General features: G+C 39.2%; 9 protein-coding genes across 40 annotated transcripts in view; 5 read left to right on the forward strand and 4 right to left on the reverse strand.

The window, feature by feature from the left end:
- Positions 1 to 29,544: 29,544 nt before the first annotated feature.
- KIF20B (kinesin family member 20B) lies at positions 29,545 to 66,865 on the reverse strand. 6 transcript variants are annotated; one of them, XM_051619218.1, is made up of 33 exons: positions 66,801 to 66,865; positions 64,263 to 64,416; positions 63,670 to 63,756; positions 63,461 to 63,577; positions 63,136 to 63,274; positions 62,390 to 62,574; positions 60,406 to 60,457; positions 59,501 to 59,695; positions 58,309 to 58,420; positions 57,813 to 57,884; positions 57,209 to 57,355; positions 56,588 to 56,750; positions 55,322 to 55,564; positions 54,463 to 54,602; positions 53,653 to 53,803; positions 52,581 to 52,848; positions 51,933 to 51,994; positions 51,625 to 51,744; positions 50,000 to 50,162; positions 45,130 to 46,345; positions 43,813 to 43,951; positions 42,655 to 42,777; positions 42,128 to 42,188; positions 41,397 to 41,522; positions 41,004 to 41,140; positions 39,796 to 39,987; positions 38,668 to 38,844; positions 37,934 to 38,089; positions 35,877 to 36,080; positions 34,265 to 34,342; positions 33,378 to 33,525; positions 31,756 to 31,898; positions 29,545 to 29,783 (listed from the first exon to the last, which is right to left on the reverse strand). In XM_051619218.1, exons 2-33 carry the CDS (start codon positions 64,413 to 64,415, stop codon positions 29,706 to 29,708), a joined length of 5,547 nt encoding a protein of 1,848 aa, XP_051475178.1. In that variant the 5' UTR covers position 64,416; positions 66,801 to 66,865; the 3' UTR covers positions 29,545 to 29,705. The 6 variants fall into 6 exon arrangements, with proteins under 6 accessions (XP_051475178.1, XP_051475181.1, XP_051475177.1 ...); XM_051619221.1 differs by lacking the exon at positions 66,801 to 66,865 and adding an exon at positions 65,627 to 65,683 and having other exon boundaries at positions 52,581 to 52,782; XM_051619217.1 differs by lacking the exon at positions 66,801 to 66,865 and adding an exon at positions 65,627 to 65,683.
- An 8,002-nt stretch (positions 66,866 to 74,867) lies between these two features.
- PANK1 (pantothenate kinase 1) lies at positions 74,868 to 108,295 on the forward strand. Of its 6 annotated transcripts, none has more exons than XM_051617274.1 (8): positions 74,874 to 75,011; positions 75,101 to 75,146; positions 90,275 to 90,627; positions 99,443 to 99,696; positions 100,840 to 101,016; positions 101,423 to 101,546; positions 106,039 to 106,164; positions 106,783 to 108,295. In XM_051617274.1, exons 2-8 carry the CDS (start codon positions 75,140 to 75,142, stop codon positions 106,840 to 106,842), a joined length of 1,101 nt encoding a protein of 366 aa, XP_051473234.1. In that variant the 5' UTR covers positions 74,874 to 75,011; positions 75,101 to 75,139; the 3' UTR covers positions 106,843 to 108,295. The 6 variants fall into 6 exon arrangements, with proteins under 6 accessions (XP_051473232.1, XP_051473234.1, XP_051473235.1 ...); XM_051617275.1 differs by lacking the exon at positions 74,874 to 75,011 and adding an exon at positions 77,959 to 78,071 and having other exon boundaries at positions 75,086 to 75,146; XM_051617272.1 differs by having other exon boundaries at positions 74,868 to 75,146.
- Positions 108,296 to 115,291: 6,996 nt separating this feature from the next.
- Positions 115,292 to 144,788, forward strand: SLC16A12 (solute carrier family 16 member 12). 18 transcript variants are annotated; one of them, XM_051618451.1, is made up of 11 exons: positions 115,293 to 115,683; positions 116,931 to 117,052; positions 117,581 to 117,641; positions 132,518 to 132,629; positions 133,158 to 133,238; positions 133,693 to 133,890; positions 135,929 to 136,032; positions 137,293 to 137,436; positions 139,837 to 140,428; positions 141,516 to 141,775; positions 142,865 to 144,788. In XM_051618451.1, exons 6-11 carry the CDS (start codon positions 133,796 to 133,798, stop codon positions 143,125 to 143,127), a joined length of 1,458 nt encoding a protein of 485 aa, XP_051474411.1. In that variant the 5' UTR covers positions 115,293 to 115,683; positions 116,931 to 117,052; positions 117,581 to 117,641; positions 132,518 to 132,629; positions 133,158 to 133,238; positions 133,693 to 133,795; the 3' UTR covers positions 143,128 to 144,788. The 18 variants fall into 18 exon arrangements, with proteins under 18 accessions (XP_051474405.1, XP_051474411.1, XP_051474410.1 ...); XM_051618450.1 differs by having other exon boundaries at positions 133,162 to 133,238; XM_051618445.1 differs by lacking the exon at positions 133,158 to 133,238 and having other exon boundaries at positions 115,292 to 115,683.
- A 3,761-nt stretch (positions 144,789 to 148,549) lies between these two features.
- On the reverse strand, positions 148,550 to 154,683 carry LOC127384832 (interferon-induced protein with tetratricopeptide repeats 5-like). The gene is made up of 2 exons (XM_051619802.1): positions 154,584 to 154,683; positions 148,550 to 150,600 (listed from the first exon to the last, which is right to left on the reverse strand). Exons 1-2 carry the CDS (start codon positions 154,586 to 154,588, stop codon positions 149,163 to 149,165), a joined length of 1,443 nt encoding a protein of 480 aa, XP_051475762.1. The 5' UTR covers positions 154,589 to 154,683; the 3' UTR covers positions 148,550 to 149,162.
- Positions 154,684 to 158,559: 3,876 nt separating this feature from the next.
- LIPA (lipase A, lysosomal acid type) lies at positions 158,560 to 173,028 on the forward strand. The gene is made up of 9 exons (XM_051618502.1): positions 158,560 to 159,035; positions 160,820 to 160,940; positions 164,720 to 164,918; positions 165,315 to 165,424; positions 166,036 to 166,172; positions 167,622 to 167,768; positions 168,945 to 169,016; positions 170,212 to 170,283; positions 171,023 to 173,028. Exons 1-9 carry the CDS (start codon positions 158,931 to 158,933, stop codon positions 171,254 to 171,256), a joined length of 1,197 nt encoding a protein of 398 aa, XP_051474462.1. The 5' UTR covers positions 158,560 to 158,930; the 3' UTR covers positions 171,257 to 173,028.
- A 3,728-nt stretch (positions 173,029 to 176,756) lies between these two features.
- Positions 176,757 to 179,950, forward strand: CH25H (cholesterol 25-hydroxylase). The gene is made up of 2 exons (XM_051619845.1): positions 176,757 to 176,781; positions 178,347 to 179,950. Exon 2 carries the CDS (start codon positions 178,474 to 178,476, stop codon positions 179,296 to 179,298), a length of 825 nt encoding a protein of 274 aa, XP_051475805.1. The 5' UTR covers positions 176,757 to 176,781; positions 178,347 to 178,473; the 3' UTR covers positions 179,299 to 179,950.
- A 43,281-nt stretch (positions 179,951 to 223,231) lies between these two features.
- ACTA2 (actin alpha 2, smooth muscle) lies at positions 223,232 to 281,423 on the forward strand. 2 transcript variants are annotated; one of them, XM_051616607.1, is made up of 10 exons: positions 223,232 to 223,308; positions 224,115 to 224,212; positions 272,704 to 272,875; positions 274,548 to 274,676; positions 275,900 to 276,010; positions 276,478 to 276,562; positions 276,650 to 276,811; positions 277,064 to 277,255; positions 278,198 to 278,379; positions 280,235 to 281,423. In XM_051616607.1, exons 3-10 carry the CDS (start codon positions 272,747 to 272,749, stop codon positions 280,376 to 280,378), a joined length of 1,134 nt encoding a protein of 377 aa, XP_051472567.1. In that variant the 5' UTR covers positions 223,232 to 223,308; positions 224,115 to 224,212; positions 272,704 to 272,746; the 3' UTR covers positions 280,379 to 281,423. The 2 variants fall into 2 exon arrangements, with proteins under 2 accessions (XP_051472567.1, XP_051472566.1); XM_051616606.1 differs by lacking the exons at positions 223,232 to 223,308; positions 224,115 to 224,212 and adding an exon at positions 270,026 to 270,114.
- FAS (Fas cell surface death receptor) lies at positions 240,340 to 255,265 on the reverse strand. Its single transcript, XM_051616608.1, has 9 exons — positions 255,195 to 255,265; positions 247,509 to 247,671; positions 246,784 to 246,918; positions 244,682 to 244,793; positions 244,135 to 244,199; positions 242,954 to 243,028; positions 242,748 to 242,818; positions 242,233 to 242,254; positions 240,340 to 241,414 (listed from the first exon to the last, which is right to left on the reverse strand). The coding sequence occupies exons 1-9, from the start codon at positions 255,222 to 255,224 to the stop codon at positions 240,999 to 241,001; spliced, it is 1,089 nt and encodes a 362-aa protein (XP_051472568.1). The 5' UTR covers positions 255,225 to 255,265; the 3' UTR covers positions 240,340 to 240,998.
- Positions 281,424 to 281,849: 426 nt separating the features above from the next.
- The window catches only part of STAMBPL1 (STAM binding protein like 1), a 21,187-nt gene continuing 14,678 nt past the window's right edge, over positions 281,850 to 288,358 (reverse strand). For 3 of the 4 annotated variants that reach the window (XM_051616809.1, XM_051616810.1, XM_051616811.1), the window contains 7 exons: positions 287,332 to 287,427; positions 286,403 to 286,757; positions 285,753 to 285,877; positions 284,725 to 284,862; positions 283,973 to 284,085; positions 282,886 to 282,985; positions 281,850 to 282,158 (listed from right to left, as the gene is read on the reverse strand). In XM_051616809.1, coding sequence (XP_051472769.1) covers positions 282,102 to 282,158; positions 282,886 to 282,985; positions 283,973 to 284,085; positions 284,725 to 284,862; positions 285,753 to 285,877; positions 286,403 to 286,757; positions 287,332 to 287,427 — 984 coding nt within the window. In that variant the 3' untranslated portion in view covers positions 281,850 to 282,101. The remainder of the gene's footprint in view (positions 282,159 to 282,885; positions 282,986 to 283,972; positions 284,086 to 284,724; positions 284,863 to 285,752; positions 285,878 to 286,402; positions 286,758 to 287,331; positions 287,428 to 288,358) is intronic. The other variant, XM_051616812.1, reaches the window with a different exon arrangement.

Raw genomic sequence — 288,358 nt, forward strand, 5'->3', positions numbered from 1 at the left:
CAGCTAATAAATATATGGCATGTAAAACTAACAAATACTGAGTATAAACCCTATTTCCATACAGGAACGAAGTCTCCATTGATCTAAAGTTCCTATTAATCACATCTGATTCTGTACTTAATAGGAGCCTACCTCTCCTCAACTGCCACTGAGAGAATCTACCAATAAGTCATATTGACAGCATCCTGATTACTTGATAAACTTGGGTTTTAGAGTTTCCTTGTTTAAGCAATTTTAAAACCATTCTAGCAATTGTTTTAGAGTTTTCATAAGTTCTTTCCTCATGAAGACTCTTTTCTTATCAGAAATAAACTGCTTGCCCCTCTCACTGTTACAGCTTAACAGGTTATAGCACGTAGTACTAAAAGGAGAAAAGATTATTTTGCACCTAGATTCTGAAACCCAGAACATTGTGTTGCAAACCGGTACTGGGGGCTTCCGGGGGCGACATTGTTACTATCTTTAGTGGTGGGGAAAAAAGATAATTAAAAAAATTTAAAAAAAAACATACACGCACACAAGAGATAGAGAATGGAAACAGTGATTACAATCTTTTCCATGCTAATTTTTAAGCTTGAATGAGAATGGTACAAAGTTCTTCCTGCAATCAACCTGCTATTATACAGCTCCCTGTGAAGGGGCTGGAATAATCCAACTAGCTTCACATCTGTGAGCAAGACCTGTTTGCCTGCCTTTGCCTTTCCTCAGAAATAACTTCTCAGACAAGTAGGAGAAAGTCATCTGAGGACAAGCCTCACTCTGCCTACCTGGTACATACATCACTTGTGATGTGATGTTTGTTGCTTCTTATTTCAATGGGATACCGTCTACAGGAAGTTATTATTATATACACATACCTTAACATCTTTTGAAAGGAGAGAAATTTAAAATTAATTGGGGTTAATGGGCAAAAGCCAGATGATTATCATACAGAAAACAATGAAGGTAGAAAAAAAAAAATCAAGCAAGTAAAATAGAAAACCCTCATGTAACAAGCTAATTTTTGAACCAAAGAAATAATTTCAAATATAAGATTAGCAAAAGCTAACTCTAAAGTTTGTCTCTCTTGCTTTATTAGACTCTCCCAGGTTTACTTTACACTAAGGTGCACAAACTCTGCTCAAGCCTTCAGAATTATTTTTTGTTTGGTATGGTATGAGGTTGGTTTTTTTGAGTGATCTGAGTTTTGTTGCATTCATTTTCAATATATGCATGTAGACATACATATAATGCCAAAGATATACATCCATGTTGAAATCCTCTAAGACTACAGCTACTAATCAATTTCTTTGCAATCCAAAGTGTAAGGAACAAATGGTGTTTTGAATGTCTCAGCTGTATCCAAATTAATTTAAAAAGTCAGTCAGTAATAGCCTTACATATTAGACTTTGGGGTTATCAGTTAATTTCATGGCAGAGAAGTAGAAATACTACATTTGAACCAGAAAAGAAAAATAATTTTCCAGTGAGCTGCACAAAAAAGAATGCATATCTGGACCAGACATCCAGGCTGCTGAGTGATATTTGCTGATATTATAGTCCCATCTCCTTAGAGAAAATCCCAACAGAGCAGAAAATCACTTAGAATAAATTAATCTTATTTAGGCAACACAGGTTAACTTTAATTACCAATTAATGCCTCAAGGGGCTTCCTTCTTTTGCACCATTAGTCGATTATCCATCATAATTTAGAATTCTTCACTTGAATGAATGAGAGCCTTCTTACAAACCAGGGTGAAATATTATCTAATTTTTTTTCCAGTTCTGTCTGACTGAAAGGGTTGATTTTGAAGTTAATTTTTCATTTATGAAACTTTTTCAAGTTACTCCTAATAATTTTACATAAGTTTAATATCAGCCATTTTTCAGTGTGTCATACTCTTCTCTTGCCACAGACCAATTACTTGGAAAGTGTTTAAAACTTGAAAGGCATCTAAAGTTAAGTTAAATTACACAATATTATGGTAGATTACATGAGAACTGATTCTTTGTTTCTTTGTTTTTAAGCAGTAATACTTTTTTTAAATGCTATGGTGTTTGAGCCAAAGCTCTTCCCTAAAATAGCTTTGTCTTGATAGAATCCTGACACAACTTTCCCATTTTCTGTATTACAGAGCATAATAGACATGGGCAGCCTTTTATCTCAAACAGGGAAAGAGCAAGGGTCACATCCAGCCTCATTTAATTCAGTCTTTTCATTGACATCAGTAGGCACTACTGTAGAGGCTTTTTTTTTTTTTGAGAAAAAGCAAAAACAAGGAACCAAAATACCTCAGCCAGCTAACAAACCCATGCCAAACAAGTATTTCAGCCTTCACAGCCAAAGATGGAAAACGCGCCACTGCATAGACAGCTTTGAGGATATCAGTGAGTTGTCTCAGAAAGAGTTTGTAGGTTACAAACCCTTTTTTTTTTTTCAAATTCTTTATATAGTTTTGACTCATTTTTCCAACGTTTCCAAAGCAGTTTTTATTGCGTAGTTGGAAGGGATACAATCACTGAACCATTTGTTCAGCTCAGCTGTGCTAATCTATTGTATTTCACTGGTTATTTTGAACAACATTCTGTGTTTGTCTTTGCAAGTCTAGATAGAAAGCAGAGAAGTGCTTGGCAAAGAGTATTGTCAAAACAATAACAAGCATAACAATCTTTTTCCACCTCTGAGCATTAAGCTCTTGTCTGATGTCACATAATGAAAATTCTAAGGGCAATTCCGATTTCTTTCCAAAGGAACAACTTTTGCTAAAATACCTTGAAGCATCAAGTTTAACTAATCAGAAGAGTGCATCCTGCCACTTTCCAGATGATTGCAGTAATCTGACATGTTAAGATATCTGAGGTGGCAAACACATCACCACATTTCATCTCCAATTGTTTAAAATTTATCAAAGTTAAAAGCAAAACAGCAAAAAATATTCCTGTGTCAAAATAGCTGTTAAGATCAGGATCACAACATAGTTTGAAAACTATTTCAAGAGACAATAGGTTATAGTTGATATATGTACTTACTTACTGCAAGCTTTTCCCTTACAGTGCGGAGATGTCCTGCTTTTCAACAGCCACAAGTTCTGTTGTGAAAGAATATGAGACACAACAAAGAGATGCCTTTACTGCTGCCATCAATAGCAGCTCATACTTGCACTTATTGCCTCAGCAGGACTCAGACCAGTGGACACCTAACCCACACACCATTTTCTGTAGCCCAATACAGATGGCACCACCTTCTACTTACAAAAGACTGAGGAAAAAGAAAGCCATCAACAACAACAACAAGCCCTCCACATCTAGAAAGGTGTCTCTTAGAGGGGAAAGTACAAGTTCGTTGTAGGAAGTCCACAGCACCAGCCAGAAACCCACCAAAAGTTTTTTCAGGTTAATAACTTCAGAGACCTCTGGTCTCTAGTTTTTAAACTCTCTCTGGAACTAGAAAAGTTAATAAAATACTTGGTCCTAATACCTGTGTCACATGCTTCAAAAAGTTTATCCATTTTCCCCACAACACTATTCCCCTCACCCCAAGTAGCACACAAACATATCATCCCCCTTTATTTCTCATGGGAGTTAGCTAGAAGTTTGACTACTACACTAGAAAGATAATTTGTTGTTGCTGTTGTTTACACACTGGCTCATACATGCTTACATTGCAATTCTGCCAGACAGAGTCAGCTGGCTGTGGACTTCTCTATACAAGGAAAGATTCCATAATGATTTCCTACTATCTCAGAGTGACTACTTATACAAATTTTAGCAGTAGTACTTTACTCATCTTTACTGGCATTCCTCTACCAAGCCATTTTGCAGTAGTTTTCTAGCTTTCATGTCCTACCATCTATTTTTCCTTGAAGTGATAGAGTCATAGCAAAGAGTTAACTCTGATTGCAAGGATGTAGGATTTAAAATAATGAGATGCGTAGGAGGGACCTGAAAAGAACAGGAGTCCGGGACAGCAATATGACAAATACCTTGAAAAAATCTCATTGCAACTGTTATTAAAAATAAGTACCAGACAACAAATTATTTTTAACACTACCTTTTATAGATATGTACAAACATGGAAGTTTTTGTCTTATGGTCTTTTTATGACTTATTTATTGTGTCACAGAGCCCACTTAAAAAGTACTTCAGAATAAGCTGAAAGAACAGAATAAGAAGAGGATTTCTCACATATGACGGCAGTCATTATGCAAGTTTGTTATTCATGTTATTATCTCCTACACAAAAACAAAGCAGAGCTGGTGAAAAATTCTGGTAAGTTTATGACTGAAAAGCACTGACAAAGTGGCAAAAAGTTGAAATTTCTGAATGTTAAGTATCACGTGCTGGTGTCAACACCATCACATAACCATGGTCCCTTGAAAATGCATTAGCAGCATGGGAGAATGTTCAAGTGGGTCTTTGCAGTGGATAGAATTGCTCTGAGGTAAGGGAGACTTGAGAGTGATCTTTTTTGTTTAATTTTTGTTCATTTTTTTCTGAGAGAGGTTGAAAACAAAGCTTGGCAAGAACATCCAAACTTACCAACCTGCTCAAAATGGACATGAAACCACAGCCTACTGGCTGAGTCAGAACTACATTTGCAGTGTTACTTTTTCAGCTTGGGGGTTTTGCAGAGTGAAGTGAACAGCAAAAATATTTTGGACAACAAAGTCACTACAGAGAAAGAGACAGACCCTCAGTGATCTAACTTACCATGGTACAAGTAATTTTACTTGCTATTAAAATAGCAGAAATTTTATAGAAAGTAATCATTTATGTATCAGGAATGGAAAAGAGGTTGCTGCAGCACACAGGAAGGCCAAAGCTTGTCTTGGGAAAGAGTGTACACTTACTGCAATGAGAGCATCCATAACAGAAGGGTTTAAGAGGCTTCTAGCAATATCTCAAATGCCCCAAATCCCACTTTTCACCCATTGGCTTTGCCTCTCTTACACATTGTCCTTATAATTCTTAGAGAAATTAGTATTCAACCAAGTTTTCTTTGTCTTCCAAGACTCGAGACAGACCAATAAATAAGTACTAAGTACTATCTCCTCAATGGAACTAAACTCCCTATCCCTTCTCATGGCAGCAAAGCAATGAATTTTAAAGGTTATTTTCAGACTGATTAAACACAGGATTGTGAATAACGCACAATACAGCAAGGATTGAGTATAAATTGAAGAAGACTGAATAGAAAGTCCAGGCCAAGAGAAAATTGAGCTATCACGTTAAAAATTTATATTATTTGGCCAAGGGAGATGCACTTACTCAACAGGGCTAAAATCCAGAGTTACAATAGTAAGTAATTTAATTGGCACATGAGTCAAGTTAATACATTATATAATATTACACAGAGCACCCTCCACAAGAAGAGAAGATGGCTATCACTGCAGAGTCCCCCTGGTATGAGATTTCTAGAGCCCAAAGGCTTGTAACACCTTGTGCTTGCTACTCACAGGCAAAGAAGCATTTCCTCATTCATGCAGAGAAACCAATAAGTTTCATGGTCATAATTTTATCCAGCTGTACAGTCCTGATCCTTCAGCTTTTACCATCTCATTACTTTCTCCTGATGCACAGGAGATAATAAGCAGAAGTCCCTGAGGATACAGTGGTGGAGTTATTTTTGGCATGAAAGAAAAAAAGAAAGGATCTAATTTCTTAGATAAAAGAATACCCTTACTTGACAATTTTTAAAACTGCTTCCCAAATAAGGCCCACTTGAAGTTCTGTGATGATTATGTTTAACATTAAAGAAGTCATTTCATAAGCTATTTTGCAAAATTGTCAAGTATTATACTTTATTATATTAGACTTCATTTTTTTACTCTAGCTTTTTTAATGAAACGCCCTTGATTATGATTTTTTTCATCATAAATACATTAGAGATATTATATACCGAATACAGGGTGCTAAGTTTAATCTTACTTTTTATTGTTACATTATATTAATGTAAATGCAGTACAGCTCAGTACCATTGCTTACACTGAATTCATCAGGCACCACACTATTACTTAGGATAAGTAGAGCCCAAGGAAAAACTGAAGGTTTTGCCTGACCTGCAGACCAGGAACACACACAGTTAATAGAAAGTTCAATCTGGTTTTGAGAGTTTAATTTAAGGAGGCAGACAGATATTTAGTAAGAAAATGTTCAGGGACTTTCTAGAGCTATTGCAACTCAAAAGATTGCAGCCCTAGCCTCTTGGTAGAAAGGCACGATGATGTTGGAGGGTGGATGTTGCACTGCAGTAGTCTCTATGATTTTGTACCTGTTGAAATCTCACTATATTTCATACAGACATATGACTGCAGGGAAAGATAGACTTCCCCCACACTTCTCAATAATACCTGCAACACGCATGGACATAATACAGGTGATGGGAAGCTCTTTAGACAGTGAAAAAACAGAGCTGAGTGGTTCTAAACATGCAATTTACTTAAAGGGTATAATAAAAGAAATAACACAAAAAAACAGTGCACTTCAATCAGCAATATCCAGTAAATATGCATTATAAAAATATACACTACCAAAATTTCAAACACAAAACAGCTTGTGCCAAGCTATTTATCTATTCCAATTATAAAAGTTGAGCACTTGATTGGAATAACATACATACACACTATATATATTAGCAGACTGTCTTACTTTTTTATTTAAGTAATATTTAATATTTATATATAATAATTTAATTTAATAGTTTATATAATTTTGCATCAGTTAAACTATGCCCCAAACACGTTTGCTCCCTCTCTTTCAATTTGAGATTTTGCTGAGATACAGTTCAGCTGAAATAGCTCAAGTAATAAAAACCTTAGCAGCAGCACCAGAAGAGCTTTCCCCCCTTGTCCGTGAGCCAGCAGCCTGTCACACCTGCACACCAGAGCACCAAGCCTTTCTTAGGGGCACTGACTGGCTAATGCACAGATATACCATCTTTTGGGCTGCATAAGGGGACCAGGAGACACTGGGAAGACACAAGCAGGAGAAACAATATGATCCTCTGCACCCCAGTGATTACAACTTAAGTGGTTTTCCTCATATGAAAGTTTAAGGCTTGATGCGTTTCAGATCTTTGCTGCTTGGCTATTACCAGCTGCTCAGCCTTCTTCTAGTTCCCTGTGCCTCACACAGGTGACAAACTTTATAGCTTTTTCTCCAGCTATATTGCAAACGATACTACTGCTTCAGAGGACAAATGAGTGCTCTTACCTAGTATTGATTTGCAGACATAAAAAGAAAGGGGTTACTGATAGGGATCTGAGCAATGTTCTCCCAAGGGGAAATGCAATCAATATAATTCCACTTCCTAAGCTTAATTAGGCTAATTTTGAGTTTAGCAAGAATGTGTTTTAAAAGCACCTGCTTAATTCTCACTGACAATCCCCAATAAAACCATATGTATAGTAAACACATACATTAGTATTCAATAACCAGAAAGTTAAAATTATGATGTGTTTGCTTCCACCTCACCATTACACTTAAAGACACCTTTCTTTAGCCCATTAGTCATATTAGCAGTCCTGTCATGCAAAGCTGGATGTGCATGCATATGGGCACCCACGTAAAGAGGAGAGGACATAGGCAGAAAGATCAGGCTAATTTTCACGCAAAGAAAAAAAAAAAGGAGTCCATAAATGCTAATTGTAAAAGCCAATTAGAAGTATAAATAAATATGCAGCAACAGTAAGGTCAAGTATAAATTAGAATCAGAGCTGTGAATACTGCAGTTACCTTGGCAACACCTGCTTATTTTTATATTTGGTTTTCATCCATGTAAAATGAGAGAAAAAGTAACTGAGGGTTTCCAGAAATTATTCAGGTCTCTTTAATGGAAGCTGTCATATGTGTGTCTGTGTATATATATATACATATCTGTATAAGTGCATAAAGTAATGACCTAAAGGGGAAATTTTCAGACTTTATACACATAGACGTGTATTTAAAAAAACCCAAAGTATTACATGAATTCATAAAAAAAAAATCTTTGTCTGAAGTTACTGCCTAAGTCAAAAGACTCACCACAATTATTTCAATGCAGTGAATAATGTTTGAATAATTTATGCCTTAAACAACTGAAGTCACTTCATTAATGAGTTTCATTCATCTCGGCATTTTAGACTTCTCTGAAAATAAAAAAAATAAGATCACTACATCATTGAAACCTTTTACGAGCATGTCACGTTGGCAAAACCTATTCAGCTTGAAAAAATCCAATCCAAACATTTCAGAGTTAATGGAACAGTCAAGTCAACCATCTCTTGGAGTAATGTAGGCAGAGAAATTATATGATTGACTTTGGTTTCTTTCAACAGTAATATTTACTACTGTTAAAACCTTTAAGCTTAAAAAATAAAGTGCTTGAAGGCAAATTTGTATCCAGGAAGACAGATTACTGCATTAATTGAAATTCACTAATTGGCCCTTGCTGCAAAATGACAAAAATAGTTATCAGATTTGAGAAAAGAACAAAATGACATTTGAGACATTAATCTTTACAAGGTATTAAATTACTTGTAAAAATCTCAAGAAAAACAAAGGAATTAGTCAGACTATTATTTTCTCAAGAGGCGAGAGTGACTGAGATAATTGGATCATGCAATGGGCTGAGGACAAATCTTTAGTAAGTTTGATGAATTAGTCAGTGAGGTTTGGTAAGGACAGCTGTCTTGTCATGGACAAGCAAGAAAATAAATAAAAAAAACAACATCAGTATTTTTGTCTGTCACACCTCTTAATTCTGCCTGTTTCCAATCTGGTCTTAAGCAATACCTCGTGATCCTGAAGAGCACATGAACAGGACAAAGAGTGAGCTTTTGGAACAAGGAGAGAAAAAGGATTTGACTGCATAATTTTATATAAAAATCTCCCCAATTTTGTGAAAAACAGAATCAACTAATTCTATATTGATATTAAAAAATGTTTTTCATCTTGGCTTATAGCTATACTGGTGATATCAACCCATTTGGATCATAACTGCATATTCTAAATCCAGGATAATAAGTTTTGTTGTCTTATTGTGCTACTAAACTTTAATTATTCATACCATTCATATTGCAGACTATTTAAATCCTTATGAATGGGTATTATTTTGCCATTATGAAGAGATGACAAACTTGCCCTTTTAATCTCTTTTAAAAGATACCTTGCTTTTTGAAGTAGACTTGTAATCATTTTCTAGTAATCCTCTTCCACAATTTACTGGTTGTTGACCAATGACTTTAATAGATTTGTTTTTCTTAAGTAGTAGGATTTTAGGACCCTTTTCTCACCAGGCCTGTTTGTTATCAGGAGAGCTTTCACTAAGCATTTTCCTCTCCTAACAGTGTCAAACATTAAAAACACTGCTAGCCACAACAGTAAGTGTCCTGTTTGGGCAGAAGTTGTTGGCTTCCACTTTTGCCTTTGTAGTGTGTCAGAAGAAAAAGGAGACTTAAGAAGGGGTGCAGAGGGGAGATAGGGAAGAGCAACTTTCCCCGGTTCTGTGACCAAAAGCCTACACACACAGAGTATTGTGAGCCAGATGGTGCAGGTACCTGTCTGCCCTCCTCCTCCTAGCCTGCTCTCCAACAGCAGCTGCCAGAACATGAAAGCCATTGCAATCACAACAAAGTCTAAACACACACACATAATCTAAGCTTTTCCTAATCTTCATTTACTCAGCTATCCAGCTTCATCCCCCAGCCTATAGCTAAGCCATGGCTGCCTTGAGTTCTGTCAAACTACCAGACTTCACAGCTACTTCTGGAGAAAACTCAGTGCTTCAACCTGGGCAACTTGTTGACATTTCAAAGATGCAAATTATGTCTACATAGATCAAACAAGCAGCTCCTGAATCCCAACTGCCCCTAAAATTCTTTGTGTTTGCATAAAAATTCTCCAGCCCTTGAGTAAGAGCTGGTAGTATTGAGGACCAGCCAGGCACAGCCAAGACAATTGCAATTCAGTGCAGCCACTGTATAAGACAGTACTACTATCAGAACACTGAGAAGAACTGGTGTCAGCCACCTTTGATGAAGGCAGAAGGGTACACAGGCAAGGCAGAATTTTTAAGAACCACATAAAAATCACAACATTTTCACAGTTGCATTTTTACCTCATACAAAGCAATGATTTCTTGAGTGTATTTTCCTTTAAGTATGTGAGATCTTCTCTTTTAAAGCACTTTTTTTTTTCCCCAAAAGATTTGGGATACACAGCTTTATTGACTAAAAATTAAGATTGCCAAGTGATGTTAGTTCTCTTCCAGAATGTCAAGTTAAGCAGTAATCAAGTAGAAAATTTGTGTTTCCCTCTCTCAACTCTGGTCTCTTTAAGCAATGCCTAAGAGCATTTCTATTGCCCACTTCCTTCTACCCATGGAAATAAGCCTCTGTGTATGCCATCAGCTCCCCTTACACTAATGCTTCCCAATTACCCTTCATTACACCTGAGGTCCTACTGATCTCAGCTTTATCTACTGAAGAGGAACTATGGGAGGCTTATCTCCACATCTAACCAATGCAGTATCTCATTTTGTCCAAGGCTCAGAGCACAGTCACACAAGCCTATCAGGCAGCACAGTTAAACCAAATGTAAACAGAATTACCCACATGTCCCACCAGTTTCAGGGTGTGCAGGTAAAGCTGGGAAAATTCCTGCATACCTTATGTTTTTCAGGTGTTTGATTCTTGCTGAAACTGGTATCATGAATGTGTACAAGCTTTTACCAAACAAACATTACTACATTTAACAAAGTCAGGGCAGATCTAGTCAAAGAACAAAGCCTTTTGCACATACATGTAGGTAGGAAAAAACTGGAGGCAAAAACACCCTGCTGTCAGATCCAGCTGTCCCCCACAGAGAGGCAGGTATTTCAGGAAACACATGCTACAGCTCTTGGCTGTATTTCTTCCTATAGCACTTAATATCTCAGATAGCTTTTGCTTTAGTCACCTGCTGAAAATACCATCCACAAGTGCCATTATGTAAACACAGCTAATGAAGTTCAGAGTCTGAGCAAAAACACTCTATTTTATACTGACAGAAACCAGACCTACAGAAACCAATTGTGGCTGGCTGAATGTAGCTGACCTACAGGCTGAGTTGTCTTTCCTCCCCACCCACCCAAACTTTTAATTCCAGTTCTTAGCTCTTACTGCTTTTGCAATTAAGTTCTTGTGACACTTTATGAAACATTTGGCAAAGGAGTTGTACCATTTACGCAAACCTCATGTGTTTCAACTAACAACTTGGTATTTTGGAACATCACGTCAAGGAAAATAATTTTTACTTCCCTCTCAGGCTGCTTGCAATAGAAGTCAAAAGAATTAAAATTACACAGGTTTGACAAAAAGTTTAAAAGAAAACCACACAACAAGTCACTTAGAGATCCTTCAATTCCCCAAGTCATTTATACTTCATGCAATTGTTTCAAGCACATTTCTCCCAGAGCAAAGCATTTTTTCAACTGTGTCACTACATTCTGTTGTTCCAAGCCAGTCTTTACACAAGCAAACAAGTTATATGAAGTAATTTGTGCTTAAACTCACCACAGGCAGCTTCTGTAAACCTCAAGGTCACCTTTGAGGTAGGCAAACCCATCATTTGGCCTCAACTAGTCCACCTGCCTGACATCAGGTCAGCCTGCCAGCACCTACCCTCTCCTTCTAGCATTTGCATTCCAGCCCTTAGAAGCATGAGCACAAGATAAGAAAAATTATTTCTTGCCAGCTTCACCAGCAGTATTAGGGATAAAAGCAAAAACCTGTGAAGTATACCAAAAAGGTAATAGGCACTACACCTACATCAGACTCTCCATCACCACAAAGAGTGGCCTCACAGCCCTGTGCATCAATCTGATCATGGCTCAGCCTGCCAGTTTTACAGCACAGCTTTGCTGTGCTAGAAGACTGCTTTCATGGGTTGTGTTTCAAGACTAATATTTGAAACATTTGGCAATCACTTGAAGCCACAGGGCTTAATTTTTTGTCTTCATGGTAAAAACTTAAAAGATAGAATTAATCTTACTGAAAATCTCTTAAGTTGCCTAATACTCTGAATAGAGATACTATAAAGTTTTCTTTGGGAGGAAGGGAATGACTATACAATTTGAGAGTGAAGCTGCAAAAATATCACTTTTTAATCACAAAAATATCATGTTTTCCACATGAAAATACATGTCCTAATTTTACTTGGAGTAACCACACAATTGGTTTCCACTCACAGTTATGTAATAAAGGCAAAACAAAGCTTTTTGTTTAATATGTGGTTAAATTCATATGTTTTTATGTCTTAATAGCAGTATAACACTTACCTACATATTTATTTGAAAATCTGCTTGCTGAAATACAGAGAAAGCCAACATATTGCACTTGTGAAAGTTCAAAGATTAACAAAAATTTAATGGAGTTCTTAGTTAACTGTTCACTTCCATAGCACTGAATATGCTGCCCAATGCACTAGGAAAAGCATTACATCTTTTCATCAATTGCAGAAATAACTGTGCTTTAAAACCACTCACTTTAGTTCTTATGTAAGCATAACACTCTTTGAAGTGAAATAAAGTTTTACAAAACACAAACTAAATAAAGATCAGAGAACGCAAGAATTCTTTAGTATTGTTATCTCTTTCTACACCACAGAAGACGAAGCCCCCATCCGAAGTCACTTCAAGAACCTCCCAAACAGCAGAAGCACTATATAGATGAGGAAAGACATTAGCCTCTTGAGAAAAAGATTTAAAAAAAGATTTACAAAAGAAAACAAGCAGCCAGCTCTTACCTAGCAGGGAACTGAAGTAGTAATGATTGACTCAATGCCTTCAACATGCAGAGCCCCAAGCTTGTGCTGAGTACCACAGGCCTTCTCCAGCACCAGCTCCTTAAAAATGCTTCTCTTTCACCCTCCATAGCACAGAGCAAACACCACAACATGCTCTACCACCACACATCCGTTCTCTATAACCCCAGAAGACCTATCTAGCTGCTGATTTCAGCTGTCCTTAATATCTCTCAGATCAGACATCATTACCACTGCCCCAGAAACTTCTCAGGCATCAAATTACCCCAGCAAAGGCACCTGTGAACTCACACCTGTAATGAATTTACCTCAGTAAATAACTCTGCTGATTGTCCATAAGAAGCAGCAGCACCTAATTCACTCCTTGTGTACTAAAGAACCTTATGCTTCCTTCCAGAAATTTCTGAGGAGTGTCTTTTTTGTCTGTGAAGTAAGAGAAAGGGACTTAGTCAACTTTCATATGATTTTCTACTTTAAAATATATAAACAGAAAGACTCCAAAGACATACTTTAATGGCCAAATAAGTTGTACTTTAAGGCAGTTGAGCTGGTTTCATCAAGGCTAAAATATTTCGTTCCTGTTTTAATCCAGCATTTTTTAAAATAACTTAAAAATAATTTTTAAATGAAACAAAACAACCAACCCAACTTCTCAAAGGATTTCTTCCCTCCAAAAAAATTTGAACATTTTACATCTACTATCAGTTTTCCATCCCCTCAGCTGGTTCCAAGTTTTGCAGTGTCACACAGTTCAGAAGAGAAGGCAGTGCAAGTCACAGCACAACATAATTCACATAACTAGGTTTCATTAAAAATTTTGAGATGTTTTGTCTCAAGAGCAAAACAGCCCGAAGGTCTCAGCCTCTAATGCTTATACTCTTACCTCAACCTAATCTTTTTTGGCACACTGGACAAAGCCACCCCGTTTGAATGTGGGCTTCAAGTGCACAAACTGCATAACAGACAATGCATTTAGAACATGGAGGAAAAATTTGAGGAAAATCATATCACCTAGTATTTCTATCTGAACTTCAACAAAGTTCAGATTTAAAGCTGAGGCTTGGGATTGTTTATTTTAATAATAGCATATTTATTGTTAAAGTTAACCCTTAATAATAAGTACTGTACCACATCTTGCCACTGATGAATTGCCAAAAGCAATGACTCAAGATTTGACAGTTCATGATGCTAATTTATATCGTGGTTATATTGAAAAAGCTAAAAGCAAAACTAAAAAATAATTCCATTTACATTACTCTGTGCTTTCCAAGCCCTGGACAAAGGTGGGAGAATAAGTCTTTAGCAGAGATATGGCTCTTGTTTCATTTCATGTTTCAAACATATTTCACATAACACAAACACACTTAAAGCACAATTTCCTACTTCTCTTTGGGAAAACAAGCAATATTTATGTATTTCAAAACCAACTCTAACCAGTCACTTATTTTTACTGATCACCAGAGTGCTGTGAACTACTGTTTGATCCTGAAGATTTCCTAAATTTGCTGGCATAATTGTTAGTAGAATTTGGTAAATCCTTTTATTATGATATGAGATTTAATATTCTTGTTTTATGTGTGACTGCTGCTTCTCTGGCATCGTCTAAAGAAATCTGCATATTCCATACTCTCACCCAGTTTAGTGATCTGCTATGAAGCACTGTTTTCTGAAACTAATTAACTTTCCCTTGCCAAAACTCACAATCTACATCATCCCAGAGATATGGACAAATAGCCAAAGCTGAAAAGTCACATATAGCTGCACCTGTCCCTCATCCAGGTATTGCCCCATACACTATTGGTATTATAACGAGGATCAGCCTTTCCAGCTCTTCTACTTGTAGTTAGGTTTCAGAAACACATCACACTGTCATTTAAACCACCAATTTCCCAGACCATACCTCAGAAGAATTTCGATTCCCACTTAGCAGAAAATCAAAGCCTGAGTCGGTGGGTAGACTTTGAATGCGTACAGTTGTTTCGCAAATTTTATATGTACATAAGAAGAAACTTTCAGTGTCTTGGGCTCTCTTTGAATGCAAACTCTGCCAGTCAGTTGTAATTCACATTTATGAGGGTCTCAATACTTGCTTCTAAGGAAACTGGCCCACTGAATTCTGTTGAACATTTCTAGTTCTAATCTAAGCCAAACACATCAAATTGTGCTGTGTCAATTAGTTTTTATTCCTTTGTGCAAAACCCAGATTTTCTTTTCATTTCTTACATTTCAGTCAAAACAAAAAAAAAAAACAACAGTAAGTTCTAAGTAGTTATTTTGAACTCAAGGTTTTTAATTATCGGTCTTCAGAAAAGACTAGTATTTAAAATAAAAAAGTGGGTAATCTGTGTCTAATTGCCATTAAATTATGTCTTGCCCAAATGAGCTCCGCAATGAGAAAGACTGATAGGTAACTATTCAGAAAAGCAAGCTCTGGACATCGCAAATCAGTAGCTCTAAAAAGGAAAAACTTCTAGCATGAGACTGGGGAAGAGAGTCTTACCTTCAGCTGTAGCAAAACCACATTGTGCTTTCCTGAACTAGATAATCTTAAAACATTCTTACAAACTTGCTGAAGCATTTAATTCAGGATGGTAAGTCTATAGTACAGATATGTATAGCATGATTTTGTAGTTACTTTTCATGTCATTATCTCTAATGTAAGCCATTATTTGAGCTAACATATGGCCCTCTGTGTTTAAGCCCATTTACTGCATTAACATAAAAGCTGTGTACCTATCCTGTTACCAAGATATTGTTTATTCAAGTTTTATCAATTGCAATAAGATTTCTGTGATCTACTGCATGGTGACTCTCATCAGTGTGGATTATCTGGTAAGAAGTGAGATTGCTGGCCAGTTTTTTCCTGTTGCTCCATCTTGCTGTCTACTTTCATGACACCTGTTGAGATGTAATAATTTTGACATGTCTTAGTTTTTTGTTGGGGTTTTTATATTAAGTGACACAGTGAAGTCCCTGGATACTTAGAAATTGCTGGGATGCCTTTGAGAAACATTAATCAATAGCATCTCTAGCTCTATTTATCGTCCATAAGAGAAAGCTTCCTCCTTCTCAGAATGTTCTTTCACATAAAAGCACAAGGGTGTATTATGAAATAGATGAGAGGCACCTATAAACTCCCTCATTAAAGCATTCAGCAACTAAGTGCTGCTACCACTTGAACTGCTGCATAGAACTGAAATGAGTCCTTCAGGCACTTTAACAGAGGACTTTTCACCTGAGGGTGACTTCGTTTTCATGACAAAGGAAAGCTAATCGTGCACCAAGATAAAGCTGAATTTCTGTGCCTAACACAGTGGCACAAAAATCAGAAGTTAACCACCCTAATCAGAAGGTATTCTCCAAGCATGGCAAGATTAGGCTGTCTTGTGAGAGGCTAGACTTTGGCACAATCAGATCCCAAGTGCGGGAACCCAGGGCTGCTCTATAAACAAGCTAGGGTAGCTTTGCCTGATATGATAATCTGCTCTGACACGTGGGACTTCAGAGGAAGAAGGCACGTCCCCTTCCAGAGTGGAAAGGTGTAAGCAGCATGCAGGACAATGGACATTTACTCATTGGCAAGAGTTACTGTACAGACTTTCTCTGCCCTTCAGAGAAAGAAAGATACACAGCAACAGGATAAAATCCTCAAGGGATCAGTGTAGCCAATACAGAACAAACCTGATAGAAGATATTTTCTGCAAATCCAAAAGCACACAAGGGAGCAGTTGTAGAAAAGGCAACAAAACCAATTGCACACTATGGAGAAAAATCATGGGCTGTTTGTGCCTTCAAACAGTCATCCTTTTTCATGAGAACTCTGTCTATTCTCCCTTGCATATTTGCTTGGTTTGAATTGTGTTTTGCCTATTTAAATTCGAAGAGTGAAATTTTACTTAATTTTCTGACCTCCATTTCCAACATCACCAAAACTCTGTCAGAGATAGAGACGGCACTGACAAGAAAAATACAGTGTGCAATGGAGTAGCTTGTACTGAATAAATGAAGGATTTTTTTCCTTTCCCTGCAAATGTATATGTATGTATCACACTAACAAGATATTCAAAACTCCTTTGTAACCAGCTTTGGCCAACTGCTAACACACAGGGCAGTGCTCATAGTTTGGACACTAAGGACAGCAAGTCTGCATAAGGAATATCACGCCAGCCTTCACTTTCTCTCTCCTGCTGGGAACTCGCTTCTTCTGTGGCAGGTTCAAATCTAATTATTTTCTAGAAAAAATGTAAGTTGTACCTAGAATTGTTGACATAAGGCCAACCTAGTTCCAGGATTCTCAAATTCAGTAGTAAACAGTGAAATACCATAAAATGTGAATTCTAGATGTTAAACAACAAACAAAACCAAACAAAAAAGTTTGGAAGGAATCTCTAATTTTCAGATTCTGAAAGTAAACTATGACACAGTTATAGCCCCTTTCAAATTACTTACATCTGATGCTGAGTTTTTTAGTTCAGGCTGCTTCTTCCTTTCTTCATGACAGAGAGAGAAATTCTCATGAAGATCCAATTATACCATACAGTGTAGCAGCTATAATTAAATGAGAGGAAGCTTGATCTGTGTCCCATGACACTGGGCTGTTTAAAAGATTTGTGAATAATTGGATTAACAAAGAAGAGCTACAAAATTATGCTGACAAATCAGACAGAGAAAAATTTAGCTACCCTAGTAGAATGTGGAGTTTAAAAGTATTTTTCTTCCCCAAGTGCACACACTTTTTAATTTTTTTTTTTTTTTTTTTAATGCTGAAACATCCTGAAAGGTAAAAAGGAGTTCCATAAGATCCAAATTTAAAGAAAATTCCAGGAAATCTTACTGATAAACTGCCTCAGCTTAACTCCTTTTGACATATCAACAGTTTTCAAGAATCCTTTCTTCTGCTCATTAACGGATATCAGGACACCAAACTCTGTGAAGGAGAAAGTTTAGCTGAGGGCTGGAACTCTCCTAGATATTTCAATGATAGCCTCAAGTGTTTTTCTAGGAGTTTTAATTAACACAGTTAAAATAAATCCAAATACTGCCAAAGAGCAGTAGTGTTATATTACACCATACTTTTTCTCTTTTTTGAATTAAAGACAGATTTTCTCCCATGATTTTTGTAAGTTTTCCAAGAGAAAGGTGTGTTCGAAGGTGCACACCCCAGATTGTAAGGAAATTCAAGCCACAAAAAATGCTTCATGCAGAAGTTGTGTGAAGACAGAAATAAATAAGCTGCAAACTTTACTGCTGGAGGACTTTGCATCATAATTTTATTTGTATACTAGTTTATGCAAGCTTCTAAAAGGGAGATCAAATGGGCTGAGAAGAAGGCAGGGCTATATGATGTCTTCAGGGGTATTTTTGCTTGCAGAGTTCAGTGACCAAGGCCCACATCAGAAACAGTTATGTCCATGCAAACCCTTAGTTTAACATTGTTCCATGAGCATTAATATATTCTCCTTTTGAGGTCTCAGCTCAAGTAAACAAGCAAACATCAGTATCTGGGTAGAGTGGACACTCTTTGGCTCAGTCTCGAAGTAAGCACATAGTAAAGCACTTCATCTGTCCTCTCCACTGCTCCAGCCACCTGTTGGTCCAACCAAGGAGAAGCAAAGCCTGTAACCAGGCACAAAACAGTATATCTATCTCATTCCGAAACACTGTAATAGAGCAACCACTCAGTCAAATGTTATTAGATGGTGTCAGCAGGACCTTCCTTGCTTTATTTACACTTTCAACATGCTTCAACTAAAGCAAAAACTGCATTTGAAGGAGTCTTTTCTTTGCAGAGTTTAATGCAGTTTCTCCATACTTCTGCATGGTTGTGTAGAAGGCAGCTCAGGAGATAGCTCTTGATTTATGTTTTAAAAGGCATTTTGTTTAGACTTATGTGGGGAAGAAAAGAAGTTTCCCACACCAGTATTAATCAAAGGAGCCACTGATGGGCTGCACAAACCCTCATTTGTTTGGGACCCCCAAAAGAGTTTGCCAGACTCTAGAAGATTAGCAGTTCTCACCCTAGAGACTAGAATGTGCCTTAAGCACTGATAATTATTCAGAGACTATCAGCTTCTGACTACTTGCTGTGCTGGAAGAACTGTGCAGATTAACTCCATAGGGGTCTGAGAGGGAGACAAATTTAAGCTACATAAATTCTGAGATTTCAGCATGCTACAGGGACTGAGCAAGCCACAACTTTAAGAATTCAGGGAGACTTCTCCTCAAAACAAAGTTATGAAAGGAAGTACAAATGCTGCACTCTCACAACAAACAGCCTGAAGAATGTTCAGAGGTACCCTTTACCACAAATCTACAGTTTTCATTTGTTCATAGTTAGATTTCTACACAATGTTTTTATAGACTTCCCAATATATCAATGCTTACCTGAAGAATATAAGAACAGATGCTGTTGCATACCTCTGCCTCAGAAACAGTAATAGTGCACCAGCTGTTCCAAGTAAACAGAGAGCACATTAGCTCTTCAGAAATGTTAATAACCATTTCAGCACTTAGTATTTTTTTTAGCATCCAGTTAGAATTCTTGTCCATAATTCCAACTATCTTCCATTACTCCTGAGACACCAATGCATAACTAGTCATCTACTATCAGGAAATTGCCAGGAAAATTTTTTGTTGCCTTCTGTACACAAAACTATAACTGAAATTCTAGTGTGTTAATTCAGATATCTTGATAAAAACATACAGCTAAAATATAAACCCAGAGCTAAAAGTTAAGCTTAGCCTGGCAAAAAGAGGGAGAACAAATAAGCAGGTTATATAATACCTTTCCAGGACAAAGCTCTTTCCACTATCTTTCAATATAAGCTAAGAAAAGCCTGGCAACGCTGCAGAGAACAGTGTTAGCTTTTACAGAAAACTTGGTTGATGTAGGGAAATCCCCACTTTCCTTCTCCCCTCTGGCTTTTTTGTCATTGTTACATTTCACACCATTCGTCCTATCAGCGGAAACCCACATCTCATGCAACAACACCCAGAGCAGATTATTAGCTGGAACATCTTGAATCTTGCGTATGACAAATCAAGATTTGCTTTGTAGGATCACACTGCAACTGCCCAGAAACATCCACAGGGAGCTCACTATACATTTTGTGCCTGAAAGCAGAGACAGGCAGCTTGTACTGCTGCTCCATCACTCATCTTCAGTTGAAGCTGTCCACCAAGGTGGAATTTCATGGACCCAGACTTTGACATTAGTAAGACAAATGACCAGAACTATAATTAACAGAAAAACCTTATTCTGTCCAAGAGGAGTCTAGGGAGAGCAGTCTGATAATGTCAGCAAGTAGTTCAGTGTTTGGGAGGTTTTGTTTGATTGGTGTCCATGAAATGGCAGCCTTTCCTTGTTTTCCTACTTTTCATTCAGAACTCAGAAGTTGTACCTTCTAAAGCATTTGCTTCCAAACACAGTCTCTCCTGAAGCCATAGGGCTAAATTCTGTTTGCAGGCATAGTTCCATGGAAGTCAACACAGTCACACACAACTGCATTTAGGGACAGATTTTGGCATACTGTAGTTGACACAGCAGTCAGGGCAGCTTGAAACATATGGCAGGTAATAACAGACATTTTATTTATCACAGAGGCAATTTGTTCCAATTCAATCTACAAATTTAATCACCTTTCAAGCTGGGAGAGGATACTCTAACAAAAAGGTATGTATGTACCCAACATAAGATAGTCTCCTCTTTCTGCTTTAGTCCCTAGTGTATATATCTTGGAATGCAAAGCTGGGAGGTATGAAACAATAATTCCATTATCTAAAATATTAAAATTGGTACATCCTCAGATTAGTATTCTCTGCAATTCCAGTGTGCTACTTTGTTAATCAAGTACCTTGTACTCAGTGTCTGTTCTGAATGTACTTTTGGGATTAGGTCATCATTACATCTGTCATGGGCTCTTTCAAATCGCCAATAATCTGCTCTAGTAGATCCTGTTCTAGCAGGAAGGCTGGACTAGAGCTCCAGAGGTCCTTTCCAACCCCTAAAATTCCATGATTTTGTCTTACCATTACAAGGACTTGCGTTCCAAGCATCTTCAGCCTTTCAGCAATTGAGAGAAATATGTCAAAAGTAAAGTAAAAGGTAGTTTAAAAATAATCTTCCCACAGTTGTATCTTAATTCACTGTTGTCCATGTGGTAATTATTTTTCAGTTATTTAAATATTTACATTAAGAAAAACAATGGTGAGAGACTCATTACACCTGAAACCCAGTTTCTCATTTAAGCAGGAAGACTTCATTAACCAACAGTTTAAAAAAATCTGAAAAATTATATTTTAAAAGGATGTGTTAAGTGTTATAGTGCTTTTCTTTAGAAATAGGATCTCTGTCAGTGAAATTAGAAACAACTCCCAAATCTCCTGCAAGAAAAAGAGTGAAGGAAATTAACATTACATAGAAAGGGAACCTAGAGTCATCATCCCATTCCAACCAGAGTAAACAGGACCCTCAAGTGCTGTTTTACTGTAGATGATATTTTATTGAACTACAAAACCAAAATACTGATGAAGACCATAAATCTTTATAAGAGAACAGAATTAGCTGTGGAATAATGCTGCCTCTATTTCAAAAGCTGTGGCATATTAGGAAAAAGCAAGGCAAGGGAAGGAGAAATGTAGAGAAGATGCCTACAGAGACACTTGTTTCCTCTCAAATTAGCATGACTTCAGTACTTTATAGGAATCTTCTTCCTGCCTACTAGAGCAGAACAGCCTCAACACAGTTAGCCTCTCTTCAGCAATTAACATTAGCCCTGGCAGGGAGCTGTGTTTGGTGAGACAGAACTCGCTAGTTGTCCAAAACCAGTCCTGCTATATGTCAATGTATTGATACAGTGAAAAGCTGACAGTTGCACACTCCCAGCAAGCTTTTAAGCAGCATGAGATATCACACTTATGATTACATTGAGCCACATATCATAGAATTCTACATACAGATTGCACAGATGATCTGGATTACGAGAAAGAATACAAGAGCAAAACTGCACAGAACAGTGCCTAGCATTCTGATTGTCCATAATTCCATTTATTCTTCCTTTCCTAGAGACTAAAATCAGGCATAACTTCAAGGCTTAAAAGGCAACCATAAACATGAAAAGTCAGAAGAATGAAAGACAGTGAAACAGACACAGATATCAATACTTCCAAAAGGCATTCAAAAGTTATATAAATAAACAATATTTAATACGAAATATAAGCTGCAATGTATTTTTTGCTAGATTGTAATACTCCATAAAAGCCCTCTTTTCCCCCTAAATTTATCCTGTTTGATGGAGAGTTTAGTGAGTCTGTAACTAGACCAGTTAGTACCATCTTACTTTTCATTTGTAGGACACTGACCTACAAACAAAACCTTTTCCCTAGTGGCTGTAGCATCAAAAAAACACAAAGGTGCGAAAGGTCACTTGAAATTTTTTTTCCATAAAGCAAAAATTAAATTTCAAAATTCTTCAGGACTGAAATATTATAAATTTGTTGTAGTCAAGCAGAACATTTCTGAAAAATCACAAATAATAAGTAAATATGGCTTGCATTAAGGTTGTATATACACTATATTTATAAAAACTTGTATTGGAACAGATTTCTGCCTTCCACTACACTGAAAGGCTTAAGTTATGAAGTACTTAATATTTTGGCAATCTCTGTATAAGAGAAATTTCCTCTTTCAGTTATGTTTATTGTACTAGCAAACAAGAGTCACTCTTTGCATGAAATTTAACTACAGAATTTTCCTTTTAAAAGCTGTCATGAGACTTGAAGACATTGACTCTACTTGCTATTTCATTTTTTATTACTCATTTGCATCACTAAGGTCTGACTATTTTTGTGAAGTTTAATTTACTAGGAAGGGAACACTTTCTTTGTGTGAGATTTTCCAAGAGATTTCCTGCTGGGAACTTGGTGTTCCAGCTGGTGTTCCAGCTTTGCCTAAAACATGCCTGCAGGAGTAAGCACTTCACTAGGCCTTTTTTCATAAGCTAGAAGTGTGACAGTCAGTCTTAGTGATGAAAGCATCTATTCAATGTTAACATTATTAGCAGATGTTAGAGGAAATGAATGCCACGTGGCATTTCACACATTGATGCCATTTGCTTAAAAAGATGACAAACTAAGCTCAAAGCATTTTCTCCAACATTTATTTTAAAAAGTTTGCAAACCTTGTTTGAAAAACAAGGATGATTCAAATTTGTTACTTTTATAATATGTTTTAAGCTAGATAATTACTGGAATGTGTCCAAGTGGCATGCTTCCTGGGATGTTCCTGTTTTCTTTTCCTAATAGGAATACATCATATATAAGTAGTCACATTTAATTATATCAAATCAGGGATAGTGAGATTCCTTCCTGCCAAACCACTTCTCTAAATACCTGTGGAGCAGAGATGTCTGTAAAACCATTTTCCTCAGGAATTCAGTCATTGCCTTTACTTCAAGACCTAGCTGTGCTCAAAGAATAAGGTTGCTTCAAAGACACTTCTCAAAGACTACATCATCACAGCAGCAGTGTGCTCCTTCTGTGGGGACTAAAGGTATGGATGGGCTTTTTCATCTTTTCACCCAATGCCTCTGCCTCATCAACATCTTAAATCCCTAATACAGAGACACAGATAGTATGTGCCCAAATTGGCATGGGCCATGAAGCTGGAGTTTCTTATGGGAGAAAAGATGGATGTCAACCTGTGCAGCAAACAAACCTTGGAAACTAGCTGTTGCCACAGATGATCATAAAGTTTTCTTCCAGTAAGGAAGCACTTTGTTCTGCGATTGTAATGTCTATTACAGAAAAGAAGGCTGGGATCTTATGTGTGTGGAGTAAATCTGAGATCTCCAAACACCCCTTGCATTTAGAATTCAAACCCCAGTTCCACTGAAGTCAGTGACATGGTATACATAATTCATCAAAAACCTGAAAAATAACATCACTTTAAATGCTGAGAGGCTGATGTAGTTGGCTGTAAATGCAAGTAACTTCATTCCTCTTATTACTGGGCAACATATAGCTCAGAGACTCTGCAGAAATGACAAGACAGCAAGTTAATCCGTTCCTAAGCTTACTGCTATGTGGTGGCCGTGGCCCAGCTTTGGATGACAACACTGTAGCATCCTAGAAGGTTGCAGAGAAAAAAAGGAGTCAGCACTGTCTAATTTGCCAGGAATATCTAGAACTAAGACAGCAGTATCAAAAAAAGGTTGAGTAGTAATAACATCTCTCTTGCCCTCATCATCTTGCAAGCCTCAGCTCAGATAGAACCCGCCAACAACAGTCTTAAAATTTTTTCAATAGCTTTGTAAGATACCCTATTAAGTCACAGCTGTTTAATGTCAGAGGTTGTAAAACTTAAGAGACTGCTATGCTAAATGTTTCAATTAAAAAAGTGAAGACTCTTATTTTCCCTGCCTGCTGTGCATTATGGAAAGGCACACAAGTCTGAAACACAACAAAGAGTAAATGACATTTTACAGAAGGTCAGTTTTGTAGCAGCAAAGTATAAGAGTAATACAATAAATGCACTACTGTTTATTTTCTTGTATAGTGGAAGCTAGCAATTATGCTGTTCTTACGATAAAAACTGTTTAAAAAAAGGCAGTGCCTCTGAGATGTAATTGTGTTATGAAATGTTTCATATGGATGAAAGCTTTGTTAATATATCTTGTTCCAAGTTGTTCACTCTCACTTCTACAATGGCTTTGCTTCTAATGTCACAAATATGTTCAGATTTCCATAATGGCAAAATTCTCTCAAGCAATTTGCAGATTGCAGTTAATCAGAGTTAACTTCAATGGCCTCACTGGTCATTTCAAACTATAGCGTTTCATTTCACAGTCTGGTCCTAAGGCACTCTGCTGTTTATTGAAAGCATTTTCCCAGGTCTCATTAATACTGGAAGGAGATAACACTTTATCTGACTGGACTCCTTTTTTCTAGGTATTTTTGCTTCCCATGTTAATGTTTTGTTGTTGTTTTGTTTTTTTTTTTCTTGCCAATGTCACCTTAAAACCCAAATTAAAATAAGTATTATGGCAGATAAAATACACACATTTCCCTGTGGAGTAAAACATTGCATACATCCCCTTAGAGTAAGTAATATGAAATTTTTAAAACCAATTTCTGCTGAAGTTCAAACTGTAATCTTTTAATTGCTGTATGTGGAACAGGTTTAAAATTATTTCAGACTAGTACTTCTGTAAATTCCTTGCTTAAGTACCTGTGTAGGAGCTTCCTGTCTCCTCTGGGAGTCACAAAAATTGTGCTCTTCTCAAGATCAATACTAACCTCCATACTGGCATCCACATGCAGATTTGTCTGGCTAACACTAAGGAGTTAAGCTTGCAAAAAAAAAAAGTCTCAATGAGGAAATATAAACACTGAATTTGCTTTTTTTTCCCCCCACCAATCATTTTCTTCAGAACACAACCCTGAATCTCACAGATTTATAAGCAAGAAAAAAGGTTATTTGTACATAAGATACTGTGATTGTTGTCTTCAGAACATAATATAATTCTATTGCCAGCTGCTTTTAAGGCAGTTCATTCCTGTTAAACACTCAAGTAATCACTCATGTCAGCTTCCTTCCACACTTCTGTCCTTTGAGCAATTGAATGGGGACATACTGCTAGCCAAGAACATTTAAATTGGCTCATCTGACTACACCTAAAAAGTTTTAGAGGTCATTGGGGAGAGGATTAGTATTTGGAGTTTTGCACAGAACCTGTGCAATTGTTTCAGCTGTTGCTTTGAGGCATTAACACATGTCAGAGCAAAGACACCCTTTGAGGGCTATTGACTACAGATAAAAAGGAAAGAATAGCTAAATCTTCCTTGATTAGTCATGCACACAGAAGCATAGCTAGGTAGCTTTCTCCAAACGTACAGTCGGAAGGATTCACTTAATATGAAGTCTCCAAGATGATGAAGTATACCTGCTCATAGGCTCAATACTTTGGGGAAACAAAATAATCATTCTGTTTAATGTACTGAGGTATTTTATCTACACGCGTTGCTTTATCTACACGTTGCCTGTCCTTTATCCACAGGGTGTTTTTTTTACCGAGAATTTTCTATTCTCTTCCATTTAACAAGAAATAGCACTGATGCATCGCATTAGCAATTCATGACCATTCAAAGGTCTCCTTTTTAAAAGCAAACACTTTAAACAACTGGAAATTAACTGAAAGAGGTGCAAGCTCATCTTACCTAAATCTTCTAGTTATTTAACAAAATGAAAAAGCCAGTCTTTCATTTAAAATAAAAAAGCTTTCACTCCCAGATAAGTTTCAGACCTCATCTTTCAGCAGCAATCTGATTGCTCATGGAGGATTCAACACAGCAGGAAAGAAAATTTGGGGGTTTTTTATATTATAAAATAAGCCTAAACTTGCTTCTTAGAATACTTTTTATTCTTTGAGAATTCAAAGATAAATCGATCTTATGGCACTTACACAAAATGCATTCTAAGGCCATATAGAAGAACACTAGTTTTGTTTAGTGTCAACAGCTCTGGGGAAGTCCAACTTTATCCATCTGTACAAAGATAACTAAATATTAAATCCAGCAACTTTTGAAGCAATCTCTTCCTTAATTAATCTGATCTCATGTGTTTTCTCAAGTCCTGGAGGACCTCTAGTACTGCCTAATATGGGTTACCTTAAAAGTGGGTAAGGCAGTTCTGGCCCTCCCACCTCCAGGCGAAGTTCTCGGTGGCGACCCTAGCGATGCCAGGCGGTTTCTCAGCGCCATCTCCTGGACATTCTGGTGTCGTACGCGAGACATTCGAAGGGCTTTGTAGAGACCTAAGTAGGCATGTTTTATTAACCTATTTTTATTTTTCTTCTCTCCCAGCTCTAATCAACCTTCAAGAGCTTTCAGGTATTTGAATTATAAAAAAATCATATAGCTGGAAAAATAACCCTAAAAATATTCTTCTCCCTTTTCTAACTTAACTCCAGAAATAACCCTCAGTTAATGACTTGTCTGATCAAATTGTACACTACTGTTCCTTTTTTTTCTTTTACCAAAGAGAAAAATTTGACATATATGAAGTAGTGCCCTCGTGTTTTCCTTCCAGAAGCCTTCATTATGTCTGTGATTGGACTGCCATGACAAGAGGACAAGTGTTAACTCCAAATGAGCTGAAGTTGAGCAAGAAATAGTCTTTTCAAGATGAGGCTTTAGCCACTTGAAAAGTTGGAGCAGCTTGATACAAGTATAGCATAGGTTGTTTTTTAAGAACTATTTCTCACAGCATGACATGTTCAAAAGGAACTCTTCAAAGACAATGGTGTTGCTGTACAAGGCACTTGTCCAAATTCAGGTGTTACACCAGAAACAACCATTTCACACTATGGTTTCCTTTCTTGTATGGGAAAAATGAAACACCAAAGAAGCTAAGCCATCCTAAGAGTCTTTTTAAATTTACAAGGATGTAAGCTTATTCTCTTGAGAAAAGAAAGCTTCATTTTAAGTATAAGAAGTTTTCAATGCATAGAAGAGATTGATACTTAAACTAGGTTGTCCTAATTCAGATAGTTTCAGAAACCAGTTTTAATCAAACTGGGAGGTGAAAGGGGGAAGAACAAGACAGTGGAAATCACTGTTGCTACCCCAGGAGACTTTCTTTTGTGGGATTTGAGTTCTCATGGGATATCAGCACTTCATGGCCCAGCTTCATATATAGAAGATCTCACTCGCCTCTTCTTACAATGATGCACAGAGATACTTTTATCACACATCCCTGTCAGGTTACCACCTACAGTCAAGAAAGTTCAGAAGAAAACCAGGAAAATTTGAGTATTACCAGAGGTCTTCCCCATGTCAAAATATAGACCAAACTTACATTAAATGCTACTTAGCATAGTCTTTGCCTGACCCTTGTCACAAGCCTACACCTAAAATGGAAGTTAATTCAGTTTTAAAGTCTGAAAACCAAAGAAGAAAATTAGTGTGAGAATCTGATCTTACAAGTCAGGATCTACAGAACTGAACTATATATATTATACTTAGCAAGACATATTTCATGCTTAGACAATCTACTAGAAAACCCTATCAGTTTTTTGCCACTTGACTTGCAGCATCGTTGTCCACATTTAAGCTATAGTCACATGAAAAGTAAAATAAAATTACTTGTACTAAAGAAACTGCTAATGACCATTTTTACATTTATTTGCATTTTTAAAGGTCTCATTTTTGTTAAACTGCACAAGGCATTTAAAGTAACTATTTTTCTTTCAAGAAAATATGAGGAAGAGCTTCTTTACTGTGAGAGCGACAGAGCAGTGGAACAGGCTGCCAGAGAGGTCGTGGAGTCGCCTTCACTGGAGACATTCAAAACCCACCTGGACAACTTCCTGTGTGATGTGCTCTGGGTGATCCTGCTCTGGCAGGGGGGGTTGGACTAGATGATCTTTCAAGATCCCTTCCAACCCCTAGGATTCTGTGAAAAACAATTTTAATCTTGTGTTTGTGTCCATGAGTCAATCTGGTACTTTTTTTTCTTCAAAAAGAAAATACAGAACAGCAGTCCAACAGAAACAAAAAAACCATTTCTATAACTTAAATAATGGAATAATTAGTGAAGGATACTAAGGTTGCAGTTGTACTACCAAAAATGAGTCACAATTACCTGGCTGTATTAGCAAATCAGTATGGACTTGGACAAAGGGGAAAAATCCCAGACTGGATTTTGACAGAGAGCTTCTGAAAAAATGTTGTAGTCAGGCTAACACCAAACTTCAAGAGGCATCTTGTAAACAAGATAGTCTTCCTCTAGTGCTAAACACTAGGTATGTGCAAAACAGACTGATAAGGAGCTCTGTCAACATAGTTACCATAGACCTAATAGGTGAAACAGACCAAAATGCAGTAATAATAAAAATAATCCAATAGTCCAAGTGAAAACAGTGTTGTATGGTTGGCACTAATTCAAGTAAAAAAAGAATGCAGCATGAACAACAAGTTAACAAATAATCACATATTGGGATTGTCTTCCTTCACCCATGTCAAAAGCAGGTCATTGTCAAAGTAATTTCACCTCTTCCTGAAAGATGACCAGTAGTGCTCTTCAAACAATGCAAAATCCTATTAAATACAATCACTGCCTGTGACTTAAGTAAATGTTACACTAATGAAGCCAAGTGTTCTAAAAGTTTACTCAGTCACTGATGACAAACTGAAACATTACTAGATTAAAAAAGTAGGTGTTCTAGTAGAACTCGATGGATAAAACTAAGTGCCAAACATCTGAGATTGGGTCACTTCTAAAAGCAGATTATAAATATTTATGGATATTTTAATCCCCAAAGAAAGAGTACTATGCTTCAAAATTACTTAATTTAGAAGACTAAATAAATGAATTAAAAACACACAAGTGACAAAAAAACATTTCTCCACGTACTGCCGATTCCCTGATTTATACCTTCAGGTTTTTTTTTGTTGGTGGTTGTTTTGTGTGGTTTTTTTTTTTTTGGGGGGGGGGGGGGCGCTGTGGGTTTTGTTTGTTTGTTGGTTTTGTGCTGGTTTTAATTTTTTTCTTCTCCCCCCCTCCAGCCCCCCCCCCCCCCCAAACCTCAAGGATTTCAGGATATACAAGTTCTGATGTGTACTCTTTTCCCCACTCAAAGCTCTGGTAGGTGTTCTGGCCACTTGAAAAAAGCAACTTAAATCTTTCTACACAGGCATCGTTCTTACCATGCATTGGTAAATTATTAACACTTCCAAAGACACCATTGCTAAAAGAAAATTCAGACAGAAGCTTTCTTGAACATTTTATGTTTAATAGACTTGAACCAGAAGCCATTAGAACAATTCTTTACATCTATATACAAAATTTGGAACATGACTGAGTATCTATTACTTCTTATATACAATCAGCTGAAAAAACAAAATTCAAGTATGCCCTAACTAGGAAATACAAACACGCTTTTGCAAGATTATTTAGCTGGTTTTGATCGTAACCGTCGCTTGATGATTAGATGATCACTTTCCTTCTCTTTTTGTTCTATGAAGATCTGAAAAAAGACAGTATTTCATGAATTAATCAGCATTTCTTCAGAGACAAATGACATGGACTTCCAGACCCACCTAACCAACATGTTTTTTCAAAGACTGTTTTTAGAATGAAATTTGCCTGTAATCTTCTCAAAGGTCTTCAAGATAGAGATAATTTTAGTGCATCATAACAACAAATACTAGAAACACAAAATTCCATTTTTGCTGAAACAAATACCTAAGTGCAAAGAAAAACATGATCTGAAAGCAGCTCATATTTCTAATATTCATTTTGTGAAAAATGAAGATTTCAGACAATATATTTGTAACTTGAATTCCTTTAGATTTCTCTGATTTTACCCAAGATTCATTTTTTCACTTAGCCTTTCACTTCCAAGCTTCTCAGCTTCTTGTGCCACTTTTTGTAATTTTCTTCATTTTCCTATGGACAGCATTTTGGTTTCTGCCACATCGGTTAATACAATTGCAGAAAATTCAATAGGATCTCTCAAATGCTCACCATAGTGACAGAGGAAAGAAAGGATTGAATAGAATGAAGATACGTACACTCAGTGACGTAGTTACTGTCAAAACCATCAAGTTGATTTCAGAAACAATTTCAGAAACACACCTCTAAGACTCTTTATAGACTAGTTTAGACAGGGCAACAATTTAAGCCCACTCATCTAAACTGAGCTTTGAAAAGCATGGATATTTCTATAGTATCAGCTGGACATAAATGGAATCAGAAATTACCTTAGACACTCACTTGCCCTGCTAAGTTAATTGTACCTTCAGACCTTTGTCTTTAAAGTTTCAGTCATGCTATCATCAATCTCTGGATCCCTGAATAGTCTTTACTTCTCTTCTCCCCTTACATTATCCTTAGATCAACACCACATACTGGAAAAACAACTTAAGACTCAAATTGCTGTAGAGGAAAAAGAACAGAACACAGCTAAGATACCTATGAATCCAAACTTAAATTTGTCTATGGTTGCTCTATCATCTGTAGAGTAAGTCAGCAGTCAAACACAGTGAAGATAAAGTGAGAAAACACAAAACTAGGTGTTCTGGTTTGAGACAGGATGAAGCCAAATTTCCTTTTACCGTTGTTTTTTTTCTTCAGTGAACTGTTTTAAGCAGCATACCTCATGAAAGTTCCTGCAAGTTTACTAGCTAGTGGACTGATAACACCCAAGTGTTTCTAGTTACTGCCAGGAGACAAAGGACACTTTGCTCTACTTGTTGAATCTGCTGCTTCAGACACTGAAGGAGCAGGTAAGTTGTATCTACAATGCTCCCATAGGGAGAAGTGGACTAGACAGACTGCAAAATTGGTGAAACGAATTATTCTGTACATATATCCACATAGTCTGTATAAATTCAGAGATCATGGAAGTCAAGGTCTCTTGCTTTTTCTTCTGTCCATGGCTGGCATTCAGGGAGGACTGTCTATCCATCTCCTTTGATCCCTAGGGCTGTGTCTTCCTGACCCTTATAACAGTCCCCTCAGTTCCTGTCTGCTCTGCCTCTGTCTGGCAGCACTCCAGGACATTTTGGGACTGCTCACAGCTCAGGAGAGTGCCCTGAGAGTTGCTGGGGAAAAGTGATAAGGGTTTTGCACATTCCTGCACACACTTGTATATATTTGTACATATTTTCTTTTATCATTAGTATTTAATTAAAGCTGTCTAGTTTAGCTTTCAATCCAGGAAGCCTCTCTCCTTATTCTCTCTCCTTTCCCTACCTGGATGGAATGGGGAGGGGATCAAGAGCATTATTGTCACTGGTTTAATTACTGACCTGGAGTCAGACCATGACATTAAGTAAAACAGCAAAAAGATCAAAAGGAATGGTCAAGCAGAATTAAGAAATAAGTACTTTCAAACCTCTTCTGCATCTTGATCAGACCTTCGGGTTTGTTCTGTCCCCCTAATAATTTAAAGCCAAAATTACAGAAATACAGAACAATAACCTGTAATCACTTACTGAAGAAGCAGGGATATCTAGAGGGCAAGAAATATCAGTTGAATACAGTTTTCTCTTAGCTCGTTTTGGCTTCAGCTCATTTTCTTTGACACTTTCTGGTTCTGCAGACTTGGGAGAACTTATGGTTGCAAGCAGCTTCTTTGCTAGAATAAAAATTTTATCATAAATTGATGTCTTACTGGTTCTGCAAGCCTCAATTAATGAATAAAGCAAGCTTTATCAAAAGTGAAACAGATGTAGTCTGTAGTTTAAACAGAAATTCAGAAGTGGTATTTGATTGCCACAGTTTTCTATAGCTTCAGATGCAACAGCTTAGAGAACACATGCAAATAGCACCTTAAAAATCAATTAGGATTCAGATTTCACTGGATGTTAAACACTTCAACAGGAGTTGAACAACAGGCTTAACTACTTTGTGCTGAAAGAAGTGCAGGGTAGAGTCAACTTTCTCTATATACTTGTATAGCTTTATCAACCTAGTACTAGATCTTTAGAGATGAGGGCATGCACATAACAAGCTAGAAGGAAAGAAGAAATTCTGAACAATAATAAGTTACGAAAAAGAGGAAAAAATACAGGACATGGTAAAGGTTGCAACCTAGAACTCATTTCCTCTAAGTATTTTAAAGGCAAAATTTACAGTAGCCTGAATTTGGCTTTCCTTGAAAATACATTGTCCTCATGGAAACAATCTGACAAACTTGCTTGGTTTTAAAAACTCATGATCATCATATAGTGTCTTACTTACCTGCTGTAAGATGTACTCTCTAGCAAGTCAAGTTTTTAAGTTGGTACAGAGATATAAATTTTAACTGTCCACATTGAAATATGACTTTGTTTTAACTAACTGAATAGTCATATCTTAGAATTTAACACTTGTGATTCCTCACGCCCTCTTCTAATTTTAATCTTTTTTTTAAAACACAGTAACTCAGAGATAATTTCTTATAGTAGGAAAGAATAAAAAGATGTTTTTCAATGGAAAGTCTTAGTGGTTAATCTTGCCAAGGCTATGCATAAACTTAATAAAATCCATTCATTGCTTCAAAGTCAATTTATTTAAGTCTTCAAAATATTTTTAGTGACACCAGCTTTCAGATTCTGTAGTACTAATCTTCCCTTCCCATATACATACATCAATACAGTTCCCACAGGAGCAAAGCAGGGAGAGAGGGGAAAGAGGAATTGCTTATAGAACATGGTAAGGTTCGAAGTTTGGTTTCAGCTCTTGATTTTTTTTAAAGCAGGAGGGCAAGTTTCTGAAATTGCCTTTAACTGTTTCACTGTAAGCAAGAAAAAAGTAATTCAGTGAGATTAACAGTTATCATTGCTTTTATGATAAATTTATATGCACATGTTCCACACTGCATCTTTTCATTCCTCGTGGTTTACCCTTCACATTTAACCTAAACTTCAGAACTGTGTGGTCCTTGCCATCAAGACAGCCCTTGCTACTGTGCAAGATTAAATACAGCAGGTCTTATTTCAGACTATTATTTCAGAAACAAAAGAACAACCTAATGCAGCAGCTCTTTAACATATACATTAATAGATTACAGTAGAAAAATTCATTCTACAATGCTCAGAGAACATGGATTAAGACTTACTTATTTTGTACAAACCTTTAGAGTGAATAATAGTAGGAGAACTCTGGAAAAAATCTCCAATTTTTTGTAGCTTTCCATCTTTCTTTCTAGCTGATTTTTTACTTGAAGTAGAATCTTGCTTTCTTAAGAAGTATTCTTTTCTAAAAGACTGTGTATTAGACATCTGTACAGAAATACAAGAGAATTTTTTTAAGTTGAAAGGTAACTTACCTTCAAATTTAATTCAGTTCTATTTGATATCAATGTTATTTTCAAGCTGACATTTTTGGCTTTGCTACTGACACCTCTGTTCATTATAGTAACGATACTACCACAGCGGGAAACAGACAGTTTATACCAAAAGAAAAAAATAAAATATATTCTGTGAAACTGACAATTTAAGGGCATGAATAATATAAGAAACAAATAGTTTCTGTAAAAAAGTAGATTCCAAGTTGTAGAGTATTTCATTACACAAGCTGTTCTAGTCATAAATAAAACAGGAAGAAATTGATGGGGGACAATAAATCTACAACCCACCTGCTGAACCTGCCCAGGTTACTACTAAGGCCCAAAATCATCTTTATATAATTGTCATGCATAGAGATGACATGAACCTTAGTATTATTTCAAAGGTCTTGCTTATAACATCACATATGCTAATAGTACATACAAACTAGCCTTCATAAGTATTCAAGATACAACATCCTTCCCTTTGAGTCATTGTACACTGCAGCTAGTAGACATTCTTGGCAAATACAGACTTGTTGGTTTGCTTATAGAATTTAGTAGGAAGACAACATAAGTGTTTAAGAATCCTATTAAGTACATTGATAGGAACAAGATATTACTTCATGTTTGTTCCTTTCACAGCTCCACCTTTACAGAAAAGACCAAACTTCAAAAATAGAACAAAACCAAACCATTTTTCTGTTGCTTGTAGATGGAGAATTAATTATAGCAGCTTTTGTGTTTTTCTTGTTCTCAGTTTTCACAAAATCCTAAGAAAAATATGAGAAATTTTAACTAGGATTGTTCCGTAAAGATCAATTACTGTATAGTACATCAATACTGTATATATATATTATATAGAACATCAATACTGTATATTATAGAAGCAGCCACAGTTTAAATGCTCTAATAGTAGAGACATTGGCTAACACTGAATAGAGTTAACTATTTAAACACTAAAACTTGTAAAAGAGAACTAGAAATACCCATAGACAAACTGTTCTGACAATTAATATCTTCATCTCTGCATTATTTTCTGTACTTTCGGCTTTAAGACACTGACAAGTGAACACACAAATCGAAGTTAACTCAATAAATTTAACCGTAAATTCAGACTTAGCAACTATAAAAACAGTTTGGCAGCATAGTACCATCGTTAAACTGTCATTAGAAGACATCTATCTCATGAAGTGGTACCAAGAGATTTCAGATAATTGATAGCTATACCGATTGATAACATGTGAGAAAAGAAAATTTTGTTCTTTGTTTAATTAGAAGGGAGTCTCTGCAAAAGATCTGACTTTGTTTCTAAAAAAACAAGGGGTTCTTCTGTTTTATTTTTAAATTTGAGATTAATAATCTGTGGCTATTTTAGCACCATATCTCTCTCCTCAGTGCTTAGATTTAGTGCTGCCAATCATCAGGTATTTCACTCTCCAGCTGAAGCAAGTTTATTCACTGAAAGAGACCACTTACCACCTAGCCAAATCATCCACAGTTCATCTCCCTCATACTCACCTGTTAGCTTCAAGAGTCCTTAGAAGTATAGAGATTCATAAGCTCCTCAAGTAGGATAACACACAAGTAGCACCACAATGTGATCTTAGGGTTTCATAGCCTTTGTAAATTGGTGCTGATGCCAATAAATGGCAGAAGAAAGGAAAGGCAGTTCAGGTGAAGTGAAGATTTTTACTACCTTGAACTGCTGTGGAGCTTAAGTCTGACATGTAAACACCACAGCACTTTAGCAAAGCAGGAGCATAAAACTTAGTACTACTGAAGAAATTAAAGAGGAAATAAGGTCTACAGAGAGCAAGGAGATCCAGGTGCTGATGCCATTAGTTTGGCATAGTCCCTTCAACACAGGTTGGAGAAATAAAGAGAAAGTATTCTTGAAATGCATTGATTAAGCCCAGGGGGTTGACTTGTAACTGCCTATTAGAAGATAGCATAATTGATATCCCTGATTTCCTAAACCAAAAGAAGCAATTCTATAGAACTGCTCTGTAATCCCACAGATAAAGATAGAAGCAAATGGTACCAGCATAGAGACAAAAAAGTAAAAAGCACAGAGGAGGGACAAGGGGCCAAAGCTGGATAAATTGCAACCTATGACCTAATTCAACACAGGCCAGAGATCCACCACTTGTCAGAGGATGGCAGGGAGGAAGCAAGGTTTAAATATACTCTAGATATATCTTTACCACCTCAGTGAAGATAGAAAAAACAGGATTTTAACAAATGAACAGAATAATTATACTGAAAAACCGCACAACATATTTTGTCAGTTGGTCCAGGTCATACCTCATCCATCTCTTCACTCTTCCTTTTCTTTCTTTGCTTGAGTATTTTAACTGTGACTGGTGAGGTACTGCCCTGGTGCCTCACCTCCATTTTATTGGGTTGTAGAGGTGTGAACTGGATTTCCATTTCTGGTTTTGGGAACCGACTACTTTTTCCATTTTCTGTAGACACTTCAAAGGAGTCGAGGACAATCTCTGAATGGTCCTGCAAGCATATGGAAATTTTAAGAAAACAAGTGTTAGAATATCTACAAGTTAAAAAAACCTGTAATACATATGCCTCCCAGATGTATTGCAAAGTAAGCATTCAATTTTTCAGATGTTAGATTTCAGAGCACTTATAGCAGAAGTGAATAAATCTACTTCAACTATAGCAGAGTTTAACTTACTAAAACTTGTGTTAATTTTTAAAAAGCTAACATTGCCACGTGTTGTTCTATGATCACAGAACTTAGTTTTCCTTGCTGAACACAGCCTCAAACTGCTTCCAAGTCACTTTCCTCAAGTGCAGAGCCAGCTGGTCATGTTTTTCACAGCTAGCAGGAGTAGAATTGACATTATTTTCTTCATGTCAACTCGGCTGCTCCTTAGGGACTAGGCAGCAATAGGAGCTTTTGAGAGAAGTATAATCTTTCTCTAACTTATCTTTAGGAAGCTTTCCCTTCCCCTTCTACACTCAAGTTAATTGTGTAAGTAACAAGGTCCAACTGGCAAGCTACAGGCCAAATTCAACCTATGAGACTTTTACATCACATCTGTTGTCTGGAGGAACCGCAAGCATTCAGGCAGCACCATTACCCACAAGCTGAAGACCTTACATTGTACCTGCTTACAGCGTCAGCCCCACAATCCTCTGGTTGCCTTAACCTCTCCTAATCAGAGTGCCAGCTTCTTAGCCTTTCCTCTCAAGGCAGGAGACACATATTGCCTTGATCATTTAAATTTGTTTTATTTCCACTAGGTCTTTCCCAATAATTATTTGCCTCCCACCCCAAAACTTTACCCTGTTCACTTCCACAACACCATAACAGTTTCTCATGATAATCCTGTTAACAGCCTCTCTTTATTCATAATATCAAGTACTGTTGTTACTGGCTTAAGGTAAATACTTCAGCAACAGATGCTCACAGTTCTTCTCTATAAGTAATATTATAGCAGATATAAATAATTCTGTGGGGCACTCAGCTTCTATTACTAAGGTCTATAAAGCAGTAAGCGTTCTGAGAACTGTTCTGTCCTCCCTCATACATCACAATCTTTATCTATACAGCACTAGCTGAACAGATGAAGTACCAACAACTAGCCAGTCTTATTTGGCAATAGACAGGAAAGAGATGCATTTTGGAAATGTGAAACAAGAAGAAAATCACATCATCTTGCAGCCAGGGTAGGAACTACTAGGAAATCCATGTTCAGCCCTGCTCATTATTAATTAGCAATGGAGCCATACATTTGATCTGCTCAGCAGACCTACCTAATTACATACTGATCAGGTAGCACACAAGGCTTCAGTCAGAAACAGGAGTCTCAATACAGTTACATGTCTTTTAATTTTTTTTCAGGAAATAAGCCAAGTTTATCTTTTTTGTGTAAGTTTCTAATATTGTTTTGGCATTAAGTTTTACTCTTGTGAACCTCTAGATGGGCTGGAAGCTCTAATTACAGAACCATCTCTATTACCACTATAAGCGATACCAGGAAAGCTAAGCTGAAAACCCCGTAACACTGACATAGCCAAACTGAGATGGCACTACAAATGTGTCTTCAAATCTCTAGAACCTGGACTAGTTAACTAGTTTTTGCCTCAGTACATAAATTACATAATCTATAGAGAAATGGCATTCTCTTAACTGAAGTACTTTTTTTTCTGTAAGCACAAAAGAAGAAGAGAAAGAATGAACAAGATCTCAGAACTAAAGATATAGTAAAGTACAAAGAACTATAAAAAGTAACTCATGGGAGACTTCCAATATTGACAAAATATATGCTGAAAAAACAACAAAAGTTACTAACAACATATCATTAGTACATACTTTACTATAAACATAGCAAGCATACCTCTTTGTTTATAGGCTGATCTATTTTATCTTGCTCTTCAGGTACTTCTGCCAAAGAATGAAGACTTTCTTGGTTAATGTGTTGTTTCAATTCCTTTATTAAGTTGTCTTTCTCAGCCAGCTGTTTTCTTAGCTCTTCAATATCAGTTTCCTTATCCTAATAAACATAGCAAAAGTTATCACAAACTGCAGGACTGGCAAAAGAAATTAACATATACACAAGCATCACTATGATTACTTATGAACATCAGTTTTAAAAGAGCAGGCTAAAACAAATTGCCGTTCTACAAAAAGACAAGTATGAGTGGCTAGTATTTAAAGTGAAGAAATGTCATAGCAGCCTGGGAAAATATAATGTAAACTTTATTTTACTCCACTTGCGTAGAATACTTATCTACTACTTATGTAGTACACCTCCCATTTGTTCATTCAGACCTTGGTGATGTGAAAAACGAAGCAAACATAATAGTTTAATATTTCCAGTTCAACTTTGCAATCAATGGATCAAATAGATTAATATTTTAATTACTTAGTACTTTGAAACTTCAGTTACTGTTACAAGTTCAGTTTCCAAAAAAAAATCAAAGCTTTTTTTTAAATTAGCTGCACATTGTTTCAATATGACAGTGCTTAAGAACAAAAAATGGAGCCAAAATGCAAAGAGCAAGTATAGTATTTTGCAGAATAAATAGATTTAAAAAAAATGAAAGTCCCAAAGGAACACAGAGATATGACCTTTTCTGAGTTCTCTAGCATAGCCTGTTTCAGTTCTGCTATTTCTTTATCTTTTTGTATGGTGTTAGAAGCCAAAGTCCTGAGCTGTACTTCCAAAGCTTCTACTAATTTATCTCTTTCTTCACGCCACTTATGAAGGTCACTGTCCTTTTCCACCAGCTGTGCACCAAGCCTTTCCTAAATGGGGAAAAAATAGGTTAGAATTAGACACCACTTTTACACTACCTGAACTGTTCTGATTTTTTCATTTTGCATAGTTAGCACGATTTCATGGCCTTAGTCAACTTGAGAGCCTACGTAGATCTTAAACTCCCATAGAACTAGTTTCATTACAAATATGCAAAAGCAAACCACGCTTCTATTAGAAAATCTGTATCTACAATTATACTCTTTGTGAAGTTTTTTTTAAGCAGTGCCACTCTGATTTGCTTATTTTGTATTTTTATTAAAGCGTCAAGCAAGCAAAGTCACAGACAAAGTGAATGTAGCCCTAAGCTCCTAACACCCTCCTATACCAACTACAGGTCCAGAAAGTCATTACTACTTCTAGATGCAAATACATTTTTAGATTATACAGATTCATGATAATTGTATATGCTTAAGAATTAACAGCCTTGATGCAGTCCCCTGAGCAGACAAGGTATCCACCATGTTATTAACAGTCACACTACTTTGAAAGCAATATGGGAGCAAAGGCACTGCCTTTTTGACCAAGGAAGCTTTTTTTTGTCAACTTCTGCTTGCTTCTTCTCTTCCTTCCAAAGTCTCATGTTTGTTTTTTTTAAAAAAAGCCAAGCAATGCATATTATTTTGCAAAGTATGTTTTCCTAGCTTCATCAAGTAGCAATTCATTTCAGTGTGAGTTATTTATTGGTGTTTTACACAAAAGATGAAGTTTGAAAAATTTGTAGTAAGGTGATGATGGCAATAGGATAGGAAGGAACAGACATGTTAAGTCCTATTTTGTACTGTGCCTATTCATGTTGTGACCCTCCTATAGTTCCTTTTTCATACTGAGATGTCATCTAAGCTTTGCCATGTGATGAAGTGAGGGAACTTTGTCAAAGGCCAGTTACCCTCAGACACCCACACTTAAGTGACATGAGTTGCTCTGTACTAAATAATTACACTAAGAGCAGTCTGCAGAAGTGTCCAGATACTTACAATTTCTTCTTGTTGCTTTACATGACGCTCTCTGTCCTCCACAAATTTTCTCATTTCTCTGTTGCGATGGCTCTCAGCTTCTTTTACTTGATGTATAAGACCTGTTTTTTCCTCCAGCCACTTCTTTCTATCAACTTGATACTTTGCCTCATTTTCCTATTTTAATGAAACCAGAAATAAAACCATTGGTAGAGATTAAGCAAAAAAAAAACCCCAAACAACAAAAAAAAAACTTAAAAAAATCTAGATTACCATAAAATGGATTTGTTTCAAGAAGATAATAAAAATATTAGCACAGTTTTACTCCAGCATATTCCAAACGGCAAGTATTACATTCTCATTTTTTCTTATGTATAGAAAAAATTAAGAATTTTCAACACTTCTTATTCAGACTGGCATGTTTTCATGAAATAGATTTCTTCTCCACCCTCTAAAAATACTCTCAGTAGGTCACTAACACTATAGAAGTTACACCAAAAGTAATGGTAAAGAGATCCTTAACTTACAACTTCCTAGTCTTTCATGCTGCCTTACAGGACTTTTTAGAAAACTTCATGACTGCACAGCAAAGAATGCAGTACAATTTGAATGGTAGGCAGACAGTGCATACCCATGAACATCACTTCAACCCACAGCAACTTTGCCTCCTTTTCTACCACGATCAAACCTCTTGTCAGACATTCTCCCACATCAAGACAGAAGGCGCCTGAAAAGCTGCTTGGAAAAAAGTCTACTTTCTAATCCAGGTAGAACTAGAGGTAAGTCCTTAACCTAACAGAAGGGCTTACAGGTCATATAACAAGCACAAGATGTTGAAAGAATTTGGTTTAGTTGACCAAGGAAATGACAGGAAATGAGTTTGGAAAGAATATCAGGAGTTGGATTGCTTAAGACAACTAAGAGGAGCCCAGCTACAGAAGCAATGTTCATGATAGTCAAACATCACATAGCATGCACTCCATTATGCAGCGGTGATGCTGTATGCTGCAAAGACACTGCATCCAGACTTTGCTGCACTGGTGCACTGCAGCTTTTAGAGCATGTTTCCATTAGCAGTTTAACAACTTGCCTTACTATGCCCCAACTCTTGAAGATAGTGGCACAAAAAACATTAACTCCAAAACAGAAGTTACAGCTTTAAAATGAAGTACAATTACACCACCATATTTTACCTCCAGTTCTTTTCGCAACTTCATTATTTCCTCATTTTCATTTATGTTCTTCTCCTCATTTTTGTTCATCTTTTGCTGCCAGTCACTATCAGCCTGTTTATTTAGTTCTTCGTATTTCTGTTTCCATGCCTCCAGTTCTACTCAGTAAACAAAGTAAGGTTAGAGTTTGAAATGCATATTTGACCACATTCACATCCTTCTAGTAAAGTTACTTGGATTTATCAGCTATGACCATAAAGGGACAATAGAAGCCTTTAACTATTAGAAATTTGTTACATAACACAAAAATTAATACCGAAATAACAGTCAATAAATAAAAACAAATTTAAGACAGCTATCACAACATTCACAAAATAATTTTGCTTCCCTGTTCCCTTCCCATAGAGAAATTACCCAAAACTAATCTGTTGGTCTCTTCTAACTTTGCTTCAAGCACTTGATCTTGTTCAATTTGAGTCTGTTCTTGCTCTTCTAATGTCATCCGCATATCTTCAATTATTCTTTCCTTTGCACGCAGATCTGAAGTTTTGAAAACAAATTTATAGATAAGCCCCCTTCTAGTTCCTACCATTCTCTCCCAAAGTGTCTTCATGACAAATAATTTCCCCCATTCCCTAAGAACAAAAGCTTTGTTAGAAATAGAGCTGATACTGAACTATCCAAATCCAAAATTCTTAAGTGACTCTGATCAACTTGATTTAGGTGAATGTATGAGTGCTTATATGTTGGTCAGACTATGGCTTGTATTATGAGAAACTAACCATTGCTCAGTTGCTAAGCTTTTAGTAAACCTGCAGAAACTGTTACTATACTTGTTCGTGTTTCAGTGCTTAATTTTATTACAAGGGCCAACTAAAATGGCAAATAAATACCAACATTTAATAAGTTAACACTGATACAGCAAAACCACACTTCCTCTGGGGCTTATTCTGAGACTGCTGCTTTGCTTTCAAATATACCTGCTAATAATACTTCAATAAAAATTAGTTTCTGACAGTAATATCTTGATGTCTTGTTTGGAGTTTCTCAGTATTTTAAAATATAAATATGCAATTTCATTAACAACATGAGAAGTGATTATGTTGCCATTCCACACCCCAAAACATTGAAGATTTTTCTCTGACCTTTATGTGTTTTCTCATACTGTTTCGAGATTTCTTCCAGCTTCTCATTATTCAACAGTTCCTAAATATCACATTGAAAAAAAATTAAACATTTTGAACAAATATACATGCTAGAAATTAGTAGCTTTTCATTCTGGGCTTTCATAAGTAATTAATAATGCACTTAAAACTAACAGTACAGAATAAGTAAGTTTTTCATATAATATAAAGGAACATTCAAGCTGGTAAAAAAAGGATTAGATGAAGGCATTACTACTAACACATCTAAGGGTCTCTGATCAGAATCAGGGTATCTGCAGGTATTACGTATTTACTATGCAGATTACTTTATTAAAAAAAATTGATAGTGTCCTACAGGAACAAGTTCTTTAAACACCTTTCATTCATTCAGTAACAGTAGTTTTAGCTGGCTACTCCCATGTTTACCCCAATTTCTATAAACTTTCTCCCGTTGCTTGGCAAACTTACCTCACTAATGCATTAGTTACACAAATTAGGAGAAAGTAAGATTGTAAAAAATAAAATACCTTTTTAAGTTGCAGGATTGTGCGCTGCTTGATCTCCAGTTCTTCGTTAAGCTGATTTTTAATTTTCTCAAGTTCATCAACTTTGTTCCTCAGGAATTTTTCCTCAGATTGCACTGTACACACCTTTAACAATGCACAAAGACAGCAAGCAAAGCTAACATTTTGCTGTAAGCCCTTTACAACTTCTGCAAGTTATCTAAATAATCAGATACTTTAAGAGTCAATTTTTTTCAAGCATCTCAGCTCAATTTCAGGAGCTGGAAGTGCACTATGACACATTTCCTTCCTAGAAAAGGATTGCCTCCATAAGTCATTACATTTGGCAGTGGAAAAACCAAACAAAATCCACAAAACCACTACCTCATACCAGGACATAACCTAATTGAGCTACAAACTGAGTTGCCTTTTAAAAAAATTTTAAGGTTTTTGGCATGTGATCTCACCCACTCCTTTCTACTCCTGAGACACAGGATTATACACTGAATGTTGAGTAGGAAAAGATCTTCAACTGTTAGACGAAGACATTATTGCAAGAGTTTTGGGCTTGAAAGTTAAGCCTTTGTTATTAGTCTTTCAGATTCTACATTTGTGCAATATCCCATGAGTTTCTAGGAAATCCTACTCCTTGATAATGAAATACTAACAGTGAATAAGAAGTTACTCCATTTCTTCATTTCTTCTCCATAAACTCAATTAAAAAACAACTCATATTTCAGAAAGTCTCTACAAGTCAGTGCTTTCCTTCTCTGATCAATCCACCTTTTCCTCTCAGAGTTCAGCATTTTCCACAAGTCTGAAGCTTTGAAGTCACTCAAATAGCAACACAAAGCATGTTGTTATAAAGAATATAAAGTCCTTCTCCATACCCAAATTAGCTGCAGATTTCACAAACCTTTTAAAAATACATTAATAAAGTTTCCTTTACCCCTTCAATAGCTGTAACTAATCTGTGTTTGACATCTGGTCTTATCTTTCTTTAGCTGTCAGCTTCAATGAAAATGTAACAAGATTCATTGCTACTCTAAACATATCACTCAAAATAGCCTTATTATAAACTTTACACATTCAAAGCTTGAGATTTGTGAAAAAAAGGTTTTAATAACAGAACCCTAATAATAAGAAAGAATAAGAAGAAACATTTGGCCTATGGTTACCAACCTCTTTTTGTACTTGCTGAATTTGTTTCTTGGCATCAGAAAATTTGTCTTTCAAATCGGTATATTCTTCCTCTTTCCTCTGCAAATCTTTTTTCAAACTCTGTACAAGGGCACAACTCTCAGACAGATCTTTACGTAGCCTTGTGTTAGAAATTGAGAGACATAGAAAACATCAGTGTTACACATCTCAAAGAAAGAACTTTTACACATTAACCCAGGCTCTTTGACTGCTGGTTTTATTAATGAATAGAATCTCAGATCTATCAGATCAATCACAAACTTTATAGTTTTACTTTCAGATTTCAGATTCTATTCATAATTCTGACATAACAAACTGCTCAGATTCACTTCTGAACACTGCAATTTTTAATTTTTTAAAGCACAGTAGAGCCATTTTTATCAATAGGTGTCCTTCCAAAGTAGCTTGATATCAGCTTTGTACCTTTTGTAAGTTTAAGCTTCATATCTACATCCCACACCTTGCAAGGATCAAAGTAAATCAAAATCAAAATACAGAAAAATCCATAACATTGCAAGAAGTACTGCTGTCACAAGTGCTACAAAGTAATTAAGAAGATGAACTTATTTTTAAAGGGTCATTTATTTGACAAAGTTTACAGTAAGATACCTTGGACTTTGGCTTTAAAAATAACAAATAAAAGATTTTTTAGATTGTATAATTGACAATACAAAACCACGTCTCCCAAAAGGAAAGTCTTTCCAAGCTTTACATGCACAGGATTGGGGACTTCCATGCTAAGTTGTACTTTAGTATATATACAGGTACTCACAGATATAGTACCAAAGAAAGCCTAGTTAAGATAAGGGCTACATAACATCTTAGAGCTATTTTTATATTATTGGATTTTCTTTACCCTATAGCAAATATAATTGGATACACTTAATCTCTTATTTATTTTAAATTTAAAAAGTGGAAGGGGCTGAGGAAGGTCTACACCCATTACTCCTTTGAGTTCTTATAGCAGACTGTTCACCTAGGATATCTATTACCTAAAACAGCTGTTGGCTGTTTATTTTCTACTCTTAATTTCCTTGCATGTTCCTTTTCCCTCTGTAATTGTTCCACATGCTTTAGATGTATATTATTCCAAAAAATATAAACAAGTGAAGAAAAAGCAACCAGAAGAATATGCAAATATATAATTCAAGTAGTATATTAAACCTCCTTAAAGCTGCAGTTTGGTTAATAAAGTTGATAAACATGTAAATGTATTACATCAAAATAAACTGATGGTCACAGAAGGCAGTTTTAACTCATTCTTTAAAGAGTAGACTCAAGTTCTCATCATTTACTTACAATTCTATAGATTGCATTTGCTCCTCCTCTTTTTTCTCATTTTCCTGAATACAGCACTTCATGTTTTCCAAGCTGTTAACCAAATGCACAACTTCCTCCTTCAGGTTTGCTTCTTGGTCACTTAATTCTTTCATTTTTTTGTCCGAACGGATACATTTTTCTTGCAGAGCTACTGTATTACTTTCTAGTTTTAAAATAATAGATTCTTTTTCTTTAAGTACAACTTCTAGCTCTGTTACGCTGTCATCTTTAGCTCTAAAAGCCTCCAAGAGGCATTCAAGCTCTCTTATTTTTCCCTTGTAGCTGGTTATTTCCTCCTCAAACTCAGCAATTACTCTGTGATCTTCTGCAGCCTGTTTTTCAAAATCCTGAGTTTTCTTCCGGATTTGCTCTTGTAACTGATTAATCGCAAGATCTTTTTCCTTTACAGACTGACAATCTTCATTTGCAATCTCATTTAATTTTATTTTTAGTTGATTATTATAGTTCTCAGAGCCATCAAGCCCCTTCTTTAAGTCTTCAACTTGTTGAAGTAGTTCTTGAATCCGTTGACTTTTCTGTGAAGAAGCCTTAATGATATTTTTGCATTCTTCCCAAATGCTTTCAACACTGCAGTGAAAGGAGCTCTCTTGTCTCAGATCTGCTATAGAGGCAGTTTGGGATTGCATGCATACAGGACTCATTTGAGCTCTCTCTGGTTTATCATTCTGAGGGTCAAGTGAATCCTTAAGTTTAACTAAATCAATATCCATAGCATAAGATTCTAAGTGGCATTTATACAACTCATCTACTTTGGAATGCATTGTTTTAATTTGTGACACTTTATCAATTATATTTTGTTTGGCACCTTCTACTTCATTATTTAGCTGAATTATCTTTTCCTCTTGTTCCCTATTTATAGTTTTCTGTTTGTTTAATTCAGAAATAATCTCCTGATAGTCAGCTTGACATTGCTGAAGCTCTTCACTTAAGCTAGAAGCCCTTTCCTCAGAAGCAGAGAGCTTGAGATGCAAGTCTGTTATCTGCCCACAGAACTTTTCTTTTTCATTTTTTTCTCTTCTGCATTGCTCCTCAAGTGCAGTTAGCTGACTTTCCAAGGTTTCAGTTCTTTTCTTCAGTGCTAGTACTTCTGCATAGTTATCAGAAGTATTTGTTTTCAGGTATTCAGTTCTTTTTTGCATTAGAGAGTCATCTTCCCAACTGTCCTTCATATCTCCTAAAAAATACCAATACAGTTCAGATTGATTAAAATCAATAATACAAGTCACCAGTAATACCAAATAGCAATTACTATGAAAAATCACACCTTTATATCATATGCCATTTTGAATTTTTGAAATAGTTAAAAGGTCTCTGAATGGTTTAACATGCAATAGGTAGGTACCTTTTAGGCTTCTAGACAGTTTGCAGCAAGAGGTGTTCAGGAACCTCAAAGAGCACTTTGCCTATTCCAGTCTTCGAATCTGCACCACTAGCAGAAAGATCTAACTACTTTTAATAATACTACTACTAATACCTATGAGCTAGGTAACATTCAGTTATATCTAGCTTACACCTTCACTCATTCAACAATCCCTTTAATACAACCAGCAATGCCCCATTCTACATTTAGAAGAGCAATTGTATCCTACACTTTTCTGAGAATCTTTATTTATACTGAATATCCTCTTTAAAAATCAAGGTAAAAATCAAGCACAAGTTTTTCACTTAGTGTTTGGGACCTTCTTCCTTTTTTTAATTTGTTTCTAAACTAGATATAAAAATAACTATTCCCACACCTAATGTGCTGCATGTGAACTTCTCCCAGAAAGAGATTTCTAACGTTGCATCACAATCCCACATTTCCATAAATATTTTATTAGTTTAAGACTGGTTCTTCCCCACATAATGAGCAATTCTAACTAAAATTACATGCATTTCAGAACCTTCAAAATTTATTCCAGCTTTATTTCACAAGTGTTTTAGAGCCCAGTTGTGTCTGGCTATTAACCTGCATGCAATGTTTTACTATTAAAATCAAGCCTGACTATTTCTAAGGATTAAGTCTTCACAGCTAGGTAATCCAGGGAGATACTACAGATTCCTGTGAGTACTGCAACCACAGCAAGATGGAACTTTGGCTGTCACTGCACTTGAGAAGTGTAAAGCACGTGGGTACACGTGTACCGTGCATAGAAACATCCTTGAAATACATCATCCAGCAAGTTTTATAGTCACTAACTTTAAGTCACTAACAAAGCCATACTGAAACATTAGCAATAGGGCTTTTAATCTTAATTCAGGTTTTATTTTTAGAGTGATCAAATTCCTTCTATTTTTCTGTACCTTTTTTTTCTGCTCTAATTAGACATATCAAGTGCTCCTGCTAGATCAGACACAACAGCAGTATTACTTCGGCTTATAAAGCCAAGTTTCCAATTCTACAACATCAAAAACTTTGGAACAGAAAGTGCAGTTGTGTAGTCCCAAGAAAACAATCAGATGAAATACTATGTATTCCTCACATTGGACATGCATTTTATGTACTTCACTAAAAAGTAGCAGTGTCTTAGACATATCGTGTGATCTAAGGTGGCAAGATGAAAAAGCTGCAAAGCTTATCCCAGCACCAACAGTGAGAAGGGCATGACCGTTCACAAGATGATTTAGAAGCGATCTGGATGCTTTGTACCGACAACAACAGCCATGCAGCAAAGCAAGACAAGTATCAGTGCAAGAAGTTATATGATAATCAGTCCAGAAGCTTTCTATGTAGAAAGCACTAAGAAAGAAAAAGCCCCACCCCAAGACATGGGAGGCAAGTCCTAGAGAAGAGTACAAACCCCTGAACTTCAAGATAATTACCTTCTCCTAAAATGAACTTCGGCCACTAGCACATCTAAAGTCTACAAGTAGGCTATCACAATGTAGTTGTGCTCATTGATCTGCTGTGCCAAGTACATCTAACAAGAACGGTTAAATGTAAGCATATATATTTAATAAGTGTCATCATTATGGAGCAACTATCAAGTCAGATTTTACATCAGATGCCTTATATTCTCAACATTCTCAATGTATATTCAATACATAAATGTATTTAACATGATTGAATAGCCAGTTCTTGCCAACAGAAAAATCTCAGTGCTGACATTGGCACCATTATCCAATTTTGTTTGAGAAGAGCTATCACTTCTCTACTTTTTGTTTAAGCAAGCTTCGTCATGAGACTACAGCAAACCTGTAACTAATATATCAAAGAGTCTACACTAGCTTAATTTTCCATGCCCTTCCTGTAATATTTATATAGGTGGCACCATCAAATGGTCACACTACAATCCAATACTCATCCCAATCAAAGATGGCAGTGACAAATCAGAGATCTGCCTGGTACAGAGACCGAAGCTTCTCTTAGGAAGATTACACTTACTTGAAGAAGTTGTACAAACATCAGAAATTCCCTACTGGATCACACACCATCAGTTGACCCAAACTTATATTTTTCTCCTTTTGCTGCTCTTGGTAGGCCCAGTCAGTTCTCATGGACCTTTCCTAACATTCAACAATTGTGAATGCTAGAGAAATGAGACCATACATCTGATTAAGCCTTTCAGTATCTACGTATGCAGTTGTTGGCTGTCATCTTGTTTGGAATCTGAGAATTTTCTGTCTCTCCCACCTTCTAGAATAGCAAAAATTACAAGGTCACCACCCACTGCAGGAAGAGTCTTGTTCCATAAACTTAAGCTGATCACCTACTAGACTGAATTTTTCCTTGTTCTTTTGCTGCAGAATGTGATGAAAAACAGTCCAGCATTCAGCTTATTCACCATCTGTATCCTCAGTTTTCTGTGATCATGTGAATTTGACAGATCTCCTTTTATGAGATTTTATCATCTTTTATGTAGATATTTTCTGCTTCCCACTTAATTTTTTTTTTTTTTTTCTATCTCAGCCTCACCCAAATAATGCCTGGCAGATTTCCTTACTCATACCTATTCTGCAACTAAAGGACACAAATGAAGACCTTTCATTCTGCTTTTGCATATTTTTCATAGTTCCATAAGTAACTGAAGCCCAATTGTAACCTGAAGTTAAAGGCAGGCAGATCTTACAAATACCATTTTGCACAAGGCAGTTCCATTTAGCTCAATCTCACAAATGTACAGATTTTAATGAAATGGATAAAATATGTAGTGGTATCCTTTCAACTTCCCCCCTTATCGTTGAAGTGCTTCAACTGCATCTAGCTTATTCACCTCATTCTAAGAAGAGTTGTAAAGCTCACAGATGAAGTAAGGAAAGCAAAAAAATCAGAAGTGAAAACATGAGAGCTGCACAAAATATGCCATTTGTAGACTTTAAATAATTTTACTGACATTCAAGTGGAATGCTTTTCTCCTTTGCCAGCACTGTCACCTTGCCCAGAGCCAGCGTGCTCACAGCATGCATATAGAATGAAACATCAGGTTTCACAGCACATACTGTATGACTGAACTATCAGTAAGTCATTGACACCTTTGATGCTTGGTTAAACAATTCTAAGAACTTGAAGGAGTCATACTACTTTCCCAGAAGCCTAGCAACAGTAAGTTCAGTACAAAGACAAATTATAAGAAATCACTTAAGAGCTGTATCTCAGTCTGCAGGTGCATTAACAGATAAGAAAAAGCAACAGAAAGGAAAGGGTCTAAAAAACTAGCTTTTATTTTAAGCAGTTAGGAATGAACAGTATAGGACTTTCTACAAGGCAGATGATATTTACATAGCAGTTACTTCCATTTACAGTTTAACATAGCAGATTTCCTCCTCATAGCATAACGTTTACGCTTCACAACTTTTTGCTTCTGTTCTGGAATAGTGACCCCCTGTTGAGTGATGGTAGAAATTGTACCTTTCTTTGTAGGTGGCTCTTCCACAGTAGGCTCATTTTCAAAGCAACGTTTTCTTCCAACTTCCAATACAATATCCTCACAAGCCTTGAATTGGCCGTTTTTGATCATGTCACTAGGTATCTTTCCTGCCAATTCTCTTTTGATGGTAGACACAGTGTTTTCCTGTGTTAAAATAAGAATTATTTCTTTGAAGTTACACAAAGTACACCCTTACAATTTTGTAATCTGTTATACGCAGATATTTTTACAAAGCTATTTGCATAACATGTACAGGAATTGTCAGAGGAGCAAGTCAGTTACAGATCAATTAAACCAAAAGCAGATATGATTTCACATTCTACTAAGCACAATGCTTTGCACTGTACAGAAAGCAGAGCAAGAGACTACAAAGCTACAAAAAGCAAAACTTACAAGTAAGAGGAGCTTGTTTACCATCTGAAAATAATAGAAATTAAAACAGCTCTGTCAGTTGGTAGACTTGGGAGTTTTAACCACCTTCAGCAAAGCCACAGATCATTTTTTTCATGACTGATTTGATGAAATTTGAAAGCTTAGTCAGTTATGTCACACATTTTAGACCATATATTTGACTAAGAATAAAGTCTCTTTACTTGCAAGATGACAAGTGGCAAGCCACATTGGTTGCCAAGGACAAATTACTCATCTTTAAGTAACAATTAAAAAGAATTATTCTAGAGCAAATGTGAGGTTTGTGGTCAGGTATTACGTTTCACACCACACACTCAAATACTGGACAGGGCTGGAGCCTTGCTCCTAGAAGGAGTAGTAATAGGAAGCAGTCATGACAATTCTTGTATCTCTGAGCATTCATATTATTGAAAAGCCCAGTTGCTGTGGGGCAGAGACACAATAGAAGATGTATAGTCAAAGCCTTAACTTTATACTGTAAAAGAGAAATGGATCAGAGATTTAACATGTTCTCAGAACTGTTTTTGGTCAGTGGAAATCAGGCTCAAAAAACCTAACTGCATGTGGTTTCTTTGTGGGGTTTTTTTTACCTGCATACGTTTAGCCAAGCTTGTCTCTTGGCATTCAACAGCCAGTAGTAGACTAGACAGCTGCAAGTTAAATAATGACATCACAAGCAGAGATACCCTGGACATCCACTCAGTTCAATCTCCGCTCAATGTATTATTACTCTCCTTTGAAAAGTGTGTGCACACTGGTGTTGAGTGGAACACACCGATTTTTGTTGTTGCCAGTTTACACAATCACTGTCCTTCTCACATTAGCTTCTTACTTCAATTAAATTTGACCTTTTGCTGCAGCAAAACCTCCTTTCCTTTCTCTTCCATTCAGCTAAAGACAGAGACACTGCTTAAATCCTCCCCATTTGAGGTTTTTATTTTTTTTTTCAGAGTGGCTCTTCAGTGTCATCTAGAGTCCTTCAATAATAACTCCAGATCACTGCTTCTAGAGGTCCCATTTTTCACACACACCCACATACACATTTTGCTGTAACTTCAGTTTCAACGCCAGCTCACCTGCTACCATTTCAAGCAAGTAGCGATTACAGAAAACTTCAATTTTCCAAAATAGTTACATCCATTACAAGCATAGGTTTAAATTTTTGTACTAAAAATTTGAGATGTCTATGACTTACATAGTCTTTTATTGTTTCTTCTAAACAGGATATCAAATCTTGTAGTCTTGTAATAACATCATCTTTTTGCTCCACAATGTCCATTAATTCTTGAATCCTTTTATTCTGTGTATTCATTTTCTTGGAAAAAAAATAGTTTAGTCATCAATATTATGTTGTTGAACTATAACATGCATTTATAAGTCAGACCAGGTAAGCTGAACTGGATATAAAAAAAGGCAGAAGCATACTATAAAGAGCATTTTAAGCTACTCGAATTTTGCATTAAAGCAAATAATTTTGCACAGGTTTTTCCTTGAGAAAGTTACCTTGGTTGCTTCTTTAAGCTGTTCAGCAGACTCATCCAATTGAATCATCTGCATTTCAAAGTCTGTAACAGAAAAAGAAGCCTGCATCAAATAAGCACCCATTATAGTTCATTTTTTCATTTTTTATAGTTCAATAGCCCATTTTTTTATGTCCTGGTACCTTTGTAGTATAACAAATTGACTTATTTTCTTGTTGACTTCTACTTATAAGACACATTTGAAAAGTTGTTTAAGTTTTTTGAATAGGAGAACTGAGCCTTGCAACCCATATAAAATATACATCAGATCAAATGACTTGGAGGTATTGCTACTTTTTCCTTTATAAATGTTCCACAGGATACCTGAAAACATTGCATCAGCAAAATGTAAATAATTGTAGGTATTACAATATAGGCATGAAATTAAGACTTAATAACATTGACATTTTACCCCACAATTCAGAAGGCTGCAATAGCCAGCTTAAGTTTTGTCTTAAAAATTAAACAACCAAGGTCTGTGGAATTGTTCAACCTGAATGCAAAATAAATGGTTACCACCTCTATATATATGAATTGGTCCAAAAATCCCACTCAACTGTATTATTTCTATTTTACAGTAACCAGTTGTTTCTCTTTTCTGCCTTTCACATCACACTTACACCCAGCTCACCTTTGGTTTTCTGTGTCAACTCTTCTTCAGTTTTGATTAGTTCATTGGTTTTCTTTGTCAGCTCTTCTTTGGTCTTAGTTAGTTCAGCAGTAATTTTTCCCAGTTGTTCTTCAAGCCAACCTATAGCTTCCTGTGGGTCCTCAAGGGACACTATGTATTTGTGTGCTTCAGCTGCTTGCTTTTTGATATCAATGACATCATTCTGCAAAGAATCAATAATGCCCTCAAGATCAGTGTAGGTGCCTGGCCCTATTCTGTATTCTTCATCCTGAAAAATAATTTGTATCTTTCAGAAACAGCAAATAATTGCACAATGGACATTATTTCTACAGTAACTTTGGAACAGATCATTATGAATTCAAACATTTAAGTACAGTTAATTCTGGCATCAAACCAATCTTATGTGTTCATATGCAATTTGATTATCTTTTTCTGCCTACCTTCACATGCAAGTCTCTAGTGCCAAGTAATAGCTACTTTATTTTATAGTATTTAATGACCCACTCTCACATTCCTTTTTGTATCACCAAAAAAAGCACCCCGCCAAATTTAATATAGAACCTAGTATTATTTTACCCAATAAGAACATTGAAGAGACACAGTAAACAGTTTTAGAAGGAATACATTTCAAATTTAATATAGCAGTTAAAATTTGTGAGGTGAAATAATTTGGTAAATCACAAAAAACTTAAGTTGTACTCAAAACTTGAACTTTATATCTTTCCTCTTTGCTTTTTGAAAACAAAGGGCACAGAATCCATATGTGGGGCCTAAAAAGTTAGCTTCAAATACTTAATGCAATAGATTTGATACCATAATGCCACATTTTCCCCTAATCTCTGTATACAGTAATTTCCAATTTGTGTGGCAGAAAACAGAAAAAAGATTCCTAAAAGCACACCCAATGCTCAGTAACTGCTCCTATTAAATATGATAAATCTAACTTGCTAAGGATACAGTTACATAGCATGCAATTCCTTGAAACTATCCTGGGGATCCTTGAGACATATCATCACTACAAAAAGTAGTTAGCAAAAGAGATGTTATTTGCATGGGGGAGGGAATCAAATACCAAAAGTTTAACTTGTTCACTGCAAGGCTGATCCTTCGATTTATTTTCTTCATGTGGATTGTTAGTACAACCATTTACAAGTTCCTTGAAAATTTCCAGACGTCTTTCAGAATCTTCTTTAAGTCGTTCTCGTTCATGAGAAAGGCACTCTCTACAGTAGGAAAAATAAGTCAGCTAAAGGCTAGCTAGTATGAGCTGGAATGCATATATTTATATAAGCTACCTATTAAAAAGTATTTTCATTATTTTGGCACAATAGAATCACACAGGATCTTAGGGGTTGGAAGGGACCTTGAAAGATCATCTAATCCAAATAATGATAGACAAAATGGTGGTGCTAGATGGAAAATAGAAGTATATTTTTCCCCCACATACCCTTAAAGAATGAGAAGAAAACAAATACACACAGATTATCAGCAGCACTTAACTACAAGCATTTTTTCTCAATGCCTTCAGACAGAATACCTGTTTGGAGTGCCACTAACACTGCAGTAACCCAAGAACTTGCAAGTGTCCCTCTTCCTACAGTCATCCTATCAACAAAACTCTTATCTTAGTGAGAGCTCTGCAAGAACAAATGCTATTTACAGATCCCACACACATGCACCCTGACACCTCCTAGAAAATTAAAGCATTTCCTACACAATATCTTTGCTGAATTAATTGTCCAAACAGAAACTGCGTTTACAGAGGCAACAAGGCTAGCAGAAGAGTGCAGCCTCTTAAGGCCAAGACACAGAGTTCAGAAATAAGTGAATTTACTTCCATTTTTTTAACCACTAACTTTAAAACCACTTAAAGCCAACTTACTTAAAATCCACTTCCCTCTCAGCAAAATACTGGGTGAATTCTTGTGTCACTTCTTCACGAATTTTTAGTTCCAGCAGTAACTTATTCTTCTTTTCAGTAATAAGTTTGTTCTTCAAGTCCTCTATGAGAGTCAGCAGTTTCTATAATGACAATTAGTATTCAGTTTTTCATAAATACTTTTCCAAAAGCAAGCTTACCATTTCTTAACACTACAACAGCACTTTTCCAACTGGCAAATACTCTTCCAGTTATTAGCTTACTCATAAAAAGGAGGATTCACAAGTAGGTTAAAATGTTTGATATCAGCTCAACAGTTTAAGTTTGCAAAAAATAGGTATTTACAAACAGTAGGCATTTGCAAAGAACATTAATTTTATTACAATTCTGGAAGTTGTCTTAAAAAAATCAGGTTTTGGCTCGTTTTCCAGATGTATATTTTCAGGGCAATATTACTGAAACCTCCATGAAAGTCTTTAAGTCCTCTGTTCCTTTCTTTGTCTTTCCTAGAAGTCACTAAAATTGTTGGTCCTTCAGGAGCGATTTTCAGAGTTTTCTTGTGCATATCAACACAAATGAACAGTCTTCTGTAACGCTATAAACCATGTAATAATCGTTGACCATAGGTTACCAAAAGGAGAGAAAGTCAAATCTGCAATTCTTGCTGCTGTTTTTAAATACATTCTATAGTTTTCCCACAAAAGGCACAAGTCATGAGCAACACCACTCTTTGTTGTTAACACTGGATTTAGTTAGATTAAGGGTGACTAGAAAAAAGCAAGATATAGGGGAAACCAGGAGAAGAATACTTTGCTTTCAGACTCCATACTACACGTATTTCTAGAGCAGCCCTGGTACATACCATATAATCTTCTTTTCCAATAAGAACTTTATTTTCTTCATGTTTCTGGGATGCTTCTTCTCTTGATAGATTATGCTGTTCCTCCATATCATCATCATCATCTTCAATCACATCTTCTAAAGTCCTGTCCCATAGGATGGTAGGTCTTTTCCTTGGGAGTGGCATTTTAGTGTCACTAAGTAGTGATGATTTCTGGTGAAATGACTGATCATGGGGAAGAATAGATGTGTCCATAACTAAAACCTACCCAGAAAATGAAGAACAAAGTCAGTTTTTTAAAACTCTACTGACACTTCCAAGATATACCTGTTGCACTTTCCGATAGGTCTCCTGAGCATAGCACTCCCCCAGCCTATCCTCTGTTCAGTCACTACTCAGACCAGCTTCCAGCCAGAGTACAAAGAAGCCACATTACAGTCTAACCCTTTTTCTGATCCCAGCAACACCAAGTTTCATTAGCTGAACAACCTACAAGAAGGTTGCCACCTCAGGCACAAACAGGTTTCTGTATTTCCTATACTTTTGAGTTTCTAGGTGCAAATGTCATCCTACAAATTCTATGTCTTCAACAGCTGCATCCCCCTGACAGTCTGTTCCTTCTAGTGTTGCACTTAACCTGCATAGATCAGCCCATATTCCAAAGGCCTGGATCTATTGTTCTTTGAATATTTAACTGCTAACAGAAGCTTTCCATGTCTTCCATTAAGGCTGCAGCACTGATTCCCAATACTTTTGTCTTTCAGCTTTACCAGGGTTACATCACTGAACTTACTCCTACTCGTTCTGCTTATCCTCCACCTTCACAGTGAGGCCTCTATGTCATTAAGACAGCCTTTCAAACTCTTTGGTGCTCAGTCTATTTTAATCAGTATTTCAGGTGAGTAATATTCCAAATTAAGATAGCAGTAGTATATGGGGCAGCTAGAATTGCTCCTAGGTGAAGGCACATTATTAGTACAGAAGAAAAATTTACTTAGATCTCCAGGAATTTCTTCCCAATATAGCAAATGTCTTGTTAGGCTGGACATTTTTTAAGAATTACAGATTTCCAGCAGGAGATGCTCCCATATCCACACGCCAAATTAATAAAAAGGCCCAACAAAGCCTTTTTTAAAAGGCTTTACAAGAAAATAAAACCTGAGTAATTGGTAAAGATGGTTGCAACATGGCACAGAGAATCCCAGTAAATAAATTCATATTCTTAGAACAGAACCTACTCTTTAAATGAAAACCATAAGTACTAATGGATCAAACTACAACACTTACTTTTTGTGCAATGGCTGAGAATTTCAGCACATTGAGCGTTTCATCATATGCTGAAGCACACTGGCTTACATTGACTATCATATATACCTTCCCCTTTCCACTGAAGAATCCTTGAAGAAAATGAGTTAGTTTACTTTCCCGAAAGGGTATGTGCTGCTGCAACCTTTAAAGACAAAAGAACAGATGGTCAGAAGTTTATTAGCTTCCAGTCAGTGTAGGAGCTATCCAGTCTGAAGACTTAAAATATTTATAAAAGCAGTAGTCTTTAAAATTACAATTGTTTTGGTCTAAATACAGCTGTTTGTGAAGAGATTGAGTGGCTGTTGTGGCTGCTGCTTTAGCCATTATCTCAGGTAGGCTATAGCAATACAACCAATGGGAGCACTTAAACCAAAAACACATTCAACATTTAACCTAGGATAGGTCACATAGCCTCATGCAACAAGTTTAAATATAACTTGGGTACATCAACAAGATCTTCACAGTACAGACTCTGCAAGTCTATATATCTTTCCTACAAAAAACTTAGGTATTGCCTACAACAATTAAAAGCTATTGTTTAAAGTATACAATGCTAACACTAAGAACTACAACCCGTTAGCAATTCATAAAAGGACTTACTTGGACTGTTGACAGTTCTTGAGTGCATTGATACACTTGCCTAGAATCAGGAGAGAGGTGTTTATATTTCCACTCTCTTTCAATCTGTCACCTTCGTTGCGAGTCTTAGTATATCTTTCTGAACCAGCAAGATCACACATTGACAGTCTGAAAGCAGATATGGAAAATTAACTATCTTGGAACATGCACAATTTGTGTTTAAAACCACTTTTATTAGAGAAAAAATATCTTGATCTTCATCTGCATGAGGCTTTCCATGCTTTTCAATGTTGTCTCTCCAATAAAATTTGACACTACTTCCTACCAAACCCCTTCCCAACATGCTTCCAATTTTTCTCCCCCATCCTCTTCCTGCTGAGAACTCACATGAGTTAAGGAGTACAGCCAGCTAGTAGCAGCCTGTGCTGAACAGAGGGAACAAGATATAAAACAACACTGCAACCTGACAGCTTGAGGTAGAGGGCTAAGTATGGCATAAATGGAGGGAGTGGGGAAACCACCATATATGCTCTACCAGGGAGCACTGGGTGTATAGTGCAGTACCAGTGCAGCAATATGGGATATAATTAATAAAATCACAACAAGGACTCTACCCTGAACTTACTCATTGACTCGGGTCACTCGAGGTGCTCCTGAATCTTCAATTTTCAGTAACTTAACTGTGAATATGCTGTGACTAAAAGGAGAAGTTTAAGTTAGCAGAAAAATTATAAAGTAGATGGATACCTTAAAATTACTTTTAGCCTCCACATCTGTTCTTGTTGAATCTGTCTACTTACCTAGGCATAAACTCTATTGGATACAAACTTCTATAAGATATCTATGCATTTATTTTGCTTTATCCTCAGACTTTTAGATGGAATAAAAATAACTGTTTTTGCTTAAATATTTTTGATAGAACACTTAGCTTTTGTACGTGCTCATCTTACTGAAGGATTGAATCCTTTTGGCTCACATACTGCTAAAGGACACCAACACTGAAACCTAGATATCTAGACCTTGTTAGTCTCTTCCTCTCCTAAAAGCCACAAACCATATTTTACTTTCTCCTTCCTCCCACACACCATCCTATGCCCCATGTTATTCAAAGTGTTTCTCACCTTCTGCTGGAGCAAGTATTTAGTTTTGTGCTTGCAATACTCTGGTGTTTCAATCCCAGTTTCAAGAGTCTAAAAGCTTCTCTAGAATCAGAAATCTGAACCCATTGCAGATCTATAGGAAAAAAACATGATAATCTTGTAGATACCATTTTCAAGAAGAAATAAGGGATTAGGGGATAATTAGGCATAATTTTATCCTATATGACAATTTTTTCCTATTAGCACATTAAAAATATGTTCCATCAAAATTAAGTAAACAACCTTAGCCTGAGTACTGAAAAGACAAAAAGCAGAGTCTAAGAGAAATATGAAAGCCCTATTTTCATATTAATCAAGGCAGAATTCTACCTGGACAGCTTCTCTGTTCTAGCTTACAATTTTGAGGACCCTAGATCTCTTTCAGGGCATTCAACTTAATTGACAGATATCAGTGAAAAATTTTGTCTGCAATAGGATGATCATATGTCATCTGGGTATGGGCTAGAGTAAATACCTACAACTGCACTAAAATAACCTGCAATACTAACATTTTGACTTCTGTTAACCTAGAGGACACCAAAATTGTACTAGCAAAAATACCAGCTGTGACCAAGAAAAAACAAGAAAAGAATTAACTGGTTTTCCTCAATAGTATCACTAATTGCCTTACACTTCCAAGCTTTATAAAAAAAACATGCTGAAGCATAGATCAAAGCATACTATTTCCTACTTCCTATTTTACAGTCTTCAAAGAAATGGAGGAGTTGGGTTTATTGTCCAATTCAGCTTTTTGCATCTCTAGTTTGGCATATGGAAGCTAAAAACAGAAGGCCAAACGTACAAAAAAGCCTTTAGTTATAACTGGTGTCTTGATGGTGCAAAGAACATGTAACAAATTAGTCAGGTTTCAAGTCCTACTTTTTCCATGGCCAGAAACAAACACTGAAATGTTATTTTAAGTTCTTTCAGCTTCCCACCTCCCAAAACAAAACAAATTACATTGCAGGTTTGACTAGAGTACTGTAAGATGTAATTTGTACCTAAAGTAAACTTTTTCACACCTTATCTAAAGTCTCTTTCTCTGCAGAAAAAAAAAGCACACAGGCTTAAAAGTCAGTCAAGAATAAATAATACTATTTAAGATAGAAATTCCTACATATGTAGAATGTTGCCTTTCCTACTCCTACTGCAATTTGCAATGTAGCATCATCACCTTTTACATAAGAACATCCCTTAACATCTTGAGCAAGGCGTAGTGTTTTTCTTTTCTTGGTATTGGATATAGGAACCAGAAGATCATAAAAACATTCATTGTAAATCTCAAAAAATGAAACCCAAACAGAAAACTTTGTGTAATTCTTCACAGTTGTGCTAGATTCATCCAGGTCTTTTAGGAGTTCTTCTAAATCTGCCAAGTAAAAAAAATTACAAGTCAATTTAGGCCTAGTAAAGTGAATTTCACTTAAATTAATAAGTGAAAATTGATATTACAAAAAAACTATTTATCCCATTTAAAAAATATTGGAATTTCCCCCCCCCTTCCTTAACTCACATGCTTAGCCTACATATTTGCAAGACAGCCCTATTTCACCACTTCTTTTCACACTTGCAAATTCTATCAGACACATACAGCTTGGTTAGAATTATTCCAGATTCCAGTCTCTTCAGTATATTTAGAAGACAGAATTAAACTAAGGAGTACTCTTTAAGTCTGACTTTTTAAAGCAGATCTAGTCTTTAGGTAGTTTTCAAATGCTAGAATTAGGTCTAATTACATACAGGTACTCTAAAAGCCTGTTGGGATACCACCAGAGCACATAGGATAAGTAGTACTAGTTGTTCTTGCTATAGTTTCATCTCATTTGATGCCTGTTCAGGTATTCTGCTAACCATTTTATCTCTGCATTTTCTCCTTGCTTACTATTCAATACACAGAGAAATAATGCTGAGTAGTAAGTGTTTATTAACATAGGCCAGAAGTCAATTATTGACCTTAAGAAAGCTTCTTTGTCAGCTTTAATTACAAAATCACAGAACCACATAAAATTACTCTTTTTTAAACATAAATACTATTCATATATATATGTATATATAGCTATTATTTAATGTAAAACATACCATCAGAATGAACTAGTGCTTTGTTAGTGCTATTTTGCTGGAGATGGTCTATCTACAAAAGAGAACAGAGACTTTAAGATACATTGTTGACAGTATATCATCAGTACACCACCAGTAACTTTTGTAACAGCCCTATTGTCCTACTAGATAGGAACACAAGAGTAGTTGCAATAACCAAATATGAAAATCCTGGCTACACATCATGACTAGGCCAGTGGATCTGTTGAAACTGTTGTTCTTACAGAAATATTTATTCCTAACACTTCCCTTACATCTGGCCCTGTCACAGTGAACTTCAACTTTCTGAACCAGAAGAAAGCTAGTTACAGAAAAATAAGTGGGAACCCACACAAGAAGTAATTTAACAAGATTATTTGCATGAGTCCAGTTGCAGTTTAGACATAACTCTGCACCTGGTAAATCTAGAGTATTGAAATTTTATTTATATTTTGCTAATCCAGGATTCCACATCTTGCAGCTTACTAGATCAACCCTCAAAAGAACATTCATTCACTTAATAAACTAAGTAAGCAAATTACTGCTTTGTGATATTTCACAGTTGAAATAAGGTCTAGGTTTTAGATAGAGAAGGAAAATTTTCTTCTCATGAGCTCTTAAAAAATGTAAAACAAATCCCTACAGCTAGAGCTTGAGATTTGAAAGCATATATTCCTTTTCCAGTCTTAGTTTTGTTTGGTTGTTTTTTTTAGGCACAGGACCACAAAGAAGTGCAACTCATCTACCAGAACCAGTAAGCTTAAGAGAAGAAACAGATTAAAACAGGTGTGAGTTTGGTTGGGGCTATTTAAAAGTTTTTTTCAAAAATATATTTAATCTAAAGCTGCGATTCCATTAAGTGATTCCTGAAACAGTAATCAAAACTTTTAGTATTAAACTTTACACACATAACACCCCCACACAAGCCTGCAAGTATATGCAAACTTTACCACCAAATTTATAACCTGATTTATTGTTCTTAAAAGCACAGGTTTATAAACTAGAGGGGACATATACATGTATTCAAACACCCATATATGACAGATTTTTCAGAAATCCTTAAAGACTGCTAGAGGAAGATACAATTCTACACCTATCATTTGAAGTATTGAAGATTTTGCTGCCACCTGCCTTCCAGACTGGAGAAGTCCAGTTAACTAACTCAAAAAAGAAGGTAACAGGTATTTTCCACCCTGCAACAGCTAGAACACTCCATTATAACCTAGCATGCCTCAAGGTCGATACCTAATTATTTTCATTTAAAAAATAGAGAAAGCACAATAACCCCTTTCTAGTTCTAATTCCTAACATATGCTCATTTAAAAAATATCTTTCCATTAATTAAAAGCACCAAGAAGAAGGTATGCTTAAACAAAACAAATCCCCATAAATGTAACTGCACTAAATAGCATTAGAATTCCAGGCAACTCAAAACTGAAGTGTATTTCTGGACTGCTCCACAGTAATCTAAGAATAAAGTCCAGCAGAAACCAGTATTAATTAAAACCCTTTGAAAATCCACTGATGTTACACTTCTACTGTTTCAAAAGAGCTTTTGCTTCCTTTGCTGATATTTGCCAAGCTAGACGAGGGAAACAACCTCAAAATCATTGAAGTATCCTGACAGTAAACTATTTAAAGAAACAAACATACTATTGTCCCCACAGATGGAGAGACATTGTGCATTCACTCCTTATTAAGCACCAGTAACCTGAGAGATTATTAGGTATCTAAGCTATGGAAAAAAAGGACTTGGGAGTTTACATCCTATCAAGATCCTATCCTGCTACAAGACAGAAGTTCACAGGAGAACAGGGTTCATCAGCTCTGTTGCTCACTCCGCTGCTAATCTGAATAGCTGCCTGACAGCAAATGGACACATTCAATCTTAAAAAAAGATAGCTCAGCATTACCACGTTCATCTTTCAACAGGAAGAGACTCTAAAGATGTGTGTACTTATCAATATAGAAAGAGGTGCTCCTCTACCTCTTTTGTTAGACGAAGTATTGAGTTTTTAATAGCAGCTTCTTCTTTCATTTGGTCTTTTGTCAGCTTTATGTAGTCTCTACATCGATGGGGTTTCAGATCCATTGCTGTGTAAAGCTTTCCTTGAAGATTTTTAAACAGCATGTCCATAGCCCTTGGCAGAATACCAACATCATCTTCTGTGCCTGTAAGCAACATACATATTAAATTAGTATAGCATTGAGAAGTGCCACTTCAACATAGGAGAAATTGCTTCCATGCAAATCAAGTCAGCTCATTTGTTAAAATGCTTTGAAAAATAATGAAGGAATTAAGTCTTCTCACCAGAAAGGACATTGAGCTATAACAGTACAGAAATAACATATCATGAGACAAGGTCTCCTAGAATATTATTTATAAGCTCAGAAACTTGAGACAAGACAGGAGTACTTGCAAGTAATGAGACTTGTTTCAAGATGTTTATTCTCTGCTTATAACTGAAACAGGCTCAAACACTAACACTCATTTGAAGAGAGTGCACATAAGATGCACATGACCTTTGTAATAATAAAAATAAAATGCTAGTTTGGTGTAGTGATTTACACACTGGGTACAGAAGATTTTTAAAGGCTATTTACTAACAATTGAGAGAAGCCAGTATATGGGGCCTACAATTAAAATAACAAGAAAAGAATAGTTCTGCTAGAAATAATCCCCACTTTAAAAAACAGGAAGTTAATTTAAGGAGAACACATTTCTATTTATACCTTGGAATGTGTAGGTTTTCCCTGCATTTGTAACACCATACGTAAAAATAAGACGATTATATCCATGTAAGAAATCTTGCACTGGTTGCTTCATGGTACCTTCAAAGAATTCTTCTTGAGTTGTTTCTGGTCCGAACACCTGAGCATTACCAAGAAACCTTTATTTAAGCAAACATTAGAGACTTTTAAAGAATCTTTTAAATTCTATGTTTGTAATCTTAAAGATTATTGACAGTTTAAAAAAAATCTAATTTTCTTGGTGATAAATAAGTTAAACAACTTTTTCAAGGAAAAAGTTAAAAATATTTAAAGACAATTAATTTACTTGTGAAAAAGTGAACTTCTGCATCATCTGTCCAGCAGTTCTTTCACTTAGCCGACCCAAAGAGTTTTGAGGGGGCTTCAGTATGATGCTTTTTGAGTCCTCAAGTGAAATGCAGTCCTATTAAGAGGAAGCACAAGCAATGCAGTCATAAAAAAATAGTACTAAGATCTCAGATTCCAGGAAAAAATCCTTATTTAAAAATGTCACACCTGCAATTCATATTCACTTTCCGATGATGTATGTGGCTTAATACGCAAGCAAACTTGTATGTGTCCCTTATACTCCAAGCTGCTCCCCTTAAATTCGAAAAAAAAAAAAGTTAGAGAAATGACTAGATTCTTTTACATCTATCATGGTAACAAGAGTTTTATTTCCCTCAGGCTATTTTGAACAGACTTATTTGATGACATGGGAAGAAAACGTAATTCGCTACATCAGTTTCTACAAGCGCTTGGGGCCCTCCAGAAGTTCACTGTGATAATTTAAATAATCTTGCAGCACATGCATATACACTACATATATACACATTCAGGCCAACAAGAGACCAAGGGGTTTTTTTTGTTTGTTTCATTCTGTGATTAAGCTGCTCTGAACTGGCAATTAGCCTCATTCTCAGAACAATAATGCACCCAATAAGGTATCAATGCAGTGCCACTTAACTTCGTCTAATCCTATATGTCTTCTCCTAGTTAAAACACAAACACTTTTAATCCTTTCTGTAAAATTCCAATTATTCTTATTGATTAAAGGAATAACAGTTTTTTTAAAAATCTAAACAATGCAAACATTAAGGCTTTCTTACCTGGCTTGTGTCTGAACTTGAAACAGAAGAAAAATCAGCAGAGAGATCTGCCTTAATATCTTCCACACTTACTGGTCCCGCTCTTGGAGGCGGCTCAACACTAACAATATAGGATGGTCTGAACGATTTCTCATCATCTGAGGTCAGTTCCATCCTGCCAGATAAAACAAAATTATTTTTTGTTCTCTGATAACAGTGTAGGTCTTCTGAAGTACCTTAGAACACAAGTCAATTTGAGACCAATAGCCAGTGTCTTTAAGGAGAAAGTTTTCTTAATCCTATTCATCATTTTTGCAGCAAGTTCCTGATAGCTGGGAAGTGGGTCTGCAGTGGACTATGCATCATGATGAAACAAAAACATCCATTCTTCTTTCAATGAAAAGCAATGGTTTACCAGGGAAACATCTTACACATATACCAGCACCTTGCTAAAAAACATTTCAGATGAGGAACATATAATCTAAACAAACAAACAAACAAACCAAATCATATTGCTCCACTTCTCCCATCACAGCATTCATTTAGAATAAAAGCTCATTGCAAGAGTAACCCAAACCATGGTTATCTCTGCAGGACCTGACAAATAGTTGGTATTATAAATACGACACAATGTAGCTTAATGCAAGACAGAGTTCAGAAACATTCCAAAGACTAACAGTTTAAGCCATTAAGAGGAAACTAGAAACCTCATGCCAGAATACAAAATAAAGCACTGCTTTTTAGTATTTATTTTTTTAGTCATTTTACAAATCTGTAATTTATTTATTAATCCACAATGTAATGACTTCTGTGCATCTCAGAATGTGCAGTGAAAACCTGCTGTAGAAAATGAAAGTAAACTGATTCAGTGTTGATAGTAGACAGGTAAGTTTCAAAATAATCTTTAAAAAGTGCTTTTTATTTTAAAATCAGTATGTTTTGTCAGCACTTCACTATCCTATTTCTTCTTCCTGTGATATTATAGTTGTGACTTGGCAGCCTTTGTTACAGATTAAATTAAAAATAGCTCATTAGGCAATTACTTATAGACTATGGCAGCAAGTGTTACAGCAATTAGACACCTACCACATGGCCTCCTACAGTTTTGAAGCTTCCGATGCTACGAATCAATGGTCTTCTAATACTACATTCCTGTGTCTATGCTGCAGCAATACATATACATCATCTCTATACATACTACTGGAGAACACATAATGTTCATCAAAACAAAGAACAGACCAGGGCAACTTCAAAGCCCCTTTATTCAGAAAGTGTTGCCTATTAAGCAGTCAACATTTTTGTTCCCCCCCCTCCCCCGCATAAAACATGGATTATGCCTGCACTTCAGTGTCAAAACTCTTAACAGTTCAGCTTTCTTATCTCACCTGTAAAAGGCAAATACAGAACTTCATGAAGCTAGACAAATGTCACCAAGATAGGCAAATGAGGTAATGCTACCCATGAACTAAGCAGGAACTTTCAGTTTGTTTCTTCTAATCGACAGTATTTATTTCTGTCCGGCAACTGTATGAAAACAAGGAAAACCTTGCCTGAAATATTTATCACAAGTTGAACAAACATTGATTTGTGAATAAGCTACTACTGGAAAGAAACATACCTGTGCTGTCATGACCTATAAGTCTTATTCATCAGCTACACAAAGTCACCCTGAAAGACTCAGGCCTTGACAGGAAACATTTGATAGATAGCTGACATTTTAGTTGCTTGAAATAAGTTTGTTTTAAAGTGTGATTTGTCAAGATTACACATATATTCTGTGCCTTTTCACAGAAGAGGCAAAAGACAAACATTAAGCTACGTATGCAAAGCTGGAATTGAAAGCATTCGTGAGCCCCACACTCAGACCAGGAAGGTTCAACCACTGACAGCATGCAAAGCCCGGGGTGCAGACTGTCCATCTCCCTCCACGTGGCATTATACAGTACTGTAATCACAGTAGATATTCTAGTGTGGACAGGTATATTGCCTGTCCGTAGCAGCTAAAGGGTGTTTGTGTGCTGGGATACGTTGCTGTAACCCCGCTGATCACGACAGCAGTTCAGAGCTGCAGGGGCCCTAAGGAAGGGCTGCAGGGCGGCCCGCAGCGCGGGCACCGCGCACGGCGCGCAGCACAGGAGCGGGCGCAAAAGGCTCCGAACAACACAAGCCTGGCAGCTTATGTAAAACATAAAGCATCAGCCCTCACATTAAAACAAAATAAAACGCCTGTTTTCCCTCTGCAAATGTCAATCTTTCACTCCAAGGCTTTGCACCCTTCCGACGGGACAGGGCTGTGCCCGCACCGCGACCCTGGGCCAGGCGCTACCGCGACTCGCACGCCCCTCAGCAGCGCCGAAAGCCTCTCGCACACACCCCGAGACTTCTCACCCACCGTAACGCCAGTAAACACGACCGCGGCAAGGAGAAACGCTGGGAAGGGGCCCAGCACCGCTCCCAGTCCCGCCAGCCCCAGCCCACAACCGCTGCCTCCCTCCGCCCCCCAAGGCCCCGCAAAGCTCGCCCGCCGCCCGCGCAGGAGCCGCGCGCCGCGCCCCTCACCCGCAGCCCGCTCCTCGCGCCCCGCGCGGCCCAACCGCCGCCGCCGCGGCTGCTTTTCAAATCCGACCAACGGGAGCGCGCGGCGCCGCGCGGCCTGCTGGGAGAGCGGGCGTTGGTGCGGGCGCAAGGCCCGGCGGGAAGTGTAGTCGTGGTGGTGCGGGGACGTGGGGGCTGCCCTGCCGGGCGGTGCCGCGGGGCTTTGCTAGAGGGGTGGGCGCCAGAGGGTGGTCACTGGGACTGGCACGCACTCAGAGCCATCAGGGCCTGTCTCGTCAGTGGCGGCAGGACCTCGACTGCCATGGGAAGACGCCCTGGCCTCTCCGGGCCTGCCTCGCGACCCGCCCTCACCTGCCCACTCGGGCTTTGTCTCCCGCCGGTCTGGCAGAGGAAATATGTGTAAGTACAAGCGTGTCCAGACTCCGGCGGATTACAGCGATGTTTTTTCCACAGGTATTCTACAGGCTGAGAGACGAGCTGAGGCTTTGCCGACTGCATATAAGCAGGATAACCACTGTTTTTACAGGTGGAAGGGAAGAGGCCAGGTGACCTGCTCAAGCTGCAGATGCCCAATGTCAGAGCTGGTATCATCAAAATTGGGAAACTCTGGTTATGTGTTCACCCTCTGCTTTTTCCTCACCCTGATGTACAATACTGTGGGAAACACTCAGTAAGGTATCTTAGTTTGAAACCTTCCCCAGGTGGAAATTATTGTTTGGGACCAGGTTTGCATGACAGGGATTTAATTTCTTAAACATCAATGAGAGAAATAATTTGGCTTTTTTTTAAAAACAGCGTGATAATGCCAAACAGATCACCCTTTTCTAGAATGTCAGGGTATGGCAATGTACTGTTTTTGGTAACAAAAATCACCAGAAGTTTCTTTTTAGACTCAGGCAGGAATTCTTTGACCTTTAATAAGGAACATCTGCCTGTTTTAAATTGATCTAAAAGGAAAACTAACTTGGAAGTAGTAACTACCAAAACCAAATGTTTGTCTTTCATTTGAAGAAAAGAATGCCAGCAGTTCTGTGAAAGAATAATTCTGCACAGATCCTGTATCAGCTGCTTTGATCAATGAGGTTGTCTTTAAGATTAAATCCCATCTTTCTTTAAGCAGGCTATGTCATATCAGTGAAAGATGTATACTTGATTTCAGTTCTGATGCAGGCCATGTTGCAAGAGTTGATCTATTTTAGCAGCATAACATTATGCAACTTTGAATTTGAAATTTTTTGCCAAACAAAACTGAAAAGCTCTTGTAGATATTCTTTACAACTTAAGCTAACTTTTTAAAAAGTTAATTTCTCTCTTGAACAGAACAGTGAATCCAAACAACTGAACTTTGAGCTAATGCCAAACCACCTTTTTCATACCAGGAGGGGACTGAGAATAGCTCTGAAAGAAAGGAAGAAAATAGCTCCTGAGCACAAACCTGAAAGTTGTTCTCCTCTACTTATTGGAAAAGAAAACTGAAGATCTCAGAATATTTTGGAAGGTATATTCCTAAAAAGGTTGCAGGCTATTTCCTGCAGAAAATTGTTCTTGCTAAATTGAGGCATAACAAAGCTCACGGTACAACCAATATTTTGGTTTTGCTTGAATATTAGATTTCTGAAACAGTTTTTATAGTGCTGCACATGCTGCGTAACTGAAACTAGTATGTCAAAGGACATCAATATACTAAAAAAGCTAACTAAACCACAATCTAACATGTGCTCCTAGCCTCACATAAACCATGGTAAAGAAAACACTAGATCAGCGTAACCAACCCAGCCTGTTTTGGAGTGGGAGATGATGAAACTCCATCTGTGTAAATAACCCTTATTGCTTTCCAGCAATATATTCTCCTTAAAGTGCCTTGTGCAAGGACAGCCAGTTGCAATAAAAATACCTGCTGCCAGAACTGTTAACTCGTTCTCCCTTGAAATTTTATTGTTTCATTTGAAATCCTTTGTAACTCACCAAGGGGAAAAGATCTTTTGTGAATGACTTGTTAGAACTCTCATCATTACTCTTAGAAACTGAAACTCCTTGTATTTGGGTAGGATTCAAAAGTTGTGGATAGTGTACTCATTGGAGGGATGAGATGGTGTCCTATGAGACAGCATATCTCAGCTAGCTTTTGTTGTTAGAAGTAATTGGAGACACAGTCGACACTGCTGGGAATTTGCCTCCTTCAGCACTTCTGAGCAGCAGCCAAACCAGGACTGGATTCAGCTTCTTTATATTCAAGTCACCTTCCCCAGGGAATGAACAAAGTCCTTCAGTTTCCCCTCAACACTCCTGTGCTTCCCTGTGCCCTTACAGCAACTGCTTTTCTGTCCCGGATGAAGGTAAAGTCCTTCTTCTGCAGGGTTCGTTTGGAAGCAACTGGCTAGAAAGCTCCTGTTCTATGTTACAGAGGAAAATGGTGCTTGGCATTATCTTTTTGGTAGTCTGCCAAGGGAGTCTCCTTTTCACCCCTATCTCTCAGGGCAGTGCTTGGAATTTATCTTGTTATTTGCACTGTCTTGTGGATGCATTTCACACTTCCTTTAATTTGAACCTGTACAGTGGTACCCTCACTGTCCCACTCCTGTCTGTTTCCTCCATATGACATTCTTTCTAATGCATATTCACCTGATTTTATTAACTGCTTTGCAGGCTGTTAATTTGCTTATTTTTCTTTAGTAATATGGGTTGGTTTTCCTTTATTATATCTTTTAAGCAACAAGCTACTTCTTCAGTCTTGCGTTTCCCAATTCATTTGATAACATTTTTCTATGGCTGACTTTTGTTTCTTTACTTATTTTCTTGTTTCCTGCTGATCCCTCCTAAAACATCTCCTTTTAGTTTTCTGTAAAAGTTGGTCTCATGTTATCTGAAACAGTGTTTCTTCCTTCAAACAGACAGGAACATACATCTGATTAATGACAGGAGGCAAGGTGGCGTGGCCCAGAGTGTGAGGCTTGTAGGCAGCCCCACTACAAAGGCCTGTCCTGGTCCCATTCACCCCACAGTGCTGGTGGGAGCCACTTCGGTGGGGAGCAAGACCTGCAGTCCGCCTTGTGCTGCCCTGACCCCACAGGGGGGGTTATGTTAGTCAACATAACAATGAAAGTGGCCTCTGTTGGAGAAAATGGTAACAACTTTTCAGGTTGTGACACAAATGTTTTGGCCTGTAGATGTATCCGCTGTTTTGTCTGACTGATTCATAGTCATGTAGTGAATAATGTAGTTAGTTATCAAGTGTTTAAGAGACATATTGTGAATAGTGAAACTATTGTTTAAAAATATACAAAGGGTTTTTTATGAAAGCATATTTATATGATAAAAGATGACTACTCTTAAATTAGGTACTGTCTTATTCTTTTTAAGAACAATGCATAGATGGCTTTTCCATAGAACTGGTTGCTTGATATAGTTTCTGTGGTATTTGTCATGTACTCCAGAAAACTAACTCTGCCCCAACCAGATCCAGTACACTGTCTCACTTTGGAGTGTGATCATGGTGAATCATGTAAACCAGGCATTTTTGGGCTACTGGTAATCACATAATTGGAAAACCTGATAGCGCATCCACAAGCAGGAAGACTGACAGTTGGCATTGACTAGAAGAGTACTATTCTTCCTTCCTTGTCAAGATTATACTGATGTCTCAGGACATACTGTTAGAAGTGGCTTTACAGCTGGAATAATACGCTGAATCCCGTACTTAGAGAAGTCAGTATGAGTTTTGCCACTGTTTTCATATGGCCAGGAACTTGCATCTTAGTTTTCCTGTGGATTTCAAGCCTTTATAAGCTTTGGACATAAAAATGGAGTAGTATTGTAAATACAGAAAGACGGATACAGTCCAGGAGCATTGGCTGCTTCAGAAACTGTTTTGTGTACATACTGCTTATATTTCTTGAAGGACATTTGAAGTGTGTATCCAAATTTTGTTTTGGTTCCCTGAAATGCCTGCCTTCCTTCCTTCCTTCCTTCCTTCCTTCCTTCCTTCCTTCCTTCCTTCCTTCCTTCCTTCCTTCCTTCCTTCCTTCCTTCCTTCCTTCCTTCCTTCCTTCCTTCCTTCCTTCCTTCCTTCCTTCCTTCCTTCCTTCCTTCCTTCCTTCCTTCCTTCCTTCCTTCCTTCCTTCCTTCCTTCCTTCCTTCCTTCCTTCCTTCCTTCCTTTCCCTGTGCCAAAGTCCTACAGATATTTGCATAGTGTCTTTTTAGTTCCAAGTCTGAGACTAGAACTGTTGCCACTTGTTGCCATACATTATGTTAGTTTATTTCTTTGCAGACAGTGTGTTGGCTTGTAACCTTCAGGCTAAAGGCTGGGGATTAATTCCAAATCTTATTAGTAAAACTTTATTTCTCTCCATGTGTTGTTGATTCTTTTTCAATCATACACAGAGCTGTATAAATACCAACATGGGTGACCATAATTTAAAGGTAAAATCTCAGAATTTACTTTCCTAAATTGAAACAGATGTTCGAGTTTTATTTCAGTTGAGGTTTCAGGAGTTTTATTTTCGTTCCAGACTGCTTATGGAAATTCTTCATGGTGTAAGAAATTACTTTTTTGATAACACTTTTTCTTATTTTATAGTGTTACATAAAATACAGACTGTAAATAGCTGTCTATTGGTCCCAGAGTTCTCATAAGAGCCCCAGAAAATTTTATCACAGGCCTTTGTTATGTTCTCAACCACTGTTCTGTCATCTTACTAGGAGCTTAGCAAAGTAAATAAATTGGAAGATGAAGTCAATACATATCTATAGTAATGCAACTCCAAAATAGGGGAATTGGCCAAGTTACCAAGATATAGCTAAAGATGTATCAGATTGATAGCTGATGGGCTGAAGAAACAGAAAGATTTTCACTAATGGTGTCTGTACATACATATAGGTAAGCCCTGTGTAGAAGCCCGAAGACTGGACACTTCCGTGTCTCAAAAATAGAAGGTGCCTGAAAAAGATGTGGTTCTACAGCAAGAAGCTCACTGCTCATGTAACATGGGCTAAATCCAAGGAGCAGGATATGTTACAGTGTAGCCATTGCATTATTTCAGTGCAGTATTACTCATCTTTCTGTCTCTGACACCCAAGACAGAACATCTTTCATTCTTGGCAAGTGTCAACTGTCTGTCTTGACTTCAGAAACTAGTGCTGTTCTCTGAAACTATGTACCCTTCCTCAGAATGTCATCAAGGCTTGGGGCACTTAGGGCTTCTTGAGCTCATATGAAGATGTGGTTGGAGTGGGGTAGTCATACCACTGACGTTTTAACTTGGGCTTCCTGCAGAGCCAATGGAGAGAAATGCTCCGAATAGTTTCAGGAGGAGCAGTTATGCTACATAGTACAGCTAAACAGTGTAATGATAACCCAGATTGCCCTCTGGAAGAACCTTGCTTTCTTCATGAGCCTCTTAGTTTAGATATCAAAATTTATGTATAGTATTGGGTGACACAGTTATCCCGCGGCATGATAAAAGGGCAAGGAATGAACATTTAGAAAACAAGTATGTTAACCAGTGACTTATCTTTCAAGGACTTGAAAATATTGGCACTTTGACAATAGTGCATGGCCTAGAACATTTCCTGTTTTGGTCTGAGGACATCTTTGTTTGATTGATTGTTTGTTTTTAAACTTGTATTTTATTAGTATATTTCAGGCCTGGCATTGCCCATCCTGTAGGAAAAAAACAGAAGGCAGTGAACTTAATACATGCTAGGCATCTGCCCTGCATAAAATTAAGTCATTCTCCTGAAAAGAAGGGTCTGTATTTGTGCCATGCAATCAGACTACAGTGTTCATTGCAGTCCTTGAAGAAAAACAGTCTTATTGAAAATGAACCAGCAGATGAAAGATGATGAAAACTTTTGAAGTCTCAGTTGCTTCTTAAAGAGTAGATTAATGAGCAGCTTATTTTTTAAACACATTCTGATACCATTATTTTCAGCCAAATGCAAAGGGTTTGTCACTTTCAACCCAAACCACTCTGTGATGCTATGATCTATAGGGCCAAACAGGTGCTGGGACAGCAGAAGAGCAAGCAGAAATACTAGTGTGACAAGAGGGAAGGGTTGCTTCTCCTCTTTTAGGCAGTCTCGGATTGGCTAAATTGCTTATGAAGTAGCATCTTTGGCAATTCTTCAGCAAGGAGTCAAACCTAGGTGGCTGGCTGAATTGCAGCCTTTGGGCATATCCAGACTTGCAGAGTTAGAGTGTTTCCCAATGCAGTTCAACATATAGTTCTCAATTTGATACTGCCCTGCCTGATCTTGTCACAACATGCTACATCCAAGGATAAGTAGAGTTTTGAAACAGGCCAGGCTTCCTAACTGAAAGTTTTCCTACAGCTGAAATCTAAAGGAACTGAAAATTTTCCACTGAACTGTTGACTATTATCAAGCCCTGGCTGAACTGTCCCTCTGTAGTTAGAATGAAACCCATTGTGCAAAAACTGAAATGTAAACAGCAAAGTTCCATTGTTAGTAATTCAGTTTTGTGGATCTGAATTTCCTTTTCTGTTCCAGTCAGGTGCTTTTGTATAGTGTTGCCAAGTACTGTCATGCTACTACGCTTCATCATATATGTGGGTGCACTGAAGAATACTCATACATTTATAAGGCACCGTAAGATCTTTCTGGGTGAATGGCATTATAAAATGAAGATAATTATTCCAACAGTTAATCTAAATATTCTATATAAAACAGATTTTGGCAGTGTGAAAAGAATCAAAACATGCAACAATTTAGGGGTAAGAGAAGAATGCTTTTATTTTAAGGATAATAATAGCATAAAGTTAGAAATTAGTCATTCTCTAACTCATTTCTAACTGGGTGACTCATGCTCTTGGCAGTTTAGTTATCCAAGACAAGTGATTCAGATGCTATAGTTTTAATATTGTTTTAATGAGATGGCTATTGCTGGTACAAATAAACATGAGGCTTGATTCAGGTATAACAAATGTAGCTATACATGACACAGTACTGCTTGAGGTTGTGTTACACGTGCCAATTTTGTAATATCTCATTTTTTCAGTTTTAGGTTGATGGTGTAGCAAGCAACTGGATGTCTAAAGAAGCCATGACCACCAAGAATCTCAGCAGTGAACTTGGGCAAGGAAAATCTAACACAGTATGTATTTCTTTGCACTCAGAAACTGTGATTTATTAAAGTCTCATCACAAGAACCTTCCTATGAATAAACTTTTCATCTCAGAATTCTTAATAAATAGTTTTATTAATATTATTAAAACCATTGATATGGGGATGATGGGAAGGTCCATGCCATCTTTGCGTAGGATGGATATAGGACTATATTCTTGGCTGTAACCCTCTCTCTCTGTTTTGTTTTTTGTTCTTTCCCCACTGTCCTACCTCCTCCTTGGCTGCAGTTTGTAAGGTGGTATCACAATGCAGGTCTGATCTGATTAAAACGCAATGCTGATACCTGGGAAGATGGGAAGAGGACACAGACCACAAACTTGGGATTTCTGGCCTCTTATTAGGCAAGTCTGTTGCTTATCTTCTTTCTCCCTCAATTCCCTTTGTTCCTCTCCTTCCTCTGTATTATTAACTCATATCAAAATTCAGTGTCACTTGTTGCTGGAAACCCAGTTTCATTTGGCTACACACACACTTTCTTTAAGAAGTCAGATGTTGCCTTTGCATTGCATGTTTATCATACAAGGAAGGAAAAGTCTGGCACATTTTAGTGAGATGTTAATGTGTCTTAAACTGGGAGTTTACATTTCTAATAATCTTAGAAATTATTCATTATTATTGCAGATACCTATAAATCTTTATTCTTAAAGAGTAGGCTATTTGCTGGTATAGAATCATAGAATCATAGAATGGTTAAGGTTGGATATAGCTGAAGTTATTCCTGTACTGAGACTGTATTAAGAAAACTGACACTGAGTAGTAATTTCTATTCTCCTTATTTTGTTGAGCTGTAAATATAGTAGACAACAGATCAAATAACTATTGACGTAGAGAATAACACAAATTATGTCAAACAAGGATTTCAAACAGTGTGTTTTGAGGTCAGTAACCTGTGTGCCTAGAACTTTGATCATGCTGGTAACGGCCAAATGACATAACTATGTAGATGTACATGCAAAGATAAATAGGTAGCTTTTCACTGAATTTTACAAGCAAACCAGCAATATGCCAGTGAAGTGAAAATGTAAGTTCCCAGTCGACTCAAGGAGCTTCAGCAAAAGAAGCTAATACTGGTGGGTTAATTTGGTGACACTGCAAGCAAAGAGGATTTGTTTGCTTTTTCATTTTTTAAACCTAAATGGATTCTGTTTTTGATAAGCAGCATGAAGAAGGAGTCTTTCCAGGACCCTTGACTTGTCCAATGAAATGTAAGTTTGATTGCTAATGGGCCTGCCCTAAGGTTTTCTAGATTAATAGACAATTTTGCTGAGAATACCACTTCTGGGTAACTGAAGCTGTTTCTCAAATCTCTGATTGGCTGAGAAAAATGGAAATTCCTTTTAAGAAAATTAAAATGTTCTGATGTTTTTCAAGGAGAAGTCTTTCAGATTTCCATTTCAGCACTGACCCTGCCTAGGCAAGTGAGTTAAAAATCTGAAAATTGCTCTGAAATACTGCAATTACAGTTTCCAGTTGGGAGGCATGGGTATTTTAGTTTCCATTTTGGGACAAGCTGAGCCAAATAGGGGGTTTAGTTTGAAGGTGAGATCTGTCTGCAAGTCCTTTCTCAGCTCTCTCATTACTTTTTATTTTAGCATTGTTGCTTTTGTTTCTTTAAGTGGGAGGTGAGAAGATTAGTTATTCACAGTTTGTGAATATATTTTGAAGATATACGGGTACAGAGCACAACAGAAGCGCAGCGTGTTTAAATTCAGAACAGTGTCAGTGTCTTCTTCCTGTTTACTTATGTTTTTGTTTTAACCACAGACTTTCTAGTTCACTGAAACTAGGAAACTAGCCTGGTTTCTCTCTGCAGCAGAGATCTCTCTTTTTTTTTTTTTTTTTTTTAATATTTTAATTGATTAGGTAGTCTTTGCCAGTCCTACAGAAACGGTCACGATGTGTCAATCCAGTGCTGTTCGCATTTGCCTCAAAATATAGAAACTAATCTGCTGTACAAATGACTTGGTTTATGCATGCATTGTTTAGTTTATATGTTTTGTGATTATCTAAGGTCTGAAAACTGTCAATGATAAGGAGGTCATAAATCAGACATCTTTTCTTGGTTTACGATTTTAGGTCAGATGTATAAATTCCAGCTTATACTATACTTCAGTTGTGTCTGCGACTGGAGACTAGATCATCTCATGTCATTTGTGGGAATTATCTTACTCTCAATACTTGACCACTGATGTCTCGTAACCACTGCAGCAGTATTTTCCTAACACCTTTATCTGATGGGGTAGCTGTACCTTCCTTTCTGGCTTGTGTGCTTGCTCTTTTTCTTTTTTTAAATTTCCTTCTAAGAAGAAATGGATTGAAGATAAGATACATGCCTCTTTTGGTATTCCAAGTAAATTTTAGAAATGGAGGAAAAGCAAATCGATTTGTGCTTGCTACTTTTAGAGCAGTCAAGAAAGAAGAGGTTGATTTTTTAGTCCTATCAGTTCTGTTTTCCATAGATATATCAAGGTTTTATAAACAAAAAGTATCTTTATCTCCCGTTTTACGGAGATACACAATGCTTTTGTTTTCTCTTTCCATGTGTGAAATTGCTGGCACCAAAAGTAACTCTGTAGCTTCTTTACCCAAATTCCATGTCAAAATTAAGTATAAACACCACAAATTTGGTTAGGAGTGTTTGTGAGATCAAGGAGTCTGATTTAACATTCCGGATTAAAAAGAATAATAAATGTGTATAATTAGCACACTATATGTGAGTCAAATACTAATGTTTTAACTCCAGAATCATTGTGGTGTTGGGACTTAACCCTGTGTCTAAAGGCTCATTCAGACATAACACTTCCCTGCTACTGAAGGTGGCTGAGGAGAAATATTCCCATCTGTGGACTAGGCTGGAAAACAGAAAATAAAAGCTCAGTGTACTTTCTACTCTCTGATGGACACTGTGCATTCCTTTCTGGTTTAGAGGAGTAAGCCAGTTTTTTTTCTGTTAGAGGTATGTGTGTTTCGCTAGAATAGTTCAGAGATGTCTTTTTTTCCTCTTTCACATACGGGCATAGAAGTCTGGTTCCCTGTTGTTACCTGATCCATTATCTTTAATACCCATGGAAATGTACTGTCAGCATTTAAGCTCTGGAAATAAAAAAACAATGCAAGTGAAAAATCTCAGTGCAACTGAGTATTGACAGGAGAACCAGTTCCTCATCCTCTTCAGATGTGGCAGTGCTGAATGAGGAAGAAGGAGTCTCTTGTAATTGTCAGCCATTCTGTTGTTGTTTTTCAAAGAGCCTGTTTTGCAACTGTCACTTCCCTCCTGGTGGCTTTATGAAGGGCCATGTAAAAATGCTGAATTAAAAAAAAAGTGACAATGTTCAGCAAAGTAAAGTCAATATGGATAAATACATGAGGGTAATTGTCTATGGGGGAGCAGTCAGGAGCAAAGGCCATTATTTTCTCTACCAAATGCTCTACCACTTTTTGCAGTCAATTTTTATGATGATGAACATTATTTCCCAATCAGTTCGTTGTGAACGTACATGTTTTCCAATCACATTTTGAATATTTAAGTCTGATAGATAAGCAGCAGTAAACTGAGCCAAATACTTAGGTATGAGATAGAGTGGATGGGGGCAAAAGAGAGTGTATTTGAAATGCGTTTTTTTGCTTTTTTATATACCTAATAGTTTGAATCTATTACCTGGCTTTTCATTTTTTACAAACTCTGCAAAATAAAAACTATGGCATGAAAAAATAAATGATTTTGCTTCAGTAGCTACTTTATCTTCATAGGCTTGCACTTCTAAGCAGTAATCAAGGGCTAGATTTTACTAATTTGGGAAGCTTTATTTGAAATGTGTGAATGAAGGCAGTGTGGTTTTTTTCCTATAAAGGAAAGGCACCAACAGCTCTTCCAGGGATCAGTTAAAGTTGTGGAGAGTAAATGCACCTGCAAATTAAGTTGTAATAATCTAGTTGGACATCGAGAAACAGCGATATTGCTGTTTTTAGGAGGAAAAGGTTCTCACTGTTTTGTGACTGCTGCATGCTTTTTTTTAGTTGGGAAGACAGATGGCAACCACAATCTCTAACCTCATCTCGGAACTGCCAGAGGATAACTGTAGAAACCACTTGGGCCACTGCAAAGTCTGGCCACAGGGATGGGCGGGCTGGTAAGACCAGACTACCTATGTACTCTTCTTTTACTCCCTAGTCTTGGCTATTGTTAAATATGTAAGTCATGTCCTAGTCAAGAAAATTATTTCCGGGTAGCATACATACTGCCTTGCCTGGAGACTCAGCTTGGCACTTGGGCCAGGAGATCTCTCTATGCCCTGTTTGTCAGCAATGAAGTGTGAGAAAGCTAAGTTCCTACTTAGAGTGCCTCTCTCCATCGTTCTCTCCCTTGATGACAATGAAAGGGTGATGAGCTTCAACTATAAGCAGGGGAACAGGGCTTTTCTTCATTAAATCAACAGGTTTTGTGTAAGTGTCATATAAGGTAAAACTGAAAGGAGCCTGTACCAGGAGGCGGGTGGGAAGGGAAGGAACTAGTGGGCTCACTAGCATCTTTCTTGGCCTCAATCTAGCAAAGATTTAGGCATATGACTGAATTTATGCTCTTCACTTCCTCTGTCATCTGCAATCAGTTTTCCCTCTTAAATTCGTTAGTGTGTAGGGAAGGCAGAATTCACATGCTAGCTAGCTAGCTGTTGTCATAGTAAGGCTTAGCTTTCTGGTGATCATACTGATAATGCTAGATAATACTTGGGTCCCTTTTCAAATACTCTGTCATGGCATTTTCTAGATAAGAATTCTACACAGTTTTAGAGCTGTTTTGTCCCATTTGATTTACACATCTATCCTTTGTCATTATGTAGTTATGTTTGACTATTGGTCTTCTAGCCTTGCAATTTAAAGTAGGGGGAAAAGAGCATTAATATGCATTTTAAGCAAGTGTCTACCAAAGGTCCTGCATATGCCAAAAAAGTGGTGGGTTTTTTTTTCCCAGTTTTGAAAAGAAATTAGGAAGAAATATTTGACTTCTAGACTCAGCACTTTTCATATGTGTGATATAGGAATATACCTAAACCAAACCAACAGTATATGATTTTTTGTTGTTGTTGTTCTTATTATTTTTGTGTTAATTTATAAAGCTGTACTGCATTTGCTTTATTTTCAAGGGGATAAAATTGAGTAAGAACTAGTATGACTTTCCTGTAATATATAAGAGGATAAATATAGAAGTGACTTGAATGGAAATATGAACAGGAATAGCAGAGTGCCAGCAACCTCTTGAACATAAATCTGCAGGCAGCTATGCCAGAAGTCTGTTTCATTACACTCTTTGTATTGCATAATACAGTTGGTGTAATTTGAGATGTTTGCAGGCTCCTCATTTACCACTTCTCTCCAAAATATGACCAAAGCTTTGTAGCTTTTTTTACTGCAGTTATCACTTACGAATTCTTTCTTGTTCCTCAGCAACTGTGATGTATTTTCTTTGCTGTTACCTGTTCCAGAATTGAATATCCTTTAAAATCCTTCATTTCCTAGACTAAAACTTGATGTTTTCATTTAATTCTTTGTTAGTTATTCCAGAAGTTTAGTTCCTAAAATTGGTTACCATCCTTGAAACAGATACAGTATTCCATTGCAGAGTCAGTGGATGGAGTGCTTTCCTGCCACAAGGAAATGTATGCTTGCAGTTCAGTTAAAGGTGGTCTTGCCTTTGCTGGAGTGAGACTCTTCAGCTGAGATACAGCCACAGCACGTGTCAGCTCCCAGTTATGCTGCAATTGCAAAGAGGAAGAGGTTTGCAGGAACGATCCCCTGTTCTGCATTGGGCTGGTTGTGTTTGCAGTCAGATTCTGTGTCAAGGATGGAGAAGAGTGCAACCATTGCCAGTTGGGAACAGTAGCAGCAATGATTCCTCATGCCCTGAGAGGTCTGAAATTAACCAGGAAAGTTCATAAAGTATCACCGGCCAGCTGCCTAGAACTGCCAACAAAGTTCCTGCCAGTTCATGCAGCAGCCTTCTGGTTTTTGGTTTAAACATAACTCAGCAAGTTAAAGAGTTCTCAAAGAATTTCACAGTTTTGGAAGCACCACAGCTCCTTCTAGCAGTAAATGTATATATCCTGCCTTCCCTTCTTGCCCTCTTCAGGGCAATCGCTATTCGGTTGGCAGTCACAGCAGTTGCTTGTGTGTTAGAAGATGAGGAAAATTCGGAGTGTTTTAATCATCTTCAGAGTACTGGTTACCAGTTTTTAGAAGAAAATTTTTTCGTTCTTTGCTCTCAAACTCTTCATTCCCCCAACTTCATGCATATGTTCTTGTGGCCTGTTCCCAGTTAGCTAAACATAATGTCCTGGGTCCAACCAAGAAGTGGAGAGAATGTCATGATAGCTCTAATGAAGCAATTTCTTAATACAGTATCCCTTTCTGCAGGCAGTTGGAATACCTCTTTCTTCTCTGTAGGTGTTTTACAGTGGAGGGCCTGTGTCCTGTACTAATTTTAGGTGTAAGGAGGAGCAGCTGTGTGACCTGGTTTTGCTTTAAGGACAATCATCCATGTATAAAGAAATCACCTTCATGTGCAGAGCAAAACTGAAATAGTTTCTTTTCAAGCATACATGACACTGCAGCACAGTTCACCTAGTTTTATTGTATGTCCACTTGGTAATTAATATATTTCGTTCAGAAAATGTGTTTTTACACTCTTGTGTCTCAGTTGTCAGGGAGTAAATCACAGTCACAAGATCATCTGTGCTGCACACAGAAAGCCAAGATACTAAAAATGCATGAGGTCAAACACATTCAAGGTCACACTTGTCCCTCTAAGCTGTTGAGGAAACGCGTGATAACATAGACAAAAACTTGAACGTTGATGCAGATGCACAAATAAGTTGGTGTGAGGTACAAGGCATACCTAGGATCACGAAGGCAGAGGCCTCCCAGACACAGATACCTGGGTCACATGAGAGTGCCTGTGGACAGCCTGAAGCGACGGTGACACCACCGCCGGTTACAGGGGCCGGTGTGCACCACTGATGGAGTCACGGGAGCAAAGTCACACTGCAACAGCACCGGGGGCCAGCCCCCCATGTCACCCTGCACCGTGCGAACTGGGGGCTGGGGGAGAGGCGCGCTCCCGCGGCCGCTCGCGGAGCCGCGCAGGTGCCGGGCGGGGCGGGCGGGAATGCGCACGTTAGGGGGGCGCAAGGGTCGCCGCGTCCCCCGCCGAGGGCGGCGGCCGCCCCTCTGCAGCGCGCCGCGGGCAGGACGCGTGCGCCGTGCGCCGCCGCCGGCGGGGAGGCGGGCGCCGCAGCCCCAGCGGACGGAGCTGCGGGCACGGGCGCCGGCATGAGCCGGAGCTCTGCCGCGCCCAGCCGGAGCTGAGCCGGGAGACAAAGGGAAGAGGCTGCCGCCATGGGGGAGCAGCTCCGCGCCCAGCCCGCCAAGCCGGCGGGGCCCCCGCCCGCCGCCTCCTGTTCGCTGCTCGGCGGGTTGCTGCAGAACGGCTTTCGCCCTTCCAGCCAGGCGCTGAGCAACGGCGGCTGCGGGGACGCGCCGCACCCGCTGCTGCTCCGCCCGGAGCTGCCGCCGCTCAGCCACGGCTCCCCGGCCAAGAAATGCAGGCTCCGCCGGAGGATGGACTCGGGCCGGCGGCACAGGCCACGTAAGTGATGAGCTCGGCGGGCTCAGCGGGGCGGCCCGCTCCGTGCGGCGCTGCCGCAGCCCGGCGGCCCTCGGCGTCGGCCCGGTGTCAGGGGCCGCGGGTCCTGCGCCGTCCCCCGCAGAGCTCCGCCCGGCTCCCGCGCCGCGGGCGCTCCATGCCCCCACCCTCGCCGGCGGGCCGGGCGGGCGGAGCGAGGGCCCCCGGTGCCGGCCAATGCGGCGGCGGCGCCCGGGCACGGCCCCGCTGTTGCGTGAGCTGAGCCCGTCCTGCGCCAATGGGGCGGCGGCGGGCGGGGAGCGGCGGCCCGGCACAAACGCGGGCGGGCGGCGGGCGGCAGCGCCGCGCCGGGCACCGCCGCTCCCCAACGCGCCCATGAAGCTCGTAGTGTCCAAGCAGCAATGTAGGTAACGCCCGGGCGGGGATATCGCTGTGCGTTCCGTGTTGGGAAGGCTCTGCGGTCTTAGTACGTGCTCCTTCCCCAAATATTGTTGGAATTAGGAAAAAAAAGTAGACCTTGGAGCCGGGTGCAAATTATTCTGACTAGGGGGAAAAAAAAAAAAAAGTCTTTTGCAAGCGTGATAAATGTGTAATATGCTCCTTATGAGCATCGCCTGTGGCTTTGGTTAGTTGCTGTGAGAGGTGTTATGGACTGGCTGTCTTCTTCAGGGTTTGTTTGAAGGCTATATATATGAGTCTCGGACGTCCTTGTTTGTAGTGTACTTAATTGTATAAGGATTGTTGATCAATTTCACTTACTTGATCATCTTGATCATAGCTAATTACTTCTATATAGGTGTTGCAGCTATTGATTGATTCCATAGTAACCTCTACAAATAAAACAATCCAATGGAAAAGTGTTTCTTTACACTCTCGCTTCACTAGCCCTTCTAATAAAGCTGACAAATGTTTGCTTCTTTGTTAAAAGTTCAGTGCGTTCTGAAAGGGTAACTGGGGATAGTCAAGATCACAGCTACCCAGTGCCAAAACTTAAAAGATGTTTCTACTCAGTAGGGAGGTAGTGTGCATTCAGCTGCACTTGATATTTTATTTCTTTTGAAATGAATACTTAAAAACCTTTTCTGCATAAGCAGAATAAAATAGTTAGAAACAGCTTTGAGGAGCTGTACCCTTCATAGAGCTGCTTAACCCAATGCATTCTTCAGCTTTTAAAATGTTTGCTGAGCTACACAAGTAATTTTCCTTTAGAATGTTCTCTGTAGTGTTTACTCATGTAGTGCTTACAGTACCTGTAGATATTTCTACCAAATTTAACATAGGTCGTGACCAAGTAATCCTCTTTCACAAGCTGGTTTTATAGTCTTTGTCCAGCTTCACATATCAAGTGCTGCTGAAAGCGCACTACCTCAAGGAATGGCCTTAATCTGTACTAGGGGAGGTTTAGACTAGACGTTAGGAAGAACTATTTCAATGCAGGGGTTGTCAGACATTTGAACAGGCTGCCCAAGGAGGTGGTTGTGTCACCATCTCTGCATGTGTTTAAAAGTCATCTAGAAGTGGTGCATGGGGATATGGCTTAGTGCTGGACTTGGCAGAGTAAAGTTAATGGTTGGACTTGATGATTTGAAGGTCTTTTCCAACCTAAGCAGTTCTGTCATTTTCATTCAGAAACAAAAAACTGCAGAACGTGGACTGACTTAGATTTTGATTTGGCGTAACTAAGGAGAGGTAGCACTTGCGTATCAAACTCTTAAAAGTATTGAAAACTATTTTATTGTAAAGAATAAAGAAAGCTTTTAGGGACTTATGTAATCACTTGAATGAGAAAGAGTGGGGAATTCGGATTTTTCCTCCCATCTTGAGGGGAAAAAGATCACATCAAAGTCAAGCATGTAGGTAACTGGCTACATTGCCCAAGCTCTGACAACTGAGTCTTCAGTTGTGGGGTTTTAATATCTTGAGGCTTTAAGGAAAACAGCAGGTGAGTGAAGTGTTTAGTATAACTATTTTGTTGGCAGTTTCTTTGCTGAATTAAATACATGATTTCTGCTGACCTTACACTTTTTGATTTAGGAGGATAATTTTGTACAATAATAAACTTGCAATTTAGTATCAGTCTTGCAGGAAAACATGATAGTATGTTATCACCAGCTTAAAAAATTAATTAAATTATACTCCGATTCTTCTGGTACCATGTAGCTTTCCACTGCATCAATCTCTACTGAATACTACTACACAGTCATATTTTACTGTTTTTTTTATTTAATCCTGGTGTTTGCAGATGTTTGTTCTGTGCTTAAGGACACATTGCAAAATGAATTGCAGTTGCCACATAGGATGTAAGACTTCAGTATTGATTGTGGGGTTTGCTTTGCATGGTAGAAAAGATAAGGAGATAATGGGCATTTCCCAATATTTCAACAAATGAAACCTGACTTTCTGTGGAAATTATTCCTTTAAATCCTTATAAATTGTACGGTTTCTTGACTGTTACTCTTTCTGTCAAAATGAGGTAGGCTCTTATATTCCCAAGTCTTTTTCATCTCTGAGAAGGAAAGATTCCCTATGAAACTAGTGTGCTTTGCTGATTAGCCAGTGGTGAGAGAGGATCTGGGGACTAGCCTGTCTTCATTTTGACTCATCATCTTCAAGTTTCATCTTAGAAGTTTCTTTGCTTTGTTTTTTTCCTTCGCTGAACTAGATGAGTTGTCAGGGATGTTAGGCTTATGCCAATTTTCTGCTTCAAATCGTTAGTGCAGGCCCTTTTTGAGACTAGGGTTTGCATTATCTTTCTGTATCACAGCACAGCATAACAAATACAGGTGTATCTGTTATGATGCCTTGCATTGTCAGGTGCTCCAGAAGAGAATAAAATACTCAAACTGTGAATTCTGCAGATTTCAAAAGCTTTCTAAAGTGTAATGTTGTTCAGTTTAAATGTGTTGTTTGAACAGAAAAAAAAGAGCAGTTAAGTGCCTTCATTGATCTCTGAAACAGCATTGTAGCCAAGTAAGAACAAAGATTTTAATAAGGCAGTTAACTAGACTGGTGCTTCACAGCAGTTTTCCATATCAGACATAGGGAAGAAGCCGTCTGGGCATCTTAATTGTGTTGCTTTTCTTAAAAGCTTTGAGGGTCTCCATTCAAATCAGTATCTTACATCGCACTCCAAGTCAGCGGGTAATTGTTAGGGGTCAAAGAATGTCTATTTTTAGGCATGGTGGCTGTTTAACCATGGCAGTTATAAGGCATATTAGTTTTAATTTCTAATGACTTTGAGTTGTAGCTTCACAGTAAAGAATGCTTTTGTATAATTAACTTGTTACACCTGTGATGTTTGGCTGCAGCATGATTATGTAGTAATACTTAAAGCCAGGTGGAAACTGGAAAACCCAGGCATTTTCACCTGTGGTGTTGCTGAAGATGGACTGCTGTGCTTATACAACATATTTGGGTGAAGAACACAGGAGTGAAACTGATGTTGGTATTACTGTTGTTTGGCAAAGCAAATAAGTACAATATTATTGGTTACTGAAATTTTGTCTAAGGCTTTGAAGTATCCCACAGACTTTTAATTTTAAGAATTGCTTCAGGTGACATGCTGTTTAAACTTAGTCTCCAGTTGATTTTAATGTAGGTGGGAATAAAGGTTTTCTAAGAAGTAGGACTGGTCCTAACAAATTGAACTAGTTGGAATGTTGTGTTCTAGCATCCTGTAAGTAAAAGCTGCTGTCGCCTTACCAACAACATAATAATACATGGCCAAGAGGAATGGGCAACTTACACAAATCTATTCCAGCACTGGGTGTTGTCAGATCCAGGAATGAGATACTGGGTAGCTAATCATTGCTACTTGTAGCTTTGCAATTTTGGCTTTTCTTTGTTAGGGTTTTTTAAATGAATCTGCATAGGCTAGGTAGTAGCCTAGTCTCCCAATGCTATCTTCAGAAATCAGTTTGTGGTAAAATACATGTGTGAATAGTCACAACTGGTTAACAAACACCTCGCTCCTTTTGGGTTTGCAGTTACTTTTGCTTGGGTTGTGGGTTTTGATTGGGTGTCGTTTTGGGTTTTTTCTTCATTTTCTAGTGAGGCAGTAGACATTCAGTAAGCTCTTGCTGCTGGAAATGAACTGGAAACTTTCGCCTGATATATAGTAGTGATTTATTTAGCTCTAGCTCTGCAAGGTCTGGAGAAGCTTCTGTTACTAAGCAGATATAGTTAACCTTTTAAGATATATAGATTATTTTTTTTAAAGGAAAACAAATACTTCCTTTTTATAACCTGTTTGGATTGCTTAAAATAACAATGCAAAATAGAAAGAAGTAATTGAAAAATATGTTAGTTGTTATCTAATTTTTTAATAGCAGCTTTCATGAGCTGTGAGAATACTATCCCATTTTAGGAGTGACTCTTGTTTTGACTTTATTTTTTTTGTTTGTTTTTAGAGGAGGCTTTCTCTCCTCTTCAGTCCCAATTAAAACAAGAAGTTCTTAGATCATCAAAACATTATGCAATGCAAAATAAATACAAATGAAAGATGTAAATAAAGTAATAGGATTTCATTGTGTGTGTCCAGGAAGAAAAGCAGCTGAACATAAAATATTTCATCTGAGATATTTATAACTAAGGTATCAGAGTTTTGATACGACTATTCAAATTATTGATAAAAAATACAGATACTGTATCTGTGTTTGTGGTGCAGCTCTTATAAGAGTGATGTATCAGGTGAAACAGTTCTGCCAAATGGAAGAAAAGCTAGGGTCCAGGTAAAGAGAAGAAAGTTCTGAGCAGCAGGATTCAGGCACAATTTCTTTATAAGAGTTGAGGAGTAAAAAGATTCAGCTAACTTTAGGCAGTGGTTGTTTAAATCTGTAGTTATCCACTTTAATGGGGGAAATGTTACCTAGTGACCTAGGAGTTCCCTTATTTATGCTTTGCACCGCCTCCTTAGGTTGTTTGTTAAGCATAGGATTTTTTAAGATCAAATGGGTTGAATTCTGAATGTAATATGCCTATGTGAATAGTCTTATGGGTTCACACTCTTCAAAGTTTGTGCAGAAACTAGGTAAAATGTGTCATGGAATTTCTCGTGAGTGAACCTTTCCCCTAGATAGCACAGCTGTTCGTGTGCATCAGATTACCTAATTATGCAATGCTGTAGATACATTCTGTTTGCATTGTCACATGCTTCTGCAGCTAAATTTTGGACTAGTGGAGATTTTTATCTCAAGATAACAAATCAGTGAGTAGTTGGTGCAGTTTTACATAAAGGTAATTAATTTTCTCAAGACGATAAGCAGAGTTTCTTGATTTATGCTAGGCTTTTAACAGTGCATGATTCATCTTGATTCTTTCTGTATCAGTTCTACAGGTCATAGAACTAGATTTTATAGTGTTATTTTTTATGACCTACTATAGCAGAGCTATACAGTACAATAGCTTTATTTTCTCCACAACAACAAATTGTGTTGATTCGGTAGGTATTTTCTATAACATATTCAGTGTCTTCATTTTTCACAGTAAATCACACAATTCTGAATAACTGTTAGCAGCCTACGATGTAGATGTCATGGATTTAACTTTCTTTTCCTACGTTTCCTGGCTCTTAACTCAAGAAACTGAACATTTTTTCAGGTTATCAATGAAATGCTGGACTTCCAGTTTAAAACTAACCAAAAAAAGCCCAAAACAAAATTCTTCCATAGTCTCCCCCCAATTTTCCCTCAGGTCTGTGGACCCATTACCTACATAAATACCCCCTGGTTGTAGCAGTGAGTGCCCTAATAATTTTGATGTCCTCTGAGTGGTCTTTCTGTATTCAGGGAGACAGCAAAACCCAGGAGCACCTTGTAGTCTGAATGCAAGCTCCCTTTAGCACTGCATTTGGTGGTGACAGGGAAGTTTTAAGTGTGTAGGTACCAGCTAAGGTGCTTTATTTAATGCTGAAAAGGGCTGATGGTGCTTTAGTGGTGCATTTCATTTTGGTACATATTGATAGTAACACAAGAGACAATGAATACATTTTTAAAACAATCACTGGAATACAGAAGTGTTTCCACATTCACTTCAATACTGTGGAAGTATATGAATTTCATCAAGACTTGTCAGGGTCTTTGAGACATGAATTTTGTCCTAATTGGTCAATTAATCCAAGTAGTTATTGTCTTTACTGCTAGTGATTCCAACAGATAGCTGGTGTTGGCAGCTGCGAAGAAAGCTAAGCTGCTGTTCTGTATAACTGAAATGTCGGTTGTGGACTGTGCCGAAGAAAACTGCTGCTGTTCTAGCAAAGATCTTTCTACAGCTCTGTTTGGCTCAAACCAAAATGAAAGGAGCTTAGATTCACAGGGAGAATAAACTGAAAGTCTCATGGCGTTTCTGCTTGCTTTTAAAATGTGAGCATTGTGAGTACCTAATAGAACTGTACAGCCTTGAAATTACTTCATAGTTTTCTACAGTTCTTATTCTGTGTTAACGTTTTTGAGGAGTCACAGCTAAATTAAGTTGTAATTGTTTTGGCAGTCATTTGTTAATAACTCGGCTGGTAGTACTTAGCACTTTTATTACTGGGCTTTTGTTTGATAGGTGGATGGAATGCATCTTCCCTCTCAAAGATTAAAATCTACATGATAGCTTTAAAGCAACTCTTGGTGCAGCTAGATTGTAGTAGATTTTATGCTCTTAATGTAGAATATTGTTGGCAATATGTTGGTTTACACTTAGTTACAGGCTGGTTCTATATAGTACAGTTCAACTATGCTGCTTTTAAAATTCAATTTACTGCATGCATAGTTAAAATACATACAAGAAGGAGACTTTCTATTCTAGTGAGGTAGGTAACTGAAGTTCTCAGTAGCTGAAATAAAGATTTGTGTAAATTGCTAATGGAATTAGCATCCTGAGCTCCACTACTTTGTGTTGTACAGTGTAGAACAGACCACAGACCACTTTTGCTGAAATATTTACCTTGTACTTCCAGAAGTGTTTGAGATACAGGTTAGTGTATAGTAACATATTTTTCCTCTTTAGAGTAAAGCCTATTTTAAAAACATCTGTTTCAAATTCCTCTCATTATAGGGAGCTTTTCATGCATCTGCATAGATTGTATCTTCCCAAACCTCAAATTAGACTTCACTGCATTGTCTTTGTGTCTTGCAGCTTGTAGGGCATGGAAAAGAATTAGGCTTTGCAGCAGATAACAGGAGATGCTCTTACAAAACCTGAACTGTAAGCAAGCGACTTCATGAGAGTTTATGCATTACACCTTCCTTGTCCTTAGGGAAAAGGGGGAGAATATGATGGTTCAAATATTGGTATACTGCAGTGAAGCAGAATAACCATTTTAACCATCTGACTTTTAAGGATTGGTTGAGGGGTTGTATTAATACCTGTGAAATTTAGACATTGGAATTATTCAGACAGACAAGAATGATGCTGAGACCTTTGTGGTAAGAAGTAAAAGACTGTAAGCTCTTTCCAGCCTGAAGCTGACTAACTTAATACTGAGCTGGGATTACCTGATGAAGAACAGTGTCATCAGTACCTCCTATGCTTATTAAAATCTTTACCCTAAATTATTTCCATTTAAGTTCACTGGCAGAAATATCAGAAATGCATATGGTGTTCATGGTTTGGCTTTTGTATCAGCACTTAAGTTGGGATGCCCTAGTTGGTACAATCACATTTCTAGCAAGTCTGCCCTTAAAAGCAAAGAGATGACAGTGTGAGTGGTATTTTAGAAGTGGATCTTAGATGTTACCCATGTACTCAATACTTTTAATTTCTCAAGAAACATCACTAGCTGCCTCCTTCTGCAGTACCTGTGTATACATTTTTAAGTTACATGGCTTACTATTTAAAATGAATGCATGTATATAAGTAGAATAGGCAGACCAACTTAATTCAGTTAGTATTTTCTGTCTGTGTTTCTCTTGCTATTAACACAACAAAGGCTTTGATAGACTAGGCTGGCTGTGTCAAATACATACATGCTGAGAAGCAAATAATGGTATTTCTTCTATACTTGCATGATAGGCTAACACATATACCAGCAAAGGGAGTCTATGCTCAAAGAAAAGCACTGTCAGTGGTAAATACTGAACTTGAAACAGCTCATTCTCTTTCTGCTAATATATGCAAGTCGTGTAGTTCCAACACTGCTGCTAGTTCTGGTGGGCTGAAATCTGGAGACTTGCAGCATAATGGGAGGGTTGTGTATTACTGCTTCTCAGATAGAGCCTTGTGACTGTGGAAAATTCAACTGATCTTGGAAAGGCAATTGTAGATATTACACAGTGGGAATGTGACTTGAGAAATTATGTTCTCCTTTTTGGTTGTTTCTTCCTCCTTCCCTCCTTGGACTATTTTAAGAATTGGTGCTGGGAATCAGACTGGGTGAAATGCAGTACATGTGCCCTGCCAAGGGGTGCTGGCTGAACAGTTAAATGTTTTCCTGGGAAGAAATACTTCCTTTTTATTTAAACCTGCTTCTCCAGATCAGTGTTTTGAGACTTACTTTATTCTTTTTCTTAACTGAGACTTTATGAAGTCTTAGCTTAGGGAGGTGTTAAATACATTTGAATTGGACATATAAATGATCACTAGCTTTCAAGAGCAGATTCTGCTACTATGACTGCACTGAGTTGTCATTCAGCAAGTGTTTTAAGTAGTATGGCTAACCTGTGTATTTATAGTGACTTTCTCTTTTTTCCTCCCCAACCCTCTTGTCCTTAGCATTTCCATGGTTTGGAATGGATATCGGTGGAACATTGGTTAAACTGGTCTATTTTGAACCGAAGGACATTACTGCAGAAGAGGAACAGGAGGAAGTGGAAAACCTGAAAAGCATTAGGAAATACCTGACCTCCAATACAGCCTATGGTAAAACTGGCATTCGAGATGTCCACCTTGAACTGAAAAATTTGACCATGTGTGGACGCAAAGGAAACCTGCACTTCATCCGCTTTCCCAGCTGTGCCATGCACAGGTTCATACAAATGGGTAGTGAAAAGAACTTCTCCAGTTTGCACACTACACTCTGTGCCACGGGAGGTGGAGCTTACAAGTTTGAGGAGGACTTTAGAACGGTATGTGAACAGGTCATAAGGATTCAGTGGGGAGTACTTTGAGAAAATATGTGAGTCCTTCTGTGTAAATTTGCATAGAAAATAACATTTCTTTGTCCATCCTAATTAGTTAAGACTAACAGAGTCAGTTCATGTTTGTTAATTGGTGGAATTGCTGAGACTGTGGAGGGTATTTTACATGCTGGATATTTTACTGAAATATTGCTGTGCAGGATGTCTTCCAAAAATAGGATGTCTTTTTTTAGAGTACAGCTGTGATGATCAGATGCCTCATAATCAGCTGAAGGTGAGTTATGACAACCTAGGAGCCTGAAACTAGGTACAAACTTTGCAAACTGGATATTTATTAGAAAACCAGAAATTAAAACATACAGGCTGGAAATTACATTCAGGTTCCTTTCCCCTTACGTTAGTCTTCAAGCAGACTTAAGTGTCTGGAAGACCAAGTGTGGAGCAGAGGGAAAAGCAGTGTATGAAAGTATGGCAAAAGCAGCTAGCTTTTGATTTAAATCCTGGGCATACATCATGTGAAGAAAAGCAGTTCTTGAGGTATTTAGATCCCAAATTCCTTGAATTTAGAAATAGCCTCTGCAGGGACCTCCAGAAGCTGATGTAAATAATGTATTTGGATGCTGCTGTTTGTACGAACTTCAGCAGTAGTCCCAGCTCCTGAGTGAGAGCACTGAAAAAATTCATTGTGGTGATAGAGACATAGGGAACCATTGCACAAACTGCATTAGAGAGAAATTGTCATTAGGGAGTCACTTGCCTATTGTGTTTTTATCTGTACTGGGGCATATCTACATTTATCTCCTGTAAAAGAATGACTAGTCTGCCTGTACCAGAGCAGCCTCACTCAGATTAATGTGAATTATTTACTTGGCAGGCAGGTCTAACAGTTCTTTCCCTAACTTTTGACCTGATCATGAGGAATGGTTGCTGGGTTGACTGGTTACATCAGTTGCTTTTCTGCCTCAGTTTAGGGAGCTATCACAGGGACTTGCTAACTGCTGTTGACTGCAGTCCTTGGCTTTGTGCTTAATTTTTAACTCCAAGTGTTCCTGCAGTGCAAGAGGTTTTTTGTCAATTCCCCTCATCCACCAGATGACCAAGATCTTAAGGGGGAAAGAGAATGGTGTAAGAGATCAATGTAACTTCCAGCTGTTGTACTGTTTTGCAATCATTTTCAGTAAATGTTCAACAGGAAAGTAGCTAGTCTAATGAAGGACTGTAAAGTCTCTGAACTGCTGTAGTAATCCACTACTAGTGTCAGATTTTTTGTCCTTTAGGCTGATTACAAATCCATTACATGTTAGGGTCTTCAGAGATTATAATTTGTCTTGTATTGTGTAAGGATATTGGCACTACAGCAGTTGGTGAGTTCTAGTGCTAGTCAATGTGGCCTCAATTCAGGTTTTCATGTCCTGTGTGTCCAGGGGATGATTGAGGTCATGCTCTCTAGTGACAATGGGAGGTCACTAGGAGACTTTCTGAAGATGCTGACTATCCCTTTGGAATGGTTAGTCTTCCTAAATACTTCTGCATCATGTAATAGCAGCTAGAGTGGCTTACTTAATAAAGAAGTTAATGTCCCTCACTTCCAAGTCTGTAGAATTTAACTGGAAGTTACTGGTGATTATCACAACTAAGCATTTCTCTCCATAGCTTTGACTTTATCTGGTGTAAATATGCAATTTACAGTGACGGGCCAGTCTCTGTCATCTCAGTTTCAATATAGTAAATGTAGCACTGGAAGCTGTAGTTGAAACTGGGGCTTTTTTGCTAGCTATTTTAAAAAATAGGAGGTAACAGCAAATTATGGGTGGACTTGAAGACGAAATCAAGCATCTCTGCAGTGTTGGTTAATATCCTGTGTGCTGCAACACTTGGAGGTAGTTGAGAAAAACATGATAAAGGCTGAGCGGGGGTGTGTATTGTAGTGCAGAGCAATCAGTGAAATGCACTCACACCTTAGTGAGTGCTTTGGATACCTCTTCTTACAGATACCCTGTTCCACACCTTCCTTTATAGCAAGTATTTCTTGGCTCAAACGGTAATATCCATAGAGTATTACAGAAGCAAAATACTATCCATTACATGAAGGTTTGCTTGCTTAATCAGTCTCAAAGGGCTGAGTGTCCTGGGTACTGGCACTTAAATTATCACACTTCATTAGCCATTGTAACAGCAGCTGGCTATCTGAGTGTGTTCTGCTGACTGTAAATTGACATTGGACAGCAGCAGCTTCAGGATTGCTCTCAAAGCATTGAAATGTCTGTTTCAAATATTTGATCACTGTAATGCACCTGTAGAAGCAGACACCATGTGCCAAGTCTAATATCCTGCCATTGCAGGTTTCAATCTTGTGTAGTGCCTTACATGGAGGAGGCTTTAAATGTTCCTGCTTCTCTTACTTGGAAACAATGTGGAAAAACTGAAGTATGTTTGTCAATGTACATTTCATAAAAAATCTGGCTGTGTACTAAGCTCATGAAACTGGTATAAGTAACAGGCTTTTGTTCTGGCCCCATAATTCCCTATGTAGATGCTTTTAAGTTACTATTTTTCATGGTGTTTCTGAAGGCTTATGGGACTTTCAGGATTGCATAGATTTAGGACAAAGCAGCCAACATATTGCAAAACAGCATTCAAATCCCAAAGAAGGAATCCTTCTAAGATTACAACAGCTTTTTCTCCTTAAAATAAACAAACACCCTGTTGTTACTTGCCTGTTCTAGTGTCAAATTCTGAATCCCTAAATGAGTTAAATATGTTTCATCTAGGCACATATGCTGCTTTTGTGTATTAAAAAATAAGATGTGATGCATGTTCTGTTTACCTTAAGCCTGTTGTCTTGGCATAGAAAGGCAATTAAATATACAAAGCTAGATAGGTTTAGCTGTTTGACCTCCCACTCATACAATCCACGGTGCTGGATAAGAGGACACCTGGAGAAGTCTCCATGGACTGCTTGGTGACTGCCAGCAATAATGCTCAGTAGCCTGCGAATAATTTGATTCATTCTTACAATCTGAATGCTTCCCCTAGAAGTGGGAAAGCTTACTGTATTCATTAAACAAGACCACAGAAATAATGTTACCAAGCATAAGGTTGCACTTAGTGTTAATTGAAGAGTATCGGTAAGTAATTCACTAAAGAACTGTTTCTAGCTGAGGGTGTTTTTTCTTGGTTTTGGGTTTTGTGTGTGTTGTGGTTTTTTTCCCTGTTTTCCTTTTCTGAATGACTGATATGAATGGCTGGTTGACTTTATTTTCAGGTAGCAGTGGTGTTAAGGTATGGCTGAATTTGTTGTTAATTCTAGTAACCCTCCTTCCTTTCCCCACTGCATACTGTCACTTCACATATTCTGTAAATGCTCAAGTAACATCACTTCCATAAAAGTAAGGAGTACATAGGCTTATTTGCTTATGTACTGTGATGTAAATTTTTTTACTCTGTGACTCCTTCATGATAGCATGCACACATTTCTTCCACAAAAGTATGATGTTAATGTGATGAGGAATAAATTCTTAGGCTGTCACTCAGTTTTGTAAAGCAACTCAATGTAAAGGATACATGGGGGATGAGGGAAGGAAGGACTACTTGGAATTTTGTCTAAAACTTGCTCTGTTGCAAAATTCCTGTTGATTTTCCTGGCTCTAAGATGGGATGGTTTTATTCCTTTGCTGAACAGACACCTACAGAACCTGTCTTGTCTTGATAGAAATTTTACTGCTGGCTTCAGTTGGACCTGAGCCAAAAGCCGATCACTTAATACGGAACATTTGGGGCAGGGTAGGAAGTAAATCTGTTACCAACACAAAATTAAACTTAGACCTTAACCTTCCTCATAACCTCTAGAGAAATGCTTTGAGGAGAAGCTTGGCTGTTGGAAGATAGTTTCCTTGTGCCAACTAAAAGCTGATTCTAAGGCTTGATTTAGTGATGTGAATGGAATGACTGTGGATGACTTGTAGACTGTATTTATCTTAAACTCACTGTTCTGTGTTGTAGGATGAGTAAACTGTGTAGCTCTAGGTTAGCATAAGACACTGAAATCTTGTTGCACCTCACTCGCTTGAGGAGGCTGGACACTGCTGTCCAGGCCATAGGTGATGGCCTGTAATGTGTAGACTGGGCCAGAGTTTAAAGTGGCACCTGGAGGACAGGTGAAGTAACCACAGTACCTTCTGTTACTACCACTGCAAGAAGCTAGGGAACTTTTCAGAGGGAATGGGTAGAAGCAATGTGCATCTCATCCCTGTGAAGAGAGGAAAGAGATCCTTACAGCTAGCTGGGTGAGAGGGCAGATCCTCTGCTAGTGCTTTTTGTCCAAAGCTGGTGCAGAGTCCATCTAGACTTCTGCCTCAGAGAATGTTGAGCTTACCCTTTATTTGCATTAGGCTCTGTCTTTTTTGAATGTAAATGGATATTTTCCAGCCTCAAGGTGTGGAGCACTTCGTGGGGTGGGGGAGGTGGAGTACCTCATCTGAGCTCAAATAGAAGTGGGGCTGGAGGCTGAGGTAAGGACAATAACAATATAAAGGAAGCGGAGCACATGTTATAAAAGTGGAGGAGAGGTAATGGGAGAGAGATGGAAGAAAAAGCTAGACCGTAAGCTACTATAAGAAATAAAAACCAGAGTGATGCCCAGAAGGTATATAAAAGGCAGACTGGTATAGTAAATGAGGTTGTTTTAATTGCTAATTAAAAACTTGCAAGACATTGTGTTCATAAGAGTTTCTTGCAGGAAAAAAAAAAAAATCATATTTCTGATAGAAAGTCTAAGAGACAGATTAACTTGCAACTGAATCTAGGTTTGGACATTCCTGTACTAGCCAGAACTTGGTAACTGAAAATTCAAACTGGGTCTTTTGTGAGCTGGACCTTAATTGAAAAGATGTGTGCACATCAATGTTCATCCATGAGGCTTTAACCCTCCTGCATATATGTCATGGCTACCCTCAGCTCACTTGGAGAGGACTGAACAGTTTCATGTTTTCCTTCCTGAGGTGGAAATACTTACTCATAAAGCAAAAGATATGTCTCAAGTCTGTGCTTCTCTACTTGAAAGCAGCAGCAAGTAGATACAACATTTCTTTCTGTTTATACCATCTGATACTTGAGTAAAGCTAAAATTGTTTTACATTATGCCTATTATTTAAAAACAAAAAACCCTGAACTTGAACAGACAGTACTGTTTTCCAGCACTTTTTATAGGTGTACAACAAGAGATGGGCTTTCATTCTCCTTAAAATAGCATCTGCACACAGTAACAACAGACCTTTTGAGTATTCTTGAAATCAGCTGGGTTTCAGGAGTTTGTTCTTAAGGTGTAACTTGTCATGGGGAAGTGTTCACTACTTCTTTGCTGTGTTGCATGTGCTTGTAAATATGGTTAAAGTCCTGATTCCCTCCTTTTGGTGTTCCTGAAGAGTGCCTTGAAGACTAAAGACGTTTTGTTCCCTCCCCTTTCCTGGCATTTAAAAAACAGTCTAAAAGAAAGAAGAATTTTTGCAGTCTGGCCAGAAAGCAGAAAAATTGTGTTATAAAAAAACCCTACATATGGTTTCCCTTTAACTGTCATAAATTTTCCCTTCAGGGTCCTGTGTACTACTTTGTTCTGTAGTTCTTCCTCTCACAGTGCAACTTCTAGAGAGGCCCTGTGCTAAATATAGTTACAGGAGCACAGAATGGGATAAGTTGACCATTATGCTGTCTGTCCTCATATTAGAGATTGTGAAGAGCTGGAAAATATCTGCAAATGCATTTGTAAAAAGTAGGTAAAATGTCCAGTTAAAATGTGCTACTACTCGCAGCTCCTGGTTTTGTTTTACATTTTTGCACATAAGCTTCAGTTCCTGCAAGAAGTGGTTTGAACAATTGAAAGATGAGGACAAGTAGAGTATGGTAGATCAGGTGATGGCACCAGAAAAATGTTTGCCTACGCATATTTTATTTATGATGTTTACAGGCACATCTGATTTGTGATAAAGTTTTGCTGCTCGATTCTCTGTGGGCAAACAAAATAATAGAGAAAAGGCAGTTCTATGTGCGGGGAAAGGGTCTGGGAATTGTGACCCTAGCTCTGTCACGATTTCTTGTTCAAGACTGGATTGCCATATTCCTCGCAACTGTGCCCTTATTTATTTTTAGAAACAAGAACAGTGGTTGCTTGCTTGGCTGTTTGGAGCCTTGGAAGTCTGGTGGCTGCAGAGCTCACAGATCTCTGAATGAAGGCGGATTGCTGTGGAATTCCAGTGCCAGTCTTGCTCCTTCTGAAATGAATACCAGACTGCTGCAACAACGCAGGGAAATAGTTTTTCAGTCTACTATGAATATCGTACATCAAAGAGAGCAGTAATAGAGCTTTTCTGCTTACAGTATGTCAGCTGTTAAATATAGCACAGAGCTATAAAAAGCAGAGCAAATTCTAGTATGTCTTTTGTGTCTGAAAGGCTGGACTTAATGAAAACTTCTCTGCTTTAGTGATTGAAAAAGAACCTTTGATTAGTTTCTTTTGTGCTGTCCTTAAAATATTGTTGGGCTTATTCAAGAATTTGTAGAAACAATTTTGTCTTTTTTTTACACTGAGGTCAGAAGTGTTTTACTCTTGGTTTTGTATTGCTTTTTTGTGTCTTCCAAGGGTTCTCACTGATGTTTATTTATAGAAGTATAACATGGATGAGACAAAACCAGCTCATGGCTGGGTATTTGGCTTATTGGAGAACAGAGTTTTTGACAGTAGGAGCCATAATTCTGCTAATGACTTGTCTTTGTGTAGCAGTCTTCTGGTTCATAGCACGTTTGTGCATGCTGTGTTAGATCATATTTGGTCATGATGCATCTAGCTTATACAGTAAGATGAAGAAGTTGAGTCTGTACAGAACATAACCTAGAGAAAGATCATGGTTAGTATAGACTCTTAGGCTGTTTTGGCTAGCTATATCCAATGTTATTTGAGTTTTAACAAAATAAATAAAACCTCTGACAATTGATGACTTAGTGGGCTCCATACAATGTCCATTGTGAGAGTGTGTCAAGCATTTATTTTGTTAATACCTTGTATATATATGTCTTAATTGCAGCTTTCCCTCTCAGTCTAATAGCAAGAAATTGCTGAAATTCAAGGTATTTGCAGAGTAGCCTTAAGATTTTTGTAATGTTTCTTTAAAAACCTTTTTTCCCAATCTGTGTTTATTCTTTTTATTTGCTGGCTAAACGGTTCAAATCTTTTATGCTGTGTTTCTGTAATTGTAATTTGTGTAGTCATGTGGTAGGCAAGAAAACAAATATGAAGGGCATGTGAAAGTTACAGGAGTAAATACTGAAACAAGAAGAAATTATGTGCACCTGTCTCTGTACTGTGAATAATAGGATATATTTTGAGGTCTTAAACTGCTGGTTTGGGGTGTTTTGTCTTTTTTTTTTTTCTTTTTTTTTTTTTTTTCCTATGGTTCCAGGATTTGAGGACTAGCAAGTATGACAAAAGGCCAGAACCAATGAGTAGAATCATTTTCAGTTAAGGCAAGTCAGAGCTATGTACAAGTATAGAAAAACTTAAGAGACTTAAATAGCTCAAAAGAATGTAACCTGTTAACCATGCTTATTTCACAGAAATGTCTTTCCCTTTTACAGTGACTTAATGCAGCTTCTAGAATTAAAAATAGGAAGTAGTTACATCTTATCCAGTACCTGTTATAAAAATATCCTGCAATATGCAAGTGTTTGAGAACCAGATCTGTGCTGCATAACTCCCTTTTGTCTGTTGCTTTTTCTGCTGGAAAGTGGAGTTAGGCGAGACCTACTTTGCAGGTGTGAGGATGGAAACGAACAGTTGGATGGGCAACTTCTCCCTAATACAAGTCTAAGCTTAGTGTCATTTGGAAGGAGACTTTCTACAGATTGTTACAGTATCCTATTTTGAGAAAGGGATGTAATTTCTAATTCTAGTAAACAGAATGCTATGGCAAGTATACACGTCTGTTTAAGTACAGTCATGGGTGACCTGTGAGATCCCAGAGGGAATGTCCTATTTAAGCTTTTATAATTTTCTGCCTTCTGTTACAATTATATTTATATGAATAGTTTTCTGTGGGCAAAGGCCTGACAATATTTTTATATATATTTTTTTCACTAAACAGTGCTTATTTTTCATTAGGGGTTTACAGTGCTCATTGTAATTTAAAGAAATAGCTCTCTCAGATTACTGGTGACATATACATAGATATATACTAAAAAAATTGCGGATCTTAAGCATAATCCACTGCACTTTTAATGCATATTAACATGTATATGTACTTTGTAAGGCTTTATCTTTTTCTTTAACTGAAGTTTCTTCATCTTAATTCTTGTATTAAAAAATGCATTAAATTGCTAGGAAATGTAGTTGGATGATGAGTTAAAGCATTTTGCATCCTGAAGAGCGCTGCTGTGCAAGTAAGTGTCAGATACTGCCCAAAAGCTGCAGAATGCAGCTCCTCTTGAGATGGGGATGAGGGGGAAGAAATGTATTGCTTCAGAATACTGAGGGGGGAAAAATGTTTCCTCCTTTCAGAGCAGGGAATATCTCAAAGGCTAAGGAACTAAATGACATTACTGTGCAGCACATCATTGTTTTGGGAGGTACTTGTTGTCAGGCAGACAGGAAACTTTATTTCAGACCTCATGCTTAGACAGATCTTTGTACTGTTTAAATAGGATAATGTGTTACTATTAAAGTGATCGAAGTACTTCAGTGGAGCCTATTGTCCTTCTCAGTGTTGTATTATACTAAGAAATGTTTGTTTATTAATTTCTTGTTGTTCTTTTCCAGATTGCTGATCTACAACTTCATAAACTGGATGAGTTGGACTGTTTGATCCAGGGCCTCCTTTATGTTGATTCTGTTGGTTTCAATGGCCAGCCAGAGTGCTATTACTTTGAAAGCCCTACAGATCCTGAACAGTGCCAGAAAAAGCCTTACTGCCTTGATAATCCATATCCTATGCTGCTTGTTAACATAGGCTCAGGGGTCAGCATCCTAGCTGTGTATTCTAAGGACAACTATAAGAGAGTCACAGGATCCAGGTAAACTTAATTCTATGTTCTTTTAATTCTGTGATTCTTCTTAATAATTTAACAGAAGCAGAATGTGACTAATAAGTGCAGCACCAAATTGTGCTTGTCTTCCTATTTATTTTAGAAGCTCACCAGTAACAAGGCTGGAAATATGCTGGGATTCCTTCAGAGAGGCAATCTACATCAGGGAAATAATTGATCCTTTCAACTTTAGAGCTATTGGTTGTTTTTCAAGCATAGCCCTTTTGATATTTGTAGATGTGCTTCTGATCCTTTCCACTACAAAAGGAAAACATGATTGCGAAGGGTTGTTGACTTGTTACAGATGATAAAATCAGTGCTGTCTTGTGGCTGATGTGCAGAGCTTCCTACTGTTTAGATACTGAATGTATTGCAGTGCTACTAGATGTGTTCTGAAAAACTTGCCTAATAGTCCAAAAGACTGACTAAATGATGTTCCTATCTGAACTCCTGGGCTTTTTTGTCAAGAGCAAGTGTGGTTTCTCACTGATCCTCTGGTTTTCAGTGGCTCCAGTTGGTGTGACTGCAATCAGTACAAATAAGCTAACTTTCTCAAGGGTTGAAAAAGAACGAGGAAGTTCTGTATATAGTCAGTAAATATTGTACTTGAGCATGTGCAAGTGACTGCTCCTTGCTCAGAGTTCTTTGCAGGATTGAAACATTCCAGGCTGATGCTAGCCTCCCTTTAAACTCAAACCAACCAGATGACTTCCTGCCACTGGCTAGGGGACAAGATCTGTCTTGGCTGCCCGCCCCTGCATAGATATTTAGCTTTGATTGCCGTTTATTCTTTCATCACTGATTTAAGTGATCTGCTGGCTAATTATTCTTGCACAAGGAAAACTTGCTAGAGTGCTACAAATAGCAATCTGCCATCTGCAGAGTTGGAGTGGACCTTATTGTCACCTAACCCTTTATTTAGCGTCATTTCTCCTGTTTAAATACTACGAGTAGTTCAGTTAAAACTACACTGGGTGACACCTGTGTTATATAGAAACTCAATTTGGGGTCTTTGTCTTCTCTGAGGGAGGAGTTGGTAGCTATGTGTAGACCATGTTGCAAACAGAAGATTGAAGAGCTGTGGTAAAGGCTGGTTCAAGCTGCTGGTCTGAAGGAGCTGTGCTTTTCTAGTCTTGGAGGAGGAACATTCCTGGGCCTGTGTTGTCTGCTGACTGGCTGTGAGACGTTTGAAGAAGCACTAGAAATGGCTGCAAAAGGAGACAGCACCAATGTGGATAAGCTGGTGAAAGATATTTATGGAGGAGACTATGAGCGGTTTGGCCTTCAAGGGTCTGCTGTAGCCTCAAGGTATGTGTTAATCGAGCTGTTTTTAAGGAGTTCCTTGGGAAACTTGTTGTGCATGCTGAACAGAGTGCGTAATCCCTGGACTATGCACTATATCCATGTGGAAGTGTCAACCTGTATCATGTGGTTTGTCCTTAGATCTCTCACCTACTTCTTGCTCTTTTTTTTTTTTTTTTTCAAGCAGGTATAAGCAATGATTGATGCAGTTTATTCCATTTGAATTACAGTTATTTTAGAAGAAGTGACTTTGCTCATTTTCTGCCTTGCCAGTGAGATCCCTTTTCACATTTCAAATCTGTCCCAAATCAATGGATATCAAATCCAAGCAAAGCTTATTAAATGATAACATTTCTAAGGGCTTTCAGCACTCCTAAATAATATATTAAAAGGAATAATCTTTCTCACACAGCTTTGGTCATATGATGAGTAAAGAAAAGAGAGATTCCATCAGTAAAGAGGACTTGGCCAGAGCTACTTTGGTCACCATCACCAACAACATAGGTTCTATTGCTCGCATGTGTGCATTGAATGAGGTAAGATAGCATATTTACTATGAGCTTAAAATCTGTATAAACAACATAATTACATAATTATCAGAAGACTAAAATGCAAATTTCAGGTATAGGAGGTGTGTAACTGGCCTTGATAAATACACATTTAATGTGGTGTCCTAACTTTTGTGATTTGTGTTATGTGCATACTTCAGTACAAGGTGTAAGGTACTTTAAAGGTAGGGGAGAAAAGTTGACTCTAAAGATCTCCTTGCTGCTTAGAGCTGTTCAGTTGCTCTCAAGCTGTAATATATAGATATTAATACCTTTGTAATCCAAATTAATGCTCTCATTACCTTGTAGTTAAGAGATCTTTCTATACCATGACATATTTTCTTTAAATAGTATTTTGCTTGGCTTGTTTCCATAGCATAATGAGTTCAAATGGGTATTGTTAAATATTTTGATAGATACAAGATCCATTGTATTGTGTCAGAGATAAGAAAAATACAGTTCTATTATCCCACCTTAAACTTCTGTCAGATGCATGTTGCTTTCTTTTCTGTAGGCATGATGTCTATGAATGGATTGTTCCATTCATACACCTTTCCTGCTTCCAGCTGTTTAAAAAACCAAAACAAAACACAATCATAAACCCAAACATTTAGGCATTTGTTTTGAGCTGCAAATTGCATCCCTTACTGTTACATAGTAACTAATCTCTTTTATCTGCTCTCAATGAATTTATTGAATATTTTTTTAATACATAGATATTTTTAGCTCCACAGCATCCTATGGTTAGAAGTGTTTTATTTCTTTAGTCAACAACACACCCACACAGCCCAAAAACCTTTAACACATCTCCCTCTTGGTCTTTCCAAGACAGGAGGTGCTGATTCTTAGTCTCTTCTCCCACAGAAGACACTCTGTCTCTTGTCCACTGTTTCATTTTCTTTTTAATCTTTTTAGGGTTTTAATTTTGAGATTGAACGATCAGGTTTTCAGGCAGTATTAAAGGTGTGGTTGCACAATTAATTTATGTGATGGCATATTGATACATTTTGTGTTCTCACTTCCTTTAATAACAGTTTTTAATATTTTATTTTTGTGAGCATGGAGCTCATCTTTTTAAGAAACCATCCGTAGTCTCTCCACACTCTTTATTGAGTGGTGGTGGGTAATTTGGAGCCCATCATTGTGTCTGAATACTGAAGTCTCTGCCTCTTCCCCCTTCCATTTGTCATTTTACTTTTTTAATGTAAACTTCATTTTGTCCCTCAGTACTGGGTATAAGTCTCTTCAGCATTGCTATGCTGTACATTTTTCACTCTGACTCTCCTGAATAACTTTCTATGCCAATAAATGTTATGTTTGTTACCAATATCCCTCTCTAGAGCACTTTAAAAATGTTGAACAGCACAAGTCTTAATGTACCTCCCATCAAAGGCCACTGATAACTTCACTTCATCATGAAAAGTGGTTACAGACATTATTTTTTTGGCAATTTGACTCTTCCAGTCAGGGTGATTCTCTTTCAGTGTTCTCTTTGCTTTCAGCTTCTTTACAGTGTTGCCTTGTGGCATGGAGTTCAAGCAGCATTGTACAGGGCTATCAAAGCATGGAGAGTTGCAGCAGGGAGCCACATGTGATGCATTCAGAGGAGGAAGTAGGCTACTAATTAAGCTAATGCTTCAGAGTTGTTGTGAAGAAGTTCCTAATATCTTTGTTTTGTGGGCAGGTGTGCTTAAAAACTGGACATGATCCATAGTATTTTGTGGAGGAACATGGATTGATGTGTTAAGTATTATTCATTTCACAGAAAATGTCAAAGTAGAATTTCTCCAAAACTTGATCTAAATTATTTTGTTGCTTTAGAGGATGAAAACTTAATTTGGTAGCTTTACATATTATTAAAAAAAAAAAAATTCAGCTGTGATGTATCATTGAAAGTAAGCACATTTCCAGATAGCTTGCTTTTGGAAAAGAAAAAGTCGTGGTATCATTCTGCTAAATAATCTAGACACATAAATTGCCTTTGGGAGATAGAGCTCTGAATCCCACCAAGCTTGATGAATGAAATGCCTAAGTAAGAGCTTAAAAAGCAGTTGGTTATGATATACTCTTTTCTGCAGTTTGTATGTATTAGATTATGGTTATGGTGAAGCTCACTTCTCAGTTCTCTGACCAAATCAATTTCTGCCTTGAAGCATGAATTGTGATAAGGTCTTTTTTAATTATTGCATCTTTAATATTGTGTTGAAAATTACTTGCATATGTGAAGGAAAAAAAATAAGGCTGGGGAATAAGTTCAATACTCTGTCTGCAGAACTTCAAAGCAAAGTTTACTTGCATAAATTTGGCAGCGGGGCAGAAAAATTCCATAGTCTGGAACCACTTGGCTACACATCATTTGAAACAATTCTGTCCTAGGCAAAGCAGAACTGTATAGAGGAAACCAATCTCCCTGGTTTATACTTACTAGCAGAACATCTAAGTTTCATCTGAATGAGGCTTCATGCAAAAAATACGCAAACTTTTAAAATGGCATCTTCAATATAGATCCCCTTTTTCAATGATACTGGCAAATATGTGTGTGTATATATACTGTATTGAAGCTGTACTGTAGCTTTTTTTCACAGAGTAGTTGAACAATTTAGTAAGACCCCACAGAATGAAAGAGTGCATGTTTTTTCCCAGGATATTGCAATTTGGTTAGCTTAAGCATTTCATCATCATTCTTTCATTAGTTTAAGGTTTCTGTCTTTCAGCTTTGGATCTTTCAGCAGTGAACAATTTCATAGTAAATTGGCAAGAATCCCTTAAGAGATAAAAGTAGTATGTATTTCTTTTGTGACTCCTGAAAAATGTTGAAGCTGTTTTGAGTTCATTTCAAAAACCTGAGAAACTTTACATCTTTAGCCCTGTCAAGTCAAAGAATGCTGGAAAATAAAATTGATATGAAGATTGCATGCTGATATACACTCTGCTGTTCTAGTAGATGAAGCTAGTATTTTTAGATTTCAAATTTCCAGAGATTTTTTTGTGCTATTAGGTACTGCTTGCTTGACTTTCTGGTAACAGTAGCTTTGTGCATATATTCAGAAAAAAAATATTCATTAAAATAAATTTCAAATGTAGGTTCCAATCAATTTGATGGTATTGCATTACAGGAAATTAGTTGCATGTTTGTCCTTCCTTTGTCAGAGACAAAACTGCCTTGTCAGAGAATGCAAAGTGCTCTTGGCCATAGCAGCCTTTTGAAATCTGAGAAGTTCTTTTCAGCCATAAAAGTTTCTAGGATTGAGTATGAACACATGCTGATGTGATTGCAGCATCCTAGGGGGTAGTTTATTTAAATAATTCAGGTTTATACTAAAGTTTGTGTTGATGACAATCAGACATGTAACTTGGTCATTGGAGACTGGGTAAATTAATTGTTGCATCTGGGTATCAGCACTTTCCAGTACTGAGCACTGAAGTGAGGATGTTCTCTGTGGTGTGTCACATGCACAGTACTGGACGTGACAAAACTGGTCTGTAGCCAAGTGATTGCTGCAGAACCAAGTGTTGGGCTTTATAAAGTTGTGTGAATGTAAAGTAATACTTGGTAATTCTAGCCTCTATGCAGATTTTTGCTGGTAGTTTTCAGCAGAGGACTCCTGAAGATGCATATCTAGGGCTCATTCAAGACTCCTGTAAAAGCATATGTCTCCATGATTTCGCCTCCTACGGAATCTTCTAGACCAATTCGAGTGTATGGTGAACATCATATGATACATCAATTCAAACTGCGAGTGCGTTTTTGTTTATAACAGACAAATCTGGGCTTGGCAAGATAGTTATGGGCACTGATCAAGCACCAGAACTGTTGCTTACATGTATGGATGTGCATACAAGTGGGATAGTGTGTGGCTTTCTTTCTGACAGCGTAGGGGTCATTGTTCAAAAACCTTGAGCCTTCTGTATGACAACTAACTTCAAGTGAGCTTTGAAACAGGAATGCAATACATGTCAAGTATGTTGTTGGCCATGTTTTCCTTGCTTTCTGAAAATGAAACTGCAGCCCAGATGATAGACAACGAAAGGTTCTTTTCCCCATCTAATATAATCCTTCTCAGATACACTTCAGAGGTTCTCCATCTGGAGTTAATAAACATAGTGATCTTAGGGGGCAAAGATGTTTTCAAGGCGGCTGTGCCGTAAACAATTGAAAAAATCCTCACCAAACAACAAAACCAAACTAACAAAACACTCATAATCCTGCTCATGTTGAGAAGGTTCTGGGTTTTTAAACAAATATTCACCATCTGTGGTATCAGCCTCTTGCTTTTTTGGAGTAAAACTTTTTTCATCTTGCAACACCTCTACTTAGCAGTCGGTAACTGCAATTACTTGTTTGACTTTTCAGTCTAGAAAATTTAAATATAAACCAGAACTCCCATTTAACTTTATAGTGGTGACAGAAGTACATGTTAGATGAGCCAAATAATGTAGCTGAATATAATTTTTGCTGGTCTGCTTTTCCATTTTACAGAACATTGACAAGGTTGTATTTGTTGGCAACTTTCTCAGAATTAATATGATTTCTATGAAGGTGCTAGCATATGCTATGGATTATTGGTCCAAGGGACAACTGAAAGCTCTGTTTTTGGAACATGAGGTAAGAAAATGTATAAGGAAATACAAACTTCTGTTTGTAAGTACAAAAAACTTTGTCATTCTTGACTTGGTGAAGTTAAAAAGGAGAATTTCAGTGCCATTGCTTTGAAGTGAATGCAGAATCTAAGTTTTGCATAAATATAATTTGATTCCAAATTATTTTGGAAATACCTCTTGTTAATTCCCTGGCTTGATTACTAATCTTGTATTTGTTACTAGATGTTGCACGTATCTTATTTTTTATTTTGACCCCAGTACCAACAATGTTCACTTGAGTCAGCTGGTATATGAACCTCAACTAGAATTTTATAAGGATAATGTTGAGGTGACTGTCAGATGGATGTGTTCGTAATGGAAACTGCCCTGCCTCAATACAGCGTCATTATAGTGGTTTTGTAATTTCTTTTTTGACAGTTTTGGAGAATTGTGTAAGAGTTCTTTTAATAGGCCCTTTCTTGGACCTAAAAAAGGTCATATTGAATTAAAATTCAGATACAGCACAGCTGATCTCATAAGAAGAGTCTTTTAATTGCCTTAAAAGAACTGAAGACTATGTGCCCATGCTTATGTCTCATTTTGAAATTTGATTTGTTTGCTTTTGGTTTTGCCTTGTTCAAAGGGTTATTTTGGAGCTGTTGGAGCTCTTCTAGAATTGCTTAAAATGACAGATGATCAGTGATGAAGCTGTCTGAAGAGATTCCTACTGCAGATGCTGCTGGATAAGATTGAAAGACACTACAAGGATGGAAATGAAGCCATTATGGTAGTTCTACCTGCTGGATTTGTAAATAATTTAAAATCCTTTTAGCTGATCTTAACTTCTGGGTTTTGAGCTTATACTTCAGAATTCATACTGGGAATAACAAGATTTTTTTGTTTCTGTACACTGTATTTTTTAGGGGAAAAATGTGCAAAGTGGCCAAACATACAGATTTTATGGATTTATTTTAAAAAGTGGATACTGTTTAATATAGGACCTGTGATATGAAGCATCTGCTTTTCTTCTGGGGTTTACTGATTAGTGTGGTAATTTTAACTTCATTTAGTAATCACTCTAGGAGATATTTTTTATCTTATTTTCATGACGTTTCATGATTTGTTCTTGGTTTCAAATGAAACTACAAAGCTGATGCATTTTGATGTGAAAACTAGTAATTGATTTTTTTGCCTTTCCTTTCCTCATTAGATGAGACACTTCGATTTAACATTTCCCTGCCCCCCTGAAAAAAAAAATATATAAATTACAAGCTTTCTGTGGCTGCACGAGTTTCTTGACAAGACTGAGAAAACTTGGTAGGTGCAGGGAGTTTAAGATTGTAGTTTTTCAGTTGTCATGACTGGCAAAAGGCACAGACTACTAACTGGTTTTGCAGGACTAATTCTCCGCTATATTTAAACATTTTAAACAAGATCCAAACTAAAATTTAATTATTGGCTTGACAGTAAAATAAAATCATGTTTCTGTTGAAATCTTTGATCTACTTGAAAAGTTCTGTAGTACAGATGTTATTGATACGGTACGTATTTGGCTTTAGCTGACAAGGAGAGAAGATTGTTTTCATTTATTTAAAGACTTTTCTGTAGTCTGCAATTTTTTAACTTTAACTTAATTGAAAACAACGAATGAATGCATTATTCAAAGCCCAGTTTCTAAAATTAGAAAAATAATGAATAATTTATTTTTTGTTTCAAGCTAATGTTAACTTTCCCTCCAGGACACTAAGGTTTGAATGTTCATTCCAATACATTATTTTCTACCATTTTTTGTTTTGTGAACCTCTCCAGGTTCTTTTTTATCTTTGTAATTGAAACCCATTTGAAGTGTGTACTTAGGTTGCTGTCTAGCATGTATAAACTTGCTTTTCTTAGACACCATGAAGGCTCACAAATCAGAGGCAGAAAACCAGTCCATAAATTATTTTGTCTTGCAAAACTGTGTGATGTCATGTAATGTAAAGGACTTATCAGAGGGACATAAATGTTCAGGAAATTCAGACACAGGTATTTTTGGAAGGGGGCTTATTTCACTTTTTTAATAGTCATCAATTTCCGTATCTCACAGATGTTGAAATAAATTAACAGAAGTGTCAACTTGTCTGATGGAAATAAAGACCACTGCTGTTTTGACGGTTTTAACGTGTACGTGGAATTCATTTCTTGAAATCAGTGTTGTGAAGTACATAACACTATTTTGTGATGCACGTGACTAGTTATAATTCTTTGGTTCTTGGTGGTTTTTTGATCTTCCTTACATTGCCTTGGTCTTGGAAGCTTTTTGCCTGCTTGAAGTTGATTTTTTCAAAGAGTAAACTACAGCACGAGACAATTAGCTTGTTATAATGTCATGTAATGTTGAGCTGGAGGTAAGTGGGTATAGTTCTGCTCAGTGGCTCTATTTTTTTCGTGAAAAAAATGAAACTTTCATTAAGCTTGTTTGCTAAATTTTGCCTGCAACAAGAAATTGGTTCGTATGTAGTTTTTTTTCATGAAGACTTCAGAGTAACAGGTATTTGCACTTCTTATGATAAACAGTAGAGGGAAGCATAACATCATACATGTAAATGTGCTTTGCTAAAGCAGTGGTGCTTGGGACAATTTGTGAGGTCGGTTTGCTTTGTTTCAGAGAAGGATTGCATCTTTTTCTCTGTTCCAGTACTGAAGGGAATTTATTGGAATATCTCTGTTCTTGCATTCTTAGCATTTATAGCTATGTGAAGGAAGAATATAATGTTAAGTAAATATGAAATGGCACTTCTTTAAAAATTAAAATCCTGTAATCCTCAAAAAAAGAAAAAAAATAATTGAAACCCCAGCAAGTCATTCAGGAAGATACATATGGACTATGCAAGGTGCACAAGTTCAGGCTGTATGGTTGAATGGGGAAAGAACAGTTCTGGTAGCCCTAATGTTAGCTATAAGATTCTAGGGACTGCCAGGTAAGTTGATCACAGCAGTTCTAAGAGAAGCACAAAACAATACTTTAACTTCAGAATATAGATTTGAAATTTAAAATGCTCAATAGGTCAGTTGATGTAGTTAAAAGACAGGAAAAATTACTCTGAAGTGTATACTGAACAAATTAGTACATTTGGTTGAGAAAAATAATTAGCAAAGTAAATTTGTAGGTTATAGAGTGATGAGAAGTCACTAGGTAGGAGAAATTACAGGAGTCTCTCCTTCCCTGCCAGTGTACCATCATATGAATCTGTTACTACTGTAATATGCTTCTTTACTTTTAGGCTTTGCCCAACTTTTGTTTTCCTCTGATGTACCTCCTTCATAATTGAGGTCATGGACAAATGACAGTGATTTAATTTCTAGCAGTGTTTCAGTAGGGAAGCATTTGGGGCTGTCCTAAGAGCATCACTGTTGTCTTGAATTTTTCTGATTGCTTTTTGTACCCAGTTGCTGTCTACAGTAATCTGATGGGAAGGTTCTTTGCCCCACTTCATCACCCAGAGGTATCTAAACAGTCTGAAAGCAAACCTACTTGACTGCATAGATGAACTTTTACTATAACTGGGACAAACTGGAACTTGGAGCAAGCAAAGCTCTGTTACACTGAGAGTTTTTTTTTTTTGAGAACCTAGAAATACCCAGATCCTTGCATCTTTTTGGGAATGGTGAGGGTGAAGGAGCAGACTTCCCTCAGGAAGATCAGCTTGCAGAATTAGTGTGTATTCAAAGCCTAGTTTTGGTATACATTGATGAAATCTCTTAATTGTCTAGTCTATGTTCATCTAACTTCTGAAATTTGCTAAGGTAATTATTAGGGTACGTTGGAGCAGAATGAGTGGGATTCCTTGCTCTCAATTTTATGGCTTGTGCCAAGGTCTGCTGCTTTTGAACTTGAACATTTCTTCTTGTTGAGAAACGTACTACTCTCCTCATCCTCTCCCCTTAGTGAGGAACCCCAATTTTAATGATTTTGGCAAAAAGTCTAATTACGCCCCATAGGAAGAAGTGTCAGTGTTTTAAGTTTTTGGACTAAATTGTTGGGGGAAAGTTGCTGATGCTGGCTGAAGAGTGCGACATGACTAGGAGTATTTATTTCATTGGATTTAATGGAGGCTAGCATGGGGTGTAATGGGGGGGGGAGGGGGCAGTACAGGAATCTGACTTCTAGGACAAGTGGGGTGTTTGCAGTGCATTCCAACCTCAGCAAAGATGTCCTGGTTTTTCACTGTTATCAGCACTTATGTTCCTTTTAGACTGTCACAAGATACTTGCAAGTGATTTTTGGCAGGACACAGCAGAATTTTAGAGATGGGGAAAACCATATGGGGTTGAACTGGTGACAAAATAAACATACATGATTGTTTCCAGTTGGATGAGTTCTACTGGGATCTGTTTTTAAAAGTACAAGGTGTCTTTGAGTTTGAGGTTAAATGATATACAGGCTATGAAAAAGACTACAGTCTGTTTTGTGTCTTGCTACCTCTCAGTGCCTGGGAGGTAGAGGACATCTGATCTCTAGGATGTCCTGAAAAATAAATGCTTGTTTCAATCTAAAAAAACTAGATTTTGGTTCTCTAAGTAATCCTGGTGCTGATTGGAACTTACGAGTTGCACAGTTATTAGTGTGTCTGGAGAGAAAAAAAATGTAGGGACTGTGCAATAAGAATATGTTATTCAAACCTCCCACTACTGCCTCCCCCCAAAAAATCTCAACAAAAAGAAGCAAAATACAAACTGTCGTTCTAATTGTAAAAGTTAGAACCTGTCAACTGAAATTCACCTCAAGCAAGACTAGTTACTGCCACTTGGAGACATGGAAGAGAATTGAGTAAGAAAAGCTGAGGATTACAAGATGGGAAGCTGCTGAGCCTGGGAAAGGGACATGGCAGCACTATCTTCAGAGGTTTCTGACAGTGACATGGAGCAAGTGGGAAGGGCACACCAGGGTTAGCAGTAAACTAGCTCTTTGTTAGTGCAGCCAGTGAAGAGATGGGGAGGTTAGACTGACAGAAGGGCAGGCAGTGTCTTGTCCCAGTTCAGAGGTGAAGATGGGTGCAGCTGCATGGTCATGAGCTAAACAAGTTAAGGGTTACTGCTCAGGTCGAGCTCCCTGGTGTAAAGTTCCCGGAGAGACCTGTGCTGAAGCCTTAGGTCACTATTCTGTATGCAGATGTGCTCTATAGTGCAGGCAGCAGCCTTGTCTCAAGCTTGCTTGTGTCAGTACATGAAACGCGCATTGGGGAACGTCCTGGCATCTGGATGGTTTTTTTATTTTTTTATATCAAAACCAGTTTGTGTTGGCAGGAGCACAGCTTTTTTTTTTTTCTGCTGGCCTTCAGCAACTTGCTCTGTAGTGAGCAGCTGCACAAAGCAGCAGGTTGCAGCAGCGGGTCAGCAGCCTCCTGCTGCTGCCTTGCCCTGAGGCAAATCCTGAGATGATGGCAAAAGGCAGGATGATGTGGCCAGCAGAGTTCCCAGAGCAAAGTGCTTTCTTTTCATCCTGCATGGTTATTTCTAAGCTGTAGATGCAGCTATGAAAGGTGTGTTTTAAGGCAATGAAGGAGGGCAGACAGCCTGAAATGGCATCGTGTTACACTTAAAACAGCACTGTGTCACTCCCTGGTCTTGCTTATTTTGTCGTGACAGACAGAGCACTTCCAGCTTCAGAAGTGCCATTCCAAGTTGACAACTTCACTGTTTTCTAACTCTCTGGATGGATGATCCATTCATCTCTCTACCAACTTAAAAGTGTGAGCAAATACAAATGTTGTGTCCAGTACATAGCAGAAGTTACCCTTTAACAAATGCTACAATGTACCAAAGCAGTCTTGGCAATGTGTGTACAGAATTGAGTTTATCCCTCTTACTGGGATGTCTATTAAATCCATCCATGAGGCTGTGGACTCAGCTGACCATGTTACCACTTTCATAATATGTTAGAATTTTATTTTTTTTCAAGTGTCATGCTTTTTGGTTGAAGTTCTTACGTGAGAGGAACCTTCCCTTGTGAGGGAATACATACTCTCTGCTGCCTTGAAAGCACTGAGGAAAAATGCTTAGAGCAAGACAGAGCCTCATCAAGAACAGCCACTGGTTTGATAATGCAGCAGATTGTCACAACAGAGAAGACAGTGCTTCAAGCAAGAGGATGGTGTGGCTGCTGGTATGTTGAGACTTGCTTGGAGTTGGTTTTTTTTTAGTTGCTGTTGTTTGTGGGTTTTTTGGAGTTTTTTGTTGTTTTTTGTGGTTTTTGTTTGTTTGGGTTTTTTTGTTTGGTTGTGGGGTTTTTTTGCATCTGTATGTGTTAACCAGTTGCACAAAGTAGCTGGTTTTGGTTTTTAGAAGTTGAGCTCCCAGTGCTACCCTGAGGAAATGGGTATGTGTGTGCTGATAAGGATGTGGAAGTTAGTGCCTCAAGCCCATAGGAAAAATGTGCAGATCAAAATGGTTTTTCCTACAAGCTTTTATAACAGTTTCATCAGTTGAGACTCTGCAATCGAAGTATTCTTGTGTAAATCAGTAAATCATTGCTTACTGGCAGATGTGTAATACTGTGTTGAGATAGTATATTTATCTACTCCACTGAATTGGCCCCCTCTGTCCTTCCACTGGCATTACCCCATCAATGTCCTAATTGCTTCCATACTCAGCCCAGCAAGCAACTGAGGCAGCACAGTAAATGTGGTCTGTGAACGTCTACATTTTGAAATGCAGTAGTACAACATGTGCAAGACAACTGAAGCTATGAGAAGCTTGTATGAGCAGCACAGGCTTCACCTGGAGATTGAAATAAAAAATTATCATTGGAATTGATTTGAATAATGAGAACACTCTTGTATTTAAAAAATATTTTTACTCTTTTTGTTTATAAAAAGGAACTGTAAAATAATGCATATTCAAAAAGCTAAATGAACTAATGTATTTTCTGTTTTCAAAGCTGGCTGGCTAAATGAATCACAAAATGCTAAATTTACTTAAAAGAATTTTTAGTTCCTTTTAGCAGAATTGTTTTGGGTTTTGAGCAATCTTAGCCTTACTGTTATTTGAATAAGTAAACAAATACATGCTGTTCCTATGTCCTAAGCATGGAGCATGCTGTTACCCAGCTAGCATTCAGCATATTGTACTTGGCTACAAAAGGCTGCATGAAAAAAATCCAGGAATATTTACAAAATAAACCAAAGCCACTCCCAAATTTCCCAGTGTTTTAGCAATTTCCTTTTTTAGCTTATAAAGTGAGTTATCTCTTTTCTTCAAACATAAGAGGTTTGAAGTCTTCTCTCCAGCAGATTTGCCTGTGCAGTGAGGTGGTTTGCCTCTTCAAAGGGGAAAGAGCGGTGCAAGGGAAACTGCTTTCTGCTGGTGGCTGCAGTCCATAACTCATCTCACACTACAGCTTTTCTTTTACAGGTAGGACAGAAAATATTCAGGAACTGAACTTTCATAAGTCTTCTCTCCCGTCCACCCTTTGTTCTGATCACATGAGAAATTGGATAAAAAAAATTTAAGCAGAAGAAGAGAGTCACTAACCCCTAAAAAGAAAATCACCTTTTATTCATGTGAAGAAACATCAAAGTCAACTTAGCTTCTGTCAGGAATACTAGTTTTTTTCAGTTTCTAATATTTTTCTCCACTATTAGGAGCTTCATTTTTAACCTGTCATACAACATATCTCCCTGTTCTGGATTTCTTACCTGAAAAGGTTGTAAAATATTCTTTTTCAGGTTTCCGTGAGCATCTGCTTCACAGCATTATGAGAATTTTTTTTTGTTTCATTTTATACACATTACTACAATTCCAGGACTGGTATCTTAGAACTTTATAGATGTCTTTATAGGAGCAGAAGAGCTGTTAGTAATACTGTGCTGTGGAGTCCACTGACTACTGACTGGTATGTTACAGAAATTATCTTTCCTATATATGGAGATAAATGAGTTTGGTGACTGAAATCTCATTATTCACAAGAGAAAAACTGGCTTTTCCTTTGCTAGCTTATTTACTGTGCAGAACTGCCAGAAGAAGGAAAATAATTTACAGTTAGTTCCTTTTCCACCTATCCTGCCATGATAGGAAGCTCATGGTATACGGCTGATGACGCAGTGATGGGAACTTCTGGGCTCAGAAAGTAAGGCTGAATACACAAGCATCAATGAACTGATTTTAAAAGCAAACAAGCAAAATACCTTAATTAGTAAAATATTACTCAGCCTTGAGACGTCCTAAGGTTATCAATGTTAGATTTACAGCAATTAAATGATAAATAATTAACATTCCATGTCTCTTTACTGTTTTAAATGTCACGTCTCGAGCAGGGAAGTTTATGCTCCAAGCCTGTATGCAGATGTGCATTTATCACCTGAGTGGGTGAAGGATGCCTCTACCCAGGCCTGTGTGAAAGCCCATCTGTGCACAGGCACGTGTGTGAGATTGCAGTCCTTTTTGCTTTGCAGGCCTACAGCCACATCCCCAGACCTTGTACAGCATCTGGGTGTTTCTACAGCAGAAAAACCTGGTGAGAAGGTGGGTTGGTTTGTGCTGAGCTGTTAGCTCTTGAAGGGATGATGCCTCAAACTTTTTCCTACCAAGTGGTACCAGCAGCACAAAGAAGGGTCAGGTGCTGATGCTGGTTTTCCCACTGGATATGGTGGCCAGCCCTATTCTAGCCTCTGCCCCTCCCGAGACCAGCATGCTACCCATGGCGGGGGGCACAGCTGCAAGCCACGCTGTGCCCGCACACCTCTGCCCACCTCTGGGCACCCCATAGCTGCCTGGGGAAGCCTGTCTCACGAATGTGTGTCTCATTTCAGGGGGCTGCTGAGCCTCCATACTAATAAAAAAACCCCACAAAACCTCACTGAGAACCCATGAAGCACATCTGTGTGGCCAGAGGGAACAGAACCCAGTGCCAGAATGGTCGCAGTTTGTCCAGCTTTGCAACCGGGAGGCTGATACTGAAATGCAAGCCTGTGGAGAGTCAATGTTGTAATATTTACCAAGGTATCTTGATACACAGAGCAGATAGTTTCTGAGGTACTTTAAGCTGGTTCTGGTTTAGGTCTCTGACCACAGATGCTTAACTCAGGAAAAAGCAAACAAATGGGAAAAACAACCCCACTTTACACAGAGTAAAAAAAAAAAAAAAAAAAAAGGGGGTGTGAGGGGGCCTGTGAGCTTGTGTGTTGCTTAAGTGCCCCTGGAATAATCTGGTACATCTACAAATAAAACAGGAATCTTTGATGCTTGTTTTTGTGTGGAATGACAATAGTTTCTGCATTTGTTAACTCTGTAAATGTTTGCTGTAGATATTATCAATGAGGATAATTTATTTGAAGGAGTATATTAAAGTTTAAAGCAAAGAAACACTTCCCCTGGCATGTGGAATACAACTACAGCAGTTAGGTAGTAAAAACTCAATTGAAAGTAGTCCTAGCTGTTAAGCTGTGCATTTTACAGGTGAGGTAGAGAGAGAAACGTCTGGAGGCATGGCAGATCCTGGGATGGGTGAGCAGCTCTCCCCGACATGCCCAGCAGTCAGCGAGTGCCAGCTGGAACTTTGTCTGAGGTACAGCCAATTCTGGCCAAGTGATGGGTTTGCTGTGATGTGGAGGTATGGAGAATCAGTGGTGGCTCTCCACCTTCTTTTACTTGGTATCTCATGTTGTTTTGGGAAGTCAGATAAAGACAACTTGCACTGCCTTCAGGCTATCAACCTAGCTCAGCCCACTTTAGCTTGTGAATTTCCCCAGGAGTTGGTACAGACAAGGTGATGATGAGCAGGATAAGCTGTTAACACCAGCTCTACAGAAGAGAACAGCAAGCCATACTCATCATCCAGCAGAGAGAACAAAAACATAATGCCACACAAAGTTGTAGAGCCACGGAAGCGGTTAGCTCTCCTCAGACTACAGTGACATTATGGGCCGCATTTAGTGTCTGATTCCTGTATGGGATGAAATAGCCTGAGCCTCTGGTCCACAGTCAAGTGGATATGGAAGACAGACTGGAATGGCGTGCAAAGGCTCACTTCCAAGTACAACTAGTTCAAATTTATTATTCCCATGCTGCAAAAAATTCCAAGATTTAATTAAGTTTTGCTTCTGGTGTGAAATGAATTTTAGACACTTTAAAATTTCCTTTTTTTTTTCCCCCACCAAAAAAAGCCTACTAGCAGGAAGCTTAGCAGGCTGCCAAAAGAAAGACATTTGTTGGATAAGATTATTTTATTTATTCTTTAATCTCCTGCCTTTACACAGCCAAAAGTTTGTTAGAGCCATGTTTGCGTAGGACACTTGTTTTGATGAATCTGTGTCTTCAAGCAAAATTGTTGCACTGGAAAATTCTGGCTAGCTGCAATCTTTGTAAAATACGTGCAACAAAATGTGTCCAAAAGGCTCACTGCATGTGCTTGGACCCAGGATTTCAATGACAGACCAGAAAGAATATGCATACAAACAGCAGCAAGGCAAGAGGTTTGAAATGTGGGTGCTTTTAATCAGTAAAAAGAGATGAATCAACCCCTTTTTCAACTAATGGTAAGTATGGATCTGCCTATACTTAGTTTATATGAATGAAGAGAGGGTATTTCTGCCAAAATTTCCAAAGATTCTGGAAACATATACTCTTCATTAGGCAAAATATTTTGCAAGATGTACCTGCATCTAGTTTTGGGTGTCATTAGAAACAATGCTGTTAAATGAATCTTTTGGTCTGATGCCATATGATGGGCTTACATCCCAGGAATTGCTGCTGTACATCTATAACATGGACACAGAATAACAATTACATGCCCTTTTTTTTTTTCTAACCCAGGTTCCATATATCACTTACAGCCATGTATTTTGAGGAATTCATCAGTATCTCCTGAAGCCCTGTGTGTCCGTAAGCAATAGAGCTTGCCTTCACCTTCAGAAAGGAGCCTCCATTGGCAAGTGGTGAGTACTTTACCTTCTTGCCTTGAAGTCAGCAAGATGTTGACTGTAGCTGCAGAGAAAGAACTGAGGGAACCCTGGGAACCTGTGAAGGTTTTGGCTTAATTTCCACTGATGTTGTGGAAGCTGTGTCCCCTTGGCTATAGGATGCCAAAGGTTGTAGATCTAAGTGTTAGTGACCAGATCTAAAAATGTTGCTCTGAGCATGCTATTGCGGTATATCCTGTACTGTTGGCTGCCTGTATCAGGGAGGTGGAAGAATAGGGCAGAGGAAGGAGGAAAGTAGGGGTTTCAGTTTACCATTGATAAAACTAAGTATAAAGTTTCAATTAAAGAACGTATTTTAAGAACATACGTGCACAGGAAGGGCATTCATTAACTGTACCATAGCACCTAACCATCCTCCAAACTTTAAAGCATTTATCTTACCCTTTAAATTCCATAGTGTTAGAGCTAATTTTTGTTTTGTTTTGGTTTTTTCTGATTTTGAAAGTTTAAAAGAGTGTAAAGGTTTTATTCTTGTTTGCATAGGGACCGCACCAAAACAAGCTTCTTCCTGGATGTGTTGTTTTTTCCTGGTCAGGCACGCCAGGTGAGGGAATGTACTCCTTTGGTGTTGTGATTACAGCAGTTCTAGAGGAGGAATATGCATAGTCCCTGGAGGGATTATGGTCATTACGAGTGAGTTATATTGTGTTGCTTGTCAAACTATGAGATGGAACAGTGCAAAGGATCAGTTATCTGGTTTCAGCAGTTGAAACTTGCATGAGAAAATCTGTTCTAGCAGTGACAAGAAGCAGCCTGTCATGAATGTGTAAAACATGAATGTAAACCAAAGCTTTGTATTTTTATTCGTCTTAGAATGTTGCTCTAAAGAGCCAAATGAAGTTGTACATATTGTGATACCTAGTTTGTGTTACTTCAATGCTGAATATGAATTTATATAACAAATAGCCCAAAAGCGTGTTTTAAAGTTGTTATAGTGCCAATGGCCAGGTCAGCAGAGTATGAACAGTGTTTCTGCCTCTCTGTGTATTCCTGGCACATATAATACACAATGTGGCTCAGTAGTGCTCTGACCATACCTTTCCACACCACAGAGAGGAAAGCATTACCTGTTGTTTACCCAGATGTCAAAGTATCAGCAGCCAACATACATAACTACTGTCATTCCCATCGCTGATGGGAGTTGACATAGAGATGCTGCCAACCAGACTTGCAGAGGAAGTTTGGAGCAAAGCTATGATCCCCAGTCTCTCGTGCTTAATGCAGAGGCAGTCTTGTTCAGAGCTATTATCTTGCAGTGTTGCAAAGTACAAATATAACCTCTTGAAATTATATTAGCAGTGCATTTTGGCAAGAAAAATCTCTCACTGTGAGCCACTGTTTACTCCAAGTACAGGGAAAAAGCTTTCCAAAACATTAGAGACCTGTAAAAAAGGGGAAAAAAAAAAAAAACACCTCACCAAGAAAGTAAGAGATGCACTTTTTTGTTCAAGAACAAGCTTTTGTTACCCACAGAGTTGGTAGGGAAAATGTAGCCCCTTTTCTCTACAGCTGCTCTGAGCTACCACACTGCAGGAAGGGGAGTAGGTGTGCTGGGGAAGCTGTGCGTAGGTGGTATGGGGTGTCTGTCCAGCACACAGCTTCACTCCACAGCGAGCAGAAGAAGGGGGAGAGCAGTCTTTCCTAGACACTTCATGCCACTGTCCTGTACAAAGTAGTGCTGTCACCTGGAAGGAGGGGAAGTCTTTTCCAATTAATAAGCCACCTGAAGCTGCTGTGCTTACCCAAATTGTGTGTACTTCCTTACATGGAAGGATTTTGAACTTTCCATGGAGGGAGCAGTGTAGCAAAGGCCTCCCTGCCATCCTCTCTTCTGGCTGTGCTTGTGCACTCCTGAAAGCTTTGCACTTGCTCTTTATAGCAGCGCTGAAAGGCAGCAAGGTCCTGGATGAAAGACAGGAGCCAGACAGCCCTTGTCTGGTGACAGTATTTGGGAAGGGTAAGAAATGCTCCCATTTTATCTTTGTTCACATGGAAAGTGTCACAGGATGTTTAATGTCCCCTCTGAGCAAAGGCCTGCTGTTTTCCAGATCTTGTCTGAAAACCCATGCAGTATTCAGCGGGCCACTTAGTTTATCTTCCTTGGATAAACAAAAGGCTGCTGGAATTTGAAACTTGTTCCAAGAGTCTAGGGTCCAAAGCCTGCTGAAATCTGTGGGAGTCTCTCCCCTAGTCTGGGGTATTGAATTGAGTTTGAAAATGTAAAGGTTAGTGATCATCAGCAGCATGATCCAAATGGTGCATAGGGCATGCAGGGCTGGTGTGTGTCACAGTGGGCCAGCTGTATGCACAAGTTTTGGTGTTATTTCCACTTTTGAGTGTTGCTTGACTTTGGAACAATTTGAAAATACCATTTGAAATGCCTGCGAGCACTGATCCAGAAATCCCAGTACAGGCTTTGCCTTGATAGGAGAGGAAAAAAAAAATAAATACAAAACCAAGCCCTCTTAATGCGATGAAAGCACCCGTGGCCCTGTTGAGAAGCACTTTTCATGCTGGTGAAGGCATCACGCAAGGAGGGACTCGGGACTCCTGGTCCCTCTGACGACAACTTGACAGAGCCGGAGCCACGGTAAGGGGGAGCGCCCCGGGAGCCCCCCGGGCCCCGCGCAGGAGGGCTCGCCAACCGCAGTGGGCTGCCGGGAGTGCTCCGGAGGGAGCGGGGGAGAAGCCGCGGTGCCCCCCCGCTTCCTCGCCCCGTCCGCTTTGGAACCCGGGGTGTAAAGCCTGGCCCCCACCCTGCTCCCGCGGAGCCACCGCCCCCGCGGGGGCAGCGCGCACCGAGGGCCGCGCTCCGCCCCGCCGCGCTCCTCCCGCCGCCGCGGGGCTGAGCCTGCAGGTAGGGGCTGCGCGGGGGGCGCGGGGCTCGTTCCCAGAGCTACAAGGGGGAGGGAGGGAGGGAGCATCCCCTGGCGGGAGGGTCTCCGCGGCGGCGGTGTCGGCATCGGAGGGGGCGCGGGGCGGGCAGCGCGGTGCTCCGGAGGGGCTTCAGCTGGATCGCTTTGGTGCTCTGCCTGAAACATGGAGCTCGGAACTGCAGAAGCGTTAAAAACCAAATAAAAATCACTGTAAAGGCCACCAGTAAATTAAATATATTAAATATAAAAGCTGTTGGTTAGATTAAATGCTAGTCAGTTAAAGAATAAACTGCCTTTTAAGTTCCTAGGTGGTATAAGGTGTTGTGTTTTTTTTTTCTTGTTGCATAAGCAGAAAAAATATACCTGTTCAGAGAGGGCTAAAAGAGCTGGCAGAGTGGGGCTTTGCTGTGTGCACAGTGTCCGTGTGCATCCGGACCCTCCTGGCTGTCACCTAGACCCGCGGACACAAGCTGTGTCTGTGTGTGGGGATGTGGCTCTCAAGAAAGCTCTGCAAACTGATCCGCAGACGGGTCAGGCTGGGAGAGCTGGTCAGTGGTTTTCCACAGAAATAGTTACATGTGAAAGTGACTAATCACTTCTGAACATCCTTGATACTTCTCTTGGAATATTAATGTAATTCATTTTCAGGAGAATACTTAGTGCCTTGCAGAGGGACAGTCCCTTGCTCTATAATATACTTAAGCCAGGTAGTATTGTAGGTATGTGTCTTACAGGAGATTTTGTGTTCACAGCCAGGCTAAGTTCAGAAAACTGTTCAATGAAAAAAAATATATGCCAGAAGATACAATGAGTGTTATCCTTATTTTGAACTTTGTGATAATTTGTCCCTTCTTTGTTGAAGGGTTCTCTTTAACATCTCTGGGGTAAGTTGTTAATTAGGTATTTGGGATGAATTTGGGTTCCCATGATAGCCTTTTGACTGAATTGATTTCATTAACAAGCTGCTTTGGGGTAGCTGAGTCTGTTTTAAGTCCACTCCTGCAGTGGCAATAAGGAAACATTTCCATTAGTGCTGGGAAGTTTGAGGATAATATGAAACTTAATGAAGTGAAACAGGGTTGCATTTTGCTCAGTGATTCAGTTAGGGATGTGTTATCCCAAATCATTAGCTGTTACTATCCTTTCAAGTGAATTTTTTAGCTGTATGTTGCTCACTATTTTCTGTGCTTTTTGTTTTATATTTTTTCACTTGCCTTATATTTAACTTTTACTTTTCCACCTTTTGCAACAGTATTACAGAAGCTGTACTTTAATGTAAGGTTTCACAGGGCTTCCCTTAGGGCTTCTCTATTAATGCTTTTAAAATTCAATCATTAACTTTTGCCTTAAACTCAAGCTGGAAAGTGATGCTGAAAGACAATATAGCACAGTGTGTAACTCTGTTTTACAAAGCTTTAGCAGTTTATTTACCTGATATGTAAAGAAGGGAAACCTCAGAAACCTCTTCCCCCAGCCTGCATATTCACTTCAGCTACAGGCTGTATTTCATTTACCTAACGAGTAAACCTCATGCGTGACTGCATTGGCTATGTTGGCTCTTGCCTGCAACTGCAAGAAAGGGGACTAGGAGACCCCCAGGGATCCCTTCCAGATCTGTATTCCCAGGCCAAGATCCTACAGACTGGGCACAGGAGGGTAAGATTTTTCGGATGTTTCAATGCAGGCATAATTGCTTCCTCAGGGAGAACTTTGGCATATGTTTCCTTAGAGAACGTGCTTGCGTAAGCAGCCCCCGGCCACCCTCTGGGCTGTACTAGTACAACCATTAGCGGGACTGGTGGTGAACCACATCGGGAAACTGCCACGGGTTCAAACACATATTTTCTTCTTTGTTTATTGATTACTTTTAACTTTGCTCTGTCTGACTGTGTGGGTGCTGTGTCAGGGCTGAGAAGGTAGCCTGGCAGGAGGGAACGCGTGGCAGGGAGCAGGAGGTAAGGGCTGTTCCCACCAGCACTGTTGCTGCTGAAAGAAATGATTGCTTATCAAATTGTGGCCAGTAGTAGATGACATGGTTAAGGCACTTTCTTGGAAAATGTAGCTGAATGCTCAGTTTTTTTAGTGCAGTTGTGTGGTTGTGTGCACATGCCATTAGCTGTATACATGAAGAACCAATTCGCTTTTCTGGCGTGATTCTCACTTTTCACCTAATGATTTTGCTTTTGTGATGTATAGCTATGTCTTTGTATAACTTCAGGATACATTTCCTATTGTATTCTCTCTTGCAGTATGAGGGTTTCAAAAGCCTGTTTTTCTGGGAAGTAGACATAGGCTTCGTAAGGGTTTGAATATTATTAATCAGATTATATTCAGCTGGATAGGTGGATGCCTAAAATTCTAAAACGGAAGATTAAACCACCCCTAAGAGGGTGCCTCTAATCCTAGAGAGCATAATTGTCACCTGCATGTAACTTACTCTCTTTTACGTGGATATATAATATTTATTATACTTTTGAGTGTAGTGTAGACCTACTGTTCTGTATCGTGGAAGTGATTAGGAAAATAGCACTGCTTTGTAATTGGTATGGTGAGACTGAACAGTCAGTGGAGTATAAGCTTTCTGTAATCTGCTATGATTTATTTCAGTCTGGAGAGCATTGATGCTTTTGTGCATTGTTTTAGGACTTGTTCTCATTCTTTCTTTAGACACTTTGTTTCTCTGTCATGATCCTGTTGTAGCCAGTAAGAAAATGCTTTCAGCACATCAACTTTTGTGTAGTGTGTGACTATTTGGAGAATGATGGTACGCTTTCTTGTTCATAGAACTTTAAGGGGTACTTACTTGCTATTCCAGTCTTTATTCACCAGAGAAAAACCACAGAGTTGTTTTCTTCTAACCTAAATCAAGAAGCTATATTAGAGTTATGAAAAATGTGTTACCTTTACCCCCTGTGATGGGTCACTACACCTGCAGCCTGGGTTGTCTTCTTAGAGACTCATTTATATTTTGAAATGCATTTTGTTCTTTCTAAGAGGAAAGAGGCTTAATTACTAGCAGCCTTGTGAGAGTCAAGTATATTTTTCATATGCTATATGGTTGTCTGTATTAATTGACATATGTATTTGTGAGCAGTAAGAACACAAGCCTGCAGGCAGGAGGATCCCAGCCTATGGTATGGCAAAATTTGGACAGGTGCATTCCTTTAAAACCACAATTGTAAACACCCAGGCTAATCACTCAGTTTTTCTTTACTGAAAATGAAGGTGTTTTCTATTTGGTTTATTGAACTTCAAAGATAGTTTTGTTTTCTTGTCTGGAAGTTGTCTGCTCTTGATATGATGCAGTAAGCAGAAGAGCTGTTGCCAAAAAGAATGGACACCAATTCAGCTGCTCTGGATGAAGACATCTGGATGGAAGATTGTCTTTCTGGATTCTCTCCTTGTCTCTCTCTTAGGCTTGTAGCATGCTGGATGTAACAACATGCAGGGCAAGCTGTGATCTTCCGATCACAAAATCTTTGGAGTTAAGGTCCCTCCTGCTTTTGGAAGAAGTGTTCTCCATGTTCAGTACCAGAGGGATGGGGTGTTGTCTGCCCAGCTGCTCAATGGCACCAGGCTGGCACAGTAATAGATGATATCATAATACAGCTCAGGATCCTGCAAAATGCAGGGATAGCCCAGAAGCACATACAGTATCTTTCCTTTCACTGTAAAGGTAAAATCTATCACTTGTGTCTCTGCAGCATTTTAAGCTGTGCAGGCCCCTGAGGCACCACTTCTGAAGCAAGGGAACTTACTCAGTGGTAAGATTAGCCAGCATTTTGTGGCAGACGTCTTCCCCAGAGCCTGTGGCAGCTGGAAGTTGTGGAACTGGCTTGAGGGAATGAGATAATGTATTTTATTAATGAATTCGGCTGAGCCTAATTTTCATTAGTAAAACTTGGTTACTTTGCATACAATACAAAAGCCATTGAATAGCTGGTTTTCAGTTGCAGTTCAGTGTTGGAGAATTGCAGGTTATCCACAAGGCAGGATATTCTTGCTGCTTTTCCTTGGGAATTAAGAAAAGTGAATCAGCACTCTTTGTTATTATTTGTTTTATGTGTCATATTTATTAGTTTCTGCTTATTTCATTTGATGAGATAATGAAGTGAGAAGGCAGTAAGTGAAGTGATTTTTAGCATCTGCTTTTAGACATTATTTCCACTGAAGGATTGTTGGTCTCTTCCCCCCTCCAGATGATTTTCTGGGCTTTTGTGTAAATGCTGTCTTGGAGTGTTATGGACCTCCACACTTGTATGCACCAGGAAACAGGCTTGCAGCTGATGCAGTGTTTTGTTTGGGTAAAGCTATTGAAGTGAATAGAGTTTAAATTAATGTAAAAACAATATAACTGAGATAAGTTGCACTCCTTTTCCTATTAAACATTATTTTCTTTAACTGTTCTGGTTGTCACAAGAATCTATTCAGTTGCTGGGGAATATTACCTTTAAATGCTTTTTGCATGATAAGTGCATTAGTTGCTGCCACAGGATCATCATTACAGTATCCAGAAATAATGGTAATGTGCAACCCTAGGCCATACGTAGATATTTAGTTACAATGTATGTTATTGTTTGTTTAACTCACTGGTAGGTTATTTATGGAGAACTAATTTGTCACCCTTTTCTTTCCAACCTTCCAAGTTTTTGTGCCATCTGGGAGAGACTGGGAATTATAAATTTTCCTTCTGCTAGATGAGAACTGCCTTGTGCTTGTCAAGAGAAATGTCCCTTTTGGTCCTGACACTTGGTGATACCACCAAAATGACATCCATAGTTTTTCCAAGAGACATGACCAAACTTCTGGGATTCCTCAACTGTCTCAGTTTGCTAGTTCCTTGCCTACACACAAATCAGTGCACTTAATATTTGGAAGCTCTTCTTGAATTAATTTTAAGCATTAGATAAGCGTGCACATGAAAATATGGTAAAAGAAACTTCAGTTCTTGATTGCAAAGTTGGAAGCAAAGTTCCAGAGAGGATACAAATAGAAGAAGAAAACATTATCTTTGGATATTAAAAAAAAAAAAAAGTGTTTCCTAGCCATTGCAGAAGATCCTAGAGTAAAGTTCTGAGTACAAAACCTGAGAATATGTTTTAGCTAATGACAACCAAACTCCTGCATCCAGTTTTCTGAATAAGACCGGAAAGTAGTTTTGAAGTTGTGAATTTAACTCCGTGTTCCTCAGCAGGACAGTGCTGACCCCTTTCTCTCCCTTTGTTCAAGATGCAAACAGTCTCCTGTCTTTCACTTTTTTAATATTTTTTTTAATTTTTATTTTTTTATTTTTTATTTCAGTTCAAAGCTTCCTTCTTTCCTTCCTGCAGTTTTTGGATTTCTCCCAGTGTGGATGTGATGACTCTCACTTCACAGATGTGAAATGCAAATGTGGGAAGTGGGATCTTTTCCCTGCCTCTCTAGGGATTTCCAGGAGTCTATGGTGCAGTGGAGTTTCTTAGTTAATGTGACTCAAATGGTTTTCCTGCTGGCCACTGTGCTTTTGCAGCTGTTACAGTACTTAATAAGTTGTGTCTTAAAGCGTTCACTGTATGCTCATCTTAAACTTGGTTGGCTTTGAGAGCTTCTCGATGACCACACAAAACTTCTTAATTTAATCTGGTATAGGCAAATGCCTCCTCCTCCTCCTGTCCATTTTAGAGTTTATCTCATTATTGTCATGTTTGAAAATATCAAGCTTCTTCAACAGAGTGTTGGGAGCTGGTTCAGGCAACTTGCTGATTGGTGTGCAGTTCAGAAGCTGGTAGTACAGGACTGTGGGCTGCTTGTCTGTGGTCGTTGTCCCAGCTCTTCTCTGCTCTGTCTTCATTTGCTGATACTGCAGTAAACTATGTGATCCTGTGTCAAATCATGTGCATTACTTGTATGCTTTCCCTAAGCCACCAGGACACTTGGATTGGTAATTTCTTGGCTTTGTTCCTCTCCTTCAGAGGCCCTTCAAACTCACCACCAGGTTTGTAACCTAATGTTTGGAGTCAGTGCTGAAGGAATCGGTTTGCACATTTTGATATGCTGTTGTTGTTACACTTCTCATTAGAAACAGCTTTTCTTTTCTTATAGAAATAAACATTTCTGGGAGTTCACATTGTTGGTTTTCATTTTTTTTTGTTTGTTTGGGGCTTTTGTGGGTGTTTTTAGCATTGCAGCTTTCCAGAACATGTCCTGTCAATTTGCATAACAAACCACTGTCCATCTCTTCTCATCATGATCATGTCCAGTGCTGCAACATGTTCCTGGAGAGTTCTTTCCCCTATTGACTGTATCTGTTGGCAACCCTGCTACCATGCAAATATCCCCTTAAATTACACTTCTATAAAAGTTTAAAAGTTACACTATGTGATATGCCTAATCTAACAAAGCAACACTACTTGGTCTGGATAAAGGCAATAGGTGTTTGGGAAGCTTCTTCATAAAATGCCCTCTGCCTTTTAACTCCCTTCCTTTCTCTTTGTGAAACTTTTGTAATAGCTTTTATTTAATTAGTTCTAAGAGTCCTTGGGGCAGCTATAGCATCATACAAGCAGTAGCAAGTAAAAGTGCCTTTTTTGAATGGAAAAAAATGGGAAAAACAGAGCATGTGAAGCTGGTGACAGGCAGGATAATGCGTGAAACGAGTGGAGTGTGTTTTAGGGTGGCTGTGAAGGAAGAAAAGGATATCAGCTGGCACTTGTGGAATGAAAGTTGGTTGGGATTTTTTTTTCTTCAGGTGAATTTGGAATTTTGTACTAATATACAGTTTATCAAATATAACCTGCCCTAATGTGAAATGCCTGGTCAAGAGGAAAAATTATCTAACAATGCAAGATTTAGAGCATGCAACAAAGCTTTGTTTAGGAAGGTTCATAGTCAGATATCGCTAGGAACAACTTTCCAGTGTGTTTCAGGCTACCAACATAAACGGGTGTTACTTAATTGGAAATGGAAACTTAACTCATTGAGAGATCTCTTAGTTGAGAAATAGGCATTAATTTAACTTAACCTTATTTTTTACCAGTTTTGACATGAGATCAAGATTTTCATCAATGAATTTATGGGTGACCCAACAGTTCACTGTGACAATTGTTCTTTGGGATACTCCAAGTTACTCTTTCAGGTAATTCAGAAGACACAGTTTAATAATGCTGTCATAATAGTTATTTATTCCTTAGGTTGGGTGAATTTCCATTATAAATAGAAAATACTATCGAAAAAATCACTAGGCCATGTTCTTTTTCACAGAAAGAAACTCAGTTTCACCGAGAGAAGATTTTAAGGAATATCATCCTCGGTGATCAAAATATAAACATGCATTTTAGACATTATTTTAGACATAATTTCACTGTCTGATCATTCTTGATTTGTTTTTGCTTCTTTTGTCATCCATGTAATAAGCTGTTTAAAGTGAAACTGATCCCACTAAAAGGATTACTGATAATGGGATCTAGTTAAGGGGCAATTACAAGGTTGGCTGGAATAATAGGAGAAGATAACTACCGAGTCCTCTTTTTAAATCTCTTGTTATTTGGTTCCCAATTTTACATGTGGTTAAGATTTTCACCAAATGATAATTATATGACTGTCCAACCTGATCAGCTATCAAATGCTTTTTTTCACGATGGCTCCTTGACCAGTAATGTCAATAAGGAAGCTGAGATAGAGGAGCCACAACTACTTTTTTTTTGTTAAGCTTTCTTATAACTCCTATGAGAGCATTATACCAGGTAGGAAACTTATAGTTATTGCTGCAGTCTTTTCCTGAATTTCTTAGTCAGGTGTTTGTTTTTATGAAGTTTCTTATGCAGTGGTTCAAGATGCTGCAGTTAGTCTGTAGGATCACATGAAGCAGCAGAGCCTACATAGTTTCCTTCTGAAGTGTTTCCATTTGAGAGTTTCCCAATAGGAGTGTCTGGGTGTTTCACAGCAGATTTGGCAGGCTGGGCTAGTTCTTTGGTAAATGCTCTGCTGCTCTCAGCTGCTGTAATTAGGACTGGGTTTAACAGGGAGAAGAGTTGGAGCATTTTTATCAATTCTTTTATTAACTGTTCTTAAATACATTTCTAGGGTTTTTTTTAACAAATAGCATCAACCTCTTTCTCTCTTTTTTTCCCTTTTCAAGTCCTTTAAAATTTCACTGTTTATGGGCTCCTTTATTGTTGCTGTCTAACATTTAACAAAGTGCCTCCCTAACATGTCGTCTTGCTGCTCTGTATGGGCTCTTCTTTCTTTTACAGCTACCTGTCTTTTCAGTGTAGCTATAGAAAAGACCAACCTGATACAATCTGGGCAAAGTGGTTTCCTGTTTTTCTACTTACTGTCTTATTATTCTTAACATAACTCCAACTTCCCTCCTGTAAAATTTCTGCCGTCCCTACTTAGAAGTTAGTTTTCCTGACAGAGGCGCCCTGGGATCTTTTGCTGGAGAGTTAAGCTAATCCCATACTTCTTGTGATCAGCCATTTTTTCAAGCATTTTCTCAAATTACATTTCCATTCCTTAAATGTGAAAGTAGGTGTGTTCGAACACTTACTGTAATATTCTGCTTGCTTGCTGACAGTTCTGTGTGTCTATGGAGCTGAGAGATACAGCTGAGGAATTGAACAGGAACACCAGAGAAAATGAAAATTGAATTAATTTTTAAAGAATTAAAATAGCCAGAAGTTTTGAGAGAAAAGGTAAAATGTATTTGATAATATGGATAATTTAATTTTTTTTTTTTACTTTTTGCATATAAAAAAAAAAAAGAGGAATGTTCTTTAACACAAAATTAAGAAACTGTTTTTCTGGACTGCAATACTAATTAGGAGAAGCACACCCTTAAGTAGCATGGAAAGTTCCTGCTAATCATTCCTGCAAATGATGTAATCAAGCAGCTGCACCAGTACTCACTCAGCAGAGGGAACTTGAGGCACTTTTCTCAAAGCTTTAAAGTTTCCCTAGAAGCTAAATTAAGCAAGGATCTAATTGAAATATGGATGGCTTGGTGAGGCTCAATGGAAGGCTGAACATGAAGAAGGTGCTGATCTGCCCAAGACCTGTCAGTTGTTAACTTTCAGTGTGGAATTTCACTAAGACAAACTGTTACTTGTGAGTAGATGAATGTTCACAATATGCATGCTGTCAGATATGTTCTTCCTGGTTAGAGATTTGGTTTTATGACATGCTAAGGACTTTTCCTCGTGACCTCCATCTGTTTCCTTGTCTTGCGTTTTAGTGTTTGATGTTTCCTTCCCGGCTTAGTAGCTTCCCTGTTGTTATTTTCTGAAGTTTCAGGGTGAGAGGAAGGAGATGGATACTGAAGAGAACAGACTAAGCAGAGCATAATGTGGGAACGGGAGAAGCAACATGGAAACCGAAGGGATGTTAAACAGCTCTTAGAGAAGGGAGGTGCTGGCGAGGGACATAGGTGAGTGGGCTGGTGCAGAAGAGGTCAAGAAAAGTAATAAAGATATTACAACTGTCCTAGAGCTACATAAATGGGGTAAATATAGGAAAAGATTAAGACTGGCCTAGAGCTTGGTGCATACAGTGGTAAATGGAGGAAATATTTGCAATTCCTTTGCCTTTCACTCTAAGCATTAATGAATTTTCTCCAGCTATGCTTAAGCTACTTTATACTTGTTCTTCATAAAATTCATCTGCACGACTGTTCTCCAAGTGACTTTGAAAGCTGTGTATGTTGTTGTTCACAAGAAAAATGGGGTTTAAACTCACTGGTGGGAATAAATCTGTTCTGGGAGTGCTTCCTGGCATTCTGGACACAGAGGCTGTCATGCTTCTCTGGCCTCACCCGACCCATAACTGCTGTGAAGGTAGTAAATGTCATGTACAGTTTGTGTATATATGTCATCTTAATGCACAGTCATTTTGATTTTGTGTAGCCAGGATAGTGTGAAGAAGCAGAAAGTAGGGTGAGACCCTGTGTTTGGTCTGGGAGCTGTACGCTACTGCCAAGGGGCAGCTCTGATATAGACCTGACCTTCTGCCTGTTTCTCTGGCTGAAGCCCTGTCCTTCTATGTATGGAACATTTTCAAAAAGTATCCACAGTGTTTGGCAGGTGAGGTAGTATTTCTTGAGATTATGGAGCTGCCCAGGTACCCCAAACACTATAAATGGAGCAGCCGAACAATGTAGGAAAAAAAGCAACCCCTTGGTCCCCAGGCAGGCTGGTGTGACTGTGCCTGCTGTTCCTAAATCCATCATGCAAATGCTTCACATCTTTACATTGTTCTGATATCATGATTTAATCAATTTGTTTAAAGAAGAAAACATTCATGGTGGAAGGAGGCGTGGATGGAAGGGGCAGTGAGTGTTTTGCAGTGTGCTAGGTTTTAAAAGGTCAGTGGTTCCTGTTGCAGTGCTGGCCAGTTGCTAGGCTGCTGTGGATTTCTGTGCTCCTTTCCCTGGCAAAAGGGACCTCGTGATGAAGTGCAAGGTTATAGTAGTGCCTTTTTAGTAACCTCACTTGCTCCTTTCTACTGCCTGAGCAGATTGGGTGAGGGAGATGCCCTCAGAAGCAGTTGTTTTCTTTCCAGAGTTTTCAAAAACAACTCCTGTAGTAACTTCTAGGTTATTTATTCTGCCAGATTACCTAATGGATTAACTTGGGGAACAGAGTTGCTGTTAAGTGAATGGTGAGGGCACACTGGGTAGCTGAGGCTACCTTCACCCCACTTACATCTTCTTTGAACTCATGCAGAGCACATTTACTTAATGCTTGAGTGAAAATTACCTAGCAAAGGTTGCGAAGTGTAGAACTCTTTTGTGGGCTTTTATTTTAACCCTACTTTCCTGTAGCCATCTCAAGCAGCAGGAACTTTTATGCATGTCTGAGATGTGTTTAAAATAGCAACCATCACTGCCAGTGTGGATTAGGCCTTGCAGTGCTAAAAGTGGAGCAGATACAAAACAAGAGTCTCTTATTCTGCACCAGAAAGGTTAAGAAAAAGATACAACATGAGAGCAAACCAAGGTAGGGCTGGGACGGGGAGGATATGTTTACTCAGACAAAGTATGTGCTTTCTGCCCGTTTCTCTTTGTTTGCAGGGTCCACAATCTGTATTATCCATTATATGGATAATTACAAACAGCATCACAGTGTAAGCAAGTAAAGTTTTCTAACCTCAGAATAAAAATGCCAGGATGCCATAGTGTTTATTAGACATGTGCTGCAACATGAAAGGTAATTATTTAATTTACCTCTTAGTTCAGTGGCTATGACAATCATGGTACTCCCTGAAGCAAGCATGAAGTCAGGGAGATGAGGCTTGCACTGATCCTACCATGGGGAAAATTGGTGTCCTTTTTCTATTTTGGCTGGGCTTTTCTTATAATATTTTTGTTTTCAGTTGCTTGCAATATCATTAAATGTTTGCTGTTCATGTGTACGTTGGCAGGCAGGGTTCTGTGAAAATAACAGCAAGTGATCATGTAACAAAATACCTAATCTATGTTTGCTTAGCCTGGTATGTCATCAAATTCTTCCCAAGTATGTTAATGTACAGCTAAAATGCTAACTAGAGCTTGCCCGAAGCTCTGAGCCAGAGATCTAGGCTGAGGTCCTGACACCCACCTATTGCTGTATGTAGGCTGAATTAGTTAGGGCTCTGTATGTGGAGACTGTTGACTCCTCTGTCACAATCTGAAAGACTGTGAGTATGTTTTTGTTCACTGAAGGGTTACTATTATCCCATCTGTCATTTCTGGAACTTCCTCCTCCACCCTTAATGATGAAAACCTAACATGAAATATTCACCCCTTCAGAAGAGCAGTTAATGATACCGCTCAGATCCAAAATAAGAAGCCTTGCCTTGCCAAGACTTTGCAGAAGTGCTGCAGAGGTCTGAATTTCTCAGGATCTCTGTGATGTATCATGAGCTTGTGCAAACTCTGCCAAAGAGCACTATTTGTGATTGCCAGGAAATCCTTGAGCGAAATAATTTTATCAGTGTCCTATTAATTCAGGTGGCTGTCATGAATTCTTATGGGTTATTTGATCCTCCAGGCATTTGAACATAATATATTAAGTTGCAATAATACAATAAATCCATGTTTGAGGCCCTTAGTATTAAATGTCAAGTGTGGTGGGCCACATGGTGCAAATCACTGGTACTCGCTCTGCTTGTTCACATGAATTTGGCAGGACAATGTAGTGGGAGACTTTGTTGCCAAATTGGGGTATAATCATCTGTGCCACTCTGGCTTCATGCTAGATTGGATACCTGCTTTTTTGTGTCTAGGTTAGACACAAAATTTTGTTTTCCATCTAAGTAGACAGTGATGTGGTGGTGGTTTGCATCTAATTGTGCTGATGATGATCTGGGCATTCACTGATCCAGTGTGAAGAATCCTGTAACCACTGGCCTAGTCATCAGAGAACTTGTTGATCCAATATTGGCACATATTTAACAAGACAGTTATTGCTTGGAGCTATGCAGAAAAGGATGTATAATTGACTCTGTAAGTTAAAAATAAAGAATCAGTTATTAGGTCATGTCTGTGTACTAAAAATGTAGAATAAACTCTGCAAATTTGTCTGTTATCTAGATGGATTCAACACATGAGATGTATGTCTGCTCACAAATTAGCAACACATGCTGAAGAGCAAACACAGAACGTCAGTCAAGTGTCAAGTCCATGAATGTGTCTTTTGTAGCAGGTAACTGGTGTCCTCTGACTTTTGACTACTGATTCCCTCAGATTTTGGGCATAATGGTGTACTTGCCTGTATATGTGCTTTCTTCTTTTACTGTGTTAGCCAATCTGTTCTATTTTTTTTTTTCCTAAATTTGTCTGTGTTTGTGCCAGTTTTTTTCAGAACATAGTGGGGAGGAAAGGAGGGTGTGGGTACACGTTGACACTGTTGTTTGCATGTCCTGAAGCAAAGAACTGAGGTAAAAAAATGAACTTTACCTTTTGAGCAAAACATCAGAAGGCTTTTGGAGAGGTCAGTGATGTCCTTGGGGTCATGTGGGGACCTGCAGAGGCTGCTCAGAAAACTGTCAGCTGCACTGGCATATTTTTCTGTATTAGAAAGTTGTGTCAGAAAAGGCAAACTGTTCTGGTCTCCAGAGCTTTCAATGATCCTTTATGTACGTAAGTCCTAGCTATTGAATATCTCAAATATGAGGTTTGAAATCATAAGCTCATTTGGATCTCATTTGCTTTGTGTGGTTTTTCTAATGAGGTAGAGTTATCAACTTGCAAAGCCTGCATCGAGCTAGGACTCTTCAAACTCACTTAGGAGCCTCTGTGCATCAGATACCAGGTTTGTGTTCCTTCAAACAGAAATTTTGCACTGAATTGTATAAAAGGAGGTATAGCTACTTTGAGTGGAGGCTTCAACAGAAAATACAATTCAGGCCAGGGACTGGTGTGAGTGGGAGAACCTCCACTTGAGGTCAGTGAGCTGCAGCCATTGGCACCAGTAAAGTGGGACTTACATGGATGTGTGATGACATTTGTGGGGGAAAAAAGGGTATCATCTGCTAAGATGTAACTGCTGGGAAAATTACTCTGAAATAAGTGGTACCAGACATGGGGCCAAATTCTGATGGCACTCTTGCTTCCAATGAATTTTCATAAACTGCATTTGAAAGAAAACCCCTGCCTTTAGAGCCGAAGCTGTATTTCCTAGCCCAGCCATGCAGTTTAACAGCATGTGTGATATACCCTGACTCCCTCTTTGCCTGTTTGTTTGTTTTTTGTCTCTCTCCCTTCAGATGGCCAGTAGTCCATGTGCCAGGCAGCCCCAACACCTGCTCAGCGTGCCAGCTGGAGTTGACCTGTGCCACTGAGGTGGGAGGAATCGCTGCAGCCTGTGCCATGGCCCAGCACACCGGCCCTCCTGATGGAGGCTGGGGGTGGATGATCGTTACTGGCTGCTTCCTTGTCACTATCTGTACCAGGGCTGTGACAAGGTAAAGGGGCTGCTTCTTTTCTTTCTGACCTATTTGTGGCATTACACCCCTTTTTTGGTTTATTTCCTTAGGAAGAGAATTTGGGATCTCCCACAGCTTGTAGGGGTTATTCTAGCTAGCTACAAACCTTTTTCTTGATAAATTTTTAAAGGATTCCTGAAACCTTCAGGGGCATGGGGACACTTAGAGATTTTGAGCCCTCTGGTTTTAGTCTTGACTCCTCTGACAGCTGCTTTATCAAGACCCTCTCTTGATTCTTTGCGTAATCAAAGCCTCAGGCAGGCAGTGTTATTTAAGGCTGTGGTGGTTTGGTCTGGGAGGGAGGAATCATGTAGGGTCTTTTTAGGTTTCCTGTGTCCCTCTGAATCCGCAGCTGTGCTCATTTTTGCTAGTCCCAGTGGATTTGCTTGTCTCCCAAGTCTGTCTGTGAAACCTGTAAATACCCCCCTCTCCTACTGCAAGTGTTTCAGGTACCATCCTTACTGATAAGATCCGTGCCCTAGGGAGGAGGCCTCTCTCTAGATCTTGTTGGTATCTGAAATATGGAGAAAATATTTTCTCGAAAATACCTCTCAAAAGTAGAACAAACAAGAATAGACTGCTGCCTTACATAAACAATGTATACATCTGGGGTGAGATGGCTTCCACAGCTGCTGTTGGGTGACTTTAATGTCAGCTGGAGGCAAAGGAGTCTGGTGTGTGTGAACATGGATATTTAAGCTATAGGCACTCTGGTAATTGAGGAACACTGAGATAGCATCTTGTTGGACAGCCAGTATAATGTAAATAGTGTTTCTTAACTAAATTTTATATTTATTTTAAAATAAAACTGTCAGGTTGAGGGATCTGAAGTCTAGACTCTTGGAGTCAACAGCGTAACAGGGGCATGGGAATGTTGACACAGTGTTAGTTTGTGTGTTCAAATGTACTAATTCCATGATAACAGCAGAGATTTCCTAGTGGATTTAATTCGTTTTTCAAGTGTGAAATGTGTTTAATCCAGGAAATAATCTAATGGCTGGCACACATGTACAGCATATACAAGAATTAAGTATGTGCCAGAAAAAAGCTGAAGAAAGTGATTGTTCATTGATTTGCAGGAGAAAAAAACAGAGAGGGAAAAGGGATCTCTGGCTGGTCCAGAAACCAGAATGAAACTGCAGCCTTTTAATCTGTTTCCCGGCAGAGACAAGTGGAATGGTAACACTTGTTAAGCAGAGCAGAGTAACCACTCCTGAAAGCATTTTAATAAACTGTTGGAAGGCTCATGGGCTCCTGCAGTGTTTTGATTCTTTGTTCATGATGAGGAGTTACTTTTCATTTCCTCTGCGCTTTTGCATCCATGAACACAGAGGTGGCATTAGTCTATAGATACTATGCTGGCCCTGTCCTGCCAGTTTGTGCTGATGTGAATGTCACCATTACTGAGCAGCCAGGCTGGTGAAGAACCTGGAAGCTGGGGCTTTGTGTACCAGGGAAACAACATCTTGATGCAGGCTATGAATTGTTTATGATAATTAAAACTTCCATTTCACTTCAGTTAAAAATAATATTAGTTATAAAAATCTAATAGCAGATACCACAGTGAGAAACATGTGGCATTATAAAGTTAATATTCTTTCTGGAGTAATTATCTTTCTGAATTACAGTCTACATCTCAGCCTAATTGTCTAATCCCGCTGTTGGGATAATATTTGGACAGCACATTGTGATTCAGTTACCAGTGCAAAGCAAGGACTCTTCACCTTAGCCTAGGTGCTTTACACAGACTACTGTTAGAACTATTTTACCTGCACACATAATTTCATGTCTTGTCCCTCATGCATTAAGGTAGCTCTTCATTTCCAATATCCCTTAGAAACGGTTTGAAAAAATTTTCCATCTCATTGGGACTTAGGCAAACCACAGGTTTGATTTTCCTGGGAACTGGAGAGGACCTTCAAGTGGATATTTTTTATACCTGAAGAGCAAGACTGATGTTTTCTGTGAGGCAAGTATCTCATGTTCAATAGATTGATGCTCATGTTTTCTTTCCTAGGTGCATCTCCATTTTTTTTGTGGAGTTCCAGGCATACTTTGGGCAGGATTATGCCAGGACGGCTTGGATCCACTCCATTGTTGACTGTGCAACGATGCTTTGTGGTATGTATTACCCTTTCAAGACTAATATGGCTCCTTTTTCTTCAGCTCCATCTGGTTTTAGTGTGTTCACAGGTTGGTGGAATCATCTGGTAAAGAGGTGCTGTGGGCTCTCTGGGGTATGGTATATCCAGGCTGCTTCCCCCAACATAGTTGTGCAGAAAGGGAATGTCTTCATCCTATGGAAAAGAAGCAGAACTTTGTTTTGTCAAATGACCTAAGTTCCCAGAAAGGTACTTTTGTTGAGGTCTAGTGGGGACAAGTTGTATTTGATAGCTACTGAGCACTTGTTTCTTTTGCATTTTGATTGGAATAATATTTGAGACTTAGCACTGAATGTAGATTAGGCCTTCAGATCAAGTCACAGGCATCCTCCTTTTAGCAAGCTTGTATGTTTACAAGTAGATTTTTCCCTTAAAAGAAAATTCAGGGTTACTAAAATGACATGCATCAATGCAGCAGTTGTACTGAATGGATTTACTTTAGAACTGTACAGATAAGTGAAAATCCATGCCCTAATCCTATTGAAGAGTGTTAATCATTGACAATTGCTATGAAGGGGCAGGGACAGGGCTGAGATGAGACATAGCAACTTTCCTGTGTCAGCCAGGTTGTATCTTGGGGAAAAAAGATAAATAAGGATAACTTTTTCCAGGAGAGGGAGGGGGCTGGTGATGACACCCAGTGATAAAGGCACAGTGATCTGGGAGTCATCAATGCTGGAGAAGTGCAGGAGAGGTGTAGCAGCTCTGGAGATGGTCCAAAAGATGTGAAATCTCTCCTGCTTGGGTCTCATGTAGAGCCCACAAAGCCAGGGAGAAGGGAGGAAGAACTCTTGAAGTTACTGAAGGCTGAAGTGCAAATTTCAGGTTGGGAGAGGTCTCAATGTTGTGAGTATGAAGTAATGAAGTGTGAGCTGTTGCTATGGCCCCTCTTGACCCCAAGAACTTCAGAGTAGCTGTGTGCCATAAAGTCTTTGGTCTACTAAAATGACTGCTGAGAAAGCTAATGTAAGTTTCAGTTTTGTCCTGACTTTCAGGAAAATTATTTTTAGAAAATTCAGTTTTGTCCTGACTTTCAGGAAAATTATTTTTTGAAGATTTTTGGTGCCCACAGCATTATGATGGGGGAATATTGGAAGACCACTCTGTGTAGCTGTCATCACCATTTTCTGCTTGCCTATTGTTTCCTTTTCCTTGTTGAGCATTGCAACAAACTGTAAGGACTTGACATTAACTACCAGCTTTATTTATTTCTTTGAAGCCCCACTTGGGAGTTTAATCAGTAATCGTGTATCCTGCCAAGCTGGTATCATGCTAGGAGGGCTGCTTGCATCTGCTGGACTAATTTTGAGTTCATTCGCCACCAGCCTGGAACATCTCTACTTATCATTAGGAGTTCTTACAGGTAGGAGCCCTTCAGACCCTTTGTTCCTGCCAGGAAAGCAACACAGCAATGTTAAAAATTATTATTCTTCCTTTCAAGAGGAGCAATCTCTTTTCCATATTTTATTGCCACTGCACTGGTCAATAGAGCTACTCAAACCTCTTCCCTTCGTTGTCAAAGAGAGGTTTTGGCTGCCCCTGTGAGGGCTTCAGCACTCAGTGAGACTCCTACAGCCCAAATACAGCACCCTGTAAAAGCAACTCTTAACTTCTGTTAGAGAGAGGACTACCATTAAAGTTCTGAAATACTGGGAGGTCAGGAAGAACCGGTGTTCCTAGTGATACACAAAGTTTTTTGCGTCTGATTTGAGAGGAGTCTGTTATAATAGGAGTTTCCATACTATTTGCATATTAAAAAAACCCTACAAAACCAAACATGAGTAAGTGGGCAGAGAAGCACTGTGTTAATACCTGGTGCCTCAACTGTTCACCTTATTTTTGTCTGCTTTACATTCCATTTGGAAAGCAAACAAATTGTTGGTTGGTAGTGTTGCTGTAGCTGCTCATCCATTTGCACTCAGGTATGGTGGTAACAAGTATCTTTGCTCTGTCCTATCTCCCTGTGTTTGTTGTGCAGAGAGGAACTTGGGAGGTGATCACAGTCACACTGACATTCCTTCCTCATTAGTACTGACCTGGTAGCCACGGTGGTATAAGCCCTTGTACTTGGTCCCCTGCTGTTTAGTAATGAGTTGGTGGATTTACTGCAGTTCACAGGCTGCCAACAGCTTATTTGTTTTTTTAAAAAAATCCTTATTGTAGTGCATGTCACTCCTGTATTACAATATTAATCTTTGACAAATGTGTTCATAACAAATAAAAAGGCTCCTCATACCTCTAAGACTGTGCCACGTACCATGCTAATGCCACTGGGGCTTCCTTAAGGAGAACTCATGTGAATACTGAGGTGGAAAAGCTGTTGTGATTAGTACATGAAGTTGCAAAGAGCCAGTTCTACGAGGAGTAAACGAGGAGTGAGGACTGTTTCATTGAGAGGTGAAATGTTAGTAAAGACTGGTGGTGAAGTCTAGAGATGGTCCCCCAAAGCAGAGATGGGGTGGGAGCATAACTGGTGAAGCTCTAAATCTAAATAGCTGTGGGACTCAAAACTGAAGAGTACAACAGAGACGAGATGGGGGAGTAGCAGTAAGTAGCAGAACTCCTTCTTAGACATATAAAAATGTTTTCAGCCCCAAACTTTGCATTTCCACTCTTCACAGGACACTTTTGGCTTTTTTGGGGACATATTTCCCTCTGCCAACTCACTAAAAACTAAATGGTATGTACACCAAATAGAGTATGACTTGCACAGGTCTTGAGTGATGATGTCTAGCTCAGGGCTGCTCCTCCAGCTCTGCTGCCCACACAGGTCTGACCCCAGCTCTCTGCCCTACTCCTCCCTTGCCTCCTGTGGGGATCAGAGTGGACGTTCATCACCAGGAGTACTCCTAATCCACTGATCCCCTCCTGACAGGCTCAGTGCCTGTCCTGCACAGTGCAGCCTTTGAGGAAGAAGCGGCAAGCTGGTTGTGGTGCCCGGTGATTGTCTCCTCTATTGGCAAGTTGTGTTACAGTCAGTGGGGACTGTTTTACCCTCAATACAGGACACACTCCAAAACCCTAGTCTGAAACTAATTTCAGTGGCTGAGTCAGAAATATATGCTTTAATGTTAGGACAAGTATTTGGTAACTAAAATCTGCTCTCTGGTTCTACAGCAGAGACTACAATCCTCTTCTCAGTTCAAGAGATGGACCTTACTTGTTTGCTAAACTGGACTGTTTTCTGAGACTTTTCCCCCCTTCTTTACTTGTGGGCACAGATTTAAAATGGCCAGGACTCCACACAGCTGCTGCCTGGCATTTGTTTAGATAACTAAAAAAGGTTTATTGTAGAATATTAGTAATGGAGACAAACTCTTTGTATTGTGTTTCAGAGATCTGGAAAGTAATGTTCAGGGCTGCATTAGACTGAAACACAAAATAGTGCCTCACTGGGACAGTGTGCCCATTGCCAACTTCTGTGCACACCCTGGGGCTAAACCTCATCTTGCATTCAGGAGAGGCTGACACACAATTTCTCTGATGTTCATTGATCTTGTTATTAAGTGAACCCCATCACTCCTTTCTGAGCTTTGTTGTTGTGGATTAATGATGATCTATTAGGTTAGTCAAGTCAGCAACCCTGACAGTGGAAGAAAATAATCATCCTGGTTTCTCTTCATGTTGTGTCTAGGTTGCATGATACAGAATTGGAAAATACTTCCTGTTCATTTCTGCTAATGAAAGTAGGTTTTGTGTAGTTTAATGTGTTCCATATGTTGTGCTTAGTATTAAGCTGTATGCACTGTGCTTTCTGTTCTAGGACTTGGGTTTGCACTTTGCTATTCTCCAGCCATTGCAATGGTGGGCAAATATTTCAACAAAAGAAAAGCACTGGCGTATGGAATAGCCATGTCAGGAAGTGGAATCGGTACCTTCATCCTGGCCCCTGTGGTCCAACTCTTAATCGATCAGTTTTCCTGGCATGGAGCTTTACTCATCCTGGGAGGTTTTGTTTTAAACCTTTGTGTCTGTGGTGCCTTGATGCGTCCTATTGCTCTTAAGGAGGACCATAAATCTGCTTCTGAGGTTCTTGAACAGGATTACATCCCCGAAGCACAGAAACAAGACTTAAATCGAATGTCCATCTGTTCACCTTTAATCAAAGTGTGGTCTCATGAATGTTTATGCTACTGTTCATGGAAGGAATATGACTTTCTGCTGATGCCAGGCTTCATGGTGCTGGCAGTGTCTGTTTTATTTATGGCATATGGCTGTAGCCCTCTTTTTGTCTACCTAGTGCCTTATGCTTTGAGCGTTGGAGTGAGTCATCACCAGGCTGCCTTCCTCATGTCCATACTTGGTGTCATAGACATAATTGGTAATATCACCTTTGGATGGCTAACAGATAGAAGGTAATGGCTTACGGCTAAGCATGTGTAATCTTTAGCTGATGAGAGGCTGGATGCACCTGAGATATGTAATATATATAGATAACATTATGGACCTTTTCTGAAGCATGTGTAACTTAAACAGCTAACACAGTCTAACTTTCATAAATGCTTACTCTTTAATGTTTTTCTTCCTTCTGGGTTTTTTCAATTTTGCTGGTTTAATTTTTTTTTTTTTCTTTTCCTGAGGAAATGATTTGTTTGTGCAAAGCTCTTGCATTTGCCAGTGCAAGTGTAACCCTCTGCCTGAACTATGTTGAGAGTGATCCTTTGTGCCTATTTCCTAGAGCATCTTCTACTCCCTCTCCTTTTCCATCTCTTTGTGCTTCTCTGAGGCACCGAGTTATGGAAAAAGGATCAATGGTCTGGTCCAAGACTGTCAGGCACATACTCAGGAGGACTGATCTGAAATTGTTATACATTTTCCAGTATGTAAGAACTTGCCACACTTTGGTAGCTCGGCTCACCCCAAACATCTGCTTACAGCATCTGTAAGCAAAAGTAACTGGCTAAATTAAGGATTTTGATTCTAAAGGACACATTATTTTTATTAAGTTTGTGGGGAAAATCAATTATTGGTTTTGTGGCACAGGGAGAAAGGGAATTGCTATCTCACTTAGCTCACTCTAACTTCAGTGTTTAAGGGCTGATGCTAAGGATGACGGCTGAGAGAGATATACTATACTATTGTTTGCATAATACCAGGATCACCTTGCTCAGCTGGGATGCAAAGTCTGGTGGTCTACATGCTTTGAACATTGAAATTTCAGAGGGCTGCAAAATGTTGGTAGCAGAGCGGCTCCCCTCACTAAGAGCAGCCCCAAGAGCACTGCAGGCAGCATGAGCTGCTGCTTACCAGATGTTTCTGCCACTGTAGGGTGGGCAGTTTTCCCTACCTAGGATTGTCAGTGCTGAGCTTTTCATCTTGAAGACTGTGTAACACTTCAACTTGAGCTATATAAAAGAGACTGAAGTTCTGCACACCAGGACATAGAATCTGGGGTGTTGTGTCCAGTGGTAATCTTTTTCTTTACTGTTTTACAATTTGCAGGTGTCTGAAGAAGCACCGGCACTTTTGCTACCTCTTTGCTGTGGGAATGGATGGCCTCTGTTGTCTTTTCCTGCCAGTTCTCCAAAACTTCCCTTCACTTCTGCCTTTCTCATTTATGTTTGGCTACTTTGATGGAGCCTATGTAACACTGATCCCTGTCGTGACAGCAGACGTAGTGGGAACTTCTTCCTTATCATCAGCACTGGGTGTGGTGTATTTTCTGCATGCCATACCGTATCTAGTAAGCCCACCTGTTGCAGGTGAGTTCACAATATTTTCCCCTATAATCTTATCACTACTTCAAATTTATCAGCAAATGCACACTAAATGTGGCAGTAGTCCCTGGGCAGAGAAATAACACACCTAGACCTTCGTAAGACCTTAGATCCCACTTAAGCCCTGCCTTGATGGGATGATTTCTACATGTAAGATAAGTTGAAATTTGAAAATCAAAACAGTATGGAATAGGGCTTCCAGGAGCTGTTACATCACCACTTGACATAGTTCAGAAATTGTGCAAGTAGAAGGAACAAAATATTTCACTGTGAAATTACACATTTTGAAAATGTAACCTGAAGTGGGTTTCATTCCAATGTTTTTTTTGGTGTTGAGGTCTGGATCTTTTAATCTCCAAACTGCTTTTAACAGGTGAGTGAGTCAGCTTCACTTCTGTTTGGTCACAAGCTCATCACTGTAATATCTACCCATCGTTTTCCCCGTTCTTTCCATTAAAGTGAAGTAAGGATAAGATCTGTACTCCTAATATTTTTTAAAAAGAACTTGACACAGTTTTGAATATTGTGGAAGTTCAGAGGTCTTCTCAAATAGTCATGCATATACATGTCTTGCATATTTTTCTGCTCTTTGCATCGATTCCCAATTAATCTTTGCTTCTGAAGCTTTCCATTTAATTTTCCATGGCAAAAATTATTGCAAAATGGGATTATTTTAAGTGATGCATGAGCCTAGAGCATAGCTCACTAGATGCTTCTTTATGAGGATCTTATGCACACAATGTTTAATCCTGGGGCTTTGTGTGTCTAAAGACTGGCAGTTAAATCCATGCACTTGAAAGATGTTTATTTAGTGTTGTGTTGATGACTGCTAAGCCTTTTCTCATGGGTTTGACTTCCAAACAAAAGTTATAAAAATATCACCTGCCTTCTGAGGACAAATACGTCCCTGCCCAGAAGGTAAAAAGATAGTGATGGTGATGTAAACCTGTACTGTTTGACAGTATTTATATGTGATGACTCCAGAAGCTTATAAAACTCATGTTGGTTGCAGGATTTGTAAATTATCAGAATTATGATGGACTGTTAAAACAACATGATTTTTTTTTCCTGCAGGTTGGCTTGTGGACACAACCGGCAGCTATACTGCATCATTCCTGCTGTGTGGATTTTCTATGATATTTAGTTCAACATTATTGTGCTTTGCAAGACTAACAAAGAAAATCAAACGAAAACATTTGCGACCACTCACCGATGATATGGGCATGAAACAGCACATCTGGACCAATGGAGCAATTGCTTTTTCTGTCACAGCAGAATTAGACCAAAAGGATATTGAATTTTTGGCTGTGGATAAAAACAGCTACAGCAACAGATGACAAGTGCCATCAAGATTTAGCACTGCACAGCCGTGACTGAGACAGAGGTGGCTCCATAGTGTTAACACTGTTGAAGATATTACTCCTGTGAAACAAGGCATCTCTCAATTAGATTTTTCTGTTGTATTTTACTTGGCTAAAATTTATATACAGCAACCACAATACCAAGCTAATGCACTAACAGAAGAAACAGACTGAAAATAGAGTTTCTAGATATGAAGGTTCACAGATTTCTTTGAAATGCAATATGTCAGCTCCACAGGTAATCTCAAAGATAATAGGTGGCTATAATAAAAGAAAACTATAAAGTTATCAGTCATCAGAACTGAACAATAAAGTTTAAATTATTTTTTTAATTAATTAAGCTTTTTTGGTCTTCTGGTCTATTATGTTTCCAGGGACTAATCACACCTGCAACAAAAAGTCTCCACATTTATCAATCTACATGAAACTACTGAAAAATAACTGTTTCAAATGCCAAAGCCATTTTTTAGAAAATCTGGCAGGAAAGTGAGATTTATGCTTAAAATATCTCTGAAGCAGCTTTAATTTTTACAGTGTGCCTGAATTTTATACATAAATTGCCACTTCATTTCAAATATGGTTTTAGGCCTACTTTCCCAAGCTCCCTACAGCAAAATTTTGAGGTGGATGCTCCTTTTTTTCCTGAACACCTTTAAAGCTTGAATTTCTAAAAATTGACATTCCAGGTTTGATCCTCCAGCTGATCCTTGTCTGGGAGGGTGGAAGAGGTGCTGTGGTTGCTCTGCTTTCTGGAGTAAATTTGTGCCAGAGGACTAGACATGCTGATAGCCAAACCTGCTTTTTAGCTGCATTAGTTGGAAGAAGCCCAAAGGCAGCCCAGGAGACCAAAGGAGTGTTTCTAAATACAGGGCCTCATTCTCTTGTAAAATCAGCAGCTGTTGAAGAAATTTGGAATCTATACAAACAGATGACTGAGAGACTGCCCACTCCACAAGCTGTTAGTAAGCAGGATGCTGGCTAAGTTGTTTCTGTGTTTTGCAGTGACAAGTCCATCTCTTTTTGGGACCCAGGAGCTGTATCTTCAGATTGTGCAAATTACGCATTTGTGCCAACTGAAGAGCTGATCAGGTTGCTTATCCTCATTGGCTGTAACACAACAACTGTGATTTGCCAGTGGTTTCTTGCTACTTGTATGAGGAATGTAATATGGCTGCTTGACAGGACCTATGTATGAATGTAGCTCATGGGGTAAATTACTGATCTGATGAGCTAAAAAGCAATAGGATGTTTCTGCATTTCCAGAGTGAAACTGTTGTCAGTGATGGAGGAACTTCACATTCTGCAATGCAAATAATTTCTGTGTTTTGATGCTGTATAAAACTGCCTTCTGTTCATCAGCAAATTAATAAGGGTCCAAATAATTTTCATTAATGTTGAACAAGTAGATTTGTCAGTAATCTGTAGTTCAATGGTTGGTTATGGTGTCCTGTTCCACTCTGTGCCTCAGAAGGGAAAGCAACAGGCTGATGTTCACCAATTTGATTTAGACCAAGAATACAGCCATAGGGGTGTAATATTTTTTTAATATATGAATATATATATGAATAGTATGTGTATCAACAGTTTTATTATTACTGCATATTTCAAATATAGCACATTAAAATTACTTGAATTCAGTTGTCTGTGTTCAAACAAAGCATTTCTTGCTGGCCTGCTTCAGAAGTGTGGTCAGAGTCAGTGGCATGATCTGTGTACGTAGATCACAGAATAAGAGATGGGAGTGAAAAACTATTTAAAACTAATTATATTCCCCCTTTTTTTTTTTTTTTCCAGCTCTGCCTGGCTATTGATTTCTGGGCCCTAATATATTTTGTTTAATATAAGTCCATAAAAAAAAGGACAAAAATTATCCATGAGTATTTCTTAATGAATTATGGAAAAAAAGTGACAAGTGGAGATGAAGATGATGTTTTAGATCTTAATGCAAAATGTATATAAAAAAGTACACAGTAATACAGTCTACAAAGAAGATAAACTATTTTGAACAGGTTATAAATTGCCACTGTAATTAACTTTACAAAAATTTACTGTTTTTAACACATCATACCGTATCAGCTGGTTGTTCATGCCAGAACTGGATATTATAAAAGCCTGTTGGAATAATACTATGTACATGTTTATCCTAGTAAACAATACTGTATAATACAATAACAATTTTTATTATTTTTGTGTTTTAAGATATTTTTTAAAGATATTTTTTCATAGACTTTTCCATGTATGTGTTTAAGGCAGTATTTCTTTTAAATATCTAATTTAGCAGAAAGCATTCAACTAGTTTGATACACATAGCTTTTGTAGAAAATGGTAGGGTTATTTCAGGGGTTTCTAACACTGTTTCTGCTCTGATGTAAGCCAATGGACAAAAGCTAATATACCAGAATGATGCTTTCTGTGCATAAAACACACTGAAATATCAGCCCTGTCATTAATCTCCCCACTAAGAAACAGGAGGAAGTGTCACAAGAAATGACCTGTGGGTGGAAGAAATGGGAATACAGTCCAGGTTTGCAAAGCCTCGTGCCAAACTTCTACTCCCTAGTCCACACAGCTCAAAGTGAACAGTTCGTCATCCTGCCATGTGAAATATTTCAAGTGACACAAAAATCTCTGGATTGTTGTTTTTTTTTTTAAGAGGAAAATATCTTGTATCTGCAATTTTTTTTAATTTATTTATTTTTTAATTTTATTTTTTTTCTCCCCCGGAGATGATAATATTCAGGCTGTTCTCCACAAAGGCCATTTCCTGGCATGGCATGGTGCAGCAGTAAGCAGAGTAACATGGGCTAGCTGTGAACAATTTTCCAGGCTAACATTACTTGTTTGCACGAGCCCTGTTGAGCACTGATGGATATGAGCTTGGATGGAGCTGAGCCTATCTGGCTTCCTGGAACAGTGTGGCCTGACTTGGCTGGGGTAACAACTGTCTGAAGCAGAAAGAGATGGATCCTGCCTCAGATGAATCCTGCCTGGGGTAGTACTCTTCCATGCAGTGAACAGGAATTCATTATAAGTAAATGAAACTGCTTACAACTTCTGAATTTATCCTATCTGTTTCCAATCCATAATGTTTGAAATGGGTAAGTTGCTTACATTCTAGTGAGACTTTTTGTCAGATCAGTTTTGGAACGTTTGATAACTTGTACCTTGAGAAATTGTGTGGAAAAAAAATTGGGAAAAATAATTACCTTCTGTTGAAAAATAAACCTGTTTTCAAAAAAAAAAAAAAAAAAGGCTTTGAACCTGAAACATTTCTGCCAACTTGGATGGTAACTTATCTCTTGAAAAACAGACTGTCTGAGCTGCTGTGTAATTAATATATTTTGTATTGCCACAACAATCGCTTGTTTGCTTTCTCAAGTGTTACAAACTCATGTGAGAAGGAAGAGCTTGTTTAAGTTAAGCTGTAACAGTACTTCATGGCCAGCACGATGAAGTCCTTTGTGAAGATCACCTCAGTAAATAATACCACTTTCTAAGTGACTGTTCAGGTAGTGCTCTATATAATTTAGAAGGTGCTTAAAAAATGAACGCTTCCTGCAGGGTTGCCTTGACTCCTTTCCTCCACACCCCCCCTTACCCCCCCCCGCGACCCTCCTTCCCCTGCACTGCAAGAAGTGTTCAGCTTCTATGTGGTTCTGGCTGTGCCCACTGCCCTGAGCACTGCCGAATCCGTGCTTCGTTGTGTTCGCTTCCCGAAGCTCAAGGTCGGTCTTTTCCCGGTGTCTCCGGTCCAAGCGATGCATCAGCAGCACCACCCAGTGGGAAGCAGCATCCTCCGCAGTCACAAGGCACTGGGTAAGAGCTCCCAGGCAGTGTTTGCACGGAGCATCCCCGACGGTACCGAAATCCAGCGCAATCCCCCCCAGCCCGAAGAAGTAAGACACGATAAAAAGATTTCTTGCATCCCTGCTCCTCTCAGTATGTGTTTTTTTTTCCTGTAAAGAAGATTGAGCCACACTAACTCTATAAAAATTCAGAGTTGCATTTTTCTTAAAATACTTTTCTACTTTGCTTTATTTCTACGAGGTTTATTTTTCCAAGAGAAAGGCAGGAGAAGCTTTGGAGACAGGATGTGCCACCACAGCTTCAGGAATCTGCATCGCTTCTTCCTCGAATCCTCTCCTGCTGCCTTCCATGCCCTCAGGAGGGTTTGGATGGAAACAGTGCTGAGGTTGGAAGCTTCAAGATTGAGAAGGGCAATGAGGTTGCCTGATGTACCCTTTTGCCCATATAGGTGAGCACAATACTAGAGGCAATCACCGGTACCCTCAGCTGTACTGTTGTACCTCCCAGCTTTCAGGAGTGCTATGTCAGTTCTGTTCCCAGTTCTTCCTGTTCTCCTTCTTCCCTACTCTTTCCACAGGTAGCACCACCTTTGTTTGTAAGAGAAAAGTTGGCAGGTGCCTGGAAAACTAGGGTGGATTTTGCCTGCCTCAGCCCGTTCTTAGGAAGAATGTGTGGTTGTATGGTGTACCCCGTTAAGGTCCTGATCACTTTCACTTGTATTATGAAAAACTCTTTGAGGGAGAGTTGAAAGGGGAGAGGTTTCTTGATTATTCATGACCTGGCATATTGTATACTGCTTGAGGCCCATCATTCTGTCTGTACATGAGATTGTTGTTGCAGTGGCAGGAATGCTCTAAATGGCTGAAAGCAAAAGTGCACATCCTTCTCGATGGGGTTTGTGACCAGTTTGTTTCATTCTACACTACTGGCTAAGGCTCAGAAATGTTTTGTGCAGATTAGTTTTTCCTGAGCACCATGATCTGTTATGCCAAGGTACAGTACTGTGGAATTAGGCTGGCCTGTTGTAATGAATACTGAATTTTAGTTGGATAGCTGAAGACAATCACCTGCTCCACGCATTCCCTGTCCTTTCAGCCCTTTCTTCTCCTCATGCAGATTCTGTGAGCACCCACCTCTTTTCCCATAAGTAGCCCATGTTCTGCTAGCCTGTTCTCCAGTGCTAATGCAACTCTTTGCTCTAGCAGTGCTCTGCCTTCCACCTCCAGTTTGGTACATTTATTGAATGTGTTTTCTATTCCTAGCTTGTTTCAAGACCGTGTCTGTAGAAAGCACTCTCTTTGGCCCCTCAAAGAATGCCTTTCCTTCCTCTCCAGGTAATTGCTGCAACAGTTCCTGACAGTGTGGTTTGGGATAAACTAGGCTGAGAAGTTGTATTGTGCACAGTTTAATTCCTTGATGCAACACCTCTGAAGCCATCCTAGCTGACAGAGCAAGAAAATAAATGCTGTTATCTCCTGACCATTTCATATCCTGCCAAAATATTATTTCTTTTACTTTTTTGAATGGCCATTTCCTTTCTTTCGTCTATTAATATAAGGATCGGTCAACAGAATGATACCAGAAGCAATAGTTGATGAATGCAATGCTCTTTAATAGTGCATAATAATAATAATAATAATAATACACATTTTGTAAGCTTTCCAAGAAGTGGTTATTTTTCCTAGTTAAATAACACACAAGTAGCAAACTAAACAACTCTTCAACAAAAGCTTAGTTTAAATAACACACACACAGAAACATTTAAAAATACTTGAAAAAGTATCAGAAATTCCACTTGTGTGTGTAAGCATGCTTTTCAAGTGGGTGGATTAAATGATACAGTATGATTCCCTTTTTCTTAGTAGAAAGTTCCAGAGTATAAGTTCTGTGTTCTACAAATCATCACTTAAACACAAATTTTATTCTAGCATTAGCACTGAAGACTAAGATAGCTTAGCTATTATTTGGTATTTCTAAGCATGCTCTCCATTGGTAAATAAATTAACAATCATCACCTGCAATTTCTACATTATAAACAGAAGTGATGCCATCAGATGTTTCACCTGATTATAACTACAATCTTAAAAAGAAAAAACAACAAACATGAGTGGCAATATCCTTGGATTTGGGGTTGGTGAGGGGTTTTTTGTTTTGTTTTATTTGATTTTTTGGTTTTTGTTCTATGGGAAGGATTTTTTGGAGCTTCAGCTTGAGATGGAAAGTCGTAGTTCACATAATGCACTCAGATAGTCTTCACTGTCTGGACACAATTCAAGGGCTTTCTCATAGCACTCAATTGCTTCATGTTTTTCACCATATAGATTATGAATGAATCCAAGTGTACCAAAATCTGTTGCATCTTCTGAACATCTCTTAATTCTCTGTTCCAACAATTTCTTCAGCCCGTATCCACACCTCTTTCTTGCATAAGAATCATTTTCAATTTTCAGTCCTTTTAGGTAATACCTAATGGCTTCAGATTCCGATTTTCTATGGAAACGCTGAAAATTGCCATAGTGGTAGCAGAATTCTTGTTTATCATCATCAAATAGAATATGTATCTGAATTGCCTTCTGAAATGTCTCTTCTGCTTCTTCATACCTCTTTTCTTCAGTATACATATTTGCTAGATCCATAAAGGCAGCAAAAAATTCTTTCTTTTCAACAGTCGCTGTTTTAAAATGAAAAGTCGCAAGTCTGATGAGTTCTTTCACTTGTTCTTCAGGTGGATATCTTGTAGCTCTTTTCAATTGCAACAGTTTTCCTCTGTAGCAGAGTCCTAGCTGGTGATGCAAAAAGGCAGATTCTGGTGTCACTGCTAGGGCCTTTTTCAAAATCTCCAGTGCCTTGTCCATTTCTCCTTTCCTTCTGTAAAATTTAGCTGCGTATCTCAGCAAATAAGGAAGATCTGGGGTTTTCTGCATTGCTTCTTCAATGTATCTCTCCCCTTCAACAGCTCTATTTAAGGTCTGAAGTTTTAATGCAAGTAATGCTATAATGGATGTATCTGTTGGATTCAGCTCCACTGCACGCTTCAGGGGGTTGAGGGATAGGCTTACATCATTATTTTCTCTATAAGAAAGTTCCTCCAGGCGATACATTGCTATTGCATACCCAGCATTAAATTCTGGGTTGTTGAGATCATTCTTCAGAGCATTTTCAAAGGAATTTTTTGCTCTTTCATAGTATTTTCTCCCAAATGCTAACAATGCCCATCCTTTCTCAGCACAGATTTCTGGAAACTCACTCTTCCATTCAGCAGTACTTGAAAGCTTTTTGCAGCTGTTTCCCACTTTGCTTGCATAGGTATGAGCTTCTTCATAATTCTCCATGTGGTAGTAGATCCAAGCATAGTTCCCCCAGGTAACAAGACTTCTCCTGGGAATTTCATCTGGATGATTTTTTTTAATTTCTTCTTCAGCTTTCTGGAGATTTCTTAGGGCTTCCTCATTTGAATTCTTCAGGTGGCATACATAGGCTAGTAGATTATAATTTGAGACATTGTTTTTTGTGAAAAACTCAGTCCGATTTTCTATTCTTTTCTCTAGGCTATCTAGATCCGCATCCTGCTTCAGCAAAGTCCATGTAAAATGACATTCTAGCTCTAGGAGGGATCTCTTCAAGGAATTCCTGGAAACAGTACTAGAAGAAAAAAAAAGAAAAACTTAGACTTTTTGCTACTCTTGTTTTTAAACAAGGCATGATGTACTTCAGAAGCAAGCAACACCTCAGCTGGTGCCACTAGTCAACAATAAGCCACAGCTGTAGGAAGCCTTTGTCTAAAGATCTGAATATCTTTATTTTATTATTAGTTATTTCAGTAGTTATTTCTTTGCCAGTGTACGAGGGCAGCAACAGAGCTGGTGATATGGATGTCAGAAAGGAGAGCTAGTCTCTGTGCTAAAACTGGCATATCTCTGAGCTTCAGGAATGTACTACTTCTGCTGGGAACAGTTCACAGAATGTTAGGGGTTAGAAGGGACCTCGAAGGTTCATCTAGTCCAAACCCCTGCCAGAGCAGGATTACCTAGAGTAGATCATACAGGAAGGCATCCAGGTGCGTTTTGAATGTCTCCAGTGAAGGAGACTCCACAACCTCTCTGGGCAGCCTGTTTCAATGTTCTGCCACCTTCACAGTGAAGAAGTTTTTCCTTATGTGTTTGTGGAAATTCTTATGCTCCAGCTTGTGCCCATTGCCCCTTGTCCTATCATTGGACATCACTGAGAAGAGCCTGGTTCCATCCTCCTGACACTCACCATTTACATATTTATAATCATTAATGTGGTTGCCCCTCAACATCCTTTTCTCCAAGCTAAAGAGACTCAGCTCCCTCAGCGTTTCCTGGTAAGAGAGATGTTCCACTCCCTTAATCATCTTTGTGGCTCTGTGCTGAACTCTTTAAAGAAGTTTCCTGTCCTTTTTGAACTGAGGGGCCCAGAACTGGACACAGTACTCCAGATGGGGCCTCACCAAGGCAGAATAGAGGGGAAGGAGAACCTCTCTCTCGACCTACTAACCACACCCCTTCTAATACACCCCAGGATCCCATTGGCCGCCTTGGCTACAAGGGCACATTGCTGGCTGTCACCGTTTGACTCGGGTCTGACAACAATGCTCTCGATCCCTTCCTCCTTCCACCCAGGTAGGGAAGGAGAGAGAGAAAAAGAGAGAGACATGGCTGGATTGAAAACTAAACTACACAGCTTTAATTAAACACTAATGATGTAAGAAAATATATACAATTATATACAGATATGTTCAGGTATATGCAAAAGCCTCTTGTCTCCCCCAGCAACTCCCACAGCACTCCCCTCAGCTGGAACAGTTCTGAGAAATCCTGGAGTTGCTGCTGGAGAAAGTGGAGAGTGATGAGGGTCAGGAGAGCTCGAGCCTAAGGGTTGACGGTGATGGATGGACGGAGTCCTCCCCGGACGCCGGCCATGGATGAAAGAGAAGGGAAGAAGAAGAAGGAAGGAGGTTGTCTTCTTTGATCTCTGACCTTCCTCTGAGCTTACGTAGATATATGGAATGGAATATCTCTGGCCAATTTTGCTGTCTGTCTAACTCAGCCTCCTATGGGGGGGTCATAGATCTCCCCATAGTGTCTGAGCTGGCAGAGTAAAGGTGCAACCTTGAACACCCAGCAGTTAGAAAAACGTTCCAATGTCTTATCAGCCTAGCTAGAACAGAATGTTGCTAGTTAAAAGAAAGCTCACTGAAGAAAAAAAAATGAGTAAAAAGGGAAATTGGCTTCATCCTGGCTCAAACCAGGACACTGGCTCATGGTCATCCTTCTGTCCACATGGATCCCCAGGTCCCTTTCCTCTACACTGCTCTCCAACAGGTCAGTCCCCAACTTCTACTTGTACATGGGGTTGTTCTTTCCCAGGTGCAAGACTCTACACTTGCCCTTGTTAATTAAATTTCTCCCTGTCCAACTCTGCAGCCTGTCTAGGTCTTGCTGAATGGCATCACAGCCTTCTGGTGTGTCAGCCACTCCTCCCAGTTTAATGTCATCAGCAAACTTGCTGGCAGTGCACCCTGTTCCTTCATCCAGGTTGTTGATTAATATATTGAATAGTACTAGTCCCAGTACAGATTCCTGAGGGACTCCACCAGATACAGGCCTCCAACTAGACTCTGTCACATTGACCACAACTCTCTCACTTCTTTCCTTTAACAATTGCAGAATCCTACCCAAAAGAGGTAATAAAAAACTTCCCCCAAAATACAGAAAAAGTGTTATAGTGCCTTTCTAATGTCTGTATATTTGATGGATTTTATTATTAATTTCATTTTTAATGTGCTGCATTTTCAAAGGCTTGTTTGTTACCTCATGGCACCATTTTTATGTTATGACTATACTGATGTATCCAGTAGCTGGCTCCCATATCCCACCAGTCCCCCCAGTTTCTGACACTTGGGCATACAGCCTCCTGAGGGTGCAAGCCACGCCGCTTGCTGACCAAACACTCACTCACTCGCTAAACCTGTGGATTCCCAGAAGCTGACTTTTAACATCCTTTAGCTGGTCAGGGATCTCTCTCTACTCAGATGCCTCACCTCTACAGGCAGACACGCACACACACACGCATACCGACCAGACCCTGTTTACATGCAAGTGGTCCTTAATACCCCCTTTTTTTACTCTATAGTTCTCAACATTTATTCCTTCTGAGATCCCTTGTTTCCCTGCCCTTGGTCCCCTACCCAAACATCCCATAATAAGTCTCCCACAATCCCCCAAAATTTTCCCTGCATCCTGTAACATCTTACGTATTCCTGGGTAGTTCAGACTGTCAGGCTCTCCTTTGGGCCCCTGGTGCCGAGTGTACCCCCAAGCCTGTGGAGCTGAGGGTCTCCTGGGGCAGCCTTGGCAGGGCCAGGTGGGGGTTTTTTGTCCCCCTGTAAAACCTAGAGGGTCTAACAACCTGCCTGGTACAACGTGTGCTGCCAATCAACTGTACAGTCATGTGAAAGAGAGAGATGTCTTTTGTGGAAAGACTGGAAAATTATGAGGAAGTGAATCAAGGACGAGTTGGAGAGCAATTCTTAAAGGTTCTGGGACAGTGGGAAGGACACTGGGGAAAGCAACACCAAATACATGTTTCCATCCAAACCATCTGACACAGAGGTACTGGAGGAAGGTCAGATGAGAAAGGTATTTATAAATGCTGTTAATGTGTAAGTTTGTTTTACAGACTTTGCCTTTCTCAAATAATCTTCTCTGCCCAATTGATGTTTTTGATTGTTATCAACAGCAGTTCTTACTTAGAAAGATGTATGTAAGGTAATTACAGTTCTTTGGAGTGAAGGGTAATTGAGCATAAGTTCCTGTTATTATCACACTCTTGTTAGAAACCTTCAGCTACATGAAAGTACTTCAGAACAGATATTGGCTTCCAGATCAGCAGGAATAGCTTGAAGCATTTAAATGGGTCCCATTCCATTAAAAATGAAACATGTTGGATTCTGCTGCTTCAGCTGAGGACCATGACAATGTCCATGGTTGAAAACAACAGTGAAGGGTAGTTAATGAAAAGATCTTTGAAGAAAATTAATATTCATGAATGCCACAAAGCTGGGTTTCTGATGTAGATTAGATACAGTTTAGCTTAGTTGGACACATAACTGGTAAATGCCATTTCCAAAGTTGTAAACAGCTATTTGAGTGCCTGTGAGCCTCTGTGCATGCGTGACAGTCCAGAAAATTTTACGCCTCTCTTACACTCGAAGCTGCAGCCCAGAACTGGCACTGCTGTGTTTGTTGGTCCTCACAGTAGGAGGGATCAAAAAGTAAATTCTCAAATGCATCAGTGCCAGTCACTCGTTTGGCTGGGCACCACCTATGGCTGTAGCCTGGATTTCATCCCTAAACTGCATGCATACAGTTTTTCTGACTGTCAGTTCTGTTCACAGAGACTACCCCTTGTCACAGAAGCAATAACATTGTAACATTCAATAGCATCTTTATCTTGATTATTCCAGTAAATATTCTGTAAAATATTTTCTGTTGTTTGGATCCCCAAAGTCCCTCACTGCTTACTTACATTTATACAAATAATAAACATTACTTCTTCTGGCATAGCAAAAAAACATTTCAGTGACTGGGTTGCTTGCTTACCTCATGGTTTTCCTTCTTTTCTCACTTGTCTTAACGTAGCTTCAAAGCCAAAGGAGTTCTGCTCACTGTTGTTATGACTCCCCTTTTATGTGCTTCAGCCCTCACGTGATCTGGGAGTAATTTGGAGGAAAGCAGAAAGTGAAACTTCAACTTCTGTCTGAATCTGTAAAGAAGCAGGAACAGCGGCCAGTAGGGGAATCGAAACAGGAACACTAAGCTGCTTTTCTATTTTTTTCAGCCCAGCCTGGCTCCATGCCATGCATTACATCGTGTTGCAGAGAATGTGGCAATAGCTCCTAACAGCTCCCAGCACTTACTTTGTTCAAATCCAGGGATATCTATTATAAGGAGAATATTTAAGACTAGTATAAACTGACCTGGTTATCATGCATATGCCTGGGAAGGGTCATTTCCCCCTCCTGCCTCTGGTGATGCTTCTCTTCACATTTTTGCATCACACTAAAACAAATCTGTTTTATTGGTATTGTGTCATCCACCATTCGCATGACGTCTTATTGTCCCTGCCTGCACTCATTTATGTCCACCTCATGTCTCCACATGACAACTTCTCTGCTGTTGTACCAAAGTTGTATTTCTCTGTGCTATGTCATTTTCTTGGTGTCCTAAATATCCATTCTCACCTAGAAACACTGCTTGTTCCTGGTGTCTACATAAAACCACAGTGGTACTGGAGCACCTATGGGTATTGATTAGTGGTCAGAGTCAACCAAAACAGAGAACAGAATTCCTCTCTATTACCCCCCAGCCACTCTCACAGGGGAAGATAAAAGGGGAATAAGGAAGAGAAGCTTAAAGGTGGGTAGTTAAAACTAGAGCAGGTCTAGTAGAATGGGAAAGGGATAGTAACATATGAATAATCATGACTAATATGCACATATATGTGAAGTCCAGTTTCAGTGATCACTGATATAAACCAGAAGTTCCTGGTTGGAAAAGCTGACACAGGAAAACAGTTCAGGGTCCTTTCCAGTACTCAGTGAAGTCAGATCCTGCAGACAATATGGTGTGTTGAAGATAATGAGTGCAAGGCTCTGTCCAAAAGGTTTGCCAGCTGAGTGAAGGGAGGCAAAAGGAAGAAGAGCCAGACTTTTCTGCCCTCCTGGCTGTTTTAAAGTATGGCAGAAAATGGGAGGGAATATCAACGCCTTCCTGTTCTGCCCCTTGGATCCTTCAGAGTCCTAAACATCCTCTTTCTAGGTTGTCACGTTAATACCATAATATTAGCCTATGCTCCCTCGAACCATGACAGATACAGACAGATCACTGATATTTAGTTAAAAAGAATAAATAGATGCAGACCTGGCTTAATAAAATCAATTTTAAGAGTAACAAAGGGATGAGAGAAATAGTATCTAACATAAGTAAAGATGCTATATATAGTAAATTTGCATGTAACCTGAAGCTGCAGACCAGTGAAGAAAGAGAAATGCATAAAAGCATGTTAGCAAACATACTAAAAATTACCTAAAGTGGATCCTGGGGAGAGGAAAAAGAAACTACCACCATTATCATCATGTTTCTTTCATGATGGGCCATGTGACTCTCCAGTAGTCAGCAGCTAGTGATCTAAATGCCCAGAGGAGCAATTTCTAGGGGAAGAAATAGAAACTAAGAAGTGTGTGTGTAACAATACAAACTATAATATTGCCATTTATTTAGACTTTTTCTGTAAGTTCTTTATTACTATTTCTTTTTGTAATAAATAGATACAGACTAATGGCAATTCTTGAATTAGACTAAGAATATAATTAATTAACAAAAAATTATTGTCTTTACCTATGTATATAGTTTGCTTCCTCTTTATCCATAAACATCACAGAACCACTCTCCGTTATTGAATCCATTCAATTTTAAAATGTGAAAGCATCTTGTTAAAAATGTGTAGTTAGATAGTGTCTTAAGTATACATAGGTTTCTTGTCCCTGCTTCTGTTCTAGGTGTCTGTTTTCCATGGTACAAACTCAATTCCTAGGTACCAGCATTGCTTAGTATCTAGCTTGGCATATATGAGAAAATTAAGGAATTTTCCTTCTGGAATGCAAAAAATTGGCCTATTAACCATATTTTTACAAATTTAGTTGCATCTGTATGATTTGTTTGAACAAAAATGCTTATTGAATACAGTAAGTGCAGAGAAGTGCTTAGAGTAAGTGAAAGTAGGATAATAGTTATGCAATGTCTTTCTGCAGCCCATTTTTGTAACTTGCTTGGCACAGCACAGGAAAATTCAGAATTCCTTCTACAGTCCTGCTGCTTTCGTTTCAGGGAAAAGCTGCGGCTGCGCTGATTGGTATCAGGGAGAGTTACATTGTGTAGCAGCAAATGCCAAAGATTCTTGGGAAACGCTGGTCCAGAAATGGGCTGCAAACAACAACTGCATTCACATTTAATATAAAGACTTTGTTTACTCGAGTGTTCTGTACATGTACAAGGATAGGGAATGGCTTAAAAAGTATTTACACTTTTATGAGAGAAAATTCTTATCTGTATATCTCCTTGGAGCTGAAATGGATACCTCCTGACAAAGAGTTCTCCCCTGGCATCATTAGTCCAGCCAAAAGATTGCCTGAAATGCAGTTATCATTATTAAAATAATGCATACTGTCTATGTTATAGTAAATGACAGGATCATTTAAAATATTTTGTGCAGGTTTCAATTAAGCCTAGTTTAAAATATAATTATTATGTTTGACAGCTGCAGTTATGGCATTTAGTAACTTGGATTTTCCTCCGGGGAGAGAAGAGTATCCTGTACTTAGTTTTACAGAGAACCTAAGTGAATCACTGAGCAATATTTTGGCTGCCCAAGTTCTTTAAAATAAAATGACCCTAAGAAATGGGATTCAGGAATGCAAAGGGTCGCATAGTGTCTCTTGTACTGAGTGAGGTATCCATGCATGAAAACAAGGGGGTGTTGTGAAAACTTTAAAAAAATTATTTTTATTTTTTAATTAAAAAGCTTGATGGTTTCTAAATAGAAACAGTTCTACCTGACACGCTCCTGCTTAACCACTGTGTATTTTGTATCAAGTTTCTGCATTACTCTGAAGATACTGCTGTGGGCGTAGTAACATGAATATTTATATTACAGGATTGAATTTGGTCCAAGCTTTTGCAAGCCTGGTCACAAGTCTGCTGACTACAGATGCGATTATCTGGGAACTTGCACACGTGCAATACGATGTCGGATAGTTTGCCTCAGAGCACGAAGGTGAAACAGGTTCGCAGGAAGGTGATGGTCCCCCTGCTGGAACTGTGTGCCGGGGTGTAACTTTAGCCCACTTGTGTTAGATTCGGTATATTTAGGCTGTGCTCAAAGGCGTTGGACAGATAATCTGTTTGCGTAAGAATAACGGTGATTGCTGACAGCGTTTATAGCTCGGAAGGACCGGCTCCTCCAAAGTGCCGGCTGGGAAGCTCCCTCGGGGCTGCTGCGGGGAGAGGCCGTGACGGACGAGGCCTCATCCCCTCCCTGCTGCTGCCTTCTCCCTGCAGGCTGCGGCGGGGCCGGGGCGGGAGGCGCGGTGAGGACTGCGGGGCTCCGGGTGAGGGGCGGCTGTGCAAGGCGAGGAGGGCTGAGAAGAAAAAAAAACAATGGGCGTGGTTCTCGGGGTTGAAAAGAGTTCTGAAAATGGGAGTCCTGGGGAGCGGGGGGATCTACACAAGCGGTACTTGAGAAATGCTGAATCATACCGGCTCAGGCAGCCCAAGGCCGCGTGCTCCCGGCCCGCCGGCGGGCGGCGGGGAGCTGCGGGCAGGGAGAGGCAGGAGAGGCCGGGGGCTCGGCAGCCACAGCCCCCGGGCGGGCTCCCGCCCCGCAGGGCCCGGTGGGGTGGGCCGGGCGGGCCCCGCCGCTGCCGATAGGCCGCGCCGCATGGCCTGAGCCGCGCCGCCGGCCCAGCGCCCTCCTCCCGCCGCGCTCAGCGTGCGGCGCCGCGGGCGCAGGCCGGTCCCGCGCGGCAGCAGCTCCCCGCGGAGGCCGCCGTCCCGCTGTCGGGAGGCTCCGAGGCGCGGGACACGCCCGGGCGCCCAGCCCGGCAGCGCAGCGCAACGGGGTTGGCCGCTCTCGTCCAGCCGCTCGGGGCCGGACGACGCCTCCGGCCCGCGGGCTGCCTCCCCGTCGCTGACAGGACCGCGCCCGCCCCGCTCCTGGTCCTGTCAGGCGGGCGGGCGTCCCCGCCCCTGCCAGGCGGTCCCGCGCCGGTCGCCGCGCCAGGCGGAGGCGGTAGTAAAGCCTCGGCGGGGTCCGCACTTTGCTACCCCAGCGCCGGGTCCAGCCCCTCCGCAGCGAGCCGGGGCCTCCCGCCTCCTTCCCGTGGGAGCAGGATGCGGAGCCTGGTGGTCGCCGCTTTCCTTCTGCAGAGCGTCGCCGGTTCGGGCGCGTTCCCCAGAGAGAGGAGAAATGTGGACCCTGAAACGAACATGAACATTGTGAGTGGCGGGGGGCGGCGAGGGAGAGGTGCCCGGGACTTTAGCCGGCTGTAACGGGGCGAGGAGAGGAGCAGAGGGGTCTGGGCGGCGTTGCGGCCCCTTCGCGGCTCCGCGGGCGTCGAGCTGGTGGCTCCCGGCCCCGCAGCCGCCGCGAGAGCCCCGGAGACTTTCAGCCACTGGTCAGCGGCAGCCTGCTGCTGTCTGCACCCTCTGCTTCTGCCTCGTCTTTCTCTTCGCCTCCTCCCAGGTTCTTCTTGGTCCCCTGTTGCATGTGGCTGACCATTCTCCTACAGATTTTCCGATCCAGACCTGTGTTTTTTGCTAGAGACAGAACACTCTCTCTTCTCTGCTAGAAGAGCGTGTGTTTATGGAGCGCACCTGTGCTACTGGCACCATCCTCCCGTGTTCCTAACTGCAACTGCTTTTCTTCCATTTGGCATTTACTGTCTTAACTTTGTTCTCCTTCTGCTGCAATAGCCAACGCCAGAAAATATTTGCTGTGGGTAACTGGTGTTAGTGCCTCTTTCCTGCCCCCATCTAAATTTGTGATATTTTTTTCACATGTGAGAGGATACTTCATGTTAGAGATGCTTAAGGTCTATAAGAAAAGATGTGCTTGAGCCGTCAGTATAATCTAAATATAATTTTGAGGACTGAAAATACTAATTTAGTTTAAGGCTAATAATATTTGAATGGAATTTAGCCTTAAAATAATTTTGGAATGTTCATGTCACTGTGGATGACTAAAGATATATTTAAAATAAATAGTATTTTTAATGAAATACTCCTTCTCTTCACTGCCCAGCAGCCTACGAGTAGAACTCAAATGATATCTTGCATTTCTTAAATTTTATCTAGGCACGCTTGGTGTCATAAAGCCAATTAAACAGCATGTCCTCTCTGTCCTAAAGAAGTTAAATCAAATGAAAATAGCATAAAGCCTGAGACATAGGAGGTGGGACATAAATCTATTAATGGAACCATAGTGTTAAACAAGTGTTTTTTTTTAAATTATTGTTTTCTTGTTTGGCTTGTCAGTAAAGTCACTTGAAAGCTCTGCAACAGACAAGGTTTGAGGAGAAAGTTGAGTAAGAAATGGCACATGAAACCACGAGCTGAGGTCGCAGTGTCAGCACTTCACGCATGTGAAAAGCATGCCTTCCTGTTTGAAAGCTGCTGTGTTTGTAGTTAATTTCAGCGTGTTGCATAAACATGATTGTGTCCTCTGTATAACAGCATAAAGTTCAGGTATAAATCTGAGATGTTTTTAGAGAAGCCTTTCCCTTTAGGGGAGGTGAACTTCTTTCCTTTTCTTCCGTATGCTGCTGTGGTGCCAGTGGCTTTTTGCTGTCTGCACTTTTTTATTACTGGAAGATACTGCTTTTCTTCAGAGCAGGCAGTTTCCATTTTTGTCTGTCAAATCACATCTTGGTGTTTTGCTGTGTTAACACAATCTCCTTTTACAACACTTAAATCTCCATTTCAATCTCCTTTCTCACTTTAGCAGTGTGTGAGTATCTAAGATGACAGTGGATAGGGACAGCTTATGGAGTCCTCCCAAACTCCTAGGGTGAGGTTTGTGCACTGGTTAGCTCCTGACTCTATGCTGGGCTAAGTCTCATAAGAAAACCTGTTTGTATTTAATAGGTGGGTGGTATGGCACTGTCCTACCACATCCTTTAATTTCACATATCTGTCTTTGAAAGAAACCCAGAATACTTTGCACATGTTAATGAACTGAGGAGACTGGCAGTCTGACTCTAAGGCAATTTCTTTTTCTACAGAGTCAAATTATTACCTTCAGGGGATACCCTAGTGAGGAATATGAAGTAACAACAGAAGATGGCTACATCCTTTCCATTAATAGAATTCCTTATGGAAGAAAAGGCCTTGACAGGAGCAAAGGTAAGATTTATGTCCACTTGGAAAAATGATAAAACTCTCCTTGATTTATAGAACTTTTGCTCCTGTAATAATACAGAAAAAGCCTAAAGACTCTATGACCTGATAGAGTATTTTATTGGTGAATGTAGATTAGGTCAAAGTATGTAGATTGAATGAACAAAGAATGTAGATTGGCCAAAATAGATTAGGCACATGTAGAGTTACCTGAGTGAAGGAAGGGAGAAGTTAGAAACCTTTATTTTCCTGGCATTGCCTTTTTGTGACAGTAATACAAGCCCTTTGTTGCTGTTTGATTTTTCTGAGGGGCTGAGAGGCCTGTTTTTTCTAGGAAGTGGAAAATAAGGGTTGAAACTTACTGGATTTTTAAAGTAATGAAGTCTCTAGAAAAGAGTTTGATTGTAACATTGTTGGGTTATTTCAAACCCCATTTAAAAAAATGCTTCTTTGTAACAAGTAAGTTTCTTAAAAATGCCTGACCTTTTTTCAGCAATGGGGGAAGCTCGCACGCCTCTTTTGGTGAAATGTGACTGAACCAAAAGAATTCCCAGTAGAATGTTAAAAAAATACAGTAATTTCTTGATTTCTGCATGAAATCAGAATTTGTTTGTTAATTTTAATGTCTCTGAAGCTCCCTTTGCAGTAAGGTACAGGCCAGACAAATATTGCATACTACTGGGGTGTCATACTTTACACAGCTACTTAAATGGATTAAAAATATAATAGGATAAAATGCCTTCTTGACTACATCTGAAGTACAATACGTTTAAAACCATATTGCAAATTAGGATTTGTAACAGGTAGTTGACAACAGGTAGCCCAAACTAGGCTGTCTTATGGGTATGACTTGATGGGGGGACTAGGAGGAGCATTGACAAGTGCTGCCAGAGCTCAGTTAGGAGCTGTAGGAATTGCCGTGAAAGCTGGTCTAAATCCACAGAAGGGATGCAGGGGGTGTATGAGTGAGGAGGTATGGTAGAAGGATAGAGGGGATGGAAGCCAAAACTTAAGGGAGCAATATGGGTGAAGTTTTTTTTGCAAGGGTGGAGTGATGGAATGCTTTTAAAAAGAGACAAATACATGTTGAAGAGGAGAGACATGTTGCCTTTGACTTGCTATCCTCATACACTGCATATGGAATTAACAGTGTATTTGACAGACAATCCCATGTATCCAACAGTAGGCTGTTTGCACAGGAACTGTAGATATTCTGAGAACTGCCTCAGAACCCTTTGGACTGAAAAAAACCCTAGAAAGAGAGGTAAAAACATGGAGCTCACAAAACACACTAGTCATTGTCCTATAGCCTTGGGTGCGAACAAGACCTGTGGAAAACCCCTCTGCCAAAGGCAAAGCAACAGCCTTCCTGACCTTATCTGTGGTTTTGTATAAGTTAGGATGTTTGCACCATTTGCTGCCTCTCACAAGGTGGTTGTGTAAAGATCAGTGCTTGGACGAGGCCAGTCGGACCACGCAGGTGTCTTTGTACTTAAGAATTTCAGAAACGCCCCCAGGAAAAGGACATCTGCCTTTGTACCTGTTGATTTTGTCAAAGCCTTCATTGATGACACAAGCAAACAGAAGTTTCCTTACTTGTGGGAATTCTCCACATTCCCCTTGCCACACCCCCGACCCCAAGTTCATGTTTTGCAAAGTGCTTTAATTTTAAAAACAAGGATTACTGAGCACATTTGGGGAAGTATGGTCTCCTAGAAGAATGAAGACTTCAAAGTTCATGTTGATCTTAAGTTTTTATAGACTTGGTATCTTTTCTCAGAAAGATACCAATGATGTGTTAGTGCTGACTTGTTGTATATGTGTCATAATTCTTCTTTTGCAATACCTGCAAAATGTGAATAGAATCCCTGGGAATTATGTATCACATGATGTTTTGGAACAAAACCTACAGTTCTTCAATTAAAATAAAAAAATAATTAAAAAAAATGTCCAGGGAATCTAAAAGCAAAACATCAATGATCTTTGGTTTTAGTATTAACTGAACATGCATAGCATGGGTAACAAGGACATGGAAATACATTTGTCTTCAGATTCTTGGGGGTGCGCTGAGTAGAACAAAACGTTCTGTTGTAGAAAGGGTAGTTTAAGGGCCAACCTTTCTTATTTCCCTTCTGGGGTTTTTAGGATCAGAGTTTATACAAAATTATTATCGTCCAAGTAATTTTGTCATGTGTTTGTGCAGTTCATGTGCAGATCTGATGACTGCTTAGTAAAGTGAAAAAGGAACTGGCAAGAATTGGAGGCCAGTAGGAGAACAGAATTGAAGCATTAAAGCAGTTAAACAGCTTTGCCCTTCCTCTGTTATGACACATGCAAATAGGAGGAGGAGAACTGGCTCTTCAAAAAATCAGAATTTAGTTGATACAAGTTCAGTAAAAGAGAAGAACTTATCAAAGCTGAAGGTGGGCATTACTGAAAACAAATTTAATGTTAGGCTTGAAAGTTCTGCACGCTGTTCATAGGGTCATGAAGTGTTACTGCAGCAGAGTAAACAGTTGTGTTGAACAGCACTGCCTCCAGTGATGGCTGGACACTGCTGGAAATTCACTGTGGTTGGAAGGCAGTATGTTACAACGTGTGTTTTTTCTTAACAAAATGGGAAAAGTAAGCAAGGAAAAGGTCCCTGGTGACAGGTGTAAGGGTTGCCAGGAGGCAGGAATATTGCCAATTTGGATTTTGGATCCCACAGCAGACATTTACGGACGTGACCTGGAATGGAGGGTGTAGGTGACGGAAATGGTTGTGACTTGGGTGTTTCTGCTGAAAGATCCAAGTTTAAATTATAAACGGAGGAAGCATTATATGAGTTAGTATTGTCGTAGAATGATGAGTCATTGGAGGTGGTAAATTCCTGAGTAATCTCTGGCATTGAGTTAAAGTTACCATCTTATCAGATTTCAGTTATTAAAGCAGAACACCTGTGCTACTGCAAGATCCAGAGACAAGTCCTTGGATTTTATGAAGTCCATGTTCCTCTGAAAGGATTATATGTTGTTTTCTTTTTGTAGAAGCAGGAACCTTCAGGTTTTTAAATCTGACATAAAGGTGTCACTTCCCATTTCAGCGTGGGTAAGTCAGGAGAGAGGCTTCTTAAATTCCACCTTGACTGTGGTCCTGTGGTACGAAGGTCAGGGGGATAAAATCCTCTGAAACATAGATCCCCTTGTTGGCTGCTTGTACTTCATGTTGTGCCAGAGCTTTGGTAATGGAGGGGAGCTGCATAGGGATAATATCAGTACACTTTGCAGAGATTTCCACAGCTCAGCACTGTAGTCTGGCATTGTCTTAACTGGAAAACGAAGATCTCAGTAACACATATATGGGAATGCCTTCCCTAGATTTAGGAGCAGGGCAAGGGTCATAAGTAGTTTGGCTATCTCTGTGTTTGGGCCACTTTGCTGAGTATTTGTGAGCTTGAAAAAGTAGTAAGGGCTGCCTGTATTTTTCTTGTAGATCCTGGTTCTCTCATGTTTTCTGATTGCATGTCTGCTCTCAGTTTTGAAATTCAAAGAGTCTTTTGCTCTAGTTAGGAAACTAACAAGTTGCCAGTTTAAAATTCTTAATGATAAAACATAGCTTTTTGTGAAAACACCTGATTTAATGGCACAATGAATATTATACAAATTGCTAATCTTAGATTAAGTCAAGTAGATTAAACATTCAAAGTGCAAATCTAAAGCAGACTTTCAATAAATCACTTGAATTATTCTTAGCCATTCAGTTCTGGATGAACAGGAAGCTATGATAAATGCTTTATTTTTCAGGTCCAAGGCCTGTTGTGTTTCTGCAGCATGGTTTGCTTGCAGATGCCAGCAATTGGATCACAAACCTGGATTACAATAGCCTTGGCTTTATGCTGGCAGATGCTGGCTATGATGTATGGTTGGGAAACAGCAGAGGGAACACCTGGTCCAGGAAACATACACACTTCACAGTGAAGCAAGAAGAATTCTGGGTTTTCAGGTATCCTTATTTTACTAGACAAACTAGAGAAATTACATATGCTGATGGCAAGTAGGTTTCTTTTCCACTCTTTGCCTATCATCTTAGTTCAACCACATTGTGAATGTACAGGAGTGTTTTGTTTGTTTGTTTGTTTTTCTGGTTACGTGTGCTACACACATAAAACTCTGTAAAGCTGAGTTTTATGGTCATTACTGTGTCCTGAGGTAGCCTTCATACATGGTCAATAGAATGTTAATTGCTTTCACTGGTGCTTGGTGAGAAGACTCAATCAACCGAGTGTTCTGCCTCCCCTGAAGGGAGCTTTTCTTCATGTCCAGATCAATCTATCTGCAGTGCAGTTGTCCCACACTGATAATTTACTTACACAACAGACTTTTTATCTTTGCTTTGTAGCTTTGATGAAATGGCTAAGTATGACATTCCAGCCTCAGTGGACTTCATTTTGAAGAAGACTGGCCAGGAACAAGTATTTTACATTGGCCATTCACAGGGCACCACAATGGGTATGTGAAGAGATACATACATTAGATTTGTGCTTGAAATTGTATCAAGTTCCACATATGTGGTTTAATGATTAAAAAATAAGGCATTTGAAATCTACTGCTTCTGGTTTTTAATGCTTCCTGGAATATTCATGAAAATTAAAAATAAAACACTTAAGCTTTTTATGTTTACTTAAAGTGGGAAGCTGTTGAAAAGATAGATTGAAGTAATAGGTACCCGCCAGTACAGTTACTATTAAAATAAACTGGTGAACTGCGTGCAATAAAATTAGAATCATCAGACATGATGCTTTTTCTCTATAAAAGGCCTGGTCCAGATGTTTTTAGACCTGCAGACAGAAAGAGCTGAAAAGGGTGTTGAGTTAGTTGGCACAAATTGTTTTTTCAGAAGAAAACAAATCCTTCTGACTTGCTTAATTTGTTTTGTGTTACATAGTAACTAGATTAATTTAAAACATTTAAACTGATCCAAGAGACAACAGTAACATTATTAATCTAAAAATTCTTGTGTGCACACAATATATGTTAGATTTTCTAGAGTCACTGCCTGGTAAAATTCACATCTAAATGGTTTCAGTGAGGTTTGTTAATTATTCTCCCTTTATTTTCAGCTTTCATTGCTTTTTCAACTTTGCCACAGCTGGCTAAGAAAATAAAAATGTTCTTTGCCTTGGCACCAGTAGCTACAGTCAAGTTTGCCACTAGCCCTCTGGCAAAATTGGGAGTGTTTCCTGACCTGCTACTGAAGGTTTGTGTTTGAGTGTAAATGTTTTAAGCCAGACAAGGTTTCCCCCTTTCTAGTTGAAACCAGCATAGAAAAGAATGTTAAAAACTCTGATTAGCTCATTGTCATTGACAGTACAGGCCAGTTTTTCCATAATAATGCTGTGGAAGTAAACAGTGGCTTCTCTGGCTTTACTGCTGTCTAATGAGACAATTTTCATGAGTTTAAAGTAATATTTTACAATTGCAACATAAAGATGGAGTAAAATTATGTGTTTCTATTCACATGTTTATAGAATTTGTACTACAGAAATCACATGATTATAAAATAGTTGGTCTGTTTTAGAAGTCATATGATATCTTTATACAGAATATTTTTGAATTGTTATGAACTTTTAACAGATTTGTTGCACAATTAACCATTTAGTAATACAAGAGGATCCTTCAGAGGGTGATTAAGAGCAGTAGCTTAATTTAGATGCTGTGAATCATCCTCTGGAGGAGTTTACTTTCCCCCATCAAAGGGAATGTAGGTGGAATGGCAAGCTGCAATATATCCCTGAAGCCAGGCACTGTGAACACCCTGCTATGTGTCATTTTTAACCCTCAGATTTCTTCCCACCACCCACGGGCTGTTTGTTCCTGAGATAAACCCTTCTGTAATGTACCTTTTACAGATTAAATGCTTATGTGTTTGCATTATTGTAAGTGATCCTGCTCTGTCTGGGGGATTGGACTAGATGATCTGTCAAGGTCCCTTCCAACTCCTGAGATTCTGTGTATGATTCTGTGTGATTAGTTCCCTGATCCAAAGGCAAATGCATAAAAGTCTTGTTCGTTGTGTAATGAACTTTGTCTAATGAGGATAGTAGCTGATCAACGCTGGTAAGTGCTGAGGAACTTGATTCTCATGGTGACTTGCAAAAAACTGGAGTACAGAAGTACATGACAGAGGCAAACCCATGGGTCACTTTTTTAGAGAGCTGTGTGGGCCATTTTCAAATTCTTGGACACTTTAAAGATACTCATCAGGAGGAAGTGGCTTATGGAACTTGTTTTTCTTACATGGCTTGAAGAGAGGAAGTTGCAAATACAAAGCCATTTAACATTAGCAGATGCAGCTTTAAACATTTTAGTCTTAAACAATTCCTATGAGAAGATGAGTAGTACTCCTGCAAAATACTGGATTTAAAACTGATAAGAAATTGAGGTTAGGTCTACATTTCTTTACTGGTGGTCACAGTTCCCATGTACTTTTAGTGGCAGTAATGGACTGCATCATTTGTAGCAGAAGCACTAACTGTGACCTTTCCACTGGCCTGTAAACAAGGTTGATAAGGAGATAAATAATTTTCGTATGACAGACCTGTCACCAGTGCAAAGACAAATACCTCAAGAATGCTGTAGAATGAAAAGTAAACCCAAGCTATTCTGTGCAATTACATGTTTGTCCTATGTGTTTCTTATTCTGTAGGACATGTTTGGAAAGAAACAGTTCCTCCCTCAGAATTTTTTGCTGAAGTGGCTTGCTACCCACGTTTGCACCCACAGAATACTTGATGACCTTTGCGGCAACATATTCTTTCTTCTGTGTGGTTTTAATGAGAGAAACTTGAATATGGTGAGTTTTGGTTACTTTCAATAGCTGAGTTACTGTGAACTCTAACACGGTACTGTGTGTCACTGTAGTGATTGTCCTTTACATATAGTTAAAAAAACCCTCATACCTTCTTTATCATACTGGGTTTGGATTAATATTTTCCTTTGGTATAGATATACTTGCACAACTTAGACAGATAGAATTAATCTTTTCAAATGATACTGAAAAGCTAAAATACATTATTTTATATCTCTTGGGGAAGTGGGTGAAAAAAGTTAATTAATATGATGGTGCAAGTATTTAATTCCTTTTGCACAAAGTGAGGAATAAAGACACAATTTTCAAGAGAACGGTTGAAGTTTTCTCATCTCTGTCTCTTGGTGGATGTATGCAATTATTTTCTCTGGGACCAATTTCTGACTGTGCTGATGGCTTCATCTGTGATTCTTGTTCCAAAGGACTTGTTCACATGACTTGTTTCTTATCCAAAAGCTAGTTAACAGCAGCTGGCTTGAGATGGCCTTTTTTCATAGTGCTTCTTAAAGTGTTTCTAACTCCCTGAAGTCAGGAGAAGCTGGTATGTTTACCCACAGGTGGATGAAGACTGAGGATGTTTTTATTGGATTGAGATGGAATTAACATTATTTTTTCACCATGCTATGTGCAAAATAATATATTTTTATTAGCCCAAAAGTGCAGGTTTTTATGTTTTCTTGCCCAGCATATACAGTTTTCATGGTTTTAGTGGTCGATAATATTTTTGTTTTCTTCCAGGATTTAAGTTTCCGCTGGGTATTTTCTACTTCTAAACTTAAAGTGTGCTAAGTTCTGAATCATTTTGCACTCACAGCTACTAGTTTAAGTGTAGAGTAAATCAAGGGTCTCTGAAGGTCCATCTAAATATTAGTTAATGTGCCCCCAACTATTACAATACTAGCAGTTTAAAAAATATATTCTGAATATAAAAGAAATTGTTAAGGGATAGCATTATCAGGTTTAAAGTTCTGCTTTGGAATTCTGCAATCATAAGTGAACTCCAAACATTTGAACTTTTTACCTGATCTACATATATGGTTCTAGTTAACTTTTGTTTATAACAGTTTTAAGAGGAATGGCAAAATTTCTGTTAGTTGTTCAAGAGGCAATTATGGTTGCATTGTTGCACTGTGAGGAATAAACTGCATTATCTTGTTGCAGAGCCGAGTGGATGTGTATTCAACTCACTGCCCTGCTGGGACATCTGTACAGAACATGATCCACTGGAGCCAGGTAAAGTTTCCAGAATCTAAAATGTTTCTGAGCCTAGCTTGTTTCTCTGACTTGTTTGTAGAAGATTGATATCTCTCTTAAATGGCATAAAATTGTGGCACTTAGTGCCATGGTTTAGTGGATGTGGTAGTGTTAGGTCATAGGCTGGACTTGATCTCAGAGGTCTTTTCCAGTCTCAATAATCCTGTGATTATGTGAAAATGCAAAGAAATATATATGTAGCATAGCTCAAGTGAAATGGAAAAAATGGAACCACCAATTTTAAGTACTGGAACTGTTAACAGCAGCTGCTTTGATGATACTAACTTATGGTGACTCACCCCTCTTCCCTATTTCTTTGAAGGTATGCTAACTTAAGTAGTTCAAGACAGCAAATAATGCAACAGAGTAACTTAACTCAGAGATGCTGTAAGAAGTATTTACTCCTCTTTCAGCAAGGTATATTTACAAGTTATATTTTTAGCCAGTGAAAAGCAGCAGGCATTTTGTTCTGTTACATTCTGTTTGGCTTCATTTTCTATTTTAATACTGTATTTTGAATTTCACCTCAGTGCACAATTTCATGCCTGTGATGCTGTTGTGCCTGAAGCTTGCTCAGCAGGCTGACAAAAAATGAGAAGACATATGCCATGGAAGCAGTGGTCAGTGCAACTTGTGATCTTGTATCTGGACATAGTCATTTATTCAGAAGCAATGTTTTCTCTTGTACACAGCTGTTCAACTGTTGGCTCCGAAATAAATTTATGAAGACTTTTTTTTTTTTCCAGATACCTGTTATATAGACTACTGTTTCTGAAAAATAATAGGTGGTAATTAATACAGTGTAGACTTCCAAAGAAACCTCCATGCTGTGTTCATATATGTTTAGACAGCAAGGTCAGTATTTCAGAAGTTAGCATGGAGCTGCCACATCCTGGCTTTGGATACACTAAACTATTTTCCTTTATTTTTCCTACCGTTGCTACTAAAGAGTGTGAAATCTTAGGGGCTGAAGTCTAATGGTATCGAGTGTTTATGTTTCCCATCCCTGTGACACTGGGCAAAACAATGACACTTCTCCTTGTTAATACTTGACATTTCACTGTTTCTTGTGTCAGTTGCCTTTGCCAGTTCTGCAGATAACCTATACTTCTTTTTATACCTGCAATAAAAGTGTTGCAGTTCTTTCTATGTGTGAACATTTTTTAATTTCTAGGCTGTGAAGACTGGGGAACTCAAAGCTTATGACTGGGGAAGCAAGGCTGCAAATATGGCTCACTATAACCAGGTAGACATACTTATGGATATGTTATAATTCTAGTATGTCACAAAAAAAGTCCTTGGGTGCTTCTCTGGGTGTTATATTTATGCTGCATGCTAAAGAGACACTATGGTTGCCCAGTAACCAACTGGAGATCTGGTTTTTCCAAAAAAACCAGGACTGTAGAACTCTGGGGTACTCTTGAGTCAGTATGGAGCCCATGCTTGGATACAAAGCTGTGATGGCACACTGTTTCTTGAGGGTGATGCTGCCAGCCTAGATCATGAGATCCCATGGCACTTGTCACTATAAGGCATAGATTGTCATTTCATGTGCATTGTTTATCTTCAGACTGTTCAATTTCCACATTTGTTTCTAAATTGCTGTGTGCAATGCTAAAAGTATTTTGCTCCTTGTCACTTTAGTGGCTGGTAAGGATTGCAGTATCATACCTTCAGAGTAGCAATCACTTGTAGTGTTTTATTAGGGTTTATAAATAACCTGGATAGGATGCATTCTCTGAGACTTCTGCTACCCTGCTGTCTTGTAAACTTTTCAGACCACATCTTTACTTCTGTGCGTGCTATAATATTTTAGGACTCTTAGAGTTACATTTCCTGCTGACTCCATCTCCATCTCTAGCTGCCCAAGAGAGGAAGAGAAAATGAGAATCTGTCACATTCTTCTTAGTATGCTACACTGCACTACAGTATCACACCAGACTTGTTCTTTCTAATGCTTTTGTTTTAATTTTCCTCCTCCTCAGTCTACTCCCCCTTTTTACAAAATAAAGGAGATGACGGTACCAACCGCGGTGTGGACTGGTGGACAGGACTGGCTGGCAGACCCGAAGGATGTTGCTATGCTGCTCACTCAGATCACAAACTTGGTTTACCACAAAAGCATTCCAGAATGGGAACATTTGGATTTCATCTGGGGCCTTGATGCTCCTTACCGCATGTATAATGAAATAATTAACATGATGAGGAAGTATCTCTAAACCAGCTTGGTGTTTCATAGTATTAGTTCACAAATAATTAATCTTTTTTGGAAAATATGCTCTTCTGGTAATGCTACATTGTTTATTTATGGTGCATTTTTAAAATGCCAGCAATGACTACTCTATTGGATTAATAGTTGGTTTGTTTTTCTCAGTATTACTTCTCTCTCCTACAGAAATCCTCAGTATAACCTGCTGATTTTGCACACAGTGGCATGATACTGAAAAAAAAAAAAAAAAAAAAAAAGAAAAAGCAGTGTGACTTTGCACAAAAGGAATATGTCATGTGGATATCAACTTAGTGACATGTCTGAAAGACAAGTTAATCCATTCAGCACCTTAGGTGCTTGACAATTAAAAAAAAATATTTCACTGTGCATAAAACACTGCCATTTCTTAGTATGTTGCCATTTCCTGGTACCTTTCTGAAGTACTCCTTGTACTGCAGTGACCCAGTTGGTGCTGGTACTTTAAAAAGCACTTAGTGACTTTTTGCTGCATTATTGTTTTAGTCATCACATGCAAGCTAGTTACATCAAATTACTTTCTTTATCAATATGGCTCAGAAAAACTGTCATGAAGCCAGAGAAGATCACCACTGCCAGTTGAAATCTCCTATTTTGGGACTGATGCATTGCTGCATTTTTCTTGGTTTAATGGTATCCCTGAAGCCTTTCATGTTTCCCATACCAGCTATGAATAAGAATCCTTATTTGCTCTGGCAGATTCCTGGAACAAGAGAAATGGTTAAAAGACATACCACTTTCAGTTAGCTTTGACAATAGGTTATGGCTTTCAAGGAGAATGATGTAACATACTTAGTGTTTTGTTTTCTTTGCACTGACCACTAGAAAACAAGCTCCCTCTGTATACTACTGGAGGGGGGAGCCAAAACATTAGTTCTGTAGCTTGAGTAACTTAATTTGCCTGGAATTTTCCCCTTAATCTTCTGCTGCTTTGAAGATCTGTTTATTTTTAGCTGCTTATGTGGTGCTTGCCACCACTGTGTTCAGGAGCTGTGTAACAACACTCTGGTGAAGCCTGGCAGTATTACAGCAATTTCTATGTGTCTTAGTTTCCACTTAAAAATGGGGCTAATCCCCCATTTAAAGGGAGGAGAGGATTCACATCTGCTTCAGGGGTGTGAAGCCTCGTAGGCTCCAAAGTAGCCTTGTAGGTGCCTTGATCTCTCAATTGACTAAGCAGAGGCTTTGGACTTCTCTGAATTGCATATATGTTCCATGCCAAATGTAGATGTATGAACAATCTCCAGGTCAGTTTCCTCAGTCCAGACGATAGTTTTTGTGGCATGGTTGGATTTAACCCAGGTTTCTAACAGTAATCCCAGCAGGATAAAAAACCTTTTCTACATGGCATAGAAAATAGTGCATTCTAAACCAAAGCAAAAGTTTTAGGGTTTTTTTGTAAGAAAAAAAATTCAAGAAGATACATGAGCCATAAATCAGGGTGGTTTGTTTTTTTATATTTTTTATTTTTTTTTTTAAATTATTATTAATGATTCAGACTCAGGGAATCTTCAGGCTTTGTTTAAGGAAAAAGCAGTTCATGGTATTTCGGTTGCAATTCCTAGCAGGACCTCTTTGTAGCACCCATATTTGCTTTACCTTGCTGTACTGAAAGGAAGTTTCTTTAGGAATCCAAAGTGGCTAACTTAGCAGTTGTGAGGGTATGTGATACAGTAAAAGCCATGTGCATCATGTTTATTAAGCCCGAAATATTTCAATAAACATGAAACCTGCTTGGAGATTGAAGCGATGTGTTGTGTTTCACTTCTTGTTCTTTCATGAAGGCATGTGACTCTTTGGGACGGAGTCCAGAAAGCCAAGCCTGTTTTTCACAATTATTCATTTGTAGAACAAGTACAATAAAAAGTAAAATAGCTTCTGTTTTGCTTTTTTCCTTAGAGAGACTTTTCCTAAGCGTAAAAAGCAGTTCATGTTGTTTTGGGGGATTCCTCTGAGACTTTTAAGTAAGATACCAATTGTAAGTAACTGCTCACAAGATGGAATAATTTTCTAAACCTTCAGGTGAGGTTCCTTTCAAAGCACTAACATGGTGAAAGCTTCTTGTATCACATTCTTAAACCCTGGGTAATTGGATTGCTTAACAGACTGTCTGGTAATCTCATAAATAGCATTAATCACATAGGAAGGCAGGGAAGTAGTCTTTGCTGTGGCATGTTAGACCCAGCTTTTGACCTTTGTCATCTTCAATAATAATACACTCAGGCTGTACCTTTCTGCACATTCTGAATACAATAGATGTGCAGTCAAGATAGCACATGGGATTAAATGTTATGTGTTGTCAGCTGATGAACCCGCTGTGTGTCTGGAAATAAAGCCAGAATAGAGGAAGCTTTACACAAAAACCATTATGGAGTTTCTCTGCTTCACTGGAGCAGGGATGACTATGGGAATTGTGAGCTGCTGTACTCTCCCTGGCTAGCTAAAGTTGGAAGCACTGTGTGACACAAATTTGGAGAGGTGTCAATGGAAAGAAAAGTGCAAAATAAGACACCGTGGATGCAGAGGAAGAGTGAGAAATTTGAGGTAGTAAGAATGAGCAGTGATGAATGGTACGTTTTTCAAAGCAGATCTTACATACTTACTGCCTGTTCTATAGACATCTTTGTGTTACACATGTACATATATGATGTTGAAGGCTGGCTGAATGTCAGCTTTGGATAACATAAGTTGTTCTACCATAACAGAGGGCAGCAGGGACCTTCTGCTGACCTAGTTTCAGCACTTAGTGATGCGATCACCCTATGCTAGAAAGCCAGAAGAAAGCAGTCTCTGTTCAGCTGATAGATTGCCAGGCTCACAGACCTGTGTGCATCTGGAGTGACTGCACATCCAGGGCTTGGACTTAGAGATGTACAACACAATTGGGCATACACAGACATAAAGACGCATGTTTTTGTTCAGATGTTATGCTTGAAATTTGAAAAAGATTTTTTGTAGTCATCTGCAAATACATTCACACTGTTCATTTCATGCAAAAGCTCTAAAGATGGCAGTGAGTGTGTGTTAGTGATGTGTGCTGAGTGATGTAGTGCAGAGCATTTTTTACACTATTTCATGATTCTGTAGCTAGTGACAATACTGACAGAAGTTTACACATCAACTCGAAACAACATAGCAGTGCCTGAGCATAGGAATGTGTAGTAAAACAGAACTCCTACTTCCCTGGGCCCTGCAAGAGAGTTTTGTCAGCTTGGGAAAAAAAGTAAATCAGTTTTCTACAAATTCATCTTTATGGTGAGTGTGTCATACAAAAAAAAAAACCCAAACCAAACAGGAAACAAGAATACTTTAATATAGTTGAAAGTTACAAATGGCTTTAATCTGTAAGATATGAGAGAGAAACCCTGGTAGTTGAATAGGTTTTCTGATACGTAATGAGAAGTGGCTCTTGGTGGAAAATTTTCCTATAATTACATTTATAGTGTGTCTTCTCGCGTTCTTTGATGTCTTATAAAACACAGACTCATTTTATATCATTGCACATCATGAGCACTCTAATAATGGTGTCTCTTCTCCAGTAGGCTATTTTCAAATACCTTCACTGAAATAATCAGTTAAAAAAAAACAAAACCATGAAGGTTGAATGGACAGTAGCCACACCTGTAACGTGATTCCCTCAGTCTTATTTTCTGAGGATACTGAGCTGGAATTCTGGTTCCTGCATTCTGATTCCTCCAGAAATTATGACTGTGTTTAGTTGTAGAGGATGTAAATCAGTTTCTCACTACGGAATACGAGTTCTGAATGAAAGAATTTTATAACTGATCCTGATAAGGTGAAGCTTGAGAATTAACAATTTACTTTCCTGGCAGCTTTCTATCCCCAGCCATTGTTAGGAATTCATTAAAAAGACCTTTGATTAAGCTTTCTTTCCGTGCTGGCTGGAAAGGTTTTCAGTGAAGCTTGGTTGGGGGGGCTGGAGTGTGCACATGAAAATATTTTGATTAAGAAAATGTGTTATTTCTGTTAAGAAAAGTATCTTGTGTTTAGACTGAAGTTTTTAATCAAAACTGAAGAGGAATCTGTGTTGTTCATCCTCAAGTACCCAGTATACCCGAAATCTCGGGGCTCAAGCTGCTTACCTGGGGTGCAAGGAGGAGATGCTCATGTTCCTTCTTTGGATTCAGATCCTGGAACTGAATCTCAGTATATGTGAACATAGGAAGACTATAGGTTGAAAAGATGTATATACGCAATGTTTCCTCTTTCCCTCGCAGGCTGTAACACTTACAAGGCCTGCCACAGATCTGTGCCTACCAGCTTTTTGTTCTGCTGCAAAACAGTGCATATTCTGTGAAATCTGAAAATTTTAACGAAGTTGGAGGAATATTTCCTGCCACATGTACTTTGAAAGCGGCTGGCGCCGAGGCGGGCTGGCGGGGCGGGCTGCGGGCAGCGCAGCCTCCGCTGGGGGGCGCTGTCGCCCGCCGAGTCGCCGCTCAGCCCGGCCCGGGGGGGCAAAGAGCCGGCTTGGACCCTCGCAGAGCTGCCATGAGCGCTGCTTGCTGCACAGCGTGTCTGCTTGCACTCATGCTCGTGGAGTAAGGTGAGTTAGGATGTGAGGACCTCAGATTTACTGTATTTTTCCAGCTCAGTAACAATTTTTGAAAAGGAACAAGGTGCTGCCTCTGCTTTCCTTTGCTCTGGTTACTAATCTGCTTCCCTGCTACTGTCTTGAACAAGTTAACAACCTTCTTCCCTGGCACCCTTTTTCTGGTAGAAGGCTCAGCAAGCACTAGGATGTTGCCTTGTCTGCGATACAACAATAATCCTACCATATAGAGGGGGAGAATAGGAGGATAATAGGAGGCAAAAAGATACTTTGCCTCTGCTGCTGTGAAATTAGTTTCGGTATGTTGATCCTGATGTTCCCTCCTGCTAACTTTTCCTTATTTTCTTACCCCCTTAATGCTCTGCTGTTTACGTTACAGCTTGTACCTAACAGTGCAGCCTGGTGTAGGTGCTTGCATCTTGTGCTCATGTGGAATCTATTTAAGACCCTTTGCGGGGCCTCATTCCAAACTATGTGCCCTTCAACCTAAACTCTGTAGCAGGAGTCTTGATTTTTTGAGAGACCCATTTAGAGTCTTGTAACACATGGGGAAGTTTGGCAGCATCGTAAGCTGAGTGAAAAAAGCTGGGGTTGTATTGCCGAATGAAGCACAGAGGGGATTTGAGTGTACTTTGTCTTTTCTTTACGTTGTACCTTGCGCTGACAGAGAAACCTACGTTAGCAGAGCTGAAATACATAAGTGCTTTGTAGTGGCTAAGCCAAACAGCTTGGAATCAGTTTGCAAAGTAAGAGTTTGCCCTCTCTGATGTCTGAGGATTAATTTTTCTGAGCATACTCACTCGCTGAGCCTGACTTGCTACCCAGCCGGGTGCCAGCAGAGCCCGCCCCCAGGAGCCCCTGCAGAGGGGTGCGCTGCAAGCCCTGCGCTGTGCCAAGCCCGGCTTGGGGCTGCACCAGGCTCCGAGGTAAGTTCTGCTCACCTTGCACCTCACTTGGGCTTTATGTTGCAGAGTATATTAGTAATAACACTCTAGATTTCCGTTATTTTCCCTTAAGGGATTTACTATTTTTCTATGACCTAATCTGCAGGCAAAATGCCTGTTCTTTAAATTTTAGCTTATAGGCAGCAATCGTTCTAAAATTTTTAGAGACTTTGGATGGCTATTAAGGATTAGTCAGAGGACTGTCTTTAGGCAGTTGAGCAGTTTCTGACCATCTCCCTTTAGGCAGACTTGGAATACATTATAGAATAAATACGGTCCCTGCATAATTCTAGTAAAATAGAGAATCACATATCACATCTGGGAGGCTTAATTTCTGATTGTGACTAAATAAATAAACAGCAAGCATCTCTCAAGAATATTTTCAGCCCCAAATAATGATTGAGTTACAAATGCATTTTTATGTCCTTATCATGAAAGGGATGTCAGGATAAAATATAATTAGAAGTTTGAAATTAAGGTTTTGCATATAACTTGATCAAATTTATTTTCTGAATAGTAAAGAACTAAAATGGTCTGAGCAAGCTAATAAAGTCATCCAGGAAGCTGAGCTCATTTCCAATATTAGAATAAATGCTGTACCCACAAAAGAGGTGAGTTCATAGGAAGCTGATGGCAAGCTCTTTTCCCCTAAATGTTCAGAGCTTTGTCTGTCTTTTTCTAAAAGCACAAAAGAAGAAGTGATGTATTAGTGGATAAATAAAAACCTCCATAATTTACCCCTAAAATACTTTTAGCAGGTTAGAAATTCAAGGAGTCAAGCCTGAGAGCTTCTGAATACTGCATGCTTCCCTATGATTAAAGGAAGATCCTTTAAAGGACTTAGCCCTAACCAGTGGATCTTTTAATTATGTATGTTAATTTGGTACTTTGGGTAAAGTATTATTTCCATATTATATTGCTCAGAGAGCTGTTGACATGTGGAGTGAGTATTATAATAATGCAATAATATTGTGACAAGGTATCTGTTTGGAAGCATAATGAGATTTTACCTTGTATTCTTCCCAGAAATTAGGAGATATTTTATTCTTCAAAAGTTGTTTGGTCAGTTTTGCATCTGGTCAAATCAGGTTGATTTTGTCTAGTAGATACATGAGCGTAAAAGAGAATATGAGCTTAAAAGTAGGTGGAGATGAGCCACTGCCACCCCATTCAGGTTGGAAGAATATAAAGTTTTGACTTAGCCTGTTGTATACCCAAGAGATCATTAAGAAAATGTTTGTACACACCCATTACCCACCAAAACTCCACAGTCAGACTTAGGGTTTAGGTACATGTACATCTTTGGTAGCAGTCACGTTAAAAAAAATCAATTGTTGGATGTATTTCCTTACCTAAAAAGGCAAAACGATAGGAAAAGATGTCACAAGTGAAAATTAGTAATCTTTCTCTGAATTCCAGTGTTGGAGTTCTGGATTTCTGCTTAATTTTTCTTATTATGCAACTCTCCTTGTAGAGCTCCAGTAATTACCCTGGTCAGCTAATTCTGTTTGGAGATTGTAACGCATTATATGACTTCTGTGTAACAGGAAAGGTAGCTTCCTCTTTAAAGCTACGTATGACCAAGTAAGGAGGATTTCTGATGGGCGGAGTTTTCCCTTGAGGAGGTTAGATAAAGGCTTGCAGGACTTACAGATCACTCAGACTGCACTCAGCATGAACTGCAGCCTGCCAGACAGAGAGCTGCTCAGCTACGCCATGGATGGTCAGCAGGACAGGTTGTGTCTTCAGACTCTTTGGGACTTTGTCACAGCAAATGAGGCATTGATCAGGTCACCGTTTTTTCCAGTGCTGTTTTCTTTTACAGCATACATGGCTTTCTGTCTTCCATATATTGCATTGGACTTTTTAAGCACTAGACTACCAAACTTGAGAAAATACAAAATCCAGCCGCAGAGCTATCCAACTCTTGGAATGATGGTGCCTTGCATTATTCAAAGTGCTTATCATCATGCTGTTTTGATCTTCCCGGTGACATTTCTCCACTGGTACTGGAGACCAATGAATCTACCAGTGATAGCTCCAGAGCTGCTTAAAGTCCTGCTGGAAGTAGGAGTTTGCCTGCTTCTGTTTGATTTTGAGTACTTTCTGTGGCATTTGCTTCATCACAAGGTGCCTTGGCTCTACAAGACCTTCCACAAGGTGCACCACAAGCATGTGTCAACATTTGCTCTTACTACCCAGTATTCCAGTGTATGGGAATTACTCTCACTAGGATTTTTTGCTGCTATCAACCCAGTGCTCCTCAGATGCCATCCTTTGACAGAAATGATTTTCTTCCTTGTAAACATTTGGTTGTCAGTGGAAGACCATTCAGGATATGACCTTCCATGGTCAACTCACCGACTTGTGCCTTTTGGTTTGTATGGAGGAGCACCACATCATGATCTCCATCATCTGAAATTCAAGTCAAACTATGCTCCTTATTTCACTCACTGGGACAAACTCTTTGGGACATTTACAGAGTCGCATTCTAATTAAGTATATTTACATGTGGATTAACTCTTATTTTTTATTGACTACACTGGGACATTAATTTTTTAAAGACACACTGAAGATTGTATATTTGAAGCTGCCTATAAAACCAATAGCTATTTATAACAAACCCTCTTAATATATTGTGTCTCTTGTATGTGTATACTTGGAACTACTTATGCTGCGTGACTGCAAATGGGAGAGCAAATATCTGTTGCTTATATTTCTTTGAGTCAAAGGTGTGAGGGAAACATTGAGACATTCTCTATTCTTTCCTTCTTTCCAGCTTTCAAAAAGCATGAGTTGTATTACTGTATGATGTTTTATACATACACCAGAACAATTATCTTACTGTTGTAGGATGATTTATAATGTAAACAGAAAAGGTACACATCATGGATTTTGTGGAGTTTAATCTGCCAGAGCATATTGTTGCACAATGATGTAAAATCAAGCTGTCAAACAAAACTAGTTGGCTAATTGTGCCGTAATTTTGATATTTATATTTTAAACCTTGATGTACTGTCTGTTTTTAATAGCAAATAAGTTTGACCATTCTTTTTATATTACATTGTATTTCATTTTATTAATTCCTCTGGTTATATTAGGAAGAGGTATGATTCCTTTTGCATAGGTGGTGTTTATTTGAGTTCCAGAGTTTCAGAGTTTTCTTATTAAAATATTGTCATGTTATTTCAAAAATGAACCCTTTACTTTTTTCTCCAGAAATGAAATAGTTTTCAACATGGTAGAAAGAGAATATTGAAGAATACAATTTTAAAAGCAATATTGAAGGGTTTTTATTACATTTGTGAGAAACCTGAGTAATTTTCACTATATTTATAGCATGAGAGTAGAACATTAAACAGCCCTTTCATAAAAAGGAGCATTGGTCCTTCACAATCACATCTGTTAATTGTTACTTGCACGCAAAAACCTGCTGAGGAATATGAACAGGGTTTATACAAAATAGATTATCCTTTCAAGCAGATATCAGAGGAAGACAGCCAAACCTTTCAGGATCCTAAACCTAAATCGTAGAATCATAAAATTGTAGGGGTTGGAAGGAATCTCTGGAGATCATGGACTCTAACTCCTCTGCCAGAGCAGGACCACCTAGGGCAGGTCACACAGAAATGCATCCATATGGGTCTTGAAAGTCTTCAGAGAAGGAGACTCCACAACCTCTCTGGGCAGCCTCGTCCAGTGCTTGGTAACCCTTTCAATAAAGAAGTTTTTCCTCGTGTTGAGGTGGAACTTCTTATGTTCCAGTTTTTGTCCATTGCCATTCATCCTATCACAGGGCACCACTGAAAAGAGACTGGTCCACTCCCCTTGACTCCCAGCCTTCAGATATTTGTACACATTACTAAGATCTCCTCTCAGTGTTGTCTTCTCTAGACGAAAAAGCCCCAGGTCTCTCAGCCTTTCCTCATAAGACAGGTGTTCCAGTCCCTTAATCATCCTCATAGCCCTGTGTTGGACTCTGAAGTAAATCCCTGTCCCTCTTGAACTGGGGAGCCCAGAATGAGACACAATACTCCAGGTGGGGTCTCACTAGGGCAGAATAGAGGGGGAAGATAACCTCTCCCGACCTGCTGGACACACTCTTCTTAATGCAACCCAGGATACTATTTGCCTTCTTGGCCATAGGAGCACATTGGTGCCCCAACGATAACTTGTTGTCCACCAGGACTCCAAGGTCCTTCTCCACAGAGCTGCTTTCTAGCAGGTCAGCTCCTAACCTGTACTGGTGCATGTTGTTGTTCCTTCCCAGTGGCAGAACTCTACAGTTATGCTTGCTAAATCTCATTATGTTCCCCTTTGCTCAGCTCTCCAATCTGTCTAGGTCTTGTTGAACGGCTGCACAGCCTTCTGGTATATCAGCCAATTCTCCCAGTTTTGTATCATCAGCAAACTTGCTGAAGATACACTCTGCCCCCTCATCCAGGTCGCTGATGAAGATGTTTAACAGGACTGGACGCAGCGCTGATCGCTGGGGGACTCCACTAGTTACAGGTGTCCCCCTGGACTCTACACCCTTAATCATGACCTTCTAATCTTTATTGTTTAACTGGTTCTCAGTCCATCTCACCATCCACTCTTCCAATCCACGCTTCATGATCTTACCCACAAGGATATTATGGGAGACAGTGTCAAAAGGCTTGCTAAAGCCCTGAAAGTACCTATAGAACAAAATAGCTACACGTTGCTAGAACAGTTCTATATAAAACATAGATATGTAGTCTCACAGAATTCAAAATGAAAAAAATAAGCATAAAGAAATAAGCTGGTCTTCCATGCCTCGTTCAGCAGAGATCCATATGACTTATTTTCACTACATAACTTTTTAGTGCTTATAATCCTCTGTCCTGTCATTAATAAACTTTCCAGGATGGTGATGGGAACAGAGGAAGTACAAATAATGTAGGGAGTGTGTAAGCAACACTTACGCATCATCATCCAGAAATGTCTTTGTCATTATTATATGTCTAGAAGGTTGTGTGACCTTATAGAGCCTGTTTGTCCAGGAGAAGAGAGAACCCTTAATATTTCCTACAATGTGGGCTTACAAAAGGAACAACACTTTTGGATGCTGCATATTTTTGAAAACAAGAAATAATTTTCATAAACATCTTCATAAACTGTAGGAAGTGCTGCAGTCTTAATACTTCTCCCTCTACTCTCTGGATATCACAGAAAACTTGACACATCCTGAGAGCAAAACCTGTACCTTAACAGAGTAAAAAGCTGGATTTTTTTTCCATGCATCTATTTAGATAGAAAGAATTTCCAGTCGTTCTGATAATTAGAATCTTAAGAATTTTGGGATTTGCTACAAAGAGAAGGAAATATTTTTCTTTCTGTCAAATGGAGGAGGCAAAAGAGTCTTTAATTTCTTAAAGCTGTTTAGCCATTTTGAGGGTACCACAAAGTTACCCTTGCAGTTCAAGAAATCCCACTTAATTCAGCTTGGCAAGCACTGACCATCTGATGGGGTTTCAATGGCTTAGACCTTATACTATAACTATACATTTTATCTCTACACTTTAACAGTCTGTTTCATGTATTATTGGCTCTCTAAGTAAGCAAGGTTAAGTCTAACTGGTACTTGGATATGTTGCCATAGCAAACCTCTGAGCAAATCCCACAATAAAGGTTGTAGCTGAGCCCATGGGGTTTATTCTGCTTTTCTGAGTGAAGGTTGAAAGTTGATGTAACAAATACTTTACTACTGCAGAAAATCCTAGTCAGCTGCAGGCAAAACTATGCTTGCTCTCATCAAGATCAGTGAGATAGTCTCATTCGGCATTGACAGCACAGAGTAAGAGTGGTGAGGATGATCAAAGTGACAACGGCAGGTGGCAATGTACTGCATGATGGTCCTGCCAACTCCTGTCTCCCTCACTTCCTCAATGTTTGCATGTCTTCAGACACACACCAAGAAATACGGAATTTCCCCTAGGTTGTATCTGTACCAAACCTTTTGCCAGTCAGACCTGAAATCTCAGTTTAAAGGCTCGTTGTTGCATGAACTTGGAATATTAAAATATATATATAGTCATCATACAAAAATTTGACTGGTACACATCTAGAATGGTTTCTTTGAATTCTATGCTAGAAACAGCCGTACTTCATAATCATGGCATAATCGTAGCGTACATCGTTCCTTATTCTCCAATGCTTTAAAGGTAACTTAGGCTCTAAACCATGAGCAATTGAAACCATTTCATAATTTGTGTCCTTTGAAGCACTTTCTGTAGCAGTGTAGTATAACTTTAGGTGTATGTGTAAGAAGAACTCATGAGCAGAAGACCCAGGCAAACATGTGACTTCAGGCCTTTGCAATTCAATGACAAGCAAAATATAGACAAAAATATTTAATGTAGGTAAAGCAAATAAGAGTTTGTTGTGGTTTTTTTTTCCTGTTTTCATTGAAAGTTCAGCATGGATGGTGCCACTGAGTGTGAGAGAACAGTGAGTTCCATGTAGTGATGGTACTGAGATTTTAAAATGGATTTTACAGATGCTTCTCCCTATATTTGCGTTTCCCCATGGTCTCTACCACAAGTCTTTACCAGACAAATGGAATGGCATGACACTCTTTTTTGAGGGTTTATGTCAGAAACTCAAAACCAGCTTTCTCTCTTTTGTTCCAAAGTTCTCCTAGCTTCCTTCCTCACTAAAATGTGACGTAATGTGCCACACAGACTTCCAATCTATTCTGCCAAAAGCTAATCTGTTGTTATTTATGAGAAAATAGAAGGTTTGCATTGGCCCTTGAAGTTATAAAATGAGATTTTTGATGCTGCTATTGTCCACTTTATATCTTTAAAAATTCTGATTTAATAAAGGTTCAAGAAGTAAGATTTTATGCATTTCTCTTTGTAACTGTATGTTAGTCATAGGCACGTGGTTAAACATTAAACTCTTTGTCTGATCTTCCAAATTGCAGGAGGCTCCAAACTCTCACTGGCAGTTTAGCACTAAACTTCTCTTGAAATTTAAGTTAAGTCTTTCAAACGATAGCTGGTTTGACAATTTTGAGGTAACGGTGTGTGCTTATCAGGTGCTTTAGGAGAGAGCATATGAAGTGTAGAACCACCCTGAGCTAATTCACTTCTAGAAAAGGCTTTGCCCTACTAATCTTGATCAAATGCAAGTACCTTACAGCTATATTTTTTCATGATCTCAATAAAAATGTATGTCATTAATGGCTATAGAGAGTTGGTTAATCTAGTGCATAATCTGGGTTTAATTACAAACTAGTATTTCTTTGGCTTATACTACGCTATCTTTAAATTAGCTTAGAAGCAATTTGTAATGACAGAACACTTAATTGTCATCTGTTGTCCCTCAATGTTATTGGAAAGAGTGAATAACTCTGATGTAGCTTTAACTTAGAGAACTCAGCAGTCACTTCAGCAGTTTTACTTATCCTAGATTTCATGAACAGGTATTAAGCTTCCACTTTTACCTGCCTACATCCAGTCAACTCTTTTTGAACCAGCTGTGGTTCTGTATCTGAAAAAAATCATCTTGGGCTCTCAAAATACAAAACTCTCACGGATTTATTACCAGACTGCCTTAATTGAGAGACTAATCAGTGCAAGCCTACTATCATATTTGCATGTAAACTGTGTCTAAGACCCTGGCTTTGTGTGCTGGGCTTGGCTGATGTGCCAGCTTGGTCAAGTTTTTAGGCTGGTTCTGCATTTCTCCACACAATCCAACCTGGAAGGTCTTTGTAGCACAGTGTGGAGTTGTGTTTGTAGTATGTTCTTCTCATAAAAACAGCTGCCAAACAATCGTTTTCCAAAACTTAAATTTGTTTCTTATTTATGGAAATTTGAAGTTGCTTAGGACACAGAAAAGAACCCCCCACTCCCCAAAACAAATAAAAACAAGCATTCCCGACTTTAAAAGGAACAGAATTAATGCAGAGGAGCCTTTAGCTGTGAAAAATAATGTTGAGGGGTTTTTTAATCCTTCTATTCTGACTTTCTTAGTTTCAAAATTATTTGTAAATCTTACTAATCACCTTGTTCCCCAAACTGCAATGGTTGCCATCATCAAGGCTGTAAATGTGGATGAGGGGAGGAGAAAAAGGAGAATGGGAACAGAAACCAATGTGTCTGTAGGCACATCCATCACTGTCCCTTGGTGCAGCCCACACTACCCATCAGGTATGGATAGTGTGCTGCACTGACATATAATCCTCACTGTGGCACAGATGCTTTCAGCCCTCAGGTTCTTACTGGTGAAGTCATACAGATTCCACACTGGCACACAGCTTTTCCTTTCTTTTATCTAATTATTTCTGGAAATTCCCACAGCAACAGAACACAGCGACTGCAAGAGGGAATTCCGCGTTTGGTCAGCAGAAATGTAAACATACTTTTGTGTCATCAGGTGTAAGATTAAGTTAAAACTAATCTACAGGCACATGGCCTAGAATGCCTCTTCCATGCTCAGTTTTTGGGATAACAGGTTTTTCCTGTGGGAAACTGAAAAGCTAATAAACCAAGCTGAACAGTTAGTAGGCCAGGCAGGCAGAAACATGACAATTTTTGTTTCAGTCTATTGAGAGAAATTACTACACAGATGTGATTTGGAGGGATGTCTAAGGTTTGTTACCTATGCTTCCAGGAAGAGTATAGATGGAAAGTACTTTTATTTGTCCTCAGACCTAAGCAGCAAACAATTCAGGAGATTAAGTAGCCTAAAGCTTAGGATGAGCTACAGAAAATCTGTTTTTTACGGATAGCAAGATGTATTCTCTCTATCAAAAGGCTATGAAAAAGCACTACCAGTAATTGCATTAATTTAAAGCTGTTTACTTACTTCTTCAGACATTCACAGAAGCTGTAGGTTGCACCCCTAAGAAAAAATATGCTTGGGTAATTACAAAGCCCCTTTACGTGATTTATTTAGAAAACTTCCAGAACTAGTTTAATAGCCATCACAGCAGAATTTATCAAGCTGTCCAGAAAAATGAACATAGGAAATGCATGTGTGCTAAGGGCTGGAATGATTTAGTACTGTGAACACTCTGACACTTGCAGCTTTTACAAAACCCACAAACTCAGAGATGACCTAGTCAGGTGAGCTTCCAGAAAGAGGAAATGCCTACCAGCTGCCTTCCCTGTTGTGTTTTTTTTGTTGTTTTTTTTTTTTTTTTTTTTATCTTAGTGATCTTCTTCACTGGTATTGCCTTTTCCTGGTAACTCGAAATACTTTCCTTGAGCAGCTGCTGACAGCCTCACCTCCTCCCTTAAGAAAGCTGGCTGAGTGCTGCCAACTGCTTTGCCAGGTTTGCATTTATTTTTTTTTTTTAGTTTTGCAATCAGATGATCACTCCCTTGTGGTTGCATCAGCTAAGAACCTGTAATACATTGTACGCATGTGTCCTGCTGCAAATGGAGACTCATCCTTCACAACTTGTCCTGAAAAACTAGGTCTGAGAAAGCAGGCACTTGCCTCTGTCCCTTTTCCTCTCCTACTCAGCTCTATGTATGCTGCTTACGTGTCAGGTGTTTCCTCTCTAGGTCTTTCCCCCTGTGGGAGGGACTCCTGCTACCTTCCCAGCTGCCTTGCTAGAGCCCACTTAAGCCCAACTCAACCCAGTTCATAGGAGTAGGAGAGAGGGTTTTTCCCTCCTGAATCCTAGTCCAAGGAGGTCTTGTTTTGGCTTGCTGTGCTTGGTGAAGTGGTCTTATCTTGTAGTGGACTTCTCTGCTGTGTAGTAAGTGTGTTTGTGGGTTTTTAGTGTAGCTCAAATGCTCCCCTATGTGGTTTCTTCCCTTCAATGCTAAGCAAGTGCCAGGTCTGCTGGTGAGAAAGCTGAACAGACAAGTGATGTATGAGAGGAAGGGCCTCTGCTGGGACTGTGCCTGTTGGGTCAGCAGGGCCGTGCTGATGTAGAGCTGCAGGATGAAGCGTTTGAGGACATCAGAGTTTCTTGCCAGTGACAATTCCAGCATGATCAGGCCCAACCCAAAGTCGGATCCTCAAGAAAGTGAGTAATGGCTTAATAGCTCTGCTACTAATCTGATGAGGAAAGCAAAAAGTCAATTACTTGTTCTGTGGAGTCAATTGTTTCCAGCTAGCTTCTTTCCTCTGATGAACCATAGTTTGTCCTAAGTTCAGCAGTGTGTGATACTTCTTGTGACTTGTCTGTGGGGTCACCTCCATTTCATACTACGGAGCATGTGTACTTCCTAAACCGGAAGGCTGAAGCAAAATCACTAGCTTGCAGCTGGCTGGCAGACAATTAGTCCGTGTAGCAACACTCTTTTGCAAGTGCTGCTACTGATGTTTTAATATTTTATCTGCTTTCTAGCAAATCCTGACACTACGTTTATAACCAAAACCTCCCTCCCCGCCACTATTAAACTTAGGCCCTAAGCATACTGCTCTGCCTTCTTTTCTTCCTGGAAGTTAATTGCATAGTTTAGCCCATATGCCAGATGGGTTTTTTAGATTTCTCCTCTCTCTTTTTGACTCAGATTTGTATCATGAGTAATCAAACTGTTTTGCAGAAGGAATTCCATTTCCCTCCACACTTGGCACAGCTAGCAGAAAATCACTGTTTTCCTCTGAAAGCTATGGACAGATAATAATAGAGAAGAGCATGTTTTATGTGGAAAGGCACACGCTCTCAGCCATGTCAGTGTAAAAAGCTGATTCTCTGTTTTATTTCCATTGCTTATTGAGCTTCAGCTTCCTGCTTCCCTGCTCTCCTCTCAAAGCTTTTAATCATAAGGCAATGGGATAAATCAGTGCTCATGTACTAGCATCTATATTATTTCTGGAAGTTAACCATCCTAATAGAGTCTAATAACTTTCAGTTAGCACTATTTCAAATACTATAACTTATAATTTGGAATCCCTGACTGGACTCTGGGTGCCAAGAGCTCTACAAACACAGAGGAAAAAGCTATCTCCTAGGAGGCTACAGGAATAGTATGGATCTTCTGCACACAGAAATTACTTATATTGCCTGCTTCTTGCTGCCAAACTTTCTTCTGAGATGTAAGCATTCCCTGGGGATGAATTGTGTTTCTAATCATTACAGTTGCAGAAACTTAAAATTAAGAGTAAAATCCATCAGTATACACATTCTTTATCCACTGTGAGCTGATATATTTTTCCCACTAGGTCTAGGAGTAAGAAATAAGAACAAAACTTTTAACAGTTGGGTTTTTTAAAATCAAAAATATGTTGACATCAGTGGAAAGTAGATATTCACTCTTTCAGTCCTAAGCATTTTCACAGAAAAGTTCAGCTGTATGCTTCACCCCGCTTTGCTAAACAACTTTCTTGGTACTTGCATGTTCCTGGTGGCTACAATGAAGTAAGAGTGAAAAAATCTATAGCATGTGTTTTGTGAAAACTGTATTCATCTCTATGTTAGAAGAATTTATTCAAGACTTTATTAATAAGCACATCTAAATTTGACTTGAGAGTAATTTTTCCTTCCAGATACCTGATGTGTGTGTTATCTAAAAAGCACTAATATCCAAACAAAACAAGGGGCTTTATTTATTTCCCAGTGCTGTTATTACAAATCTTGATTATTTAAAAGAGATAACACCTGCTAAGGTTCTAGCTGTCTGTGGCAAGGAGAAGAATTTAGAAGCTTGCTTTTCTTGTTGCAAAACATGTGATCAAAGATCCTGTGTTGGGTAAGGGTTTTCTAAAAATTGTGCTGTTACAGCTGTGTGCTTACACTACTTTTGCCTTTTAATGTAGAAATTCCTGACAGCACCATATAAAAATCTCAATATAGGTTCCAAAGCAAGTTTTGGATTCAAGTCTCACAAAGGTAATGAGTGTTTAGTCTAAACCAGTGACTTCCAGGGAAGAACTGTGTTTTCATTCTGCTTGGTGGGGATTCTAGGATAAGATTATAAGAAATGTGTGTGTGGCACTTCTGTTGATTGACAGTATGTAAGGTAGCTCATGATAGTGCATATATATCCATTTTATACACACTTTTTTAAAACACTAAAAATATTTTTATATATTTATGTAGATAAAAAAGGCCCAGTGTTTGCTTTGTTTGGGTGTTTATATAAATACATAAGTGTGTGTGTGTATAAAAAACGGTGGTGTTTAAGGTATGAAGATCTGGTGTATTAACAAACCAGGGCTGTGGCTGATGGAGGCAAACTTCCCCACAAAGGGACCATGAGAGATCACTGATGGGGAGATGTGGGCATGCATGCTTGATCTCAGGAGCAATCAAAGAGGTTCACAACAAGTCAAAACATGCTGACAGAGAACAAGGAAGCTGAAATTTGTGGGGTGGTGATAGTGTCTTTTTTTGCTCAGTTTCAGAAGGAAACAAGTTATGCAACTGCAGCGTCTGTCAGGGTCTTTCAGTAATCTGTAGACTCATTACACAACTTGACAGAATTGGACAGAGCAGAAGAGGTTCCAAATATATTAAATGCTCTCATTTTATGAAAATCATTAGCTGGGCAGTGGCAAGAGATACTTACACCATTTTGTTAACTGATTTCCAAAGAGGCAGAGTGGAACCAACCCTGGTGGGAAACTGCCCTGTGTGAAAGCAGTCTGCAGCCTGCCAGGTACTGCAGGGATGTGTGTCTCAGGATTAATTGCAGCCTTTACTGTCTGCCCTTCAGCTAAAGGCCAAACAAGATAAGAGTGATTTTGCAGTGTGTGTGGGGGAGAGGTGAGCTTTGGGAACATGTCAGAGGACTGAGGAATTTGTGGGGCAGTATAGAAAACCTGGTGATAGCTGGAGATGTGACTGCATCAGAGGGGACCTGGCAGAGGTTCTGTGCTTTTTGTGGTGGTAGTGCATAAGTCATAAAGACAATAGCTCACAGGAAACAAGGATTTACAACTCACAAGCAGCTTATTTGATTTAAACTATGCCCCTTATATTTTAACTGAAAAGGTTGAAGATAAATGTGACAAAATCAGGGAGTCAACATGTGATTCAGACTGAACAATTCTGCAGAAAAGACCTAAGGATGATCTCTGCAGTGTCACACGTCTTCACAAGAAGGTCAACTCCAGGGCTCTGGTCCCCTACTTGTAAAAAGGGAGAGCAGGTCTTGCAAGAGGTGCTGCTCAGCACTGTTGGAGAATAAAACGTGGCAGAGAAGCAGTATGCCTAAGGGTGCTCAACTTCTGAAGTAGCACAAAGGATGGAACAAGACCATAAAGATCCATGGTAGTTTGAGCAGCTAAAAATATCAGGAGAGTCACAGTTCACCTGACATTCACTTCAACCTTTACTAAATAAAGTTTGACCCACAACCAAGTTCCAGACTTTATGGAAGTGAATGCTGGAAGGATTTCTGTCAACTTTAGAGCCTTCATTATTTTAGAACTGAAAATTGTAGCCAATTAAGTTTTGCAATAGAATGGCAGAACTTCAAAGTGAAGGCTCAGAAATGTTGTGATTCAATTACATTATTATGTAATTTTCTGTATTTTTAATCATCACTGACCACCAAAAAATGTTTGCAGTATCATTATTGTAAACTTTTCTAGGTCAATCACTTCTCTATTAATTTATGTAGTTTAGATGAGTTTAAGACCCAAGACTGCATGATAGTAATGCAAACAATTATATATTCTGGGAGTAGAGACATTAATCATCAAATGAAATAGCCATTTCTGAGAAGAAAGCTACTCCACATTAAATGGAAATACTGCAATATTATTTTGTCTCTAAAACGATAAGGTCTTTGAAAATTCAGTAGAGTATTCAGGAAGCTGTATGTAGACTCAGTTCATCTGGCTTTTTCTCCTTCTGTGTGACTCTCCTGTAGATCCAACAGGTTGCCCTGTCCCCTATGGTGTATCCTGGATTCCAGTCTCTTTGACTGTAGAAACCCACACTGTCTACTCCCTATAACACCTGATGTTAAAAATATCAGTTAATTGTGCACCCTAGCAAAACCAGACCTAGCCTCATCAAGCTCAGCTATTCCTCCAGTTCTGCATCCCCACCTCCAGGAAGCCTCCTTGCTGAGGGTAGTTCCACCGGCGCTGCCTTTTTTATTTTATTTTATTTTTTTTTATTCTTTATTTAGTTTCTCCTTAGCATTTTGCTGTCAGCTTGGAGAAGTCACAGCTGGCTAAAACATCATGTTACCAGCTCTAGAAATGCTTCCTTTTTTGGACATCAATCATCAGTTGAAATGAGCGGCACTTACTTTGAGTAATACTCTGAAAGTATCCTCCCTCTCCTGGAGGTGTTTAATTGATCTGAGTTGTGTCATCCTGGGAGATGTAAGGTGTTTAGCATCTGGAATAGAAAGAATGAAAGAAATCAACCTGAGCGGGCCCTAATACTTTCTGGTAGAAGCTCAGTTTTGGCTTGCAGCATGTCAAGATGAAGATTAAACCTTCCCTCTGAAAAAAAAGGAAATACTGATGAAGACTTTAGCAATCTTTCCTATAAGCCAAAACTAACATAGGAATCTGGAAGGAGAGGAAAAAGTTTACTCAAAAGGACAAGGATCTGAAATGTTTTCTGGGGTTTTCTTAAGTTTGTAATACAAAAGGGGAATAACAATCTTTAAGAACAGAGAGAGCAGAATTTTTCTTGTGGTAAAGGGGGAGTTTCCTACCCATGTGAAATGCTGTGTTAGACCTCAAATAGCACTGTGAAGGTAGAAGAACAAAATCTGTGGAGAGCACTAGTCTAAATATTGGCTAAGGTTAATTATCTCTGCCTCTGCAGCGAGGAGTGTTGTTCTGTGTTGAGTGCCGATATTTTTGCAGTTGCAGTTCTCATCCTGTCTGTCTTGATTTGAGCCAGGATGAAGCCGATTTTCCTTTTACTGTTAAAGTTTTTTTAATATTTATTTTTTTGTTGTTCCTTTAGAGAACTCTCTTTCAACTAGCAGCAAGTTTTCCAGCTAGTAGACTGATAACGCTGGAATGTTTATGTTACTGCTGTGGTGACTTCAAGGCCACTTTGCTCTTTGTTGAATCTGCCGCTCAGATGCTAAAGGAGCAGAAGAAATGTATCTGCAACCCTCTTGTAGGGAGGAGTGGACTAGATGGACAGCAAAATTGACCAAAGTATTCCATTCCATATATCTACACAAGCTTGGTGTAAGATGGGAGATCACAGAAGTCAAGCTCTTCCTTTTCCTTCTTCCCTTCTCTACCATCCGTGGCCAGTGTCTGGGGAAAACTCAGTCTATCCATCACCATTGATCCCTAGGCCTGTGCATTTCTGACCCTCATAACTCTCCCCTCAGCTCCTGTCTGCTCTGCTGCTCTCTCCAGCAGCGTTCCAGGAAGTTTCAGAACTGCTCACAGCTCAGGAGAGTGCCCTGGGTGTTGCTGGGGGTGGGGGGAGGCAATAGGATTTTGCACATTCCTGAACACATTTGTATAGAATTGGATGTATTTTCTTTCATCATTTGTATTTAATTAAAGCTGTCTAGTTTAGTTTTCAATCTGCAAAGTCTCTTCATTCTCTCTCTTTTTTCCATACCTGGATGGGAGAACGAGGGGATTGAGAGCATAATTGTTGCTGCTTTAATTGCCGATGCTGAGTCAAACCATAACACTCTCTTTTTCTTGGGTGTTTCTTTCCCCCCCCCCCACCATATTTTTTGTGATGCCATACCACTCTACAATACTGGTTTTGCCTCCCAAAGATTTCTGGTATTTGGTTAACTTTATTACTGGAACCCCTTTTAAGGAAATGAGAATTGAGAGACCGTTAACAGTTAAAAGTGATGATAGTTCACAACTCTTCTAATCACACACTGAAGACAATATAATAATGTATTTTGTCTATCAGGATTTTGTGAGCCTTCTTTTTATCCTCTGTCAGCCTTGTTTGTTTTTTGTTCTAAAAAAAAAGATCTCATCATGGAAGTGTACTTTTAAAATGAAGAGGTAGGTTATAGCTTTTTGGAATATTTTTCTGGAAATTGAGGTAATTGAAAGATTTTTTTAGAGATCTGCAAAACTGAAGAGAATTCCAAACTGAGGCTGTTAGGTGACTGGACTTCATTTGATTGGAAATGTTCATTTGTGATCCCTTAGGAAGTCATGAGCAATGTAGATGTTAAATCTTAATTGAATATATTCTGCATAGATCCGTAACCAGTATCAGCTACATGTATTTTGCTTTACAAGATGCAGACTGGTTACAGATGGAATAGAAAGGGTGGACTCAGCTTTGAAGAGGGTTGTGCAATGCTAATGATGTGATGATCCAGAATTGCAATGAACACTGTGATTTTGCTAGGATTGCGTAGGAAAACTAACCAATCTGGATAAAATACTGAGAAACAACAGATCTGCTTTGTGTCTAGACAGTGAAGCTGCAGCTTGAGCACAAAATGTGCCTACTGTCCAGTTTGACCTCTCTTTGTAGGGGCTGCAGAAACAGAGCGCCTGTCTCCCTGCTCTTTTTCTGGTCAGGTGAGCTGAGGAGTAAAAGAATAAAGCTGACCAATAAGGGGAGATACCAGCTTAATGGCATGATAAACTTAATTGATCTAAAATTCTTCTGAGGTGAAAACAGAGATTTAACGTTATGAACTCATTGGGATGCAAAGCGCTGGCACTCCATTTTAAAAGGACTTCCTAAAAATGTCTTTTTGAGGTTACTTTTCCTCTTTGTTTCATCTTATCCCATTCTGCACCATTTTCATGTACCACTTTCATGTTGCTCTTAACCACCAGCTCCACCAACTGTTGCTCCTGTCTCCTCCTTAACATTTGCTGTTTCTGATCTCAAGATCCCACATCCTCCCAGAACCACAGCATAGGGTAGCCATAACTCTGGTGGCCTTGCAGGAGAAAGCACAATAGTAGGAGAGTAGCTTCTAAGGGGGACAGGATCAAGGCTGGAACAAAGAACAATGCTCTAGCATCTCCACCTGCCTTTGCAGGAGCAGAGCCTTGGTCTCCCTCTCCAGGGGCCACACGGTAAGAGCTACACAAATATGCAAAGCTATCTAGAAACAGCTGCACATATCACAGGAAAACTAGAGGGGTTTTATTACTTTAAGAGCCTCACTTGGAAAAAGTCAGTTGGAATCAAACCAAGTGGAGTGTTTTTCTTTCCAGACTTGGAAGGGAAGTTACATTATCTATTTGGTCGTATTATTAAAGGTGTATTAATCTAAAGTTATTAGTTTAATTTGGAAACAAAACTAAAAGCTTTTCATTTAGAAAAAATCAAAATTAATCATACAAATGTGTTATTTTAAGAAGTTTTTTAGCCTCAGGAAGAAATGGTAAACTTCCTAGTTGTTTTTAGTAATCCAAATATCCATCTTTTCAGCAAATAAAAATTTAGTTTTATTCTGAAAAAAACCCCACCTAGTGCCTATGTGAGAATCTGGAGGATATGTTCTCAAATTTCAACTCTGACACCAGAAGAGACTGTGTGTTCCTTTCTTTAATTTGCTTTACTCTGGCTTATCTTTTTGGTATTGTATAGCAACCAGAAATGTGCACATAACATCCATTTTCTGCGTATTATTATGTATATTTCATCTAGTAACCTCAATACAAAGATTTTCCTAGTTGGACTGCTGACAGTGTGCGTTATGGTTTATTGGATATTTTAATCCTTTAATATATCTGGATGATTTGATGTCATGAGGGAGTGAAAAATGCAGTCTGTTTTGAAGGTGCTTTGCACAGTTTGTACATTGAATTCACATGAACCAGATGCTGAAAATAATGTTATTCCTACCACTGGGCTCTCATTTTACTTGAGACTTATTTTGAGTTTGGAGATTACCTGGAAACAAAGCCTGCAAATGCTGCTTCTGTTTTCTAGTGGTGAGACCAAAAAACTGCATCCCATGACTCCTAAAAGCAGCTGAACGTTCTGCATTTTGCAGCTGAATCATCCCTGGCTGTTGATTTTACATACATTTGGGTTTTTTTTTACTCTAATTGGTGTGAGTTTTAATACCTGAGAATTATTTTGCCATGTGAAAAACAATTTCATTCCTGCTTGCTTAATCTGTTCTTATTACATATCTTCTAACTTGACAGAAGTCATAACTGTATGTGCTAGATCCTGTAGAAAATGTCACATATCATTCATAATTGAAACTAATGGTTTGTTCTTTACTGAAGAGGTCACTAAAACTTGTATGAGTTTGCTCTACAGAGCTCTTTTGTTGAACTCTGTTCTTTTCTGAAGGCCTGCGTAGTCTCTGTGTATCGCACGAACAAGGGTGAAATTGAGCAAAGAAACTCCCAGTAACATGCTGGGCAGAGCTGGATAAAAAAAGATATAGGGCCTCAGCCTGCTGGAAATGGGCTGAAGGGGAGGGTGGCCTGTATTATGAAGAACTTAAAAAGTCACATATAGTTCAGCAGCGTGGGACACTGCTTTCTGCAAAAAGTGTGATTCAGAACCAGAGCTGAGATTCCTAATTATACATTTTGAATGTGAGATTGAGGAAAGACACTGTGTCCTGGTGTCACAGACTTTTGTTTTCTTTACGAACAAAATTAGAAACTCCAATTTTAAAAACAAAACAAAAAAACCTTATATGGAGGAAGATTTAGAGGCTTTAGATACTACTGTTTTCCTTAGGGAGGAGAGAAACAGAAGTTTCAGGTTTTTTTCATTGGGAAACCAGATGAGCCACTGGGGGATGTGGAACCAAAGGAAATAATGAACTGGGAGTGGGACTGAGTGTGGTGTAGAAGGAAAGGAGGTTGGAACATCTGGCCTGTAGGATGTGGTTTATGGAAGAGGAGGATGATGGCTTAAGATGAGCTGCTGGATCACCATTGAGGCTGGAGGTAGGTTTGTAACAGCTGGTTACAATCACTTACTACTAAACCACCTGAGGTATCTTGTTGTTAGGACATGGACACCCACAAGAAGGAAAAAGAAAGTAGACTGCAATGGTGAGTAATTAAGTGCTCATAGAAGCATTTTCTCACTTAGAAGTTAGAGATGTGTTCCTATTAAGTCAGTTTAATTTAAAACATTCCTCTTGCATATTAAAAATTTAAAAGGGGATACTAACAAATTGTCAAAGAAAATAGATCAGCACCATCATCTCACTTGTCCTTTCCTTGCTGCAATAAAACTCTGACTTAACAGTTCATGGAGGAAACTTCTGATAGTTTTCAGCCTTTGTGCTATGAAAAGTACAGCTTTTTATGGCTTCTCATTAATGCACTATTACATAAATCACTGTGCGACAGCAGCAGATCTTTGATGGTACCTAGCATGAGGTCCAGGTCTGCCAAGTAACTTCCCAAAAAAAGCACAAAATTCCTGTAATGTTCCTAGTGTGCTCTGTTTCCAAGTGAGCTTAGAAATATTGAAAAGGAAAAATCACTTATTACTGATAACAAGTATGAGGTGACTTATTGTCCAAACATTGGTTGGCACTGGCTAATAACAAACACAGCAGCAGGACCAGGAAATTAGCTGTTTGTCAGATTCTGCTTACAATATTCTTGCTGATACTGAAACAGTAACACAGGATATAAATTCCTGGACTTTTCTGGGGAAAAGCCGTCCTACTGCTCCCACTCCCTAACCAGGTCATTTGTGTTCTTGCCAAAAATCCAACTCTCAACTCACTCTGTATTTGTTGATTTTAAAAAATTATCTTATTTTTCATCTAATAGGACAGCAAATCTTAAGTGAATCAGTGTATATATATGTGAAAGTAGATCGGAACAACCATCTGCTTTATGGGCTTCTGAAAATCTAGGCTGGAGTGTATTCAAATTCAGACTTACATAATAGCTTTTGCTGGAAGAAAGTATAATAGAGGAAAGCTATTTGTACTTGAATGTCAACTCAAATGCTTACCATACTGAGGGTTTTGATGTCCTGCCCACCCTCAGTTATGTCACAAGCAGTACAGCTGATGAAGAAGACTATGACATGATGTCTACATTGTGCAAATTACTCTTGGCCCTTTGTCCTTTTATTCTTGCAAACAGATGAAGAGGCTGCTTGGCTTCCAGCAGATAGTTCACTATCCAGCAGACAGTGAACTACATCTGGCCAAAGATGCAGAGAAAGCACAGAGAAGAGGAACAAATGTGTGTATATGGTGAAGGTATTCCAAATCCCTTTGAAGATGGCACTATGTGCGTTCACATGGTGTGTTCAGCCTGATTTAAACCACCTTTCTGTTTCTATTACTACAAACATTTGGCTTGAGTTCAGGTCCTGAAGCCCATGAGCTGTATGAGGTTGGCACAGAGACATTAGCTCCCCAAGGTCTGTAGGTGCTGTTCGAAGCTATTTCTGCAGAGAGCTGGAGGTTGGACTAGGTGATCTCCAGAAGTCCCTGACAGCCTCCAAAATTACATGGTTTGCTCTGTTTTTAGATGGGCCTGAACCAGCCAGCTTAGTACTGTTCTGTGCCAGGCACTGCTGCTCCCTGAGGAGATGGGTGCTTTGGAATTTTCTTCAGTCCTCTGAAGGGTGTTAAGCCTTCACAGTTGGAAGAGCAATGAATGCCAGCAGGACACACTCCCAAATGCAGAGACTTCCATGTTACTTTCTGCTAGCAGGTAGACGGACCTTTTTTTTAAAAAAAATAATTTTTTTTTATTTTTTTTTTTTTAACCTTGACAATGTTGTTCACAGAGTTACCACACTGGCTGGTGATGTTACCTGAGAGGATTCCTGACCCGCTTCTCCCTGCTTGCGTTGCAATGAGATGCAGTGTCACTTTTCCTCCTTTTTGGTGATGCAGCTGAAGCTGGCTGTGCCAGTTGCCTTCCTCCATGTCTGATGGAGGATCACTGACCCTTTGAACTTGTTTGCAGCCTGTCAGCAGAGCGGATGTGAGGCAGGGAGTGCAGCCGCGTGACTAGGAGAGCACTTACTGGGGAGCTGTGAATCACTTGCTGGGGCTGCCGTCATGCTTTCCCTTCCTCACTGCAAGCACAGGAGCTCCGGATGCCCACTTGGCTGGGAAGGGGCCCTGCAGCAGCTGGGGCTTGTCAGTGTGGGGGTCTGCTCCAAGTTCCTGGCTGCTTAGGGAGCTATGTCATGGTTTTGGCTGCTCCTGTGCAATGGTGGGAGTGGGGCTGAGTGCTGGGGACACTGAGAACGGCCTCTTCAGGGGAACCGAGCTGGGAGGAGAGCAGCCAGAAACTGTATGTGAAATCTGCACTGTGCTGGGGAGGGATTCAGTGCTTGCAGTCTGGATCCAGAAGACTGTCTCTGCCAGGCATGCTGTTACTGTTTGTTTATTTTCATAGTGTCCAGCTAGGAACTATGCTTATGGATAAAGACCTCTAGTATCACTGGAACTGCGTAAACATGTGGTACCTACAACAACCTGCCTTCCCATTCTCACAATCTCTCCAATACAGTGTATACATTATGTGTAAAACATAGGGTAACAGGAAGGTCCAAGAAGTTGGAAGGAGATAGGGATGTAATTTTTGTCACCACTCTCACCTGTGTACTGTGGCAGAAGGGATTATGTATCCTTGGAAAAGGATAGCAAAGTTCTTCTGGTTTTGTTTTTTTAATGGGAGCTCCTTACAAGTGTGATTTATTTTAAAAAAAAATATTTTATTTTTAATTTTTTTAACAAACGATGCCTTCCTGAGATGAATGGTGGTGCTGAATAGGCTGACTGGTGCTGGGAGCTAATCTTTCTGTATAGATGGATAGGCAGAAATCAGAAAAGCCTTGAAAGGAAAAATAAAGAACTCTAACTTGTGGGGGCCAACAGTGGAAGGACACAATGAAGAAAAGACGGCTGATCTTTTCAGCTGCTTTCTAGGTTTGTCAGGGACTGTGTTTGATGACTCTCTAGAAAAGGATATTGCAATACTGGACATAAGAGCATGGACAGGATTTTTGGCTGGATGTTTGGGGGTAGGAAATGTCTTAGACAGAACTGGTGTGATTTTTCTGTGGGCAGAACCTGAAGATTCAAAGAGAAGCCAGTTTCCAAGTCTCTTCCTCTGGTTTTGGGTAGACAAATGGCATAGTGTCGTGAGACAGGAGAACAAGAGGAATCAAAAAATTTATTGAGGATGCAAATACAGTTCTGTTCTTTTTGCTTTTTTGAGAGCACTTTGCAACAGACATATGAACTTCATTATTCCTTTCACAATAGCCTCTTCATTATTTTTTGAGCCTAAATGAGCCATTTGGAGAACTACTTAGGGCTTCTTTTCTTGTTGAAAGCAGAAGTCCCTTAATTAATGTAGTTGTTCAAGTTAGTTTTACTGTAGCTGCCAGTTTGTAGTGTGGAAACAAACACTTTCTTTGACATCTAACATTATATGACTAATGAGCTGGAGGGCTTACATGGGGTTAGTTGGGGAAATGGTTGCCAGCTCTGAAAAACACACCGGGCAAAAATAGGGGATTGATTTACATTAAAAATGAAGCATGTCTGGATGAAAAGGAAACAGTTGGATTGCAGCTCTTATTTTACAGCAGGTTTTTTATAGCTATTTGTTGAATAGACTTGGCTGTGGTCTGCATTGCAGCTCATTGGCACTCTAGCATGGCACATTCTTAGGGGGTTCTACTAGGAGCTTTCCTTTTAACTAATTTCACTTTTCCATCGTTAACTCCCTTTTCACTTTTATGTACATTAGATTGCAGCTTGTCAACTAACTTCTGTTATGTTTCTACTAAAATTATAAGGCCAGATAACAACACTTAGAGGTAGAAGATAGGAACTGGCTATCAGGGTGTGCCTTGTAGATAAAGGAAAAGGAATGAGGGATGGAAGGAAGGCATACAAAAGGTCAGATCTGCTGAAAACAGACTGTGGTTAAAATATTGACTCATAGGAATATAGAAAATGACAAGGACTTAGCATATAGATGGATTCTGCAAGCTAATTTTGTTACAAATGTTTCAGGTTTTTTTTTCACTGAAAATGAATTGAAAAAGCAGGAGGAAGAGATAAACAGATACTGAAGTGGAACAAGAGAAAGCAGTCAAAGTTCATGATATGAAGGGAGTTCTGAACTACACTGGAGCATCCTATTCCAGTACTGAACAAAACCAAAATCAAATGTATTTTTGTGTACCTCCCAAAATTCTTAAAAGGAATTTATGTGGTGGTTTTCTGCAGTGCAAAATATGACTTGCAAGAATAAAGGTGGGTTTTTTTTAAGGACTAGTTTTGTGTTTTATTTCCCCCTGTTTGATCTGGGTAAACACAACGACAGTGAAAGTGACTAAGCTTTAAAACCTGCTGTAGGTTATTTGTGGTTTATCAGGACCAAGATGAATCTATGCTGTATGATGCAGTGACCCTCTCACTGTCTTCTTAGTGGGGCTCAATGTCTTTAGCAAGAGTTTTTCTTTGTCAGAAGCACTGCTGAGAAGATGATTCTCACAGATAAACATACTGTCACAGGAAACTGTCTGTTCTGCAGGAAACTAGAGGGAATTGTCTTACATTAGGCAGACTGTCTGCTCCTCACGTATTGGAATATCCTGCAACATCTCCAGTACACACGTCGGAGGACAATACCTCAACCCTTGATTTTCATTTAGAGGCAACTACTGTGATTTCATAAAACACTTTAAAATATTTTTCAATGTTTTGGAACCTGTGTGTTTTGCTAAATTGTAGAAGTAGGTCTCATAGCCCTGGAAGTTTATTCACTTTTATAATGGATTTGGATGTTTGTTTTTTTGCCAGATGCATTGAAAACTTCTAGGGCTCTGACAGATGGAGGTGTAACCAGAGGCCTGTACTGCTGGGAAGTTTACACTGTGGTTTGCCAATTCTTCCATAGGAGAAAATCCCTTTTATGCCACATGAGAAAGTCTGGCAATTTAAGTATTTGCTGGCTTTTTAGGCAGACCAACTCATGAGTTAGCAGTATATGTGAGTTGTAATGGGATAAAGTCCAAAACAACTACTCTCCCACAGGTGAGCTGAAACATTTTTTTTATTTTCCTCATCTGGCACACAGATGCCAGGCAAGCAATTAATTCCTCGTGGCCCTGTATTCAGCAGCCACAGGAGGTGGCTCCCATCTCTGGTTGTCATGTAGGTTAGTCCAGTCACAATATAAGGAAGGACGCTGACATGAAGGAATAAAATAAGCATATTTCCTCTTTTCCTGTGCTGGAGACCAGAACTCATCAGGGCAATGTCATGAGGCAGTCCTATGGGTGACTCTCCTTGCCTGCCATTTCTGAGTGGCTGGTAAATGGGGAGGGACAGATCCCTTCCCTGTGGCTGAGTGATCTGGTTTCATTTAACCTCCTGAGTCTGAGCCTGATTTCACAGTTGGAAATTTTACCAATCAGAATTAGACCCAGAGTGTAAAATTTTTGCTTAATGATGATGAAATAGTCCCATTCAGTGCAAAGCACATAACAAAGGTTGAATTTTGGTCAGATCAGGGTTCAGTTCCCACGCAGAACAATGCACAAAAATACAAAGCTACGAAATAAAAAATATAAATGAGAAGGAGCCCATAATAGTCAAGGTTGACATTAAAATATATTAAAAAAAAGTACAGGTTTACAAATTTTTAGACCCATTTAACACTGATACCTGAACAATTGGCACAAGCCAGGTTATAGGTAAAGTCATTTACTATAGAAGCTGGAAAATTACCATGTACGGATTCCAAATTTTTATCAGCTCAGCAACCACAAGAAACTATGAAACTGCATTACTTGCTTTGATTGTAAGCTAAGTGGGAGAAATTACAGACCAAATGATCAGTGCAAATTTATATTTTTTCAGACAATAGAGAAAATGCTCTGTCTGGCTGGTTTCCTCTGATGTCAGTGTAGCTTCTTTTACAGTGTGAAGAGAAAATACCTTTTAAAGGAAAATATGAGCATAAACCTATGAAACCTGGTATGGGAATTTTGGCAGGTATAGCATTTAAAACTACATCTAAGCTATTTCTTCTTATTTGGTTTTACCTTGACAAGTATTTACTGACTGTGCTGCTTTTATGTTATGTTCCCTGCCACGGGTTTCAGTGCAGAAGCTGGAGGCGTTTTTTTAAACAAAAATTTCCCAGTAGTAAACTTGAGGAAAAAAATTATTCTAGCCTACCCTTGCAGAGAGAGCATGTGGTACAAAACAGTGAGAAATGGCTATTTCATAAGTAGAATTTCTCAGTCTGGTGCCCTCTGTGGTAAGCACAACTCTGCCTGGTTTGTGTTTGCACTTTGGTATCAGAGCACCTTGGGAAGCACAGCACACAAATGGGCTGCCTTGGCAGTGTAAATGTTCTCTGCTTCCTTGTCCTGCATTATGGAAAACATGTTTTGTAAGTGAGTTTAATCTTTTCCCTTTAGTTTGTGGATTTTGTGTGTGTGTTAATAGCTTCTGGGTTATTTTTTTAATAGGTTAGTATGATATTAATAGGTTATGGGGAGGGAGGATGGGTAATGTCAGAATTGCCTTTGTTCTGAGGATAGTGCTGTGATAAGAACTGTGACCATTTATAGTGTGTGGGAGCGACTCTTCCAATCTCAGGCAACCAGCCAAAAAGGCCTTAGCTCTTACAAAGACAGTAATGTAGACAGCTCTTGGAGAACACCTGGTAGCTCAGGGAGCCTGAGATCTCAAGATCAGAACATAGGTGTAAATGAATCACCTGCAAAGGGCCTGAACTTCAATCCTGACTTAATTATGTTTTAATCCTGATGCATATGCTATTAAGTTTCCTATTTTGCCTTGCACTGTCCAAAATTGCCACCCATTTTTCTCAAAATGAAGACTCCACATATGGAAGACAGGAATATATCTCAGAAGTGACAAATACTTGGTATATCTCCATGGCTTTCTGGTTTTAGGCCACTGGCATGCAGTGATCCATTAATAAAATGAGTCAAACACAGCACCACATATAGGTAGTTATCCCAAGAGATTACAAGTCAAAACTATCCTCCATTCCTCTCTTGTTCTGTATTGTTCCTTATGCCTATTTCTTTCAGGCACCACCACTGTCCTTTTGTAGGACCACTGGCCTTCAGAGTAAATATTTTAAAATTTCCAGAAGAGATTAGCAGTAATGTAGTTGCCAAAAACACAAAGTCTCACAAGTAAGGTCAGAGCTAAAAAATGCAAACCAAACAAGTCCTACTCCCCAAAGGCTATTTTCACTTAAGAGAAAAGTCTCTTCACTCTATCAGATTTCAGATATGTAGAAAATAAATAATATTGCACTCTGCAACTAAAATAATGCTCCCAAATGCCCCTGATTTTGGAGAATTCCACCCATTCAAGTACTAAAATTATTTATATTCCATAAAAATCTATTGTTCCTCCAGCTTTATTATAAAGAACTTCTTATTTGAAGAATTGTGAAACAGGGTTTTACCATACTCTCACAGAAGAGCTCCTAGAGAAATGTACTGTTGCCAGCTGTTTTACAACTGTGCATAATCACATCTTGAGTCTTCCTTTTGTATCACATCCAACTTCTGGGCCATGGAAGACTGAGAAATTTAAACCAAAAATATTCCATGTTGTCTTGGCATAAAAAGGTTTAACTATTCCTTCGTTTAAGCTCAATCAGTAGAGTTACATTTTGGGAATTATTTATTCTGTTGATTTTAATGATCTTTTCCAGCTCACAAATCTTCTGATTTGTGTTTTACTTTGAATTATTATTACTACCAGTATTATTGCAATGCTAGGATATTGTAGTTATAGAGGAGGATTCTGTTTTGACTGCTGCACAGAGAAAAAGATTCCTGCCCCAAAAAGCTCATGCTTTATATTTAAAGCAACATGTATGTCTGAAAGACCTATGTAACAGGTGAGACAGTAGGGCAGTAACGATCACCAAGTGGGACTGTGGTCATTGTATACCAAATTGTTTTCAAGATTCTGTAAGTATCAAAACAAGGAAAGGTTTTCAAGCAGGAACTTGAAAGAGAATAATAGTTTTCAGTTTGCAAATATTAATAGAGAGACCTTTCAGGTTTTGAGTACAAAGTCTGAAAATGTAAAATGTAATGGTTAGGCAACCAGCATTGCTGGCATTGAAAGCTGAAATCTGACCTGCCAATAGGATTTTGTTATGAAAAATCTTGAAGTGAAGATCAATATTCTGCTTGATGTACTACAGCAAAAGAAAGATGCAGAGAGGACCAAGAGGTTCAAACAGAGGAAAGAAATTAACTTTGAAATAGTATATAGGCTACATATGAATACTTCAAGAATGTTGTTCTTAAGGAGAAAGATTGTAATGAGATGGCATAGTCTGAGATGTCAACACCTACAAGAAGATGCTTGACTTTTTTTGTTGGGGCATGATCTAGTGTTCAGTGGTACATCTGTAGACTGTAAGACTAGATAAAGAAGCTGAGTTTATAAATCTTATGATTGACTAGAGAGAAGGTGTAAATGGAGAAATGGGAAGGATTGTATATTTATGAGCTTAGAAAACAGCTGACACTCAAGAAGGGTAAGGATTAAATATTGATTCTTGGGTTGATTTTAGTCTGGGAGAAGCTTCTTTTAAGTGCTAGAATTGGAGAAAGGGTAGGACTGCAAGGGAAGAACCTGCTTCTCTGCAGTGATTGCACAAAATACACACAATGAATTCAAACGTGAAAGGCAGAAGGAAGTAAGGGATTTGGTTAGACATTGTTGATACTGGAAAAGTGAGGGTTTATTCAAGTCTTTAGAGGAAATATCCGGGAAGAAATGGAAGTGACAGGACTGTGCATGAAACAGATCAGGGGAAACGCTCAGAAGGGAGTGACAGGAGCAAGTGGAGTAAGTAAGTAGAGGAACAGATCAAGTGGGAAACTTTGATGGCTCTTTCATTTGAATGTAAATTAGAGGACTTTATGTTACAGGATAATAATTAAATTTTGTATTTGTGAATATAAGTATATGTAAATAGGATTTGTGTGGGTCAAGTTACCTGGATTCTGTAGCTAAAACTTTCTGTATGCAATTGCTTTGTATGCAACATGGACATCTTAAATATGCTTCTGGATCTGAAGAAAAGACACTTGTCTGTTACTTTCACAGGCATCCAGCTCTAAGGGGTTAGTTGCAAAAACTAGTTTCTACACATAGGAGTTCTTGTTATAGCCAAAGGGATTTGGTTCCTATAAGAAGGTACTTCAGATCACCTGCAAGTCTTGTGCTCTGAATGAGCCTCTTTAGAGGAATCAGTGAAGGCAGGCAATCTTGTGAAGTTGCTCATCAGACTTCAGAAACACTTTCCAAAATTTCTCCTTGTATACTCAGGAATAAAATTGCACTATATGGTTTAAACCGTGCCTGAATATAGAAGCACCAATACACGGTTTCCTGACAGAGATTCATGTTATATTTGAAATTTTTTGAGTAATTTGGCTTAGACTGACCCAATCTTGAATGCAGAATGTAAAAATAGTCTTAAAAATGAAAGGTGAGAATTAAAATCCAAACTTACTTTCACTATTGGGTTTAGGAAGGATGGAGGTGGCATGGACAACTATTTTTAGCAAGGAAGAAGGGAAGGAAGCAGAGCAGACTACAAAGTAATTTAACCGCTATGAAAATGAGTAACAGTGTTTGTAGGAAGTTGTATTATCTTTGCTACACCAGACAATGTTGTTGGAAAACAGCACACTTAAAATCTACTATTTCTCAACAATATTGAATTGTTTGATAAAATATAATTACTGACACAATGGCTTTTTCCATCTCATAGCATGTTTGAAACCTAAATATGTAATTTGGAGTTGCTATGAAATAGAGATTTTTTTTTTCCTTCAAACATAGAAATCAATATTAATTCAGAATAAGATCTATATTTGGTATCAAAAGAACATGAAAATCTAAACTCTAACCTTTTGCTTACTTTTTAATAGCATTGGGATTCTTAGCAGTTTTTTTTGACCTCCAAAAAGCATTCTTGCTGATTGACTTCCTTGAATGAAAGTGTTAATGGGCTTGGTTAAACTGGTTGTTTCACTTGTCACAAAGCCCTATTTGAGGACTTTAGGTATGGAACTAAGGTAAGTCAAAATGTTAGTATTCTGAAATATAAGAAGCAAAGACACTTTTGCCTCATTTGTAAATTAGGCATAGGATGGATTTCATAGATTTAATTTTTAAATTAAATTTGTTTATAACTTTACTGCATTATTTATAATACAACTTAATGTGTTATTATAGTATGTACTAATAATTATTACAGCAATTATATTAATACAAGTGTAGTTCTTTTATAGCAATATCATAGATTAATATTGTGCTTTATAATATTAAATTAACATTTTAATTTAATTTTATTTTTAACATGCAGAAAATTAACTTACTGGCAGCCAAACAGGTAAAGAAACAAAAAAAAAAGTATTAGGAACTCCTTTAAAAAAAAAAAAAAAGACACTCAGAAATAGTTTTGGGGTTTTTTTCTTTGTTTTTTTCTTTTTCCATTAATGACCTGACAGGAAGTTTCCTAGCAGACATATTCTTTCATTCAATCACTTTCTTTCAAGTGCAGAACAAAAGCTTGGCTCAGTAAATGTAATAGGAAAATGTAATCAGCAATGTGAACCTTAATGAGGAAGTAAAATTATTGTCATACAAGTTCTGAGTAGTGTTTCTTTCTCCGACTTTCCATGAAAGAAGGATATTGTATTTTTATCATCCGAGTAAAATTAACGTTGATGTTATCATATGAGCTAACCTCTTCCTGTCCCACCTTTTTTCTCTCAAAGTGCACCCCTGAAAGTTGGATCTGCTGCCATTTCATTTGTGTTCCTAGAAGACCCTTCCCACTTGATACCAGAATAGCTTTCCTACCCTTCAAGTCCATCTTGCTCGTGTGAGGAGGAAGCCTGTACTGGTGGTGAAGATTGGCTTTGAACTTGTACCAATGGGAAAGTATGGTTTACACAAAGTTCAATGACCAGCTGAGATACTTACGTTAGATCTAGGGACAGTGTGTTGTTTGGGATTAAGCTTAGTGTTTGAGGCATCTGGAGATGGTGAGGAAGGATTATTGGTGGAAACTATAGAAACAGAGCTGACTAACTGCTTGAGACTGAAGTGCTTAATCTCTGGTTGTGGAGATGGGTAAATAGGGTTGAGATTGGAGAGATGGTTGAAGAATCCCAGGTCCAGGGATCATGTTTTACTGCTGGATATTGTCAGGTAGAGTGGTATCCTGAGCACCTGGGAACAAATGCCTTACACTTGTTTCCTAGGCGGTTGAAATACCTGCAGTGTATCTATTAAGTTGAGTTCAGGGACAATGTTTGAGAAAGTAGGGCTGGGAGAGCAAAGCTTCTTACTGGATCCTGTGAAGATAAAAGGAAAACTGGGATCTCTGAAGGTAAATGGCTCTCACTGCTTTCTCAAACTCTAAATTCAAGGTGGCTTGTACCTGAGTTATATGTGTAGCAAGAAAAGTCTAGGAGGGAACATGCTGATTTGTTATTAAATGCCTATGGTAATGCAACAAGAGAGAGCTTCTATGACCAGAAAAGATGATGTTGAATTGGGGTCTGCTAAGGAAGAATTAGGGTGGGGTTGAAGCAAGCAGAGCCTGGAAAACAATATTAACTGTTAGAAACTATAGTGCCTGCAGAGATAGAAAAGAGAGCCAGTGTTCTCTGCTATAGTTCAGGTGTGGAGATAGCTGTTCCAGGCATAAGGGTAGGGGTTTAGAGGATCTGTTAAGCTGATCAGTTTGGTTGGGGTAATAGCTGATTATTTCTTTTTAATTATGTACACCTAATGTGACTCTTTGTTTGAGCTTTCAATGTCCTTAGGTCTGCAAGAGTTTCTGGAGGGTCCATATAACGTGAGAGAGTTATCATTGATTTTTAAATGCAGATCAAACCAATCTGCTTTATACATATGTATTGCCATGCTTTATCTTGCACAGCTGAGTTTTCTTGATGTCCATAACTCACTTTTCCTTCTGTGGATTTTCAAAGTGTAGGGTTGTTGTGGTGGGTTCTTTCGTTTTCTTTTGTTTGTTTTTTTCCAGAAGGAAATTTGAAGCTCTAGCTTTTTTTACTGTGATGTTTGTTTTCTACCAGCCTTGTCATTTCTTAGACTTCACAATTTCACCAACACAGAGTCTCCATATATTTGTGAGACATGGATAGTACTTTTTCACTTGTAGAAGGTATTATGTGGGTGGCAGACTAATCCAATGAGTATATGCCTGTGTGGGAGGGAAGGAAGAGGTTGACAGTGTATGGGAGCCAATATAATTCCTTCATCATAAGGGTAGTTTCCTGATTTGTGCAAGTCATTGGTGATGATGACATTTATCATTGTAATCTCTATAGCCAAGACTTGTTGAGGAATTTCTAATAGATATTTTTACTTCCATACTGGACAAACAGCTTTTCTTATGTTCAAGTGGATCTCCAAGGAAATTTTCAGTCATTTTGAGCATTTTCAGGGGTGATTTGAAATAATTTGAATAAATATGAGAACCAATCTGACTAGATATAATATGGTAGAATCTATCTCTAATTCCAGGTTCTTTTTTGCCATATGTAATTTTTTTCCTTGAAAAATATAGGCAGTGGTTAAATACATCTGAGAGAGCATGAGTAAGGTAAAAAAACCACATTTGCAAAATAATTTTTTTTTCCAGTTCATACAACAAAGCACAAATTAATTTTTGCACAGAATAGAGAGGAACCTCCTTCTATCAATTTATTTATTTCTGTTGGAGAATTTGTACCAGCTTTGCCTGAGGTCAAATGCAGTCTTTGCTGATGTTAACAGGAAATGGGCTGAGCAGCAGTGTCTCTTCTTTCTCCATTCCAGAAAACTTTAATTTCCAGTATAAAACTGACTTGATATTACTATGTAAAATCCCATGTTCCAATTCAAAAAACTGATGCTTGAAATTTTGAGAAATAACAAGCATCTTGCTTAAAACTGTACTTTAATCCTATCAAGAGAATGGTCCAATGGTTTTATTATTCTGATTATACCTTCTCTGCGTGAGGCTTATCTATAATTATGGGAAATTAGGGGATGTTTCTGCTGTGGAAGCATAATAATAACTTCTGTTTAGTATTTTTAGATTTGTTTTGAAAGTCTATGTATGAATGATACTTGACTTTTAAATATCACATTAATCAGGTCTTGATGTGCTGGGAAACTCCTGGTTGACAGAGGCAGCCAACATCTATTTAGTGGGTAGACTAATTTGAATGTTCTTAAGTGGAGAAAGCTGGAGGCTTAATTTTTTTTAATTTTTTTTTTTTTTGTCAGTAGCAAAAAGAGGGTCAGAAGAAGAGGAAAAAGGGAAGGAAGCTTCCCCTGGGAACAGGGGTGTGCTACTTGGGGTGAAATAAAAAGAAAGCTAAGAGAGGTAAAGGGCATTGCAATGGGGCTCTGAGGATGAGATCAAGAGTTAATAGTAGAGTCAATTTTGAATGAAGACAGTGTTATCTTTTTTCTTCTTTCTCTCTTACTTTTTTTTCTGCTTTCATGCAGTCTCTCATGTGCTTTGAGATACTGCTGCTGCTACCAGCACCCACAGACCTGTCTAAAGCTTCCAGCTACCTAGTGCCACCGTTACAAGTAGCACTGACCACCTTTTATTTCTCCTATTCTCTGCACCTATTTTAAGGCTTGTCTTAAAGGACTGACATTCTTGGTCAGTCCCAATGTGAGTGAAATGTGTGGATTGTGATACATAAGAGGTCGGATAATGATCTCCATTGCCCTAATGAGAATATCTCCAGTGGTCAGAGGTCAAAATTATTGAATGCTGCATTCGATTCCTGGATCATTTCCCTTACAGCAAAGGGCACAGAATAGCATAAATATGAATCATCTTCTTTCTGTGAATTCCTAAGTAAAAAAATGTATGACCTTTTGTTTCTAGGAGAAAACTAGCAGAGGAAAAAACATTTCAGATTTGGAGGAAACAGGATAGTCAGCTCCAACTTTGATTCAGGCTTCAGAACTGGGCTACCGACAAGTTTCTGATAAAGATGGCCTTGCACATTGCTGGTGATATTGAAATCAGCTTTAATTCAGAGAAACCCAGAGTATAAATCTCTTTCTGTACAGATACTTAAAATTTCTTCTTAAACATAGTGTCTTTGAATTATATGGGCCTCATTGTTATGCAGGGACAGTTACCACAAAAATGTGTTCAGGTTAGTTCAGTGACTGCAGAGCTGGAAGAAACTCCAGAAAAGGCTAGGCAGGTGTGTTTTGAGATTATCTTGTTATAGCTGTCTTCACCCAAACAATGAGCTCACAGTTACCTGTATGTGTCAGCTGGGCTGCTTTACATACTACATGTAAAGTATTTTCTCTCATGTAGAAGATCTGAATCTCTACATCCGTCTTAGTCATTCTCTGCTTAGAATGCTGGTAAGAAACTGAAGAGGAACAAGCCTCTTTCAGTTTATTAGAGACAAATTGTATGCCTTTTGGAAAAAGAGAAGGAAAAAAACTTTATTGTGTGCTGCCTGAAATCTGACCTGTTCATGCCTTCAGAAGAGGTCTGGACAACTTGTGCCTGAGCATGTCCTTGCTAGGAAGGTGGTTATCCAACTGTGGATCTGACATGTTTTCCAGAAAGAGTTGGATATTGTTTTATTTACTGTGTCAATACTTGTGCCACTAGCGATAGGGAACACTTCCTTCAAGGAAGACAGTATTTATTGAACTAAACAGTTTTTTGTGCAAAACTCTATTTCCAAGAAATTCATTAACAAATAGGAGTGTTTGTATCTTGGAAATGTTTCAGTTGCCTGCAAGGAGGACTTGGAACTTTCTTCAGAAAATACACAAGCACTCAGCCTCCAAGGTCATTCGGAGGATGAAACAAGTGAATGCTGTAACTTCCTCATGTAGAAGGACCACAGATAGACTGGGCAAACAATTCCAAACATTTCTTGAGACTTCTGAATTGAGCTAATCACTAGATAAACCACAGAAATAATCCTCAAAATAGTTTCGAGAAGGCTACTTCCAAAAATATCTGAGTGATCTTCTGTTTCAGCTGGAGTCGTGAGGTAAAATTCTCCCTGACTTCAATGGGAATTAATTTCTTGGCTTCACCTCTCTGCAGAATACACAGCAACTATTTCACATAAAATAATTGGTTAAGTCAAATATTGGGACTTCTGGGTTTTTTTTTGTTTGCTTTGTTTTGTTGTGTTTTGTTTTGGGTTTTTTTTTGCGGGGGAGCTGTTGTTTGGTGTTTTTTTTTATTTGGTTGGGTTTTTTTTAAGCATTAGGGACACACCTCACAGGTCAGAGTTTCTGCATCTGGAAAGAAAATGCATGAGTTCAGCAACATGGTAGATAAATCTTTCTGTTTCGAAGAACATGTTAAAGTAACTCAAGCTCAATTTAGAGGTATATTAGGCTGGGGATAAAAGACAGGATAATACTATTGACTTTTATTATGACTACATTTGGCACTACGTTATATGGATTAGTTCCTGTATTTTTTAATCTTTTTATTCTTGGTTTTAAGAGAAGTATAACAGATGTTCTGAACACCCTACTGCCATAAAAGATTTCTACTCTGGGAGCTATTATGTGTTTTTATAAAAAGAAGGGTAAGTAATGTTTTGTTAATGTGTTCATGTGAAATCAAAGTCAAGGTGCAATGAAGCAGCAAGCTTTTCCCCCTCTTGTTTCTGAAGTAAAAATTACTTCAAAATAATTGTGCAGAAAACAGTTCACTAGAAAATAATCCTGGAGGATAAACCATTAATTAGTTTTGCCATCATGATTTCCTAGTGATGAATGTGTCACTACTATTGCAACATAATATTATTAGCAATCACTTCTTGAAGACATTGTTTTAATGGGCTTAATCTCAGCTAAAATATTGTTAACGTGCATTTGCTTCCTGTAGGATCTCCTCTACCCTTAAACAGTGTTACCTTTTGGACTCTGTGAACTGCATTGGTGGCCGTCAGAATAAACAAGAGTAAGTCTCAAAGAAAAACTAAAAGCAAAAGTACCAAAAGAGCAGAGTTTTTCTTAAGATCTCATGTAGGATGTATACAAGACCTATAGTTTTGAAAACAAATTCATAGCCTCAGGTGTGTTTCAGTTCTCCTCTTGACAAAACATTGATGCAGTATATAATTTCTTTTTGGAAATGTATAGTGCCAATCTATAGTGTTATCTAATTAATAAAAGTCACACAATGTTATCTAATTTTATTTGGTGATGCAAAACTCTTGTATTCGTTTTCTTGTAGTCTTTGCAGAGCCATTTTGGAAGCTCAGTTTCTTTAGTTTGTCTCCCTGGTGTAGTGTATTTGCAAGAGTGATGAGCATGTTCAATACCAATACATGATTTTTAAGTAGGGGATGGTTTAAACTATTAATGGCATCAGGCAAGCCAATAACAACAATTCTCAGTGAACAGACTTATGTAAATACAGGAAGAGCAAAACATAACTGCATTTTCCTATAAAGACAATATTTACTGACAAATTGGAGGACTTTAAATCATAAGGTGTATGGATTGTAAATGTACATAGTATTTTTGAGCAAGTCCTGCATGAAACAGTGAACTCTGTTGTGACTAAGCACTTTAACTTATTAAATATCATAAGTTTCTATTTCTATGATGCTTTCCCCAAAGCACAACATGTGGCTGGGGAAGTTGTAGCCAACTCCACTTATGAACTCCAAGTGGACATTTCAAAGCTGTTTTTCCAGAAGTGTTGTTCTTTTATTATGCAGTTCAGTAACTCATAGTTTCCAACTCATTAGAACAGTTGCATCATTTTCAAACTTCCTCTTAGTTGTTTGCATGTGTGTCTCTCCACTGTATGAAGTAGATTACCAGTTTCAAGTTTGAAATGATCTTTTGAGTGGTTATGCTCCATCTTAACGCAAGTTAAAGGGAAATTCAGGCATTAAAAGGAGGAGCTGGACAGGGATTTTAAGATAATAATTAGTCTGCATTGGCATCAGCTTGCGGGAGAGATGAGAATTATCAAGTGTTCATTACAGTGTGTTGAAAATCCATGGTGCCATGGATGCAGGGATGATGAAAATATTAGTGCTCTTTCATGTGAAACAGCAAAATAAGTGGCATCTAACCACAGAAAATACTTGCACAGTGGCCAGCCATACTGTACAAGTACAAACAACATTTGGGGACAGCTGTAATTTAGCATTGAGTCAAATTTCATTTGAGAGTTGAGCACAATAAATTCAGAAAAAATCATACGTGTTTTCTTCATTGTCTTCAAAGATTCAGCATGCTGTTTCTTCCACCACTTATTAAATGTTACCAAATCTGAACTGAGACTTTTGCAAGTAAATCTTGAGATTTAGAAAATAAGATCAATTCGGTTTCAGTTTTCATTGTACAGAATCCAACGCCCTTTGTTTTTAAGATAAGTAATTCTGATAATGAAGAAATATAAAGAACTTTCCCTGGCATATATTTATCTCTGACATTCTTTGTATCACTCACATATTGTAATATGTATATTTATTTTCTTCACCAAATATAACAAAGCCAATATTTTTTGGGAAAATTAGTCTTCCACTGAGAAGACTTTTGTCTACTTACGGGAAGAAGCTAGGCTTGACAGATTGTTTTCCAGAACCAAATAAGGTAAAAAGCCCTTGACCTGTCCAGATGTTTCCTCTTGGGACACACCCTTCTTTTTGGGATCTCTACAGGTTTAGTGAGTCATTAAGTTGTCCCTTTCAGTGTTTGTGCCTTTGTTAAATTATTAAAGGTTTCCTTTGCAGTGAGAGCTGAGGGACTGGAATGTACAGAGAACAGTTATCTTTTGTTATCAGGACAAGTGTGTGCTCTCATAAGGTTATTAATGAGATGTTTCCCCATGTGAAGTATGAGCAATCTAAGATTTCCTTAGCTGAAGTATTCACTATCTGTCTAGCATTAAGCTTTTAGGTCTTTCTCTGTTCCTCTTCTCTCAACTTCTACAGCTAAAATGCATATCATCCTTAAAAGTTTTATCCAAAACCTAATACTTTTTATGAGTGTGTTGTGGGGTTTTTTGTCTGTTTGTTTGTGTTGTTGTTTTGTTTGTGTTGTTGGTTTGTGTTTTTTTTTTTTATTAATCTGCTTTAACTCTTCTTCTACCCTTCCCTTCAGAGCAGCTTCCCAGTGAAACAAGATTTCTCCATTCCCTAGGTGGTCCCTATAGGCATCTTCCTTCCATTGGGTGGGTCCAAATAGTCAAAGACCTTTCCATGTCTATGTCCTACCTGAGCTGGCCAGGCCCAGAGCAGCCAGAAACATTGGGTGATCTCAAGACTGGTGATGAATTTCCATATTGCTTCTTTAGGTAGTTTGCTCTAAGCCCATTTTTCATGTTGCAAAATATGTTTCTGTATGGCTTGCAATGCAGGAAAATTTCTAGGAAGTTTGTAGGAGGAATCCTTAACTCTCTTTCTTGGTGTCAGTCATATTATATCACCTTAAGAGCAAATGAGATAAATGGGGGCTGCACAAGACCACCTGATGTGACCATAAAAAAATTTTTTTGGAAAATTGAATTTCCCTAGAGCTAGCCCCAAGTCATAATGTGACCATAACTGTCACTTTGCACTAGGCTGTAAAGTTCTTGTATCTGTGTATGATTGTCTGCAGCACTCACTGTGAGAAAGCACCTGGCCAAAATAAAAATTGAGTTCATTATTGAATAATTTTTGGGGTGGAACCTCCACCTACCACCTTGAAATAACACTTCAGTATTAGAGAAAATGGCAATGTTGCTGATTCAGGAAAAGAATCTTACTTTGGTACATGATGTCAGTGAAAACTGGCACCAGGATAGTATACCCCTCTGCCACTGGTCTTTAATAAATGGTAATTACTTCTAAATGGAAAGCAGTCCTCCCATATGCTTTCCTACATTCTGTGGTGTGGAGGGAGCCATGCTGCTGAAAACCTGCATATAGTCTCTCTCTCTGCAAATACAATCTGAGTAGTAAGTACTGGCAAAGAGAGATGTAAGTCAGTTCAAGAGTTCTGGTGGGCATCCTTCTAACTGGGTTCCCAGGAATGGCAAAAGCAAAATCAGCCATGGATGGCTAGAAGCAGGATCACCCTCTTATTTTACTCTACAGGCAGGTGGGCCAATCCTGATCAACAGAGAAGAGAGAATTTAAATACATGAAATCCAAGAGCTCTGAGTCCTATGCCACCCTGCATACACTAACACATGGGAAAGAATGTGGGAGCATTCTTCTCAATTATGAAGAGATTATAATTTCTTGAAGATTAATATGGGAGCGGAAATTTTCGTAATGAGAATAGTTGCCCACCCACGCTTCCCTCCAGCAATGCCATGAAAGCCACCGGAAGAACTGCCTTTATTAGACTTGTTTCTACTAGCTGACGTCAGGTGACTGAAACCGAAGTAGGCCTTTGGACTTTCACTTAGTGAAATAAAATTGTTTTATACTCCTACATGTAGTAGTGTCAGCATTCAGAGGCATTCATACTTTCCATTCCATCCGTGAGTTGCTCCAGAACTTACCCTTTCCCCCGGGGTCACTTTGCGTGGCTCTGTGCAACGTGGTTATTTAGCAGACAAATACTCCTTGCTCTTTAAGAAAAGTTGCAAAGCTTTTCAAAGGCTTCCTGATGCCAAATCCTGGCTTCCTTGTTCTGTATTAGTCCCCAAAAGGTTTCTTTCTTCACTAAATAGTACCATAAATATGTGTGGAAGCTGTAGTTCTAATGCCATTTGAAGGGTTTTGTAAATGATTCTGTAAGCACAAAGACATTTCAGGACAAATACTGCTCAAATTAATTGTTTGCTAGTTAGCCATTTCGGTTCATGTCATATGTACTGTCAGTGCTTCTTTTAGGAATGCCTATTTGAATAAAATATAAAAAGCACATGTTAAATAAAGCCAATGCTTCAACCATTGACTTTGGTCACAATTAGTGTGAGAAGACCAAGGCTGCACCACATGCATTATGCATGGTAAAGCCATCTGACATGACAATTTGTATCAGCATTCTTCAAGAAAGGCTGTCTTGGTGGGCAATTTCTGGAATAAGAGAGATTTTTAGGATTAGACTGGACAAGGCCCTGAGCAATTTAATGTGACTTGGAAGCTGGCCCTGCCCTGAGCAAGAGGTTGGGGATAGATGATTTCCAGAGGTCCTCTCTAACTTCAGTGTTTCTAGCTATATGTTAAGTGATCTTTTAATGGATTTTTTTCCCTTTTTTTTTTTTTTTTTTCCTCTTTCTCTCTCTGAGTATCCACTCAGAATTCTCAGGCTATTTGAATTTAAAAAGATTTATAAATATGAATTTTTTGTTTGTTTGTTTCTTGCCAGGAATATGTAAACAAGATTTTATCTTTTCCTGGAAATGACAGGATGTCTTCCAATTGTTATACTTACTTCTAGACTACAGTTTAGAAACATAGTTCACATTGTCCTAACAATTTTCATGTACTTTTGATGATGCTTTCTACTATTTCCTTTTGAACATTAGCTATTTACTGCTTGCCTATGAAGTCTGTGACCTTCTAGTATAACCCACATTGCTGTGGTAAAACCATCAGTGTCACACTTAATTCTACTTCCCCCCCCCCCACCCCGGTATCTCCTTGTATACTGCTGATTTCAGTGACTTCATCTGCAAAATTTTCCTGAGCTGAATATGCATTTGTAGCTACTGCTCAGAACCTCTTTTTATATTTTCTCTGCATCTGTGAGAAGAAAAGTAAAAAAGAAAAACTGAAGACTGGGACACATTAGCTTCTTTCAAATTCAAGTAATAATAAACTTTGACACTGTTTTTAAGCAGAACAGTCTATTTTTCTTCTAAAACTTCCTTTAACTGGCCTAATTAGCCTGGAGAAAGGAGTAGGTTTCAGATTTTTTTATTATTTTTTTTACTGAGGCTTTTGATGCTATTCAGATCAGCAAATGAGGGAAACATGATGTAGATTAACATAGGGTGGATAAAGTGGAGGAAAACGCGTTCATGAGCATGTCTTGTATCTGATAACATTTCTTGACAGATCAAATACATGGTTTGTTAAAAATAGGATGTGATTTTAAAATGAACCAAGCATTCAGTTGCATGTTCTGAAGGGGAACAAGTGGTTAAGTAGCAGAAAAAGATTTGAGTGGGTGAAAGCATGAAAACACATCAACAGTGCTACTGATTTGTAAATAACAAATCCTGGGTTACATAAACAAAGAGCTTAGTTTGCAGGATAGATCAAACTTTTCCACTTAACATAGGCAAAATGTTAACTGCAGCACCAGGTCTAGTTGGGGCAGTATGGCTTTAGAAGGATGTACGCTGACTGGAGATAATTCAGAGAAGAGGAACAGCAATAGAGTCTTTTGGGAGACATGATCAGTGATGAAAGATGGAAAAAAATGGCACTCTGCAGTTGCTTACTCAAAGAGGAAGACTAAGGGGAGAAATACTGGTGTTCAAAGATAGAAGCAATAGCTTGTTATTCCTCTATACCTACTATAAATAGGACAGAAATAGTAAGTTTCAGCTGCAACAAAGGAAGTTTTGGTAAGACACCAGGGAAGCATAATGTTTTAGGAGATTGTGTGAGGAGGGTAAGGATCATGAAAGGCTGGAAAATTATTCTCAGAAGGGTTTTCAGTCATTGTCATCAGAATGAGCATTTCAGAGATGGCCATTAGGATCCATATGGATTCCTAATTCTGCCTGAACACAGGGAATGTTAACAGATACATTTTAACAGGGTTCTTCTCTTGCTCAGTTCTGTACATTCCTGGGAAAAACCAGAAGCCTGTGTTTGTCTGGGATCAGTGGCACAGATTTGTTGTGTGGAGCACCTTCCCACTCTGTCAGCAGCTCACTGTTAACCTCTACTGGTAACCTGTGCTTGAATTCCCTCTCCTTGCTGTATCCACACTGCTACCCCCCTCCTTTTATCTTCTGGGCACTTTCAGTTCAGTTCCTGGTGAGCTGCTTGTTCTGTGCCTCTAAATGGAAAACACATGAAAACTATAAATAGAATTACTAGCAAACCAGGGAAGTTAGTAGTTTCATTTCAGATAAGGAAAGCTCAAGTGGGCTGGAAGAGATCCTAAATGTGTTTCGTGAGTATTGATGTGATCTAGGCAAACAGATTTGATATAACATAGAAAGATTGAAGCAGTGGCCTCTTGTGAATTTAACTACTTTACTGACTGGATTTTGCAGTTTTCTTGTGCTTTTTCTCTGTGTTTATAATCTCTTACTCAGTTGATAGAAAAGTGCTGCTGGTTAATGATATATGTATATATTATAACTGTCTCACTTCTGTTACATAATGTGTATTTGCTTTTATATATAAACAGGGATATGAATATCAAGTAGTCTTAAAATCTTGGGAAATTCCCCATTCTACTCTGTGACTATTTCTGAAACTTCATTTTATTTCCAGTGTAGTAACGAAATGGGAATGTTTCAGATGCCTTTTTTTAAGTGACCTTTATTGTTTTTTCTCAAAAACATCAGTCAGTTCCCAGCAGCCTTAAGTGTAGTCTGTCTGACCTTCCTCATATTTAATACTGTAAACTGACTCTACTGAAAGCTGGAAATGTCTTCAGATTTATTTTGAGAAAGTTATTAGGGGTACTACACTGAGATGTCAAAAAGGAGTGTGTAGTTGACCATTTACTGTCCCAGTTGCTGTGTGACATGTAGCTTTTACAGCTTGCACTGAGGTCACACTTCAACAGTTCTCTGCAGACCACACACTGAAAGCAATTCCACTTCAGTAAGGTTATATGCATAGAATTATAAACATATCTGTGCAAACATGCATGGCATACTGTTAGCTAAGGACACCAAGTGTGGGGTCAGAAATGATAACCAAAATGCTGTACAGTTTGCACACAGCTTTATATAGGATACATGGTCTCTGGGCAAACTATGCAACACTGCAAAATGGACAGTTTTGCTTTTGGTATATACTTTAGTAAGCCAGTCTCTCATAAAAGTCATTGCACTAAATCTGCTCCAAATACTTTAAAGTCAATAGCTGCTTAAGATTAGGAGAATAAAACTGAGATTAATTAAAGACAGTGGATTAAGTCCCATAATAGACAAACAAAAGGAATAAGTTTGCTTTAAGGATTGAGAATGAGTCTGCAATGCTAAAACTATTGTGATAAATAGTTCTTTCAGTTGTTCTCTTGTCCGTGTGCATCAGACCAGGACCTCAAATATCAGCAGAGGTGACCACTGAATCTTTAACAAGCATGGTGCTTTTCTAATGAAAATCATACCACATTTGAGCCATTCACAAGTAGCTCAGTGCTGGCTTCTTAAACTACAGGAATGAAATTTTTTGAAGGTCTCTTGCACCAAGCATCCTTTCTGAGTCATAAGGGCAAAGAGACAGCACTCTGGTTCCCCATGCTTGATTTGAATGCTGAGTGATCAAGAGTCAGACCAGATGGCTGGAGGAAAAGGACACAGGAGTGAGATGAAGAGACTTTAAGGCTGTTGTTGGTGGGGAGAAGATAAAATGTGCCTTCCTATTTATTTTTTTTAACTCTCCTGTCTCTGAAACATGTCTTGGTGTATCCTGAGAGGGCCTGAGTGTTTTCCACCAGTCTGAAAAGTGTGGTGTAGAGTCATTAAATACACTCAGAATATGGTACAACATGTTTGAAAGATTGTGGAGTACAGTCACCTCAAACTAGCGATCATCCTGAACTGGTTGGTCGCATCTGGTTGCAGTCAGGGGCAATATACTTTAATTATATTAAAAAAAAATAATAATCTGCATACCAGAACAAGAATTTTCAGATTTCCCTCAGTAATTTCTGTAAAATCTACAGATTACTGTGTCTTTTGGATGTGATGAACAGATGCTCTTTTATCTGCACTTTACATTTAGTTTAACCTGAGTTCAGTGTTGGTTTAAAGTAACTCAGGGTTTAAGGCTTATTAACCAGTGAGGCTTTATTCATCTGTTGATGGGCTGAGAAACTGCCCTGTCACAACAACTACATGCTTTCTCTAGTGCATTCTCTAGCCTACCCAACAGCTGAGTGGTGCACCTTTGGTAGCCTTGTGGGTAAGTGGTGGCCTGGGATATCCCAGCAAGCTCCCTGGCATGCAGCTCAGTGTTGGAGTGTGTGCTTGAAGAGCAAGGATTGCAGAGCCCTTTCCACTGCCCACATGCAGATGAGCCAGACTGACAACTGCTGAACTTCTCAGTTCTTGTTTTAGCAATCTCAGTATTTCTTTTAGATCCATGTGTTACATCCTAAGTCATGTTTCTCTGCTTTGATAAGAATAGTTACAAATCATACCCTCTCTCTGCTGTCATTGCCTTTCCTTCTTGTTCTCCTTCATCACATAATATTGTAGCTTAATTCAGTTTTTTGGTAAAATAATAGTTTGATTTGTCTCAAAAAGCTTAACTGAGACACACAGAGGAACTTAGGCACCTAGAACTTCACTGAAATAATCTAGCTGTTTGGTAATGAAAAGAATTTGGTGTTTATTTAAATAACTCTGTGGACTTGGCACTTGAATGCCAAAGTGAAGCTTAATAGCTGGAATACATTTTCACTATATTTACTCCCTACTTAGATCCTCTCATTGCTCCAAAATGAAATAAAATATTAATTATGGGGAAATTACCTCAAGTCCCTATTCCCTGCATTGCAAAATGGGAGTATGGCAGAAGATGGGTGAAGGTGCTGTGGTAATTCTTCAGTAACAACCTCAGGAGATACGACCAATTAGTTAATTAAATACCATGGGTTCAGTCATCCATGTGCTTTCTTGTGTTGTACCAGAGAACTGCAACAATACAAATACCTTTCCAAAACTGGTTGAGGTAGAAGAACAAGCCCTTCTACTTGATCCATTGATACATTGACCAGGAACATCCTCTCTATGAGGCTTTATTGCTTTGAGAGGTACCTGTGAAGGGCAGAAGTGTCACAGTAGAAGGACAGTGACTGATCTGATGCCCGTGGCAAAATTCCTAGCAGAACCAGGAATTCCCTTTTGGAATTCCTACTTGTTAATGCTGGTTGAATCAGCATAAAATACCTAATACCCGATGCAAGTCAGTTCCTGGAGGGAAAAACAGCACTGTTTGGCTGATTGGCTTGCCAAAGTTGAGAAAGCAAAGCTGGAAGACGATGTGGCAGGATCTGCATACTGTGTGGAAGTTCAGAGATCAGTGAGGATGTGCTCTTGTGAGCAGTTATAACAGGTATGCATGGCAGATCTGCCGGTTGAAAAGTTTTGAGAGACAGTTTAAGGAGTGGTTGTAGTTGGATCTGACTTCCTTTGGCCCAGTAAGTAAGACTGTATGACAATGAAAAAGATGTGCTGGCAGAAGTTAGGTATGAGTTGTATCATAGATTTCCTAGTTTACAGTCTGTTCCCTTGTGGGGATTTTGGTGCACATAGATAAGGAAATGTGTCCCCAGAGGGTTAATGAAGAAACCTCCTGTCCTGGTACATACTACATCCTTGTCATAAACTACTGCTCAGTAAGCTATTGCTGGGGCTGTGCCTGTGCTGCATCTGTATCTCTTCCCAAAAAGAGAATCCAACAGGCAGTGGAAGGCACTAGTATGCAACTGGAGAGGTATGTGTGGCTGGAAGGAAGGCTGCTGGGAAGGCATGGTGGGAGGTATGGCTCTGGGACCTGCTCCAGAGGTGGGGCAGAAATAAAATCACAGAATCATGGAATTGTCAGGGTTGGAAGGGACCTCTAGAGATCATCTACTCAGACTTCCCTGCTAAAGCAGGATCCCCTAGAGCACATGACTCGGACTGCATCCAGGCAGGTCTTGAATACCTCCAGAGAAGGGGACTCCACAACCTCCCTGGGCAGCCTGTTCCAGTGCTCTCTCACCCTCACAGTAAAGAAGTTTTTCTTCATATTTAAATGTTGCAAGGTCTGGGAGTTGTCAGGCACAGGGGCAAGGAAGCCAGAGCCAACGAGGAGAAGGGAGTGTGTCAGCTCCCAGGAGTACAGGCATGGTGCCTTCCCATGTGTGCAGCCATACTTGGCATCCCATGCCATCCTGCATCCTGACCCTGTCTTGGGCTCTGCTCTCTCCCAGTGCCCTTTGGCACACACCAATCCACCTGTGTCACATGACATGACACCTGCCACAGTGCTCACAGGTCTGTTGACTCCAGTGAATTCCCACGTAGGATGAGATCCAGCAGAAAAATAAGCCTCTAGAATGCAAAGGATGAGGTTCAGGTTTGGCACTGCTGTTGTGCTGTCACATGGCATGATGGACACAAAACCAGGGGCTGGAGTGTGACTGAGGTGAGTAACTCAGAAAGTCACACTTGAAAAAGAAATCTGAAGTCAAGATCTGGGTGTAAATCACTAGAAATTGGGCAAAAAAAAAAGAAATTGAAAACATAGGGCATAAACCTGTGTTTAAAGAAGAGCAGAAGGCACCAGGGGTAAAGAATGGGTTGATGGAAGCACAGACAGGGTAGGCCTGGATCACATGGACAGCACTTGATACCATAAATCCTGGGGGTGCAGCTGCAAATCAGCAAAACATTTTGGAGGTGTTGGGATGTTTCTAGAAAGTATCAATGGTTTGTTTGATCTGCCTGGGGCATGCCCAATCTGGCAATAGAAGGCTGCAGGTGGCTTTTGCATACAGTTGAGCCAGAGCCTGAGGCTATGGTTTTACAGCAGGAAGTTGTGAATGTCAATATCCATGAAGATGTTCTTGCTCCAGCTCCAGACACCAGCACCTGTGGTGTGAGGCTGCTCTTTCAGGAGCACTGTCCAAGTGTGTGCTCAGCTATCCTTCAAGCTGCCTCAGGGAGCTCATCTGGAAAAACAACTGGGGAAAAAAGAATAAGTTGTCATACCTAGTTTATATTTTTTGCAGTCAAATCTGTTCCTTTATATGGTCTGGCACAGTGGTGGGAGCCAGTGTGCCAGGCTGACAGGCCTGAGCAGAGGTTACTTTAAGGCACTATTGCTACAAAAAACGTGTTACAAAACCATGATATGAATTTTCCTGCAGATACTGAATTACCATGACGTGATGGTGGATAACCACACTGCTTCTCTGTTTTTGCTAAATCATTATAATAACCTTTTTCCTTCACACAGGCTTCCTTACAGGCATGAAAGAATTGGTTGTATGTTTGATTAGTTACTGAATAGCAAAGCAGAAAATTTAGAGGAAAACAGGAGACTGATAAAGAAGTTTTCTGTGGAGCACAATCCAAGACTTCTCAGCTAATGTAATATATTTCCCTAATGATGTAATTTTTAAAATAGAGTAATCTTGGACAATCTTCTTGCATAAGAAACTTGTACTGCCCTAAAAATGTTGTGATCTTCATTATATTTAGGTTCTGATAAACCTCTGTGTTTACAGAAGCTGCTTCACAAGTAAACACTTTCAGAAGTGGCTTTCCTTTTTACCAATGATTTTGTTATATTCTGGTAATCTTTGTCTAAACAAAATTATGTTAGTGACTAATACAGTTGTCTGCTATCTGCTCAGTCACTTTTCCCCACAGCTTCCTACCCACCCTTTGGCCACTTTCAAGCAAATCTGATGATGACACAATAATTCTAAAGACAGCAAGTTTATCCAGGTATGAAAACACTGTGCACCTAAAAACTGATTTTGACTTTCTGTACTGATGATGTTCCCACTTTCCCCAGATAAATAACCAAAGGACTGAGTGCTCCTGTAGGTATGACTGTTGATGTGTTGCACAAGCAGCAGAGTTAATGGCATACTAGTCTTGTGAAGTCATGACTTGTGCCTAGATTTCCCAATGTCTAATTTAAGTGGCATCCAAATTCTAGCCCTTTCTCCATTTTAAATTCTCCTTTCTCTTCTGCTTTCTTGCAACCTGAAGAATGTTTTTTCTTTGGCTGGTATCCTATTGTCATATTTGCTTGAAATTGTCAGAAATTGTAAAGCCACTTGGAAAACGAGGCAACAGCATGAAAGATAAACTGCCGTGCACCAGCAAAGCAATTACAGAAACATTTGTGTTGAATATGATCGTTTTACTGCCCCAAAATGGGAGGCAAGGAAGGCAGAGTGAAGTGAAGGAAGTGATGTAGGGGAATTCTCTAGTCTGTGCAAAGCCTGCTGTGGATAGCTTTCTCTATGGAAGCAGATGGCAGCATTTGTGAGCTGCCTACCTGTGGCAATGGCTAAGTAGTCCTGCCATAAACCTCCTAGGTAGGTTGCAGCTATGGGCTGCAGGAGCAGCTGCCCCAGCTGTATTAGTGGCACGGTGTTTTTCCTTTCTGCCTCTGGGAAGGCCTCCAAGTATTGAGGAGCCCTCATCTGCAGGAGAGTGGGAATCCTTAAATCTTGGTTGCTTAAAGAGAAGGAATTATTGGAGTTGGAAGTCTGCTGACTTTTCCCTCCATCTCTTTCCAGAAATCAAGAAGGTAAAGGTCACTCCATGGAATTTCTCCCTGCCCAGAAGCCCTTGCCTTGGGAGTGCAGCCACGGGATTGAGCCCTTCATGAGCAAGTGTAAGCACAGTCATTCTGAACGTCTGTTCTCTCTTATGTCTTGGTATTTCCCTTTCAGATTAAAAAGCCTATTGCTGGTACTTGGCTGGATTTAATTTGGGTAGAGTGGAAGAGACCAGACTTCCTCCTTTTATAGAAGACTAGCCTAGCTCTGGGGACAGTTCTGAATCCATAAGGACTCTGCTGGCTTCTCTTCATAACTGGTTTCAATCCTCTGCTTTGTTTATTGTGTGTGAGATCAGTAAAACTGAAACACTGATTAAAAGTTTTCTGATTACAGCAACTGAAAAGGCAATGCGATATGTAGAAATTATTTCCTATTCCACAATTATTTTTTTTAGTTGTTTTTCTTGGTATCCATTTGCTTCTCTGCCATAGAATGTATAGCTCCATATAAATGTGCATTTACATGCACGGCAGATCCATGGGGATCTCCACAGACCAGGAACAGCAGACAGAGCAACTGTCAAGACCACAGGCACATTTCCTTCAGAAAGGCTGAATAGAAATTGACAAGTTTCATCATTTGGTGTCAGAACAACAGCTAATGCCTGATGCATTTTCTGTTGGCAAGTACACAGCTGTATCACCCCTACATAGCATTATTGATGTTATTGCCAGCTAAGATAGAGAGCATTAAGAACATCTTTAAAGGAAAATACTTGTAGCTCGTCTTACAGTTTGAATGGTATGTCATGTCCGGACGTACTTGCTAAGACAACATTTTGGAAAAAAAAAGTAGTCAAAATTAAAAATCAAGGAGCCAGCCAACTATGAGCACCCTGTTACCTGTGCTAGCATGTGCAGAGTCTCAAAGGATCCTGGCTGCACAATAGCTTCAGGAAGGTCTAAAGGTAAAGATCTGGGCTGCTCCTCTCAGTTATGCAATACAAAATTTCCGGTTCAGTGAGCTGTGGGGTGTGTAAGTCCCATGCATGGTCTTCTGGGAGCTGGTTTGTATAAGTGGTGACTGATTTATGGTTCAGAATAAAATCTGGACATTTCATTGCATTGGATTCTGTACTAACTACGATGAACTAACCATGGTGTTAACCTTGCAACAAGGATTATATTTGGTTTTTCTGTTGCTTGTTTAGTGTATGTTTTTCCTCCTAAGGAACTGCTCTTACCCTATGTGAGTTTCATGAGAGAAAAAAGCAGCACAGAAGATCAATTGCTATGGCAAGCAACAAATAAAATTTCTTACTCTAATATGCCACCAAAAATTGTTCTTAAGGGATTATCTGAGATTGGAAAGCATCTTTATGATGTGAAGGTCCAAGCCCCTTTGACTACTCATTGCAGCTTTTGCAGGGGTCACTGAGTTTGATCTGTTCATCCTGGTGTGAAGAACAAGAGTGTTCTCAGCAATTGGCAGACAGAAAATTCATGTTTAAATTCTGATGAACCGGATAGGTGCCAACACACAAGTTTAAGCAATATAGGCAGCAAGTTTTCTCACGTATCAGTGCAGATGTTTTGAATTCAGCATTTAAGCAGCTGGGAATTTACAGTCTTCTGAATTTTGAAAAAAAAAAATATTTTTTGGCTTACTTTTGCTCTTGATTGCTGAGGAAGTCTTAATGACTTCACTGTGAGCTCAAAATACAAATGACAGTGACATTTGCATAGAAGTAATTCCTTTTGTAATTGCTAAGTATGATTATTTTTCTTTTCAGTGGTGTCTACATAGTTTTGCTCTACCTCGTTCCATATGTAGAGATGTAGGCCTGCTGCCCTATTGGCAGCCACAGACCCTCTGGGTCAGTGGGGGGAAAAGCTGTGCTTTGAGGTGTGCAATGGCTGTCTGTGACCTTTGGGGCAGTGTTGGTACCCCAGCTTCTGGTGTGAGAACTAGTCCACCCTGAAGTGTAAGGAAAGCCAGAGGAACTTGGTGGAATTGGCATCTGTGGTGCAGGGTTTTGCTGGCAGCTCCTTGCTGAGTCACTGACCCAGAGCTGAGGGGTTGAACAGTGCCAGGCCTGAGCCTGGAGCCTTCATTCAGGGTGAGCAGCCTTGTGCAGGGCTGGCCATGTCAGCAGCTCCAGCAGCATTTCCGGGTGCACAGCATCCAGGGGCAGGGAGCTGGCACACCCAGCGTGAAGGTGAAAGAAGTCCTACCTAGCGTGTAGTGGAAGGAAATAAAGCAACTGTTCCACAATTTTTAACAGTCTTATGCAGGGTCAGTTTAAAAAAACAAAGAAATAACTCTGTAACATTGAGATGACGCTCTGCTACAGCATCTTCGTGTTCATATTTGCACCTGGCTTTAAGAGACCTCAGACCAGGGAGGAAAGGGATGCAGCCTGTCTGTGGTTTTATACTGATCCAAAAAAGATTTGCACACTCCTGCAATAAAATTTTTGCTTAGGATGAGAATTTAAAGTGCAGAAAACAGACAAGCAGAGCAAGCAAATGAAAAACAAGCAGCTAGATAAAACCAAACCACTTCCATGTAAACATCCCTGGAAACTGTGGCCAGTATGTCATGCCAAGTTTGGAGAAGACCTTCATACACTGATTTCATGTGCAGAATCTTAATTCACTTTCCTTTTTGGCCACAGCAAGTGGAATATCTGGGGGTGGAAGAGCCTGTACCACCAGGGCTATGGAACACAGAGACAAATGTTCTGGAGGGGAAGTGAGAAGTCATGGAGTGGGAAGATGGAGTAGCTTAGCTAGCTCTGGTTAAAGTGACCATGTGTTTGGTTTTTAAGGGGCAAAGGAGGAAGATCCTTACATCTTTTTAATGAAGGGGAAGGTGTGCTGCTGGGTCAGATGAGCCGTGGAGGAGCTTGGGCTGAGATCCAGATCTTCCCTTGTCATGAAATATTGATGGGAGCAGGGTAAACATACTTCTTAATGGGTGACTACTCTGCCTCTGATTGGCAAAATGAGAAGGCACACCACCACAGAGCTTTTTGTAGGGGCAGCAAGGCAGTCTATATACTCTAAAATTGTCCCAGTCAAGGGGTATAGATAATCCTCTTTTTTTGTAGCAGTCTGTCAATTTCTACAACATTTGGGTTAGATACTGCCACACAAACCTGACACAAACAGTTGACTTTTTTTTTTTTTTTCCCTGTTTACTCATTTTTTCCCCATCTCTCTTTTTTAGAATGCTTGCTCTCTCCCTGTTTCAGCTGGTGCCATCAACTTGAGCTGCTCCACAGACATATCCTGTCTTTTATTTAATCTCACTGGTCTTAGCCTTGTTAGTCCCACTTAGTGTAAACATCTGAAGACTCCTGTACTGAGAAGGCAGGAAACAAAATAGTTATGAGGCTGTGGAAACAGCCTATTGTTTCTTCTCCACCAAAGTCCCTCTGGACAACAGTGCTGGGAAAAAGCTTTTTTTGTGGAATGTTTTTGGAGAGATGCATTGGTGGCACACGTCACGGTAACTTTGCCAGGCAGAGTCTCTGCCTTTTGCTGGGGAGAAAAGGAAGAGAGGCACACTAGGCTGTCACAGTGGAAGAGCAAACATCTAGAAATACTCCATAAAGATGCTTGAAATCTGGGCTATTTCCCTTTGTGGATATTATGGGAGGAACGAAGTGATGGAAGCAATGTGTTCTGAAAGGCAGGTCTTTTGATCCCTTCTACTAACTAGGACAGAAGAGCTGTAGGCTTGGTAGAAAACATGCTTCTATCAAGTCTGCAGGTTTTCTGCCCTAGTTACTCTCCTAGAATATACCTGTGACAGAGGAGAGAAAATTAAGAACCTCAAGGAAAGGCTGATAAAATTCCTTCTCTTCCAGGGGCAGTTTTGCAGGATCAGTGGAACATTTCTGTGCAGAACAGTATCCTTGGCAAGGATGCACTGCCAAGCAGATGCCCTCAAGAACAGGCAAAGCATCCAAGGTTCTTCCTGTTTGCCCCAGGTGTATCTCAGCAGGTTATGTGAACAAAGCTGGAAACTATCTCTCTCTCTGTTATCCTGAACTGCACATGGTGGTTTCCAAGGTAGAAAAAGATGGGCACATATCAGATAGAGGGTCTGACGGCCAGGTTCAATCTATTTTAGTTGTCAGAACAGTTCTTTGGCTCAGACCCTGTGTGCTCTCAGATTACTCCTGAGGAAGAAAGTGGCTGGCAGTAGCAGTGGCAGCCTGTTCCTTGTTGGTGTCCTCCCCAAACACTCACATGCTTCACTGGGTGACTGCACCACGCCTGAAGAGTATCTCCAGTGCTTTCAAGAAGCATCCCATTGACAGTGTGTGTGCTGCCCATGCAGTCTGCAGACCATCTCTGCTTGCAGAAATAGGCTGTTCTGCTCCAAGTGCAGCTGATGCAGTTGTGTGACAATGGACAGTGGCACACATGGGTTCTAGGAAAGCTCTAAGGGAACCAACCAAACACTGCTGTGCTGCACAGTAAAGTCCAGGGTTGTTGATCCTGTTCCCCTAGGAGAGAGACGTCAAGGAAAATGAGGACTAGACAGCTGCATCTTGGGGAAAAGGCACCAGGACTTTGTGGACTTCGAAGGACAACCAAATTTGTGATCTCTAAGTAACTTGTATTTCTGTTCTCAATGCTAGGGATGCTACCAGTCATGGCAGAAATTTTAGTACAGCCCAAGAAAAGAGAGAGCCTGAGGTTTAATATTAGGGAGGTTAAGGACAGGGAGAAGGATGTGTGGCCATGTATGTGGTTTGGCTATTATTTTTTAACACCTTCATTTACGAATGAAGGAAAAAAGCAAATTTTTGCAGCTGTAGCTTATGTGATGCCACTGTCACGCTGTTTATTCTGCAAAAATTTAATCTTCCACTGGAAGTGGTACAGCTGCAGCTGTTTAAACAGTCTGAAAGACAGGAAAATGTTTATGCTGTTACATTAAAAAAAAAAAAAACAACACTTAAAAGAAAATCTGAATATTAACATTTATCCAATTAATAAAAGTAAAACACAAAGATACCTGGTTAAATTTAGGCCCTGGAGTTATTTCAGGTCAACATCTCATTAAGTATCAAACACGTATGTATTATATTTCCTTTTCCTTTCTCCTTCTATTAGGTAATACAAACTTATCTTCCTGTGACTTACCATGATGCAACACACTGTAGGCCATTTCTTTGGGCTTTTTCCTACACATCTCAAAATCAGTCTTCTTCAGTTCTCTGTTTTCATTCTTTCCACACACGGATGGAACTGAAAGTTTCTGCAGCCATTGCATAATGCCACAGGCAGCCATTAGGTGCTACCAGCTGTTCAAAAAATCTAGTTTGAGTCCTGTGGTAAGAAGACATCATCCTATTACAACTCCACACTAACTTACACTGTTAAAAAGTAAAAGTAACTCTATTGAAATGAATGCGTCATACCAACTAAATGTGAGGAGTATTCAATCTGTCAATTTTCAAGGGACTCTTCCCTTTAATAAGCATAGGCTTGATTTAGTGCCTGTTGTAAACAAGGAAACAGGTTTTTTTACTATCCAGAATTATCTATGTTCAGCTGCATTACCTACTGCAATGGCATGAGAAACATTGGCATCTGACAGGCCAAGGCAGAAAACTGGCAACCATAGACAGCCATAAGACATGTTTTGTGCTACAGCAGTATCCCCTAAGTTCTTTTTAATTTAGTTTTTTACATATATAGAAAATTACATATTTTTAAATACTTTTCCTACTTACCTATGCACTCATCAGTGCTGCTAATCCCAGGGGGAAGCAGGAAGACATCAGGTGGGTGTCATGGTGCCATTGGAGGTGTTTGCATCTGTGTTGTACCATCATATTTTGTTGCTTTCATTCTGGAGGTCCCCCTGCCTTTTGTTATCTGGCATAACTAGAAGCAACAGAGGTGCAGATGAAAAAAACCCCAAAAGATTTCTAGAAGGACAAAATTCATTTTGATGTCTTGCTTATGCTCTGGACATTTGTGTCACTGTGACGACATACAATGATTGCATGTATAGGATAAAATATGACATATCTATATATCTGCAGTTACAGCACACTTGCAGTAGCATTCTGCATATTTTAACATGGATGTTTAAAGGCTGCCGCAAATGTAGATCTTTGGCAGGTTAGTGAGTGTGCAGAGGGGTAACTGAGGTAAACTTCTGTGAAATGCTATCATACCTAAAAGTGCAACACAGCTATGAGTCCTCAGAATGACTTTTTAGATGTTGATCATATTCAGTGATTGACTGTTTTGCTGAATCAGGCTGTGTTTTGGCTTCTGATAAATATTGTGACTGATGTGCTAGATCCTGGAAGTGTTTTAGCTATGTGACCATTGGCAGCCCTCCAGCACTGTATTTTTCCAAGCATTTTTCTGTTTCTGTGAAACATGCTTATTGCTTTATTTGTATTCAAATGGACTTTCTGTTACAACTTTTCTATATGTCCTTTTCTTTTCCTCCTTGTTTCATCAGAAAGCAGCAGAGCTGACTGCTGGCATAGGGAAAGGTGCCAAAGGAGCCAGTGCCCAGTTTGGAACACAGAGCTTACCTGAAAGCTGATGACTCACATAGCATCTCAAATGATGTGGATCCGAATGGTAGATTAGATCCCTGCCTAGCTTCCAAAAAATTGTCTGAAATCCCAAGTTATATAGGTAACCAACTGGTTCACCACTGTCATCTGACAACTGATGCTGGTCTTCTGTAGGGCAGAGATAGACCACAAAATATTTTTCTGTAGGGTCTAGTTGTGTGATGGATACAATAACAATGTTGACAAACCTGTGACGTGAAAGGAATCCCACCAGTGATGGACGGCATGCAGGATACACAGTGTGTGAGAACATGATGCCTGTTTCCCAGTAGCCTCCTTTATTTTATTCCTCTAGATTATTGCACAGTGGCAATTCATGTGCTTTCATAACCCATTTAGAATATGTTTATATACAAAATGATACCTTTGAATAGGGATAGAAGTACTTAGTCTAAGGTGTTTAGTATTATCAATACCCAATTATGTACTTTAGATTGATATTTTATTTTAGTGATAAGGTATTTTTAAAAGAGCTTCCTCAGACACTGAGCAGTGCTCATGCTGGAATTCCTGTCAGTACACATCCTGAAACTGGCTTTGAGCAACAGTGCCTGAGTTCCTGTGTTTAGGGAAGGGGCTCTTTCCTAGGAGGCTGGCCATTTGTTACCAATCTTCAAGAGAAAACTTTCATTTTTAATCTAAATTAATTAATTCTTCTGTCTCGTTTATGACTGTATCTCACTACTGTAGCTGTGCTGTTGCCAGCAGAATAGTGATATCAAATGAAGCATGGAGTGTTGGCTACACTGTGGGGTGGCAGCTGAGGGGGGCACCCTAGGAGTTATACCTTAAATGAGTAATTCAGCACTATTTTTGTTGCCTGCAATGTCTCAACAGTGGAGAAGGAGCTGATTAATTATAATGATTCAGAAAGTCATAACAATGATTCAGAAAGAGCTGCAGTCATCAAGAGCATAAGAGTTATGTTGAAATTAAATTTTAAAGACTAATTCCAGGAAAGAACTGATTTTAGACAAGCCACAATTACATTAATTTTTCTGGTAATGGTTTGGCTGTATCTTGTAACTACATCTTGGGAAAACGGGTAAAGCAACAAAAGCTGTCACAGCAAGGGGCAGGGGTTAAAGGACTCTGCTCAACACAAAATATTAACATCTTGTTCTTGTAATTTTGAAGGCATAAATCCTAATATTTCCAGGGATTTAATGATCCCATGAATTTTAAGAAATACATATAGGACTTGACATAATAACAGAAAAGGATATTCTTTAAAATAAATAAGAATGAGGCAGGGAAGAGAGTTCCTCAGTAGACTCTTAGCATGACAGCAGAATGAAGGAAATAGATGCACAGAGCTCTTTTAGATCATGTATCTAAACTAGGTAAATATAGACTTCATTCCAATGAAAGCAGTGTTTCCCCTTGAAATGAATTCCAAAGCATTATAATACCCAATGATTTGGTATAGAGCTCACTCCTTGGGGCTCCTCACAGAGCAATATGTAGATGATATGTGCAAATGAACCAGAATAAGCCAAGTTCTGGCTGTGACAGCAAACTTGGTCATGTGTAAAATACCTTCACGTTTGCAAAGGTGCCTGGTTAGGGGCCAAGGAAATTCATTTCAGCCATTGTATTTTTGCCAACTATTTGTAGAACTAAAGCACTAGCTGCATAAATTCTGCTTCCTTTGCTGAAGTGGAGATTTAGCAGCATTAGATTTAGATTTTTTGAGGATAAGATTTTTAAAAAGAATCCTGTAGTAGCCATTATATACCTCTAAACATACATACTGCTACATCATGAGGGAGAGTCAGAAGTCCCTACTTGTTTAGATTGCAATGTACACGGAAATCTGTGCATCCCTTTCCGAAGAGAAGTTCAAGGGTAACTGAACTGACATGCTTAATCATGTTAATGTGATCATGCAGAAAAGCAAAAAATGTTATTTTTGTTTCTGTATGCTTGTCATTGTGCATAAGATGTGCTCTCCAATGAAAAGCTGAACAAACTGGTGCTGTGTAGGCTAAAGGAGCAAAAAAGATGCAGTGGGAAGCATGGTATCGATGCTCAAATATGAAAAAGGCTGCTGTAAAAAGGAAGGGATTAATCTCTTCTCCCTGTCATAATGGCTATGGCAAGATGTAGGGGACTGAAAAAACACCAAACATTCATTTTGATATTGCAACGAACTTTTTAAGAGTAGAGATTGTGAAACATCACTGTGAATTACCTGGAGAGTTTTGGAGTCTCCATCTGTGAAGACAGGACAAAAACCTTTTAGTTAATCATGCCTCAGGGCAAAGGACTGCAGTAAGTGACCTTTCAAAGCCCTTTCCAGTCTTACAAGCTTCAGAAAGTAACCAACAGCTTTTAAAGCAGGAGGACTGTTTGTATCTCTTTTAAGGTGGCTGGAATTTCCAGCCCTTTCTTTTTGAAGAAGAACTCTCTCGGGAGTTCATTGTTCAACAGGAAAAATTCTTGGGTTTCACCTTAGTTAGAAGAGTTAATGTCCTTTTTGATACCATTAAACAGTACTGTATTCTCTAAGAAGAAAGCCCCAGATACCTTATTAGGAAAAAAAAAAAAAGAACAAAGCTAACAAAAAAGTAAAAACAAAAAAAATCCCAAAGGACATGGCAGTGTGACAAAGTAAAACCCCTTATAGTTGAACATGACTTCCCAGCACGCTATTTGCTCTTGCTACCTCCAGCAACCTAACCCAGAATAGTCCCACAGTAGAATTTAGGTACCTAACATCTCAGTAGATGCCAGTGTCTACAAGAGAGTTAGTTCTGAGATGCCTTAGTCTGGTTCACAAACTGGACAACTCCTTGGCTGCCTTTCCTGTAGCATGTGGTCCACTAGGTAACTAATGTGGATAACCTAACAGTTTAGGCATTTCCTGGAATGGGTCGAGTGATCAGGAAAGAGATGTCTTTGATAGTGCAGACTCATAGTTCTGCATACTTCTTGCTTTCTAGTGATAATACTTTTCTAGTTGATCTAAATTGCTAACTTGAATGCAAGTAGAGCAGGATTTCACTTGAAGTCCTATTTTGAACTCCTTACAGCTTCTAATTTTTTATTTATTTTTTTTTTTCTGAAGTGTTCTGGACCTGGTTGCTGTCCAGACATAATGTACTGATTTAATTTGACCAACAATATTTTCAGTCACATTTGGAAGAATCATTTCCTCCATTGAAGTAAAAAATGAATACACAACTATTTTTCTTTGGAATAAGTCCACAGCTGAGAGAACATAGGAAAACAATATTTCTTCCTGAGAAATGCTTTTTTGTGTTCTTTTGGTAGTGGGTTTGAACTTGGATGAGTTAGGGGGCATTGAAAATGGCATTTCTGTGAGGATCTGTGCACTTCTATTGTGATATATATATAGGAATGCCTACGGAAGAGGGAGGAGGAAGCTGGTCTCTGAAAGACTGTTTTGACTTCAGTCTTTAGACAGAACAGAGCTTCTAGCTTGTGTTCAGCCCCTAAATTCCAGCTCATTAATTTACTTATCTGGTTTTATTTACAAATAAAGATAGCCTAAAAAAAAGGTGCACTGACAGCAGGTTAATAGAGTCTTATAAAGGCAAGCAATGGTGAGAGGAGAAATAACCTCACCAAGTTTCTGTGCATCTCCTTGGCTCTCCCCTACAGTGTACATTCCCTTAGCCACCATGTAAATGTAACTGAGTCCTGCGGTCCATAGGCATTGAGCCCCAAGTACCTTGCAGTGGCGCGACAGCTCAAGAATCCTTGGAAGAGACTGTTAGTTCAATTGTTCAACAAATCACTTAACCCACGCTCCCTAAAGGGAAAACCTACTCTGAAACCTATTATTATTTAAATGGCATTGAGTAACATTGCTCATTACTTTTCTTACAGTATCTTTATGGGATGCTCCTTGGAAGACTCTTAATCCAGCCTGATGTCAGGGAAGTGCTTTTGAGCATTGTAGGGAGATCTAAATAAAGCTCCTACAGCAAGACCCTTTTTTTAGGAAAGACATTTCAGTAAAGGAGCTATATACCTTGCACAGCTAGTTTCTGATTTGCTGTTTGTTAAAGATACATAAACAGAGCTAACAAAAAGCATAATACGTGGAGTACTTTGAGAACTCTGATGTCTCATGGTACAGGATTGTATATTTTCAGGCACTCATGAACATCCCACTTTTTCTGATGGAAGCAAGAGGCATAGATTTTCTAAGATTTAAAAAAAAAATAATATTGGCATCAAGCTTCCTGAGATAGTTATTCCCAACATTTCTATAGCTAGAGCAGAAGTAGAAACTGTATTTAATGTAATGATAGGCTAACTTACAAGCCTGGAAGAGAACGAAGACAAAACCATTTACAATAGCATGTTGTAGCAATTAAGGGCATTACTTGGAAGTCAGTTCCTCCAGAAAGCCTCTAAGCTGTCACCACCCACCCCTTCTTTTCCCACATCTTCACCAGTTGCTTTTTCACTTGATTATGATAGTACAAAGACTACTCTTCAGAGGTCAGACTATGGGAAAAGCATCCTGTCTTTCCTAGACATTCTTATCCTCTCCTAACATCTATCTTTGATTGGTATCTTGGCAGTTGCCTAAGCAACGATCAAGTGAATGTCTCTCAACTGGTTTATTTTATATGTGTGTATTAGGACTTTACTGCAACACACATTCGCATTGGCACAAGTAACGTTGCATGTACTCTGGTAACAGTGCCAATTCCAGATTTCAGAACGTTCAGTGTGCAGTCCGAAGGTTTTTTTATGACAATTTTCCCATGTGATGTTAAACTTTACAGTGTCTATGCCAAGTCATCAGCTGTATTACCCCATAGTTTGGCCTTGCAGCATGGGACTTTCTTGAGCCACTTAATCCTAGGTCTAGCTGAAGGGTGTCAGGCTCTGCTCATCCTCAAATTTGAGGGGCATTACAGAAGCTGTCACACAACATTTTATTACATTGTAGGTGTCATTTTAGGTTTTGTGGAACATGACTAAAGGGATGGCATTTAAAATTGGAGTTGGAACTGGCTCAGCCTGATGGCAGGCTCAGCTCTACCCAGGCAAAGCTTTGTGCCCTCGTCAAAACCAGCCTGCTGCTTGCTTCGTGTGTGAGCTCGTTTATGAAATGTCCTTTCCCCGCGAGAATAATTAATCCCCCAAGGAGCAGGGGGAAGTGGCGGCATGGAGGGAGGTCCTGCAGGCTGTCCATCGTTGCCAAGCCAGCTCGGCTGTCCGGGGGGACCGGGAGGAGGGAACACGCATGAAACTGCACGGACACAGGCTGCCATCTGCTGAGCAGCGGCTGGGAAAAACGCTCTGCAGCGCTCAGGGCACACTTCCTTTGAGGAGCGAGCCAGGATGTGGATGTTACCTCCCTTCTCTGCAAGAAACAGCCCATGCCACCTCCCTGAGTAGTTGTTCAAAGTTTAAACAAGTTTAAAGGAATTTAAATCTGAAGAGATTTGATTGAGAGGTTAAAAAATATTGAATAACTTAATGACTGCTATCCATTTTTTGGTAAATGAAGGGGTACTGTCTGGTGTAAGCCCCCCTATCTCCCAAAGTACAGGAATAAATCTTGTTCTCATGTCTTAGAAACAGACCTTAAATCTCAAGACCCTTTAAAATCAGCCCAGATCACAGCTGTGCTTCCCCATGAACTGCAGTAAAAACTGTGGGACCTACCCAGAAGAGCAGAGGTGCCAGGACACAACCAGCTCCAGAAGGGATGGAGGCTGCCTTGACAGAGGGCTCCCAGTGCCTCAGAGCAATTTGGGGGTGTCATAAAATGTTCCCTACAGCTTCAGCTATCCCAGAATTATGTCTGGAGAGAAATCTTCATATAGTATGAGGAAGGACCAGAAAAAGACAAAAAGCAGAATATGAATCTTCAGACATTCATCTGGAAAATGCATCAATCCCATTAATGACTGTAGGATAAAATATGCAGGAATTAAAACTGGATACTTCTGTCTCATCCTTCCTTCTCTGTATCCCAATTACACATGTACAGGTGGAGAACCAGTTGTACAGACAACACTTCTGGAGGATGTATGGGAGGGAGGGTCAGTGACCTCTCTGTACTGCACACGCTGGGTGCAGGAGGCTGAGTGCTGTGCCTCCAAGGACTGCACCTTTGGCTCTCTCCTGCAACTACTTTCCATCACAAACTCCTTCCCTGCATTTGTTTCAGGCTCACTTTTCAACATCCCTGCAACCACAGACATTTTTTGCTGATTCCCCGCCAAATTGCCTGCGATTAAAACAACACTTTGTCACAGTTGTTGGTTTAGTGGGGGAGAGCAAAACCTCTGTTTAAAGTTATGGGAAATGGCCCTTTAGCATTCTGTCTGCCTTAAAAGTCTTGCTTTCAGTTGGAAAGGAACTTGAACTAAAACCAGTGGAAAAGCTATCCAGAAAACACTGACTGTATGCTCATTTTTGTGATTGTTCCCTCATTCCTCATAATTCTCAACCACAGCTCCATACTAGAGGCTAGAAACACATGGTAGGCGTTTTCCCTTTTGCTAGCAGTGGGACAGCAGGAATGCAAGCTTTCTTTTGAAGTCCAAAGTCAAAGTATTGACAAATAGTAACAGAGGAATGTGAGTTTTGAGGTTGTATCTTCCCTAAAAACAAGAAAAACATCCAACCGGGATTTTCCCAGTACAGTTCTATTTTTCTCTTAAATTTGTTTGTATTGTTTTCCCTCCCTCTTCCCCATACAGGAAATGAGCCTACAGCTCTCTCACACTTTAGTATGTTTGTCATGCTATCTGTGAAGAAACACTTCAGACTCTGTACTCCGTACTTCATTTCCCAGCCATGTGTTTTCAAGAACTGGCAGCCTACAGGATAACTTTAGAAACAATTTATTTCAGATTGCAGGAATCTCGTGTACTGAAGCTATCTTTAACCTCTCCTGCTTTCTTCTGGTGCCACACTCTGAAAGTGACTGTGTTTCTGACTCCTCACAGGTGTTTGATTTACTTGCAGGGCAGCAAGAACGATTCTACAGTTTTTAGTGTGGGTGAGCAGATGGGGTGGGTTTGCCAAGCAAAATAGCTTCTGGACTTTCAGAACAAACCCCTCACTCATACGGTCACTTTTGATTTGCAGGGGACTGAAGTGAGATCATCCTTCTGGCTGCATATTTCCATGTTCCTGTTCTTCTATTGACGTTATTTTTAAATAACGATTGTTCTGGGTTTACTATTTAAATAACAAATGCAAGTGTTTTGCAAACATTTGGCTTCCTGAAGAGGGAGCTTCCCCTTTGAAATCTGCCTTTCAAAACGTGCCAAGTCATTGACTGGGCAAGTTTCTGTTTCAGTTTCCACTTGTTTTTCTGATACTTGGTTTCCATAAGTCAGAAGAGTTTCAGTTTTCAAAGTAATTTCTGTTGCTTTCATTTTTTTATTCCCCTCCCACCCTGCCCCTAGCTTCTCCCCCGAGCAAGGAAAAGAGTGATTTTACAATGCTCATGACACAGGCTTTTTTTTTTTTTTAGAAGGGCTGGTCATCGAAAGTGTGCAAGGCGCTGAGTGTTGAGTAAAGATACCAGAACTAACCAGTGAGCAACTAAGTGTTGGTGACAGTAATCTTGTTACCAGCATGAGACTCAGAGCAGACTTTACTTCTGAGAAACAGAGGTGAGAGCCAAATATGAAACAGTTTTCATACAACTTACTTGGTAAGCCTTTGTTGTAAAGTCTAGTTTGAAAATAAGGCCAGAAGCAGGAGGCCATGGAGAGCTGAGATGTGTTGCCATAGGTAAGCAGAGCTAAATCACTTTTCATCCCTAGTCCAGGTTCTTTAAGCTTCATCAGATAGCTCTTTGCTGCCTTGCTGACTGCAATGTAGACACATACACACCGCTTCACACTGCTTCAGAATCCTAACTGCATAATATGATAAATTATTTTAGTTGAGGCACAGTATTCTAGTTAAGAAAAAAAAATAACATGTTGTGTATGCTAAACACTAGAGTTCATGGCAGTCTGGGTTCAGCCTTGCAGACACCTCCTAAGGAGAATATGAGTCATTGCTCAGGGACTTTTTTTTTTTCAACCATCCTCTTTGTGCTGAGGTTGGGGAATTCTGGTGTTACTCATTCTGCTTCACTGCTACAAATTTATAAAATTTGATGCCTCCATTTTAAGGTCTGCCTAGTCCAACTCAGTTATACTAACTGACCCATGGCAGCCCTGGGAAGTGGACCTTTGTTTCTGGTGGCCAGATGCCTCACTCTGAGAGTGAGAGGGCTTGTGAGAGATTCTACATAACTGCAGCCTAGGAAAGATGGCACAGCCTATACCACACCTGTGCTGCTTTTCTGAAGGCAAACATTTAATTCTCCTAGATATGTACAACGAACTGTCACAGCAGCTCATATCTGTCCACATACAGCACAGACTCAAATAATTTATACAATGCTATGCCTTAGTCAGTCCATGAGTGCCTAACTCTGGTGCATGGAGATCAAAACATTCAGCTCTAGCAACCTGGAAGTTTTCCTTTGAAAGGCAGCCCTGTATGGGGATTTTGGCAGTATAGTAGTGACAAGCTGATTGATTAGATACTTAGAAAATGCAGAGAGGTCAGAAGCAAGTGGCTTCAAAGTGTAGTGGAATATTTTTCCAAGCATTTAGCTTGGATATGATGCTTGAGACCTGGCGAAGTGCTGTGTAACCTAAAGGCCTTCAGACCTTCCACAGGTCAAGTCTATGAAAGGCTTAAAGTTTCTGAAAATTATCTAAGTCTTGCTTTTCCTTTCAGGCTGCTGCTTCATGCTATACATGAATTTCTAGCCATACATGGATTTTCAAGGGCCACACAGTACCCTTCCAGGCAACTCACTTAGCAGTGTGAGCTTTTGGAGCAGCCCCAGGAGGCTGCAGGTGCCCAGTATTGCCTGGAGGTGTGGATTGCCTGCACCTGGGGTCCTGCTGCCAGGCCTGCCCTGCCCTTTCCACACCCCTGGGGCCAGGTGGCAGCAATCAGACCCTACCCTACATGCTGATACCAACTGGCAGGTGGATGAGAGCAAGTCCAGGTTGGTCTCCTACTTTGGCTGAGTCTTAATACTGGCTGGAGATTGTCTCTAGAGAACTGATGGCAGAGCCAAAGAAGAAAGTCACCTTACCTACTGTGGGACTGGGAAAACTCAAATCTGTCCACCCAGGTCTCCTCTGCTGTTGAAAGATTTTATGAGACTTTGCATATGTGGGTGTATGAGCAGGAAAGGCCTCACTGCAAAGCAACTCAGCACTATTCATTCTTGGAATTCAAGAGTTGAACCCTTTGTGCTCTCTGATGTAAGACAGGTAAGGTGATATTTCTTTTTCAGGAGAGTGAACTCTCTTTTTGTGATTTACTGCCCTTAGTAAAAGAAAACCTAAAAATGACACCTGTAAGTTGCACTATAAGAAGGAAAGAGATAAGTCATGCATTATGTGTATTTATTTTTTTAATGACAACGGTGTTTTCATTGTATCAGTTCCTGCATTAGAAAAGCTCATGTTGCACACTTGCATATGAAGCTATAAAGCTTGTGGAGGTTGCCTTCCAAAAAAATCATGGTTCTGCTGTGCTGCTTCAGCTCCTGCTTCTCTGAAGCATTTTAACATTAGGAAAGGCCTGCAATCATTGCAGAGAACAAATGAAACAGTAATTTTTATTTTGCATTGGGAGCTTTTGCATAGAAAACTTGCACATATATACACACATATACAAAAGGCTGTGTACACACACACACACATAGGTGCTTTTATACAGCAGAGAAATCCCGTTTACAACAGAGTAGAATTTAATTATACAGCAACACCTATATTAAAAATTAACAAGGTGTATATTTTAAATTTTATTTTGTTCAAGAATTCTTCCTTGTACACTTCATAGATTCCTAACACCAGAATTTTCACTTTAAAAACTGCAACACTGTGCAATTTTAATGTAAACAAAACATTACGTTGACTAAGTAATGCAGTGCCATACATACATACTAAACCTTTTCTTCAAGTAACAACTGTTTCTTCTTTCTTCTTGTAGTGAATCCTATAGCTGGACTCTTGCATTGTGCCTTTTAGTAAACAAGCCATAAAAATTTTCCTCCCAGTTCTTAACTAGAAAAAAAAAAAAAAAGCAAAAGCTTTTTCTACAGGAAAGAAACTGCTACCAAAATCATCATTATTCCTTGTTCATGTAACTTCCTTGAATGAAGCTGTCAATGAAAATGGCATTTAAAAGCTTTGCTATTATAAGAAAAATACAAATTCAGTCAGAAATATTTTTCAAATGACTTTATACTATGTCTCTTCCAGACTACCAGAATAGGTTTGACTCAGTTCAGCACTGTTATCATAGGAGTTTCTGCTTTCCTGAGTGCAGGTTTTGCTTTGCTCAGTATCCTCATTATAAGACTGTCCACCTTCCTGACAGCTGGAAACAGCTGACTTCAGTTTTTCCTCAATTTTATCAGCTGCAGTGCACATCTTAAAACGTCTCAGGCTGCTTATTAGGTCTCCATAGGCTCCTTTTATCCCATGTCTTTGATACCAGACTTCAAACAGCTTAATCTTCTGTTCAGATGTATCATACGCATAGTCCCGAACAGTTTGATCTATGACAGGTTCTGGTACTTCATGATTACGAACGAACGTCTTGACTTGTGGGAGTGTCATCTCCTCCACAATAGCAGCAACATGGCTGCTCAAGTCAACATCTAGAAGCATAAAAGAAAATTAATGTTCTTGGCAGTTATATTTACTGTTTTTGTCATCTTATTCAGAGTTGATATTTTCCTGATAAAAAACAGACTAAGTTTCAGGCACTCATGACTCAGTATATTTTATGTGTGATTTTTTTACAATATATGGCAAGTCTGCTTTCACATGTTCCTACCAAATGCTAGGTAATTCATGCACCTAGGATTGTATCCTTATTGCTTTCTACCACTTAAAAAATAATCTTGGTTCCCCCTGTAAGCTATTCTGTCGTTCTCTATCATTAAAAGTCTGATCATGCCTCATGTACCTGCTTTGCTCAAAATAGCATTGGGAAAGGTCCTGAAACTAGACAAATATTTTGTTGTGATATAGCCTTGCAGCTTATGTTCCCTTCCTATTGTGTGTTGCTATGGTGGATTTGCCTTTAAATGTAAGGCAGGTTTGTGTTTCTGCAATCCCACTGCTGGCTGTAAGACTACACTATTATAATTATCCGTGAGATTAGGAATCCCTATTGCTGCCTCCTAGTGTCTGTACTGCATGCAGAACAGAAATCCACCTGTTGTCAATTAGAAAGTGCTTCCTTTGCAGCAGAAATTCCTCCCGAGGCAAAACTTTCATGACACCACTAAATGCCTTAATAAACAAAATATTAACTGGCATTCCTTTATTAAAGTGTTCACTGTTGTGCTAGAATGACAGCTGTAGGTGGTGGTTAAGTCTACATCAAAATACCCTTTTTTAGTACAGGATTTACTTGTCTGTATTTTTTTTTTTTCTTATACTGAATTTGGAGAATTTACTTGTTTCTTACCTGCATATATGAGAGGTGCAGTCTGAAAAGAGAAGCAAGAGAGAAATGAGTAGAAACAAGCTTTGTAAAACACCAACCTCATATAAGGTGATAAACGCATTCCATGACACCTCTGTAATTTTATTTCTGTTGTCTCCATGACTCCCTTGTTCTATAAGCAATGGAGTTGGATTGGACAGACAGACCTTTTTGACTTAGGTAAGCTTGGGGAGTCATCTCATGATTGTTATTGCCTAAAAGTATGCATGGGGACAGGTAATCTGGGTCAATGGAGGCCTGATGATTTATGAAGTTTTGGTCTTGGTCATATAACTTAGGAATGACATCAACAAATCCTGAAGAAATAATATAAGGTTTCTCTTACTTCTCCCATAAGATTCCTTATGGAGAAATGTACTTCATTAATGTCATAAAAGAGAGGCACGCACATGCCTGGGGAGTCCCATTGTAATTTAAATGGAACAAAGTTTCTTGCATGAAGCTGAGTTTTCTGTGATCTAAGCAGCAATACTTACGTAAGAAGCCTCTTTGGAGACTATTTCACCTGGGTTCTGCTTGCTAGTATGACACTTCTGTTTCTTGTAGCCTGAAACGAAAAAGCATTTTTAAAATCCAGGACAGTATATCTTTCCTCTGGATTCCAAGAATATAAGACATTTGAGTAAGCAGCTGAATATCTTATTCAGAGTACAATAGGAATAAGGAATAGGGAAACACTTACAAAATGATACTACTCCAGCTATTATCAGTAGTAGTGGTAATAGAATTATCAAAGCAATGGCCCACCCCGGCATTCCTGTTGGAAACATGACATGAAATTTACATCAAGAAATGAAACACAGCAACACACTCTAAATTTTAAATAAGATTGCAACAGATTATAAAAGCCTTTTTCTTATCTCCTAATGGCAGAAGTGTCCTGGTTTGAGCCAAGATGAGGTAAATTTTCTTTTTTTTTTTCTTTTTTTTTTTTTTTTTTTCCTTCAGTGACATCCCTTTTAAGCAGCAAATTTACCAGCTAGTGGATTGATAATGTCTGAATGTTTATAGATACTGCTGAGACCAAGGACACTTTGCTCTGTTTGTTGAATTTGCTGCTTTGGACACTGAAGGAGCAGGAGAGTCATATCTGCAACCCTCACGTAGGGAGAAGTGGACTAGACAGATGGCAAAACTGGCCACAGTATTCCATCCTATATAAAGTCAGGGATCACAAAAGTCAAGTCCCTTCCTTTTTTCTTCTTCCCTTATCTTCCATTCATGGTTGGCATCCAGGGAGGACTCCCATCTATCCATCACCATAGATCCCTAGGCTTATGTGTTCCTGACAGTCATGACTCTCCCCTCAGCTCCTGTCTGCTGTGCTGCTCTCTCCAGCAGTGCTCCGAGACATTTTGCAACTGCTCACAGCTCAGGAGAGTCCCCTGGGAGTTGCTGGGGGTGGGGGGAGGCAATAGGGTTTTGCACATTCCTGTACATACTTATATATATTTATACTTTTTTTTTTTTTCCCATTAGTATTTAAATAAAGCTGTGTAGTTCAGTTTTCAATCTAGAAAGTCTGTCTCCTTGTTCTCTCTCTCTCTCCTCTCCCCACCTGGGTGGGAGGAGATCAAGAGCATTATTGTCGCTGTTTCAATTGCTGATACAGAGTCAAACCATGACAAGAAACTGCCTGTTTGTTAAAGTCTGGCCTATCATGACTTGCCCTAAAAAGGCAACTACATCTGTGTAGTGATCAAGGGAAAACAGAAATCATGCTCCGCAGGACAGTACAAGGCCCAGTAGAAATGATACCCTTAGCTGTCAGGAATCGTTATGGGTTGCTGTGTAGAAAAATACAATTGCAATAGCATCTAAAAATACAGCAAATGCTAGACCATGCTAGGTTTTCAAATATACCTTGGGTTCCACACACAGTGTCTGAAGTTGAAGTACATTGTTTTTTAATTATGCCACTTTCACATCTGCAGAAAACATAAACAAAAATTATTTTAGGACGTATTTCTCTCTTTATAAATTCTGCCAACATAGCAAATAAAAAATCTTCTAACACTTTTTATCAGCTAAATATTTCATGTATCAAGATGTTGGAGTCTGTAATTTAATAGGTATCAAAATTATATGGAAAGGTATGGGAGTAGAAAAAGGTGTGGAAATGACTTTCTGGAAGTAATACTAGGTCATCCAAAAACAGGAGGAAACCTGGGACACTTAATTACATTTGTTTAAAAAGTATATACAGACTTGGAGGAGATAAAAGTTTTTCTTCATGCCTTTGAAAAGCCTGGATAGATGCAAGTGAAGTTGACGGAGCTAAGTCAGCTCAACAAGTTAAGTGCAAAAGAAAACTAGCATGCATAACCCATGTCTTGAAACTGGCTGGAAAAAAGTGTGATAACATATGATATTAGCAATTTAATATTTAACCATGAAGACACAAACTTACATGGTACATGCATCGCAGTGTGTACATGGTAGAGAAGAATTGCAAAAATGGTTCTTTGCACAGACGCATTCTGTGTTCTGAGCTGGGGTACAGTTCTTTGCAACCTCCAAACCTAAAAGAAATTTCTTACAGTTTGTTAATTTGAAAAAGTAGCCATAAAAGCAGGCCTCTGATCACAAGCTCTTGTCCTTAGACTTACATGGTTTTAGCTCTGTCACTGTTGGCAATGGTGGGTTAAATTTTAAGAATTACCTAGCTTTTATACAGAACTCTGCTGCCTGAGTACTGGAAATATGGAGATGGCAAAGACAGCTCTGCTGGCCAACAGCTAAAAAACCTAAACACACAATAAAATACTTGCTAGAAGAGGACTCATTTGGCACTGCCAAATGTGGTCAGCTTCTTTCTCCCCCTCAGAAGCAAACTCAGGAGATCACATAGCCAACCTCGCTGCCTGATGTCAGAGACAGGTTCTTTATTCTCACTGATGGAGAAGTTTCATCTCTTTTTGAAGATCTCCAATAACAAGAAATTCCACACTCTGTTTTAAGCTAACATAATTCTTGATTAAGTATCAAAACAAGTGAATTAATTTTCTTCTATCTTCAGTGTATATAATGAAGCTATCTCCATCTATGAAAAAATATTTCTGCACTAAAAATTAAGTATCTTCCTACTATGAAAGCTATTTTCATAGGCATATAGGAATAGAAATGAATTTTTGAGTTATCACGTTAGGTGCCCCGCTGTCATGGGAAAACATATTATGTTCCAAAATGTATTAAGCTCTACTGTGAAAATGGCTGAAGCCATTCATGAAAATATCACACACGAATGATCCTAAGACTGATTCTGAAGAAACTTCGGTGGTAATTTTCTTCCTGCCTAATGTTTTCTACTAACTTCTTTTCAACCACATTATGGTCCATGGGGATAATGTGACTAGTCCTCCCACTATCCTTTCTTTTCCCTTCAGTTTAACTAATAGTCTCCTTTGTGGCACTGTGCAAAATGCTGAATTGTTTTGTTGTAATCAGCTTCATTCCCACCAAAAATTGCTTATTATAGTAGCTAATAAGAGAAAATTTTTCTGTGCATCTGGAAGTGTTACAGAGAGGGGAAAACACTAAGAGTTGATATTCCAGCAGATGATCTGTGTACAATCGTATCGGAGTTAAGAGCTGTCCCTCTAGTCACCAAACTTGATTTTCAATATGAGGAATGAAGAATTATCATTTCTTAAATCTATGTATACTAGAACTACAGGATAGCTGGTGACACTGGTAGGAGACCAGCTTAGTAGATCAAATAAATAAATAGATTATTGGTATTTATGCAACAGGTATTGAAATCTGGCAACCTAGTGTCCCCCAGAAGTTTAATGCAAAAAGGGCTCATAATTGGATACTAAAATGACTATATAGGGGTGGACCTTCTATTATCTTTCCCCTATCTATGGATGCTGGTAGACTTTGCAGGGAACAGTCCACAGAAAGTAGGAAGGTTTATTTGTATTTTCTCTAAATAGAATCTCTTGCATCTACTACTGAATGCAGAATACTGGGGTAGGTGGATCACTGGTCTGAACCAACAGGGCATACCTCATGGTCCCATAATTTGGTTCTCTAACCCACACTTCATCTTGATTTTATAAAAGATGTCACTCTATCAGCTCCAGCAATTTTGAATAATATTATGAATTACAGGAAAGACTACAAAATAAACTATTATGAATTATCCCTTTCCTGCTTCTTACAACAACCCTCTTCTTTTAAATAGAAGAAGTGAAGAAGGGAGAGTATTTTTACTTGACTGTAACCGGTTTGCATAGGGTCTGCTTTGCAGGGACTGCTTTGGCTGAGCAATAGCAGATATAAGGAGAAATGACAGACCAACATAATTTTTATTATCCTTCCTACTTTTTGCCTGATGAAAGGGAACTGCAGGATAAATGTATGACTTTCTTATAAATTCCTTCATGTACTACCACTAAAACATTTTAATTTGCATGCTATCCACTAATCGGGAATTGTGTAGACTTTTCAGTCAAATTCTGTATCAAAAGAGAGTAAATGTTAGAGTTGTTATTTCTATAGATGTACCAAATGTCCTGTCACATGAAGAGCATCTCAAACACTCTTCCAAATCGTTGACATGATCTATGTACTCCTTTCCGTTTTCACATGGAACACAGTGCTTGCTAGTATCTGTTGGGCAGCTGGTATTTTTAACAAAACCTGCAAAGGCAGAAAAAAAAAGGATTAAGATTTTCAATACCTTTGGTCAGAAGCCATCAGCTCTAAGACTTGTGTTAGACCTCATTTTTAATCCCCAATACTTTTTGATTTACAAATAAGCACAGAATGTGTATTATTTACGCATACAGGTACACTCTTCAGGAATGTAGTATACACAAGATCTGATTATCCCTCCTCTTTGTCCAATTTAGGACTGAAAGAAAACACACCAAACAGAACTGTACATGCAAAACTGGAAAACCCATTAATATATGGAGTCTCACAGGCAAAAGCCTATACTTGCACTTTTTAAAACTCTTCCAAAAATGTAATGTAATTCTTAGCTCTCTTGTGACAAGCATGTTATGCGAGAACTACTATCTGTAATGAAAAGGTATTGGTGCACTGAGCTCAATAAATACTTTTGAAGTGTCTGATGTCCTGTAATAGAAAAAGCTACAGCTAGCACGAAGCATTGCATGCAGGAAACCACAGCATGCCACTTGGCTATCTCAGCAGAGAGCAATTGTGCATGTTGTGGTTTCCACTCTTAAAGACTTTTTTCAACATGGTCTTATAACGATACTCACCGAGATCACATTTCTTGCAACACTTGACACCTAAATTGTATTCATCCCAGTTGCACTTTATTTCCCTTTTAGCAATGATCCTGCCTGTAATTACTTTTTCTGTTGTGTGTATTAGAGCTTCAGTATAATTTTTGCACTGTGATTCAGTAATTAAGACAACCACCTAGGAGAGAAGAAGAGCAAGTTATACAAAAAATCTCAAGAACTGTAGGTGTGTTTTGCTACTAGCACAGAGTGGCATCAGTACTGTTACTCTATTGCTAACCATATTGATATTCACTCCCTTATTGAAATTCTTCAATACTTCAGAACAGTTATTGGACAATGAGGGCACAGATTTAATTCTGCCAACCCTATGACTACAGGTACCAATTGTTTTAATAATAATCTGAATTGTAAATGATTACGCCATATGCTTAAATATAGTGCAAAGCAAAGAAACTCTCATTATTTTATTTAAGAGCTTTCTCTTCCTTAGATCACTGTGGCTGAATCTTTCATCAAGAACTTCCTTAATTAAAATTATATCTATCTTAATTTCTTGCCACTCTACTGTTGATTGCAAACTGAACAGTTAATGCATCTTTGAAGAAAAATAGAAGAGGAATGTTTTAACCTCTGCCAAAAATACCTGCTTTCTAAAATGATCTTGTTCTCACTTTGTTTTCCAATTCAAATATTTATCTCCTTACTAGATGATGCCTATATATTCCTGAAAGATGTTGCACTCTCCTTTCAAATTATTTTACACTGTGATGCATTTATTTGAATATGCTGTAAAGTTAAATTATGGTGTTAGGGGTTTGTTTGTTTGTTTTTCCTGTCACTAGTCAGTACTAACTTTACTAGCTGTCACTGTCCTGCCTCTTTTCCTGGTAATAAGAAAGCACTGTGGACCAGATGCCAAGCCTTTTGTTTGTTTGTTTTGGCATTAAGGTTGGAAAATGAGAAGGCTAGATCCACTATTGCCTGCCTCTTGGCTATAGGTTGTAGGCAAATCTGTATATACTTTCCATGCACTAAGTATGAGATATCTGTACAATGGAGTTATGTAATGCTTCTTGGCTGGAGAACTAGATTTTCTCCTAGATATATTATTAGGAAAGACAGCCTGAGGACAGACTTTCTTAACCCAGTTTCTGCTGACAGTTTGGAGTGACTTGAACATTTTCACTTTTTTTTTTTTTTTTTTTTTTTTTTTTTTTTAATATATGTGTTATTTACTATCTTTGTGGAGTTGTAACAGAAAAAAAATTAAGGTAGTCCTTGCCTTGAAAACTTTAATTAAAGAGCAAGAAGAGTGAATGTAGAACTCAGCTTAGATGTTAATACCTTAAATAAATAGTATTTTGTATTTTACAAAAGACTCAGTTATACACCATGAGGGATACTGAGGAAGGGAGATAAATGATGTCTGGGAATGGAGCAGTGCTGCTGTCCTTGGAAAAACAAAATACCAGGTGAAGATGTAAAAGAGAGAGGCAGCAGGGTACTTGTTTCAGAAAGGAGGGAATGAAGATGAAGAGCAAAGAAATGGAAATGAAGAGCAAGGCAAAGAAACTGCCAAATCTCCGTACTAATGGTGTATTTTGTGGGCTGACAGTCCTCCTGATCACAGATTCACTCACATTTTAAATCAGCACGCAAAAAATCTTGACTAGAATAATTTAATTTTTCTTGGATATTTCAAAGAGGTTAATTCTGAATGGCTGGTTATCTTTGAACACTTTGAATTGAAGTTTAACACAAATTTGTATCTGTTAATGTTAACAACAAGGGATACATATTTAAGGAATTCTCTGAGGACTGGTTATTTCTATTGTTACACTTTTTTATTCCTACCACAGGGTGGTATCTAATGGCTCATTAATTCAATCTTCATGACTTTATGTGAAACTGCTTGGATGTCGATTGTAACTTTAGAGAGATACAGAAAACTCTTATCTTAATTATTAACTTATTGAAAAACGGGTTTGGATTTCAAACTGGGCTCTCAAGAGAAGGAAGTGTTATCTGTGGCTAGTCAATTGAAGTAACAAATATGACCAGTATCTTCTGACTTCTACAAGTAGGTCCTTATTTTGATCTTCTAGTATATTCAGAAATAGGAAGGTGAAAATAATTTACTTTCCTTAGCAGCCATCTGTTTCAAAATGTATATAATAGTAGGTACTACTCTGAAATGAAGAAGACCTTTCTTTGCACCTGGAGAAGAAGCTTTAGCTCCTTAAAAAGCAGTTTAGCACTTGAGAAACAGTGGGTATGGATGCTCAGCCTGTCATTTCCTCTGTTCAGAGCTCTGACTTTCTTCCTTTGCTGCCTAAGCTTTGAGGACGCTCTTCTCCAAATCCCAGTGTAATGATGTTAAAAGCTTAAAATTAATCTAAGGTGTAAACAGAAGCTGTCAAATGGATGTGCCAAAGCATTTTTATTTGTTTTCCTTTTGCCTGGGAGAACTGTCTTGCTACAAACTGGGATAGAAAATCTGATTGACTACTTCTTAGTAGTTGTTTTTTAGAGGCATGCATCCAATCTAGCTTGGTTTCCCCTGAAGCAGCGTGAAACCCCACATCTCCATTGCTCCTCTGCCACGTGTCATACTGGCCCAAGGGAGTGGACAGTCATAGGATAACACCAGGGTGACACTTCTCATCCTGTCTGTCTTAGCTGGAGGATCACGACACCCTGACTGACCTGACACCATGATGCCCCAGCCAGCAGAAGGGTCCAGAAATGAGGCAGTGTCTGGGGTGGGGAGGTCCTGAGGCAGCATGATGGATCTTTGGCCCACTCAGGAAAGCCGGTGGCACCAGAAGGGCGGCAGAGCAAAGCAAATGCTGCTCGTGGAGTGAGGAAGTGGAAATGGCTTCTTCACCTCCCCGTGCTGATGGAGGAACTGTGACTCAGTGGGGCTGGCGAGGAGCGTGGCACCAGCCCCACCACCTGCTCTCTGCTGTGCTCCAATGCCACAGCCCATGCTCTGAGGAACACGTCCCAGCCCGGTGGTGCTTGCCCAGCACCCTCCTCCTCACCAGCACTCACAGCCACACCTGGAAAAGCTCTGCACCCACAGGGACGTCTGCATCCTGTCTCCAACACCCAAATCTCTGCTTTCTAGACCAGAGAAGTCAAGCTGGTTCTTTTGAGGGGAAAAAAAAAATAAATGAAAAGACCCTGGGCGACAGTAAAGAGGGAGAGTGAAGATAACCGTAGCCCTAATGAACCCACAAACGGCTCCTGAGCACAACAAAGAAACTGAACGGCACTGGTGAAGCACAGAGAATGAAAACATCCAGAGAACTGTGCAGAAAATGGGCTATAATGAAAGAAGGGAATATCTTTCTAAATTATTTGTCAGTAAAGCTTAGCAGTTTCTTTTTGTGTTCGCTCAACGCCTGCAAGCACAGTGTGTGCAGAGATGCAGCCCTCCCTCAGATGAACAAACCTCTCTGCCTCTTGCCTGTACTTGTACATAAAGAAGCTATGATGATACAGTGAGGGGGAACAGAAATGTAACACTTTTCGATGGACACCCTCCCCTGTCACTCACAGAGATGAACTTCCTGAACTTACACTTACAAGAAGTGGGGACCACTTCTCAGAATTTTACTTTTAAGGAGCACCAAAGACCTACATTGGTTCTGCTTGCAGGACATCTTGCACCACCTTCCTGTACAAGGAATAATGAGATAAGTGTAGAGATTTTATAGCTTTCAAAACAATACCCTTCTCTCAAACTTTTTTTCTCCTCCTGGATTTGCACCCTCTTAAAGCAATCCATTTACTCTAGGGAAATTTTGTTATGTCTTACAGGGGAAAAAAGTTAACAGCCAGTTTCCTGTGCATACCTTAATTGCTTTCCTTGTTATCACTGAGCAGCAAGTGCTAATAGTGAAAAGAAAGCACTTCAGGGGCTTTCACAACGGCAGGAGTGATAGGTGCTTTTTTGTGATGTGTACATTCAAACTGCAGCTGTATGTTCTCAGCCTAAAATGACTCAGAGAGTCTGTCTTCTGTTTTTCTCATCTTAACCTAAAAAACAGTTGTCGTATCTAAACTGAAGACTTAGATTGAAGTGAGCAGTCAATGGTAATATTAATTAGAGATATCTAACCTTAGCAGAATCCATAAAAATTATCACATCAGCCCAAATTTGTTAGTTTCTCTCCTTGCATTGCATTGCTATTTTTTTGTTTGTTTGTTTTTTTCCCTCCTTTTGCCCAGGCTTTTAAAAGACCTTTCTGCTTCCCTCTCCTTTGCTTCTACACTCTTCCAAAATACTTTCACCAACAGGCATCTGCTAAGGAGATTTAGAAAACCTGTTTTCATCTGTGGTCCCAGAACATAGTGACAGGACCTGTATTTTCTTCAAAAACCTGTGCGATTTTGAGGATTTCCAGGCCTCCAATTCTTTCTGTACCAGAGTATTCTTCATAATGGGTCAGCTTCATACAACTGAAAAGTTTCAGCAGACCTACTTTTTTGGGGATCTAATCTCAACTTTGGAAGTGTGTAAGTGCTACTTGCATCCAGGACTTTTAAAAGCTTCCCAGCTTTTAACCCTGAGGAAAAAAAAAATGTTTCTGCTTTCTCCTGTTTTATTTAAAATTCACTCTATTTTTAGCAAACCACTTTTCCCATTTATAATCCATAGATGTCTTTGGATGAGAAGGCTGATGCTTCAGACCTTGGAGGCTTTTTTTTTTCCCAGTCTACATTTGTCATATGGGGCAATGTGCATGAGCTCATCAGGGGCTAAGTGTTAAAAGAAAAAAAAAAAAAAAAAAGCAGGAGGGGAAAAATTTTATTACCTAGTGGGACCTGAGAAAAACTCTAATTTTCTAAGTTTTTATTTGCTTCTGGTACTTTTGAAAAATGGTTGCTAGTTAGTTCATTTTAATACATTTTAATTTTCAATGCAATTCATCTCTCTGGAATTAAACCTGTCAGGATGGCTTTTTCAAAAGGTAATTTCACACTTTATTAAGAGGATTCTCTGCTCCAATTCTTTTACAATGATAAGTAATTTCTGCTTACAGTATCTCCAGTATGATGTTTCTCCCATCTCTTTTTTTCCCACCAGGGAAGAAGTTGATAGTTGGCACCAAAATAACCACTACAAATAGTATTTCATATTCTAAAATCTCATATGAGAAGGATAAAAAGAATTCAGTTTCACTTGCTGAAGACTACCAACGGGAGTTGGTATTTCCCCAAAACTAGAAGCGCCCTGAGCTTCTTTACTTTTAAAGTGAATGTATATGTTCTGGGCCTGTGAGAGTGAGATGCCTCAGTAACTGTCCAGGGGCTTAAAACAGTTGCAATCCACATTCAGTCCATTACTATTTCACATCTCAGCTGATATACATGCAAATTATGGCAACATACTGGGGTGTGGTGGCAATAGGGTTGGTTATTTAATTTGTTTGGTTTTTTTTTTTTTTTAGGAGTACTGTACTAATAAACACCTAATAAATCCTATACAATTTGAGAGAGTTGGAGCAATATTAATAGCTCCCACCTCACATTTGTGTTGTGGCTAAGGGAGAATAAGATGTGCAGAAATTTAACAACTCTTCCCCTTTTTCCTTTTGTAACACAATTCGGTTTTCTTGTTGGCACTTTCTCTTTGTTCAGTGAGTTGTCTCAAGGATAAAGGCAGTTAACTGTGGAAATATGAGTAGACAAATGCTTCCAGATTTGAGGCCCTTACACTTTTAAATTAAGTCTTGGGTCATGCCACGACTTTATGGCTTGTTATATCTATACATTTAAATGTGTGCATCAGTTGTCTGGGAAATGAGAAAGAAGGGTCAGCACAGTCATGAGGCAGTCCTGTTTTCAAAGGTATGTCTTCCGAATTTCCAGAAAACTGCTTGCTCTGTAGTTGTATCAGACAATGACAAAATATTTAGAGAACACTTCACTGTCTTAAAATGGCCTGTTCCTTTAGACTGTATCTCTGGGTGGTATGTGGCTTTGTGGCTTGTTTTACGGCATAAAGTAAGATAACTACATAGGCCATTACTATTTTACATCACTATTTTGGCAACTGCTTCTACTTAAATGCAACATGAACTTGCTTGCAAAATTGAGGTCTCATTCAACAAATGTTCATATTCTCATTTAATCCAATTAGTATATCAAATGTTGCTCAAGTTTACTGATTTATAATTAGTAGAATAACATGCTAATAAAAAAAAATAAAATAAAAATAGAAAGCATGTGAGAGTGCCACAGTCTTTCTAAGGAACACTGAAACAAGTGGAAAATACAAATTATATTTATTCTCTGAGAGGAGAGTAATAAGAGTATTTTTACCTTAATCGATATTCTGAGTAGTTCTAAGATACTTGGCTAGACTGACTTTTCTGCTAGTTTTTTTGCTGCTCCTATACAGAATTAGGGAATGTAAACTTCTGTTAGTAGATGAAAATCCGTCTTTGTATTTAACTATGCTCTGGTAGTTTGTGCAGGGGCTTGGATATAACCCTCTAAATCACTTTGAATGGTTTACTACATGTTATGTAGTAAGTCAGATCAGAATTTGAATAGTTTTTACTTCAACATCTGATTTTAACCTACCAAACCCTGAAGCAAACTGCATTCATTAGGAATGTAACCACACCGTGAAGGGATTTTTGAATGTGAGCTCAAGTGAGTTCTCTCTGAAATAGGTGAGAACTGGGGCTGAGAAAGCTATTATACCTGATCTCCACTGCCAGACAGGGCAGGGCTGTTCTGTGCAGCAGAGCTTACTGCCAGCTGCCTGATTTCCACTATGTGACCTCTGGGCTCTCAGAGCAGGGCTGCCTCTGACAGCTCTGCCACAGCACAGTCGTCCCCAGTACATGTGCACCTGCACATGCCTGAGTCTCCTGCCCAGGACCTTGCTGCCATGGCTGCTCCTTGGCCTCACGGGCTTGTACCAGTGGAGATCCCTGGGCTGCAGACACTGAAGCCCTTCCTTACCTCCTTTGTTGACAGTAGCCCTTCAAAATGGGTGTTGGCTAAAGATAATTTACTGACGACCAAGTTAGACACGTGACCTAAGATCTGAAGCTGCAGAGACTAGTACTATGCATGCGGAATGATTAAAACAAGAAAGGAATGCCCTGCCACACTACTTCCAGTAAATGCACTGGCACTTTGTGCCACTGGACTTGGATTGGTTCTATAGCTTTACCTGGTCCACTGTCAGGAGAAGTTCAAAACTCCTCTGCCACAGACAATCGCTTTTCTGTTGCTTTACCAGGTCACTTTTTTACGGATCCCTGAGACACAGTGCAAGTCAGCCTTCACTAATGTGGCCTTTGCCCGGGCAAGTATGCAGCCACAGACCTAACCATGCTATCCATACGTGGACGCTGGACCTGCCTCGCCAGCATCTCTGGCCGGTTCCGGGTGGCTGCGGACTGAGGCCAGCCGTCCCTGGGCCCCCCCAGGCTGTGGCACATGACCCGGTGTCCCTGACACCCACCTGCATCTACCCTCCTTTTCTTTCCCATCAAAGGGCTTGGGAAGGTCTGTTAAAGGAATCAGCTCAAATCCCGGAGAAGTTTGTTTGCTGCTGCCACCGCCCGCCGCAGCACCCACGTCCCCGCCAGCCGCGGCTGTGCCTGGGGGGCCGGGGCTGGCCCCGCCGCCCCGTGCCGAGAGCCGCCCCCCGCTCCGGCAGAAACTTACAAGGAGCTTTAGTAGGAGTCCCCAGGCCATGCTGCCGCTGACCAGCGCTGTCCTCCGGAAAGCGAAAGCGGCCCGCCTCGCCTTTGCCGCCGCCGCCCGGCTCCTCCCATGTTGGTAAACACGGGGCGGGCCCGCCCCGGCACGGCAGCGACTGGCCCTGGGGTGGCTGGGGGGCCGGCACCCGGCCCCGAGAGTAGGTGTTCCCTTCCCGCTCTGTGCCAGGAGCGAGCCGCGATCGAGGGTTTCCCCTGTCCCCGAAGGACCCAGCGGGCAGCCCCTGCTCTGCGCTGAGCTGTGGGCTGCAGGCAATGGCACGCCGACCCCTCTTGGGTGTCGTGGGTACCACGCTCTCCACGGGGACCTTCTGTTTTATGGACTGTATGGCGTCGGATGCACCCACTTGGCAGCTTGTGAATGCCAGGCATGGCCCCGAGATCGTGAAGCAGAACGCTGACAGACATTGGGCTGGGCATGAAGTGTTTGCTTGATGTGCTTCAGCTGCTGAGCAGAGCAGTTGCCTCCCCAGCAATGGCAGAAACTCCAATTTTGCAATATTGGTAAGGACAGGCTTGGAACAGGTAGTCCTGAATAGGTAGGAGTGGAGCAGTCATTCAGTATAGGCTGCATTCGCTGCAGCAGCAGGAGATACTGGCTTTTGCTGCCCTGTTGAAATGATTAGTCAAGTCTGTGACTTCTGTTTCCAGTTACTCCTGGTGTTTTTCCTGCAAGCTTTCAGTGGTTTGAAATGCTGGCAGTCTGGCCTCCTCCATCACATTAGAAGTAATGTCATGGTGTCAGTCATCACTATGTGTTTTGATCTTTCAGGTTTTATGTGATGCTTTTGCCTTGGGAAGGCCATGGTTGCAATTGAGCTGGCATCTTAATTTAAGCACCATTTTTCAGTGGTTTATGACTCAGAATTTCAGAAACCCTTCAGATTTTGTGCTGGTATGGCTCTTAGCTGCCATACAGATAGGTTGAGTTGATAACATCACCAAAAAATAGCTGCTGTTTTAAATATTTCAGGCTTTTTAACCACTTCTGGACAAAATAAAATGTACCGCTGATACATTTTGCCTTTGGAGCACCCTTTAATGACCAGCTTTTTGCCTTTCCAGTGGCAGTACAGAATGTGACAAATGAGAGACACCTCCCTTGAGTGTAGTGCCTGTGATACATATCTGCAGTTCCTACTGGGCAAATACAAATCAGTATGTACCCGAAGCTGTTAACTTTGGCAGAAATTTGCGTGCGGGTAGAGGTGGAGTAGGGACTGTGAGCAGTGATGTCTGGATCTGGATGGCTGGTGCAGCAGAAAGCTCAACAGAGTTATCCTAAAACCAAAACCTGACATGACTGGGCCCTCAGCAGGCATCGCTCAGCTTTCAGTACCACCTCGGTGTGCTTCTTGCCCTAATTATCTGATACCTTCCACTAATGTAGCTAACGTCTATTGGGTGCATGTGGTTTACACTCCTCCCTGCCCCCCCGGAGGGGTGGTGATGGCGTGTGTGTGTGTCTGTTCTGCGGTGGAGTGTTTTTGACTTAGTAGGGAACTTTGAGAGACATTTTAGAAGCCACCAGATTCTTGTCAAAATAATAGTGTCTGCATAAGACTTGCATTCATATCTCATATAGTTAATAACTGTAGCTGTTTGCTTGTTTTCATATATATATATATATAGGATACAAACCAAGAAACAGCCATGTGTTAGGAGGATTTTTTGTTTATTGTTTGGCCATCCTGAGTTGGTGTTGATGAGCATGTAAGGCCACTGCTTTTGTCTTTGCAGTGTTCCTTGGGTTGCAGTAGCTTTTTTTGGCTGGTAAAAGTGGCAGCCTTGGCTATTTTCTTTACTTGCCTTGCATCTAAATCTTAATTCAGGTGTCAGTGAGCAGTGCTAAGCAGTACAAGACATTGCACTATTTTTCTTGCCAGCAGATGGCCTTGGACCTTCCCGAACCTGTAAAGAGGGAGCAGACTGGGACGGGATTTAAGTCCAATACACAGGAGACTGACATTTAGTTCCTTTGCAACTCCGCCTTTAAAAATGTGAGGTTTTAGAATTGAAGTGAACGTTTTGATTTATTTAGGATGCTGTTTTGATTTGGGGGGGGGTTGTTTTTTTCTTCTTGTTGTTGTTCTATGTCTACGTATATGCACTGGCCATAGGAAGTTCTGTTCAAAAGCACGTAAGGAGTAACTCTGGACAAAACAACTGCAGTGTTCTGGCTTTGAGACTTGCTGAGTTGGAATCTTTATTCATGCCTTAACTGGAATAAAACCTTTTCTTCCCTCTCCAGAAGCCTACTTGCACCTCAAGATACTGACTCTATCATTGTGTTATAATGTTATGAATTGATAAATTTTTGAGAAGACTACCTTAATTAGTCTGCAAATAAAACTTTTCCAAGATAAAATAAAACGTGATTGAGGGCCCAGAGGCTTGTGCATCGTATTGGTCTAATCTCAAAATGTTGAAAAATAATTGGAGGTTGGAACCATTAGATCTGACTTGCTTTCTACTAATTTCTTTGTTAAGAAGGAATTGTTACAGAGTTTTAAAATTTAAATGTAGTGTTGCTTTTTAAAACAAAAACAACACAAATTGGTTTAGGTTTGTTTTGGCATATTGGTAATCATTCAGCAGTTATTTTTCATTAGGATTTAGCAAGTAGACTAATGTAGAATAACTTAACCAGAATAATTCCATGAAATTTAAATTCTCCTTTGACCTACGATACATGTTAGAAAATAATTGCTGCACAGAAAACTTACACTGGGATTCCCTAATGTAAGAAATTCAGGAGCTGTTGAATTTGAGAAGAGTTATGAACTCTCACTACAATTGTCTTCATATTAGCTTTGTATTTTCCTTGTATATGTTGACTTATTCTTCTATCCCTTTAGTAGGCAGATAGTTTGACTTAAAATATGGATTAGAAGACACAACTTGATTTGTCTTGAAAGGCAGGAAAATAGGAGAGAATACAATATATATTTTGGAGATATTTAAAATGAAACATTTTGTTATGTGAATCATATTTTGTAAATAACCTGAAGCTTAGAGGGAAGGGAATAAAGCTCAAAAACTTAATTGAGCCCAAAATAAAGTATTTTTGTTTAACTTTCTGTCTGCATTTTGTTTTATTTTTCTTTTCTGTTTTGCCTCTCCCCTCCATCATCTATGTTCAGAACAACATAATTTTGAGTTTTAATTCAACTACTAGCATGCTAAGTAATAGACTGAGTAATCCATTACTCACACAACTCTATTGCATTTCCTTTGTTCAAACCTATTTCATTCTGCGACTCATCACAAGCACCAGTTGGGAAATTATGGGAGTGGCGTAAGTTCTTTAATCATGAGCTCTTACTGAGTACAGTTGTATGGTAGAATGTTTTGCCCATTGTTTTCCAAACCTTCTGTGAAACATTAAAGTTGTGATCTTACTCCACACGTCTGCTGCACCCTTTACTCTATGGTCTTGTGGACCAGAAGGATCTATAACTGCTGTAGCTGTTGAGTGTTTTGTTGCAGTGTGATATGGCTGGATTCTGACAATTTGATGTTACCCTTATCCTTTTTTAATATACTGTAAATTACCTGGGTTAGTGGTATAGTGAAAGGTTCTTGGTCAGATGTGGTAGCAAAGCACTGTACTGGCTCAAACACCCTGTTTTGTGGGTGCAGAAGCTGATACAACAGCATAGAAGTGGGAAAACAATGTGTGACTACAGAGGTGTATGAACACCCTGTGGCTGGTTGGTTTGTTGTTTTGGTTTGGGTTTTTTTTTGTAAGGGTGCTGCATGGTGTTACACCAAATCAGATCACAAAGTTCTGGCATGCAGCATGTTCCTATTAGAAGTAGTAGTGATCTGATACACAGGCCTGTGGAGTCATAGATACTGCTGTTTATCTAAAAAACCCACAAGAGCAATAAAACAGAGTGGAACAAAACAGTGGAAACTGAAAGTCCTAGCGAGTCACTTTTGCCTCTAGCAGTACTCCTGGAGATGGTGATAAAGGAGAATTGGGAATTGTCCCTGTTACTCTAAAAGAAAGCTGAAACAGATTAATATAATTTCTCTTGCGATTCAGCTTCTTGACAGAACCCTGGATCCATGCTTTTGTTCAGCAGACCCAGTCTGATGACGTCAATGCATTCTTCACTGCAGGGAAAAAAAAACAAAAACATTTTTCAAACAAACCGAGCATTCCCTTAGACTGGAAAAGCAAATTGGCTGGATGCCTGGTGGCTCCTACAGCCAATCAGTATAACCTTACCATAAATGTAGATGTGTTTCTATCTTAGGGTTGATTATTGACTTAATTTCAGCCATGGGACCGTCCTGTCCCAGTGCTCCGTGTGTGCCCTCTACCAGTGAGGGCTGAGATCCTGAATGCTGCATTACTTAGGATATGTTTTGCATATCACAGGGCCTCACTTAAAATTTTACTTTGTGACTTGATATATTGTAAATGCATATGTTCTAAATGTTTTGCAGAGCTCTGTCTCCCTCCAGGACTTGCAGCAGGCAGCTTAGCTTCAGAGGTTGGATGATGCTCTTTTTTCTTTAGGCTAGTTGCTTATCGTTTATGCTTGCAAATCCTGGTGTACAGCAAATGCTTACTTTCAAATGTGTAACAGATTAACTCTAAAAGCCATTGAGACAATATGCTAGGGAGGCTTGATATTCTACAGAGGTGAGTGAAGAAGTGTTCAAACCTTTTCCCTTCAGGCACTGCCTGGACAGAGCATGTCCGATTTAGTCCATGAGAAGAATTAGTTTCCTGTATTTGTGAGTCAATTCCAAGCCTGAATCCTCATATTGAGGATGAGAGAGGAAAGACTTGTGAAGAAATGTCTGAAGTTAAAAGGTAAGTGTGAGCAAAAAGATGTCTTCTACTTTTAACCTTTGATCTGAAGATGTTAGTAACAGGCCCACCAAATGTCTTTACTTCCAGTGTTGAGTAAGTGACACCCAAACAGCCACCCTTCATGGAAAAAAAATTCATAATAATTTTTAAGTTAACTAAGACAAATTTTGTTAAAGGTGGCAATGGGGAGGAGAAGCTAGAATAAACATTTTAAAAGATCTTAGCATACTGTAGTTGATCATTTTCTGAAACTGTAAGAAATATGTCTTTGGGGTTTAGTTCCACTGGTTTGCTTTGCTCTGTCATATTCCTGGTTCTGAGATATCCTCTAAAAGTGAGACTAGTGCACTTAGATTAAATGATGCCTTTTGGCTGAGACTCCCCACTAGTGTCTCAGGTGCAGGTCGGCACCCTCTGTGACATAAAAACATTCTTCAGAGTGAGAACAGGATGCAGTGATCTCACTGTGAATGTTTGTCTCCTGACTGAAATTTCAGTGCACTGCTGTAAGCTTTCAACCAGGGCTTGTGCTTCAGGTAGATCAAGAGCTAAATTCTGGTAGAGAGGAGCAGTTGTGGTAGAAGCAAGGTTTCAAGGTGGTGGGGCTTTCACTGTTCCCTACCCTACCTACTCGCCCACTTCTACCACACATCTGCACAGAGGCCGGGGCAGCTCATGCAGCTACAGGAGTGAGTCATATCTTCTCTGTTCTGCTGCACAGGCGGCTGCATAGTCAAGCTTTTATGAGCATGAAGCAAATGAAATGAGTATGTAGTACAGACTGATTTATTTTTCTATCAAAAAGAAGTTGATTTTTTTTCTGTTGGTGGTTCTCACCACCGATTAAATCATGGGCTTAGAAAGCTGTGCATCTCTAGGGGTGGTCATAACAAGAAGGAATACGTGAATGTTTGCTGTCTGTGGCAGTCTGTTGTGTTCCCAGACAAATTATCAGTGGTATTTTTCAGCTGACTAGATTCTCAAATACTTCTTTGAAGGCAGGTATTGCAGAAGAGGCAATTTTCTGCGCTGCATGGTAGCTGCCTCTCCTGCTATCAGCCATCTCACACACAGGAATAAAAGACCAGATGGGGGACTGCAGAGGGATGAACAGTAGAATGTGCATTTCTGGTTCCCTGGGATGGGCAGGATAGTCTGGTGCCAGCACAGGCTTGAGCTAAACAGTCACTGGTTTCCCATGCATTCCTCCCCTCTCAGGGGTGCTCAGAAACCCCCTGTCTGGAGGTAGCCTGCTGAGAGGAGAGCAGTTCCTCATTTTCATCTGAGAAATGAAGACAGACTCTCATCCCTTTGCTGTAATAGTGTAAGGAAATTGTCTTGTCTTCTAGAAGTAGAGGTTTTGTTCTGGGTTCTTTGCTCTCATTGAATCACTTTATTGAGCCATGATTTTATTTGAGATCAATGGCAATTTTGATGTTGTTTTGAGTGAAGCTAAGATTTCACTACATGTGCATAAAGGGGATATAAAGGTATGTTATATCAGTAATTGGGGCCTTCCATCCTTGCCATCAGCCCCCCAGTGGGGCAGCCCAGTTTGTGAGGCACAGCCCAGAACATTTCAGCTTGGTGCAGTGAAGGGCTGTTGCTCCATAGAGCTTGTTCCTCTCTCTCCCAGCTCCTGTTCCACTACTCCTGAGTGACCTGCTACAAAAATCACATTTTTTTTTCAGGGGGTCTAGCTGAAAACCCAGGATCTGACAAAAACAAGTATACAGGAGAATAATTACAAATTACTAAAAATCAAATTAACAGGGTAGCCATTGTGAAAACAGTAGCTTGTATTGTGTAAGCAGAAAAAAAGGAACAGACATTAGCCCTTTTTTCGAAGGGTGGTTGTCCCCTGATCCCTCCATCCAGTTTTTCTGAGAATGCCTGGCCATTTGTAGTGCAAGTGGTGCTGAGTTTTTAATGCTATAAAATACTATAGCAACACTGTTTTATCTAAATACAATTCAGAAAGGGGGACATATTTGTGCCAAAGACCTGTGTTAATTGCATAATTTTCTCCTATTACTAAACAATGTGCTCATGCTGTGTAACAGAGACTAATCAGGGTGCAGAGGAAAGACTCATATTATGTTGAAGAGGTCTGAGCATTTGACCTTGTAAATGAATTCCCAGAGGCAGCCAAATATAATGCAGTAAGTAACAGGCTCTAATTAGGAAACTGGAAGAGCTGCAAGTAGTTCTGGTATTCTGATGTGGAAACTATCCAGACATTTTCAAGATCTGTGAGCAACAGTGTTTTGCAGCAGTGAAAGGAGTTCTTACATCTGTTCAAGAATTTATTAGCAAGGAACTGAATGAAGAGAAGCTTGGAAAGTACTTACAAGACTGACAATGTGGTACAAACCATAACTGCGAGACAGAGAAATACAAACCCTTGTCTTTTATTTAGTGCTGTTGCTGACTTGTGAGAAGAACAGAACATGAATCTGCAGGTTTTAGCGTTTTCTGTCTTTAGGTACTTTGGTTTTCAGAACTTTAAGAACATCCCCAGTGAAACTAGGCAGATGTTAGCCTTCTGTCTATGCAATGAAAAGCTGTGTGCCTGAACTGTATTTGTGCTGGTCACTGTAGGCACAATATGTGTGTACAATGCAGAGCAGTGTTTGTGGTCTTACCCATGTTAAGAAATGCAGTTAATGTCAGAGAAATCCCCAGCTGGGCTAAAGGCAGATTAGGCCTGAGTCCTGACTATTTTCAGACCCCCCTAGGCCACAGGTACAACAGTTGGTCTTGAAATGGGCTGGAATGAGCAAAAGCTTTGCAGAATTCTGTACTTTTCCTTATTTCTGGGGGATGGTTATGTTTGCTTCAGAAGTGTGTGTCCAAGTCTCTCTTAGTGTCGTAAAGAAAAACAACAAAACATTGTTCTTTAGTCTGATAGAAGATTTGAGCAAAAATTAAAAAGCGGGCATGTAAAACATTTAGTGGAAAAGGAAAAATACCCTCAATTTGGCTGGAAAATGCTGGCACACTTTCAGAAAACCAACCAAGTTATTAAACAAAAGTAGCAAGCTACGTGTACTTTTCCATAGTTCTAATGACCTGTAAGAAAGAGGAAGAAGAAAGTACCTTATGTAACTAAAATACATCTGCAAAGCAAAGGCAAAATGTGGCCTGCTTCAGGCTTCTTCTGAGGCTTGAGCATCGTTTGGGGAGAAGTTTGTAAACTGAATGTGCTCATGCCTGAGTGCTAAGTTCCTCCTGGCTAAATAACCACCTGTCATCAGCTGTCTGTCTCCTGGTGCACCACAGTAGAAACCAGGAGGGTCTTCTAGGCCCAAGCAGCAGCCAGGATCTGTACAGGAAGGTATGACAGAGGCAGGCTGACATTGCACACAGGGCACAGGAGAGCATCAGTTAAAGTCCTGTCCTTCCTGCAGCCTGTGGTGAGTTAGGTGCCTCTTTGCTGGGTGCATTTGTCTGCACCTTATTTTCATCAACTAAAATTACATTCAGCAAAAGTGCTATGGATGGGGGTATGAATTCTTTTGCATGGGTCTGAGATACAAAGAATTTTCTCAAGGCTTCGTATTATAAACAGGATTCTGCTGGGGTGGACTCTGTCTTATCTGTTACTTACCTTATTGTTCAGATCACTGATAAAGATGTTCAGGTGCACAGCCAATGATGAGTAGGGAAGGTCCCACAGAATCCCACCCACTCAGCAGTTATTTCCCTGCACTGATGTACTGTGGGACTTCAGCCAGACAGTTCTCATGCTACTGCATAGGTCAATTCCGCACTTGATTTATTTTAAATTATTTAATGTTTTAGTTGTAAAAGGTCCTCTAAAGCCTGTTACTTTCTAAGTTTGCAATATTTGTCATTGAAAGTTTGACAAGAAGTAATTTTTATAAAGCCTTATTAATTAGCATTTGTTATATTATCTGCTTTTATTATTTGGATTCTGTATTGGCAGCTGCAATAGTCTGCTTTAAAGTGGTGTGTTCATCTGGCAAGTTTATAATTAGCTACTTCTTGCCATTATATGCTTTACATTTCTGTTTAACTGCCTTTCTTCTTGTTCTGGGAAAATCCCTTAAACATTTTTAAGGACTAATTAATTGTTCTGGAGATATTTTTGCCTTTTTTCTGGGACACCTGGATGGATGCAGGCTATCCAAACCTGCTGTACTGTGCATGCTCAACTTTTTACTGCTGTCTTGTTGTTTGTGTTGGTTTGTTTTTTTTTTTTTAAATCACCCTCCTGTAGCGGTGTTAAAAAGAAAGCTCCAAACTCCTTCATAATCCTTTGAATTGACATCTGAATTTTTCATAGTATAGAAAATGTATGTGTGTTAAATATGTTGGCATTTACCACATTATTTTTTGTAATTGCATGTAATGTAATGTATTTCCATATAATACCTTGCCAATTGCAAAAGTACATTTCCTTTTTATCCTAAGGTGTTTTTAAAAGCATGTGCTCACTTTAGTAACACAGGTTGTATATTTGTCCTTGTATTTTTTTGTATTCTTCAGTTTATTGCCATGTAATGCTCATTACTTCATTGTAATACAGTGGTTCTTCTGTAGGTTTAAAAAAAAAAAAAAAAAAGAGCTCAGCTGTGCTCTCAGGAGCTGTTTGTTTAATGGTTGTGCTGAGTGGCTCATACAGAAGAGGAGGAAGTTGCAGCAGGGCCATGTGTCTTCTTGTCCTGCCCAGCAGAGACACCAAACTGCTCTGAGCCCAGGTGCCTGGAGAAAGAGGATGGAGACCAGGGCTGGGCCATCTGGAGAGGCAGGTGCCTTCTTGTTGACATTTGTGGTGAGAAGGATTCTACAGTTTGTCATTATCCAGAGCCCATGGCTAAAGAAGCTGTGTCAGTTGCAAAAAGTGAAAGTCTGACACTCCAGAAAATTATAAATTTGGTAGTGAAAGAGATTACCCCGTAGAGATCCTTTTCTGTGCTCTTTGCTAGTGGGCCAACGAAATTGGCTGATATGGGCACTTCAGCTTGTGAGGCTGTGTGATGTGATTAGACGTGCAATAAGTCCACAGTCTTTAGCTGTAATAGCCCTATGAAACCTGCCGCTGGGCTTCCTCTGATGGGAACAATCTGATTTCTCACAATGTGTAGTGCAAGCTCATCTGGAAATGTTTCTTTTGGTGAGATAATAACAGGACAACCACTTTCAAAAATGTAGTGAGAAATTAGTCTCTTTGTTGCTGTCAGTCTGGGGATACATTGGCTGGGGAGCTCAGGAGTTATTGTGGAGGAAGGACCCCTGTGTTCTGCCTGCCTGCCCCTCTCCCCACATACTATGTGGATCTGATTTCCTCAGGAATATAGGGCTTGTTATTCACATTTGTATGGTGGGAAGATCTCATTTACACTTTGACAAATTTAGGTAGCATGTTACTGGAGAGGTTCTGGTAATTGTCTGGGGGAAAGTGTTCTCTCAGCTGTTAGGAGATGTGCCAGTACAAACCTATTGTGAAGCCTTGTCTACAATGTCATTTTGGACAGATATGTCTGGTTGAACTGTGAACAAGCTGCTAAGGTGTTGTTAAGAGTTTACACACAGTAGGGCAGAACTCAGCCTCGGCCAGTGGTCTGAGGGTTTATCCAGGATCTCTGGTGGATTTGCAACTCTTGGTATAAAGACAGTGTTTCTTGGGTTGTGCTTCTGATATATTTGATGTTTTCTTTCTAACGTTAGACATGTCTACACCAGCTGGTGTGTGAGCTATGGGTGCTGCCTTGCAGATAAAATGTAGTGCTTATTTCCACAAGAAATCATGGAGAGCAATCTGTCTCCAAAACTATCTGCTTAAATTAAGTAAATTGATAGAGGAAAACTCAGTCTGCTTCTGTTATGCATGAAGATTTTGGTACAAACTCCTGTCTCAAGAAATCCTTATGCCGGACATAAAGAAACAGAAACTTCCATATTTGAGAATTATTAGAGCCGTTTTGTTTTAGTTGTTAGAGATCAGTGGAAGAGCCTGACAATAACAGAGAAAGTTAATCTCTGGGTTGGACAGTTTACAGTGGATCTGACACTTTGCAGATGCATTCTGTGTGACAGCTGCCATGAATCAGATTATTAGAGGGACTTTCTGCTCCCTAAAATTTATTTATTCCTGCCTTTCTCAAAAACGGGGGTGGTTAAGTGTGAAGCCTGTCAGTGAGCTAGAGGAGATGTTCTGAAGCCAGACAAGACAAAACGTTTACAGATTCTGCTAATACTATGAAGTTGAAAGGAATCCCCAAATAAAAGAGTCAGAGACATATTTAGCAGAGTTTCATTCCCAAACAGCCAATTGGATGTAGGCAGGAAGGTCTCCACACATGTCTCAGAAGTTATTTTCCCTTATAAAGTAATGGCTTGTGATGTTATGAGTAAAGAGGTTACTTCATTCCCAGTTTTCTGTAGGATTTGGGACAAGACTACAGCTTCTGCCCTCCTTTACCAGAAAAGTATGGCATCTATGAAATGGTTTTTGGCCTCTGCACTGGCATTCTTCAGGGCAGCTGAAGCTCTTTCCTAGGCATTGTGTCTGTGCAGCTCCTGCTGCTGTAGAGTCCCAAGCACATATTCTGTCTATACAATAATCTGCACAAGTTGCTGATAACCAAAGAACTTGACTTGAGGAACATGTAGCTAAGAGTTTCCATTGGTATCTTGAAGACACTTGAAGTCAATAGGGAAGTTCCCATTGTGCAGGGCAGCTTTGTTGGTATCACTATAAAGACAGCAAGTGAAAAAGACATGAAAGAAGGAAAAAAAATTTTTTCTGCTTTTTTTCCTTTATCTGATCATCCTCTGGACATGGTTCTGTGGTGACGACTGCAAAATGGTTTAGCATGGACAAGCAACAAAGTTCTCAGAGGAAGCCAAATAAAAATCATTGGTTTTGGCTATGGATACAATTAAATAACTTGAACCTCAGGGTATAGATGCACTGGGTGAATTATGCCAATTATGATGATTTCTACGCAAAGGAGTGGGATAAGTACTGAGCGATAGGCAGCAAAAAGTGATGATGGAAGTGGCTTTCAGATGGGAAAATTTCAGGAATGGTGCTGTGCTCTTTTTCCCACAAAAAAAATATAAAAAATTGAGCTAAGCTGGTATATGTGCATAGAGGAAAGTTCAGATCCCCAGCGTTAAGGCTTGGTCCTCAGAAGATTGCTTCTGTTCAGTTTTCTTTAGATTCTTATTCCTGTCTGTACATACTGCCAAGTACATTCTTCTCTTCCTCCCTACCCCTCTGGTAATGACCTATGTTGCTGACAAGAAAGTTGTAAACTACTGCTGTCATTTTTTTCCCTGTGTGTTTTTATCTGTAGTAATATCTGTGTGATCAGAAGTCAGTTATGGAATTACTAAGAGGAAAAGAAATATCTATATTCCATGATGTCCCTTGAGCCAGACTGACCTAATTTCCTTGCATAGTTCACCTGCTTGCCTTCCTTCCTGCCTGCCCTGGGACTTTCCATAATGTAACACCCCAGAGACAAGCTGCCTGGCAAGCGCTGACTTTCTACTGTGTGCTGGAGGATGGCTGTGCAGCCTCTCCGTGTTTTTGTTGTGCTGCTCCTGTGTATCCATCACTGCTGCTCAGTGAGCCTCTGGGCTTGCTTCTCCCTTCTAGTTTGTATAGCCCTGTCACTAACAAATATCCTTCATATGGTAGGTCCCTCCAAACAAGTGGTGTTTCCTCTGTGTCACCATATGAACAACTGCCTGCTCTGACTGAGACTCTGTGTCAGCCATATCTTTTTCATGAGCACCCAGAAAGCAGGGATTCTTACATCTTTGGTGCCAGTGACAGACTAGGTTATGAGTGATGCACACCCAAATTCCTCATAGCAGCCAAGGATTTGTGGCTACCATCTTTGCCACCCCCAGTAATTGTGGTGTACACCAGGATAAGTTCACAGAAACTGTGATGAAGCTTAACAGAGATACAAAAGTGTCTGCGTGTGGCCACTGTCTCCTATAATAGCCACAGAGATCTCTTGTGTATTTCTAGCTATGCTGAGGTGCAGTGTGAATGGTGTACCAGTTCTAATGAAGGGTTGTTTAGTTGGCTCTGCAATCTCATGTGTGTTTCTCTGCTAGAGCAGCCTCTCTAGTAAGTTTTTTTTTGGGTGTGAATATTTTCTCATTAAAGTGACGAGTTTGGATTGCTTTGGATATTTGTCCTGGTCCTTGTATTCCCAAGGAGAAGTGGTAGACGATGCTTCTGAAAACATTAGATTCTGTTTTTTTCTGATCTAGGAGGAAATTTACTTTTGTATCAAAATCAAACATGATACTGCAGTGAAGGGTTCTGCTGTGTGAAATTGTCCTTTGTCTTAACCTGTGTTTCTTAATCTAATACAATAAGCAATTTTTCTCTGCTATATTTTTGAGTGTTGCTGGAAAACAAATTATTTAATTTTGGCTGTCCTTCAAGTATCAATTGGAGATACAAGAAAAAAAAAAGGAATCTCTTTATATCCTCTGTTGTAGCCCATTTACCTTGGTAAGGTTTTAATCTGTGAAATTTTTGTTTGTTTGTTTGTTTTGTTGTTGTGTGTTTTTTTGGTTGGTTTTTGTTGTTTTTTTGTGTTTTGTGGTTTTTTTGGTTTTTTGTGTTGTGGTTTTTTTTAACTGTCTCTTATCTTGTGTCCCAGTGCTGGAACTGAAATAGTAAATAGCTTTTGCATGGCTCATGTTCCAACATTTGTTAGCTTCTGTTTCCGACCCTCAAAGGAAGTTACATTCCTTTCAAGTTCCTTTCCTTAAAAGTTAAATTCCTTTTGGTCTTCACTCCATAATTCTGCCTATCTACTATCTCTACTAATGGTCTAATTCTTATAATCTCTACATCAGAAAAACTCCCACTGTGGTTGTATGGGAGAGTTTCTGCATTAAGGCTCAGTTAGTCAGCACACACGATTCACCTCCCTGTTGTAGCAAGACTCACAAAGCAAGGATCTCACTTGGATACTCACATCATTCTTGGCCTGTGTGCTTAAAGCTGTTTTAAATTTGTAATGGCTTAATATTGGAGTTTGAGATGCTGATTTCTGGTCTTTATTTTGACAAAATATTTTTGGCTATGAAAGGGCTGTTTGCTAGAATCATCCTGCCCAGAGAACAGCTGGCTACAGCTGTAAAAATCAAGAGTCCTGAGCTGAAAATAATGTGTACAGTGAGAACCATTACTTTAGTTGCTAAAAATATGTTCAGTCAAAATCTAGATGGGGCTAATAAAATTTAACAACTTTGTTATGAACAATTTGAGGTGAGTATACAATAGTTCAGACTTGCGGCCGTCAGTGGAGTGAGTAGCACTAGGGAAATGTAGGCCTACAGGTCCTAGGGTTTTGAAAAAAAGCTGAGAGAATAACAGGATGGGTTCTAACCCATTGTAGTCCAGAAGGGATCGTAAGAATCTTTGAACGGAACATTTTCACAACCTTCAAATACTTCATTCTGAACCCTACACAACAGCAGGTTTTTCACTACCCTTAAGCCTGTGGGCAATAACTAGCAAACAAGAAAAACACTTTTAAAAAAAATTTTTAATGAGAACAAAATGTTTATTTAAAAATGCCTTCCCTGTTACAAAAGACTGCTCTTCCAATTTCTTATTCTGCTTTTTGGATGTTCCTGTGGAGGCCTGGACCTCTCTTGCTTGAACACATGCCACTCCTTCCAGAGAGTGTCTATTGTGGGCACACTCCATCTCTCTGTATTTTAGCAACTCTCCTCGAGTTTTAAAGTGTTTATCTTACACAGCTGAAAGTCTCCTCCTGTTTCATGAGCTCTACACTGGAATGCAGTGGAAGAGACCCAGGACCTGTGGCCACACAGATTAGAGGGTTTTTTTAATAAGGTCCCTATATGGTTTTGTTAGAAACTTCAGCTCTATCTCTGCCTGTCTCTGCTCCTTGTTTGGGAGACTAGTGGGAGGAGAAGAGCTGAAGGGGCTATATAACCTCAGAGCTTTCAGAGACAGGGTGCACCATCCCAGAGCAGCTATCCCCAGCCAAGCACTGTCAGGGTAAGTGGCACTGAACCAGTAGCATGATTTACAGATTGCTGGAGGACTTCAATTAAATAATGCCAAATTGAAGCTATTCAGGAGGATGAACTGTTGTGCTGCAATTTGCTAAACAAACTTACTGGAGTTGGATTGATAAAATGCTTGTAATATCTATACTTAGTTGTCTTTATTTTATAGCACTTCTGAAAGAGAGAAGTTTTACCTGAAGATTTTGCTGATTACACCAGTGCTGCAGTAATATCATAAAGACACAGTCTGTGTAATGTAATGGCTGGAATTACAACTGTATTCATGCTTAAATGAACCTGTGTGAGCCTGTAGTGTCATTTTTGTATAGAATAGAGTAACTGAATGGGTGAATTTACCCACTGGCTACTAGGGTTCTCACCAGGTTTGCTTCAGTGCTCTTAACTCAGTGTAAGGTGATATATTTGGGGGAATAGACTGTAAAGATATGCAGAAGTATGCAAAACAGCAGTGTCTAATAGGATACAATGACGATGCCTGTCTATTTCTTCTTGTCTCTATGTATATGTAACTGCTATTCTGTAAAATGCCAAATATTTCATTAAGGAACAGGCTACACGCAGTATTTGTTGTGGGGCTGAATTATATTAGTAGCTTTTTGTGGAGATTGGTGGGGTTATTGGTTATCTTTAGATACAAAGCAGGTAGAGGAAAGAGGCTAAATACTGTATTAATTACTTGGGAGAAAAAATTCTTTTCTTCCACAGTGCTGAGTGACTTTTGCTGCTGTAAGCTATTACTACTGCATGCCATGGCAGTCCTGAGCTGGCAACAAAGTGCCCTGTCTGAAATAATTTAGCTTTGATTTTTCAACTTTTTGTCTTTTTTTACTAAATATGGTTTTCATTTAGAGTCCACTAAGCTCAGAAATGTAGCTTTTCCTGCCTCCTTCTTTCCCCTCCCCCAAGTGATTTTTGGCATTGCATTAGTTGCATGGGTTTGAGCAAACCCCTGACCTTGAACTCTGTTCCAAAAACAGATGGTTGAAAAGCATATTTCCTAATTAGGAAATGGTTTGTCCAAACCAGTCTGTTCATTCATGTTAGGTAACAATTGCACTCCATTCACTGTTTGAATATAGAGTCTGTTTTCCCAGGCGTTTAATAAACACAAATATTTCAACTTTCTTTCCTTTCCCAATAGAGGAATAAATAAAATATATAATACCTGGGGTACATTAAGTTAGGATTTCCCTGTCCTTGCCTTGTCCTCGGAGCTATGCACACTCAGCCTGCAGGAGTGGGGCTGTAGCCATGTCTTGTGGCTGGGGAGAGATGGAGGATTTCAAGTGAAGGATTTGGGAGAACTGTCTGTGCTTGTTCCATGCAATGTAGAGCCTAAACAGATTGTGGGCTCCCTTGCTACTCAAACACTGCTCTTGCTGACTCCATTCCTGCTTGGTCCTGCACTTCCAGTATTCCCCTGGCAGAAGGCTTTGGAGACTGCTTGTGGAGCCATGTGGTCTGTGGATGACAGCTGTCTCCTTTAGCTGTTAACACACTCCAATTCATTGAACTCTGCATGGAAGTCCAGTCTCAGAGCTAGCTAAATAATTCTCTACTACACTATAAATTGCAAGCAAATAGTTCTTTTTGAGTCCTGGTATTCAGTGCTTGTTTCTGTAATTGACTTTAACACAAAGTTTTCAAAGCATTTTTATTACCTGTATTATCTTCCTTTTGCCAGAGGTGGAAAACGGTTTCTTTTTACTGAGACAAGGAGCCAACATAACTTACTCTGCCACTCTACAAATGAAGTTTATTTGCTGCTTTGAAAAGATGATCGACCATACACTGCAGCCTGTTCTTAAAGTGCATACTGTCCCTGACTTCATTGTAAAAGTGGGTTATTTTTTTCTGCGTGCCTAGGGGAGGGCTGGAAAAGGCTTTTTTTTTTTTTTTTTTTTCCCCTGTTTTATTTGGTATATTTCTTCTCTTTTAAAGGATTAAATGTAAACTTAATTTGCCATTTTAACACAGTGGATTAATATCTACATCAGGAAAATACCACTGGTACATCCCTAGCATTTAGTACGGTTAGTCTTTGGAAAGCCCAAGACTGGATGTGGTAGACTGAAATGCTCTTAACTTTGACAGTTTTCCACATGGGTCAGAATGTTTTCAGGGACAGAGAAAAGCAGGGGAAATTGTGCTAAATCTGATGCAAAGGAATCTTTGTTTTCCCATCTGTCAGTCTCGTGTTCTCATGTTCTCTTTCATCTCCCACCCACCCCCAGCCATGGACTTCTGTGACCAAATTTAGATAAACATTTGCTGCTCCATGATTTGTCTGCCCATGCCTCAGGACCAGAAGTCTCCCCTGGAATCCCCTGTATAATCTCTAGTGCATATGGCCCTCTGGCAGTCATGGCCAAGATCTCTCATGTTTTGAAAAGAAAGTCCTTTCCCTCACATGGCCCCTTGCGTCTGGTGGTTGGTAAATCAGTGTCATACCTCCCTTTGCTGATCTTGGCTCCTTTCATACAGCTGACTCTGTCTTCAAGGAGGAGTCTGCTACCCGAGTATGTTTTTTTTAAAAAAATTCTTACTTTTTTCATAGGGCTGCTTTCTGTCTGGAGGGCCTGAGGGCATTGACATAGAAGATGTGCGAGGAAGAAGACAGCACTGCCCTTGTTTGTGACAATGGGTCAGGGCTTTGTAAAGCTGGCTTTGCTGGAGATGATGCTCCAAGAGCTGTTTTCCCTTCCATTGTGGGTCGTCCCAGGCACCAGGTGATGATCTGCTTTTGTTATTCTGTACTGGGTTTGCAGAAGGCTTTGTTGTCCCAGCCATCCACCTCAGAGACACCTTCTCCTGTGTTTGGGACTAGCGCAGCCCTGGGTGATCTGTGCAACACTGTTTCCAGGCAAAAAGTATCCAGCAGTGCATTCACCTGAGTCAAAGCTGGTCTCCTGCCTTTTGAGTGGAATTCTTCTAAAATTTTTCACTTCCTTATATGTTGTCTTATCCCTGTCCATTATTTTTTGATTACCCAGAGAACTCCATGAGTAAAGGTAGCTTAAAAAAAACACAAAAGCCCACTACAGAAGCATCTTTAAATTTTGACTGCCCTAAAAGCTGATGATACATGATGCATGGAAAATTTTTCAGTCAGCTTCCTATTAACCTTCTTGATTTAATTGATTCAACTGTGTCACAAATGGGCACCTGTCAAGGGTTGAATTTATTTAGTTTCAAGGTTTGCATTTTGAATATATGATGCATTCCAGTCAATTTTAATAATTTGTAAAAATTACATATATTATCTAAGCTGCTGTATATAGATTTTGAGCCAGATCATTATTAGCATGAACTAAAGCAGCTTGGCTAGGTCATGACAAACTAATCCTCCTGATTATTAGAACCACCTAATTGCTTTTATGCTATCTAAAGACCTGGTGAAATAGGAAGAAGTAAATTGGTTGCAAGGTGCAACCCTATATATACCCAACAAACAGATTTTAAGCTCTTCAGGGCAGAAGAAATATGTGCCTAATTGAGGCCTCTGGGCATTAACATAGTTATATATTCAAGTACCAGCTCCTGTAGATAGTGTGAATGGTATTAATTGCTCAAAAGCAAGCCATAAAGTCACAGTGGAAACAAATACAGCAGATTTCTAGAACCTTTCTTTCCTGATCACATATTGAAAATTGTATTAGTGCCCTGAAGGAAGGATCATCCCATCAGAAATTGCAAATCCAGCTGGTCTGTTTATAAGACAGGGCAGTTCAAGGTGCCAAGGTTTGGAGTGTGTAATGACTACATTCTGGAGAGAGTATTATGCACTCGAAAGATCCTACTATATACTATTTTTTTTTTCCTAGTAATTCTAACTCTAGCATAGAGACTATATATCCAGAGTAGTGTCCAGTTTCTGGTCCATGGAGTTTTTCTATAGGATCCATGAAAATACCTAAAAAGAAGCCTGTACCAGGGGATTTAAATTGTCTGTCTCCAATCGCAATGTTAGTGTGTTAAAACATATATTTTTAAATGTTGAAATTTAAGCTTTGGGAATTATGAAGTGTGTATCACTCTGTCTTGACCCTTAGAGCACTTTCAGCTTTTACTCCACTTTATGATAGTTTAGCAGACTGTTCATCCCTAATTAATAACAAACATTGAAACAACCCTATTTTTTCCACTATGTCTTGATGAATTTAACATTGTACTTGTGCTGTTTACTTAAACTGGAGTGGAAAAATGAACTCCAGAGGTTTGAGTAAACTAAACATCTAATTTTGGATTTCAAAGAGCCATGAGTAATTTTACATTCATCGTTATTTGTAAACTATTTTGTAACTAGTAACATTGGCAACTGGATTTATTTCACAGCTGATGTTCTAATTACTTTGTGATACCTCTTTTTTACAGACTAACTCCATTTGTGTTATTTTATAGGGTGTGATGGTTGGTATGGGTCAAAAAGACAGCTACGTAGGTGACGAAGCTCAAAGCAAGAGAGGAATCCTGACCTTGAAATACCCCATAGAACATGGTATCATTACAAATTGGGATGACATGGAGAAGGTATTTCAGCTTTGAAAAGTTGATGTGTGACACTGTTAAACAGAAATTCTTGAACCAAATCTTTACAGAGTACTCACTAAATTTTCGGTGAAAGTGTCAAGCTATCACGCACGGTTTAACAAGAAGGTTGTTAAAAACAACCTACTTAACGAAGGCTAACTTGCGTCTAAAGCTGAAGCGTCACTAGGAGTACATCAAAATAGGTATCAGTTTTTTTTAGTCCAGTATGATCTATACATCTTTGCTAATGACTGGAGGGGGAAGAAAGAAGAGGAAAAGAATATCCTCAATTTGCTAGTAATTAAATGGAATTTCAGAAGGCATCTGTTTCTACATTAAGTGCAAAACATCTATGTAATCCTGATACGAAGAGCACTGTTTACACATATACTTTTAAATGCTTGAAAGATTATCAATATTGCAGTGCAACACATCCATTATAGAGCCCATGTTTGGATTAAAGACTTCTAGAACTATATTTACAGCCATAGTCTCTATGGTTGATATAATTTGCTACATTTCTAATGTATTTCTGTTTAATGTTGTGCTGTGGAATCAGGGCTAATTGGAACAGTTAAGAAATCACAACACACTGCAAGTGTGGAGCCACACAAGACTTACTGACTGTCATAGCATTGTACATTTATCTTGGAAAGACAGCAAAACCTTTCAGATGCCTAACAAATCAGCCTGCCTTAGAAACAAACTTTAGAAAGCCTCTGGTGGTTTTAACTTCTTATTGGTATATTGCCCACCTCATTGCAGTTCATCTGACCTCAGAATTTTATAGCTGTTAGGAATGAGTCATAAGGAGGCCATAAACACAGGCTGACTTTCTGCCTCACAAATTATTTACCTTAATTTATTTTTATGAGTTCTTGGGCCGGCCCCTGTGAACTAAAAGATGAAACTGCCTTCAAGAGACTTCACTATCTATTGAGTTCTACTGTGTAGGTCTGCCTGTGTTCTTGAGTTGTTCTGAGACTGTTTAATTTTCAGTCATTATTGAAATAGTGTTGCTGGAATGAAGTACCTTGCTATGTCTCTTTTACTGTATGAATAACATATATTTTCATTACCTTATGTGTCCTTAAAAGAAGTCACATACTATTAGTAAATCCTGAGGATAGTACAGCCTTCTACAATTACTTTGGTAATCTCTATGGAAGCAGTAAGAACAACTGCATAAGAAATATTCCTTTTGCTTCTCCCCTTGTCCTCAGATCTGGCATCACTCCTTCTATAATGAGCTCCGTGTCGCACCTGAAGAACATCCAACTCTACTGACTGAAGCACCACTGAACCCCAAAGCCAATCGAGAGAAAATGACCCAGGTAAGCTCACGTTGATGCTATAGAATAATTCAAACTTTGTGACCTTAACAGGAGATGCAATGTATCATTTCAGTTAGTCATGCCAGCTTGAGTGTCCATCTCTCCTTTTTAAAGAATATGAAAGTGCATAGTGACCACCTGTCATATTTGCATTTTACTTTAGAAAGTCAGTGTATCTGTTTTGAATGTGAGAACTTCAGTCTGTCCAAGCTTAATGTCATCTTAATATTGTTTTATGTCTAGGCCTATTACAAAATTTTCTTTAATATGTGCATGTGTCCATATTCATACATTATATATATAGGCTAGGTATAGATAATTTTTTATTTAGATTTTGAATTTTCCTTTCTTGTTATTACTAACCACCAAGAAATATGAAAATCTTGTCTTCTCCCTCTCTTCCAATATATTGCTTCAACTGAGCAAAACCCCCTACTCTTAAGGCAATAATTGTAATTGCATTTCAGATTATGTTCGAGACTTTCAATGTGCCAGCCATGTATGTAGCTATTCAAGCTGTTCTGTCCCTCTATGCCTCTGGACGTACCACAGGTAAGCTGTTGGGGAGGGTGGCACAGGCATTTGAGATATCTAAATGTGTTGGTATGAACTTGAGAATGGTGTGTTATTTTCTCAAAGGGATTGTGCTTGATTCTGGAGATGGTGTCACTCACAATGTGCCAATTTACGAAGGCTATGCCTTGCCACATGCAATCATGCGTCTGGACCTGGCTGGTCGTGACCTTACAGACTACCTCATGAAAATCCTGACAGAACGTGGCTACTCCTTTGTGACCACTGGTAAGGGCATGCTGCTGACTGAGGAGGAGAATTGCTTTATGTGCAATGTTTCTAGTGGCCTTAGAAGGCCTAGCAGTCGTTCTGCAGTTCGTTAGACACAAAAAGGCATCCAACAAGAAAGTCCCCTGAAAGGCTAGCAGAGGAGTTGTTTAAAAAATGGGGGGAAAGATGCTGGAGAATGAAAGGGAGCAACCTGCCAACATGGCTGGATTCTTCCTGAACACTGTTCTAAAGACTGAATCTTCTTGACAGCGGAGCGTGAAATCGTGCGCGACATCAAGGAGAAGCTGTGTTACGTGGCCCTGGACTTTGAAAATGAGATGGCCACTGCTGCCTCTTCCTCCTCTCTGGAAAAAAGCTATGAGCTTCCTGATGGTCAGGTGATCACCATTGGAAACGAACGCTTCCGCTGCCCAGAAACCCTCTTCCAGCCATCTTTCATTGGTAGGTTGAATGATTGTTCTGCCTTGGTAACTTGCACATAAATCTCAAGTCCCTGTTTTCTTTTAGTTGCATCCCATTGCCAGCTCACTCAGATGTACATGAGTATGTCTTAGCACCCATTATAAAATAATATTTTAGAACAGCACTATTAATATGGTGGTAGGAACTTCATGCTAAACAATAATCTGAAATGCTTTCCCAAAATAAAACCCGAATGTTTATTCCTAACTTCTGGCATTGAGCCCATGCCATTTTGTAAGCTGTGCAGTTGGCTATTGTGAGAAGTAACACCACAAAGCCACTTCTCTAAATAGAGTGAGGATTGGAATTTGAATGTGCTTGCAGGGAGCACTACTTTTTTCTTTTTCCAAAAGACTGCTCCAAATCCTGAATCTATGGTTTGTCACATTTGCAGAGCAAAGCCAACACAATGCCAGGCTAATCAACAGCCATGGAGGAAGACTTGCAATGAGGTCACACAGAAATCCAGTATCAATTCTGCCAATTGGTGGAAATTCAGCTCAGACATAGAATACTTAGGGGGATTAGGACATATTTTGACTGTTCTGTTTCCAAGCTGGCTCAATTTAAAAAGAAGAAAAAAAAGGGGAAAAAAAAACCAAAACCAAACCCCAAAGATTTCAAGACCGTATAAGGAATTCTTAGGACATTTGAGATTGCCTGCAAAAGTCTAGTGGAAACTTTATTATTCCACACCCCCAGCTTCTTTTTAAGGACAAGTTGTGTGTGTAAGGTGGAGGGGAGGGCTGTACACCAAGGAACTCCAAAGCAAATAATTTAAGGAGCTGCAGAATGACTTCACAGATTTCTACAACTCTGAAGACTGGTGTCTTCCAAAAGCTCCTGTTGTTAGTTCTGTGGTAACAATTTCATGTCTCTGTATGGAGCTGCTTCATCAGTGAGCCTCTGTAACTTCCCCAGGCATGGAGTCTGCTGGCATTCATGAAACCACTTACAACAGCATCATGAAGTGTGACATAGACATCAGAAAGGATCTTTATGCCAACAATGTGCTGTCTGGAGGCACTACAATGTACCCGGGTATTGCAGACAGGATGCAGAAGGAAATAACTGCTCTGGCTCCCAGCACTATGAAGATCAAGGTAAGGCACGCTCATTTGTAGACTGAGTTGGCATGTAGGAAGTCCTTAAGAATCTAGTGAAACTTAGCAACACTTGACAAAGTAAGTGCTCTGTACATATTTTGAATCAAGTCTGTACTTGTAGCAAATAGTCACCGCCTGGTAACTTTGTTGCTGTTGCTCTCATCTCCTTGTTCATGGTAGATTCTGCCAACTGCAGTAACATGGCCAAAGGAGAATAGCATGGACCCAGAAGCATATCTTTTCGTCTGGAGCTGTGCATGAGTCCTTTTTGGCTGATGGAGATGGGATAGTAGAAATGCTGGTTTTGTTCTTGACCTACAAGTTCAGAAAAGAAAAAGCCTCTGACAAGCCTCCACTTCCTTGCTTTTATCAATTACACCAATAAGAGTGCCCCAAAGGTCACTCATTTTTCCAAACCCTATTGGGCTATTATTGTATGTTTCCAGAGCAATTATCTCTGGAAGGACAGGGGGCGGAGTGGCCCTGTATGTCAGAGAATACTATGAGAGTTTGGAAATAAAGTACAGTCATGATGAGGTTGAGAGTGTTTGTATTAGGTTAAGGGCCAATAAAGCTGATATCACTGTGGGAGTCTGCTAGAGACCTCCCAACCAAAGCAGAGAGGTGGATGAATCTTTCTATAAGCAGTTGGCAGAAATCTCCCAGTCAAATGCTGTTGTTCTTGTGGAGATTTTTAACCTCCCAGACATCTGCTGGGAATACAACACAGCAGAGAGGGAACATTCCAAGGGGTTCCTGGAATGTGTGGAAGGTAACTTCCTCACACAGCTGATAAGTGAGCCAACCAGGGAAGGTGCTCTCCTGGACCTGCTTCTTGTGAACAGGGAAGATCTTGTGGGCGAAGTAAAAGTTGGAGGCCATCTAGGGCACAATGATCATGAGATTACTGAATTTTTGATCCTTGGAGAAACAAGGAGAGGGGCTGGGGAAGTGTGGCTGGAAAGTGTCTGGCAGAAAAGGACCTGGGGGTTCTAATTGACAAGTGGCTGAATATGAGCCAGCAGTGTGCCCAGGTGGCCAAGAAAGCCAATGGCATCCTGGCTTGTTTTAGAAACAGTGTGACCAGCAGAAGTAGAGAGGTGATTGTCACCCTGTACTCGGCACAGGTGAGGCCACACCTGGAGTATTGTGTCCAGTTTTGGGTACCTCAATTCAAGAGAGATATTGAGGTGCTGGAGCGAGTACAGAGGAGGGCAATGAAGCTGGTGAAGAGCCTAGAGAATAAGTCTTATGAAGAACACTTGAAGGAGCTGGGAATGTTTAGTTTGAGAAAGAGGAGGCTGAGGGGAGACGTCATCAGTTTCTACAACTACCTGAAAGGTTGTTGTAGAGACATTGGTGCTGGTCTCTTCTCATAGGTAACTAGCCACAGAACAAGAGGGAATGGCTTCAAGCTGCAACAGGGTGGGTTTAAACTGGATGTTAGGGAAAAAAAGTCACAGAAAGAGGGGTTAGACACTGGAATAGGCTGCCCAGGAAGGTAGTGGAGTCACCATACCTGGAGGTGTTGAAGGGTCGTTTGGATGTGGGGTTGGTGGAGATGGTTTAGGGAAGAACTTTGTAGAGTAGGGATGATGGTTGGACTCGGTGATCCCAGCGGTCTTTTCCAACCTGAATAGTTCTATGATCTCCCCTTTGCTCATATGCAGGCTCAGACTTAAATGAGAACTTTTTAACCTTTCCTGCTTGCAGCAATGGCTTACTGTAGTGACAGGGATGACACTAGCACCTAGTTACAGTGCTTTTGTTAATATCAATATCACTGCTTTAATATTTTTGTATAACAAACTACAGTGGATAATTGTATTTAATGCTTTTATTTCTTAAACAGATCATTGCTCCTCCAGAGCGTAAGTACTCCGTCTGGATTGGAGGCTCCATTCTTGCTTCCCTGTCTACTTTCCAGCAGATGTGGATCAGCAAACAGGAATATGATGAAGCAGGCCCATCCATTGTTCACCGCAAATGCTTTTAAATTGCCTTATCTTTGTCTCCCTAGTGTATCACTGTGAATGTATTCAGGAAAATACATTCTTATAATTTAATTCCATAAATCCTTCATCGTAAGTACTCTAATCAATTGGTGAATTACTCCAACTTAAAAAAAAAACAAAACACCAAAATCTAAACGTCTGTGGAGGCCCCTTCACAGCTGGTTTGATGCGCCATCTTGTGACACGGATTTGTTACTACACCATCCTGGGCTTGATAGATGTGGTGCCTTTTGCTCAAAGACACCAATGCTAGAAAATGTTCAGCTACCAGGCTGCAGATTGTCAAAGTTTAGCCTAAGTGAACATTTCAATCTGCAAATAGACCCTGTCTTGATTTTGTTTCCAAAGCGCAGGGCAGTACCAAATGAACACGGCATCTATTTGATACCAGGGTGAGCATGTGCACTCTGCATCTGCTCTATCCAAAAACACTATCTAGCCACATCACTTCTTAATTCACAGCTTTCATGCTAGAAAAGCTAATTTTTTACAGTGTGTGGTCCAGATGTACAAGGCATACTACAATATTCCGTGTCTTTTTAAAAATTTTATTTAGACAATTTTCTTTGATTTTTTCTCATTTTGCTTATAGTCTTAAATACAACAAAACTGATTTTCTACTAGAAGTATATGCATAGAAGCTGATGCCAGTAATACTGTCGAAAAGTATGTATACGAATAAAGAATCCACTGAGGTAGACCTGGAAAAGGTCAGTTCTGAGTAATGTGCTGCAATATATATTCATTTGAGTTCAGGATAAAGGATGCTATTTATTTTTGTTACCTAGTTTCCTGTTTAAACTCAATAGTTTACCTCACCTGCCTGTTATTCATTATCTTTCAAACTGTAAGCTCTTTGCAATATCACCTGTTATTTACCATGCCTGTGTAACCCTGGGTTCCAAATCTTGTGCAGCTTCTGACTGTTGGAACACGTTCCAAACATTTTTGTACTTTGTTATTTAAAGTATAAGTCAACTAGGTTCCTGGAACAGATACTGAATAAACTCTTGTAAGACCAAATAACATTGTATGTTTCTTCCTTCTAACTCTAGATCTTTTTATCTAACTCTAGATTGAGTTTTCCTGGATCTTTCAGGGTAAGAACTTGATTTCAAATAAAAGTTTCTACAAATGTATTGCTGGAGAAGACACATGTCCCCAAGGGACTCTGATGCATCTCTGCTATACCAGGATATGATGAAAGTCAGCTCTCAGGTAAAGGGTTTTCCTAAGTGTTTTCTGCCTAATAACTTAGCTGAAACTTCAGCTAGAAAAAGATGGGGGTGTAAACTGATGTATTTGCCTTTACTACATATAATGTAAATTTACAGGAAAGAGAAATGTACCTACCTGGAAGTCATGAAATGCCAACTATTGCTAAAAATCTTTAATTCTCAGAAAACAACTAGTGTCAACAAGTAACAAAAAACACTGCATATTTCAACACAATTACTGTTGTTTGAAGTTCATTTTATTGTTGTGTTTTATAGATGAGATTTGTCTACAGATTAGGGGATAATGCCACTGAACTCCATTTTGACAGAGCAACAAAATAACTTCAAAACAGTCTAGAGCAATAAATATCAAACCATTCAATCTGAAATGTATAAATATAAAAGTCATTTGTGAAAATGTAGGCAAAAGAGGAATCATTTTTTTTCTTGGCCATTTGTATAGTAACATCTCTATCATCCATCTGCATCACCTCAGATCCAGCACAATTATCTTTGTGTCTTTCCCGACCACATGGTTACACGGCTGCAGAAGAAATCAACCAATTACTCATAGAAATCAGTTTCAGTTAAAAGAACATGAGGGCCACTGTTTCCTTTTAATTTTCTGAGCCTGCTTAATGCTATGATTTTCTATCCAACTTCAATTGTACCTGTTGCTGTGCCTGTTCAGAGGTAAACCTGTACAGATATAGCCTGCTGAATATGAAAAGGACTACAAGTACAATCAGAAACATATTTCTCAAGAGGTTATTGCTTACTATCAAAAGATAGGGTAGTTACTGAGAAAGGCTTGTGAGAAGCCAGGGGTAAATTATGGGCAATGAAGCTCATAAAAAAACCCCAAAACAAACAACCTGCACTTTTTGGCAGCTGGGGTATTCTATTGGGACACCAATATCAGGGAGATGAACTGAGTGCTTTTTTAAAAAACTGAAGAGCTGAGTAAAAATGCCTACTTGAAACTGTGGCTTTTGCTTCTGAAAGTAAGTAAAAGTGGTGACTGATGGTAACTGCCTCTGGTTAGCCCTCATTTGAATAGCAGTGTGTAACACTCATCTCATGGCTGCTATTGACTGCTTAAGGAGAGTCCTAATGTCTACCTTAGTCAGTGAAGTAACAGTAATGTATTATTAAAATGCAGGGAGTATAGATAAACCTAACCTGAAGCATATGTAACTTCTGCTTGCAGCAGGAACCTGGGCAAGAATTTCGATAGTAAAAAAAAAATAAAACTCAGATTATATACTTACATTAAATAACCTAGGCTCCTTTGTATGTGGATGGAATCCCTTCTTTTTACAAGCAGAAACTTCTAGCATGCCAGCATTAGTAAGCCTGAAGATGCCAGTGCTGAAAAGCAAAAGATGAAATAGATGTTACATATCATTCCCATAATACAAGTTCAAGGTTTAACATACTAATATTGCTCAGTTTAACAGAAGGACAACAGAATGGTGCTCAATAACTTCTGACACACAGGAGCTAAACCTGGGTTTGATTCTTAAAGATCTTTCTAATCAAGTGGAGCTGTATTCCTGTAGAGAAAGAGATGAGGAGGGGAAGGGGAGAAAAACCCCCACAGTTCTGGTGCTATTCCCATGAATCAGGTTAGCCTACTAAGGGCTGAGGCTAATTCAGGCAGGAACAAAAGCAGCAGCTTAGGTGTTATGGAGTGAGTTTCACTCCTGAATTCTAGAGGGTCAACTTAAAAGGCAACATTGTTTAGTCCAATGCCCCTGCTCCAGCAGAGTCACCTTGAGCAGGTTGCCTAGGACAGTATCCCGTCAGGTGCCGAATACCTCCAAGGTTGCAAACTTTACAGCCTCTTCCATTATAAATATTCACATTAATTGTTACACAGTTTCAGGTTTTTCCAGATACTCACTGTTTGTATTTTATGCAATACAAACCCAGGACCTTATTATCAAAATTGTGATCTTTATCTCTCTACTCTCCAAACTACAATTTTCATGTAATCCTAGATAAATGTGTCTAACTCCTCCACTTCCTTTATCAGGCAGAATGAAGATAGGTCTGTGGTAGGGCACTGACAATGAGGTCTCCAGAAGAACAGCTCCTGTCATTACTACTTGGTTGAGCGGAGTGTAAAAAATAGATAAAATTTAAAATGTGGGGCTGGGAGAGAAACCAGAAACAATACTGTGTGCATAGTATGACTGGAACGTAAGTTTAAACAACTTAAAGAAAACAGACTCACAATACAATATCCCTGCCTTTCATTCTAGCTGCTGTGCTTTTTGCTTTTGTTCAAATTTTAAGATAAGGAGCAGGGGAAAATATCTAAATATTACTTAAAAAAAAAAAATCATAACTCACTCATTATGCTTGGGTGAACAAACAATTGCAATGGCCTCTGGCAACATTAGCTGATAAGAACAATGAGTATGAAGATCAACACTGGATAAGAATGCCGTTTGTGTTGGATGTGTCTACAAAAAGAAAGGGAAAACTCAACATCATGAAATACTTCTTACAATTCAAGGTCGACATACATTTAAGAAGAAAACATAGAGTTACACATGAAAGGGTCAGTACTTCTCCAGGCTGGTTTCTTAAGTTCCTGTTAACCCAGATTCTAAATTGCTAGCGTGGCTTTTCAGTACAAGGTTTATGGAGGTACATTCACAATCAGATGTATAAGCCATTTTCTGATTATGGGGAAAAGGTGGAATGAAGCAGCACAAGACACAGGAAAATTACCTGATTGTTCAAAATCCCTAAGAGTGAAATTAACATAAATTTTAAACAACACAATACTCTCCCCCCAAATTTTGAATATAGTAGAAAAATAAATGGCATTAGAAAGTAATAAAATACCCCCAAATGAACATAAAAAAAAATTGTAATGGCAAAAGCAGGCCCATTGTGTTAACAAGATGCCTCAACTTCCTTAAGAAATACTCAAATGTGGAGAATATTAGTGCTTAGTTACATCAATGCAATTAGAAATAAGGCAGCCGAATAATTTGGATTATTCATTATTGGTTTTAGTTTGTTATTTCCAAGGTTTCCTTCACATAGCATGTAGAGCCGATATAGAAAAGCCAGAATCTATGAGTCATACGTACATGGATCCAGCCCAAAGTGAGGAGATCATACTGATCCTGAATACCAAATAATTCTTCCACATTCTCCATGTCACAGTAGTCTGGTCCTGCAGATTGCTTTGGCACTATTACATGGGTAATAGTAAATTCATTATGTGTCTGCAAAACAAACTCAGGCTCAGAGTGGAACAAATGAACTCATGAACAAATGCACTCATGAACAAATGCTGAATTGGAATCTGAAAGATGTCAGCCCATCAGCTAAAACTGAGCAGTGTAGATCTAATGATCCCAGTGCAGCTCTACTGACTAACTGCGGACAGAAATACACCTTAGCATTTTATCATGAAAACATATAGGGAAAGATTAGCAACAACATGAGATCGTTGGATCAAAATGTTCACAGAGATCAGTATGAAGGGGATGTCCCTAAAAAAAATTAAAAAATAACACATGCTGAAAAAGATGGAGAACACTATAACTCAGTCTGGAACATCAGTACTCTTTGGTATTCTCTCTCTATACAATTTAAATACACTTGGACATAATCTTTAACATTATTTGTACGACAGCATCAGCCATGACACCTTTCCCTGCTCTTAAAGGATATTAAATTATGGAGGTCAAAGGAAAAAAACAGCCTGAAAATCAGATGTTTTATAGCTCAATGGGTGAGATTTTCTTTTTTTTTCTGTTGTGCCATTATGAATTTGATGACTCCAGTAGATTCTAACAGTCTTTATATTTCATTGTCCTGTAACTAAACCTCACTTACCTTAGATGAATGCCAGAGAAAGTACTTGAAAAAGCCTGTATTGTACAGCATGCTGAAAAACTCAATCCATTTTATAACAGCAGTGTACTTTGATCAGATGTTTCCCAATAAAGCAAGCCTACACTGCTGAACTGACTACTTAGGTTGTAATATGAAAAGAATTACATTTTAAAATTGTTTAAAACTGCTTTTGCTCTGAAATTGATACATTACAGGAAAATACAGCACTATGAAATATGTCTTTCCCCATACAAATGTGAGGGTTAAACTGTACCAGTTTTCCACAGAGAATTCCACATGTCTCTATTCCTCTTACTGTATTTGCCTCTGCTAGCAGCAGAAATCTGTGACAGAGATCCCTGGGCAAAATGACGCCTCTGAGTGCTTCGGCCAATTGAGCTAACAAAATCACAAACAAAAATAAACAAAACAAAAACAACAAAAAAACCCCCCACACATTAAAAAAAAAAAAAAAGGAAAAAAAAAGAGAGAGGTTAAAAGGCATTTGCAGTTTACACAGTGAAGCTCTGTAAAACAAGAAAAAAGAAAAAACATAGCTACAGAAAATTATTAAAAGTGGAAGAATTATACCTACAACATCATAGATTTCTAGTATGAATAAATCAAGAGCACAAGAATTTTTACCCTAAATTGATATTACCAGCCCATAAAATACACTCACTTGCCTGCCCCTCAGGTGACAGTGAGCTGATGCCATTTTTCCAGGCCAGGGGTTTCCACTGCAGGTTCTTGTCTAACAAGATTTGGACACTGAGAGTCAATCTCCAGGTCAATCTATTGGTACTCAACTGGAAAATGTGAAACTGTTCAGCTAATCTCTCTTAAAATTAAGACACTGAAAGAAATGTGTGTACATCAGATAAAAATTAAAAATAAAATAATTAAAAAGTTCTCTGCACTTACTCTGAACAGCACTTAGAGTAGCTGCTGGCTTCAGGACCCGGTTAATTGGAGGTGAATGTCCAGCACAGCCAGACGTGCCTCTCCTCTCCTTTTTCTCCAGCAGGGCAGTAGATAAGGAACTGTTTTCTGGCACAGAAATACAAGATAGCATACTTCCATCTATCTGTTCAGACATGACCACACTCTCTTTGATTTTCTGATCTCTAGCTAATTCTTGCTTCTTAAGTTGATCCTCAAAAAATTGAAACTGTTCTGATTCAAGCTGCTGTTGCCGCATATGTGCGATTCGTTTCTTCTCTGCCTCTATCAGCTTCTGATGCTCTAGTTTCTTCAGAAATTCGGTTTTACATTTGTTCTGAAACATATGCAAAACAGTGACATTCTCAGAACGCTAAGGAAAGCTACCAAGATGAAGGGAAAGGAGCAATCTAATTGTTTAATAAAGCAATCAAATCCTGCTATTAAAAGTTAAGTCTTTTGCAACCTATTTGGTGAGCTGGCAAATGCAACTACATCCCCAAAAGTAGTATGACATGGAATGGAATACAGTAAGAAACACCTAACACAATGCTTCCAATGTGTGTACCTGTGGTGCTTTGTGTTCTGACCTCAGTAGTGACAGCCCTTCTTGCCTCATTTAGCCATTATCATAAAGTCATACAAAAAAAGACTTTTCAAAATAGTGACATTGAAGAGGCAAGACACAGATACAAGCCCTTATGATTGGCAATGCAACATGAGATCCACCAGCACATTGGGTTTCTGGTAGCTTTCATAACCCATTTTGTTATCTGGAAGCATCATTCTATGCAGCCTGATTGGGTTCTTGTACAACTGACATTTTACTGCTTAATATTTAAAAGTTTTATATGAAAAAAAAAAAAACAACCAACAACATTCGTACCAACAATAACCAACATACTACTTACTTTGTTTTGCATGTATTCTTGATATTCTAAGTTATACTTTTTTAAAAGATCTCTCTTCAATTCATCTGTCCGTGGGAATGCAACCTCCTTTAATTTCTTTAGGGTGGGAGAGAAAGGCAAATAAACTTATTTTTCATTTTTTAAAAGAACTACCAGGAAAATAAACTCAGTTGTGACACAGAATTTAAAAAGATTTTTCAAAAAATAAAAAAACCCAAAATACTGCTGTTCTTCCAGAAAAGAAAGGAAGAAACACACACTAAGTAATTAGATTATAAAACTTCTACAGTTCACCAATTTCAATAAAGCTGTGCTAATCAATGTCAGTGAAACAAGTGACATGACTACTTCTTATCTCAAGGGAAGATCAGTCGTTTTTCTAGCAATCCGTATCTCTGGTTTGTTTAGCAGGTGATGACCAACATGTTTGTTGTAGCTGCAATTTATAAAAAAGGCTAAGTTGAACTTTCAGTGGTAGGAACATAACATTTTTCTCTGGGACTCCCTGGAAAGAAATATGACTAAATGTGCCCATTTCAGGTGCTGGGGGTGGAGATGGGGAGGGAGGCTTGGAGCAGGGGGATCAGGCATGCATGGGGGGACGTTTATTTGGAAGGACAACTACAGGTGAAGCTTCCTGTGACAGCTCTGGAAGAAAAAAAGGTTTTGTTTTGAAAAACAAAAAAATGCTCAATGTTTTCTACTGATGCAGAGGTTACTACAAAATAATTTAAAGGCTGTAGGCAAGGGAGAAGACACCATGTGGTTCCAAGTGCCATAGGAGGGAGCATGTTAGATGCCCTTTCTCAACAGAGATGTTTTTCTAGATTGTGGTCCACAGACAAAATCTGTCATGAAGCATTTTGGCCTTGAATATGACAATACTCAGTTTTAACAGAAGAGAAAACATGCAAATTCAGCAACACAAAGCAAAGGAGATACTTATGTTTCTCACTGGGAAATTTCAGACATTTTAATCTCAGTATAAGGCTGTATTTGAAATTTCTGTTTTAGGAAAAAAAGAAGC

The sequence above is a fragment of the Apus apus genome, chromosome 4 (assembly GCF_020740795.1).
Source record: "Apus apus isolate bApuApu2 chromosome 4, bApuApu2.pri.cur, whole genome shotgun sequence".
Lineage (NCBI taxonomy): Eukaryota > Metazoa > Chordata > Aves > Apodiformes > Apodidae > Apus > Apus apus.

Bases quoted from the DNA above. Each gene is read 5' to 3' on its own strand.
- KIF20B (XM_051619218.1), bottom strand. From the start codon at position 64,415: ATGGAACTGACCTCAGATGATGAGAAATCGTTCAGACCATCCTATATT. The intron at 60,458-62,389 runs GTAGAGGAGCAC...TCTCTTTTGTAG, and splicing joins TACTTCGTCTAACAAAAGAG to ATAGACCATCTCCAGCAAAA. The intron at 50,163-51,624 runs GTAAGTCATAGA...ATTTTAACACAG, and splicing joins AAGAAACAATAAAAGACTAT to GAAAACACTGTGTCTACCAT.
- PANK1 (XM_051617271.1), top strand. From the start codon at position 81,331: ATGGGGGAGCAGCTCCGCGCCCAGCCCGCCAAGCCGGCGGGGCCCCCG. The intron at 101,017-101,422 runs GTATGTGTTAAT...TTTCTCACACAG, and splicing joins GGGTCTGCTGTAGCCTCAAG to CTTTGGTCATATGATGAGTA. The intron at 101,547-106,038 runs GTAAGATAGCAT...TCCATTTTACAG, and splicing joins GCATGTGTGCATTGAATGAG to AACATTGACAAGGTTGTATT.
- SLC16A12 (XM_051618445.1), top strand. From the start codon at position 132,565: ATGCTGAAGAGCAAACACAGAACGTCAGTCAAGTGTCAAGTCCATGAA. The intron at 133,891-135,928 runs GTAAAGGGGCTG...TTTCTTTCCTAG, and splicing joins TGTACCAGGGCTGTGACAAG to GTGCATCTCCATTTTTTTTG. The intron at 137,437-139,836 runs GTAGGAGCCCTT...TTTCTGTTCTAG, and splicing joins ATCATTAGGAGTTCTTACAG to GACTTGGGTTTGCACTTTGC.
- LIPA (XM_051618502.1), top strand. From the start codon at position 158,931: ATGCGGAGCCTGGTGGTCGCCGCTTTCCTTCTGCAGAGCGTCGCCGGT. The intron at 164,919-165,314 runs GTATCCTTATTT...TTTGCTTTGTAG, and splicing joins GAAGAATTCTGGGTTTTCAG to CTTTGATGAAATGGCTAAGT. The intron at 165,425-166,035 runs GTATGTGAAGAG...CTTTATTTTCAG, and splicing joins TTCACAGGGCACCACAATGG to CTTTCATTGCTTTTTCAACT.
- CH25H (XM_051619845.1), top strand. From the start codon at position 178,474: ATGAACTGCAGCCTGCCAGACAGAGAGCTGCTCAGCTACGCCATGGAT.
- FAS (XM_051616608.1), bottom strand. From the start codon at position 255,224: ATGGCCTGGGGACTCCTACTAAAGCTCCTT. The intron at 244,794-246,783 runs GTACATCTATAG...AATTTCTTTTAG, and splicing joins TTCATGTGACAGGACATTTG to GTTTGGAGGTTGCAAAGAAC. The intron at 244,200-244,681 runs GTAAGTTTGTGT...TGTTTTCTGCAG, and splicing joins CACTGCGATGCATGTACCAT to ATGTGAAAGTGGCATAATTA.
- ACTA2 (XM_051616607.1), top strand. From the start codon at position 272,747: ATGTGCGAGGAAGAAGACAGCACTGCCCTTGTTTGTGACAATGGGTCA. The intron at 272,876-274,547 runs GTGATGATCTGC...GTTATTTTATAG, and splicing joins TGGGTCGTCCCAGGCACCAG to GGTGTGATGGTTGGTATGGG. The intron at 274,677-275,899 runs GTATTTCAGCTT...CCTTGTCCTCAG, and splicing joins ATTGGGATGACATGGAGAAG to ATCTGGCATCACTCCTTCTA.